This window comes from Martes martes (assembly GCF_963455335.1).
Source record: "Martes martes genome assembly, chromosome: 7".
In the NCBI taxonomy this organism is placed as follows: domain Eukaryota; kingdom Metazoa; phylum Chordata; class Mammalia; order Carnivora; family Mustelidae; genus Martes; species Martes martes.
In genome coordinates, this window is record NC_137894.1 from 114,653,002 (window position 1) to 114,941,359 (window position 288,358).

A 288,358-nucleotide genomic window follows, 5' to 3' on the forward strand; every position below is an offset into this window, starting at 1 on the left:
GCCACACAAGGATTCCGAGATGTGAACACCAGCACGGACATCATCAGGGTCCACGTGGCCTGTGCCTTATAGTTAAAAATATCTTTTCGTCTTTACCAGGAAAATAACAGGGGCACTGGAGAGGGACAGCTATTAGGATCTGTGCTGGGCCACCAGGAGTCAATTAAATATTTGCTGAAGTTTTAACTTAAACAATGAGAACTGAGCACAAGGGCAAGGCTATGTCTCTACCTGCCCCCCACCAAGGATGGCCAACCCACTGGCTGCCCAGGGAGGGGTGATGTCTGGGAGCTTGGCTCCTGGTCTGCTACTTACTGAGAATTGACCTAGAGTCATGTAACCTCTCCCAAGACTACATTCTCTGTGAATCGGGGAGAATCATCCCTCCTTACATCAAAGGGCAATCCTGGCCATGTCAAGTTTATACCAGTGATCCCACTGACTCCCTGGCCTCCCACTTAGCTAATTTATTAGGAAAATCACCTTCAGCCTCAACTTGAAGACTACTGAACCCGATCTAGGTAGAGAAACAATAGAGGAGCTTTAGTACGGTGTAGCTACTAACACTGATAGGATCCAGAACAGAAGCCTGGTGACCGAGTTCCCTCCCGTCTTAGGCTCATGCTCACTGAAAGGACACAGACGTGAGCACTTCCTCCTTCTGAAATTCAGGAGGCCTTAGCAGGCACAGCAACAAATTCCATCTCAGGTCACAACCTTTGGGTTTCAGGAAGGAATTAGCTATTTGCATTTTCAGCTCATCACCCACGACTGATCATTGGTGAATCGCTAAAAACCTTCTTTCCTCACCCTATCCCGGGCAGTTCCCAAACATTCTTCTGTGCAAAATACCCCAGTTATTAAAAGTGCATCAACTCCGATAGACTTTTGCAATAGAAATATTAAAAAAATAAGAAAAAAAAGCCCTCTATATAAAACAAATTGTGCTTTCTTTTCAGAAACCACGAATGGTTTGTGTTCATAAATCTTTTTAATATAGATCTGAGAGATACGAAGCAGGTGAAAACTGTTTAATATTTTTTCTATCTCTTCGTGACTCCGCCTCCCATCCTTGGCCCTTCACAGGCAGCCAACTCTAAGGCTCAAGAAACCCAGCCCTAAAAAATGCCAAGTTATGGTTTTCATACTTGCCTCTGGGAACTGAGAGCGATTCTTTGTTTTTTAGGCAATCTCTCTTCTCGCTCTTACCTATTATGTGTGGCACGCTCGTTCCAGTTCAGCAGGCTATGAAATTTGCTGGGCACAGAGACAATCGGGTCTTGCCACAGGGTGGCTTATGAGAGGAGAGCATTTAACAAAGGAACGACAACCCCACACGGACGTCGCGCCGCATCACAGGGAAGGTCTGGAATGTATGCGTCCAGGCAAGCAGCTCGGCCCTGTCTCTGAATTAGCACCCAGATCGATGTTAGTCTTTCACGCTTTTCTATATTCCAAACCAAACGTCTCAGTGTCAGTGCAACACGATACACATAGGGTTCGTTTTCCATGAACGTTTACCTTTTTGGTCCCCAGCATGACCTTTTTGTACGGAATGCGATTTTTTTCAAGTAAGATGATCTATAGGACATTTTATTTTTAATATTTCGTTGCTCATTCTCTGAACGCCTCAGTACAAGTGATAAGAAAAATTCACGCGTGTTTCGTCCTTCTGGCTGCGAGACGCTCTTGCCGTGCTTCCAATTTTTCCAGAGAAAGGGGCAGAATGTTTGTCCTTGGGGACCCCCCAAAACCCTCAGCAGGGTAAGGCCCTGCCCCCCTCCAAACTGTGAGTGTTTCCAGCGGAGGTCAGAGGGCCTGAGGAGCGTATGAGGCCGGAGGGACTCACTCCCTCTGGCCCAGAGGTGACACTGGAGAGTGACATTCCTGTTTTGCACTGGCCCCCAGGGACCTCACGTTCTCCCAGGTTCTCCTGGCCGCCTCACTTCCGAGGCCACCTGGCGACAGGAAGACACATTGCACACAGAAGTCCTCACTAAAGTGTCTGAGAGAGGCGAGGCACACGCCACATCCCTGTGGCTGCCCGCTCAGGGGTCTGCCAGGTGGCCCAGACAGTGGCCCCTGGATCTTGCCTCGTGTGTGGAGGGCAGAACTCCGAGGAGGAGGAGGAGGACACCCAGTGGCCTTGCTCGCGCCCGGACAAAGACCACGATGGCTCTTCCTTCCAGCATGTGGCAGAACAGACGGCGACCACCGAGGCAGGAGAGGCTCGTGGTGGGGGACAGGGAGAGAGCAGGGACGCCGGTGCCAGAGTCCAGAACAGCTCCCAGGGCAGGGGATGGGGGGGGGCGGGCAGTGCCTTTAATCGTCTTCTCGGCACATGGGCAAGTTGACGAAGGTGAAGACGTTGAACTCTATCATTATGGAGAAGCACAAGAAGACGGCGTAGAGGGCCAGCACGCAGATGCCCAGCTTCCGGTCCAGTCTCCACTTGTTGAGATGGATGCCGAGGACCTGCAGGGACAGAGGATGGAATGCACTTTTCCAGGCATTTTCCCCGGAAAACTAGACACACACTACAGACCCCAGAACTGTCTTCAAAATGTGCGCAAGGGCAGAGCGGTGCTGCAAGGCACACCCGTGGTCTGGTCAGATGGAGCCCCGTGGGCTTGAAGACCTGTCTGATGGAAGGGCCAGCCCGTGACTCAGGCCCGCGGGCTCTGAGCAGGCACACTGCTTCTTTGGGACCCGAGTGTCCTCAAGGCCCCTTCTGCCAGCTAGAGCCTCCCTGCCCAGATCTTCTCTTGGGACAACTAGGGACATTCTCGGAGACCTCCCTTTGCTGCAGAACTTGCCTCTTCTTAGGCAAAAGTTCCAGTGCATCTGTTGGCTCACAGCCTGGCTAACTTGAGCTTGGGCCACCTTCTTCTGTGTGTGTGTATGCGTGTGTGTGTGTGTGTGTGTGTAGATGGGCTTGGAGCACATCCTCATTCTACATTCCTTCTAGACTCTCCCACACTTCATGCCTTCCTTTCTTGTCTCTGAATCCAGATTCCTAAGGGCTGGGTCACATTTACCCCATCAGAGCACAGCCATGGGCTCTGTGGAGACAGACCAATCTGGGTTCAAATCCCAGCTTTGCCGTTTTCTACCCTCATGACCTTGGGCAAGGTACTTAACCTCTCGGCCTCGATTTCTTCTGCAAAATGGGGACGGTCTCATCAGGTGGCCATAAGGACTGAATAAAATAAGCAGAAGCAGAGTGTGTAGCTCAGGCCCAGGCGCGTGGGGGACGGTGGCTTTGGTAATACTCCCATGCCAGTCCTGAGGCGCAAAAGTCATGTCCCCCGCCCACCCCCCAACCTTCTGTCAGCTCAGCTAGGCAGGGGGAAGTTTCTCTCCTCCTGGCATGAGTGAGGAGAGATGGAAGGGGCAGTGGGGACCCAACGATGTAGTTTACTTGCTCTGGTGACTTCTTAGTCACTGAGGGAAAAATGTAGTGGTGGATGTCAACATTCTTGGTACAAATTGTGTCAGGAGCGATCTGTGAATTTGTGTTTTCTCAGTGTCAGCCCTCGTGGCCCAAGGGAAGTGACGGGGGTTTCAGAGACTTTGCAAGTGATGAGGCGGGATCAGATGGAACAAAGGGCAACCAGAAAGGGCAAAGGGCAACCACAAAGGGCAACCAGAACCAGAAAGACTCACTGTGAGAGCGACAGAGCCCAGCAACAGCACCACGGAATAGACCAGACCCCGGCTGTTGATCTTCACCTGGAAAAACACACACACATGCCCTGAATATTGGGGCTGCTCGGGGCCCTGTCCTGAGAGCCTAGGGCACCCCAGTGTATTCCTTCTGGAAAGCACAGGTGGGTATTCACAGGGGGCACATGGTAGGGGTTGGTTGGCTAACTGTGGATTTAAGTCTCCACTCCATGTGAGGGAACAGAGGAGGAGCGGACGCGCATGCCCATGAGTGCAGGTGTGGGGAAGCTGCACGTGGGGCTTCCCCCCACAGGTGTCCCTCAGGCCGTTCCAGAGGCCCTCATGGAAAGTGGGTGCCAGGGTGCCAAGGAGAGGGGGGCAGTGTGTTTCACAGGGGCTCTCTGCTGGGACAGGGCCAATGCCACTGTCCGTCCCCATCAAGGGCTTGTGTCTGGTGTCCCTGTAGCTTATAAGGCGGGGGGAGGAGCTTACCGTGGACCCATAGTTAATGACCATGGTCTGCAGGCCCCACGGTATGCCGAGTCCCACTAGGATGTCAAACACGTTGCTTCCTATAGTGTTTGAGACTGCCATGTCACCAAGGCCTAGAGTAGACAATTGACGCGTGTCATTCATGGAGATTAGGTGGCCGGAAACCCCTATTTGGGTCCTAGTAGTGCTATTCTTCAGAAAGGAGTTCCTTCTTCATGGACCCCACATTTCAGAAGCTTCCTATGAGGTCTAAGTCCACTCCATGAAGTCTAAGGGGGGCCTCCTAGGGGGTGAATGATGACCCTTAAGTTTCATATGTTAGAGTCCTAACCTCCAATAGCTCAGAACGTGGCATTATTTGGAGATAGGGTCTTTGCAGGGATCATCACCTTAGAAGGAGTCATTGGGGGTAGACCCTAGTCCAATATGACTGCTGTTCTCAGAAGGGGACACCTGGACACGGCAAAGAGGGAACATGAAGATGGCCATTTTTAAGCCAAGGAGAGAGGCCTGGAACAGATTCTCCCTCACGGGTTCAGGAAGAACCAACTCTGCCAACACCTTGACCTTGGGCTTCTAGCCTCCAGAACCGTGAGCCCACACTTCTCTGTTGTTTGTGCTACTTTGTTATGGCAGCCCTGGGAAAGGAACACAGGACCCTTCATTTCTCCTGCCCGGCCAGTCTGCTGATCTTCTCCAAGGACCCACTATGTGCTCCGAAGACCTACTATGTGCTTCACCTCATTGAATCCTCCCAGGTACCCGGGGAGGGAGGAGGTGTTGTTCTCATGCCAGATGATGGAACCAAGGCTTGGGGCATCCCCAAGCTCACACAGTTTGGGAGGGGCCCAGCATCCTTCAAACCGAGCCAGGATGTGTCCTTGGGGCTCAGGTGATGGCCTCACCACCTGGGCTCAGAGGATGAGGCATCGGGTCTCATGTCCTGGAGCCTTCTGCAGGGTAAATAAACTCTTTTCTCCCAACTAGACTAGAAGCATCTTAGAGGCTAGGGGCTTCGCCATCCTCCTTTGCGTTCCGCCCAGTTGGCCGGGATCATGCTAGCCACACAGTCAAGGGACTTAACAGCTCAAGGGGGTATTACAAGTTAGAAAGCAAACTTGTACAGATAAGACTCCTGCTGGGTGCCATCTGCTTGAACCTGGCCACCCAGCTTTACGTTGACATGACCATCAGAACCCGGCACGAATACAAGTGCATGTGCAATGAACGAGCTGGGAACAGCTTGCAGCCCTAAGACTGCTGGGTCCCTGGGAAGCTTGCAGCCACTCAGCCCAGCACCTGGACAGCTGGTTCGAGGCCGCCTGAGCACCGGCCCCGCGGGGGTGGGGGTGGGGAGCTGAACCACCCCCTCTTTCTGTCCTGTTGCTGTCACCTGCAGTTCTCCAGGACACAGTGCCTCCCTCAAGGACCTCATGTTCCTCCCCCCTCTGTCTTGGCGCCGTGCTGAGTGCCTTTAACATCTCGGCACTGACCCTGGGGCATCTGTTCCAGTCTCTGGAACAACACAGGGACACACAACAGCTGTTTTGGGGCAGTTACTCGCCTCTGGGGAGGACGCAGCCCTGGCTCAGCGGGTCAGGAGGGATGCAGGTGACCCATGCTTGAGAGGAAAGGTGGAGGCCTCCTCAGATTCCCCAGGATTCCTGCCCTGCACAGGTGCACAGGTGCTGCGTATGGAGGAACCTCAGGGCAACCTTTCTCAAGAGCCTGAGACTCACCTGGGGGCCTGGCTGAAATGCAGGTTCCAACTGAGTGGGTCTGGGGCAGGCCTGAGATGCTGCGTTTCCTTTTTCAAATTAATTCATCGATCAATTAATTAATTAATTTTGGCGGAAAAGAGAGCAAGAGTGGGGGGGGCGGGGCAGGGAGGGAGGGAGAGAGAGAGAGAGAGAGAGAGACTCCTAAGCAGGTTCCATGCTCAGCTCAGGGCAGAGCCCAACTCGGGACTTGATCTCACAACCCTGCGATCACGACCTGCACTGAAACCAAGAGTCGGACGCTTAACCGACTAAGCCACGCACGTGGCCTGAGATTCTGCATTTCTTACAAGCTCCCTGGTTGAGCTGCTGCGGCCACCAGCCCGGACCGCACTTGGAGCTGGGAGGCGTCGGGGAGCCTAGGATGTGGGATCTCCGCGTTAGAGCACATGGCGTGGTCTGCTGGGGCAGCGGATTCTGTGCAGAGGTTTCAGGACCCTTTGCCATGAAGACACTATCCATGCTTTAACCCTGTCTGCTGGGTCCTCGGCCAAGGTCCCCAGTGTCACTTTCATGAAGACGCACTCCACCTGCGTCTTGCCCTCGATTACTTTCTGTGCCTCCACGTTCCACAGGAGTCACTCTGATAGGATGTCCTCCCTCAGAACCCCACTTAGCCCGGGTTCCCTTTCTTGACCTCACCCCCACCCCCTCACCTTCTAGCATCATGACCCCAGCCCCCAGCCAGCCTGGACTCCAGGGCCAGTTGTTTCAACAGCCCGTTCTCTTGTCCCCCTGGACCTTCCCTGCATCCACCCAGCAACCCCAGCTCTGGGAGAACATGTCATCCCTCATGCATGTGTCCCTGGAGCTGGTGGGATGGAGTCCCGCCTAGCCAAGCTGATGTCACTGAACAACAGCCAGGCCCCTGGTGCCCAGCAGCGCTCCCATTCCTCACTGCACGGGGGTTGGCCTGTGCCCTTCCCTGCAGCTCCTATCAGCCCGCCACCTGCGCCTGGGGCCTTCTTTGCAAATAGGGTCTTTGCAGATGTGATCAAATTAAAATGAGACCATACTGAATCAGGATAAGCCCTGATGCAAGGACGAGTGTCCTTGTAAGGAGATGAAAGTTCGGATACAGACATACGCAGAGGGATGAACACCACTTGCTGACGGAGGCAGAGACGATGGTGATGCAGCCCTAAGCTGTCCGGCCACCCCTGGAAGCTGGGGGACAGGCCTGGAACAGACCCTTCCCTACAGCCTTTGGAGGGAGTGTGGCCTGGCTGCCACCTCGATTTTGGACTTTCAGCATCCAGAACTGTGCAACAGTCTCTTGTTTTAAGCCACCCCATTGTGGTGTGGTTATGACAGCCCTAGGAAGTAAATACACTCACCTCAGAGGTCAGTCCACTAAATCCTGTTCCCCTCAGCTGCTGTCCTCACTGTCCCCACTCTCTGCAAGCCTCCGACCTATGACAACCACATTCCCACACTTCTCTCCCCGCATTGCAGGTCTTCTCAGGACTGACTGATATCTGTTCCCACCCAGGTCAACACTTTCTCCTAACCTGGGAGGAATAAAATGTCACTCTCCACGTTCCAGAGCCCACTTTCTCTTTGGGCACTTCTTTCCTCTCCCGTCTCCTCTGAGGTGTCACTATTATTGGCCCCCACTGCCCCCCCCCATACTTTCACACTCACATCTGTGGAGGAAGATGGGTGGAGGTCCATGCTGGGTTGTGACCTCATCAGCAGAAACACCACAATTAACAAAGGTCAGCCCTTTACGGGGCTTTTGTTCTGCATTAAAGAGCACACAGGAACTCCTTCCCTTGCTTATTAACTTATGTCAGGTGGTGAGCCCCAAAGAAAAACCACTAACCAGCCAACCAACCCACCAACCAGGTAACCAAACCCATATCCATCTAGAACCTTAAGAATAGGAGAACAGTTGGAGGTACAAGATGCTCCTCCCCCACTGCCTTCCTGGGACCGGAAGACTTCTCATTACTATTGTATTTGCTGGAAGAAATTGGGGTTTCAGCACTGTTTAGTGTCACACTGGTGATTCCAGAACAAGTTCCTTTGATTCTAGTCTGCACAAGCAAATGCTTCTAGAGATCCGGAGGTGTTTATCGTGGTCGTGTTCTCTCCGTGGATGGGCTCTGATGCATGATGCTTTCCCCTCATCCTCTGGCTCCGTAGCATGATGTAAGAGCTACCAGTCTGAAGGGCCATGAACTCTAACCCCAGTAGGGGCGGGGGGGGGGGCCTGCCTGGTCGTGCTCACAGCTAGGGGGGCCAGCGCAGAGCCCTTACCTTGTCTTGCCACGATTAAGCTGGCCATGCAGTCTGGAACACTCGTGCCCGCTGCCAGGAAAGTAATGCCCATGATGACATCTGGGATCCCAAGCGTGTATCCGATAATTGTCACCTGCAGAAGAGCGGGGGAGGGGCCGTGAACTCCGGGAGGAACTCCCAGGACCTTCGCTGACCCCAACGGCTTTCAACTGGAATGCAGGACTGCTGCTCCCGTTGCTGTTTTAAAACATTTAGAAACTGAAGGGAAATGAAAACAAGACCCACAGATGACCACTATTACCACTGTCAGCCCATGGTTCTCAAACTCTAAGCCCGTGGAACAACCTCTGGGGGGCTGTTCCCCCATCCCCCACACCCCATGCCCCTGAGTTTCTGATTCAGGAGGCCTGGGGTAAAGCCCGGGAGTTTACGTTCCTACCCAGTTCCCAGGTGGCTGGGACCCTCTGACTACTGGTCTGGGAACCACACTTGAAAACTGTTGCTTTAGAATATTTCCTCGACCTTCCTTTCGGTGCATTTGTTGGAAAAAAACAGAATCAGATTATGCTATCAATATATGGTTTGCAAGTTCCTGTTTCCCGTACTAAGACACCGTGGGTGTCTTTCCACCTCCCATTGTTATCTCCGACTCGATTTTAAACCGATCCACGGGTTTCACGGGCATGGCTGTACAGCCTATCCCTCACCCTCCCACAGCCAGATGATCTCTTTCTTTGCTCTCACGACCTCAATGCATGTAAGTAACATGTACTGAGCACTTACTGTATACAGGCGCTCTACCAGGTATGTTGTGTACACAATCCCAGGTGCTCTGTTATCACCACACACTGGTGAGCGGGCACTGCGGTTACACTCATTTTACGCCCAGGGAAACTGAGGCCCAGAGAGGTGATGCAGCATGGCCCGTGGGCCAGAAGGTGGTAAGCGGTGGAGCAGGGATTCTGGACCAGGTCTTGCTGACTCTAAAGGCCATGTTCCTACCTTAGTGTCATGCACCTTGTGTGTTTGATCTGGGGTCCTTATCCTACTGACTTCTTAGCATAAGCTCCAAGAAATAGAATGGTCGGGTGGAAGGATCTTGGTCCGCAGTCACACGCTCTGAGAAATGCCTGATGCTCCAGAGATGGCTGGAGCCCTGAGCAGCACCCAGATGGAAAGCCCTAGAAGCATTTGGATAACCCCATTAGCTCTGGCTTGCCTCCCCATCTCTAAAATGGGAACTGTGGCACCCCTTGGGGTTGTTCACATCTCGATGGGTGGCTCCAATCCCAGTGAACGGTTGTGTGATTTAGGACAGGCTGGTGTCCTTTTCTAAGCCTCAGTTTTCTCACCTGTAAAATGGGTCTGCTAATAGAGATTTAGTGAGAAAATGTGAGGTGACAGTGCCTGGCCTGAGCAAGATGGTCACAGATGTAGGTTTTTTCTCTTTCAGACACCGAGGAGGGCAAAAATGAGCCATTTATCCATAGTGTTCAGTCTACCTTGGCCACAAACAAGATCTCCACAAGTCCAACCAGGCCGTGGCTGACATGCTTTCCATGGGGGATGCCAGACTTTGTAAATACAGGAGCCTGGATTGTTTTGGTATTGTGGGGGATGCCTCCATTCCCCCGCTTAAATCCCTGAACTACCTGGCTAAGAAGCTAAAAGATGGAAGAACAGAAGGAAGGTCTATGGGTGTGTGTGTGTGTGTAGGCGTGTGTGCAAACGCATGCACTATCCAGGGTGCTTCAGACTAGAGATGCCGCCTAGGTGCTGCGTTACCCTCGACTCCAGCCCTGGGTCCTCTAAGTCCAGCTGATACTTAGGCACCAGATAGGGGAGCAGACCTGAGTCCCAGCTCTGGGGCTGACTATCTGTGAGACCTTGTGGAAGCCGTGGCCCCCTCCTTGGTCCTCAGTCTCCCCAACTGTGCAAAGGTGCTGGACAGGACAATCCCTTTCCAAGGTCCCTCCCTTTTCACAAGGACGTTCAAGAGTTATTTTCTCTGAGGCCTTAGGGGTGAGAGATCCAAAAGGTGACAGGAGTAAGGGGTGGGCAGGTGAGATATCACTGCTGCCTGGTGGCCTCTGTTGGGGCACAAGGAAAGCAAGCTCATGGCCCAAAATGAGGGCTAACACGGGGTGCTATGGTCTTGATTAATTTCTACTATCAGGGTCATTCCATTTCCCCCAAACTGAGCCAGGCTGAAGTTCAAAAGCCACAGGTAAGGATGCCCTGGCCAAGCAGTTCCTGTGACCCCTGCCAAGCTGCTCCCATGACTCTCTCTGCTTTAAGCAGCACAAGAGGGCTGAGTCAAGGTGGGGGGGGGGGGATGCGAGTGTTGCTAAACGTCCTCACAGCGAATGAGCAGAGCTGATTTCCTAATACCCCTGTTTCCAGTAACTGGAGAAGAAAACGTTTTACCCGTTCATTAATTTGATCTTTCCTAACTCCCATACCTACTCCTTCGATGTCATACAAATACTTTTTTTCCTCCTTGCAGTGTTGTTTTGGGCATGCACTTCAGTAAGAGAATTCCCTGGATACTTTTATCCCATATAAAGATGGGTTGGTGTTAACCTTATTCAGAAAGATGTCAATTTACAAGTGCAATTCATGTAAGGCATCGTTTTTGTGATCCTTGATTATCCTTCACTTGGGGGTTTGGAGAGCAGCAATTTTCAACTCTTCCCACACCCCAGTATGCACACACGTATGTGCACGCCCCTCCCCCCCACATATACGCACACACACATACCGGCATGTGTAAGGATTTTAACCTTGATCTGAACAAAGCATGGACGTAGAACTGGCTGCATCTCATGGTGAAAACAGTTGCTATCGACAGTTATTATCCATCTGTCATCCTGTCAGCTAGGGCCACAAGGTCTGAGCAGAGACTTCTCTCCTCCCAGTGACCTTGTGAGACAGGGATGTCCATCCCCCTTCTGCAGAAGGGGTGACCGTGGCTCATGAAGGCTGAGCCACCTGCCAGGATTTCATGGCTGGTAAGTGGGAGGTCTAGGATTCAAATGCATTTCTATGTGACCCACGGCCCTTCCCTCCCCACAGGATTGTACACAGAGCAAGGGGAAAGGGCCTCCTGCTTACTGCCGCTCCCCACCCCTGCCCCGCCCCCTTACCAATGAAAGGTTTGTATAGGAAGCTGTCACATGTGGTCAGTGGAGCTTACCAGGAGCTATGCCAAAGCCTCTTTGCCTGCAAAACTTGGGTGCAAATGGCCTCTGAAAACTCCAGTAAGAAACTAAGGGACAGTTGAGGATAGTCATTGAGATCATGAACTCAGGACCCCAACTCTAGAACTCATTGATTGTGGAACTAATCCCATAATAGTTGATAATTGTGCAGCCGGGCCAATTACTCAATCTGGATGCCTCAGTTGCCTCACCTGTGAAATGGACAAAATAAAAACACCTATCTCACTGTTGTTGTTACAAAGGCTAAAAGAGTTTACTGGCAGGGGTTACAATGAAGGCTGCCTCGTGTTCATCTCCCACTGACTCCAGTCTCCCTCACATTCCCCCAGGTGTCCCAGAAAGGAAGGGGGACTAGTGTCTAGCCCCCCAGAGATCTTCCCAGAGCATCCCCACTACCCTGCCATATTCCTCTTCCGGTTGCACCCGAGCAGCAGGTCTCAGAATCTCATCTCCCGCCCCCACTCTTGCCTTGAAGGCTGGCGCCGTGCTTTATCCATCCAGGAATCTGCAGTGCCCAGCATAGTCCCAGCCGCCTGTGATGAAACCCCTTCTACAGAGAAATAAGCCAACGTCTGCAAAGGGAGGTGGCTTGCTGAAGGTGGCACCGCTGTGTCTGAGGTCGCTCTTGAACCCAGCTCTCCCACCTCCAGCAGGTGCTGGATAGGGGCTGTCTGTGTGGCCCACCCCTACTTCCATAACCACTCACCAGCCACACCATTAGATAGGAGAAGACAGCGATCCACAACGTGGCAGTGATGAAGGTGACCATGAAGTACTTCTCCCAGCGGGGCTTGCTGCAGTTGGGGATGGTGACGCACAGGAGGAAGATGAGCGGCCAGGTAAATACCCACTTGGCCTTGTCCCCTCTTGCCTCTGCAGTGGGAGGGGGCGGAGCCCGAAGGGGGAGGAGAGAAACACATACCGGGTTACACATCTGCCAATCTACCTATTACCGCGTTTTAGAAGTTTCTTCATCCGTTAAACGGGAACATTTTCTCTTTCTTGGTTGGTGTAAGAATGACAAGATATAATATACATAAAACAACCCAGCACATACTGCAGCATATAGTTGGTACTCTGGAATTCTCAGCTCCTCTGTTCCAAGGTCATATACTCAGCTTGTTGTAGATACAAGACTAAAATGTAGGAGGGCCGGCCTGGCAGGCGTGATCTCACTGGCCCCATCAGCAGAATCCACAAACAATTCAACCAAGGAAAAGTGACCTCACTATGTAAGGGCCTATTTAGTCAGAGCGATTCCATGCTGTTAAACAGTGATTTTGTTGTTTATGCAGTAAAACTTAAAATGACCCTGCCCACCCCCCCCACCCCCACCCCCCCCCCCCCCCCCCCCCCGCCGGGGAACTTACTTAAAAGCAAGTCCGGGAAACCCGTAAAATATGGTCGACCAGTCCCTGATAACAGAGCCCAAATACAAGGGCAGGTCAGGTCAGGTGGAGATAACAGAGCCGGAATGCAGGAATGAGTCGGGTCAGGTGGAGACATCCAATCAGTGGGGCGCACATACTGTCTCCCTAGCTATCAAGGAGTGTGGGCCCTGCCTTTTGGGCGCCAATTCTGACCAAGGTGATAGGCTAGTTCAAATAGCTACTATGGGATGAACTGTAATTCAATTGGCCACCCGTGTGTGACCCAGCATGACTGTGCAGCTTTCTCTATGTGTTACAATCTCATTGGCCACCTGTGTGTGGCCAGGCTCAACCACATGGCCTTTGCTCTATAAAAGTTAGTCTGTGAGGCTGGGAGGGGTCGCCCTCTCTGTAAGAGGCGGCCCCGAACGGTCAGTTTGATTCTCGATGCTTGGCGCGAAATAAAGCTTTGCTTGACCTTTGCTTTGTATCAGTCTCATGCCTTTGATCATGGACCTATCATTGGGGGACCTATCAACTAAGCCACTGAGTGCAAGCACAGTGTCCTTAATTAGCCACTAAGTATGGTGTACACATGGAAGCTCAATATTAGCTTGTTGGCCACACCAATAAAATAGTGGCAGACGGTTTTCTGAGGATTCTCTCCTCCACAAAAGCAATGAGAACACTGGCAAGAATGGTCAGAAGCAGCCTTTTTCAGAACTCTGGAAATTAACCAAAGGCGTATAGTAATTCCAGCAGAATTTACTTAAGAAAACTGGCTGGATCTCAGTGAGAACAGTGAGCTTTGTGGAGTTTTAACTTGCTCTATTTTCCAGGTCCTTCCATTAGCTCTGGAGTCACCTTGAGCACCAGCATCCTGACATCCACCACAGCGGGGCAGGGTTGGAGCTCCTTCCAAGTTCATTTTTGGAGAATTGGCATTATTTGGCCTGTCTGGTAGTTTCCTGGAAGATCCCATTGTCAAGGCTATCTATTTTTCCTGAATCAGAGCTCAGCCAGTGTGAATAGCCTTTTTCTTGGGGGCATTTGTTGAAAACAATCAGAGGCAACTGTTGAACATCCCACTATCCAAGGTGGTAGGTAACCACTGAAACAAACAATGCACCGGCCAAACAGCTTAAAAGGAAAAACTGGAGAAAGGGCTATCCACAGAGGGCTTTACAAAGCTCCCACGTATTTGGGAATCTAAAAGACCATGAGTATGCCTAAGACTGTGCCCACAGATATTTATATACTCAGTAAAGATTTGAGGATGTCCTAAGCTTCCACCTCTGCCTAATGTTGAGGCTCTGAATAAGCAAGGAAATAAAAACGAAGGTAGATTTGTTAACTGTCTGCCTCAGTGTTGAAGGTGTGCCCCCAACACATACAGAACTTATTGCAAAGACTGAAATACTTATTTGGTCCTGGCATCAAAGGAAATCTCTGTGCAATCATTAGATGACCTTAAGAGAATCTAGCAGATATTTCAGGGGCCACACACAATGAAGACAGATTTTACAGAATTAGCTAAGAAAATTGACTAAACAAGCAATAACAATAAATAGCAATAACAAGAAGCCCAGGAAGGGGAGAAGGATCTGATTTGCACATTGTCAAATCTTATTATTTTAAATGCTCAGTTTCCAACAACAAAAAATTATGAGACATGCAAAGAAATAAGAAAGTATGTTCCATACACAGGAAAAAAAAAATCAGTCTAAACTACCACTGAGGAATTCCAGACATTGGGTTAACTAGACAAAGACTTTAGTTTTTATTATTAAAGTTTGTTTATTTACTTATTTACCCATTTACTCATTCATTTTAGTAATCTCTACACCCAACGTGGGGCTCAAACTCATGACCCTGAGATCAAGAGTAGCATGCTCTTCTGACCAAGCCAGCCAAATGTCCCTAGACAAAGACTTTATATCAGCTGTTTTAAACATATTCACAAAGGAGTTGTCAAAATGTCTAAAAAAACTAAAAAGAAGTAGGAGAATGAGCTCTCACCAGAGACTACCAATAAAGAAGTAAAAACCATAAAAAAGAACCAAGAGAAATTCTGGAGTTGAAAAGTAAAATAACTGAGAAATTTACCCTTGGGACTCAATAGCAGATTTGAGCAGGAAGAAGAAATCAACCAATGACCTTGAAGATAGGCCACCTGAGATGATCTAGTCTCAGAAACAGAAAGGGAAAAAAGGCAGGAAGAGTACTTAAAGAACTCACATTCAAAAAGTTCCCAAATCTGATGAAAAACATTAACACATACATTCAAGAAGGATACACATTCTTCTCAAGCTCACATAAAACGTTCTCCAGGATCAACAACATGGTAGATCATAAAACAAGCATCAGTCCATTTAGAAGGATTTACATCACGTGAAGAATGTCCTACAACCACTCTGTAATGGAAAGAACTTAAAAAGCAGTAACGGGGGCACGCGGGTGGCTCAGTGGATTAAGCCTCTGCCTTTGGCTCAGGTCATGATCTCAGGGTCCTGGGATCGAGTCCTGCATCAGGCTCTCTGCTTAGCGGGGAGCCAGCTTCCCCCTGTCTCTCTGCCTGCCTCTCTGCCTACTTGTGATCTCTGTCTGTCAAATAAAATAAACAAAATCTTTAAAAAAAATCAGTAACAGAAGAAAAACTGGAAGTTCACAAATATGTGGAAATTAAGGAACACGCCACTAATAACCAATAGGTCAAAAGAGAAATCACAAAGGAAATTAGAAAATACTTCGAAATGAATGAAAATGAAAACAGAATATACAAGAACTTATGGGATGTAGGAAAAACAGTGCTTAGAAATTTATAGCTATAAATGACCATATTAAAGAAGAGGAAAGTTTTAAATCAATGACCTAATCTTCCTCCTTAAGAAACAAAAAAAGAGCAAATTAAGCCCAAAGAAAGCAGAGGAAAAGAAATAACCAAGATTAAAGTGGAATAAAATGGAAATTTTTTAAAAAAGAGAATCAATGGAACAAAAAGTTGGTTCTTTAAAAAGATCAATGAAGGGGGCGCCTGGGTGGCTCAGTGGGTTAAAGCCTCTGCCTTCGGCTCAGGTCATGATCTCAGGGTCCTGGGATCGAGCCCCACATCAGGCTCTCTGCTCAGCAGGGAGCCTGCTTCGTCCTCTCTCTCTGACTGCCTCTCTGCATAATTGTGATCTCGCTCTGTCAAATAAATAAATAAAAAATCTTACAAAGATCAATGAGGGATGCCTGGGTGGCTCAGTTCATTAAGTGTCTGCCTTTGGCTCAGGTCATGATCTCCAGGTCCTGAAATCAAGCCCTAGGATGGGCTCCCTGTTCCTCGGGGAGTCTGTTTCACCCTCTCTCTCCATCCCTCCCTCCCTCATTCTCTCTCTCTCAGTAAATAAAATCTTTAAAAAGATAAAAAAGTTCAATGAAATTGACAAACTCTTAGCAAGACTATGACAAAAAAGAGAGCAGACTCAAATTATTAAAATCAGGAATGAAAGAGGGTGCTGGTTATATGCCTCATAGAAATTAAAAGAATTATTAAAGAAATACTATGAACAACATTATGCCAACAAATTACATAACCTAGGTGAAACAAGCAAAAATCCTACAAAGACAGAAACACCAAACCTGGCTAAAAAAGAAAAAAAAATCCAATAAGACTTATAACAAGAGACTGACATAGTAGACAAAAAGCCAAACAAAACAAATAAACAAACAAACAAAATTTCCCTTAAAGTAAGGCCAGGACCATATTTCTACCAAATATTTAAAAAAGAATTAGCATGAATCTGTCATAACTCTTCCAAAAGGTGTTAGAGAACGGAACATCTTCCCATTCACTCCATGAAGCCAATATTATCCTGATAGCAAAGCCAGACATCAAGAGAATGGAAACACAGACAAATATCCCTTAGGAATATAGATACAGAAATCTTCAACAAAATACTGGCAAACTGAATCAAGCAAACATGTAAAAAGGATTATGTACCATGACCAAGTGGGATTTATCCCAGGAAAGCAGGTTTGGTTTGAACATGAAATTTAATCAATTCAGTATACCATGTCAATAGAATAAAGGAAAAAAAAAAAAAAACCAACCCTGCACAATTACGTCCACTGAGGCAAAAAGAAAAGGCAGACATTTAACAAACTCCAACACCCTTTCAAAACACTCAACAAACTAGGAAGAGAATAGAATTTCTTCATCTCGGTAAAGGGCATTTTTAAAAGCCTCAGCTAACATCATAGTTAATGGTGGAAGACTGAAAGCTTTCAACACGATGATCATTTCCATTCAACATTGTACTGCAGGTGTTAGCCAGGAGCACTAGGCAAGAAAAAGAAGTCACTTGGCTTGGAAAGAGAAAGTAAAACTATCCCTATTTGTACATGGCATGATCTGAGAGAGAGAACATTCTAAAAATACACACACACCAAAAAAAACTATTACAGTAAATGAATTTAGAGAAGTTGCAAGATATAAGATCAATATACAAAAAAAGGTTGTATTTCCATATGCTAACAATGAACGATCCATTATGAAATTAAATTTCTTAATTTCAAGTGAAATTAAGAAAACCAGTTCCATTTACGACAGCAGCAAACAAAACAAAACAAAAACCTTAGGAATAAATGTATCAAAGTATAAGATCTATATGCTGAAAACTACCAAACAATATTGAAGGCAATTTAAAAAGCCCAAATAAATGGGAAGATCCCTGTTAAATCCTGCTGACCTTTTTTTAAAATAGAAATTGACCAGCTGTTTTTAATACTTGCATGGAAATGCAAGAGACCTAGAATAGCCAAACTAATCTTGGAAGAACAAGTTGGAGGGCTTACATGCCCTGATTTTAAAATTTACTACAGAGCTACAAGCCATCAAGAGAGTATGCTATTGGCATAACCATTTATAAATCAATGGAAGAGAATTTTGAGTCCAGAAATAAACTCATCCATTTAAAATGAATTGATATTTAAAAAGGGTGTCAAGGGGTGCCTGGGTGGCTCAGTGGGTTAAACCTCTGCCTTCGACTCAGGTCATGGCCTCAGGGTCCTGGGGTCGAGCCCGGCATTGGGCTCTCTGCTGGACGGGGAGCCTGCTTCCCCCCCCCCTGCCTGCCTCTCTGCCTACTTGTGATCTGTCAAATAAATAAATAAGATCTTTAAAAAGTAAATAAAAAACCTAAAAGGGTGTCAAGACTATTTAATAGGAAAAGGACAGTCTTTTTTAACAAATGGTGCTGGGACAACCTATCCACATAGAAGAATGAAATTAGACCCCTCCCTCACACCAGATACAAAAATTAACTCAAAACGGATTGAAGATCTAAATATGAGGTGAGACCATAAAATTTAGATGAAAACGAGGGCATAACTCTTCCTGATACTGGATCAGGCAATGGTTTCTTAAAAGACACCAAAAAACACAAACAGAAGAAAAAAATAGATACACTGGATTTTACCAAAATTTAAAAGTTTTGAGCTTCAAAGGACACTATCAAGAAAGTGAAAGACAATCTACCTGATAGGAGAACATATTCAGAAATCATATAAAGGTCTAGTTTACAGAATATATAAGGGACTCATCACTCGACAATAAAAAATCCCAAGTTGAAAAATAGACATAGGATTTGAATAGACAGCTCTCCAAAGAAAATATAGACAATAAGAAAAAAAATAGCCAATAAGTATATGAAAAGTTGCTCAACATCTTTAATCATTAGGAAATGGCAAATAAAACTACTCTGTACCCACTGGTATGACTATACCAAAAAAGACAGATGATAATATGGGCAAAGATGTGGGGACAATGCGGACCCTCATACACTCCTGGTGGGAATGCAAAGATGCACACACAGCCTCTTGGAAAAGAGTTTGGCAGTTCCTCGATATGCCCACACAAAAATCTGTACTCAAATGCTCCCAGCAGTGTTACGTATATAGCCAAAAAGTAGAAACCACCCAAATACCCATCAAGTAGTGAATGAACAAAATGCAGCATATAAAAACAATGCAATGTTATCCGTCTGTAAAAAGGAATGAAGTACTAACCCATGCTACAGCACAGATGAACCTAGAAAACCTGCAAAATGCATGAGGCAGACACTAAAGGCCACATGTTATGTGTTTTCACTTACATGAAATGTCTAGAATAGGCAAATCCAACAGAGACAGAAAGACCAATGGTTGTGGAGGGGGATGGCAGGGATTGTTCATGGGTGTGGGGTTTCTGGGGTATAGAAATGAAAATTTCCTGGAATCGGAAGCCTGGGTGGCGAAGTCGGTTAAGAGTCTGACTCTGGGTCTCAGCTCAGGTCGTGATCTCGGGGTCGTGAGATCGAACCGGGAGTCAGGCTCTGAGCTCAGCACAGAGTCTGTTTGGAATTGCCTCTCCCTCTCCCTCTGCCCCTCCCACTCATGCATGCACGCATGCTCTCTCTCTAAAAAATAAATCTTAAAAAAAAAAAAAAAACTTTCTGGAAGCATATAGTGGTGATGGTTGAACAACTTTGTAAATATGCTAAAAACCACTGAACTAGACACTTCAGAAGGGTGAATTTCATGATCTATGAATTATATCTCAATAAAAAAACTGCAAAGTAGGCTGGCAGGAGCTGTTTTAGCTCTGTACATCTGGGCTTGAATCTTCCTAAATCATTAAAAGCGTATTTACTAAGAAAAAAAAAAAAAAACCCAGCCTGCTTGTAATAATGAACCAACAGACTATGGTTAGCTCAAAAATCAGCAAATCCATTCATGTATTCATCCTAGAAACTTCATCAGAAAGACATCTGTCTTCCCAGATCTTTCTCTACATACCTTTCTGTGCCTTGTAATCCTTGCATAAAGAGCAGAAGGGTTTCCTGCTTGATTGTCCAAAATTCCTTGCTCTTCCCTTGTCAGCACACACCCCACCCCATCTAGGCTGCAGGGGCTCTCCACAATTGACCTAAAACTCCATATCTGTGGGAAGAATCCACTTCGGGGAATTGCAACCCTAAACACTTAAATTCCTGGGAGCATCTTTAGAGATATATACAAACACCACAGCGGGAAGATCGTTTTCTTATTTTCAGACACAAACTTGTGTTGGTTTTGCCTGGTACGGGTTTCACATCTGGTTTGGACATCTCCCCGGGATCTGGCCCCACCCAGCTGGCAAGCCTCAGGGCGCACAATTTTTCTCCATGAAACAGTGCTCCATCAGACCTGTGCTGCTGCTGTGTTGTTCAACTGCTGGGTGCCATCCATTAATGGACTGTGAGAACAATTAAGCGGATGGCAACCAGCATTTCTTTAAAAGAAGCAAATAGCAGAGTTATGGTATACAGTAAGAATTCTATATCATCCTATGAGACTCCTGTTATATTTCACAAATTTCTGTGTGTAAATTAGCTATTGCTGCAGATCACGGTCAAAATGTGGAAAATATCCATAGGGCTCATACTATGCCCCCCAACCCCTGTATCTGCAGCCTCCCCATTGTTCTGACTCTTCCGGAAAGCTTTTCCTCATTAACTCAGTCCATGGTGATCTCTTTCTTCTGTAACTGCTTTGAATTGTAAGAGTATTTATGAACTACTGAAACCAGCGAAGCTGACCTATGGCTTCACAGCCCAAGTCCCCCACCTACACTTTCTGGGACAGGGTGCCAATGCAGCTGGTGACAGCTTCGGGTGCCTTCTGCACTCGTCTGGAGCATATGATTAGCGGGAGGTGACATGCTGTCCTATTTGCTAACAGCCTGCACTGTGTAATTCAGCGCTTTATTTACTGTTTTGTTCCCTGACAGCTGGGTAGGCTGAAATGCAGTGATTAAAGGCCAGAGACCAGACAGGCAGCGGGCAAATCTCTGGCATCTGACACGGGTGTCCGATCCCACTGGGTAACTCATCAGCCATGGGTCACAGGGCAAGCAGTCCCCCAAACCTCTTTTTCTTACCTTAGAATGGGGGTGATAATAGCAAATTGGGGGCCTGGGGACCAGACACTCTCAGTGCACACCTCATCATTACTATTAGGGCAACTGATATGGAGCCAGTTTCTGATACTTTAGGGAGCTATTGAGCCATGGCTTTCGATGTTGGCTTGGGTGGTACAGTCCCGTGGATGAGTGTTGAAGCCAGAATTTGAGCTGCTCATAGGCAGGGACCTGCTAGATCCTTACATGCTTGTGCCCTCGGCAGAGCCCCAGTACATGTGACATGAATGGGAGGCCAAGGACCAGGACAAGAATAGGAAAAGACCATCAGAAATAAAAACGAATTTAAAAAATATCTCACATAGCAGGAGTGAGAATTCCTATTTGAAAGCCTATTCCCAGGAGAGGATTTCTCTAGATTACGCTGATGAAAAGAGAAATTTCCTGAACTTCTCCAAGAGAATAGAACACATCATGAGGACGTGTTACTGGAGTAGAAACAGAGAACCCAGTCACACCTGCCTGGGGAAAGGAGGTGCCAATGTCCTGGAACCACCTCCCTAGGTCTTGCTGGGTGGCTGGGCATGGGAGTTCGGATTCGGTGAGATTCCTGAGACAACTGTGGCAGTGATCCCAATCACGGGGCTATTTTCTGCCAGCCATGTTTGTGCCCTGCCTATGACTGACCCAGGGGTGGTTCCGATCACACTGGGTTATCACAGTCTGTTTCTCAAGACACTGAACTTGGGACTGACAACAATGGACATAGTGGAATTGTGAAGTGAGGATAGGACAGGCAGAGGAAGCAGGTCTGAGGGGCAAAGGTTTGCATAGGGACGAAGAAGAGGACAGGGAGAGAGGGGGTCAGGCTGACCCTGTGTTTCCTGGCTCTGCTTTGTCCTGAGACCCACCTGCACCAACTCCAGGAAACACCTATGTACCTTTCTCATAAAATCTTCTTTCCTGCTCAACTGAGCCCTAGCTCACTTGTTACTTGCAACCGAAGTGTCCTAAGCAATAGAGTTATGAAGACAGGAACCACCCCGCCGGGGGAGGGGCTTTTCTTCCTGGCCGGAAGCATCTCGCTCCCTGTTTTAATTCTGTGCTCACCACACAACCTCCTGCCCCAGGATGTGGTCTCCTGACATGTCCACCAGGCTGGGCCCCAGCCTTCTCATCTGCCAAGTGAGAGGATGAGACTAGATCATTAGTTCTGGGTTCTCACTGACTATCCACATCACCTGGGGTGCAGGCAGGGGTGGGTGGAGTTGCTAATGGATTCCTGAGTCCTACCAAGATTCTTTAATGCCTCCAAGTTCTAATACATATTATCTTACCAAACCCACATCTAGTGTGTTGTAAAAAGCAGCTAGCGTTGATTTTAATTAGGTATAGTAAGATACACAAGAGCAATCATCATGAAAAGAAGTTTTGTAGTCACAGATCCCTAGAAACAAGGGGCAAGGTATGTCATGCTGAGTCACAGGGAGAAGCACGAGGGTTGGTCAGGAGGCAGGAGGAGCAGGAGGAAAGCATGGGCAGGAACCTTTATTGTGATTTCCATGGGAAAAGACAAGGCACAGCAGGAAGGCTTCAGATTGGCTAGTGTGAATCATTTCAGCAGGCTCTGGGGTGTAGAGGCCATCTCTAGTTATCTGGAACTTGACCTTGGGGTGATGGGGGCAGAGGAAAACTGCCTCCTGCAGTGGGAGAGGCAGACAGAGGAGGTGGCTCAGAGTACTGGCATCTGGACTGGTTAGTCTGCTTTGGTTACAAGGTTGTGCTCCTGGATGAGTAGTTGGTGATCTCTAAAAATTGGCAAGTCTGAGCACTTCTGTGTTGTAGTGGGCATGCGCTGCTCATTCTGGCCAGCATTCACTCCTCTACCTGTAACAGCAAGCTAATGTTCCTTTCGGGAGCCAACCCTCCATCCCGCATCAGTCTACATGGTTTGGAGGGCTGACTCCACCCCCTAGCTCTTTGGGTGTGGGTCAAGCGCGACTAATCATGTATCCCGTAAATACTTGGTGTGTGCCTACTCTGGGCTAGTCACTATTCTAGGTGTTGGGACTCCAACAGTGAACAATGCTTGCCACTAGGAGGTTTACATAGGTTTGGGGCTGGGCGCATGACTAGAGTGTCAACCCTGGGGATTTTGCTGGTAATATCTTCCTCTAATATCCATTGTCCCTTTCTTATTAGAGGAACCTTATTTTGCTTGCAATAGTCCTTTTTCCAGCTAAAAATCTTAATTTCCTAGGCTTCCTTGCAGGTAGGAGTGGTCACAGCTCTAACAAAGAGATTTAATTGAAAGTCTATATGATGAAGCTTCCAGGAAGGTGAATATTTTTGTGATAAGAGACAAGCTTTAGGAGACACTGGGTAGCTCAGATCATGACCCTTGAGTCCTGGAATTGAGCCCTGTGTTGGGCTCCCTGCTCATCGGGGAGCCTGTTCTCCCTCTCCCTCCCTGCTGCCCCTTCACTCCCTACTCATGCTCCTTCTCTTGCTCTCTCAAATAAATGAAATCTTTAAAAAGAGGCAAGCTTTAGTGACATGTGTCTCTTGCCCTTTGTCCTTTCTCTCTGTTCCTGGCTGGAACACAGGCACATCAGAGGGGCAGGACCAACTGGAAACCTTGAAGACAAAAGCCACCCACTAAGGATGGAGGAACAGAAATGGATATTGGGTGAAGGATAGAGCTGCAAGACTCCCTAATTTCAGGACTTATGAGGTAACAAAAAATTCCTCGAAGCAAATGTTCTGTCACTTGAATTTTCTGTCAGCTTAATTCAATCCTTGACTCAGAGGCACCACCTGTGCATTGAATTAACCCAATGGGATGGAAGTCTGGATGGCTGGTGGCCATCTTTGCAAGCCGTGCAAGGACAAAGCCAGCCCAGGGAAAGCATAGCTGAGAGATGGACAGTATTTTGTAACCACTGGAGCCCCATGTTCAACTCTGCCTGAAGGTAGATTCTCCTAGGGAACTTGCCACAGTGGGCTTTTTTTGGCTTAAACCAGGCTGAATTGGGTTTCTCTAACATTAAAAGAGTGTGGACTGGGCCACCTGGGTGGTTCAGTCAGTTGAGCGTCTGACTCTTGATTTTGGCTCAGGTCACAATCTCAGGGTCATGGGATTGAGCCCCGCATCAGGCTCCACGCTGGGTGTGGAGCCTGTTTAAGACTCTCTCTTCCTCTCTCTCCGCTGCCCCCCCACCCCCACGGCATGCATGTGCCCTCTTAAAAAAAAAAAAAAAAAGTCTGGACTAACTCATGGGTGAAAGGTGTTTGGGGGTGGATGGGTAGCAACAGGGGTCATGGGACAGTGTCTACACCCAAGGACATCTCCCCCACCACGAGGAGTCCCTGCTGGCCCCCACTGCCTTTCCTTCAAGTGTAATGTCAGGGACATCTGAGAGATGCTCCCCATGGACTCCAATTGATTTACAAACACAAGCAAGAGAAGGACCGTGTCATTTGTGTCACTCAGCTCTCAGGTTTTCCTTTTGAATTCAGTAGAAAATTACAATGTAATGATGTGGAAAAAAAAACTTTAAAACCAACAGTAACAAAACAGATGGCTAATCATACTGGAGGCAAAAATTAAGAATAGATGCAGTTGTTGATGGAAAACTACAAACAAATGAATTGGGACAGTGTACTAGGCACTTCACCTAAGGAAGTGGTTAATTCGTGGGATGTGAGGCTGTGTCACTGTGTGATCAAGATATATACATGAACCCTGGAACAAGGAGTGTCTTCAAGATCTAGGGACTATAGCTCTAGACCAATGGCCCTCAAATGTGAGTTTAAATCTGAATTCCCTGAGGAGCTCATTAGGTGCCACTCTCCCCCACCTCCAGAGCTAATGGTTTGGCTGGTCTGGAATGGGAGCCCAAGAATTTCCATTTCTAACAAGATCCTACGTGCTGCTGCTTGTGCTTGGACCACACTTTGGGCAGCACCCCTTCTGGTCAGTTCTATATTTAAAAGCAAGTGAGATACAATTAACATTAAAAATTCACCCACTTAAATGGATAATTAGTGGGTTTTCATATATTACAAAGCTGTGTAGCTAATCACCGCTATGTAATTCCTACGTGCTTTTCATCACCTCCAAAAGAAAACCTGTTCCCATGAGCAAGTCTTCCCCATTCCCTTCCTCTCTCAAACTCTGGCAACCACTAACCTGTATGTAGCAGATTTACCTATTTTAGACATTCCATATAAATGGAATTATAGTGCATAGGCTTCTGCGTCTGCCTTTCACTTATGTATGTTTTCATAGTTCATCCACGTGGCAGCAAAGGGCAGCATTTCCTTCCTTTGTATGGATGAATAATGTTGCATTATATGGATACACCCACCAGTTTGCTTCCCCGTTCATCACTCCATGGGATTTTGGATTGTGCCTACTTCCTGGCTACAACTGATGCTATGAACATTCATGTGTGAGTTTTCGTGTGGACATAGGTTTTCATTTCTCCTGGGCATATAGCTAGGGGTGGAATTGCTGCCTCATAGAGTGACTCTACATTTAACTCTTTGAGGAACCGACAGACTGTTTCCCAAGAAGCATACCATTTTACATTTCCAACAGCAACATTTGAAGTTTCCAAGAGGTCCAAATCCTCGCCAATACATTGCTGACTCTTTCAAATCAAGCCATTCTAGTGAAGTGGTATCTCACTGTGGTTTTGATTTGCATTTTCCTGATGGCTAATAATGTTAAGGATCTTCTAACATGGACTTACTACTCGTGTATCTTCTTTAGATAATGGTCTATTCAAATCTTCTGCCCATTTTTAAAATTAAGTAGTCTTTTCAGTGTTGAGTTCCAGGAGTTCTGTATGTATTCAGGAGACTAGATCCTTATCAGAAACACAATTTACAAATGGTTCATTTCATTCTATGAGTTGTCTTCTCACGTTCGATGTCCTATAAATCACAAAAGTTTTAATGAAGTGCAATTTATGCTTTCCTTCTGGCTACTTATGATTTTGTTATATTTAAGACTCCATGGTCTAATCCAAACTCATGAATACGTTTTCCTCTAAGAGTTTCACATTTTTAGCTATTACCTTTAGGTCTCTGTCTTGTACTGAATTATCTTTTGTATATGGTGTGAGTTTGGGATCCAGATTTCTTTTTTAATGTGGCAATCATTTTCCTAGCACCATTTGTTGAAAAGTCTATTCTTTCCCCATCAAATGGTCTTGGCATCCTTGTCAAAAATTATCTGACCTTAAGTGTATGGGTATACATCAAAAGTCTCAAAGTCTATTCCATTGATCCATAACTTCTACCCTTATTTCCAATACCAGTCTTGATTACATCTTTTTAGTAGGTTTAAAACTCAGGAAGTGTGAGTCCTTCATCTCTGTTCTTTCTCAAGATTGTTTTGGCTATTCAGGGCCTCCCACATTTCCGTACGTATTAGGATTAGCTCATCAATTCTTTCAAAAAAAAAAAAAAGCTAGTGTTGATTTTGATTGCTGAGAATCTGAAGATCAATTTGGGGACTTGTGTCATTTAAAAGGTTTTTATGTCTTCCTATCCATATACATGGGATGACTTTCCATTTAGATCTTTACTATCTTTCAACAATATTTTGTTGCATTCAGTGTGCACGTCTTGTACTCCCCTTGTTAAAGTTATTCCTTGGTATTTTATTCTGTTCAATGCTATTATAAATGAAATTGTTTTGATTTCATCTTCAGGTTAATTGCTCATGCACTAAAATGCAACTGAAATTTGTACATTGCTCTTGTATCCTGCAAAGTTAGTCTTACAGTTTTTTGTGGATTCCTTAGAATTTTCTATACGCAAGATGTTATTTATGCATAGTTTTATATTTCCTTTCCAATCCGAATGCTTTTATTTTTTCTTGCCTATTGACCCTGCCTAGAGCCTCCAGCACGATGTTGAATAGAAGTGGTGAGAGCGACATCTTTGTCCTGTTCCCGGTCTGAAGGGGAAAGCTTTCAGTGTTTTACCACAATGTAGGATATTAGGTCTTCCTTCCCTTTATCACATTAAGGAAGTTTGCTTCTATTCCCAAGTTTGTTGTGGGGTTTTTCATCCAGAAACAGTGTTGGATTTTGTTAGGTGCTTCTTCTCTACTGAGATGATCATGTGGTTTTATTAACGATGCGGTATTGTATTTTATACGTTGAACCAACCCTGCATTCCCAGTGTTAAGTTTCACTTGGTTAACTACATTTCATAAAGAGAAAAACAAAGCCCCATGAAAGTTAATGAACTGTGCCAAATCTCACAGAAAATTAGAGGCAGAGCCACAAACAGACTGTGCTTCCCCAGTTGGGGGGTTGGGTGGAGAGGAGGCTCCAGGCTGGCCTTTGTGGAGAAGCTGGGGGGCGGGGAAGGTTTGAGGAATGCAGGGGAAGGTGGAGCATTGTCAAGGAGGGACTGACGACTGACTACCTCACCATTAGCCAACATTCCTGCCGTGCCTCACATCTTGGAGGTGATTTTCACACTCTCTGTTCTTCATGTCGACTTTTAGGGGATATTGTCCCTATTTTATAGGTAGGAAAACTGAGGTTTGATGGAATTCAGGGACTTAAACATCTCAGAAAGTGAGAGATGGTGCCAGGACTTGAAGGCGGGTCTTTAAAGTTTAAAAATCCTCAGTCCATGGTGCTATATTGCTTGTCTGCCCTCTGAGTCCCATGATTTCAAGGCCTGTGGAAGTCCTTTTGCTACCTGCCACCTGGTGGAGGTGTCAACCACCCAACTAGGGCCTCCCACCCTTAGCTCTTGGCTCTGACTGAAACAGAAAAGCCCTCTTGAGAAAGGGAACTATTGAAGTTTTCTTATTCCTTGGGGCAAACGAACTTCCGAATAATTTTTAGTTTTTAGTACATTTTTGTTTTATCCTGAAATTTAGACTTATAAATTTATCCTGAAATTTAGACTTATAAATGGATTGCTTCCCGAAGGGCACAGCAATTCCATGGTTAGCTGTAGCTAGATTGCCAGGTTCGAACCCCAGCTGTGGCTTATGCTACCTATGTGAACTTGGGAAAGTACTCAGCCTCTATCTGTTTTCTCATCTGTAAAATGGGTGAGAACAATGGTTCCTGCCTTGCAGGAACTGAAATAAAACTGAAAATGAGCCAACACACATGACGTGTTTACGATAATACCTGGTGCACAGTAAACACTAAATTTTAACTATTGTTGATGTTAATGACCACATTAACTTCCACTTCACAGGGACTCTTGTCAAGCACTGGGTTGGGGGGTTTTACAGAGAACAGTCTCAGAGAGGTTAAGGCAGTGTGCCCAAAGTCACACAGCTAGGAATTGGCGGACCCAGAAGTCCAACACCAAAGCCTCGTAAGGACCCGCTCCTGAATTCTGGGGTGTGGGTTTTGATCCTGAGGGCACTAGAGGGGTGAGCAGAGGCCCCATGGGCAGCAGATGAGATCAGGACTACAGTCATGCTGAGACGCCAGGCTGAGGCTTGGGAGGGAGGGGAAGAATGGAAGGGAGGATGAGAAAGCACACACGAGGCTTCAGCCAAGTCAGAGGCAGGCCCCTGACATGGGACTGACAGGCTGACATGGGAATGCAGGCAGGGCTGGGCACACAGGACTCAAGGCCCAGGGAGGTGTATCTGGCGGTCTAGGGTAGAGGCCTGCAGGGCTCATGGGGTCGGTCTGTGGGAGGTCTTCTCCAAGGGAGAGGCCTTGGCTTGGTCTCCCCTCCCTCAGACACTCAGACACTGGCACAGTCAGGGACCACAGTTTGGCCACTAGGACCCTATTCCTGCCCCCATCCCCACAGAAGCAGCTGCTTTGTGGGGAAGAGGGCACAGATCTGATCCATAGATAAGATCTCCCAGGCCACAGAGAAGCGGGGCTGAGCAACCTGGGCTGCTGCAGGTCCCTGGGTGAACCTAGCTCTGGGGATGATCCTATGTCCCTCACCGAGCTCTGTGGAGGCTCCATGTCCAGCTCAGACTGGATGTAATGGGTCCCATAGCTGGAAGGTCATCTGGGGTTGGTGCGTCAATGCCTCGTTCTGAAGACCCCAAGTTACGGCCAGCTCTGGGCCTCACTTCGGGGATCTCAGGGCATCCAGCAGAAAGAGCTGTTCTCCCCACCACTTGTCACTGTGTGTCAGTGGGTGGATGGTCAGCCTCTCTGAGCCGCTTCTGTGAGATGGTGGGGAACCGCACCCCCTCACCCACCTTCAGGAACTGCGGGGAGGCCAAAGGAAAGCAGAAAGTACAGAGCTTACTGCCCAGCCTCTGAGGGCCTCGTCTGAATTTGGAGGCCCTGGGGAGCATGAAATTAGAGACCGCTAATCCCAGAAATACCGAGAAATAACACTCACTGGCTCTCACCCCCGCCGGCATGCCCTCTAGCCTTAAACATTCCGCAAAGCCTGCAATGACAGGGTGGGGTGGTTGGGTTCCTGCTGTCTGAAAACCATGCAGACCCAGCCACTGGCCTCCTCCCTCCCCTTCCTTCCTGTCACCCCTGGCATCCTAGAGCCTACATGCTAGCTTAGTGGAGGGCCCTCTTGGCCAAAGTCAACGGTGGCACCAAAGGACAGTACTTCGGAACTGGGCAGACTTGGAGCCAGCCCCAATCATGGCACCTACCCACCTGAGTCCCAGTTTGCTCATTTGGGAAACGGGGACCAACACCAGCCACCCAGCAGGTCATGCTGAGCCGGCTCTCAGCTCCCATGCCAACCTCCCTCTTCTGGTATCTGCAGAGGTGTCTCCCAGGTTCCCTTGCAGCTCCAGGTCTGGACTCAAAAAAGCCTCCTTCAAATCTGAGAAGAATGGAGGTGGGGCGAGGTTGCCTTTCAGCTGTTCTAGATGACTCCTATCTAGCAGGATCCCTGGATACTGGGATTTGCCACAGGGGGTCCGAGCCCAGGCACTAGCTGCGTGGATATCCGAAGATCTGGCCACCCTCCCTGTGCCCTGTTTGTGCTGCTGTGGGGGCTGAGACCCAGCTGTGGCAGCAGCCTCCTGGCCCCTGGATCGCAGCTCTGACAGGGATACCTGGAACTCATGGTTCCGTGGTGTCCTGGTCCACACCGCCCTGATGCTGATGTGGCAGCCGTGGAAGCAGGTGTGGTGGGGAGGCTCTGGGGTTGCTTCTGGTGCCCAGACTAAATAAAGTGTCCTTCCCATGATCACATAAGGCACCTATGTCTCTGTATTTTCGTTTTCCTGTGTCTCAGATGGGCTACACCCTGTATCTCCTGATAACGCGAGAGGCAGCAGTCGTGGGTCCCACAAGGGATGCAGGCGCGCATGTGCACAGACGGTCCTCCCTCAGAGCTACCTTCTTAGGGGCCACCAAAGCCACGTTGGCTAGCACAGTGAACGGACTGGGGGCAGCCACCTGGCCTCTGGGCGCATGGCATTCTCTCTTGCTCTCCAGACCCTGGAATTCAGATGCGGCACCAGCGAGCTAAGGTGGGGGAGTTGGAACGGTCATAGGCCACTCTGGGGTCCATGCGAGGCCACAGTCTGCCGTGTGGACTGACCGAATGTCCGAAAGCCAGTCTGACAGGCATCTGTGGAGAAATGAAGACAAGGACCAGGAGGAGTCCTGACACCTCTAGCAGCCCCAAGTCCTGCCCCTGGAGGCCTCCAGCTGTTTCTGTGCCCTGGGATCCATGACACATCCCTATAGCCTTACTGTCCAAAAAAGGTCCCCCTGTATCTTGTGGGAACTTGTGTGGTCTTTGTGTTGCCAGCACGTGAAGAGGCTCTGGGACCCCGGAACAGGACAGGTCCGGGCCCTCTCACCCTCACACTCCCAGCATACACCATGCTGGCCTGGCGGCAGGGACCCCACAGAGCAGCATCTGGGGTAGACGGCCTGGATGTTTGGTTCTTTCTGATCCAGGCTGCCCCTTGGGAAAGCCTGTGCCCCTCTCTGGGACTTGGCTTCCCACTCTGTAGAAGGAGGCAGCAGGTCTTTAATTCCCACCCTCCCTTCCGATTCTAGTGTTCAGACACCGTTTGTCACGAACCACAGCTACCTAGAGGAAAATGGCTTCCACTTAGATTAAAAAAAAAAAAAAATTGAGCTTCTTTCTCCACTATGTTCTATTATGTTTTTTCTAAACCACCCATAGCCAGAAAGTGAAAATGATCCAAATGTCTAGCAACAGATGGGTATCCATACAAGGGATTACTCAGCCACACAGAAGAATGAGGTACTGACATAGGCTACCACACAGATAAACCTTGAAATGATCCTGAGGAAAAGCAGCCAGTCACAAAAGGCCACCTACGACACGATTCCATTCCTATAAAATGTCCAGGCAGATAAATCCGATGGGACAGAGCAGCGGTTGCCAGGAGATGGGGGGATGTGGGGGGAGGGATGGGGATGGTTGCTCGGGGGGAGGGGTGGTAGAGAGCGGCTAAAGTTGATGTGACGGTTACTCAGCTCTGGGCATCTCCTAAAACCCACCCGTTGTATACTTTTTTTTTTTAAAGATTTTATTTATTTTATTTGACATACAGAGATCACAAGTAGGCAGAGAGGCAGGCAGAGAGAGGAGAAAGCAGTCTCCCTGCTGAGCAGAGAGCCTGATGTGGGGCTCGATCCCAGGACCCTGAGATCATGACCTGAGCGGAAGGCAGAGGCTTTAACCCTCTGAGCCACCCAGGCGCCCCCACCCATTGTATACTTTAAAGGCGTGAGCACTAGGGCAAGTGAATTCTAGATCAACAGTGCTGTCATAGGGTAGAAATCGCGTGCCTAGCACGACGAGCAACGTGTGGAATTGCTGAATCACTGTATGACACACCAGAAACGAACACCGCATATTAATTACACTGGAGTTAAAATGTAAAAAAAAAAGTTGTTACATTAAAAAAACAAACAAAAGAAATGCTCCACCAGCGTTCGTTCTGATCGGGCTGTGAACGGACAGCTCAGCAAGGGCAAGGATGCTCCCTTGAAATCCTGACTTTGACCTGCGGGACTTCTTCTCTGGCAGCTCCGGAGATGAGGCAAGAATGCGAGGCTTTCCGCCCTGTAGAGCAGCACACCTCTGGGGGCCTGGGACAGACAGGCATCGTGTCTGGACCATCACGTGTACACGAGCCCATAGCACCTGGTTTCTCCGCTGCATTCCCAGATGGGCTGAGGGACTCCGAGGCGAGAACATGCCTACTTTCTAGGGCTTTCTAGAGTTTCTAGAGTTCTGTTTTGGCAGCGCACCCCCACCCCTGCCCCCTCCGGGTTTAAAGAGGCCAAACAGAGCACTCTCATCCCACCTGGGACAGGTTGCTCCAGAGACACACAGAAGCGGGGAAGATGGCCGGGCGTGGGAGAATAAGCCCTAAAAACATCCCCAGATCTCCAGATTGCCTATGCTGAATGTTATTCTGATAAAGGAAGAGAAGGTAGAGCCATGCCATCCAAGGCGCAAGGAGGGCACGTGTGAGGTCCCCAACACTTTACGCCCCCCACACACATCGTTTGGCAGTCCACTGGCTGGACTACAGTGCTGGTCCCTGAGCACATCTGCCGTGAGAACGCCAGCGTGCAGACTGCGGTCTGCCCCTTCTTCCCGGATGCCCTTGGCAAATACACCTCTCTGTGCCTCAGTTCCTTCACATGGGAAATGGGGAGCATGGCACCCGCCTTCTAGGGTGTTATGTAGACTCGGTGGGTGACTACATGAAAAGCCCCTTGCCTGGCCCATAGTAGGTGATCGGTAAGTTTTACCTCCTGCGACTGTTCAAGCCCCTCCAAGGATGTAGACTTTGGAGAAACACACATTCATGCCAGTCTCTCCACTGACAGGAGCTGCACAGCCTCGCAGATCCCGGATGCTTATACCTGAGGTCACCTGCCAGCTGTCGGACAGCCCGGGGGCTCACGGTCGGGACTCTGCTCCCCAGTAGGCCAGCCTGTGATGGCGTTCACAGCTCGGGGGGCACAGGATGGAAGAGGGGCTCCCCCCACTTAATGGCCGTGTGACTCAGAAGTCACTCAGCCTTTCAGGGCCTCAGTTTCCCTCTGCAAAACGGAGATAAAGATGATGCTGCATCTGAAACGTGCTGTGAGGAAAAATAAAATGCTCAGTGCACACAGGCGGGACAGCACAGTGGTGAGCAGGGCTGCAGGCCCGGACCCCTCCCCTCCTCCTAGAAGCTGGGTGACTGGGTGACTGAGTGAGTGGCTCAGCCTCTCTGCCCTCTCCTTCCTTCTCTGCAGAATGGAGAACATCGTCCCCACCTCATGGGAGGATTCAATGAAAGCAAAAGCACGTAAAGCTCTTAGGACAGGGCATAGCACCCAGAAGTCCCCAGAGAGCCCTATAAGGATTCCTGACTTTTCACTCCAGGCCTGACCTACAGCAAGTCCCCAGAGCCATCACAACAGTGGCAGACGTGAAGGCCAGCATCCCCGTACATGATGGGATTCCCTTACACTTCGAGGGGCAGAAGAGAGGAGTCCCATTGACCCCCTGGGCTAGTCAATCCACAAGTTAGCCACAAAACAACCTGACTATGGACTTTCCCCGGCCAGGCTGGGACTCAGGATCTCCAGCTGGCAACCTCAGAGCCATTCCCTGGGGTTGTAGACCACAGTTTCCATGGGAGAAAAAGCTTCTTTCCTCTTGCTTCTCCCCCAGGCAATGGCTGGTCTGGGGAAGCCTAATTACCAGCCTCTGAGGCCCAGAGTGGGAAGAGCAGGTTGCACTGGGTGTCCAGCAGGCCAGGTGAGTGCCAGGGCCGGGCTGCTGCTGAATGTCCCCGGGCTCCAGTCCATATCCCTGTAATCCTGCATGCGGGTGACAGAGCCCGGGGGCCACAGGCTGGGGCCACCTCCACCACCTGTCCACTGTTTTGGAAAGGAAGACGAATTGTGACATGCATACTGTAGTGACCTGCCTGCATTTATCCAGCACACCTGCAAGCTGGCCAAGGACGGGGACCATGGCTGTCCTGTTCCCACCCGCATCCCCAAAGCCCACAGTGGTCTCATACCCAAGTAGTTCCTGAAAAGAGGGATCTTATTGGCAAAGTGCCCAGAGGTGGGTACCTGGCACGCAGGTACTCTTGGACCCTCAGGATGACCATGGCTCCAGGCCTCCAGGGATCCTCGCCCCTGTGACTCTTCTAGAACATAGCTTGCAGTCCAAACAAGGCAAAAGGTATGAAAAGCCAGATATAACAGAAACCACGTGATTCAAGCCCATAATCCAAACGAGCATTTCCCACACACCTACTATGCATCCGTTGGTGCCCAGAGATGGTGGTTAAGTACCTTACACACTACTTAGAGCAATCCTGGGACATAAGCACTGTTGCCCCCATTCTGGGGCTGAGGAACAGGTTCAGGTAGGCGAAGCATCTTTCCCAGTGCTACCTGCCGGGGAGGGGTAGAACCAAAACTTGAACTCGGGACTTCTGGACTCCAGAGCCTGCCTCCCAGGCTGCCCCTGACCCCACAGAAGGACTGTGCACAGAACTGGCAGGCCCCGATTCATCCCGCCATGGCAGAAAGACGGGTTCCAAGCTGACCAGAGGAATGGCTCCTTCCCTCCTCCCATTCCCACCACCGCTACCACTTTCCTCATCCCTGGTGACTCCTTCCGGGGCCCAGCTTAGGGGATGGCTAGATCCCTCTGGCCCAAAAGTGCCTCCGGGGCCATTGGCCAGCCTCGGGTCATCGCAGGGCCCCCACCAGAGAGGTGGTCCAGGGCCTGGTGCCAGACCCGCAGACCTTCTCACAGGTGCTGCATCCCACCATCTAAGTTCCTTTAAACCTCTGTCCACACCGGCCTCACTTTTCCGTGGCCGCCGTGCGGGTCTAAACGGGCTGCAGCCACAGGGCCCCCTTTTCACGCCCCAGTCCTTAAAGGAGGTGAGCAGAGGAAAGAGGAGGAGGAGCAGGAAGTAACTTGTGGTTTCCAAGGGCAACACCTGGACACACATCCGCAGGAACACAGAGGGAGAGGGAGCTTTCCACAGGGACACAGGAAGCCCGGCCTGTTCCTGAGAGCAAGAGGCAGCAAGCTCGGGGCGGAAGCTCCCAGCATTTGGCTCTGCTCTGAGCTGAGCCCTGGGGAACGTCCTGGAGCCTCTGGCTGGAGGAAGAAGGTGGACCAGCTGTTGCAGGAAGCGGGGGGCTGCCAGGCAGGGTCGTCCTCCGGGCCAGAGGACTCACAGGTCCACAGAGCCTGGGAGCTCCCAGGCCCAGCCCTGGCAACATAAGCAGCCTTTGAAGCCCCCCACCCCACCCCAGCCCCAGGAGCTGAGCCCCCCAGACGGAGTCCTGCAGGGAGATAGACCCCATTTCCCACGGCCACTTGTCTGAGAAGCTCCAGGTCCTGGGACAAAACCAAGGGAGGGACGGCAGGCCTTGGGGTCCACCCCACCCAGTTGTGCCAAACTCAAGGGTGTGAGGAAACGCAGAGGCGAGTTGTCCTTACACATGGCTGCCCAGAATGGCATGTCCCTTCTTTGGTTTCCTGCCAAGCCCTGGACAGCAGGCCGCACTCGTACAAGGGTCCACACAAAGTGGCCGGGGCAGGGTGGGCCCCACACCCACCAAGTGGGGACTCTGCCACGCACCTCATGGGACTGGAGAAGACAGCTCACAGCACGGGAACTCCTCCCCAGAAAGCTTGGCGGGACCACAGCTGCCTCTCCCTCCACATCCCAGCCCCCGCTGCATCTGGGCTCTGGCCCCTGAGGAACTGAAACCCCTGGGGAGCCCGCTGCCCCGAGTCCCCATGCTCACCCTGTGTGGACGCGGGAGAGGAAGTGGGCTGCTGGTGTTACAATGAATGGCTAGGGGGGTTTCGGGGTTCCGGATTCCAGGCCTGTGTCTGGACTGCTCATGAACACAGAAGTGAAAAATGCTAGGCGGACCAGGGCCCCGTCCCAGCTTTTCAGACTTGGAGCAGGTTCTGCTCTGGGGGGGACACACTGCCCTCCCGGGATCTGGCTGCACAGGAGAAGGACACCCATTCTTTCAGTGGCCCAGACCTGGCCCAGGGGCCAAGCTCCCACCTAAATATAGTGTGACCTTTAGCCTACAAGACAAGCTACATGAGCATGACCTCTACTCCCCATAGGCTTCCAACAGGTGTGCTGACGTGTCAGGGATGTGTCCGACACAGCTCCCCTCGCCCCTCTGGTCGGCAGGGAGGTCCTGGTGGGGGTTGCTAGACCCCAGGGCTGGGCCCCTCTGTGACGTCAGTGAGGAGAAAAATGTCACTTTCCTGGTCTGCCCTTCATGTGAAAGAAAGCTGGGAGGTACTCACAGGGATCAGCACCTCCTAATCTAGCCAGTTCCCAAGAATCACCCAGAGAAGGTTACAAAATGCTGATTCCTGTGTCCTGTGCCGGTCTTTGAAATGTCCGTGTTTCAGAACCAGACCCTGAATTTTGGGAAGCGCCAGGTAGCTGTAAGCAGCGTGCCCCGGAGACTCTGATCGAGGAACCCCGAGGCAGCGCTGTGATCCCAAATGGAGCCTCTATATTCAGGATGAACCATGATGGCAGAGTATCCCAGCCTGGCTAGGCCCCCCGCCATCTACTTGGGGGCAGGAGTCTTCCCGTAACACGGGGATGAGGGACTGGACATCCTCTCTCCCCACAGAGCCATCTCTTAAATTATATGCTCTGTGATCCTGATGTTAAACACAAAATTCTTTTCAGGAAAACATCAAGTTCCGGACTTGAAAATCCTGGAATTCTGCTCCCTCTCGGGATGGCAGGACACCGAGGCAAAAACTCTGAGACCGGGGCCTTCATCTCCCACCTAGGACTCAAAGGCCTGCACAGAAAGCTGGTTAAAGAGGAAGGTACACTGTGTGTGTCTGGGGTTCCTCTTGCATCTGAACTCGCTGGACAGATACCTGCTAATCCCCTCCCGTGTGTCAGGCAGGAGCGAAATAGACAAAGATCCCTGTCCTTTGTGGAGGTGACATTTTAGCTGGGGGAGACACATAAGGGAAAAAAAATATATATATATATATATATATATATATATATATAAAATATTTCACTCTGCCTGCCTCTCTGCCTACTTGTGATCTCTCTCACTCTCTGTCAAATAAATAAAGAAAATCTTAAAAAAAAAAAAGGGCACCTGGTGGCTCAGTGCATTAAGCCTCTGCCTTTGGCGCAGGTCATGATCTCAGGGTCCTGGGATTGAGCCCTGCATCGGGCTCCCTGCTCAGCAGGGAGTCTGCTTCCCCCCTCTTTCTGCCTGCCTCTCTGCCTACTTGTGATCTCTCTTTCTCTGTCACATAAATAAATAAAATCTTCAAAAAAAATTTCAAACAGGGTTCTCAGGGAAGGCCACCCGGAGAAGGTGACATTTAAGCAGGGATCTGAAGCAGGGGAGGGAGCAAGCCCTATGGCCCACGGGGGAAAGTGCATTCCAGCAACAGGCAAATGCAAAGGTCCTGAGGCAGGGCATATGGGTGTGTTCTAAGGACAGAAAGGGGGCCAGTGTGGCTGGAGGAGATGGTGCATGAAGGAGAAGAGCAGAAGTTGAGGTCAGCAAGGAGCTGGCAGTCAGAGGTCACTAAGCTTCAGAGGTCACGCTCCAGTGAGATGGAGGAAGCTGAGGGCTTGTGTACAGGTAGGAGATGTTGTCAAATGGAGAAGGTGTAACCATCTATGGGTAATTTCTGGCCTTAGAATATGCTGTCAGTGAATGTTGGGTGGGAGAATCAAACCAGGTCTGTGAAAATAACAGTGGTGGTTGCTTTTTCTTATTGCAAAAGAAAGACCGGTTGCCCTGGGCATTTAAGTGCAGTCACTAGGGGTTACTGGGGTTCCCTACGTCTCCAGCTGACCTGCTGTCTGGCACATGCCAATGACCTAATGTCAACCCATCGCACAGCCTTCCTCGGCCCTCGTGGGTCCAGGTCTCCGTCCTGAAGACCTCAGCTTAGCCTGAGGGCCCCGCACCCCCAGAACTCACCAGGCATGGAGAAGGGGGACAGGAAGGCAGACTCAACTGGCTCCGGCTCTGCGGGGGGCGGCGGCGGCGGGGGCTGTGGCTCCTGCTCCCGCTGCGGGTCGCTGGGGTTTTCCACGGGAACATTCCCATTCTCAATGTTTTCGTGTCTCCCGTTCTGAAGTGGCTTGCTGTTGGCACCGTTCGCTGAGTTGATCAGTCTCTGCCGCTGTGTGGACAGGAGGCATGTCAGACGCCAAAACATGGGACAAAGTGTTCCATGGTGGTTTGTTCCTTACAGACGCACAGCCCTGAACGGCTTCTGGAACACCATCCCTGTGCTCCCTGAGAAATGGCCCAAGAACCTCAGACTCCATCTCAGTTTGCTCATTTCCAGGTGGACTGATACCGGGAAAGCCTTTGGGGACTGGGCAGAACCTGGGCCTCCCCTTCTTAATGCCAACCAGACCACCTAGCCCCTGACTCTGGAAGGCAGTGACCATTCCAGATCCTTCACTGGACATTTATAAGCTGCCTGAAGATAGTCACAGGAAACGTCCCACATCATTTTTTTAAGTGTTTAATTTTTTTCAGGTCTGTTGTGCAAAAAGACACTCAAATGAAGCATATAGCTCAATGACGTTCTCCATCAAGGTGTAGACCATTTTCAGCCCCACAGAAGAGTCCCTCAGGCACCTCCCTGGTTTATACGCCCCTTCTCTCCAGAGGTAACCAAGGTAACTGCTATTCTGACTTTTATAAACATCAGTTTGTTTCTCCTGAACTTGAACTTCATATAAATGGATTCAAATACTATATATTACTCTACGTGTGGCTTCTTTCACTCAATATCTGTAAAATTCATTCTGGTGTTGCCTGACCGAGTAGCTGACTATTTTTCATGGCTGTCGACTATTCCACTGTACAAATAACCCATGATGCACCGTGCAGTTTCCCTTCTTTTGTTCTTATGTTCTTATGAAGAACACTACTATGAACATTTGTGCACCGGTCTTTTTCTGGACAAAATGCACTTGTTTCTTTCGGGTATTTGGGAATGCAATTTCTGGGTCACGTAGTACCTGCATGCTGAACCACGTCACACTCGTATCAGCAATGCATTATAATTTCCTTTGTGTCCTGTTCTTGTCAGCACTTGACCCTGGCAGCCCTTTCCATGCGAACCATTCTGGTGGGTGTGTGATGGTATCCAACCGTGGCTCTGCTGGCATTTCCCCGCCGACCAACGATGCTGAGCACCTTACTGGGTCACTGGCCACTGGGTTGGTCTCTGCTGTCCCAGTGCTTTGCCATGTCTAATGGGTAAGTCCTGAACCAACCTGTCCCCCTCCCGGCCCCATCTTGTAGTGACTGACAAAGGCTGCCACCCTTCCACCCACGCGGAAGCTGACCTTCCTCACCAATTCCATGGGCTTCTAGAAACCAGGGAAAGGCAGAAGCCACGTTTCAAGAAATCAGCAGGTTTCCATCATCCTTTGCCTTTGTCCAGCTCGCATTCATTTGGTTCTGATTTTAACCACCTGTGTGTCAGCCTGAGTTAGGCCTTGGGGGTAAGGACTGTCACACAATGGACAAATATAGACACCTCCCGATTCTTCACCAGGAGACTAAGAGTGTGTGAATGTGTCCCCAAGGCACTATATTTTCTACCTGTGTGTCCAATGCCTATCCTCACGGTTACCTGGAAGTTAAAACATCATTATTAAAATACATGTTATTTCTCTTTTAAAACAACAACAACAAAGGAACTGACCGTTTAACTGCCTTCATGTTGGTTTTAGGTAGGGACTCCTAAATCATGAAGCCTAGGGTGGGGTGAAAATTTTAAAATTCTTTTTTTTTACAAGTGTGTTCACAACACTTAGCCTACCAAAAGACCAAAGAGATCTGTGTCTGAGACAAAAGCCCAGTTGTGGAGGCATAATATTTTGCTACCCAAGTAGCAAACCCAAGTACTATTAAATGACAGGTGATTCCTATAGTTAAACAAAAAACCTGGCTGTGTAAGGACAGAATTGTAAGGAGGTAGGCATGACTTAATGGCAACATGAATGGTAGCAATGGAAAGGGGTCATGATTCTAGCTTAATAGGAATCAACAGAGCATTGTACCTAGAAAAATATCTACGTTACCTGAGGTTGTATTAAAAGAGGCATAGATTATAACACAAAGGAGGTGATGGATCCACATGCTGAGAGAGACAAGCTGGAAGATGGTGATGACAGGAACCCTTTTACATCAGGGAGGGTGGGAGGTTCTAAGGATATTTCAGTTCAAGGAGAAAATCAGGGGGTGGCGATGTTCAAAGAGTTACCACTTGGAAGAGGCAATTATAAGCAACTCAAGCAGGGGCTGAACATTTCAGAGGGAATAAAGATAGAGAAAGAAGGGTCTGAGGAGGTGGACTCACTGACTCCTGATAACCTATGCAGTCCCATTTTTGCAGTCTAGACGCAGATTTGGGTGGGAATTCCTGTTCTGCACTCGTATTAGCTGTGTGGCTTTGGGCAAATTACTTTGCCTCTCTGAGAAATTGGAAATCTCATTATCCGCTGCAGAAGGTCATTAAGAGGTAAGATATCCTGCACTTGGCCGGGCCTCAGCAGTCGGATGGACCAGGTCAAAATGACCAGCACCCAGGTGTGAGATGAGATGGAAACTGAAGGTGGGGGAGATTCGGAGCACCTCACTGCAGGGGCTCTGGGTGAGGACAACCAGGTGCAGCCTTGGAGTGAAGGAAAACCCCTCGCACACCCTCTCCCATACACCTGCCCCCCGTGCAAACCCCTCTCAGCCACTCTGTCCTCTCCGGTGAATAAACAAGGGCATCTGTACCACAAGCACTAGACTCTATCACGGCTTAATTGCGGCTTTGCAAACATCTCTAATGTAATTAAAATGGCTGAACATTCTAATGGAATTAAAATGACTGAACATTCTAATGAGACCCAGGGTCTTAAGAAACAACTTTGAAACTGGGCATTTGGGGTTTTTTTCCCTCCCCCCACTCCCATTCTCTGATGAAATTACCCCAAGATACAGCTTTGCTCCCATGCATAGTTTACGGGTTGTGTGCCACTGAAATTTTAAGTGCAGTTAGCATCTGGCCATTCTCATTAAGAGAAACTGAGGCCCAGGAATATCAAACCAGTTAGTGGTTAATGTGAGATTAAAAGTCCATCTCCTCTCCCAAGCCCGGCCTCTCTGTATCCCTATGCTCCCTGCCAGGGCACTCAATCCCAGGCTGGTGGGGGGGTGGTGGGGGGGACACAAGGTCTCCCCAGCAGCCTAAAACATCTGGGGTGGGTGCCAGTCAATATTTTACCAGCTCATCAAAACCCCAATGATTTCCCTGGTGGGCCTGCCATGAGAAAGCTACTGTGAACCCACATCCTTCAGGGATGTCCTCACCCCCATTCAGTGGGTACAATTATGCTCATGAAAGATAACCAGGATTCAGCAAAATTTCACCAATTCCTATTTCACTGACCTGGGTCAAAAGGATTCAGAGTGATGCAAAATTTGCAGTGTTTCTCTTTCTTTCTACATCTTCCACAGGGAGGACGTATTACATACAAAAGCAGAAATGTTCAAAATACAGAACTTTTCAGCCCTGGGCGAGATCATTTCTGCATACCTCTGACGTGCTAACCATGGATTATTAGTTATCAAATTTCCGAGCTCTCTGAGAACTACCTGGGTGTGAGGGTAAGGACTTCAAACTCCCATATGCACGTATGTGGCAAAGCCTGGAAGAAAGTTGGAAAGCCATTAGAGTGGGGGCATCTTTGCTATAGTTTCTGGACAAGAAATAGCACTAAAACTGATTTTTTCCCCCCAAGTGAGAAAGAGGGCACAAACTTCAAGCAGAACAGGAGGGTGCAGAGTGAGAAGGAAGTCCTCAGGGGTAAGTGACCTTTGCCAGTGTTCTTGGTTTTCTCCTAGAGTTGTTCTGTCTGTAGAGAACAAGTGTGTGCTCATTTTTTTTTTTTTTTTTTTGTCCTAAAGAACACTTTAAAGAAACAACCCATACTTCCAGCTGGCCTTTCTCCACTTAGCTTTCCTTTAGTGCCTGACAAAAGTCTTAGTGGCACATCTTAGAAATTGTATTTGATTGCTGCCTGCCTTGTACCACACCTTTGGAGAGGATCGTGTGCTGCCCGCGGGTAACATTTGGGCCTCCTTCCATAGCAGGGACAGCAATAAAGGCCAGCCTGGCTGAGGACATCCTGGTGGCCCAGCAGCAGCCCGTGTCCTCAAAGCACAGCAACACACCTGAGGCCACTCGCTCTCGGTGCCCTTGACGCAGACTGACCTCATTAATTATGATCCTGCTGGCCATCCGCAGCCGCGTCCTGGGACCAAACTTGTTGGTGATCATGATGCGTAAGCCCGCCTCCGGGAAGCTGAACTTGGGAGGACTGGAGCTCATGACCTCGTCCACCATCACCACTGGGTTTTTGCTGTACTGAGGCTCCTCCTTCACTATATTGAGCACAACACCATGATTAGTGGTGAGATCTCCCTTGGGAATGACACCCCAGCACTGGGCTGGCTGACCTCCCCTCATGCTGCAGACCTCCTGGGGCTGTGATCTGGGCAGCTGCCAGGGGACTGCCTGCCAACTGGGAGTGTTAGCCGAGGCCCCGGGGTCCCATGCTACAGGATGCCTCACAAGCAAACGCTTCACGTCTAGCCCCTCCGCCGGGTGATGCCCCCTCTCTTTGGGGTCCGTCTTGACTAAGGCCTCTCAGTTCCTCGTCCGCACCTCACTGGGAGGCCCGGCTACAATTCAGACAGGGTCCCTGCCCCCTCCTAGCCCATGACGGCGAGGGGACCTTTCTTCCCCTCTGTTGACAGGGGCTCAGATAAAACTCTGGAAATTGACAAGGGCCCTCCAGGATGGAAAATGCTAGAAAGCACCAGATAGCACTGGCTCTGAGCTTCCCACCAGGCCACCTGCTCTGTTTGAACAACCATCTCCACCTGGCGGAGGAGGACAGGGGCCTGGCAGTGAGGGTGAGGACCACAGGGGCTGAACGAGGCAAGAGAGACCCCAGAGGAAAGACTGCTTGCTGAGGGCTGCTGGCCACATCCCACGTCTCCGATAAAACACACACCCTCCAGCAGGGAGGCCAAAGTCTCTGACCCTTTGCTTCCCACCTCCCCCCAGACCCCCATCACCCCAAGAGGCTGAAGAGTAAGTGTCTCCAGGCCTCAGGCCTCTTCCTTGCCACCTTCACAGGCTCGCTAGGGGCTGGCCTCCCCGGGGGATCTGACATGTAACTCCCGAGCCCTGGGCAGGCCAGGAATGGAACCGCTCAGGAACACAGCACACAGAAGCAGGTGGTTTTTCCCTCTGGGGAGACTGTCAAAGCGGGTAGGCCTGTCCCCCTATGCTGGTCACCGGCTCCTGGAGAGTGGCCTTTCCCGGCAGGAGTAGCCAAGAGCACACCCTCGAGAGAGTTAATGGCACCAACACGAGCAAATGCACACCGGACACGCACACCCTCACCAAACAGGCAGCAAGGCTCAGCAGACAGGAGGCGTGGAGGTTAGAAACGAAGCCAGGAGGACCCCGCATTTGTCGGGACAGACGCTAACCTCTAAGGAGGTGTGCGCCGGAGGTCCTGGTTTGTTTGGTAACGCATGTGTTATCGCTTGGGTGAAAGCAGATTACTTACAGTTCAGAAGAGAAGAGTTAAGGAGACAAAGGCCAACAGAGGTTGCCAGAGGGGATTAGCGAGCGGTGGGCACAGAGAGCCTGGGCCAGCGTTCTTGATGGTGGCCGAGATGCCAGGGGGTTATTTGAAGGAGGAGTTAGTAGAGGAGTTCCTGCTACAGGGGGCTTCAGTGCTCAGGGCTTTGGGAAGGGCCCCTCTCCTGGCCGATTTCTCCGAGTGGCTCTGGCCCACTCGGAGGAGCAGGACCGCTCACTGCTGGAGAGCTTGAACCACTCCCTCCTAGGGAGGAGACCTGCCGAACCACCCGCCGGCTCCAGGCTCTGTCCTATCCGTAGAACCAGCCCTGACGTGGGCATCCCCTGGGGAAACCCTGGGATCAGAAGGAGGGAGCCTCTGGAGCATCAATTCATTGAGGCAAAAGCCATGATAACTGGCTTCCCCAGGGTGGGGGTGGGGTGGGGGATAGAGAGAGGACTCTCGTGGTGTTGCCACCAAATGGCAGCAGGAGGTGGTACGGCCAAGCCAAGGGGGGCTGCCCGGAAAATCACTCTGTTACAGAATGTTTTTCTGGCACTTCTTCAGCCCCAGGCCAGGCGTCTGCCTCCTTCCTCACCGCTGGAAGCCCAAGTCGGATCCAGGGCCAGGGCAGCCTGGAAAGTTCCACTGTGAGCCTAGCCGTTAGCACCAGGAGCCCCGGCTGTGAGGCTGTGGGCAACCAGCAGAGAAGGGGGGACTCCCTCAGCAGCTGGAAATGGGGAACGGGAGGTGCCCTCCTCCTCTGCCCTGGGGACCTTTTCTTGGACCTTTCTCTGCTTTCTTGAGCAGAATTGAAGCGTCATGTGAAAAATTTCTAAGAGTTTTAGAAAAACCCAAACATCCGAGTGAAGAACAGAGCGGGAAGATATTATGTACCACCCCCCCAACCCAAAATAAGAAAAAGAAAAAAAAAAGAAAGGCCCGAGAGGATTTGGTAAAAAGAACCTCATGACCTTTAAAGAACATTTAAGTACATAAAGACATTTTACAAGAGTGGTAGTAACAAGGCCAAACACCTGGGAAGGGGCCGGGTTGAACAGTTTGATTTGGCCCAGGGAAGCACCGAAGCTGGTAACAGGAAAAACCAGAGCTGTGTGTGCCTGTGGGGTCTTGACAGAATCCACCAGCCAGCAGTCCTGGGCTTCCTCGGGTGGGTGGGTAGATGGGGACCTGCCCATAGGCCGAGGAGCAGGGAGGGGGAGCTCTGCCTTGGAAAGACTGGTGACAACTACACCATTAAGAAAGGCAAACTCCTGGGCACCTGGGTGGCTCAGTGGGTTAAGCCTCTGCCTTCGGCTCAGGTGATGATCCCAGGCCCCTGGGATCGAGTCCCGCATTGGGCTCAGCAGGGAGCCTGCTCCCCGCCCCCCCCTTCTCTGCCTATTGTGGTCTCTCTGTCAAATAAATAAAGAAAATCTTAAAAAAGAAAGAAAGAAAGAAAGAAAGGCAAACTCCTGAGGCCCCCTTCTCAGTCCCTGAAGGGTTCCTGCGAGCACCTTCCTCCTTCCTCAGTCTATTTCTGGGGGGACAGTGCCCTGCGGTGACTTACACACAGGGCCCTCCACCAGCCTGGGCTACGAAATCCTGAAGGCTCCATCTCTGGGACTCCCCCCTCTCAGTTTTCAGCCCTGCAGCCTACCCCCCCCCCACCCCCTGCCCAGACCTTTCTCTCCTTGGCCTTTATCCAAATGCCTCCTCCTTGATGAAACTTGGAGGGAGGCCCATCTGCCTCCTTTTCCTATGTTTGCGGGGAGGGGCAGCCCTGTGTCTAATCTTCCAATTTTCTAGACATTTTCCCAGACTTAGATGTTTGGGGGAAAATAAGAGACCTGTGGGGGAGGTCCTACTGTCCTGGGTGTCAAAGGAATGGAGACAGCGGCAGGACAGAGCCCTAGGAGAGGCCCCACGTGGGCTGTGGCTATTCTGCGAGTAAGGGATGCTTCCCACGGGACACTAGGGAGGGGCCTCCTGCATGGGCCATGCAGGTGGTAGGGAGCTCTCGGGGCTGGCACCTGAGGAATGAATGACTCCCACCACTACCACTTGGAATCTTTCTTCTTTGCCATGGAGGTCCTGTGGGCCCCGGAGCACTAATCTCAGTGTACAAGACTGGGCAGGAATCAGCCTCTGTCCTGAGACGCTGTGCTCAGGGATCTGCAGTTGGGACCTTGGGCCCGCTCTGTCTGTGGAGCTAAAATGCAAACCAGCAGCCACATCCGTCCCTCCTCTCTGTGGAGGTTGTCCTGGAAACGGGCTCTCTCCTGGGGGAGGCTGCTGGGCATTTTGGCGACAGGACACATGGCTACAGCTTCAAGCTCTCCAGGCCTCCCCTCTCTGACCATCAGGGACCAGTGCCGTCTGGCAGCCGGGCCGTAACCATGACTACACTGATCCTCCCCCAACCCCAGTGGGCTTCTTCCTTCTCTTCCATATGGAGACATTCATTCCTCCCTCAAGCACCTGTGACAGGTGCCTCCATCGGGCGGTTGCCTGAGACGGGACAGAACAAACTTGCCGGACATCCAGGGCTTGGAGCCCCTACTCAGATCTGCCCCACGGTGAAGACTAGCGAGGGGCCAAGGAGGACAGATTTCAGCCCCCACACGTCCCAGACATGAGCAAACCGGCCCCCGAGACCACCGGGGCTGTCATAGACCCCATGAAGGAGTGAAAGTCGCCTGAAAAAGGATGTGGCTCGCCTGGGGCCACGGGGAACACAGAAGAAAGACCCTCACGTGGCCCCGTCCACCTGTCATGCTGGTGGAGAAGGCCTTTACCAACCCTGTGGGTGGGACTGGAGATGCCAGGCTCATCTGTTTTTCCATAATCCTCATTACAGAAACCTATTCAGGCCTTACCACTCCCTGGGGGCCCAGAACCCCAGACAAGGGGGCCGCCCCTGGGGCCAGGGCTCCCAGGCAGGGCTCTCTGGGGCGGGTCTGGGTGTTCCTGCTCAGCTCTGTGGCTGCCCTCCCAGGCCTTGCCGTTCCTCTGGGTGACAAGACAGAGATCTCTCCAGAACAGAGTTCTCCACCAGAACTGGGCCTGGCATATGAGAAATCACAGGGAGACCTGAGCCTGCTTTGCTACCCCAAGTCCTCCACCTCCTGCCACTGGCCTTTTCCGAGGGTCAGACAGGTAATTTGCTGCTGTTTCACAGGAGCCCAGCAGGCCTGGAACCATTCTCAGGAGGCTTGGGGGAAAGTTCCCGGGCATGACTGTTGGCTCTCTTCATCCTTCTCCCTTCTACGCAAACACAAGTCTGAGCCACATCTCCTTGTTTAGGGCCTTGGGACCAAAGGTAAGAGAGTGACAATTTAGGTGGGTTGTGTGTGCGTGTGAGAGAGAGAACGGGCGATGGTTTCAGTGACTCAGCGTGGGCCGCTCCTGTCTGCTCAGCCTTACCTCGCCCCAGCAACGGCATGGAGGGATCGTCAGAGCTACTATCACAGTAATCATTACCATCCTCCAGCTCGCTGTTGACGGTATTGCCATTGGCAATGGTCTTTTGTTTGATGGTGAAAAAGGCCTGCATCTTCACATTGTACCTGGAAGTTAAGGCAGGAGGTCAGAGCCCGGGGAGATGCCTGGCACCCCACCCCCACCCCGTGCACACACAGTCAGAAGGCCCTGGGCGTGGCCTGTGGAGGCGGCGAGGGGGAGTGGAGGGTGCTTAGCGGAGCTGACAGTCCCCTGACAGGACCCCGAGAACATCGTGCTGTCACAGGCCCACCCCACCGGGCTATTAGTGGCTTCCCTGGGCGGGGGGTGAGGAGGGGGGCATAAGGAACCTCTGGTCCAAGAGCATGACCCATGTCTACTCATGCCCGTCCCAAGCCTGTCCTAATAAAAGAAGTTCAGGCCAGTGTCAAAGGCAGGCTCGAAGGAAGTGTCACCAGGTTGGTCTTCCCTGCCACAGCCATGAGTCCTGCTCCCATGGGCTGCCCGGCAGGCTAGCCTGCACCCCTCACAGCCAGGCACACACCCCAGAGAAGACTCCGTCTCCGGCTCAGACCCCAGGCCACCCACCTCACTGGAAGGTGCTCAGAGAGCGAGTGGTTCACGTGAGGACAAGCCTGCTGCACTTGGACAGGTGATCACCCATTTGCACAAAATACCGTAAACATCTGATATAAATGTGGGGATTCAGAGTCTCCTAAAAGTCAGTGTTGCTTTTAACTCTTTCTGGGGATGTGGACAAGACAACAAAACCTGAAGGGGACTCAGCTCACAGAGAGGTTGTTTTTTTAAATGTGGAAAAATCTGCTATTTTAACTCTTTTTCATTTTTAAGTGTCTAACTCGCTGGCACTAATCACAGTCCCGGGACGTGTCGGGTGACTGTCAACATAATTTACTGTCGGGTTGCAGCATCCCAAACCAGTCTGTGTCTGTACATCAGTTAACCAGTAACCACCCCCCACACCCCTGGTAATCTCTAACCTACTAGCTCTATGGATTGGGCTCTCCAGAGTCCCTCGCCCAAGCGGAATCATACCGTCTTTGTCCTTTTGCGACTGGCTGCTTTCCCTTAGCACATTTACAAGGCTCATCCCAGTCTGATGTTCCTGCCTTGTTAGAGCTGAATGATACTCCTCGCCAGCACTTTTGAGATCACGCTGAGCCAGGCGGTTTCCGGAGGCGGCAAGCGAGCCCAACCTGACCCTGGGGTCTGCACCTTCCTTCCTGAGTGGCGTGCCCTGGAGTCGCACCAGGCTGAGCCCCTGCTAGGTGGCACTGTACGAAGCCTGGTGCGAAAGCCGGGCAGCCTGGCTCTTTGAGAAGAGGGGATTTATGATGACCGTGAGAAAGGGTGGTCCCCCAGGGCAGCAAGGAGCCCCTGGGAAAGAGGTCTTGCTGGCCACCTGTCTTCAAACAGCCTCATCCTCTACCCACCAGCCCAGCCTCCCCTGGTCCAGGTGTGGACAGGAGCCCCCAAACAGTGTCTGAGCACCCCAGTGGGTACCCCCAGAGAACCGGAGCTGGCTGGAAGTGACTGGAAGGTCTGTCATCAGTTTCGTCTGGGCTTTAATGAAAGGCTAGAGCAGGAAGTGGAACAAGGTGTCAGACTTCCCAGCAGGGAGAAGAGAAAAGCTACTTACTTCATGATCAGAATGTAAAACGCGTACAAGATGATGAGAACCAGTCCTTCCCACCTCAAAGAGAGAACGGAGACTGTGGTTAGGACAGGGTGCCTGTGGCCGCGGGGTCTGGGGCTGACCCCTCCGCCCCAGCCCTGGCCCCAGGCAAACAGGGGCGTCATCCTAGGCTGTGGCCAGCTGCCATCTGAAGCCCTCTTGGGGACAGAGAAGGTGAGGGTGGGTTCTTCTCAGCGACATGGGTCCACAGGGATCAGGCAGCATTCTCACGGGTATCCAGAAAACAGGGGGACCAGGACCACCCCATCCCAGGACCCACAGAAGGGAGCAGCCTGGAGTCATACCCACTTGGTCCTAAGAAACCTGTGCGCTCACCGTAGATTCTGGCCGGGCCAGAAAGGCTGTGGGTACAGGTGGGGAGGGGTCTGAAGAACTGCAGGGAGAGAGGGGCCGGCACAGGAGCCCGCAGGGCGGTTCCGGAGCGGGGCAGGGGCGGGGCCTTCCTGGGACGCTCACCCCGCTGTCCAGGAGGTGCAGCGCCCAAACCTACATGCGTGCAGGGACCTCAGACCACAAGCCTCTGAGGAGCAACCCAGCTTAATCTGTCTGGTCATCTAACAAATGCGTGCTGAAGGCCTACTGTGCGCCAGGCATGAGCTACGATTGTTTTCGGGAACTCTCCCTCTGCTGGCAGAGCCTGCAGCCCAGCAGAGCTGTGTGAGTCGGCGATGACCCCACTGCTGCTGCCCCCAGTCCATCTAGGAGGAGACCCTGGATGAGGAGTGGCTGCCTGGCTCACAGGGTGGGTTAGGGGCCCGGTGGGGGCCGAAAGCAGGTTTCTCTGGGCCCAGAGCACCCGGCTGCTCATGTCCTCAGTGAGGCCTCCTGAGCACAGTCCCACAGAGAGACACTGATGGGATGCCGACTCTGAATCACCATCATGAAGAGAATGTCTCTACGGCTTACGGACGTACAATACACTGACACAGTGAAAACACCAACCTTTCAAGTTTCTGCTTTATGTATCTTAATTAAGGCATCATTGCCTACCTGGAAGTCATCAAGGTGAGTTCCTACATTTTATTCTATTCTGTTTACCTTTGCTTTTTACAGCGAGATCTATGGTGCTTCTTAAAAACATTTTATTTATTTGAGAGAGAGAGAGAGAGAGAACAAGCATGAGTGGGGGGCAGAGGGAGAGGGAGAAGCAGACTCCCGGCTCAGTAGGAAGCCCAACATGGGGCTTCATCCCAGGACCCTGAGATCATGACCTGAGCTCTAGGCCGATGCTTAACCCACTGAGCTACCAGGTGCCCCTACAGTGAGATCTTTTTTTTTTTTTTTTTTTTAAGAGACTCTTTTTTTTTTTTTTTTTTTAAGATTTTATTTATTTATTTGACAGATCACAAGTAGGCAGAGAGGCAGGCAGAGAGAGAGAAGTGAGGATGCAGGCTCCCCGCTGAGCAGAGAGCCCGATGCGGGGCTCGATCCCAGGACCCTGGGATCATGACCTGAGCCGAAGGCAGAGGCTTTAACCCACTGAGCCACCCAGGCGCCCCTACAGTGAGATCTTTAATTCACCTGGATTCTCCTCTTGTATAAGGTGTGAAGAAGGGATCTGGTGTTATTTTGTTCTGCATAGCTCCCTAGTTTCCCCAGCAGTATCTGAGACCCTCTCCCTAACTCACTGCCTGTCGTGACACCTGTCATATCCCCCAGCTAAGAAATGGGCCCATGACTGGTTTCTTGATTCCACAGTCCATTTTGGCCCACGTATATCCTTGTGACAAAATTCTTTACCGTTTTCATTATTTTAGCTTTATAATATGTTTTATTTGGCAGAGCAGGAACACTGAGGGAAACAATCTTTGTCGCTTTGGAAGTATAAAGGTGTGACTGTTTAGGATGACGCCTTTTTACTTTCACAAGGGCATAAGCTCAGGTCTGTAGTAGTAATCTCAAGAAAAATTCAACGAACCCAACAAGGAAGGATAGGAGCAAAAAATGAACAAGAAACAAACATTTAAAACTTACCACACAATTTCCTCATCATATATGAACTGGAAGGCAAAAGAAACAAAGGATGGGGGCATTATTTATTCCAAAAGAACACACACTGACCCTTAAGCGCTCAGAGCTCACCCACACTGCCTTGTTAGTTTTACGCAAAGCTGGGCTCCTCTCTCCATCTCTGGGTTTCTCAGCTGTACGTAACCTTTCCTTAGATGAAACCCATCCCAGCAGGTGCTACCATGTGTTAGCGTGGGCCTCCCGAGAGAAATGGCCTGTGCTTCATTACACTCCAAGTCACAGGTGGGACCAGCCTGGCAGGGGCCTGCCATCAGTAAGGGAACAGACTTGCTGAAATCAACACTCTGGAAAACTGAAAAGACCCCTACCTGTCTGTCTCCCTGCAGTTCCTACCTGTCTATGATACTCGTGTATGCGGAAGGGAAGGGATATTATTTTCCTTTTTTTTTTTTCCTAAGTATTTATTTGAGAGAGAGAGAGTGAAAGCACGAGCAGGGGGGAGGGGCAGAGGGTGAGGGAGAAGCAGACTCCCCACAGAGCAGGAGCCCTAACATGGGACTCTATTCCAGGTCCCTGGGGTCATGACCTGAGCTGAAGGCAGATGCTTAACTGACTGAGCCACCCAGGTGCTTCAAGGGATATTATTTTCTTAAAAAGAGAGTAACCTCTTTGGCGATTCTAAGAGCAGAGGACCCACTTGTACCATTTGAAGGGAGCCCCGGGCTGATGGTGAGGGTGCCACGGTTTCTGCAGAGGGCACAGACATTGCCCCACAACCCCACCCAGCATCTCGGACACAGGCACAGATGAATGATGCTCCTGAGGACCAGGGGAGGAGTCCTGAGACCACCGCAGCCAGGTCCAGTGTGGATGGGAATTTGGAAGGGCTACACCCACCCACTGACCTTGGAGACAAAGAGGCCCTGCACAGGATGTGGGGAGAAGCCAGGGACCCATGGTGCTCCACTGTCCTGGCTGTCACGGCAGTCAGTGCACACCAGAGCTGCCATGGGGAGGCCACTTCTGGGGGGGGGGGTGTCATCCTGACCGAGCATCCCTGTGAGGCTCCCCAAGCTCCAGGCTCTGAGGAAGTGGCACTGAACAGAGCGCCCCCCCCTCCTGGGGGAACGTGAGGACATGTGTGGGGGATATTTTTAGTTCTTACAGCCCAGTGGAGGGCTGTTTAGAGACAGGGACAGGCAGGTGGTGACCAGCCTAGAACATGTGACATAGTCTGTCAGAAGGTTTTCCCACACATAAAGACCTCTTATTTAAATGTCTGGCTAAAATTCAGACATGTGGTGGCAGCGGGAGGTGGGGGGGAGAGAAAGACCTGAACCCAGAACTTAACTGTGTTATAAAAATCAAAATACTTTTACATAGTTTTAATAAATATGTAATTTTCTAGTGAGGTAGCAAATGGAGGGACAGGTGGACCTGGCTCAGCCTAGGATTTTATCAGGAGTCGTTTATGATTTTGGAAAATCGGGTCTTCAATGTCGGCACCCCCCACGGGGCCCAAGGGGCCCGCCCAGCACCCGGCCTCAGTCTGCACAGGTCAATTTCAGGGTCAGAGATTCTTCCATACGGGGGTAATGATCATATCACCCGGGGTTCTAGCATCTTTGCGCCAAAACACTTACCACTGAGAGATGTAATCTCTTATTATCAAGGTCTTCTGTCTGTGATAGTTTGGGCATCATTTGATTCTTTTTTTTGAAACTGCGTACAGGTATATTGTTTTATCTGTGACTTCCCTTTTCGGGGTTGTGTAGGCAGGGGTCCCAGTGGTCTCAAATGGTCCTAGTAATGCACCACCTGACATTCATGCTGCAGGCCCTGTCTCTACAGCCTGGAGCTGGGGACCAGCTCCTGACAAACAGAATGTGGCCAAAGCAATGGGTTACAGCCTCCACGATCAGGTCACAGGCTCCCTTCCACGGTGGCACCTTCTCACCCCTGCTCTGAGTGCAGCCAGTCAGCGTGGTGAGCACAGCACGTCGAGCAGGCAGCCAGGAAGGCTCGGAGAAGGCTTATCTGCAGCCCTACGAGGGGACCCCCCCCCAAAAGCAGATTCTCACTGGGGGAGTCGTGTACCCTGGCCACCATCTGTGCAAAACCCCAAAGCAGAGAACGCAGGTCAGCCACCCCCCCATTCTGATCCACAGGCAACAAGAGCGAGAACTATTTGCTAGTTGAATGAAGCTGCTAAGTTTGGGGGAAATTTGTTACCCACAGATAAATCGTACAAGAGATGGGACTGTCCTGTACAGTTGGCTCTAGATCTTGTGAGGTCGAGAACTCTCTGGGGCACATTCCAGAAAATCTGGGCACACCACAGTCCTCTGCCCTCATGCCACCGCCTGAACTGAAACGTCTCCTCTGGGGGCGGCAGGCTTCTCGGCACTAGCCTGTGCCTTGTGGTTCAGTGTCATGGGCCATGATGCCACGCTAGCCCTCGGGGGACCGCGGGGGTAATCTCTCGTCTCTCTCCCTCACACTAACAGACCCCAGAAACCCTGTTCCAGCTCTTCTGCCTTTCTCCGTGTTCCCCCAGCCACCCATTCTCCCTGCCTCCAGCCAGCCTCGGTCTCTCTCCTGCTCTGCAAAAAGCGGTGAACCCAGAAACTCGGATTCTCAGGCATCGGGCTCTAAGGGAGGCTCAGAGGGCCCCTGAGGAGCAAAGGGCTTGAACTTAACTTTACAGACCATGTGACATGTGCTCTGACGTTTCCAAGGCCTTTTTGAATTCAAGGTGCTCGCTGGATTTGCTCCATAACCAGGGTGTCAGGCACGAGGTTTTCAGGCGAGGGAGGCAGAGTGGCGAGGGGACCGGGACAGAGACGGGGGCGGGGGGTAACTCACAGCAATGAGCACGATGACAGAGAGGGTGTAGTACACGGAGTCTCGGCACACAGCCCACCACGTCAGACGGACCACCTGCCAAGCAAAGGGCTGTCAGCTGCTGCTGGCTGGGGAGATGGGGGGTGGTGCAGGGACTAGCTTTCTCACCAGCCCTGAGCCCCGCAGGGGCAGGGATGCACCCACAGAGCTCCCACTAACTGTGCCACCAGAAACAAGCCTCTCCCGGCTGCTCGAGGCCACCCAGTGCTCTCCATTGTATTTCGGCAACAGGACAAAAGTACACAGTGTTTGTAAGTGACGGCCTAGCTGTTCCCTCTCCTCTGAGGTAACAACCTGTCTCACAGCAGAAGCCCAGGGTCAAGGCAGAGCCAGATGCTGGAAGCTTCTGGTGGTAAACTACCTCGCTTGGCCAGGTAGGGCTGACTCATGAGCCTGCCTCTCTGGGGGTGAGTGTAATGCCCCCACGGCCCTGAGGACCAGGAAGATGGTCAAGGGGTAGCAGCAACAGGCCAGCTTCAGCCTCCTTGCTAAGGAAGCCAAAGGCAGGCCTCAGATATTTCCAGAATCTAGCTCAGGGTCAAGGTTACAGGAGGGACCTCTCAAACATCTACTGCTGCTCAGTGAACGCTCAACCTTGGCCCAGACAAGAGAGCCAACCCTGTCCTGCCCTCGGATCTGATGGTGCTGGACGTGGACAGAACGTCAGATGCCACTTGTACCTGGGAGGACCCGGGCCTGGAGGGGGAAGCCGACTTGCTCAGCCTCGGTCAGTCAAGGACACACCAAAGGCGAGGTCTCAGGTTCCCCCACTGATGTCTCTTATATCACTCTACGAAGGGAGACAAACCACTGACCTGCCCCGCAAATAATCCACAAACGCCGATTATACACAGGATGTTGAACACCGCAGAGCCCACGATGGTCCCAACGCCAACGTCTCCGTGGGTGATGAACACGCCTGCAACAGGACAGGCAGAAAGCTTCCTGTGCTGGCCCTGTCCCTGCCCTGGGCTGCTGGGAGGGCTGTGTCCCCAACCCCATGGACGGAGGGAGTTGTTCTTCTCATCACAATGCCTGGGGGGCCGAGGGGGACGGCAGAACCAGAGACGAGAAAGTGTCCTGGGTGACCAGCTAACTCCATCCCCCCCTCCTTTTTAAAACACAGCTTTATCAAGATATAATTCACATGCCATTAAACTCACCCATTCAAAGTATATAATCCCGTTTTTTTTGGTATAGTCACAGAATTGTGCAACCATCACCACAATCTCATTCTAGAACATTTTTATCCTGCCCCCACAAAAGGAGCCCTCTACCCACCCGCCCTTTGCTCTCCCACACGCCCCAGGGAACCTGACTTTACTTTCTGTCTCCCTAGCTCTCCCGCTCTACAGTTGGGAAAACAGAGGCTCAGAGCTGACAAATGCCCTCACTGGTCAGGGGTGGGGGTCTGGGTCCTGTATCCCCCACTGGGGGCCTTTCTTACCAATAACAGAGGCAAACAGCTCGGGCGTCGAGCTTCCTGCGGCCATGAAAGTGGCTCCAGCCACATCTTCACTCAGATGGAGCTTCTGAAACAGAAGTGAGCACACTCAGGCTGTGAGGTGGGGACAGCGGACACAGTCACTGGCACGCCCACGATCATGGCAAGCTTTGGGGACTGCTGTGGCCAGAGTCCGGCACCTGGGCTGGCCGTGTCGCCTCCCGGCACCCTGAGCACACGCCTCCTGCTACTCTGTGGGCCACCCCACCCGGAGTCCCCTATGCCCTTCCCCTGTCCCTTTCTGCTCACTTGCCAAACCCCTAAATGAGGTCACCTCTCGAGAGTCAGCTGTTCCCCTTGGACCAGTGGGAGAGTCTGGTCCTCCAATTAATGAAACACAAACCACTCAGTGAGGGTGTGAGGACTATGCTCGTGCCTTCCTCTTGGACGGTGAAGGTTGGTCTTTTTCACCTCTGGATTGCCAGTGCCTAACTCAGAGTCCGGGACACAGTGGCGCTCAGCCAGCAGCCACCTCCAGGGCCCACGCAGACCTTGGTACCATGCAGACTTCCCCGCATCAGGGCTGTGGGACCTAGAGGTCCCAGAGGCACAGTCTGGCCCTTGCATTCCAGAAGACCTTCTCCGTGGCAGCCCCGATGCCTGGCTGCTCACGGACCCAAAGACCCAGACAACCTAGCTCTGGGGATGCGGCTGGATCTCTGACAAGGCACATTCTCCTTGGCAAGGCCGTGCTCCAGCCACAGAGGACCATCCCCTGATCGAGAATACACTGTCAGGGGCTTTGGATGCTGGGAGAAGCCACAAAGATTCTGGGTCTCCCTGAACCCCAACTTGAAGGCACTTACTCTATGGAGCTCAGAAGACATCTGGACAGGGCTCGGTCTCCTCCTGCATCCACCTTCCCAAGTACCCTGGGCAGTCTGGGGTCAGTACAACCTCCCTACTGACCTTGGTATAGGAAGGGGCCCCTCAGAGGGGTCAGAGCTCTGGGCTTCTGTCAAGCACTGACCCCCCCAGGGCAGAAGCCCGGCCACCCTGACCTCATCCATCAGGAGAGGGTTCCACAGAAAATGATCTGCCATCAGAGCATTTCCGGTATCTTCTAGCACATTACAAACCGTGCTACATCCCGTTCTATCTTCGCCTGAGCTATTCCTTCCTCCTAGAATGCCCTTCCTTGCCCTCTCTGCTTGGAGAAATCCTTACCACTTCAGAAGTTTAGATCAGATACCACTTCCTCCATGAAGCCCTCCTAGGCTTCTCCCCAGCAGACACATTGCATTCCTCCATTTGGCTCTTCAGTTCTTTGATGGCTCTTACTGAGCCCCTTCCAGGGGACTTGCCCATAGGGCCAGGACCATCCCCCTTGCTCACGTCTGTGTCCTTACAGAGACAGGTAACCTGGAGGGGCCTTTCCACTGGGCACTGTCCTGTGCATTGGTCACCCATCCCCAGAGGCCATCTCCTGATTCTCTCCATATACTCTTTCTCTGGCTCAACTTGCTCATTGACCCATGGTTCAGTCTGAGTCGGGGGGAAGATGGAGAGGCGAGCAAGGGGAGACCAGGGGAAGGGAAGGCCTTGGCACCTTGCTGCCACATTCCTCGCTCCTCAGGAGGCTCTATTCTGTACTCAGCAGCAAGGAAGCCCCTGTCCTAACAAGCTCTGCCCCCAGCTGCAGATGTCACAACAACCACATGGCTTCAAATAGGTAGGAGATTTCACGGGGACAAAGTGTGCCAAAGCCCAGAGCGGTCTGCACATAGTAGGTGCTGGAAATGGAAGTAGTTATCCTTTCTTGGTTGGCGGCCAAGGGTAAGGCAGAGCAGAGAGACACCCTAGAGCCTTTTAAAAAATTTTTAAAAAATATTTTTATTTTTAATCTCTACGCTCCATGTGGGGCTCAAACTCACAACCCTGAGATCAAGAGTTACATGCTCTACTGACTGAGCCAGGCAGGCGCCCCAACACTGGAGTCTTACATGTGAGAAGAGAGAAGATAAGAAAGTCAAAATCTCACAAAACAATGAGGAGGAGAAAACGTCAGCCTGCAAACACTGGACCAAAGGGCATTCTTTGCTCAGCCTCTGGATCCTCCCCCGCGACACGGATCCCCACCTGGTCCCCGCCTCCTGCAGCTTGTGGGAAATGCTCCTTAATGGGCAGGTTTGGCTTCACCAGTGACAGCTTGCTGGGAAACCAGAGGTCCTGGGTGCTGATGGCATGTGGGAGATCAAATCAGGGAGAGAATGGCTCCTGCCAACTCCGCTCTGGGGATGTCAAAGCCAGGCTCTACCATGGCCCCACTAAGCACGTGGCCAGTCGTCACCACCAGAGTGCTCCCTGCTTGGTCCTTCTCCATCTGGCCCTGATAAGTCCCATGTCCTGGGTTGCCCCAGGCCCCCCAGCCCCAGCCTGGCTTTGCTGTGAGATCCCAAGTCCCCCCTACTTACTTCGCAGATCTTCTCCAGAGACGGAACAAAAAAGTCATCACAGACTATGGCCAAGGCATAGAACATGTACAGAGCCTGAGGAGGAAATGGGGGAGATGGTCAGCAAACGCACCTGCTGCCGAGGAGGCATGGCTGGCCAGATGTCACGTCCCGAACCAGGCAGCCGTTGCACCCTGCCAAGGCAGAGGCCAGGTGCAGAGAGAGAGAGACACAGAGGAAAATTCCAGCACCACAGAGATCTGCTCCCTCATGAGCAGATGGGGAAACTGAGTCTCAGGGAGGGGAAATAACGTGCTGGGCAACAAACGGGATGAGAGCTCAGGCCACATGATCTTGGGCTCCTTCTCCTCTTTGTAAAGCACCAGCTCTCTCCCCAGCACCATTTCAGGCTGCTCTCAAAAGGCAAGCTCTAAGCCTTAGGGCTAAGAAGGAAAGCATTTAGAATCACCATTTTAAGAGTTTAAAGTAAGAACAATTCCGATCTTCCCCCCTTCATTTTAGTGAAGGCACCATTTCCCTCTTACCACCCGGCCACCCGCTGCTGGGATGAATGGCAGTGAGCAGGCGAGCCAGCAGTTCCTGGGATGCTACCTAATGGTGGCAGAAGTTAAGATACACAAGCCATTCACACACGGAGGTTCATGGAACAAAGCGTCCAGATTCTAATGCTGATTCTGGGACTGATTTGCCATGTGCCTTTGGATAAGTCACATTTCCAGGGCTCAGTCCCTTCATCTGTTTGATGACAGAGAGAACAGATCAGTAGTTTCCAAATGGTTTTATATACATGGTTTTACATATCCCTATCCTGTTCATCTTTCCACTGAATTCAACCTATGGGCCAGGCACTATTCTAGGCATCAGGGATCCATGGCTAAACTGCCAGGAAATGCCTCTGCCTCCTGTAACTGACCTTAGTGGGGCAAATAGACAAATAATGTGTAATTGTTGGGGAAAGGCCAGTGCAAAGGCCCTGAGGTAGGAGTCTATCTATGCAGATAGACCAGAGTGATAGTGAAGTAGAAGACAGAGGATGTGAGGTTGGAAGGACAGGCCAGGCCCAGGGCCCATGGACAGATGGGCCTTTGTGCTGAAAGCTGAGGGAAGGATTTCTTTCTTCAAAGACAAAGTGATATAGATGCTCTGTTCACAAAACTGGGAAAGGCTGGGCTGCTTTAGCAAAAACAACTGTGAAGTTGTTGGAGTAGCGCACCAATGAACTGTGATTAATAAACTGGAATATATATCAGCTGTGGCCAAGGCCTCCGAGGCAGGTGTCTACTGCAGTCCAAGCATGGCTGTCCTTGGATCTGACTCATTACCTTTGGGGGGGGGAGGGGAAGCAAAAAGAAACAAATACTGGGGGTTATGGGTAAAGGGAGAGAAAACGAAGGGAGAAAGATCGCGCTATGAAAATCTCAGGATACAGACTTGAGTTCATACCCCCAGAAATTCCCACAACATCCTCTACCAGGCGAAGGGGAGGCTGCATAGCTCTCCTGATGGCCTCGGAAACACATAAGAGAAAAGGAGGCCAAGTTGGTCCCCACCACCCTGGCTGGGCAGCTCTGAGAATGTTCCTTGCGCTGCAGAGAAAAACTGGCTCCAAAGCTTGTGCCTTGTCTTTCTCTTAAAGAAGGTGTCAACAAGGTTTTTCTCAAAGTCAGACAGTAAATATTTCGGTCATGACAGGTCACACAGTCTCTGCCACAGTGATTCTGCAGCCGTAGAATAGAACACGGTGTGAGTGTGGCTGGGTACCAATAAAACTTTATTATAAAAATCAGGAGGTGGGCTAGATTTGGCCCTCTAGCCATCGTAGGGCTCATGTCTGCTCTAAAGGCTCCTGCAAAATCCCTGAGGTGTTCTCAGGTTCGGGAGAGAAGGTTTTGTCTTAGCAATGCCAAGACTTTCCTGAGGCAGAGCCCTAGAGCTATGGGATTAATTTGCCAAACCACAGCCTCTCAGTGAAAGAGGAGGGCATGGGAAAGCCAGGGGAACTAGAAAGATAATAACTCTCTTACGGAAATACACAGGCCTGTCATTCAATATTTGCCTACAACTTTCACTGTCATTAACGGTTTATCCTGTTAATTAAAACTTCACTCATTCATCATTCTCAGGGGGCTACTCTCTCCGCAAGAATCCCAGCTTTTGCTTTCTGAATTCTCTCTTGCAAAGGCTAATACGTGGTGGGGCTTATAGAAGCAAATAGTGCTGGGTGGTTGGGGAACCTAATTAAAGGAAAATCTGCCGTGTCCCAAGCAGAAAAGCAAATCGCGAGCACTTTCCCCACACCATACAAAAGGACTGGCGAACCTGCAAAGGGACAGATAGTAAATATTTTTGGCTTTGTGGACCACGTCACTGTGTTATAGCTACTTTGGGACTGAAGCACAAAAGCAGCCACAGAGAATACAGAAACAATGGGAAGGGCCATGTTCAAATAAAACTTTATTTACAAATACCAGCCGCGTCTTCAGGCTGCAGTTGGCTTACTCTTGTCAGAGAAGAGCAACTTTTGCCTGTACTTGAGGTTTGGACCCGCTAGTCTTTTTTAAACTGGTGTCTGAGGATTCTACCATTGTCATCAAGTCTCATCTGAAGACAGAGGGAAATTTGAGAAAGGGTGTGCCGAGATTTTAAACTATGATTACGTCAAGGTGGTGAGATGTGGAGTGGGAGTGGAGGATCATGGGAATTGTGACAGCAAGCGTGCACAGAGCACTTCTTATCTGTTGTGCAATGTCTAGTGCACTTTACTCACACTCACGCATGGCTGGGAATGTTTTCGCATGGCTGGGAAAGATGCTGTCACTCCCCGTTCAGGAAAGCAGAAAACGGGGCCCAGGAAGACTCAGGAGTCTTGTCTTGGCTCTGGGGCCACTTGCTGGGCAACACAGAGCCAGTCACCCGACATCTTTAAGACTCTGGTTTTTTGTGGTTAAAATGGGTCCAGCACCTGTTCTCCCAGATGTCGTCTTACAAGGATGGGACATCTTTGACACGCTATGGCTTGGCCGTGCTCTGCAGACATGCTCTGGCTGCCTGAGGTGTGGGACTAGCCTATCCCACCCGGGCCACTTACACCGAGGATATGCAGCAGGACGGCTCCGTGTTGTCGCTCCTTGTTGGAGAACAGGTCTGTGGGGAACTCGTGAATCGCTGGAAGACAAGAGGGCACGGCAGGGGGTTAGTTATCAGTGGGTCCCGAGATGGCCTCACTGGCAGCGTGAGAGTCCCCCGTGGAACTGGAGAAACTGCTAGGCTTTCGGCTACCCCAGGAGAGGGGCCAGCCAGCTACAGCTCCCACGTCCACAGCACGCCCAGACTCTTCGGAAAACGTTGCTGAGTACCGAATTATCCACAGACGCTCTAGAAACTTGGCATTGACCTAATTTAACATATCCCTTGCAATTTTTTTTTTTTAACATATGAAACACTTCCTACCCACTAGGATGGCCAAGAGCGATAATAACAAATATTAGCAAGGACATGGAGAGGTTGGAACCCTCATAACTGGTCGGGGTACAGCTGCGGTGGCAGGACAGTCTGGCAGTTCCTCAAAAGGTTGAACATCGAGTTATGACACAACAGAGCGAGTCTAATCCCAAGTATCTGCCCGAGAGAAGTGAGAACACATCCACACAAAATTTGCACGGGGATGTTCATGGCAGTATTATTCATAAGCACCAAAAATGAAATCAACCCAAACATTTATCAGTGGATGAATGGGTAAATAAAATGTGGTCTATTCCAAATGTGGAATATTCCCATACAAGGGAATATTCGGCCATACAAAGACAAAGCATGGATGCATGGAACAACATGGAGGAACCCTCAAGGAGGAAAACATGATGCTGAGAGGAGCCCGTCGCACGGGACCATATATTGTAAGATAATTCCAGAAGAGGCAAATCTAGAGAAACAGAGGTAGATTAGTGGTTGCCTAGGGCTGGAAAGCAGGATGGTTTGGGGGATAAATGTTAAAGGGTGCAGGGTTTCTTCCGGGGTTCATGAAATTGTCCTAAAATTGTGGTGATGTTTGCCCAACTACCAACACCCTAAAAGTCACCCAATTATATACCTTAAATAGATAAATTGTATGGTATGGGAATTCTATCTCAATAAAGATGTTAGAGGAAAACAAAGTAGAAAAATGTCAAAATACACCAAAGAGAGAAATCAGGGGATGGTTCCTTGCTTTGTCTGAGGATTCTGATCACATTCCCAGCAGAGAACTGGGTCCCCAGTGGCTTCAACCCCTACTTGGATCTGCTACAAACACAGTCCCGTTGGCAGTCAGGCTGAGGCTGGAGACGGTCAGTCCCGCTCAGGAGGGCAGGCTCTCTGTGCTCACACTGCCACAAGGTTCAGATTCTGCCTCAAATGTTCACAGCCATGTCTACACGGACAGTTCCTTAACCTCCGTGTGCCTCAGTTTTGCCATCAGTAAAATGGCAAGATGGACCTTAATAATATGCCTTACTTTTTCAAACATTTCCAGCCTGTGGTGAATTTCAGATGTGCCTTCCCAGGATTCTGGGATATGATTCTCTCGCCACTGCCAAGTCAGAATCCCCTGACACCGGAGTCATTTCTGGTCCCGTCTACCCTCCCAGAGATCAGGGACAGGTGTTCTCCTGCAAAGCACTTCTAGCTTCACCCAGGCCCACTGACTCCTCCTGTCAACCTCTCCTTTCACCCATGATGGATCTGTCACTCCAGGTGGGGAACTCAAGATCCCCAAAGAGGTCAAGTGACATCGGCTGGGTTGGGGATGGCAGTGCTGGCATGAGGAGGCAAAACTCCCGTCCCCCCAGTTGGGTATACTCTTGGCGGAACCACACACAAGGGAACATGATCAGCGGGAGAGAGGCTGCCACTGGCACGCCGCCATCTTGGGTCACCGAGTTCCACGTCACAGTCTCTCCTTTGGCCCCAAGAATGCTCCTTTTGGGGTGGGTACCTGTTATGGGCTTTCATCATCCCTAGACAGCGGGTGGCCCTGTGATGTGCAGAGCCTTCTGCATTAGGAATCACACGCTCAGATTCTAGGGTATCACCCTTAACACTCCCGAGGGATCTGAGCAACTTATTTGCTTCTTGGCCTCAGAAGGTTCACAGGGAATGAAGGAATAATTCCTTCTCACCCCACTCCCCCATTCGATATGACCAATGGCTGAGATGACTGAAGTCATTTATGCAAGTCCTCAGCTGGACACTCCCATACCCACATAGTCTTCATCCCATCAGCTAGAATGGAAGCTTCTGGAAGGCAGGGATCCACACTGCCCTGTATTATTACATCCTCTGTGCCTTAGCCAGGCCTGACACTGCAGTGGGTTTCCAAAACACTTTAACAGTTGATTGAACTAAAAAATGTTAAAATACGAATAAAAATGCCCATCTATATCCTCTCATCCTATTAGGATGCTCTCATTACCCTCACAAACCGCTTAAACACCTAAAAGGACAACAGCTTCATGGTGGGTGCTCCATTTGCTTGCAAAGAAACTTCTAGGACGAAAAAAAAAAGCCCTTCTCTGTAAATACAATTTGGCCTTCAGCTCTGAGAGTGATGATTTTCTCCCTTACGTGGAAAATCTTGTTTTCTAAGACTAGATTCTCCCGCAAGGCCTAGAAAACATCAGCTTCCCCAGACACCCAGAAAACGTTCCCACTTTAAAACAAGCAACTTTAATGAAATATGGATTCTTTCACTTATTTTTTTCCTATAATCAAAATTCTTTTTTTTTTTTAATTTCTTTTCAGCATAACAGTATTCATTGTTTTTGTACCACTCCCAGTGCTCCATGCAATCCGTACCCTCCCTAATACCCACCACCTGGTTCCCCCAACCTCCCACCCCCCGCCCCTTCAAAACCCTCAGGTTGTTTTCCAGAGTCCACAGTCTCTCATGGTTCATCTCCCCTTCCAATTTCCCTCAACTCCCTTCTCCTCTCCATCTCCCCATGTCCTCCATGTTATTTGTTATGCTCCACAAATAAGCGAAACCATATGATAATTGACTCTCTCTGCTTGACTTATTTCACTCAGCATAATCTCTTCCAGTCCCGTCCATGTTGCTACAAAAGTTGGGTATTCATCCTTTCTGATGGAGGCATAATACTCCACAGTGTATATGGACCACATCTTCCTTGTCCATTCGTCCATTGAAGGGCATCTTGGTTCTTCCCATAGTTTGGCGATCGTGGCCATTGCTGCTATAAACATTGGGTGTAATCAAAATTCTTTAATAGAACCACTGCTGTCATTTCAAGAGTGGGGACCTGCTCCTAGGTCTGCGGGCTCAGAGATGCTCATTATAAGGGGGGATGCTTGGCATTCCTGGGGCCGGACATTTTTCCAGGAGAAATCCAACAGTCTGGGGTATTTCAAGGCAGATCAATAGATGCTTCTGCCCTGAAAATTCAAGATGGTTCCTGATTCTCCAAGTCAGTGTGCTGAGAGCTGCTGATTTATTCAATCCTGGGAATTCTTTTGAAAATTAGAAGAAAGTAATGTGCGTTTCTGCTGCAAGAACATATCATCTGGGCTCCAGCAGGGGGGAGATACGGATGATAAATGGCTTTGTCCTTGGTGGGAGCAGGCTTCTACTGGTTCAGCCACCATACCAAGCTTGCTTTGCAACCCTGCATAGAAACTGGATGGTGGCAGAGGTGCGGGCAAGCCATCCAGGACTTAATTTTGCCAGCCAAGACAGAGTTATCAGCAAAGCTATCGGCTGCTCATGACCCATTGACCTCTGTACCCACCTGAGTCTTCTGGACATATCCCGAACCCATGAGGCAGGTCCTGCAGCCATAAACGTCCAACCCTGTGAGGCTCAGAGGGGAAAGCGACCAGCTCAGGGACCCCAGCTATAGAAGCCTGGACTCACCGTGGGACCCCGTGTTTCTTGTTTGGCATTAGGGGCTGTCTCACACAGAGGGACATCCCACGGCAAAGCGGGAAAGAAAACCTGAATTGGAGTCTTGGCACCACTACCCACAAGCTTTTGGGACCCTGGCTGAGTCTGTCCCTCCATTTCTCCAGGGGCTCCCTGCTGCCACGCGAGCTGGTAGAACGGTCATTGTGTCTGTGTGGTTGCCACAGGTGGGTGGCCATACTGCCCTTCCCAGTTGGCAGCTGGTAGCAGAGACCAGTCCGCTTCCTGGTTCAGGAATCAAGTCTTCTAGAAACTGACATCTGGGGTACAGGCCATGCAGCACGCCCAGCAGGAATGCTGCCCATCCCACCTCTGTCACCAACAGCAGCAACTTTAAAACCACACACAGTGTATGGAGCCGCTCAGTACACGGGCTCTAGAAGCAGCCAGCAGGTTCCAGGAAGGGCCTCTGCCCCTCGTGTCTTACTTGCAGGACATTTGCAAGCCACTTAACACCTCTGAGGCTGTCCCCTTGTCTCTAAGTGGGGATCACTGCAGAGCCTGCCCCCCCGCCCCCCGCTGCTGTAAGGGTTAAAGGATGCTCAGCACTCGGCCTGTTCGGCGGCTGTCCTACAGACCCTACCCTTGATGCAAGGCTGTCACTGTGGCTCCAGGGGCTGAGCCTTGGGTTTGTGAAAGCAAAAGGGGAGACAAAACCAGTTTAGTGGGGAAGAGCAGGAGACGGCACATGAGATCAGACCAGCCACATGAGGATCTGGATGCTGGGTCCACTTAATCCCAGCTTCCTGAGAAAAACTCTCCTCCTGGGCTTGCTGGGATCAGGAACCCCTGGGCCATGTTCAAGGGCATGATGCTTGCACGGCTGCAAGGGGCCGAGCCATTCCGTCTGCTCAAATCCCCACCAGAGGAATCAAGGGGGCAGGCACACACGGCTTTTGAGGTCATGCCTAAGCCTTTAAGCTACAGAAATCTGGCAGGGGTGGGTGTGGGGAAAGGGAAGAGATGCATCTGCAGGTGGAAACCAGGGATGATCCCAGCACCCTGACACCGGGGGAGGGGAGTGGGGGGAGCCCAGGGAAGAGGAGGGGAGGGACAGTTGCCAAAGACTCAGCAGCCTCTGCCACCTCCCTTTTAAGATTCTCTCCTTTGGACTTTGGTGCCCAGAACCAGTTTCTCCATTACTTGTGGTTCTGAACACATCCTTCTGCTTATACCTCAGATGTTGGCCTCCCTCCCATTCACCCAACTCTACTGTGTGTGGGCAGGTGGGAGCTGTGTGTGTATGTATATATGTGTGTGTGGGGGGGTGTCTTTCCCACCAGGTGACTTCCTGGACATTGGAGGGGAAACTGTAAGGCCCATGGGAACAGAAGCACCTGCAACCCCCTCTCTACCACCAGCTACCCGGCTAACACCCTATAAACGAGACCCCTAGGGCACACTTGACCTTTTCTGTTGACAAACATACATGGATGACGCCCTTATATTTCAGAATCCCTGAGTCAGTGTTGCCCTTTCGAGGCTCCGTACCTCTGCCAACATCGCTGCTCATTTTCAAAATGTATTTATTTGTTCAACAAGTATTTGCGAATAGGTGTCGGGCCTTCTGGGAAAGGGCAGATGGGAGCCTGAGGCACCTGTGGGCTTGGCGCTCTTCATCTTGGAGGGTGACTTGACTTTCAGAGAAAGCCAAAGTTATCCAGAGAACAGCAGGATGTCGAGATGGTGAATACCCTGATCCTGAACGCGTATAGATCAATATATATTTCTCAAGCATCACCGTGCGCCAGGCACAAGCATTTACTACGAGTGTCACAGATGGGCCATAAGGGGCTGGAGGCAGTAGGACAAGTAAGCAAATGATTGAGAGACAGTGAGAAGCTTGCAGGGATGGTGGTGAGTGAAGACAGCCAGGCGGGTTACTGACCCGAGGGGGCGAGAGCAGGAAGCCCATGGAGAGTGGGGCACCCACATCAAGTCTTGAAGAAGGCATTACAAATCTTTCAAAGCCCTCCCATCTGCCACATCAGTCTGAAACACGGATGTCTGCCACATCGGTCCCATATCGCCATTCTCTTGAGGAGGAAATGGAGGACCTGAGAAGCTGGATTTGCCCACCGTCACGGATTTGGGACAGAGGAGGAGAGGAGAACCCAGGCAATGCCAGGCTCTTTATCAGAGCATTTTATCTGAAACAGAGACACATTGGGACAAATGCCTCCTTTACCCAAGGACAGGTTCTGTCCTCCTGAAGCTCTAAGGGCCAGGGCAAGACGTTGTGCTTTTGAAAAGAGGGCTGCACACGCAGGCCGTAGGCCAATTCTGCTGACAGTCCATGGCCCAGCCTGGCAGAGGTCTTGTCCATTACTCCGTGGATCTGGGAAAAACTGTCACTCCTCTTCCTCAACCTACTTGAAACATTTAATAAAACTGATCACCTCCTGTTTATGGATGTATGAACATATGAATGAATGAATGAATGAGCAATATATCCGCCCACCCATTGACCCAAGTTACATATAGAATTCATTCTTTGGGACATACACTCCCATGGGTCTTGAGAACCACCCATCACATCCCGAGACAGAACATTCCATCACCCCCAAAATTCCCTTGTGCTTTTTGCAATCAATGTCCCTCTGCACCCCAACTCCTAGCCACCACTGGTGTGTTTCCTTTCCTTACAGCTTGCCTTTCCCAAGATGTCATATCAATGGAATCATACAAGATGCTGCCTTGCCTTCTGGTCTCTTCTGCCCCTTTTGGTCTGGCTTCTTTCACTGGACAAAATGCATTAGGATTCACCCATGTTGCTGTGTCATCCCACCTCCACATGATGTTCTCTCTTAGTTTCTTGGGCTCCCCCACTCTCCTCACTTGCCCAGTGGCCTTTAGAGGCCCCTCCCTCATGGAACCCCAAATACTATGGTTCACAGAGCTCTTCCCCAAGCCCTCTTCTCTCCACCTATGCACCTTCGCCACATGATCTTGGCTTTGACCTCCTAATCTCTGCAGACTTCTTCCAAATCCCAATCTTTCCCGAGTTCAAGACCTAACCCACCCAGCTACCAACTAAACACCACACCTTCACCATCCTCAAAATACCTGAAACCTGTCCCCAGTGAGTGGTCCACCATCCATGTTGGTTTGCATGAAAGAAATCGTGGTATCGGTCCCTCCTCCTCCCCCATGCTCTGTGATGGGTGGACAGGACTAACTGGCACCCAACTTCCATGAGCCTTCCCATCAGGGACGCCAGTACAGTGCACGAGGCTATGCACTGCATGGTCACACATACCAGCTCTGTTCCCTGTTCTGTGGAGTCTGGACAACCTTGAAGCTGGGGTTCTGCATGAAAAGTAGGTTCTGCCAACCTAGGGGACTGGGAGGGAGGACAAGAGGCAGAGGAGTTCCTTCTCTGACAACCCTGGTTACAGAGGTATAAGAGTAGAGAGGCTTTTCTGGCAACAGGACACATTTCCTTATTCCTGCCAAGGTTGTCTTTGAACTTGATCTTCCCCTTTCCAGATCCTGTTCCTTTAGCCCTTCTTACAGTTTTGTAAGCACATTGTTCCCTGAAATTCCTTTCTGTGTAAAATGTGGAGAAGGGCTTCTATTTCCCGTACGGAGCACTGACTGCTTTCAGCCCTCTGCCCACCTTCAGCCAGTGCCCCACGGGGTCCTAGCAACCTCACCTCCCACGTGACTTGGGACCACCCACCTCTCCAGCTCCATCAGCCTCTACAGCGAGTGTCTTCTCTCGATCTGCCCCCTTCTGTGCTCCGCCCGCAGCCAGACCAGCTCCTTCCCAGGCGCAGGGAGCTCAAAGCCCTTCTACGGTTCCCAGCTGCTCTGAGGATAAGTGCCCACACCCGCACAGGGCAGCCCCACCATCTCTCACCTCCTCCCGCCGCCACCTGCCACCTGCCCTCCCACACTGGCTTCACTGGAGCCTGTGAGCTGCCAGGTGCTGGCACCAGCTGGGTGTTTGGGAAACATCCGTGGGGTGAATGAGCATTTGGACTTCGACCTCCCTTCAGACACGAACCTGCTAAAACGAGCTCTGCCCAAAGGATGCCCCAGAGGTGGGTTGGCTGGCCCTGCTTCCTTGGCTCCGGCCTTCCAAGGTGCTGCCTGGATGCTAAGCTGTGACCTTTTCCAGGAGCAAAGGGTTTGACAGAAATGTGCCGCCATAAAAGGCAGATCTTTAAGAGACTCTAAATCTGACAAAACAGGGTGGCTGGGGGGAGGGGAAGTGTGGATAGGGTGGACATTGGGGAGGGTATGTGCTAGGGTGAGTGCTGTGAAGTGTGTAAGCCTGACGATTCACAGACCTGTACCCCTGGGGCAAATAATACATTATACGTTAATAAAAAATAATTTTTTAAAAAAGGCGGATCTTTCTTCAACCTTTCAGTCAGCTGACTCTCTTTACGGAATATAAACTGTGAAGTGAATTTTTCAAAACAGAAAAAAAAAATCGCCTCAAAACACGCCATTCTCTTTCTCGCTCGCTCTCTGCTTTCTACCTCGGTTAAAAATAACCCCACGTTCTGAGCCCTGACGTTTATTCTGAAACGATGTAAGCTAGACTGTGAGGACGGGGAAGGAATTTAAATAGTTTCAAACTTCCATCATTTCAACTTATGTGTTTTAGAAACCACCCGAGTGCCAGAAACCAAAAGCAAAAAAAAAAAGAAAAGAAAAGAAAAGAAAAAAATCGTGATTTCCCCCCCCCAATTCTATGATTTAAAATAACTTCATGAAGAATTTTATACCTTTCATGGGCAATAGCTGGGATGTCTAGGTTTTATACCATCACTCTCATGTCTCCACCAGGAGCAAAAATAATTAAATCACTGGCCTAACCAGCATGAAAAGGAGTTTTAAAATCCTATCTTTTTTTTTTTTCCCCCAGCACATTCCGAAAGAGATTAAGCACTGCAAAGAAATAAAGATATAATTGGAAGATCCAGCACTAGGACTGCTCTCTCCGGGAGCAACCCCCGTGGGATTTTAGGGCTGGAAGAGGATCCAGATGCTACCTGGCCCCGGGGTCCTGCACCCAGGACAGGGCACAAGCTTACCAAAATCACAGGGGCAGCATTGAATCCAACACTGCCGTCCCTCCCTCCCTCCCTGGCCTGATGCTGAGCACCCTTGTCCTGACCACGAGAAGCACGTAAGCTCCCATTTTAAAGGGAAGTAAAGGACACCAAAGTCCAGGGACATCAAGGGCTTTACTCAGCATCACAGCTACTTAGCAATGGGATTAAGAGCCCAGATGGACACATGGACATGGCCACAGCATACAGGATAGCAGGACTCCGACTCATGTGTCTGGAAGCCCAGGAAGCCCAACCATGACAGGCCCAGACGGTCGGAGCTTGGCCAGTGAGGGCCAGCTTCCCTGCTGCTCGTCCCCACTTCCAACCCAAGACCACCAGTGAAAGCTAAATATGTCCCCTGGAATGGGCTGAATAAAAGTCATGTCCACCAGGAAACTTATTTAGAAATTAAATAAATGGATAAAGATGAAGAGATACACACACACACACACACACACACACACACTGGAATATTACTCAGCCATCGAAAATGAAATCTTGGCATTTGCAACAACGTGGATGGAACTAGAGCATCTTAGGCTAAGTGAGACAAGTCAGTCAGAGCAAGACAAATACCATATGATCTCGTTCATCGGTAGAATTTAAGAAACAAAGCAGATGAACATTGGGGAAGAGAAAGAAAAACAAAATAAGACAAAACCAGAGAGGGAGACAAACCATAAGAGGCTCTTAACCACAGGGAACAAACTGAGGGTCACTGGAGGGGAGAGGAGTGGGGGGCTGGGGTAACTGACGGGCATGAAGGAGGGCACGTGGAGTGAGGAGCATGGGGTGTTCTACGCAACTGATGAATCCCCAAACTCTACCTCTGAAACTAATAATACACTGTATGTTCATTGAATTGACTTTAAATTAAAAAAGAAAAAGAAAAAGAAATGAGGTATGTGAGCTCGGTAGGATGGCCACAACACAACACCATAGACGGGGGGGGGGGAGGCCCTAAACAGATAAATCTAAACAGATAAATCTAATCATTAATGAAAAAACACAAAAAATCACACACAAAATTGCAGCTATGAACAAATAAGCCAAAGAAAAGAACCGGAAAGAAATACACCAAAGCCAATCCGGGGTGTGCAGCAGGTGGAGGAATCCTAAATGGCTTTCTCTTGTCTGGTCCCCTCCCCACCCCACCCCAGTGTGACCTCCTTCTGATGATGCAAAGACCCTATTTCCAAAAAGGTCACATTCAGAGATAACCAAGAATTAGGATCGCAACCTATCTTTTGCAGGGATGCCATTCAGCCCAACAACACCCATATTGTTGACTTGATTAACTCTTGTGGAACACAGACACAGAAAATAACTCCCCGTAAAAGAGCTCTTAAGAAGAGCTCTTAAGCAGTGGGAGCACCTGGGTGGCTCAGTTAGTTGGGCGACTGCCTTTGGCTCAGATCATGATTCCAAGTCCAGGGATCGAGTCCCGCATAGGGCTCCCTGATCTGCAGGGAGTCTGTTTCTTCCTCTGACCCTCCCCCCATCTCATGCTTGCTCGCTCTCTCTCATCTTCTTTTTCTCTCTGGAATAAATAAATTTTTAAAAAATCTGGAAAAAAAATGCAGCAATGGCCATGATGAAGTCTTCTTTCTATATGCTCTGCTTTTCCCAGGACTGTCCGGATTCACATCTGCTGTCCAGAATGATTAACAGTGCCCCTCCACTCTCAAAAGTGTCCTAGTCTGGATGATAAATTTCATGGCCACTCTGCTCATTAGGAGTCACTGACCTGGAGTAAAAATTAATATCAATTAGCCAAGAGAGTTCAAATTAATCTGTGCTGACATGCCAGGAAGGACCTCTCTCAGTTCCAATATGGACTTTCGGTATGTCCTTCTCTCTGTCAGCCTCAAGTTCAATGAGGTAAGTGAGTAGTTCTTGGGGAAAGGTAGTTGCTGGAGCACCTCCCACCAAGGACACTCAGATCTAGGTGAGGTTGGATGACTTGCCAACAGTGAGTGGCCCAGTGTCCCCACTAACCAGCAATGGACCTGGAGAAAGGTTGGAATGGCCCCTCCCTTTACCTCTATTTGGTCCTGAGGACACTGCTGAGCTGTATGCTGGATGGAACAGTTAATTTTGTGAGTCAACTTGGCTAGGCTTTAGTGCTCAGTCATTTAATCAAGCACAAATCTAGGTACTAGCATGTGGATATGTTGTGAATGTGCTTAACATCTACCTACAATTGACTTTAAGTAAAGGAGACTGCCCTTGAGGACATTGGTGGGCCTCATCTAATCAGTTGAAGGCCTTCAGAGAAGACTTCTGCCTCAAGACTGAAGCAACAGCTCTTGCCTGGAGAGTTTCCAGCCTGCCTGGCCATCTTATAGATTTCAGACTTGCCAGTCCCTGTAATCACATGAGCTAATTCTGTGACATAAATCCCTTTATGGGTGTGTGTGTATATATGCCTCTTATTGGTTCTTTTTCTCTTGAGAATTCTGACTGAAACACTAGACCTTGGCCAACTAGGTTTGGGAAGTAGAGAATGAGAAGCCATTCCTGTCCCCTAGATGAGGGAGAAGCGAGAGCCCAGGTGACGGAGGGGCAAGCTCATAGAGTTCATAGAGGGATGTACCAGGCTGCTCTATTTCATAACCCACTACTGTGGGTCAGGGTCACCCCTTTAGCACTCTTATGCTGTCTCCCCACCTCAACCCCTGGGGTTGCCTGTTTGGTCATCTTTCTCTTTGTTACTATCCTGTCTCTCTCCCAAGTGCCTCAAGGCAAGAAGTGTCAGGCGGGGATTTAGCAGACAGGGACAAAGTTTATCAGTCCTGTTTGGGAAGGCACAGTGAGACCCTCCCAGAAAGAACAGAATGGCTTCTCCTTTCCTGATAGAGTCATGGAAGGCAGTCCCTCAGTGAGCACTGGCTGAGGAAATATGTGGTCCTTGGAAATATTTACACTTCATTTTCTTTCTTCAATTCAAGTTAGTTAACATAGAGTGTAGTATTTGTTTCAGGGGTAGAATTCCATGATTTATCGCTTACCTACAACACCCAGTATTCATCCCAACAAGCACCCGCCTTAATGCCTATCCCCCATTTAGCCATCCCCCACCCATCTCCCCTCCCAGCAACCCTCATGGTGTTCTCTATATTTAAGAGTCTTTTATGATTTGCTTCCCTCTCGGTTTTTTCTACTTTTCATTCCCTTTCCCTATGTTCATCTGTTTTGTTTCCTAAATTCCACATATGAGTGGAATCATATGGTAATTGTCTTTCTCTGACTGCCTTATTTTGCTCAGCATAATACCCTCTAGTTCTATCCATGTCATTGCAAATGGCAAGATTTCCTTCTTTTTGATGGCTGAGTAACATTCCAGGATGTGCAAGCACGTGCGCACGCATGCGCGCGTGTGTGTGACATCTTGGACAATTGGGCTCTTTCTGTATTTTGGCTATTGTGGACATTGCCGCTATAAAATTGGGGTGCAGGTGCCCCTTTGAATTACGATTTTTGTACCCTCAGGATAAATACCCAGTAGTGCAATTGTTGGGTCATAGGGTAGCTCTATTTTTAGCTTTTTGAGGAACCTCCACGCTGGTTTCCAGAGTGGCTGCACCAGCTTACATTCCCACCAGCAGCACAAAAGGTTTCCCCTTTCTCCGCATCCTCGCCAACATCTGTCATTTCCTGGGTTGTTGATTTTAGCCATTCTGACTGGTGTGAGGTGGTATCTCACTGTGGTTTTGATTTGCATTTCCCTGACGATGAGTGATGTTGAGCATCTTTTCACGTGTCTGTTGGCCATCTGCTGTCTTCTTTGGAAAAGTATCCATTCACGTCTTCTGCCCATTTCTTACCTGAATTATTTGTTACCCTTCTAATGAGACCATCTAGTGCTTAACTAAATGGTGGTTGAACGACTAGTAGGTAAGCTTTGGCCACAGAGCCCCACTTTCCTAAGATCTCAGAACAAAAACCTCTGCCTAATTCCTTCTAGGCTCTGTGCTTATTCTTATCCTTGGCTTCTGTCAAAACATTTCCAATAAAGAGTCACTAGGGTCTGAATTTTACTCTTGGCTTTCCTTTGTGAGCTGGTGGAAAATTACTTAGCTCCTTAGTTTCCACAAAACACCATGAGATTTGAGGAAGCTCTTAGCTTGTTATAAATGGGAGATTCATCCAAATCACAGAAGAAATTCTCTCCTTAGATGTTTTCCCAGGCCCATCCCTCCCTCTTCAAAACATCCACACAAATCAAGGTTCAGGAGGCAGTCAAGAATCAGACTATGTACTCTGCACTGGGAGTCTAGAAAGTTCAATGCTGGCCTCAGTTAATGCAGACACTAACTTTGACAGACCTGACCTCAGTTTCCTCTTCAGTAAGAGGAGAGCTGAGGTCATCGGAGCCATGGACCATGATCATTTCTCAGCTCAGTGTCACTGGTGTTCAGTGCCCTTGCTATAGAGAGGGCCCCGCACGAGGCAGGAGGGAAGCAATTCCTTAATCCAGGAGAGCAATGATCCACTACCCCCCAACCCCTCTCTTCCTCCACTTCACTGCCCAACACTTCAGACTTTTATCACATCTTGTGTTTAGGTTAAAAAGTTAGAAATGTTGACTCTACACAAGTCACGGACCTTCCTCTCTTCTCACATGCCATGCCCTGCCACAAACAGACACACACAAATACTGAACACTTCCGTTTTTCAGGAAGGATGGCAGGATTTCTCTACATCTCCACAGGGTTCAAGGCTTCCCATTTAAAACCCACACAGCCCTCAACTGCAACTTCCCCATTTACAAGCCTAGGCTGGGCCACAGGACGAAAGGCAGGGGCCTGGAACTTCCAGGTTGACCACCTAACACGGGAAGAAGCCACCGAGACTGTGGGCCAGAACTGGGAACGTAAGTGGCCTGTTTGCAGGGAAAGCTGGACGGAGGAGCGTGGCAGCACGGGCTTGGGAAGACAGTCAGGGAGGGGAATGACTTACAAAACAGCAAGGGGAAAAGCAGGACTCCAGCCCTTCCTCAGCAGAATTCTGAGCAATGCCATCCCCACAGAGCTGCGTTATCCAGGAAACAGCCCATGAGCTTGTTCCCACACGAGGTGAGCATCACCTTTCAAGGGGAGTCCGGCCAGCATCCTCCCGTGGGCTTTTCAGAGGGTCAGTCACTGCACAAGATGGTGAATAAACGTCCTACCAAGGGCCTATGAGTGACAAAGTCCCAGCACATGGTGAATTCTAGATGAGCAGAGAATGTTCTCGGACACATTAGTGTTTTCGATTTGGGGGAGTAGATACCCGGTAGTGGATCGTATGGTAATTCTGTTTTTAACTTTTTTTTTTTTTTAAGATTTTATTTGTTTATTTGACAGACAGAGATCACAAGTAGGCGGAGAGGCAGGCAGAGAGAGAGGAAGGGAAGCAGGCTCCCCGCTGAGCAGAGAGCCCGATGCGGGACTCAATCCCAGGGTCCCAGGATCATGACCTGAGCCGAAGGCAGAGGCTTAACCCACTGAGCCACCCAGGCGCCCCTGTTTTTAACTTTTTGAGGAACCTCCATACTGTGTTCTACAGCGGCTGCACGAGTTTGTGTTCCCACCAACAGCGCACAAGGGCTCCTTTCTCTCCTCATCCTCGCCAGCATGGATCTTCCTATCGTTTTGATTCTAGCCATTCTGACAGGTGTGAGGTGAAATCTCATTGTGGGTTCGATTTGCATTTCCCTGATGAGGAGTGATGTTAAGCATCTTTCCGTGGGCCTGTTAGCCATCTATATGTCTTTGGAAAAATGTCTTTTCAGGTTGCCTGCCTGTTTTTAATTGGTCAGTTTGGGTTTTTTTTTAAGTGTTGAATTATATAAGTTCTTTATAAGTATTGGGTATTAACCCTTTATTGGATATATCATTTGCTAGTATTTTCTCCCATTCCGTTAGCTGTGTTTTCATTTTATTGGTAGTTTCCTTCACTGTGCAAAAGCGTTTTATTTTGATATAGTTCTAATAATTTATTTTTGCTTTTGCTTCCCTTGTCTCAGGAAACATATCTAGAAAAATGCCAGCAGCCCCCCATTTTAACTGATTTTCTCCCCTAGGTTAGTTTTTCAACCTGGACACTATTGGCATTTGGGGCTATGTGATTCTTTATTTGGGGGACAGTCTGACACATTTTAGGGTATTCAATATCCTTGGCCTCTACCCGTTAGATGCTAGGAGCACCCAGGTCCCCAGTTTTGTCAACCAAAAATGTCTCCAGGGGTCACCTAGGCAGGGTGCCTGGGAAGACAGCATCACCTCCCATTGACAACCACTTCCCCAGGTGACCACTTCTCACACTTTCTGTGGTAAAAAGCTTGTTTCTTTATTTGACTGACCCTCTAATAAATACTAGAAAAAGGAGTCCCTAGAAAAATGACCACGTACTTGGCAGTCACAATGTCAAATCGCTTATAAGTGTTCAAATACTTATTCTCACTCTGTTCTGCTCCTGTCACGGATGGGTAACAGAAGTTCCCAGATCACATTCCAGAAGGTATGATGCTAAGTGAAATGAGTCAGACCCAGAAAGACAAAATACTATATGATTTCACTTGTCAGCAGACCCTAAAAACAAGACAAAGGAAGAAACAAACAAAAAGCAGCTAAATTCAGAGAACCGATGGTTGCCAGAGAGGAAGGTGGCAGGGGGGTGGGTGGGGGTTACAGGCTTCCAGTCATGGAAATGAGTAAGTCACAGGGATGAAAGCCACAGCCCAGGGAACGTGGACGGAGGAACTGTCACAGCCCTGTATGGTGGCAGATGGGAGCTCCCCTGTGAGCACAGCCAAATGCAGAGAGTTACACACAGAGTCGCTGAATCACTATGTCGTACCCTTGAAACTCACATAACATCATGCGTCAACTCTACTTCAGTTTAAAAAAAAAAAAAAGTGGTAACGGCTGCCTTTGTCCACTGAACACTGATGCCTGCTTCACTCTGCCTTCTTGTCACTAAGAGCTGCCCACGTTCTGCCTCTCCCACGTGGCGTTTCTCCAACAGCCCCCATGCTCCTAAGCACAGGTCCTCCCTGCTCCCCAAACTCTCCACCCAAACCGGGCGGCAAGAACATGCCTGAAAACTCCGAGTCTCCCCCTCCCCTCGCGCCACCTTCTCTCTCTAGTCTCATTAAGTCGACTCAAATCTGCACTTTTCAATAGTGGCACATCTCTTGCCTATTTCTACCCACAGACGGTACAGAATGAACTTCGCTGCTCATTCTCCTACCGCGGAGTATTTTTATTCTCCCAGCTGTGCTGCTCCTACGTGTGGGCTCCTGTGCTGGAGCGGGTCTGTCCCTGGAACAGAAGCTGCTCCCAGCCCTGATTTTTGCCTTTCACTCCTTTGGACCAGCACAGAGTGCATGTGCACCGCCCCCCCCCCCCCCCCCCGCCCCGTAGGAGGATCTGCACCAGTGGCTGCAAGGGAGTAAGGATAAGGCAGGCGGGGTTTGCAATCGACCACAGAGGGCGAAGCAGACGGGGAGTTGATGGTGGTTGGAACAAGACAACTGCCACAGGGAGAAGCTTAAACAGTGCTTCAGGGGGACACAGAAGGAACAGTGAACTCTAACTCAGAAAAGGTGACTCAGGGAAGAGCCTGAGATGGGAGAGCTGAGCTCTGGAGATTTCCAGGGACACCCCCAGGAAAGGGGGGAGGGGCTTTCCAGGCCAAAGAATGAACTAGACACTGAAGCGGGAAGGGGGAGGGAACCCAGGAGGCTGGGAATTCTGTGCCATCGGGACCCAGGGCGTTCCAGGAGGTAAGGGACGTGACTGATGGAAGAGATACTGGGACATGGTGTTGGACCCGATCACAGGATAGGAACATAGCTGTGTCTCAACGACACCAGACAACGCTAGATTTCACAAGCTCAGGAATGAAGGATTAGAGTATTTTAAACCCAAAACTGGCAAACTGGTTTCTGTAAAGGGCCAGATAGTATGTATTTTGGGCTTTGTGGGCCATATGGTCCGTGTCGCAACCACTCAACTCTGTCATACAGGATGCATAAACAAATGAGCATGGCTGTATTCCAATAAAACTTTATTTATGGTCACCGAAATTGGAATATCACGTAATTTTCATATACCCTAGACTATTATTATTTTTACTTTTTCTCCAACCATTAAAAATGGAGACACCATTTTAAGCCTATGGGCCACCTGCAAACAGATGATGGGCTGGACTTGGCCCGTGGGCTGTGGTTTGCGGACGGCTGTTTTAGAAACATCCCTCGGAGGGGTGGGGAGGAACGGGGACCTCAAGCAGAAGCTGCTGGGGTAACATGGGGACGGCGAGAGAGGGACAGCCGGGGGTGCAGCGTGGATGGCTGAGTGGCACCGGGGTGGGGGGGGGGAACGTGCTTATGGTGTCCAGCTAGAGTGATGGGAGGGCACAGTGATGTCATCAATCTAGATGGATGACAACATGGGGATGGCATGGGTCAGAAAGGCTTGTGGGTGTGGCCACACGTCTGGCCCAAATGCAGATCAGCGGGTCTCAGAGATAGCCTGGTCATATCAGAGTAGGCTACGCAGGGTACTGGGCGGTGGATCAACTTGACACCTGTGGTTTGTCTGCCCAGCATCCTATAACCCTCGTTCTCCCTGGGGGACCGTCCCCACTCTTATTTTTGTCCCTAAGATTTGAGTGGGGCTGGTTCCACCACAGGGTTGGTTCAGGATAAGAGAATGATCTCGTGACCGTCACTCTCAGGAACCTGGGAGAAGCAAAGGCTTTCTTTCTGCTGAACCTGAAAGTGGTAAAAACGCAGGCCAGGACTTCCTAGGGCCTCTATGCAGAGAGATTTGCTGTGAAGGAAGCCACCACGGAAGGAGGCCATCCTGTTTGCCACTCACTGACCCCCAGATCCAGCCACACCTAAAGCTAGCCCAGAACTCCCAGTTCAGGAGCCAGTCGTGCCAGTCCAGGATGGGTTTTGGTCATGGGCAGCCAAAGTCCTTAAACATCTCACTGCTGTTAGAATGAAACCCCAGTGGGTAAAGGCCTTGATCTTGGAATCACATGTGACAAAGCACCAGAAAGGATGGACACATGACCTTAACCAAAGCATTTGCATCTGTCATGTTTATCTCTAGACAGCGACTTTATACACAGTAGGCGCTCAAGAGTTGCTGGTGTTAAGAATGAAGACACACGATCCCAAGGCACCAAACACAAAGAGCCAGCGGAAACTCTGAAAAGAAACGTCAGCGTGTAGGGTGGATTTCTTTTCCTTCTCCACGGGCTGAGGGTTCAGAGAACCCATGAGCTTCTGGGACCCGGTTCTGCCTCAGACAACCAACCAAGACAGGCCCAGCTGGGAGAGAAAAGGCTCAGGCGGCGCCAGCTCTAAATGCATGCGGGGCAATAGCCTAAAGGGCAGAAGGGAATTACCCAGTCTCAGGAAAGGGGCAGGCCTCCCACTGGACACGGAACAAGTTGGCCGTGAGTAGCAGCTCACCGGCGAAAGAGGAACAGGGGTGCCGGAGCTCTGTGAAGCGTCTCAACCCCGATTCCACGGCCAGAGGAGGGGGCATGGGCGCTCAGCTGGGGATGCCAGTTCTGGCCCTGCTCCACCCCTTCCCTCCCTGCCCCCAGAGGCTCCAGAATATTCCGTTCAACAGTGACTATCCATGAAATTTGTGTAAGGAGAGGCTGATTAATGGGGGATGGAAGGGTGGAAATAAAAGAGCACTGTACCGTGAGTCTACACGGAGTCCCAGCCCTGATGCTGCTTGAAACCATGACCTATGGAGTCAGTTCCATCCCTCAGCTGCACATGAGAGAGCTGGGCCAGAGAAGTGATTCCCCAGCAGAGAGGAGAACTCCGAGCTCATCTAAGAGGTGTTTATAACCCCACAAGTGAATGGGAAACGAACACACCGCCCACGTGCACAAGCGTGTGCTTACTTGCTGCTGGATGCCTTCTATTTTCCAAATCGAAGCACTAAACTTGACCTTGTTTTCTCAGTATATAGTCCACTACGCCCAGATGACATGTGTCCCCACCTCCCCCGAGATGTACATGGCAAGGACCTTCACTGCTTTCCAATTCTTGCCCCACCTCTTACCGGTGGCCTGGCCTTGGCAAACAAGGTTATTAACCTTGCAAAGTCTTGGTTTCCTATTTGCAAACCAGGCATCGTATTAGCCCCTGCCTCTCAGACCCGTCAGAGGACAGAGTGAGGGGATATACAGACACGAGCAAAAGAGGCCCAGCAGACAGCGAGGGCTCAGTCCACATCCCCTAGTCCGTGCAATCAGCCATCCCCAAAGGACTCTCTCTGGTGGGTGTCCATGGAATTTTTCCTCAAAAAAGGTGCCCTTATAAAATGAACCTGTGCTGTCACAAGTCAGGAGAGGGGTTCCCTTTTGGGGGGTTGGGGGTAGGATGACTGAAAGGGGACCAGGGGCCCTTCTGGGGCTGGTAATAGTCCGTGCCCTGATTGAGGTCGCTGGTGACGTGGGGATATTCGGTTTGCAAAAATCTATGAAGTGCACTTTCCCAGACATATGTTATCCTTCAGTAAAAAGTTCTAAAATCAAGGCACCCTCAAACAAAAAAGATGGACATCGGCAGCAGCTGCGCGCTCCCTGTAAGAGCACTGAATGCATTTCTAGCCCCATCCCTTCCTCGTCCGCCACATCTGTGCCTCATGACCTCAGACGGCTTCCAGCTTTGTCTGGCTCTGCACAGAACAGGCTGGCTGGAAGAGTGAGCCAGCAAACCCCCGGCCGCTCCCCACCTCCAGGTCCTTTCCTCCACCCAGTTGTTTAGCATCGCCTCCTGCCGGAGCTGCTGACGTCAGCTTGCTGGACCTTTCCAAGTCGTAATGACCCAGAGCCTCTAAACCACGGAGATGGGAAGGGCCCAGGGGACTGGCCTCTACCCAGCACTGGCCAAGAAGCTCTTTTCCACAAGTCGTCCTGACCCAGACCGGCCTCTGCCTGCAGCAACCCCCTGCCAAAGCCGTACTCACCCACCCCCCTGCCCCCCGCCCTTTAACCTAAGACCCAGCCAGGTGAAGCCAGGTGAATCCAGAGCCAGATTTCCTTTACCTGCAGCTTCTCTCTCCGAGAACTCCAGCCCCTTATCTGTCTGTTCAGTCCTGACAATAGTAACTTGTAATTCACGGGTACTGGAATCAAAGGTCCCCGCCCTCTCCCACAGAGGAAAAGGCACGCATACATCAGCGCTAACTAAATTTTCCTGCAGAAGAAGAGCTACCCATTGGGAGAACAGGCATAGCTTGACCTGCTTCCGGACTAGGGAAGAGAAAAACAAATCATGATTAACACCAGCAGAGAAAAAGAGAAACCAACTTTGTTAGTCATGATCTCACTTACTTCCTAATTACTACCTGAAGGGGAGGCCTCATTATCCCCATCTGGCAGATGAGAAGACTGAGGCCCAGGAAGGCTAAGGGACTTGTCTGAAGCCATCCAGTCCATAAGCAGGAGAGTGCGAGCTCATCCTGAGCCAGATGGGCCTGGCTCCAAAGCCTAGGGTTTTTCCACATTGGCTCACTTCTTATGGCCACCATCTTGAAACAAAGGCTTCCAAGGTAACACAAACTCACATCCTCGCAGAGAGCCAGAGAGCTTTAGCTCTGTTCCAGGCCCCAGGTCCCCTGACCTTCCCCACCCACCCGCGCACATCCGCAACCTATGTTTCCAACACACAGGCACTGACTGCTTGCTATTCTGGGATAATCGAGCCAATAATGAAGCAAGCTGCTTCCTTAAACAAATAAACCCAGAAGACTCAATGGAACCACAACAGATACAATAATAGATTCGAATCCCAGGTCGATTTAGTCACCCCTTTTTTTAAAATTCCATCCTGACTCATCCCCCCTGGTGGATGTGAAAGAACACACACACACACACACACACACACACCACAAGAGCGTCCCATGACAATTCAGCACTTCGGTTCATATGAAATCATTTCTAGCTGAATCCACGCTAGAGGCCGGCCACCCCAACAGACACGTACACACAATCCTGTGCATCGGCTGGATCGGATCACCTGCTGGCTGGTTCTATTGCTTATAAGCCATCCTCAGCGCTGGACCCCACTGGTGTGGGGTCCGTGCTAAAAAGAACTTCTGACTCTCCAACCTCGACCACTCAGGAGCTGATGGAAAAGCTTCCGACTGAACGTTCAGACTTACCTCTCTGCTATAAACACAGTTCCTAAGCCCCACTCCTAAATCCTGTATCGCAGAAACGTCTGCAACAGCAGATTTCAGGGCACAGAGAGGTTGAGCAACTTGCCCACAGTCACACAGCAAGTGATAAAGTAGGGCTTTGTACCCAGATAGTTAGTACTTCATTGCTATACTATATTCGTCTCTGCTCAGGGAGGACATGCCCAGGGCACACAGCACAGGAAACAGTACTGGGTTTTTGTTTACTTCTGTTTAAATTTGCATGACTTGCTCTTTCTAATACAGTCACTTAACCAAGGCTCTGGCAAACCTAGATCAAAACTTAATTCGAACTTTTTTTTTTAATGCAATTATTTCCCAGAAAAAAAGAGCTGTCAGTCAACTACATGGTAGTATAAATTAGCCCCAGAAGCTTTACGTCTCAATACTGAGCATCAAGCAACACTGAAGGAATGAGTAGTTTGGCTGAAAGAGAAGCTAGGCACGTAATGTAGGAACAGAGCATATGTGGAGGGGGAGGGGGTGCGGAACCCAAATGGAAATTTTTAGCAGAGTCTGCAGAGAAAAGCATTAGAAGGATGTAGAAAAAAGGAGGAAGAGATGAGAGAAGATGCCTCCTTCAGAATTTGGCTAAAGGCTGGCCCTCGTTTCATCTAGAACAGCTGGGGGGCAAATCTCCCCGACGTGTAAGGTCCCGTTTCCAGAACCTCAAACCCCGGCCAGTACTCTTTGAGCTTCTGATAGTCTGCTGTTTTGAACCAACTCAGTGAGGGCAGGCGTTGGGGGGAATGTTGGGGGAGAAGAAGGGCTAACTTCTCACACTTGCCTGCTGACCAAGACAGCGGGGTGGTGGTGGGGTGGGGGCAGGGGGCTTCCAAAAGATTCATCCTTCCCTTCCAGGACAAAGCAGCTCCCACTGTAGAGAAACGGCTGCCCACCAGAGGACTTCATCACCCAGGCCACACACTATGTGTTCTCCAAGAGCTTCAGAAATAGGCATGTCTTCCTGACCCTTCGTCACCTCCCACGGGTACCCCCGGGGGGTTACCTGCTGATAGCAGCAGAACAGGAAGGAGTCTGGGTCCCTGGGTCACCACTCAGGCAGTTTCTAGGCTGAACATACACACTGGCTTGTGGTGGGAGTCAAAAGAGAACTTGTATCAGGGGAAGCTACTGAGATTTGGGGGGTTTTTCTGCTACTTTTGTGACTGTTATCCCAACTAGCCTCCAAAAGATTCACATTTTCTGATTTTTCAAGCATCTGTCTACATTGTCTGGCTGGGGGGTTTTGGATCACAGGACGGGGACCCTGCTAGGAGATGTGAAGGAGTGGGGGTGCTCTTTGGGGCTGTCACTGAGGCAATACCCCCAGACAAGGAAAAAGTTAAGACAGTGGCTATAAAACTCAGTTTATTTCAGGACCATCACAATGAGGGAGCGAGTGGCCACGCTAAACTATGATTACACTTAGCATGCAGTAATTCTGCCTGCCTCGTGGAGGTATTTTTAGAAGCCTGGGTAACCAATGTTATGTCTTGCTTTTGACATATGGTTTACTTATTCCAGCGAACATTAATCTTGTTCAGCTTTGCCCTTGTCCCTTGAAACAAGAGTATAAGTTGATAAATGTTATCTGAGGACCACAATCAGCAAACTATAAAGTGCTTAAATGTTATGGAACCATATATCCCATCGCTTTTATGAGCCCATCATGAAGGAAATCAGGCAATGGGCCGAGATGAATTTCAATTTATCTGTCCATATTTCTCTCTTACTTTTAGGGGCATTGCTGTTTAGAGGAAAACACAATACGTCTTTTTATTAGCAGGTGTATTTGGCCTTGGTATGGTCTGCACCCCAGGAAAAGCCTGGAGCATTTGAGAGGGGTATGCAGACATTGGTCCACGTGGGCAGGGCTGAGATGCCTCCTTGGCCCCCAAGCTTCATTCCCGCTGAACCACCTGCCCGGCTGGCTGGATACAAATCCTGGGGTATTGAAGAATTTGTGGCAACTCAGGTAGGGAACAGAGAAGTTAGGTTACTTGCCCACGGTCACACTGTAAGAGGCACATTTGGGATGTGAACCCAGGCAGTCTGGAGGTTGAACACAGTCTCTCTGCTGCTATATAACACAGCCTCTCTGCTCAGGGGGATGATCTTCCAGAGGACTGCCCTTTGCAAACCCTTCCAGGATTCCCTCAGACACACAGAGGACTCCTTTCACTAGGTTCTTCTGTCTTTTGCACACATGTCCACTCTGGCCATGTTGCACTGTATTGTAATTGTTTCTCTGTGCCCACATCAGGCCATATTAGCTCACAGGATAAGGTGTCCCTTCCTCAAGACACTCTGCTTCCATCTACTCGAATACTATTGTATTAAGAGACAAGTCAACGATATTTAGGATTTGAATGGTGCCCTTAGGGTTGTGCAGTGCACAACCTGTACAGATGGAAACAGTGATCTACCACCAGACCTCCGGCATCAGTTCCTTGAAGATGTGTTCTTCCATTTGGTGCTGCCAGTTCCTAGTATAGCACCAGGCACCCAAAAAGGTCAAATAGAGGGACGCCTGGGTGGCTCAGTTGGTTAAGCGGCTGCCTTCGGCTCAGGTCATGATCCCAGCGTCCTGGGATCGAGTCCCACATCGGGCTCCTTGCTCAGCAGGGAGCCTGCTTCTCCCTCTGCCTCTGCCTGCCTCTCTGTCTGCCTGTGCTCACTCTCTCTGACAAATAAATAAATAAAATCTTTAAAAAAAAAAAAAAGGTCAAATAGATTTTTGCTGACTTAACTTGCAAGTGTTGCTGGCTAACTCAACTCTGAGAGGCAGGTAATTTCTGACTCTTCCTTATGAGACGAAGGATTGAGGCCACAGAATTTTCTCTTCATTGTTTCCCCTCCCCCTGCAGCACTAGTGGAGAAGCAAGGTCTGTTAGTGTCTGGGTGCCTTGTAGGAGCTCCTCCTACTCTATGAGATGGAGATACTTTCAAAATAATCACTTCCACCTAGGTTCCCACTCCCATCTCTCAGTTTCACCTCCCAGGTGGGGACTGGCCAACGTACCAGTGAGATCTGAGATTCACTCCCGTCCTTTCATCAATAACCCTTCAAACGTGTTTGTTTATGTCAGGAATTAAGAGTACTGAGAAAAGCAAAAGGTATTTGCAAAGTACCTATCTCCCGCCAAACACCAGTGCTCAGAGGAAGAAGCGGGAAAGGACAGACAGCCGGGGACCCCATGTCCTCAGGTTGCTTTTAGGCCTATCAGAGTCAGTGAGTGGAGTTAGCTTTACAGCCTCACAGTGGATTCTGACAGCTGATTGTATGCTCAGTTTATACTGGTCAATACTTGCCCAGGAAGAAAGGTGGTGGTGGTGGTGGGGGGGTGCCCTTAAGGAACCAGGATTCCAAGCTGAGAGTAGAAGAACCTGCAGTTCTGGATGGCGCAGAGGAGGCCACATTGGCCAGAGCTTCCTTGTCAAGCTCCATGGAATCTTCCCTCCCTGGGCTGCCCACCCTTTGGTGGTGGATGCTTTTCCCAGCTCTAAGTCAACATCTTCAGGGTTTGCCCAGTTTATCTAGGTATCATAATTACAGATCATTAACAAAGCACCACTGGTTCCAAAATGGGTTTTATTTAAAATTGCACCCTACCCACCTTCCACACCCCTGACCCCCATCCTCCAAGGCTCAGATGAGGAGGCAAGTTCTTCTCTGCAAAGCTTTTGTAGGCTACCTCTCTTCTCTAACTACCTTTGCAATTCATAAATTTTACTGTAATTGTCTTCATTAACTAATGTGATAAAAACTCTCACTGGGAGAATGTGCTGGAGGGTATCAGAGGAGGAAATGATTAGCTCCGTCACACTGCAAAGCCCCGTTAGGCAGCTGAGTTCCAGCCCAATGGCTCACAGAAGGGATAGGGGGACAGAAGTAACCGAGGATGCTTCCAGATTTCACAGCTGCTCTCAGAAGGCAATAAAATGGTTTCAGTGGAAACACAAGGCAGCATTTAAAAGCCGACACCATGAAATAAACATTGGTTTCATTCTTAGGCAGTACCTTGCTTGCGAAAAGCAACAGGGACATCAAGTTATTTTCCATCCAAAGTTTGTAAAAATCCAACGGCCTTTTCCTACTTTCTTTGAGACTTACGTGTTTTACCCTTTCTTGGAGAAAAGAAGCATCAGCCCTGGAAGCTGTTAATCTGACCTGTTTGTATTCATCATGTCAAACGGGAAACCTTGACCCCTATCTAGCAGGTGTCAAAGTCAAGGTGAGCCCCAGCTGCATAAGTAAGTTTAGGGGTAAATTTGGACCCCACAGAGGGACATTCTTAACTCGGGGTGCATGAAATCAACAGCATGCTGTTTTCTTAGAACGAGGGTCTAGGTAACTCTGTATCCTACTGAAAATGCATTTTAAGATCAATTAAGGTCTGAATAATTTAGCAGGGCTCTCCCCAGGTATTTCGTAAGAGAGCTAGCATTTAAATGTCATCAACAGAGCTGAGCAGGATTAGGTTGTTAAGATTAATTAAGGTCCTAAATCTTGCTGGAATCCCCCTGAAATAGGCCACTTGACGATCCTCAAACACTGCACAGGTACTGAGTGGTATTGTCGAATTCACATGGAATACGATCCTTGACCGAGAGGATCTCACCTTGGGAAAGAGGTGCAACTGCCTAAGGAAGCTGGGGCGGCAGGGAGGAAGGCAAGTGTCCCTTACGAGGCTCCTCCACCTAGGGCAGCCTTCTCTCAGGGGTGATTCTGGGCGCCATGTGTGACCTGGTGTGCTAATTCCTCCTCTCACTCTGGCTTGTGTGGGGAGGGTTATGTTTGAACCCATGGTGGGGGGATGGGTGTGAGGAACCTACCCTAACAGCCCAGTCTGGTTGGGGGTCCTGAGAAGCCAGGGGCTGAGGCTAACAGGCTTTGTTTCTGAGGACTGGGAAGGTTCGGGAAGGAGGTGTTCATAAAATCAGGTCCTGGAGGTGAGCTCACTTCACATTCTTTCCCCTGCCTCCTGCCCGGCTCAATCAGCTTTACCAGCCCTTCCTCCAAAACGGTTCATGCACTGCTCTGCCCGCTCCCATGACACTCTGTGTGGATGCCTGCTGCCAGTCTTACCCCTTCCTGGCCCCACTGAGGCTGTGCCAGGCCATTCTTCAGAGACACTCAGTGGTCCCCACTGTCCCAGGGACAGGGCTATCCTCCTTGGGGTCTAGACCCAAGCCAGGGCCTGGGGTGAGGGTGGGGGCTGGGACAGAGGAGGCACAAATACAGTCCCTTATTCAGGGTTTGGCCCTTTGGGCCCCTATTTGGATTGTATGGCTTGTTCTCAAAAAGGACACTCTTTGAGCGAGGGGTCAGGCTTGGGTCTTGCTGACCTGAGTCAAGTTTTCTGATTCGGGACCACTGTGAAGTCAAATCCAACTTCTCCTATGGATCCTAAATCTATCACTTATTTCTATTTTTAAGGTGAGGAAGAGGATATAGGTAGGAAAATCCTCTCTACCAGGCAGGCTCTTATTTCTATTAAATCCCAACTTGTCTCGTTAGATAATCACAAACAGAACTTCCAGAAGCATCCTTTGTTCCTTACAGAACTTGGCTCTAGGCAACAATTCGAAACTAGCCAGGCATTCTCCTTGGGAGGACCATCCCCCCCGCAACACCGACTCTAGCCTGGAAGCTGCCCCATGCACAATCTCTGGCCATTCAGACCTCTGTCCCTCTGCTCATGCACTCTTCCCTGCACACTACGCAGGCAGACAGAGCACCCCTCCACCACCAGGCGGGGGCAACTCTCCTCATGCAAAAAGCTCTTTACTCCTTCTGGAACAAGGGAAGGAACACTGCACTGAGTGAAGGAAGTGGCACTGGGCTCATCGCAGACTCCTTTTCAAGCCAAAGCCAGACACCCAAATAGCTCCAGACCGTGATCACTCAGTCACAGATGGCCACTCCACATGGACTCAGGGACTCCTCCCAATGCCACCCAGCTGGGAGAACCAGGCAGGAGCAGAAGGAGCTGGGCACGCAGACAGGCTAGTTCTCCATGGGATTCGGAGAAAAGATACCGCTGCATTCCAAATGCAAATTTGGGATTATCCACTGTGATAGATTTCACACCATCCTCCAGCCTCAGAGCAACCGCTGGTATGAAATGCCAACAGGAAAAGGGCCATAGCATGACCCTTGTCCCCATGACGCTTCTCTATAGAAAACTCTATACAGAATCCACCAAAACTTGGAGATCGTTAAGAACATGTAGGGTTTCCACCTCCAGTTTCTTACCAGACGAAGAGAAAATGTTATTAGTGCCAAGAACCAGAGGCTTGTCCCTGTCAGAGTCACTGGGGCAACACAGTGTTGGCACTTTAAATGTGCCCTATAAGCCCATTATTATGGCATGTCACCAAGTCTCATGGCCACACTGGTATCAAGAGGGTGTGTGTTGGAGGGGGGGTAGGTTTCACAATCAGTGGGGGTGATGACAAATAACAGAGGAAGCCGTTCAAATGCCCCAAGCCATCAGCCAGTATGGCATCCTGACTCAATGGACCACGGCACCACCACGTTAGAATTCTGAGCACAAAAGAGACACAGAGCACAACAGAGAAGATAATGAAGTGGAACGCCAAAGCATGCTTGCTGTGCAGGAAACCCACCCCATCACAAAGAGCTACGGATGCCCCAGAAGCAAACACAACGAGGAAACTGGGGGATTTTCTTCAAATACAACCCAGAGGTGTTGAATGATGCAGAGCTCCCATTCCTGGTTTGGTCCCCATTCCTATCTGTACCAATCGCTGCTCCCCAGTCTGATCGGGAGCACAGGTTTCTCCACTGTTCACTTTGTATCTTTCTGCACCATGGCCCACGAAGATGGAAAGGAGCACTCGAGATTCCCCCAACCTCGTCGATCCCCACTTCCCAGGGGACAAAGGACTGTGATGAGAGCGAAGCATCGCTCAACAGCAAAGGGAGGGCCAGGGAGGAGGGAGGGTGATTTATTCAGATGAAAAACACACCACGTGTCTCTTAAGTAAGTCACGGGGATGAAAAGTCCAGCAGCAGGAATAAAGTCAGTAATATTGTAATGACTGTGTGGTGACAGATGGTGACTATATTTACAGAGGGGGAAGATACTATAATGTACAGAAATGTCAAATCACAATGTGGTCCACTTGAAACTCATGTCAGAGGTCCACTGTCCTTCAACTAAAAATTTTAAAAATGTTTAAAGAGTATACACATCTCAGTCTAAATACTGGCAAATGGCAAGCCAAAATATGCAAATGGGGTTGACCTTCCCCTGTGTTGTAAGCAACTCACACCAAATTAAATCCGTGACGAAGCCAACAGTGATTGACTTAGAGATGAAAAGAACATCAGTGATCAAAAAGTGGGACTATCTCAAGACAACCAACAGAAAGCAAACTCCTACAGCACAATTCCTTAAAGTCAAAGGAATTCCGACTCCCCATGCATACTCCTGTCTGTAAGAAATGGGCGCTGTTGGCCATTGCTATGTGGAATCCAAGCTTCTTGCAGAATCCCGAATTAGGGCGCTCAAACTCTAGAAACTCACTAATTTTAGTTTACAAATACATTCTTATTACAGAAATCCTCAAAATTGAGCTCAGATGATAAGCAACCCTTTGCAATTTCTCCACATGGAAGGTTTTGGAGCTAGTTGTAGAGACATCGTTGCCCAGAAGAACCAGAGATTTTTTTTTTTTTTTTTTTTTTTTGCTATCCAGGCCTTGCAGGAGGACCCCTAACTCATCTGGTCAAGTAGCAGATCCTTCTCAGAGAACTGCTGATCTAGAAAGATCTTTTGCATCACTGAACTATCACGGGCAGCGGGGCTTAGCTTCCTCTCATGCACTTGGAGGGCAGCCAAGGTCAACCCTTCATCCAAGACACCAGAGCCCCCTGCCTTCTAGGGAGGCAAAAACAGTGGGCTGTAAAAGTCAGGCAGAAATGACAGGTTCCTATTTTCTTACCACTTCTAAAGAGAACAGGATACTGGGACGCCTGGGTGGCTCAGCTGGTTAGGCATGCAACTCTTGATCTTGGCTCAGGTCATGACCTCAGGGCCATGAGATTGAGCCCCACACATCAGGCTCCACACGTGCAGCCTGCTTGACATTCCCTCTCTCTCCTTCTCCCTCTGCCCCTACCCCCTGCTCACGGTCTCACTTTCTCTAAAAATAAACAAATAAAATTAATAGATGAAATAAGTAAAAATAAAGAAGAAAGGATAACAATCTATATGCCTATGTGGGGTCAAGTTCATAACTATTATCCATCCTGGAGGCCACTCAGACCCTTCCCCACTTACCTGCATCCAGGTTCAAGTCCCACAGCATCTCTTAATTGGTACCTTACTTTCTTGGGTGGGGGAGGGGAGTCAGGAAGCTTGCCCTGAAGCAGAAGGACCTGGACTGATGGAGTAGGATTTACTTTCTTTCCCATTCTACCCATCATTTAAAGTAGAACACCATTCACAGAGATCATGTAAGTGGAATTGTTGACATCCTGCCTGATGTATGTGCTAAGTAGCTACTTAGGGTTCAGAGTAGTTTTTAAAAGTTACAGGAGGAACAATCTGAATTCCCCCTGAAGTAACATCACCCAATTCCCATCTCCTTTATGACTGTTTTGAACAAAATTTATATTCTGATAAAGAACAGTAATATTACAATGGTAGTAATTTTCCATCTGGATGGCCATTTTTAACTGCTTGCAGAAGTCTGCATTTCTTCACTTACACGTCATTGCAAATGGATTCTCCCAAACCAAGAAAAACATCTAGAAATGACAAACATCAAAACGTGGAAATGATGAGAGAAAATGAGAGATGATGGCATTGTTCCTTTAAGAGTCTGTCTTGAATGGAACTGGAAGCAATGACCGTCCCCATTGCGGTCTGACCCAACATCTATTTCAGATGGTGGGCATTCATGGGGGCAGGCGAACAGGCATTCACAGGGGGAGGGGACAGAAGTCCACAGGGGCATCCATGGGGCGGGGCAGTCCCCCTGTACCCTCAGTGCTACTGGAGATAATTGAACCTCCAAGCATCAACTGTTCCTTAGAAACTTCCAGAGGGGGAGCTGCTCCCTGCTAGTGTAGATCCTGTGAGTGATAGAAAAGGAAAATCAACCCTGATTGCTTCTCCCTATTACTCTTTAACCTGAACTCAGAGTTTTGCAACTCTGTCGCTGAGGCATCTGGGTGCCCGCCTCCCGCTCCCCTTCCCAGGTGCCCTTCGGTGGGTGGTCCTCAAAGGGAGCACCTGCTGGCCAGTAGGTCACACAAAGCCACCACCAAACTCTGACTGTCTCACTACGGAGTGTTTGTTGGAAACAAGGCCACTTCCGGCCACGACCCAGAGAGGAAAGCTGGTGCCCCGATGCACAAACCAAGGTGGTGTTTGTGAGGATGGAAAACTGGCCCAGGGGTCCAGAAGGGAAGTGGCAGGCAGAGAGCACATTGGCATGAAATCAAGCAAGACAAAATCCGGGGACGTGGGAGAAAAGGAAACACATCTGCTAACGTCTCTTCTTCCAGTGTTCTAAAACTGTAAGATAATCCGCCCCCCCCATGTATTTTTCAGATCCAGATGTGTTCACTTTCTATATGCTCATCCCTAAATCCAGAAATCCTGCTTTGCTTCTAGAAAATGACAGAGTTTCTGATCATGTTGAAAGGGGAAGGGGTCAATCAAATTGACAGAGTGCTGGGAGGGGGGAAAGAGCTGCTTGAGAAAGGGCCCTTCCTGAGTGTCCCATTTGCACCCAGAGCTGGCAGCCATGGTTCAAGTCTAGACTGGGGGCTCCATGGGAAGGGCAGGCAAAGGACGGAATGCAGAGCTGGGGTCAGGCAGGGAAGAGGTGTTCTCACTTGCAGTCTCTCACAAAGTTGCAGTCGGATGTCAGCTGAAGCTGCCATCATCTGAGGGCTCAACGGGGCTGGGTGTCCACAGTGGCACCCTCACACACATGGCTCGGGGTTGACATGGGCAGCTTGCGGGGAGCCCAGCTGGGGATGGGATGGGGAACCCCTCTAGCGTCACTTGGACTACTCAGAACATGGCGGGTGTTCACGCAGGAGCCCAAACAAGAGAGTCCCAGGAGACACAGACAAAAGCTGCAAGGCCTCTTGTGATCGGGTCTCAAAAGTCTAGAATATCTCCTCTGCCACACTCTGATGGTCAAGAAGGCCATTAAGGCCAGCCCAGATTCAAGAAGAGGGAACATGATTGGTAAGCAATGAGGTCACACGGCAGAAGAGCCCATGGGACAGGAGATACGGCTTTCCAAAGATGGCCACAACAATCAGTTACACCCACCAAGTACCACGTACCGTTCCAGGTACTTGGGTGGTTCAGACAGATGGTCTAGAGGAGCTAACTCCCAGGAGCAGCATGGTGAGGCGTCCCAAGCCAGACTTTGGATAAACCAGCATTGCAGATGGTAATGCTTCCCACCGAGACCCTGGCTCCTGATCACAGGGCACAAGGGTTGGTTGGAGATGTAAAACCTGAAGGTCAAACTGAGTGAAAGACTTGGCGCTTTTTTAGTGAAACTAAAAATGGGAAACAACCTGGGTCTCTTCTAATTCCTTCAGTCTTCCCTCCCTCCTCCCTCCCACATATGGCAGACATGGCTAGCTGTCCTCCAAAGACTGGGGCTCTCTCTTCCAGGGCAGGGCAGTTGCTGAGAAGTCATTGTCCAGCCAAGGATCCCTCCCAGGCTCCCCTGCATTAGGTGGTGCATGAAACCGGCCCTCTCTGATGGAAGTAATGCGTGCCCTCCCAGACCACGGTCGTCAAGCATCAGGTGTGTTTATGACACCCCTCTCTTTCCCCATCCACTGGATGAGTGTATAAGACTCTGTGCCCTAGTGAGACGGGGCCAGAGACCACACAAAAGATGCTCACCAGCCAGGACCATAGCCCAGCGCATTACATAGCGAGAAGTAAACCTTTACTATGCTAAGAAGCTGAGTTAGGAGTGTCTGGTACGCTAGCTAGCTGGCATCCTGATAGCCCCCTCCCCCCAGCCACAGCCAACTCAAGCTTCCCGAAACGGGAACAGTCGTTTTCAGAGTCAGTTTCAACAGTCGGGCAGACCCAGTGCCCGAACCACTTCTGTAAAAAAGCGCTGGCGGGCCTTTCAGCCAAGTTAGCGCAGTAATGCACAGGTTCCAGAAGGTTCCTGGGGCTCGCAGGGGAGCTCCTGGCCCCGTCAGGAACAGGGTACGGGATACAGTCATGCAGGAGGTTTTAACGACTTTTGTGACTGTTCTCGAGTTTACAGTGGCGAAGAGATAAAGGTTCAGAAAACATTTCCAGAAGATACACTGTCAGGTCTGAAGGGGAAAATGAACTCGAAGAAGAAGAACCATGTTTTTAACCAGGGGAGGGGTTAAAATTAAGGCAAAAAGTGTTCAGAGTGTTTAAAAATATCTCCAACGTAATCAAGGCTGACAAGCTGATGAGACCGAGTGGGAGGCCGGGAACCGGGTCCCGTTCAACAGCACTGTGCCCTCTCCGCTCGGGGGAAGGCTGCCGCGGGCGAGATGGCGTGGGCACGCCTCGGCGGACCGAGAGAAATGCGGTCCCTTTGATGGAGGTGGGGGGCTGGAGGGGGACATTGCCATCCTGGGCTTGGAGACCAGCAGGGACAGCAGTGGGGACACCTGGCTGGGGAGATGGGGGCCCATGGGAAGCAGAGGTGATGCGTGATTCTGCAGGGGGCATGGGAGGGACCGAACACTAAAATACCGTCTGCAGAGGGACCAGCTGGCCTCAGACCAACAGAGCAGAAGAGCGAGCTAAGAAACCAAATAAACAAGCTGCAAGGACGCCTGGGACAGCCGGGAAGCAGGAGCCCGGGGGCGAGGGGAGTTGGAGCGGCAAGGTGCGGGAGCCCAGGGAAGACACAGGAAATGAAAGTGTGCTGATGAGGCAGGGTGCCCCTGGGGCAGGCAGGCTTCTGGGGCTCAGCACAGGGGCGTGGTGCCTCCCACGAGCAGCAGCAGACCAACCTGGGCTAGGTCATCACCCCTCCTGCCCTTGTGAATGCCAGTTCCCAGGTCCTTGCAGGCAGGACTTTTTAGGGATAGGAGAGGGAGAAGGCCAAGCCATAGTGGGGTGCTCAGGGGTCTCCCACCCCCATCCCAGGCGCTGGGTTTTCAGGAGCTGAGTCCCAGCTGGTGAGGCAGGGCCGGGATCTCCCTTCTGTGGCAGCAAGCCCAGGGGCAGAGCAACATCGGGAACCAGACCTGGTTCAGATCCCAGCTAAGCCCCTTACCAAGTGATACGCCAAAGTACCTTGGTTTGCCTCTAAAATGGGACTCACAGTAGACCCTGTGCTTGAGTTGAATGTTTCATAAGAGAACACAGGGGAAGGGTGCCGGGGTGGCTCAGTGGGTTAAGTCTCTGCCTTCAGCTCAGGTCACGGTCTCAGAGTCCTTGGATGGAGCCCTGCATCCAGCTCTCTGCTCAGCGGGGAGCCTGCCTCTCTGCCTACTTGTGATCTCTCTCTCTCTGTCAAATAAATAAATAAAATCTTTAAAAAGAGAGAGAGAGAACACAGGGGAAATGTGTAAGGAGTGCTCCAGAAAGGTTTTCTTCCAGGAGTGGGGTAGAGAGAAAGGCTGGATTTTCCTTAACTTAAAAGATGGGAAAGGTCACAGGCACGTAGGAATAGAGAGTACAGTACGGTGCACGGTTGCGCAGCAGCCCCCCAACTTAACAGTTACCCACACCTCAGGATGACATAGTCTCATCTCCTGAACCCCTCCCCCCAACCCTGCCGCCTCCCCAATTCCCCACCCAGTTTATTGTGAAGAAGATCCTAGTTAGTATCATACTTCTACCATAAATGTTCTAGTGCATAGATCTAAAATAAGTTGCTTTTTTAAAGGAAACTCAACAGAAAATCTGCATAGAGTCCCCAAGAGCCCAGAGGCATTCCCTGCTCCAGGTGGAGGCTGGCCAGAGGCAGGCTGGGAGGCTCCTGGGCCCCAGTTTTGGTCTGGGGTCACCACGGGGTCTGAAACTCTTGCCCCAGATACCTGCTCATCGCTGGCTTGGAACTGGGACCAGCCGTTCCCCATGAGCAGGTGGACAAGGATCCCTCTGATGTTCCCTTTTCCTCGGTACTGGAAGGGGAAGGGGAGGCACCCCATCCCTGCCCACCACTACAAGAGGGTGGGGCTGCCTGGACCACCAGCCCAAGCCCAGCCCTAAGGGTAGGTGCCCCCAGCAGGGCCTTCTCCAGATGAAAGGAAAGTCAGAAACAGGCCATCGGAAGCTTCAAAGAACCCAGGAGGACATAGCGGGGAACGTTGCCTGGGGGACGGCAGCCACCAAACCACAGACCTCACCAGTGAGTCCGGGGGGACACCCAGCTCCCATGACGGGGACAACCTCCAGACCTAAATGTCACACACACGCACACAAGTCCTTCTGAGGCCTAAGTCTTTATCAGGCAACAACAGAGGAAAATGGTATAGGAATGGGGCACCAAAGGGGGGGAGGTGGGGCTGGGCATATTAACCTCAGGTGAGGGCAATAAAGTGGTGCACGGTCCATACAGTCTAAAAATAGTGATGGCAACTCTTAGAAAGAATTAAACATGGTGTTAGCCATTGGCTCCTGCAATTTCACTTCTGGGCAGAACAGAAAGCAGGGACTCGAGCCGATATCGCACACCCCTGTCCAAGGCAGCATGATTCACAACTGCCAAGACAGAAGCCCCCCGCGCGACCCCCCCCCCATGTCCACCTATGAATGGGTAAACATCCCATGCGGCGAAGGCACACAGCAGAATGCCACTCAGCCTCTTGAGAAGGGATGACGGACTGATCCCTGCTATGACACAGATGAACCCTGACCTTGAGGACACCGCGCTCAGGGAAATAAAGCCAGTCCCCAAAAACACATACTATGATTCCACAGCCACAACGTATCTGGAGTCATCAAACTCAGACCAGGAGGAAAGCGGTGGTTGCCAGGGGCTGGCATCAGGGGGACAGGGAGCTGGTGTTTACAGGGAACGGAGTTTCGGTCTGGGAAGAGGAGCAGGTTCCGGAGATGGGAGGGGGCAGTGGGCGCCCAGCAATGTGATCGTACTTAACACGGCTGAACTGCGCACTGAAAAATGGTCAAAAAGGTGAATTTTAGGTTAGATGTATTTCTCAAGATAAAAAAGAAATCACAGAAGTTGGACTATTCATGGTTTGCACTGGTCAGCAATTTTTTTTAAAGGATTTTATTGGTATGAGAGAGAGAGAGAGAATGTGTGCACAGGCAGGGGGAGGGGCAGAGGGAGTGGGAGAAGCAGACTCCCCACCGAGCCTGGAACCTGACCCAGGACTTGATCCCAGGACCCTGAACACTACATCAAAAACTAACGATGTACTATACACTGGCTAATTGAACGTAATAAAAAAATAAAAAATAAAAGTTTTCAAAAATCCCAGGATGGTGGAATCATGACCTGAGCTGAAGGCAGATGCTTAACAGACTGAGCCTCCCAGGCACCCCTTGGCCAGCAATTTTAAACATTGGTGATAAAAGTGCTCCTTTCCCCAGGCCTACCAACCCCTGTGCCTGCCCTTTGCCTCAGAGCCCCTCAGTTCCTGCTGTCTTGTTTCCTCCCTTCCACCCTGGAGGACAATGGGAGGCTGGCAGAGGCAGGGTTCCAGGACAGGGGCTGGGTGTGAGAGCAAAGTTTGCTGCGGGAGCCTCTTGAATGTCGAGATGGAAGCACATTTGTGCTCACAGGCATCTTTGAGGACACAGTTTTACAGTCCTAGAAGCCCCCTCCCCGTGCCTACAGTTCTCTTCCAACACAAGGAACAGACAGACCCTCAGTGACGATGTCACAGGCCAGCAGCCCAGGCGGGGAACAGGCAAGTCATTCTGCACCCAAATCCTGGCTCTGCTCAGATAATCTGTTTATATGTTAAACAGGGATTAATGGAAATATCTAACAAACTCTTCCGTAGGATGGGCACGTTGCTGAAGACTACTTCTGTTTTGCTAGTTAAACTGCCTTTCTCAGTGTGGGGTATCGGGGGCGGGGGGGGGCGGGGAGGGTGAGAGGAGAATGAGGTTGGCTGTAAATAACACTAACTCTGGTTAACAGCAGGTACCATGTAGCATTTGTGAACTCTGCGCTAAAAGCTACTTTGTCCCCCCAAGAAAGTAGACTCTGGGGGCAGAGTCTTTCTTGCTTACAGTTGGACCCCAAGTGTCCTGCTGGTTTTAGGCACTCAGGGAAATTGCAGAAGGGAGAGTGTTAAGTGTTTTATGTGCATTCAGTTAATCTGTACAATGCCCTGGGGATGTATGTCTGTTATGATCCCATTTTACAGCAGAGAAAACTAAGGCATGGAGAGCTTAAGTGACTTGCCAGGGTGATAGGAGTTGAGTCCAGGGCTACTTCTTCCCAACATCCCTCACTGACATTGCCACAATAGTCTACACAGAACATGACCTGGGGGTCACCTTGCCTCCCGAAACATGCCTTGCTGCTGGGCTAGAAACAGCTACTGGAAGGGAAAGACGAAGTGGTTTTTGAGAAACATACCTACTTTTACGCTTCTAAGAATGGAGAGTTAAGAGTCTGAAAATTCCCCTCCTGAGGGATCCCATAGCTCTTTTAGATGCCCATGCCCCCAAATCTAGGTAGGGCCCAGCACCCTCACCAGACGGGTAGCTGCCTTGAAGCCATGGAGCACTTGGGATCCCAGCACCCAGAGCCCAGCCATCTGGAAGCTTCTCCTTTCCTAAAGCAGAGGCAGATACCCAGCCCCCTCCTCTCTCCCCAGGCACCCAGGGAGGAGGGACATCAAGTTCACCAAGAGCACAGAGGGCTGGGAGAAAGGGACATGGGATCAGCAGGCACCATCCTTGAGACATTCTAACTCAGGCTAACCAGGAGTCGGATCCACACCCAGAGTGTGTGGTGTAAGCTCCCTGGGAACCCGGGACAAGGGCCCATCCCTGTCGCTGAGCAGCCTTGGGAGTCCAGCCATCGTTAGAAGCCTCAGATGTACATCTAAAGGGGGCTGTGCGACCACGACCTGCTGAGCTCGTCTCCCCTGTTTGGCGAAAGGAGCTCCCCGGCAGACTCCTCTGTGGATTTTATAAGACACAGTGCCTGGGAGCCGGAAGGCGCGGTGTCTTAGCAGAGATGCTCAGAGTGGAGGCACGTTCATCCAAGCAGGCAGGAGCAATCAGGGAGTATCTGGAGCAGAGAGGCGGCAGCCTACACTTATTAAGCACCTGCTGGTTGCCGGGCACGGTTCTCAGTGTGGTTGGATGCTGCCTTGCTCAGGACACCTTAGCACGTAGGAGCTACCCCAGCTACACTGGCCCCTTCCATCGCAGATGGGGGGACAGAGGCTCAGAGAGGCTAAATCATGAAATCACATAGCCATCGCCAGCAAGGGCTGGAATCCGGCTGCCACGGGCTTGCCCCACCACCCGTGGTCCCTTAAACGCTCCTCTCCTACACTGCTCAGTTGGAATCAGTCTTTAAACATCACACAGGGCTTGGGGGATGGAGATACACAGAGCCAGATGCCTTTTTTTTTTTTTTTTTTTTTTTGTATCCTGACAATGGGACACTTAGTAATCAACCCTCATAAAATGCCTTCTGAGCCCAAGGAGGAGGAATGGTCACCTGCTACGCCCCAGCTGGCTGGTTCATGTCCACTGCTGTCCCCATGGCCCCAACAATGGAAAAATGCCCCCAGTGATGACAACTCTTCCACACCAAGGGCAACCATTGCTAGGAGAGTGGCTGCCAGCCCTCCACCACTTGAGCCCCAAAGGGCTTGAACTCTCCTCCTTCCTTGGTCCCACTCTGGCCCAGGCTCCCTGCTATCTGAGCCTTTGTTCACCACAATCCCTCCTCCCGGGCTGCTCTTCTCCGACCCCAGGAAACTCGCATTTAAAGCCTGTCTCCCAAGGCCTGCCTAGAACACCACTTCCTCCATGAAGCCACCCAGGACTGACCTGCTGGGGTGCTGATCTTGCTGCCCTTTCCTAGAGCCCTGAGACCATCCGACTTGCCCGTCTACCTGATTTACAGCTGTCTGCTTAAAGGCAGGCTTCGCACCCAGTGTAACCTTACATCACCTTCCCATATGGCCTCCCCCTGACGCACAGGCACAGAACAGGCCTGCAATGCACAGGCTGATGACATTTTAAAAATCAGCATTGACCCGAAAACCCCCTCTCCATTCCATTTCCCCGAAAAACACAGCAGCTTAAAACACGATCCTGCTATAGTGTACAACCCTCTCTCCAGGCTTGATTAACGCTGCCCTGAAATGCGAAGTAAATTTTAATTACAGGAGCAAGGCTAAAACCTCTGCCTGCCGAGGCCTGTCATTTTCCTTTCTTATGCTGATAATTTCCAGTGTTCCTTTCCCCCAGTGGCCCTGCCCCAGCCGCCAGGCTCTTCTGAGGAACTGCAGGGTATATTTCATGCTTGAGTGGGGGGCAAAAAAAAAAAAACAAAAAAAACCACCAGGCAAGTCAGACAGAAATATTCACAATGCCCAAGTGGAAATCAAAAATTCATTTTGCTTGGCGTTGCCTCGGTTCATATCCAAACCAGAGTCAGGCTGGAGTCTTTAAGTGGTTTGCTCCTGACGAATTCTGGCTTACATTTCAGAGCTGCTCCCTGCCTGCCCCCACCTGCAGTTGTGAGAAGGGGCTGGCCAGGCACAGCTCTGCCCACCCCCCCCCACCTCCGAAGACGTTGCATGGGTGTGGATGAAGAGGGTGCAGCGGTAGATCCCTGGGGCACAAGCACCAGGCATCTGGGTGCCAAGGAAGTGGTCCTCATCTTCTGTATCCCCTTTATTCATTCACAAACACTGTTGTGTGTGGGGTGCCTTGCTGGGGTAGGGGAGCGCCTCTCACCGCTGATAGGGCCTCTGCCCTGGGGTGGCTCCCCAGGTCTGTCAGGGGAGGCCAGGCAGGAATCACACAGTCCTGGGCAGGAGCCATGCAGCCCTCGGGGATTTCAGCAGAGCAGTCATGGGAGAGGAGAAGGCGGTTCTGCCGCCTGGAGCACTGATAGGCAGTGCTGCCAAAGAGGGGAGATGGTGTTGAGCCTCAGAGGCTATGTGGGTGGGTGGGTGGGTGTCTGGAGAAGAAGGGCATTCCAGGAGGGGAACGGAGTGTGCAAAGTCTCCCACACTCTGGATATTCTGTCTCACGTCCTGGCCCCCGTGTCACTTCCATAAGCAAGTCCCACTTGCCTTGGTGCCCCCCAGGGTCGATGCAAGGAGGGTCGTGGGAGAGGGGATACAGAATGAGGCTAGCAAGCAGGGTGGGGGGCAGACAGAGGGTCTCACATGGCAAGCTTTCAGCTCGGGCCAGACCTTCAGTAAATGTGAGGTCTCTCCCCCTGCCATGAGGACCTGCAGGGTCTTTACAGGCGAGAGTGGCAAGACCTATCTGCTGGTTATCCAGATAACTGTGACGGCTGGTGGGAGGGAAGCAGGCAGAATACTTCAACAGTCCGGACCAGTGCAGGGCGGCAGGCTGCGGGGGAGGTCTAAGTCAGAGGTGTCAGGAAACCAGAGCTGAGAGACATGAATTGTTCGCCTCTCACTGCTAGTGAATGAAGAGACTTTCTGATTGAGCTCAACGCCCTTTGTACCCACCCCCCACAACCAGGCTCAGTGTCCTGGAAGAGACGCACTTCCTGCATCTGCCACTGGAGGGCAGAGCGCGCAAGGCAGGATCCTCAGCGTCAACAGCATCCAGAAACCCCAGGGCCACTTGGAGGGCACAGGATCCTCTAAGAATTGCTCCAGGACTGATTTTACAGGACTGACCTATTCCTGTTTCCCCCTAGGGTCCGTGCATGACTTCCTGAGGAGGTAGCTCAAACCTGCGTCCCATACCTGCTATGACAACAATCGATGGCAAGTTATGCTTTGCTTCCCTCATTTCTGCTTCTGTCTACCTGCTAGGTTGTTCGGGGGATGAAAGGGTTATGGGAGATAGTGTATCTAAGAGAGCCTCACCTGGGGCCTTCGTAGGAGGAACAGACGGGGAAACGGAGTCTCAAAGAGGCTAATTTGCTAAGTTAGAGCTAGCAAGTTGTAGAGCCAAGTTGGTCAGGGTTTGGAACCAGAAGGTTTCTTTCTTCCTTCCTTCCTTCCTTTCCTCCCTTTCTTCCATCCATCTACTTACCTATCTACCTGCCTGCCTATCTATCACAAGTCAGAATATTTAAACCACTGTACCAGAAACATTGAAAAAAAAATGTAAGTCTCCCTTTCAAAATTTAGTATTTCTGGTTACAGGAGAGTATGTGTTCACTATAGAAATTTTCAAACTATAAAACCACCATAAAGAAGAAAATGAACCTCCTGGCCATCCTTCAACCCAGAGATCACCACTCAACTTTTGGCCTAGCTCTTTGAACACATTGTTATAGTAGACCTATTAGACCCTAAATTAAAATTGTGCATGTCTATTTGGTAACTTACCTCACTTCTCTTTCCTTGTGGAATAACCCTAGAGCAAATCTGAAAACAGACTGGCCTGTTGAGAGGTTTACCCCTGTAATACATCGATAGGTAGATTTCTGTACCAGTGCCATCTCTGCCTGTCCTCCTGTGTCAGGCCTTGCAAGAGGCCTCAGAGGGACACACAGTCCTGTGCTCAAGGGGCTTACAAATGCCAAAGATGCGCATTCGACACCCTTTATGTTCAGGAAGCCTTGGTGGGTGCTTCCCACATGCCAGGCCTGGGGATCCAGCAGTGAACAGTATAACGAGACTCTCAGGGCTTACAGTTAAGAGCAGAGCGGCCGGCACTAAGGAAACAGAGTAATTATAGCTGCTCCAGCTGGGAAGGTTGGTAGGATAGAGATTAGCTGGAGAGAGGGTGACTTGAGACCGGAAAAGTCTGAGAAGGCTTCTTGGAGGAGGTGACATTTTAGCTGAGTCCTGAATAGAGTCCAAAGGTCCCCCCCTATCAAGGCCCAGGTGGAGTGTTCCAGAAGAGGGAATAGTAAGTGGGAAGGTTCTGAAGCAGGAAGAGGTTTAGAGGGCTGGAAACCAGTGGAGAGTTTCAGCTAGGGAGCTGACTGACACACTTCAAATACTAGACAAGATGGTAGATCTAAATTGAGGTAGTAAGGCAAAACATTTTAAGAACTTCTGTGCATTTTCCAATAGCCTATGCTGGGTTCGTATGGACTTCTGAGTGGTGGGGAACTACAGAATACACATGCCTGCCTAACCCAGGGGCTCTCAGCCTTAGAATCCGTTGGGGAGGTTTAAAAATCTGGGTGCCCAGGCCACATGCCAATTGAGTACCTTAGAATTTGGGGGGCACCTGGGCAGTTCTTAATTTCTGAAAGCTCCCCAGGTGATTCCAATATGCAGGCCTTGTTGAGAGTCACTGGCCTAAAAGGGTAAAAACAGAGCAAAATCATGTTACAAAATAACCGAAGAACTTCAGTGCCCCGGACACCCCAACTGAAAATTCTTCACGTGCCCATCAGGGCGTGTTTTAGGGCTCCAGTGGGCATCTCCGCCATCTCCATCGTAGGGCCACCCACCTACTCCCTTCCCCAACCCACAGCTGCTGTTTTTGACTGAACCCTCACAACAGGCCCCAGAGAAAGGAACCATCCCCTTCTCCACAGGAGACACTGAGGCTGAGAAAGGCCACCTCTCTTGCCCCCCACCCCCCGCCAGTCACCGGCTCACCAGTGGCAGCACCTGGATGGAGCCCTGGGCCGCTGATACCCCTGCCACCAGGTCTCCAGGCCCAGCCTGGTATCACATGGGAACAGCCCGGCCTACAAGCTGCCTTCCAGGTGACGTGTGTCCCTGAGTGGGAGCCCCAAGTTCCTTCCGGGGATGATGAGATGGACCTGCCTCAAAAGCAGAGTTCCCCCTCCCATCTCCACCCCAAGCAGGGATCCACAGTGGTCCCCAAGGTGGCCAGGCTTTTAGCAAAGCAGTGCCTCCTGCTGACTTGTCCAGAGAGGCTCCATCGGTGCAGGGCAGGGTGTGAAAACAAAAACCACAGGTTCCCGGGATCCAGGCTGCTGACAACATCTGCCTGGATTCCTGAATGTCACTCTGCCACGGACACCCATCCTGCTCCTAGCAGAGGGCCATCTTGCCCTTCTCGAAGCCATGCGTGGCTCCAAGGAGGTGCGGAGGCAGAAAGCGGCCTTCTGTGCGCAGAGTACTGCCTGGGGCCAGAAAATGGGACCAAGGCTGGCCCCCCTCCTCTGTAACTGACCAAGTCCCAGGAATTAGGAAGGATAAGCTGGCATGGTTGGCCACTTCCTAGGAAACTCAGCCTGGCCCTTAGAGCTTAAAATTCCCCTTCGAGACCTCTTGCAAAGGGAGACAGAGGGCCGCAGTGGAATTTAAGGTGCCCTGACCTCAGACTGTGGAATTCGCCCTGAGCTCCCAGTCGCTGCCAACCTGTTCCGCCTTCAGTAGCAGAGGACCCACATTTTGGCAAGGGTTTGCGTCCCCCTGCCTTCAGGGTCTGTGAGCTCCCATCCCATGAGGGCACAATTTCAGGCCATGGGAATGCAGCAAAAGGGGGTAAGGGCCACTCCCTCCAGCATTTGCTGGTGGGACCAAGGAGGAGGCAGACCCCAGTAGTGCCATGTGACCCAGCTTCCGGGGAGAGCTTCAGGGAATACACTGCAGGGCAAAGGTGGGCGGCGGGGAGGGGGAGCCCACCAGACAGAGCAGACAGTGCCGAAGGCTTGAGGTTGTGCAGACCGGGGGAGGAATCTTCAGCTGACGGGCTGGTTTGAGCACAAGCAGGAAGCAGCAAAGTGTTCCCAGAACGGAAAGGTCAGTGTGGTTGAAGCATAGCGTGTGATGGGGACGTGGTGGGAAATGGGGTTGTGCAGTAGGAATGTGGGTTTCAAGCATGACTGCTAGCCTGTGGGAATGAGCCCCAAGCCCTGTCCAACTAGGCAGCTACCAAGACGGCACAGGTGGCAAACAGGTCAGCCTCCCTCCAGAGCTCCTTTGCCATCAGGCAAGGGCTCACAGGCCTTGGATGGGAAGAGATGAGAAGGGGGAGACCCTAGGAAAGACAAGTGAGTAGGGGTGTCCTAGTTTCCCCAACCTGACCCAGACTCAGGCTTGATCCACTTCCTCCTAGATGATTCCAGCAGCCCCCACCATGCCCTTGTCCCCCGCCATGCCCCTGTCTCCTGGGCCTTCCTCCACAACCAGGGAGGAGATGGGTTTGGGGCCTCCCCTTTGCCTTCAGTCTCTGAACAGAACCTCTGAGAATAGTGCCAACATCCCTCTTTGGAACCTTCTCACCCAAGTGAACTCACTGGGCCCTGTGGACCCCCCAATAGGCCAGGCCGACAGCCCTCCCTTTACAGACCAAGAACTGGGGACCTGCCCAAGAGACGTTCTCAGATTCAAGATCCACTTCTGGCTGTTTCCCTTCTCCACTCATGAAACCAGAAGACTTTTAATTCCCTTAGAAATCACGCCAGCCGCAATACTAGGCGTCCTCTCTCCAGGATACCACTTTGCTCTGTTTTTAATAAAGTCATTTATTTCATTGCTTTCATTACTACAATTCATTAAAATTAAAATCTCCCATTCAAAAGACACCAGTAAGAGGGAAAATGGAATACAGTCCATATCTGACAAAAGGACTTTTTTGGAAACAAATCAGAAAAGAATCTCATAGAAAACTAGACAAAGACATATCACGGGGCGGGGTGGGGTGGGGGGGAAGGGTATCCAAACAGCCATTATGTGTTTAACATAAGAAAGTGCTCAGAACCATTCATCTCCAGGGATGCAGGTGAAATTCACAAGATATTAGAATTGAAATGTTGGTCGAGACATGAAGTACCGAGAAGCCCCGTACTTTCTGGAAGCCACATGAAGTGGCAGACTGGAGAACTAACCAGCCATAGATATGAAAGACATTCAAGCACATTCCCAGGACCCAGCAATTCAGGACCCAGCAATTCTACCCCTTCATATGAACAAAAACAAAAGCCCGGTTCCCCCAAAAAGCAACTATGAGAAGCTCACTGCAGCATTATTCCAAATAGCTCCTAACAACCTAAATGTTCATTGATGGTTGAATGGGTGAACCAAGGCATCACCTATCTGCTGATTCCATGGACTCTGACAAAGCAATGGGGAAAAAAAAAAATCAACTATTGCTCCCCACAATGACATGGAGGAATCTCAAACAATGGTGTGGGCAGTCTGCCAGGTGTGGGTCCCTACACCCCCGAGATCACACTCGACTGTGTGTTGGACAGAACCCCCGCTGATCCAGACTCAAACCTCTCACCCCCATTCTCCTCCCTTTTTTGTAGGATACTAACATTCCCCTTACCCCAAGCTAAAGACCTGGGATAAACACAGACCCCCCCTCCTTCTCCTATTCCAGAAGGCAGACCAGCTACGAATTTACCTCCTGCCTCTAATGCATCTCCCACCGCCCCACGCCTCACCATCCAGCCCCATCTCATGGCTTAAAGCAACGTGACAATCTGCCCCATTGCCGCACTGCTCTCCTGTCACTGGGGGCCTCCCAAGTCAGCTAAGTGTCCAGCCCTGCCCTCTGCAACAGCTCTACACCACTTGACAGTCTCCTCCCTCCCTTGCGTTCATGCTGTTCCATCGACTTGGAACACCCTTCCAGTCTGTCTTCCACCTACTGACTGCCACTTTCTTATCTCTGCACTCCATCTCAGGCAGCACCTCCCTCCAACACTTAGTCCTTAGAAAAGTGGATGTAATTTCTCTGTTTTGAGGTCTGCCCCCTTGCCCGCTACGTTCTAGGCACCTGGTGAGCAAGGACCATGGCACAAGGCTCCCAGACAAGAAGATGCCCTGGGTAATGTTGGTTCATCTAAATAAAACGTACCTGGTCCCATTCAGCCTTCATCAGGAAGCCTAGACACATATTGATGTCCTGTTTGACTGACAGGCAGTTAAGGAAAGAGATTGCGGAGTAAGTCCCAAGTTTACATCTTCGGCAATTGTGGGTCCCAGACAAGACCCTCATGGATCTTACTTGTTTCATGCATGAAGAGGGGAGCTGCCTCCACGGCTGTTGTGATAATTCATGAGGTGCCCACGCAGGCAGGGATGGTCCCCTTGTGGGGAATTTCTCAGGGCATTATCAACCCATCCTTCTGACAGGTAGCAGAGGGATTTCTCTGTGTGACTGACATCCTGGACCACCTTGTTCTTGTTCTTCAGGGCTTCCTGGTCATAGCAGGCCGCCATTGTTCCCCAGATGCCAGTAAGGGCCCTTGTGACCAGGAAGGTCTCTGAGCTTGCCACCAATCCCCTGGGAGGCAGTTGGGGACCACAGACATAGATTTTGATCTCAGGAACCTCCAGACTCTCCTGGCCCCTGAGCCAAAGCAGGTTTACCCAGCTGATCCTGGCACATCGCCTGGGAAACTCCCATGCCCAGTGTGGGCAGGGTATGCCTGGCACCAATCAGCAGGAGCTGGACAGGTATGGACCCGCCCCACACCTGGCAACGGGCTCCCAGGTTCTTGGTTGGCTACAGCCCAGCCTCCTGATGCCCTGCGCATCGACGGATCCCAGAGTAAAGGAAATCCGGGTACCTTCTAAGTGCCCCCAAGGGTCTGCATGGCTGAGAACATGGACAGAGACAGGGAGTTGCCCGAGCATACTCCTGCCTGTGATCTTGTCACCCACAAGACAAGATGTCCTAGAGTTTGGGGAAGGGACACACTCCAGCTGGCAGCCTGAACCCATTCACGGCTGACGTTCAGAGCTCAGTCTCCTCGGGGACCCTGTGAGGGAGGCACTCCCGCAGCTCTGTTTTACAGAGAGGGGAAATAGGGCTCAGAGAGGTTAACTGACTTACCTGACATCACACAGCTTGGAGAAGTCAGGATTTGAACCCGCACCCCCCCGTCTCCAGAGCCTGTTCTCTTAGCCACTGCTCCAGGCTGTCTCCTGAACCACTCCACCTACAGAGCCTCCCTAACTCACTTGCTCTCATGCCAAGTAGAATAGTAAGTACTTTACTAGAACCCAAACTGTCTCACTCTCTTCAAATGGAGCGAAACACAGGGACATAAAATTAGCCATTTTAAAGCACACCATTTGCTGGCACTTGGCATCTTTGCAACACTGTCAACCCCCCTCTATGGGTTTGCCTATCATGGACATTCCACATGAAGGAATCCTACAATACGGGGCTTTTCTCACTTGGCATCGCATTTTCCAAGTTCCTCTACGGCACAGCATGCCCTCCATTCCTCCTCACGGTTGAGTAACACTTCACTGTATGGACATACCACAGTTCGCTCACCCATTCGTCAGGGCATGAGCGTGCCGGTTGTGTCAATCTTCTGGCTTTTAGGAAAAGTGTCGTTTTGAATATTTGTGGACGAGTTTCTGTCTGAGCACTTGCGATCCATGACGTTGGGCAGCTACTAGGCTACATGATAATTCTAGGTTCACCTTAGGATCCTCCAAATGGTTCTCCACAGCAGCTGCACCATTTTGGATTCCCATCAGCAGTGTACAAGGGTCCCATTTCTCTGCGGGTTCACCAACATTTTTTTTTTTTAAGTCCCAGCCAGCCCAGGGGGTTCAAAGTGGTGTCACCCACACTTTCTCTTGATCAAGCATGAACACACCGTATTCTAGGGCTCGGCAGCCTGATGGCAGTCTGGGGCTGAAGGACATTTCACCCTACCAAATCCAATCCCTAGGAAGGACTTTGGTAAAAAGTTGTAACTCGTTGAGGAGAATGAAATCATTGGTTTCATTTCTCTCATTTCCATGGCCTTATTCTCAGAAGATCTGGGGGAAGGGAGGGGGTTTGTAATCTCATTTCTAATCAGATTTGGGTTGTTAGGAATCTACGGGCTGGCAGGCAACAAAAAAAAGTACTCTATAATCTGTTGACATTTTGTTACCCAGAGGACTCCAAAACACATGTGCATTTCAAAATTTAATAAAACCAAAAGATAGGAGCAAATGTTTAAAGAGAATTAAAGATCTATTAACAAAAATAGGGCAAGCCAGCAAATTGCAAAACATTGCATCCAATGTTTAAAGGTCCCCTAACTCTGGGTAATGGGATCTTGAGATGTCCTATTTTTTAAGGCTCGATATATTGAGAGCACAAATTTTAAAATTCAGACTCAACCTTCAAATGTTGAGCATAATGAGAAAATGCGGCCAGAGCCAATGTTGCAGAGAGTTATGGAAGAGAAGACGGAGCTGGGGGATTGTTGCAGGAGACACCTCTGTCCGGAACACCTGTGCCCTCTGCAAACTGAGAATAAGGTCCTTGGTGCCAGCCCAACGGGCACCAACCTGTGAGAGTAGCCTTGCGGTTGGGAAGACACCTGCCCAAAAAAGCTTCCATCTACGGAGATTAGCTTGTGATTTGATGCCACCTTCCAAGAAAGCCATGGCAGAGTCAGGTTCTTTACGATGGTCATGGGTTTACTTCTGGACGCTCATTCACTGCTGGATGAGCCTCTGAGCCTCCATCTTCTCTGTTCAGTGGGAACCACACCACCTGCTCCCCTGGAAGGGAATGGCACGTGGTACTCCTCCCCTCAGAAGGGACCCAACTGACACCAGCACTCCCTCCTGGCCTTCTGGGTGTAAGCCCAGCGCTGACCAGGCGCAGCAACCTTGCCTGGCCTGGGAAAGATGAGGTCAAAGTCACACATGGTCAAAAATCTTCCTGACCCTCCCTGAAACCACTCTTCCATCTTCAGGACCTGCACTCAGGGAAGAACAAAGGCAAAGAACTTTCTGGGCTTCTCTCTGCATTTTGTCTGGGGCCTTCTTTTCACAGTGGAGGCTCCGGAGACCCAGATCCAATATGAACAAAGAATAAAATCAGATTATCTCTCAGGTGCAATAATGGTGGTTATGTCATTTAAAAAAAATCTCTCAGAGACACACGCTGAATTATTTATGAATGCTATCTCATATAAAGAATTTGCCTCAAGATAATGCTGTAGGAAGAAGTGAAAGGAAGGGGTATTGATGAGACTCTGGGACTGGCCGTGAATCTGAGTGATGGATATGTTGAGGTTTATACTATTATCTCTGATTTTTACATATTTTTGAAATTCTCCATAAAATTTTTTTTAAAAAAATAAGAAATGGTTGGGGCACCTGGGTGGCTCAGTTGTTAAGCCTCTGCCTTCGGCTCAGGTCATGATCTCAGGGTTCTGAGATCGAGCTCCACATCAGGCTCCCTGCTCAGTGGGGAGCCTGCTTCTCCCTCTGCCTCTCCTCCTGCTCGTGCCCTCTCTCGCTATCTCTATCCCTCTCTCTCAAATAAATAAAATCTTTAAAAAGAAAATAAGAAAAGACTAAGCATGGTTAAACACATACAAACACAGAGCTAAGTGAAGGATGTTTTTCACAGAGTTCACTGTCCCTATCCTAAAAGTCCACCGGATATGGAGACAGATGTCTCCCCCACCTTGTTCTCAGGGGTGCATTTTTCTGATCTATGATAGAACGAGAGAAAGAATATCGCAGAGCCTAGGAACATTTGCTTTTGGGCTATTTGGTAAGTGACTGCAGAGCTTATCTGGGGGGCAAATGAGGCAAGGTGGGGAGGGGGGAGTCACAGGTCCCTGGATAGAGGTCAGAGTACCCTGGGCACTCCTCTCCAGTCACTGTATGGACCCAGACAAGGCACTTCTCCACTCAGGGCCTCATTCCTTGCCAAGTGTCTATTTTTCTTAAAAACTACCATGACCCCTCTCTTCCCTAGGGCTTGACCAGGTACAAATGTGATGGGCGATGCGTCCCCACATCTCTGAAACCTGATGGTCAACATCATCCCTACTCTACAGATGGGAAAAGCAAGTTCAGAAAGGCCAAGAGCTTGATGAAGGTCTAAGGGACTGAGCCAGATCCCCCAATTCTGGAAGCCTGGGCACACTTTGCTGTAACATACAAACTCCAGGACACTTGATTTCAGGATACTGTTGCATCCCAGCTCAGCAAGAGGAAGTCTCCAACAGAGCCAGGTGTGCATGTCTGAAGCCCGATGTGCGGGTCTTTTGATTTGTAAAAGAAGTCCCTGCTCACTGGCTGCCTCCCCTATCCTCTCTCTCTCTTTCCCTCTTGGGTACCCCCAGGACTGAGCACCATGGACCCCGTGCACTCCTCATTCTCCTGTGTCAGCCTCAGGTTGTCGGTCACAAATACCTGTGGGCAGTTGGCTGCTCAAGGTCAGAGCCAGCCAGGTCATGGACTCCCTGAACTCTGCTGTTCTCATTTATTCAGCAGTGGGAGGTGGGTCTTTCTGGTGAGATGCACACACTCTGAGATGGTCACGGGGCCGACAGGAAACCTACACCTACAGAGGACCCCTCTCCCTGTGATGACTCTCTCCCGCCCCCCAATACTGATTCATGCTAGCACACCTCTGCATACACCCCAAATCCTGCCCCCACATCAAGATACTGCTCAGAACTCTGAGAGCCTGCTCTGGCTGCCATAGGCTGGAACTTTTATTTTATTATGATCTTTTTATTTATAGAAACACCATTGCCTGTGTGTTCCTCCATGTCATCCTTATACCCCAGATCCTTGGATTCTAGAACTGCTCTTTCTGTTGTGGATTCACACAGCCCTGGACTGTGATGCTCTGAGGGGGAGGGAGTGACCAGGACCCCTGAAACGTATACTTTATGAGACACACTGTGGGTCCAGACTGTGTGCCTGCAAATCCACTGAGACGGGGACATAGAAGAGAACTTGCAGGTCTGCAAATGTCTTTATTCTGATTTCAAGTTTGATTAGACCACTCTGTAGGGCAGAGAATTCCAGCCAGAATAACTTTCAGGATTTCCAGGACATTCCTCTGTGGTCTTCCAGCGTCCAGGGCTGTTGGCAAAAACTCAGAAGCCTCTCTGGGTCTCAGTCTTTTGTAAGTGACCTCTTTCTTCCTCATTTAGGAAACTTTTAGACATTTTTCCCAACACCAGGGACAAGTTCACAATGACAAGCCTTAGTGAGGCCCTTTTCATCCATTCTGCTGAAGACCTAAATGTACTTTTCATCTGGAAATTCAGTTCCAAGAAGTGCTCTTGAATTAATCCTCCCTTTCTAGAATATTACTCTGGTGTTTGACCTTCTGATCTCATTCTCTAATTTTATTACTTTCCTCTGTTTTTTGTTTATAAGAAAAATCACGTTTTATTCAGAGAAGTATTTTCAAATAATGTTTCTCAAATAAATAAGTGAATGAACATAATCAGAGCAATTAGCGCATGAACATTATTCACAGAAAAACAGGTGTATCTCAAAGAGTCAGAGAAATTCATACCACTGCAAAGACAGGAATTGCCTTCCTGCCTGTGTGGTAGGCAGGACAGAAATTAGGATCTCCATCCTCCCAGCAAAGAGACTGAAATCCACAGAGGTCAAAAGACTTTTCCAAAGTCACACAGCTGAGTCATGCGGCTGATTCAGGCATCTTCCGTCTAAAATTTCTTTTTGTTCTATATCTGGGAGACTTTCTCAATTTTCTCTGTTAACGATTTTCTGAGTTCTTCACCTCTCTTGTTCGTACATCTATGGGTTCTCTTTTATAACTTACTTAGAGACTTTTCAAATCTATAAAGAAGTTTAAAGAATACAATGATGGAACATTCTCCAGGACAGAGCACATGCCACAAAACAAGTTTCAATAAATTCAAGGAGATTTAACTGGGTGTCAGGCATCTCTTCTGACCACAAGGGTATGAAACTAGAAGGAAAAAACTGGGAAAACACAAACATGTGGAGGCTAAATAACATGCTACTAAGAAATCAAGGGGTCAGCAACAACAACAAAATAACCAAAGAGGAAATTTAAAACTACCCGGAGAGAAATAAAAATAGAAACAATAGTTCAAAATCTTTGGGATGCCAGCAAAAGCAGTTCCGAGAGAGAAGTTTATAGGAACATAGGCCCACCTCAAGAAAGAAAGAAAAATCTCAAATCCACAATCTAAACATACACATAAAGTAACAAGGAAAATAAAAGTCCAAAGTCATGGAAGAAATAATAAATAGTGGAGTAGAAACAAATGAAAGACACTAAAAATACAATAGAAACGATCAATGAAAACAAGAATTGGTTCTCGGAAAAGACAAACATTAATAAACTCATCAAGAGTTAGAGACTCTATATAGAGTAACAGACTTATCAAGAAAGAAGGTCTCAAATAAAATGAGAAATGAGGGATGCCTGGGTGGCTCAGTGGGTTGAGCCTCTGCCTTCGGCTCGGGTCATGATCTCAGGGTCCTGGGATCGAGCCCTACATTGGGCTCTCTGCTGGGCAGGGAGCCTCCTTCCTCCTCTCTGTCTCTGCCTGCCTCTCTGCATACTTGTGATCTCTATCTGTCAAATAAATAAATAAAATCTTTAAAAAAAAATGAGAAATGAAAGAGAAGTAACAATCAATACCACAAACTACAAAGGGTGACAAGAGACTAGCATGAAAAAATTACATGCCAACAAATTGGATAAGCTAGAAGAAATGGGTACATTCCTAGAAACATACAATCTTCAAAGACTAAATCAGGAAAAAGTAGAAACTCTGAATAGACAAATTACTAGTAATGAAGTCAAATTGGTAATCAAAAAATTCCCAACAAACAGGTGTCCAGGATGAGATGGATTCACAGGTGAATCTCACCAAACATTTAATACCTGTCCTTCTCAAACTATTCAAAAGATATAAGAGAAAGGAAAACTTCCAAAGTCATTCTTCAAGGTCAGCATTATCCTGATACCAAAACCAGAAAAAGACACCACAAAAACAAGTACAGGCCAATATCTCTAATAAACATAGTTGCAAAATCCTCAAAAAAATTTTGGCAAATCATTTTCAACAACACATTAAAAGAATCATTTACCATGATCAAGTGAGATTTATTCCAGGGCTGCAAGGATGGTTTAATACTCACCAATCAATCAATCACCACATTAACAAAATGACAGATAAAAACGACATGATCATCTCGATTGATGCAGAAAAAGGATTTGACAAAATTTAATATCCATTCATGATAAAAAACTTTACATGGGTTTAGAGGGAACATACCTCAACATAAATGAAGGTTATATAGGATAAACCCACAGCTAACATCATACTTATTGCTAAACTAAAAACTTTCCTCTAAGATCAGGAACAAGACAAGAATGTCCACTCTTGCCACTTTTATTCAACATAGTACTGGAAGTCCTAGCCACAGCTATCACACAAGGAAGAAAAGGCATCTAAATTGGCAAGAAAGAAATCTGTCACTGTTTGCAGATGACATGATACTATATATAGAAAACTCTGAGAAAAATCTCTTAGAATACATGAATTCAGTAAAATTGCAGGATACAAAAAATCTATTATATTTCCATATGCTAATAATGAACAAAAAGAAAACATTTAAAAACCCCAATTGCATCAAGAATAAAAAGAACATAATACCTAAGAATAAATTGAATCAAGGAATAAATTTAACTCCTAAAACCCTAAGACACTAATGAAAAAAACTGAAATACAAATAAATGGAAATAAATAAATAAATGGAAATACAAATAAATGGAAAGATACACCACACTCACAGACTGGAAAAATGTTGTCAAAATGTCTGTACTACCCAAAGCAATCTGCATGTTCAATGCAATTCCTATCAAATTTGCAATAGCATTTTTCACAGAAATAGAACAGTCCTAAAATTTGTATAGAACCACAAAATACCCCAAATAGCCAAATCGATCTTAGAACAAAGCTACAGTTATCACAATCTGAGATTTCAAGCAATGCTACAAAGCTATAGTAAAACAGTATGGTATGGCACAAAAAATATATACACAGATCACAATATAACAGAATAAATAGCCCAGAAATATATCCACACATACATGGTCAATTCATCTATGGCAAAGGAGGCAAGAATATGCAATCAGGATAAGCACTTTCTTACACCATACAGAAATATAACTCTAAATTAATTCAAGACTTAGATGTAAGGCCAGAAACCATAAAACTCCTAGAAGCAAACACAGACAGTAATCTCTTAGACATAAACCTTAGCAACTTTTTTCTGGACCTGTCTCCTCAGACAAGGAAAACAAAAGCTAAAACAAACTACTGGGACTACACCAAACCGAAAAGCTTTTGCCTAGTGAAAGAAACAATCAACAAAATGTAAAGGCAACCTACTGAATGGGAGAAGACATTTGCAAATGACATAACTGATAAGGGGCTAATATCCAAAATACATAAAGAACTCACAAACTTGACACCAAATAACGCCAAATTATCCAATTATAAAACTGCAGAGAACCTGAATAGACATTTTTCCAATGAAGACTTATAGATAGCCAACAGATACATGGAAAGATGCTTAATATCACCCAAAGGCAAATCAAAACAACAATGAGATATCACTTTATACCAGTCAGAATGGCTAATACCAAAAAGACAGGAAATAATAAGGGTGAGCAAGGATATAGAGAAAAAAGAACCCTCGTGCACTGTTGGTGGGAATGTAAGTTGGTGTAGTTACTATGGAGGTTCTTCAAAAAATTAAAAATAGAAATACCATATGATCTAGGAATTCTACTGCTGAGTATTTACTCAAAGAAAACAAGAACACTAGTTTGGAAAGATATAAGCACCCCTATGTTTACCGCAGCATTATTTACAATAGCCAAGATATGAAAGCAACCTAAGCGCCCACCAATAGATGAATGGATAAAAAAGATGTGGTATATACAAACAATGGAATATTACTCAGCCATAAAAAAGCAAAATCTTGCCATTCAGGACAATGTGCCTGGACCTAGTAGGTAAATGCTAAATAAACCAGAAATGGACTTATATGGTTTTGCTTATATGGAATCTAAAAAATCTAAAAATCTAAATCTAAAAAAACAAATGATCAAACAAATAACAGTTTCATAAATCTAAAAAAACAAATCTAAAAAATTGGAATCTAAAAAAACAAATGATCAAACAAATAACAGTTTCATAAATTCAAAGAGCTGATGGCTGCTCGGTGTGTGGGGAGAATGACTAAAAGAGGTGAAGGGGGTTAAGAGGTACAAATGTCCACTTATAAAATAAGTAAGTCATGGGGATGCAAAATACAGCACAGGGAATATAGTCGAGAATAATGTAATAGCTTTATATGGTAGCAGATGGTAACTACACTTACCATCATGAGCACAACACAATGTACAGAATTATGGAGTCCTTATGCTATATGTCTGAAACTAATAACCTTGTCAACTACACTTCAATAAGACAAAATATATAAGGAATCCCCATGTACTCTTTACACCTACTAACAGTTAATATCTGCCATATTTACTTTCTCTAGATCACACATTTGTGTTGCTAAACCCATTTAAAAGTAAATTGCTGAGATCATAAAATTCTGCCCTAAATACTTCAGGACCTTTTCCCCTAGAACAAGGATATTCTCCTCTATTCCAATGGGTCTCACCAAGGGCGATGTCAGTCCCTCCCCACCAAAGACATATCGGACAATGTCTGGAAACATTTTTGGTGGTCAAGGCTTAAGGCAGAGCTACTGGTGTCTGGGGGACAGAGACCAGGGAAGCTGCAAAACATCCTACAATGCACAGGTCAGCCTCCACCATAAATCATTATCTGGCCTAAAACATCAACGGGACCAAAGTTGAGAAACCCTGCTCCTACCCACAACACTACTATAACTATCAAGGAATTTCAACTTTTGATAGAACGTTATCTCACCTATGGCTTAGATCCAGATTTCTACAGCAGTCCTCAAAATGTGTTCTGCAAATATTTTTTTTCCCCAGTTCTAGATCCCACCACTGCATTTCGGGATCACATCTCCTTGGCTCCGGGGGAGGATCAACTTTTTTATTCTTCTCATTCACATCTTTGAAGTCTCCACATCAGTTTCTTATATGCCACTCTCCATATGATGCATTGGTTTCCTCATGCTTATACCCACACTCAACATTTTGGGAAGAAAACAACATAGGTAATGCAGAGTCTACTTTCATCCAGGGAACACAGGCCAACTCCTTCCCTGCATAGGTGGTTCCCTCCAAATTGCTTTCCTTCTGTTTGGTTTGCAAACTCAAGGCTCTCCTGAGATGTTGGGGGACTCCTGGCTGCCTGGGCTCATGTGAAAAGCATGAAGCATTGCCTGACCGAGGGCTTCAGTTATAGGGCTATTGGGCTGTTGACCTCTGGAGGCCAGGGTCCTTTTTTTTTTTTTCTTTTTGGAGATTCTTGTTTTAATTCAAGTGAAATTAACATACAATGTTTTATTAGTTTCAGGTATACAGTATGATTCGGCAATTCTTTTTCTCAGTGCTCCTCAAGGTAAATAGTACTCTTAATCCCCTTTATCAATTTTACCCATCCCCCACCCCTCTCCCCTCTGGCAGCCACCCGTTCATTCTCTATATTTAAGAGTCTGGTTTTTTGTCTGTTTTTTTGTTTGTCCATTTGCTTTGGTTCTTAAATTTCACATACGAGTGAAATTATCTGCTATATGTCCTTCTCTGACTAACTTATTTCACTTAGCAGTATACTCTCTAGCTCCATCCATGTTGTTGCAAATGGCAAGATTTCATTCTTTTCTGTGGCTACTCCGAGTAATATTGTATTGTACATGTGATACTTAGGTGGGGTCCAATTCTTAACTATTGTAAACAATGCTCCATTGTAAATGGGTGCATACATCTCTTCAAATTAGTGTTTTCATCTTTGGGACTATACCAAGATAAAAAGTTTTTCCACAACAAAGGAAACCATCAACAAAACAAAAAGGCAACCTACTGAATGGGAGAAGATATTTATTTGCAAATCATATATCCAAGAACAGGTTAATATCCAAAATATGGAGACAACTTCTAAACACCAAAAAAAAAAAAATCATTCCATTAAAAAATAGGCAAAGAACCCGAATAGGCATTTTTCCAAAGCAGACATCCAGATGGCCAGCAGACCCATGAAAATATGCTCAACATCGCTCATCATCAGGGAAATGCAAATTAAAACCACAATGACATATCACCTCACACCTGTCAGAATGGCTAAAATCAAAAGCACTAGAAACAACAAGTGCTGGCAAAGATGTGGAAAAAATAGAGGTCAGAGTCTTTAATGCTTCCTTTCAGGCTGATCAGAGTCTCCAGGGAAGAACTTTCCAGTCTCCTTTGAGTGGGTACAGAATCAGCCACCAGCTTTTGGGAAGCTGAGTTGGGGAGGATAGCTGTGGGTCTCCAGCCAGCACACAAATCTCCTCTTAATCCCTCTTCTCCAAGGACCCAGTGTCATGCTTTCCAAAGAGGAAATTCTCATTTTTTTGCCACAGTCGGAACAGGGTAGTCTGGCTCTGCTAAAATGGGTGGGGGGGTGGGGGGAGGGTACCAAACTGCTTCCTTGACTGCCCCCAACCCTCCTGTTTTGGGTGGCATGTCCCACCAGCTTGCAAGACAACTTACTGCTCACACTTCTGTTTTCCAGCTTCCAAAATATTCATTTTCTCTTTCTTGTCTTTTTGAATTTTAGCTTTTCAAAAAACCTTTTTGGTGAACTCGTAATGGCAAGGAGCCAAGGCCATGTGCATTTTCAATCCCCCACCTTTAATAGTGAGTCTGCCTCCTTCAATATTTAAGTAACAGGTAGAGTCCCCAAAACCTCTACCATAGGGGATTCAGAAGAACTTCTCCCCAGAGGTCTCCAAAGACAGGGAAAACCACCATCCAGAACTCCAAAGAAAGGCAGGTGGCTGTCAGCTGTCCTCTCCAGGTCACCCGGGAGCATCAACGAACCTGCCCAGCAAAGGCGTTGTGTGTCTCTCCTGGGAATATCACGTTAATAATTCCCTCCCTATTGTGCCTCAGACTCTGTCAAGTTAGCGGTTAACTTGTCGACTGCCACTTGTTTCTGTCTCGGGGTAAGAGACAATCCCAAAGGTGGTGGCTTCCTCGCCCTGTGGAACATTGGCATGTTCCGTATCTCACCCAGGAATCCAATTCCAGCATCCTTTCCCCAATAAGACAGCTCTCCTGGATCTTTCCTGGGGCGAGCTTTGTCATGCTGCGGGTTCCCTCATTAATGCGATAAATAAGTCTTCAACACATGCTTGCTGTCTCTTTGAGAATTAGATGTTTAACTTTTTCAAAAATATAATGGCAGCTCTCCCAGCGCCCAGCAAGCACTTGGTAGCTCCTGGATGTATAAATCCCCATCTCGAGCCACAGACAGCAGAGCACCGGCGGAAACACTTGGTTGTACCCTGGATTTCTCATGATCAGCATCATAGGACAGGCCTCCCAGCCTCTGACTCAGCAAGGCCTGGGTGTGTCTTGTCCTTACTTCCGGTTGCATCAGAAGGCGTGGAGGGGACACGTGAGGACTCCTCCCACATTTCCTGGATGGGATCCTATCCACCAGCTCCCTTGCCCCACTCCTGGGAATGTGTCACCTCAGAGCCTGATGGGAAGTTCATTCCTCAACCAAAGTCAGGCAGGGGGGTTTTGCAGAGTGGGCAAGATGACCCTGAACCCAGAACAAGAGGTCTGAGTCTAGTCTCATTGTGCTGCTAACCAGCTGTGTGACCCTGGGTCAGCTACTCAGGCTCTCTGAGCCTTGGTTTGAAAAAGAAGTGGAATTAATCACCCCTTCCTTATCTGCTCCAAGGCTGCTTACACTTGATCTTAGCCAAAAGGCCGAGAAGCGATTCCAAGGTGGTTCTGAACACCTAAAAAGATGATGCTTCTGCAAGCTCACAGGAAAATATAAAGTGAGACTTATTATCACCACGATCCTCATAACACAGCCAACAGAGGGGTTATACCTGTTATGCCTAACAGTTTGGTGTTGTTTTTCTTTTTTTTTAAGATTTTGTTTATTTACCTGAAAGAGCAAGAGTGAGAGAGAGCGAGCGAGCGAGCACGCACACAGAGGGAGAGGGAGAAGCAGACTTCCTGTTGAGCAATGAGCCCAATGTGGGGCTCGATCCCAGGACCCTGGGATCATGACCTGAGCTGAAGGCAGACAGTTAATCAACTGAGCCACCCAGATGCCCCTACTTAACTGTTTTAAAGAGTTTTTAATATTTAGATACTGAAGAAATAAAAGGGATATAAATACCAGCTCTGGCTTTGGGGACCCTCACCCGTGACTCACCCACTGTCACTTAAACCCACATCTGAAATCAGACAAGGTTTTAGGCTTGTTTTTTGTTTTTTTCAAGAGAAAGAATGGCAGGGGGCGGGGGGTGGGGCAGAGGGAAAGAGAGAAAGAATCTGAAGCAGCCTCATGCCCCGTGCTGAGCCCAATGTGGGGCTCAATCTCCCGACCCTGAGATCATGACCTGAGTCGAAACCAGGAGTGGGGTGCTTCACTGACTCAGCCACTCAGGTGTCCTTAAATCAGACAAGTGGCCTCCTTCCAGTTTGCTTTGTTTTTCACAGGAGTGACAGCAACGGGCACACATAGGTGTGTCTGTGGAGGGTACCTCCATATACTTGAGCCGAGGCTGTGGGGACAGGAACTGGAGGTGATGAGGGATGTAGAGACAGGCTCCCAGGAAGTGCCCTCCAGCTCCACGATGTTCATCAGATGAAGAGCCATCCCAGCAAGCCCCCGCCTTTGGCCAGAGATTGCACTGGCCTGTTGTTTCAGTTCTAGGCTCTGAACCCCCGCTGACAACATTCAAAGGGGAGGGCACCGTTCAGGCCAAGGAGATCCCACCCTGGGTGCTGAAGTCACGGGGTGGCCCCATAAACCTCACACTAATCAATACACTTTCTGCTATAGGCACAAAGTTATCCCTGCTTCTGTACCTGCAGCTGCTCCCACCTGAACGAGGCTCCCGTGACCTCATCCCTCTGGCCAGGACCAGAACGGCTTATCTTGAGCATCTGTGGGCAAACCCGTCATCCTGTGACCGCCTGGCCACCAGAGAAGTCTGTGTGCGCCGACAGGACGGGGCCCCCTGCACACTCTGCTGCCCCCTTCCTGGAGGCCTGGCCCCACGATCGAATGCCTCCCAGGTCAAGGTCAAGGCCAAGGTGGCCAGCCCCACTTCAGTCAGTCTTGGCTTTAACTACCTCCACCCCTTACCTGCTACCGGGGAATATCAGGGTGCCCATCCCACAAAAGCCTGGGCCAAGCAACCCAGTGTTTGCACATAAAGGCTTTACCATGGTGGCTGGCACGCAGGAAGTTCTCGAGCTAAGTTAGGACTGTGAGTCCCTGGGCCACGGTAGACACGTGGTGAATAGCCTCAGGGCCGGCTGGTCTGAACACGGGATCTGACCCCACACTTCCTGGTTCCAGCCCCATCTCTGCCTCGCACCCTGTGTGACCTGGGGCAAGTTTCCTCTCTCTGCCCCAGCTTCCTCGGTCCCAGTACTAGGCTAGTTCCCACCGGAAACAGCCCAGATCACCGCGGACGGGTGTGGAGATTAACGAATGTGGTATAGCCACACAGTGGAATGCTGATCAGCGATGGAAAGGAAGGCACAGGGGCACCTGGGGTGGGGGGGCTCAGTTGGTTCAGCGTCTGGCTCTTGGTTTCCGCTCAGGGCATGATCTTAGGGTCCCGGGATCAAGCCCCCGGTCAGGATCTGTGCTCCATGGGGAGTCTGCTTGCGAATTCTCCCTCCCTTTGCTTGTTTTCACTCTCTAAAATCAATCTTAAAATCCTAAAAGAAAAAAAAAAAAAGCAGGCATACATCATCAGTGGCGGATCTTTAAAACTTCATGCTGAATAAAGGAAATCAAAGAGGAAGGCTACATACTATGGGATTCCATTTACCTGAAATTCTAGACAAGGCAAAATTTTAGGGACAGAAAGCAGATCAGTGATTGCCTGGGACAAGGGAGGGATCAGGGAGAGACTGAACACAGGGACAGCAGGAGGAAATTTCGGGGGTCAAGGAAACGGCTCCCTTTTGAGCACACTGTGGTTCCCCAATCACCACACACAGTTACCAATGTTCTCAAACTGTGCACTCAAAACGGGTGATTTTACAACACAATAAAGCTAAAAAGTAAAAATAATGAACAGATAGGAAATTCTAAGAACGGTGGCTGATACACGGCAAGGGACCAATGAACATGAGCTGTAGCATAAGTCTCTCCAACCTCCTGGGGACCTCACATCGCACCACCTCCCAGCCCAGGAACTGTGAGACCCAGGGTAGGGAGGTTGGCTCCACTCTTTACAGAGTGTTCCCTCTGAGCTTCAGGCCCTGGGAGCTGAGGGCTGGGAAGCTACAGTCCCGCAGTGGGAAGGAGACGGTCACCAGCGCATCTCACAGTAAGATACACTAGATGGGGGAGCACAGGGGCAGAGTCTAAGAGCAGAGGAGAAGCACGCACCCATACCCAGAGGCTCCAGTTCACCCTCATAAATGCCAGTGCTCAGGGCAGTGGGGAGCACCGACCCAAGTCCTCCTGGGTTGGAACATCTAGACACGAAGGCTTTGAGTGTGAGCTACAAGCCAATGCAGAAGCTTGCTCCAAATGGGGATTATAAGGACGGTAGCAAGTCTTGGTTCTTGGTAGATGCTTGAGGATCGACCTGAATTACAGAACCCCTCTCATCAACGCTCCAACAGCCCCATGAAGTGAACGGAGATCAACACAAACCTCTTCCCAGTAAGCGCCGGCATGGTGATAGACCATGGGCAGACCACGACTTGGCCCATGCTCGGCGGCCAGGCCGTGCCAAGGAAGGCAGCCCCCAGTTGAGACCAGGCTTCCTATGGGTCCCACAGACAAAGCTGGAAGGATCAGGCACAGGGGAGGGCAAGAGCAAAGCAGGAAAAGAGGGACCTGTAGGGCATGTGAGTGGGCTGCCTGGCCCCACTGGAGGAGGAGGGCAGGAAATGAACTTCATCTAACATACATTTACTGGGCACTCACCTGATAACATTGAGATTCTGCTAAATGACTGGTCAAGAGGACCATCTTGGTCACCAATTTGTTACGCAGTGAGGGCAGATGGAGAGGCTCTGAGTTCTAGGAGATCAGAGACAGAAGACCTAAGGAGGAGGAGCTATATAAAGCCCAGGGGAAAGCGTGCCTGGTCGAGGGAACAGCACATGCACATTCAAGTCCTTCCCTCCTTCTCCAGTTCCAGCCTCCAGTGATGGCGGGAGGGGGACTCCAGGAGTGAGGAGAAGGCCATTCTCCCTTGGGCTGTGGCTCCAATGTCACCTCCTCCTGGCCACTGCCATTGTCACCCTGTCTCCTCCCTAAGCCCCCGCAGGTGTTCCGTATATACACCTGATTCCTGCCGTGTGTTTACAGATAACTATTCGTGCTTTCCCTGCCTCTCCCTTTTTCCTCCCCAAGGGCAGTGATCTGACCCTCCTTACTGTGATAGCTCTTCCTCTGCCACTTGCCCTTGTCTTTCCCACCCCTCTCTGGCTCCGAGAACCTAGCATAGAGCTCTGCCTGGAGTGGGGATGGGGGTCACCGAAGGAGGTACCCATGACGGTCACAGATCCAGTCCTTTCTGTGAAAGTATGGGACCGCCACACGCCAACCACCGGCTGGGGGCTGGGCGGGGAGGAGTGGAGCTCACAACATGTCCAGAAGGGCAGCTATTAGGCTAACACCTATGTGACACGTTAATAATGACAATTATGTCATGAAAACAGTGAAAAAAAAAACAGAAAGAGTAAGTAACTCTGCCCAGGGGCATTGGGAGTGTTGTGGGGGTGGAGGGAGCGCAGTTTAAACTGGAGGTTGACAAAGGAGGTTGAAGTCACCAGACAGAGGATACCAGGAAGGACCCCGCATAGGAGAGGGGAGAGGGCATGGTGACATGGAAGCATGGTGACATGACGCCATCAGGCTTCAGGTGGCCATGACCCCACGCAGTGAGCTACCGATGCCCCAACTCCACGTTCAGCCTCGAGCTGGCCTGCTCTGTCTTCACACCCTGTCCCTGCCACCACCACCACTCAGACGGGGACAGGCTCATCCAGAGCTGAGCTGGTTCATACTCCTGCGGCACCTGCCCCAGAGGGAGAATGGTGGGGGACCCAAAAAAAAAAAAAAATCTAACTTTTCCCTTCCTTATTTATCCTCCTCCCTTCCTCTTTGTTATTCGTTTTTAAAAACCAACTCATTCCAAGTTTCATTAGCTTGGCCAAGAGAAATTTGGCTAGGCTGATGGCTTCTTGTGCGCTCCTTGCAGAGCAATGATCCCCGAGGACCGCATTGGGTATCCAGTAGGTATCCAATTGTTGCTGACCATTGTGGGTTCAGCCTGGAGCTGCTGCCTTTCTTTGCACATTCATTCCACACAAGCTTCTGAGCAGAACGTGTTGACCCGAGCACAGACGCCCGTGCTGCATGAGGCTTGCCACAGGGACAACATCGACAACTTTAGGAAACGGCTTCCTGATTTCTGAGACAGAACTTCCATCTACCTGGAAGCTAGAAGCCATCTCTCCCAGAAGTCCCCAAGGCCTTTTTACGGTTGCCCCCTCATGTAGGGGCTGCATGCGTATATTGGCTCACTGACTTGATAACTACATGTCAAGGGAGTCCATTATACCTGCTGGACCCGAAGGACAGTCTAGTGAACCCAGAGGTCCCTGAGGTCAGACACCAGGGCCACCTGAATCAGGCTAGGGTTGGACAGGGAAGCCGAGGCCCTGGGGTTTCTATTTTAGCCCAACCATGCAAGGACAGGAAAGTCCAAGCCCTCGTGCCCAAATCGTACTCAGGGAACCGCACCTGCTCTAACATCCCCATGTTCTAGGCCATTACCAGCACTCATTACTTCAACAAATGTTTCCTGAGCACCTGTAAGCCAGCAATTACACAGGGTTCTCCTTCCTATGGAATAACAAGCTTCCCAAGGCTACAGTCTTTGCCTGTCCCAACACACACTCTCCACTCCCCTGCCACACCTCCCGAAGATCCTCTACTCAGCCCCCATTTCTCTAGGCTCCATGTCCAATAAACCAGCTGGGCACCTGTTCCTACTTGGAGGACCCATGGAAACCTCAAGTTAATATTGAGTGCAGCCCACCCCCACACCAGATACCCTGACTCAGGGGTCATTGTGAATCCCCCCTGCCAATTATCACCCTGCTTCACTTTCCCACCAAACACCATGTTCGTTGAGGATTTCTCTCCCCCAACATCCTGGAGTATAGCGTCGTGAGGACTTTGTTTGAGTATATCACTGTCCCCAGCACCTAGCAAAGACCAAACTTGTTGACTGAATGAATCTGTGTTCCCCTTGCCTCTGGAAGGTCCCTCTCCCCATTCTTTTCTAATTCAGCCTCCACTTGCTTTATTTTTACAAAGTGACCTCACAGCCAGAAATTCCTACAGCTGAGATCTCAAGGTTTTAAGAAAATTAAGCTGTGCTCCCTTCTGCCTTCCCAAGCCTCCTCCCTCCCCAGCTCTGCTCCTCCACCCCTGTGACATTTTCCAAGGAGAATGCCCAAAGCCGAAGGTTGCATTGTTTTTTTTTTTTTAATATTTTTTTAGCTAGCACAGGCAACATTTTTGCAGTTTCAAATGCAATCTTCAGCAAAAAATGTTCTATTACATAATCCGTCAACATCCCCAAGATGAGAAACGTGTGGGGAAGGATGCCAACTGTAGGAAAACCTGAGCCACTCAACAGCCAAGGGCAGATTTTGGCCACGAACACTTGTGGCTTTTTCCATCCCAACACGTCCTACCTGAAAGCTGGGGCTGGCACTTCCTGGGAGCAAGGCAACTCCACGTCTTTTCATTTATTTATTTTTGTTTATTCTATTATTATTATTTTTTAAGATTTCATGTATTTATTTGACAAAGAGAAACAGAGACAGAGAACACAAGCAGGGATAGTAGGAGAAGGAGAAGCAGACTCCCCACTGAGCAGGGAGCCCGATGTGTAACTCGATCCCAGGACGCTGGGATCATGACCTGAGCCAAAGGCAGATGCATAACTGACTGAGCCACCCAGGCACCAAAACACGTCTTTTTTACAAGAGGAAAATGTTCCCTTCCACTTCAGCTATGTACTGGAAAGTCTGGACTACTGGATTCTAATTACTTTCACAGGCAGAACAGCCGGTTCCCTGAAACGCAAGAGGACACCGTGCGGCTGTGTCAGGCACTGGCGACCTTCGGGCCACAGAAACAAAGAGGGCCATGGGGACCTGGGAGCATGGCAGGTGCCAAGGGATGGACGACAGAGCCAGGGGCCAAGCTCGCCACTCACTAGCTGGTCACCATGGCCAACGACATGAACCCCTTGATGGGCAGTGTGCCAGGGTCATACAGATCAAAGGACGGGCGTCCTTGAAAGGTCACCGATGTAGTGACGGTGAACGACAGTCCAGAAAGTGAGCACTCCACTTCTCCACACGCCACTTCCCACCTGTCCTACGAGGCATCGTTTTATCTGAGAACGGAGACAGAGATAATATTCTCCCTCACAGGGCTTCAGTGAGGATAAAATGATTAGAATAACTGTGTCAGATAGGGTTTGGGGAAGGGGTCCTCAAGACACTGTTAAAAAATAGAGGCCTTGGAGCAAATAAGCTCATCAGCTCAACTGTGAGCAGAAAAAGCAGCTATGTACAGACCCTTGCGGGGGACCTCAGATGCTAGACTGGGGCTCAGCCCCGGAGGGGTGCACCCCCACACCAACGGTCCAGCTCTCACGTGCTCCCACCCTGAGCCAGCCCCCCTTCCCCCGTAGGCGTGCTCAATCTCAGCATCTGGTCAGGCCTTTCTGTAATCTGTAATCTGTTTAAGTACACAATACATATTTGTTGTAGAAACACAAAATCTCCAGACAGATAAGGAACAAGTAGATCAGTTAAAAGAGAAGTTACAAAACTTGAAATGAGAAATAATTTTTTTTTTTTTAGATTTCTTTATTTGAGGGAGAGGGAGAGTACACAGGGGAGCAGGGGTGAGTGGGCAGAGGAGAATGGGGAGGGAAAGCCATCCAGCAGGATGCAGAGCTTGTGCTCACGACCCTGATACCATGACCTGAGCCGAAATCAAGAGTTGGACAATTAACCGACTGAACCACCCAGAGGCCCCGAGAATGGTTTTTAAACAGTAGTCTTACACATGGGAAACGTGGACACCTGGGAAATGAGTTTAATGCTAAGGATATAAAACATTCATCGCACCAATTAGTCACCTTGTAATAGAATTTTCTAATTAACAAAGGGTCACCAAAGTTTGTTTAAAAACAAAGAATTTTATATCCTGCAGATGGCAAATGAGCATCTTGTGGAAAACAGTTTGAGAGATCAAAGTCTTAAAAATGTGTGTACTCAGCCCAAGTAATTCTGTTTTCAGGAAATTATCTTAAGGGACAATTGTAAATATTTTCTTAAAAGCATTTTCGTGGAAGACATTTATGTCCACACTTTATTTAGGACAGCAAATGTTAGAAACCGCCTAGAAATCTAACAACTGAAGTCAATAGTTTAGTTTACTTAATGGTATAGTCACTTTTCAGGACATAATGCAATTATACAAAGCAATCTTGGCATAAAAACAGACACACAAATCAACTGAGTAGAACAGAGAGCCCAGAAATAAACCCACGCATAGGGCCAATTAATTTATGACAAATGAGCCAATGGGGAAAGGACATTCTCTTCAATGACTGGTGTCGGGGGAAACTGTTGCAAAAGAATGAAACTAGACCACTGTCTTACATCGTGCACAAAAATTAATTCAAAATGAAAGACCTGAATTTAAACTGGAAACCATGAAAGCCCTACAAGAAAACATAAGTGGTGAGCTCTGTGGCATTGGTCTTGGGGATGATATTTTGTGTCTGACACCCAAAGCAAAGGGAACAAAAGCAAAAACAAGTGGGACTATATCAGCCTAACAAGCTTTTACACAGTAAAGGAAACCAGCAACAAAATGAAAAGGTAGCCTAGCAAATGGGAGAAAGAATTTGCAAATCACCTATCTGATTAGGGGTTAATATTCAAAATATATAAAGAATTCATACAGCTCAATAGCAAAAAAAAAAAAAAATCTGATTAAAAAATGGGCAGAGGACCTGAATAGACAATTTTCCAAAGAAGACAACAGATGGCCAACAGACACATGAAAAGATGCTCAACATCACTCATCATCAGGGAAATGCAAATCAAAACCACAGTGAGATACCACCTCCCATCCGTGAGAATGGTTAGTATCAAAAAGACAAGAAATAAGTGCTGGCAAGGACAGAGAGAAAAGAGAACCCTCGTGCATGATAAATTGGCACAACCACTCTCAATAACAATATGGAGGTCCTTAAATGATTAAAAATAGAACTACCATACAATCCACCAATTCTGCTTCTGGGTATTTATGTAAAGAAAATAAAAACACAAATTTAAAAGATATCAGCACCCCTATGCCCACTGCAGTATTATCTACAATAGCCAAGACATGGAGACAACATCTCCATTGATGGATGAATGGATAAGAAAATGTAGTATATATACAATGGAATATTACTCAGCCATAAAAAAAGAATGAAATCCTACCATTTGTGACAACACGGATATGTTCATAGTTATACTGGTCGGGGAGAGGGGTTGTGCTTAGAGATGGCGAGTTCAACAGGACAGTTCCTGCTGGATTTCTTTCTACCTTGTGAAGATGGGATATGACTCCTCAAAGGACAAAAGATACACCTTTCCTGGGGTCCCTGGGTGGCACAGTTGGCTAAGCATACAACTCTTGGTTTGGGCACTGGTTGGTCATGGTCTCAAGGGTCCTGAGATCAAGCCCCACCTCAGGTTCCAAGCACAGCACAGAATCTGCTGAAGTTTCTCTCTCCCTCTCTCCACATGCACTCGTTCTAGTTCTTTCTCTCAAATAAATAAATCTTCAAAAAAAAGAAAAAAAGAAAAAAACAAGATACATATTTTCCAATGTCCTTTACCACCAGATCATCTTCAGGGTCTATCTTCAGGGTTCTGAGGGAACATCTTGAAAGATGCTACAGACATCTATGCTGTTTATCAGGGGCACCTGCAAATTTCTGGAGAGATCTGTTACTTACTCCCTTCACACTCTTCCTTGGTTGCATTTTCAGTGTTATCTCTCATTTCACATGGATCCTGCCTGGGTTTGAATCCCAGTCCCTCAACATCCTACTCAGAGGATCTTGGGTATTTAAAATCTCTTCCAGATGCCTGGGTAGCTCAGTGGGTTAAGCCTCTGACTTTGGCTTGGGTCATGATCTCAGGGTCATGTCTGCTCAGCGGGGAGCCTGCTTCCCCTGCCCCTCACCTGCTTCTCTGCCTACTTGCAATCTCTGTCAAATAAATAAGTAAATAAAATCTTAAAAAAAAACAACAACAACACTTTTCTTTGTTTTCCTCATCGGCAACATGGGCACAATAAGAATACCTATTTCAAAGGGTGGGATCCCACTTTCTGAATAAGATAATAACTGTATGACTTAGCCAATAAAGAGGAAGAGAGGATTGTTTTTATATTCAATATCCATGTTGTTATAATGAAATTACATTACATTTTAAAAGATTTAAATAAGTTCATATTTTGTAAGAAATTCAGAATAGTGCCTACTAAATGTAAGCACGACATACGTGTTAAATAAAGAAAATCCTCACAACACACATCAAGAACCTTTTCAACTTGCTAAAATCCTTTATGGCATTTGGCAGTCATTTTTCACAGAATTTCTCATGTCACAAAATTCTGATTGATTTATCCAATCATTCAACAGTGAATGGGTATCTACTGTTAACTGGGCTTTGTTTTGAGACCAGGAATGCAACAGAGGACAAGGCACATGATTGTGGCATTCAAAGAATATTCTAATGGGGAGGGGAGTAAAGAAATTAAAGAAAAAAATTAAGATAGTGACCGATACTTTTAATATAAGAGAGAGTAATGGGTGGAGGGAATCTGTAGGGTAAACAGAGAAGACATTCTGAGGGAGTGATAGTGATATTAAATACACAAAGGAAACAATAGGTAAAACTCTGGCGAAAAGGGACACCTGGGTGGCTCAGTCGTTAAACGTCTGCTTCAGCTCAGGTGGGTCCTGAGATCGAGGCCCACATTGGATTCCTTGTTCAGCGGGGAGTCTGCTTCTCCCTCTCCCACTCCCCCTGCTTGCGTTCCCTCTCTCACTGTCTCTCTCTCTCTAATAAATAAATAAAATCTAAAAAAAAAAAAACAAAAAACCAAAAACCTTTGGGGAAAAGAACACGACCAGCAAGTGCAAAGGCCCTGAGGCAGGAATGAGCTTGGTCCATTTGAAAAACAGTACTAAAGCCAAGATGGCTATAGAGTGGGGAGACCAAGAGGTAAGGAGTTTGGAAGCCCCTTAAAGGTTTAAAATGGCTGGTGAAAGTGGGAGGAAGTAACACGACATGTTTACATTTATAAAAGATCACCCCCACATTAATAAGACAATTGGGTTTATCTACAGAAAAGGTGACACTGGATTCCTCCCTTACAACAGTCACAGAAATCTATACCAGGCAACTTACACATTTGAATGTGAAATGAGAACATATAGAGCTTTGAGGAGATAAAGAAGATCTGTGATCTTGAGGTGGGGAAAATCAACTTTTAACAAAACACAAGGAATATGAACTATGTAGACTGACATATTTGGCTCTATTACAATTAGACCTCTCTTTATCAAAAGACACCCTTAACAGAAAGATGGCAAGACACAGGCTGGGGATATTTGTAGCAAAAAACAAAGAACTCAGATCCAAAATACAGACAGCTTCTACAAATCAGTAAGGCAGAGCACCTGAAGATAAACAGGCATTTCACGCAGAGGATACCAAGTAGCCATTAGACTGATGAAAATCAGTCTCAAATCAGTAGAGTATAACCCCAAGGATATACCACATACACACCTAAGAAGGTTATAACTAACAAAGTCCACCGAGAGTAAGTGTTGACAAGGGTATGGAGTAACCAGAACTCACGGGTACCACCAGGAAAATAAATACCAGGGACAATAAATGGATACGAATACCTTGGCAAACCACTTGGACGTACAGTCCAGTAATCCTATTTCTAGGGATTTCTAGAACTGCCCTAGAAATAAGGGTAACCATACATACCAGGTGACCTGAACAAAGCTGTATTTAAGAACATTATGTGTATCCGCCCCATACAGAAACAAACCAAAGATCTAACAAGTACAAATGGATAAACTGTTTAGTATTCCATTGTGTAAGATAGTCACAGTGACCACAATGAACTACAGCTACAAGGAGCCCAGCGGAAAAACTAGTAACTGGGTAAAAGCGGACAGACTCGGTGTGCATTTTAGTATAATTTCCTTAATATAAAGGTTTTTGTTGTGTGGCTTTTTTTTTTTTTTAAGACGAAATTTACTGGTTTTACCTACTTCGGAAACACAAGACAGTGATTACATGTAGGTCAAGATGCTAGTTACTGGAGAAGAAAGGGTGTGGCTGGCAGGAAGCATGCTGGGAGTTTCCGGGAGTCCTGGTGATGTTCTATTGCTTGACCTGAGTGATCGATCTTTACAAGGATTGTCACTTTATTCGTTACACATTTTTGTTTTATGCACATTTCTGCAAGTGCTAATATCAGATTGTTTTAAGGAGGTCTTAACAAAGCATCCTGGTTGCATTTCGAATGGACTATCGAGGAAAGCAGAGTGCTCGGTGCGGTGTCCTTCCTCTGTTCCAGAGGAGCCCAACAGGTGAGGCTAGAGGAGGTCAGACACTTCCAGGGCTAGGCTAAGGCTAGAACAGTCTAGATTCCTAGCCTAGACAAGACAGGATGAGTGCTCTAAGCTTTAGCTTCCTACACTAGATGATGTAGATCATCCCTGCACTCTGTGAAAGAGGATGGTGGCTGGAACTGGGATATCCCAGTTGAACACATTTAACGGACTTCTCTGAACACTACTTTCTCCCCAGTTCTTACGTAGTATTTCCTCCTTATGTCCCCTCCACACAGAACAGAAACAAGCAAGTTTAGGAAGAGGAGAATTTTGAGTAGAAAAGAACCCACTTTAATTTCTCTCCCTGCTCCGCACTTTTTTGCCCAAGCAGCCTCAAACAGCAGGCCTTCCAGAATCTCCACAGGCATCGCACTGAAAGCACACTCCTCAAACTGCACTTGGGGCTTTAAGGAGCTCTACATAGGTGACTTCTCCATTTATTTCATTCCTCCAAAAGCAGTCTAAGATGGATTGAAACAAACTGCCTTCCCCCATCACCAGTTCCAAACGCGACACTTGTTGGTCACAAAAATGTTTCTTGTTGCCGTAAAATACGCAGGACATGAGATCATCCATGTTCACCACCTTCAAGTGTTCCGGTCAGTGGTTGAAGTATAGTCACGTGGACTTTGACACCATCCGTTTTCAGATCGCTTTCCATTTCGGAAGACTCAAACTCCACCCCTGCTATGCACAACAACTTCCCATCCCCCTCTTCCCTCCAGCCCCTGGCACCCCCCATTCTGCTCCTATCCTTATGAATTTGACTGTTCTACATAACGGACACAAATGAAATCACACAGTAACCGTGTTTTTGTGACAGGCTTATTTCCGTTAACCAAATGTCCTCAAGGTTCATTCATGTTGATGCGTTTGTCAGAATGGCCTTTCTCTTTGGCGCTGAATAATATTCCCTTGAATGGACGTATCACTTTTAACCCATTCATCCACTGAAGGACATGGGCTGCTTTCACCTTTTGGCTGTGGTAAATAATGTCCCTCAGAACACGGATGTCTCTTAGAGGCCTGAAATGCAACATGGATTCTTCCTCATTTCCTAACTGAAATTTAATCGAGCTGACCCATTTCCAGCTTTATACCAGGATTTCCTATTCCTTCTTACAACCAAGTTTTCCAGACGGGTCTTTACTGAGTTTAGAAGAACTCTCTGGAGTTCAATGGTCCCAAGTCCTCTCAGAGATGATCTTCGTCTTACCCTTCCAAGACTGTAACATTCAATTGACCTTTGTTGAGGAGAGCCCTAATGAGTTTCAGAGAAGTGTACTTTCAATACTGAAGGGACAAGTAATTATCCAACGAACACTCACCAGAGCTAGAAACAAGACAGAGTAAACTACAAAAGAAAAAATGCCACTCTGCCCCGATACAAAGAAATGCGTCACCTCCAGTTACTGGAGACACCTGATCTGCCCCAGATGGCCTCTGGAAGGTTCATTCAACACTGAGAGTGCATTCTCTGTACTATGTGATTCGAGAGGCGCTTTTTTTTTTTTTTTTTGCTTTGTGTTCAATCATCAAGGACAAATAGCCATAATGTGTGACAGTGACAAGCACACCGGGGTTATCAGGGAGGCAATGGACATGAAGGGAGAAGAGCCCAATCCCAGAGGGAACCAAAATGTGACCTGCTGCAGAGTCTGGACTCCATCCCGTATCCCTGGGACACCCTGAAGCTTCATCGAGGAGGAGGACACGGCCCGTGCTGTGACAATTTCCTGAGCATGTCCTATATTCCTGGCACTGTGCCATGTGATGCGCATTCTATTAATTCCATTCTACTAATTCCTATAATCCTCACAACCCAGGCACTGCCATCTCCACATCACCGTTGGAGGAACGAAGAGACACAGAGAGGTCAAATGGCTCAGCCAAGGTAACACAGCAAGGAAGTAAAGGATCTGGGCTACACATTCTGCTGTTCCGGCTTCAGAGCCTGTGTTCTTACAAAGCTTTACCACCTTGTAACAGTTTGCGGAGACTGTTAGAGGCATACAGATATGTGCATTCTGGCGCTGAAGAGAGAAAAGCATGGAAAAGATCACAGTAATTCCATCCGAGCTCCATGTTTCCTCTTTGGGCTAAGTGTAGGCAAAGCAAGGACACAGTGCGGGTCATTCCCCCTACTTCCTATAGCATGTGCACACCTTCAAGCACACGTGATGCCCGACAGTCGGGGGATGGGAGAGGGTGAGCTCCACACGGACCCAGAAGTGGAAAGGCTTCCCGCCAAGCTGCCACACTCAGAACACCTCACCCGACCTGCCCGCCTGGCCAGTGCCACTCATAACTGCTTTGGGTGACCTCCGGCTCCAGCATAGAGATAGGTCCTCCAAAGCATGGGAACTGGGCATGGCCAGATGCCCCTGAACCTGAGGTAGCAGGGCTCCTAGGTCCAGCAAACCTGAGCTTCCCCCTCTGTCTCTTACTCCTTTCCCAGCCCGGTCCTGGCTGCTAGCATTCGGGCAAAGAAGCATATTAAGATACCAGACCCATTTCTGCAGGAACTGAAGTTCCCCACCCTGCACGTCTGCATCTCCTCGTACAAAACCAGGAGTCCGAGGACCGCCCCCCCCCCCCCGTCAGCAAGTGGTCAAATCTCTCCAGCCCCAGCTTGCACCTGAGAGTGAGCACCCCCAGCAGACTGTAGTCAGCAGCCAGATCAAATATCCCTTGAGTGTCCATGGCTCACCAGACCCTGGGTCCCATCTGCCCTCTCCCCCCATATCTACACCTCCCTCTCCGACTCTCTGCTACCATACTCCAGCCACGCCCCCCTCCTTGCTGCTCCCCAGACCAACCATGCCCTCCCCTGCAGCCTACATGCTGATGGCCCCTCCGTGTCTGCAAGCCCGTCCCCTGCCTCCTTCCCACAGATGCCTCACATATCATGTTCTCGATGCGGCTGTGACTTTGGCTGTCTGTAGCATATGCCAACTGCCCCACCCCCAAAACATCTAGCGGGGGTCCCCTTGCCTGCTCTTTGTCCCCCCAGTTGCCGCTAGCACCTTCTAGGGCCTTGCTACTCAAAGTGTCACCTGGGGACCCATAATAACAGCAGCTTCCGGGAGTCTGGGAGAAATGCAGAATCCCAGACCCCACCCCAGACCCACTGGATCAGAGTCTGCATTTCCACAAGGCGCCCCACAGGGTGTGTGTGCATGCTTGGGTGTGAGAAATTCTGTCCTAGCTCTGCTTCGTGTGCTTTGTTTCTTTATTGTGCTTCTTTCCTCCCTACCAGATTATGAAGCTCCGCGAGGGCGGACCCTTCTAATCTCTACTGCGTCCCCAAACTATACAGATAGCGGCCACGTTGCTGATGTGCTAATAGACAACAAAGAAATGAATAATCCAAGGGCAGTGAAGGTGGTGCCGGGGAAGGGTGAGCTCATGGAGGCGGGAAACCCAGTCTTGGGTTTCAGACAGCCAAACCCCCAGGATCAAGCCCCCTGGCAGAGCCAAGGAAAACCAGGAGGTGACTTGGCTCATTTCCCCAGCATCAGGGACTGGTTAACTCCAGTGCTGTGCAGGCCCATTGGAGTGACCGCTGTCTCTGGGCCAGCTGCGCAGAAGACTTGCATGAAGGCTGTCACAGACACAGGTGGGACAGGTGGAATCAGAGCGCTGATCCGCGGTAGGGTCACAGTGCCCTCAGAAAACAGTGCTCAAGACCTCCCTCCAGCTGTGCAGGACCAGGCTCTGCCACCCTGAGCTTCTCTAAGCTTATTTGCAGGAAATCTGAGGGTGACCATTCCCCTTTCGACAGCACAGCCCAAGGAATGTGCAAGAGAGCTCCCCGGGGACCCCCTGTCTAAGGGCAAGAATCCCATTTGGGAGAGCTCCACAAGGTCTAGTGTCCTCACAGAAAGGACATGAGCTACAGCAAGCAGGGAGGGGACACAAATGTGTCAAACAGGAAAAGGTGCTCAGCCTCACTTGGGAGAACAGAAATCAAAACGCCATCGAGATACTAGGACTCTCCCTCCGCACTGGCAAGCACAGGTCTGACAACACTGTGGGGTGTCTCATCCCTGGCTTGCGAGATAGAGGTTGTCACCTGGTATGAAGCTCAGTAGAGGGTCACGTGACACCATTTCTCAAAACCACAAATTCACATACCCTCCGGCCCAGGAACTCTCCCTTTCAGCTACTCATCTTAACACTGCTCCTGCCTTCTTCTGCTTCGACCGCCTACATGGGCACGCGGTAGGGAGCGAGTTAGCGAGATCACAGCCCATCCGACAATGGGATACTATAGGATACTACACTATAGGAAGAAAGATGTGTACTTATGCGTGATCTGGGTTGGCCTTCACAGCAAGGAAAGGTGCAGAGCAGTATGTATGCTGGTAATGGGGCACCTTTGGGGAAGGGATCTGGGTTACTGTGGGACAGAGCTGGAGGGAGAATTTTTACCCTATCCTCTTTTATCCTTTTTGATTTTGAATCCTGTGATTCAAATGACCGTAGGATTACTTATTTCCTCAACAAGTAAGTTTTTAAAAAATTCCCTATCCCGAACTGAAGTTACTCTCCTGGTCATCTTAAAAGCACTATCGGGGGGCACCTGGGTGGCTCAGTGGATTAAGCCTCTGCCTTCGGCTTGGCTCGTGATCTCAGGGTCCTGGGATCGAGCCCTGTGTGGGGCTCTCTGCTCAGCAGGGAGCCTGCTTCCCCCCTCTCTCTCTGCCTGCCTCTCTGCCTGCTTGTGATCTCTGTCTGTCAAATAAATAAATAAAAATAAAAATAAAAGCACTATCGGGTTATCCTAATCAGAATTCTGAGGGATTCTAATTCACAACTTCCCAACCTTTCCAGAATCACATTCTCAGACAGTGGGACGATCGTGGACTAAATGTTCAGACCCCACCCCGAGTACTGAAATCTTAACCCAGGGCAATGGTATTAGGAGGTGGGAACTTTGGGAGGTGATTAGGTCATGTTGGGGGGCTCACAAAGGAGATTCTTGGCCTTACACAAGGATCCGCAGAGCACTCTCTTGCCCTCTTGCCGCCATATGAGGCCACAATGAAAAGTCAGCTCTCTGCAGCCTAGAAGAGGACCCTCACTGCAACGCAACCATGCTGGCCCCCGAGCTTGGAACCCCAGCACCTGCAACTGTGAGGAAGAAACTTCCATTGCTCAAAAGCACCCAGACAATGGTATTCTGTTAGAGCAGCCCGAAAAGGCTAAGATAGGGACTTACTTCCACAGATCGCTGATAGCATTTCCTCAGTGTAGATTTCATTTTTCCTTGGCAGGCAGCCTCAATTTCCAACAGGTGCCCTGGTCTCACCATCATCACTTCTCCCTCACCCCGTGGAAGTCCCCTTGCAAGTCTAAATCACTCTAACTGAGCTGGAATGCACCTCAGACGTCAGCTATAACCTCCTCTTGGACTGATGGAGACACAAGGCCCAGGGAATGAATGAGTCTTGGGACAGCTCTCTGGTTTCCAAAGTGCTTAACCTCCCGGGCCTCGACTCATCAGCAAAAGAAAGCTGCCACACATCTGACACCATCTTCTGAAGTCAGGATCTGGGCTAATGGCAATGAAAAGCCCTAGAAGGGGAGAGTCTTCCGTCAAAGTCCAAATTCAGTCCCCTGGCCCATAAGGTCCTAGTCACCACGGTCCCTGCAAACTTACAGCCTCACCTCCCTCCTCCTTCCCCATCACTCGACTCCAAACACTTCAAACTCAGCTGTGTTGTTGTAACATACCACACTCTTCTGTGCCCCAGGGACTTTGCACCTGCCATTCTCCTCTTCTACCACTCTGCACCAGGGTAACTCCTACTTGTCTAGCGTGTCTCAAGTTGAACATCCCTACTTTGGGGTAGCTTTCTCTTGTTAGGTCAAAACCCCATCTAGGTTCTGATTGTCTCTTGCCTTTTTCGTGGCTCATCTGACTGTTGGCTTGTTCAAGGTCTATCTTCCCCCATAAATCCTCTGCTTCCCTAGGGGTTCAGGACTGCTGCTTCTTGCCACCTGCAATAGTGCTGACCAAACAGCAGGGGCTCACATATGAATTGCCTTCCTCCTTTCTGTCCCCTGCCCACTCCCAACTAAATGAAGAGGGTAATTTTCCAGGAAGAGATAGAGCATTCGAGAAAGACTCTAAAGGACTCCTGTTTTACTCATTCCAGCAGAGGCAGAAGAAAGCTGAGAGGCATTTTTTCCCCCACTTAACAAGAGCAGCTAACATTTATTGAACTCAAATGGCAACCCTCTGACCCTCTGAGGTAGGTCTTACTATCTCCATGGATGGGGAAATAGAAGAGTTAAAAAAAAAAAAATCCCAGAGCCACACAATGTGTTAAGTGTTAGAGACTGGCATTCTGGAAACCAGCGTGTCACGCTAACCACTTCTAGGATGGTTATAATTCATCCTGAGTTTTTCACATGGACAGCGTGATGGGGGTGTGGGTATGTGGGGTTTCAGCTAAGCCTGAGGGGAAGTCAGTTGCTGAAACCCAAATTCCTATCACAGGGGCCCTAAGTTAACATGATGATTGGCAAGATTCCAAAATCCATCAGCTGCCTCTGTTCCCATCAACATCAGGGACTCCGCTAACCTGCAAAATGAGTCAGGTTCACTGGTCACTTAATGACCTCGTAATTAGTGCAGTAGATGTCGGATATGGACACTCACTGATGAATTCCATGGCCTTTGAGATGAGCAGAAAAGAGGAGGGATCCCAGAGGTCATTCCCACCTCCCCATCCCCCATCCTGGGTGACTAGGGAAAGAAGCCTGTATCCTGTGTCCTTAGGGATGGTGCCAACACCTGATCCCCAAATGGTCCCGAATCTGGCCACTGACTTGTGTGGTGTCTGGCTGTCTGATCCTGACCATAAGATTAACTGAATGATACGGATTCTACCTTGAGCCAATCCTTCCTGAGCAAATTGTGCTCAGAATACCCAAAAAGAGCGTGCTGTCACTTCATTCCACTTACTGAAGGTTAGACATGTGGCAGAATGTATTAATGTCACTTTTTTTATAACATGGTTGCAAGAGTGCTAAGGAGTGACTGGCTCCCATCCACCACAGTTGGCTCTGACAAAGGACTGCACGTAATGATGGGGTCAGCTACTACTCTATGTTGTCTTTCTAGATACAGAGAGTCTTTAATAAATATTTTATTTATTTGACACAGAGAGAGCACAAGCAGAGGGAGCAGCAGGCAGAAGGAGAAGCAGACTCTCCGCTGAGCACAGAGCCTGATGCAGGACTCGAACCCAGAACCCTGGGATCATGACCGGGCCCAAAGGCAGCTGCTTAACTGGCTGAACACCCAGGTGCCCCGAGACACAGAGACTTCAACAGCGTCCAATGCAGCTAGCATTCATGAATGCATTATTCTGAGCCTGGACACTTCTCCCCCCAACGATGAACCCTAAATGATCCCTTTTGGTCCAATGTCTGCTGGGCGGAGCGGCAAGCAGCTGCCCTGTGGGACCAGTGCAGTCATACATCCTCCAACCCCTGAGAACCGCCTCTTAGGAAGACAATCGATGACACCACTCCTCTATCCGCCGTTCAGAAAGGAAACATTCTGCCTTTGGAAATAAGCCTCTCTGCCACAGAGCATATTTGAAAAAACAAGTCATTAAAACAACGACTGGTATGCCATCCGATCTGAATGCCTCCAAATTCAACAAAAGCTTCGATTTTAAAACACCCTGCAGCAACACGAGGGATTCTCGTGGGGACGGAAACACTCTGTATCTTGACTGTATCCATGTCAATTTCCTGGCTGTGATACAGTTTCTCAAAATATTTCCATTAGGGAAAACAAGGTAAAGGGTACAAGGAAGCGCCCTGTACTGTTTCTTACAATGCCATGGGATTCTACAGTTCTCAAAAAGATAACTAAAAAAAAAAAAAAACAAAAAAACTGAAAAGAATATGACTTCTATGCTCAAAAAAAAAAAAATCTTCCAGTCACTTTTATTATTCAGTACATTGAAAATCATCAAGTAGGGGATTCACAGCAAACACTCCACCAGTCTTCTTACTTAGAATTGGGGGGAGGGGGGTATCCCTATTCTTTCCTTCTTGTTTTGTGATGGTTCATGTATGAGCCTCCTGGAGCCTGCAGCAGGATTTGCTACCCCCCTCCCAAGAGCTGGGAACCCCAGATCAGAAGCCATGGTCAGTGGCTAAACTCTCTGCAAAGTTGGGGCTTCTTCCCGAGTTGAGGTTGTCACTTCCATGTGACAGTCTCAGTAATCACTGCTCCCACGTTCACAGGGGCCTGGCTCCACCCTTTGGTGTTCCCAGGCCCCAAAAGCCTTCACCAAAGGGGGCCCTTCGAACACTGATCTTCTGAAGGATTCTCCTCACACACATCAGGGAAAGCACCCAGAGGAAATACACAGGCTCGCTGAGCCCATTTTGGAGTTCTCTAGATGAAACTCTGCCTTAGTACGAATCTTAGGGAAAAAGTTCACCCAGGACACTAAGCCACAGACAACAGAAAACTAATTACTGAACCATTTCCATTTCTCACATGGCCAGTTCTGGGCTCCTGGGGCTGAGAATCAGAAAACCGCCCGCTGGCTTTGTGACCCAGAGCAGAGGCCAGCAAGTAGAGGGCCAGCTAGCAGGGTTAATAAAGTTAACTTAAAAGTAGAGAAGCCAGAACTGAAATTCTAGCACATCTTATAACTGAGTGCCTGGCTCCCTCTATCATGTCACCTCCTGAGCTAGCCCTCCCCTTCAGGACTGGGGCCTCATCTAGGAGGATGGCAGGGTCACAAAAGAAGCTCGAACACCCCAACTACTCCTTTAAACTTATATGAGAACAACTCTTTCCCAGGCAGGAATCAGTGACCAGGGCTATGCCCCAAATGGTCAACACTTAAATCAGTTCCTTTAAAAGTCCTTTCTGTACACCTAAAACCAATGGAACACTGTATGTCAACTCTGCTTCAATTAAACAAAGAAAAGGGAATGAGTATAATGAAAGAAAAACCATCTCCAAGAACCCAAAGGCCATTTTTCATGAGAAAACCATGTTACTTTGGAGAAAATTAAGTTGGATGAAAGAGGTTTCCTCACCTTTATAAGAATTTTCACAGTTGTGACACTTTGGATATTTTAGTCTACTTCTTTGCATTTTATCTGGTATATGTATTCTGTATCACAAGATAAAATTTGTGTTTTGTATTATCATTTTCTTCAAAAAAAAAAAAACCCACCACCAATGACAAAAAAACAAAGACAAAAGTATTTTTATAACCCAACTACTTCCAAAAAGGCTTGAGATCAGAGTGAAAGGTGGAAAGCCAAGTAACAGGCATTACAGAAGTAATGATAAAGACAGACTAGATCATGACCAAACAAAAAAAATAATAAATGTTAAGGGAATCCAAGACAAGTGAGCATAAAATACTTTTGAGTTTCCTGGCAGCCAAAGCAATAAAGGAAACAAGATAAACAATGAGGATGTCACTACCTAATGAGACAACTCATCCCTTTCTGGCTGCTAGTTTAGTTGAACCTTTGGTGTCCCCAATTCTGCCTTCTGTCATCAGTGACATCTTACATCACAAAGTGATACACCAGGGCCCCGGGTCGCCTTTGGTTACTCAAAAGACCTGAAGCGTCCCAGCATGAACAAGGCCAAAAGAGCCCAGTATGGGACACCAAGTGGGACCAGGAATGCACCCCATCATTTGCTATCACTACACTGGCTCCCAAGGAGGAAGAAATAGACCGACAGTGTCAATTGTAAGGCATTCTCATTTTTTATGGAATGTTTAGAAAGTTAAACATAAAGTGATGTCCAACCACATAAATGAACCATACTGACAGTGGGGGTTACAAAAGTAGCAGCTTGGTGGGACCCTGACTCTTGAAGTTCTTACTCCAACACTAACCTGCAACCCCCCCCCACCCCAGTCATAAATGACAGGGACCCCTGAGTCTCCCTGCAGAATCTTCCAGAGCCAAGGAGGTCACATCTGACCAAGCTATCATTTTTAACGGTGGCTACACATTCGAATCACTGGAGGGAGCCTGGAAAACTACTAGGTTTTTACTAGTAGACTAGTTTCAACACCCAGGGATTCGGCCTTGACTTGTCTGGGCTCTGGCCTCAGCATCAGCGTTTTAAAATCTCCCCCAGATGATTCTAATGAGCAACCCAAGTCGAAAACCGCAGCCTTAGCTCAATGCCAATCCACGACGTCACGCTCATTTTCCTCTTTCACGAGGAAAATTACCCCTGCAAGCAGCCATTAGGACAATATGAGTAAGAGCCTGGACATAAGACCCTTTTAATTTTTTTAAGTGGATGGTCACGACGATGATCCATCACTCCCTCATGACCACAAATGTCAGCCCAACGTGTTATATTCCAGAAAGCCTTTCATCCTTGCCCTCAGATCATGCTCTCCCATAATTCGTGTTTACTGAGCACCCCCTGTCTGCAGAGATGGGGACACATGGCCTCATAACTGTCCAGAGAGGCAGGAAAGACAAGCCCCCTTTTATAGATGGAAAAAGTGAGGCACCAGAAAGTGTAAGGTTAGAGAACGGCATCCCATTTGGTCTAAAATCTTAGCTAGTAAGAGAAGGAGAAAGCTTCAATTTCCCTACAAAAGGAGAAATATTCAACCAGTGCCCTCTGTTCCAGTCACACAGCCCCCTTGCAGTCTCAGAAACAGCCTCCTCGAGCCCTTTGCACCTCCTGTTCCCTTGGCCAGAAACACAGTTCCCAGTACTTCCTGTCCTCTGCCAGAGAGCTCCCCAGACCCTCCCCTCACCACCTGCAGGACTCATCCCCTAAGAGGCCTTCCCTGGGCTCCATTTTAGATCCTCCTGGTCACTACCTTTCTTATCCTCATTTCTTTTTCCTCGTGGTTTTTGTCACTTCACACTCTATGTCTACGTCCTCACAAAATTACTTTCTGCCTCCTGCACGGAAGGAAACTCTGTGAGGGGAGGGACTTTTCATTCCCTGCCACGTGCCCACTGAGGGGCATGCACATATCAGGAGCTCGGTGCCCACCACCGCGACAGCCCTGTCATGTATCAAATCCTGTTCCTGTTCCTCTATTTCTGCTAAAGACTACTCACCTCAGGGCTGTCAGCACCATGCTACAGATGGGGAAATTGAGGCATGGAGGATTAATAAGTCACTTGCCCAAGGTCACTGCCAGCAATTGGCAGAGTTAGGATGCAAACCTGGGTAGTCCAGCTCCAGAGTCTGCCCTCTTAACCACTTGTGCTGAATGAATGATTAATGAATCAACAAATGAAGCAGGCCATTTGTGGGGCAGCCCGGAAGCTTGCCCCGGGGTCCAGTGTACCCTGACCAGACCTCAGCCCCCAGCACTCAGTTTCCTTAGTCAGACGCCATCAGACCTTCACACACTGTCTAAACCACAGCTTGGGCAGGAGCAGGATTTTAGGACACCTCAAGCCAGGAGAGAGAACTCAAAGTCCACCCAATGCCTGACATGTCCCACCGGACAGCTCATGGCGACACAGCCAAGCACAGCATTTTGGAAGCTTACCACCCAGGGAAGTGGTCAGACGTTAGACACATGTTAATTTAGCCCGGTTCTCATTGCTTGTGGGGGCCCTAACAAGACAGAGCTCCCTCCCTGGCAAGAACCCGGCCCCTCTGTCTGCCTCCCTCGTTCACCTTCAGGCAACTGCCATAAACATCCCCCTGGGACCACGAGCCACTCTCTGAAACTGGACCATCTCTCCACAGATGCTGCCCTCTTCTCCCTGTGCGTGCACCCTCAACAGGGTCAAGCATCAGCCCGGAACCAGTTCCATCCTCCACCCCGAGACTAGAGTCATCTTCCCAAAGCACGTGTCTCACTGGATCAATCTCTGGCTTAGACTTCTTCCCTAACTCCCACTACCTTGTGAGAAACCCAAACTTCTTGGCTGGACAGTAGAAGCCTGCTGTCATCTGATTCTGAGCTGATCTCTCTGCCCGCAATCTCCCCCTTCACTGAACACGACTCATGAGCAAACCACACTATTCTCCTTCTCAGACCGTATCCATCAGCCTTCACCAGCGAACTGTGGGTTATGGCACCCGCCACAAACAGCACCCACAACCCACACCCAGCTCTTACTCACATCGCGTTCGGTGGCTATGGCTTGGCTTCTCATGGCTTCCCAGTCTAGAATCCAAGCAGAAGGGGGGAGTCCCTTCCAGGACACTCCATCCTCATGGGAAAGGGGGGAAGAAGAACAAGCAATGGAAGAAGCACACATGAATTTAATGCTTCACCTCAGACTTGGTCTGAGCCACGTCTGCTCACCTGCCCTTGGCCAAAGTGATTCTCATGTCCATGTCCAATGTCAACGGACTGAACGCCCTATCATGCGAGTCACACTCCCACCTCTTCAGGAAGGTCTAGCGGTGGGTCAATGCAGTCACACAAGCCATTAGGGAAAGCCCTGCCTGGAGACCTCGGTCCATGTGGTCCCACCAACCACGGGGTCAAAGGCTATGAATATCCTCAAGGCCAACCCTCTGTGAAGACCCAGAAGTTAACACCCGTTGCTTCTCTGAGCCCTGAGCGCGTGGAGATGTGAATGTCCCTCAAGCCCCAGAGAGCATTTGCGTTACTGGCCGTTCACAATTCGCCTTCCCTGCTGGAAAATACTTTAGGATCCTTGGAAGTGGCGTCCATCTTTTGAACCGGGCTGTTCCGCACAGAGGAGACATTTAAGCCATGTGTCCTCAGTGAGTGAGTTTATGGAGCCAGATTCCCATTTGGTTTTAGAGGTTTATGTTTGGGGGTTTTGTTTTGTGTTTGGGGGCTTTTCTGGCAGAAAGAGCTCCTCTCCTCACGACAACCCGCTGATGTTTGGACTCGTGTCGCCTCCTCCCTCCCTCACTGTATTAGGATGACCCCTGTTTGATTTGTCTACACTTGCCAAAGCGCTTCCCACATCAGAGGTTCTTGAAAATCTTGGATAGATGAACAAATGGAGAAGTAAGTGCGTGAGCAGAGGGCCCGAGCGGACACCAAGCCCAGAGCTAGTGGGGGTGGGAGCGGAGATTAGAATTAGCTTAACTCCGGATAATGTGCACTCCATGAAATGGACTGACAGTGAATTTCTGATACGTCTGTAAACCACTTTCTACCTTGTCTGCCAACTACCACCGGAAAAAGACAGGCGGGTACTACAATTTAAGACATGGGACTGCATCCAAAGACTACTCCTAAGATACGATTCTAGAACAGAAAAAGAGGCGAGTGAACAGATGAGCCGCGACAAACCCCATCAAGCAAAGCCCCGCATCGTACGTTCCTGGAAGGAGAGGAGCGAGCCAGACAGGAGATTGAACCTGGAGTAAAAATGAACTTGCAGCTTGTTTTGCCAGGCCCATAATAGACTTCGAAAATAATGATGTCAGTGTCTTTAAGTCTTTCTTCCACATGACTGCACATCAGACTCAAGTGAGATCGGACGATCGAGACTGCCAAGCCCTGGAAATTAAACAGGGACAGCAGGCCACTGAGCAGTAGCTCCTGAGGTCAATTCCCGCAGAGACAAATCCCGGTCTCAGGGAGGGGCAGCATTTACAAGCCAGGCCATCTGGCTGATAACCTCAAGGCCAGAAACTCCCTCTCTCGATCTCCAGGTGACAAGGAGAATCAACTGTGTGATCTCCCTAGATCAGAAATATTTGGATCCAGTGTTCTTCACACCCTCCGTAAACAAAACCTCAAAATCAGAAATGACCCATCTGACCTGTCTTTAGCTCTGCATACTATGCTCAGGCAAGTCCACGTCTGGGCACTCGGGGGCCTCGTGGGTGATGTCATGCCCCTGTGAGCCTGTCTGCCTCTTGATCAGGTCTGCTCCTGGAGGATGGGACCTTCGTCACCTCCCAAGCAGAGGTGGACAACGGACACTTGTCACCATAGGCGGGATTTACAGGAGACTGAGGCCGAGGGGCTGTTAACCACAAGGTCATGCCCTTGCTCCTGGACCTAATGCCCTCACCACCCTGTGCCCTGCAGGCCCGTGGCAGGATCTCCAGTGGAGGAGCCTGATCTGGGTGAGGAAGGGTCATGGCAGACTGCAGCAGGTGAGGTCGTAGGGCTTGCCAGGGCTTGGTTCTCATCCTGGGGACGCAGTGCAGCTGGGACGGAAGTTCTTCATGGCTCCCTACTCCCGCCGCTCCTTAACATCACCTTGAAGCTTCACGAATACCTCGGCCCAAGTCCCAGCCTTATGGATTCTGATTTAATTGGCCCAGGGTGGAGGCCAGGCATGAGTAAAGAAAAAAAAAATTTTTTTTAAATCTCCCTAGGTGAGTCCAAAGCACAGCCAGGATTGAACCCCTCGGCTACAGACCTGAGAGTTCCCCTTATACTGTAACATACACAGGTGGGGATACTGGTAAGGATTGTTGAGCATTTCTCCATCCACGCCCACCCACCCCCAATATTTGGGAAGTGCTGGGGTTAAAGACTTTAAAGCCCAGAAACCTGCACACCCATGTCCATAGCAACATTATTTTCTATAGTAAAAAGGGGGAAAGAACCCAGTGTCCACTGATGAATGGATAAACACGATACGGTATATACGCCAAATGCAGTATTACTCGACCTTAAAGAGGAATGAGATTCTGACATGTGCTACAACAGAGCTGAACCGAGAGGACGTTACACTAAGTGAAACAAGCCAGTCACAACAGAGCAGATGCCCCGTGATTGCGTTTACAATGGGGCAACTGGGGTCATGGGAATCAGAGACCGAAAGGAGGAGGGTGGTTGGCAGGGGCTAGGAAGAGGAGAAAACGGGGAGTCGTTGTTTAACGGGTATAGAGCTTCAGTTTGGGAATAAAAAATTCTAGAGACGGATGGTTGTAATGGTTGCCTCACAGTGTGGATGTATTTAGTTCCACCCAACTACATGGACATTTAACTTTTAAAAGGTTAAAATTGTAACTTACGTTCTGTGCATTTTACTGCAATAGAATGCTTGTAAGCATAAGTGGTTCCTTACTACAGAATATTCCGGAATCTTGAACGTGCTACCACAGCCCAGTCCACCCTCACCGAGGCCGACTTTATAAGTCTTCCCCAGACTTCTTTGATCATGGAAGTTTTCTTGAGCAGGAGATGGAGAGAGGGGGCAGACCAGCTGTAGACCAGGGACCCTCGAAGCAGCATGGGGAATGCCAGGCCAAGCTCTGAGCACGAGCCTTCCATCACCAGGCTTTGGCCGTAGTGACACCAAGCAAAGCGGCTGACAGGCACAGTCTCTTATTTCTGCCAAGACTCCTGCCCTGTAAGGACTTGGACCCCCATTTCACTGATGGGGAAAGCAGAGGCTCAGAAAGGCCAAGCAACCTGCCCAAGACCACACAGCTCATTGGCAGGGCTGGAACCCAAAGCCAGGTGGGGCAGACTCCAGGCTTTCGCTTCTCCGAGAGTGGTCTCCGGAGAAGCAGCACTGACATCCCCCTCCCAGAGCTTGTCAGAAATGCACAGTCTCCGGACTCCAACAGCATGCTAACTCGGCCCCCAGGTGCTCCCCGGCACAAGGGAGACGCAGGAGCAGGAGCCGGAGCTCAAAACCTGCTGCCTTCCCCTTCCTCTGGAGTCCTTTCCGACTGGATTGTGTGATTCTAAGCATTCATTGTGAGCTTGGAGCCAAGGGGGCGGGGGTGGGGGGGGGTGGGGGGAGTGTTGCTGCGGAAGCAGAGGCAACACCCTCCCAGGGCACGTGGTCTGCGCCCCTTCCCCCTCTTTCTTCCTGCTCATGCATTTGGGTCACCCAAAGCCCACAAGTCACTTAGTCACACCACACTACAGTGGGATTTTTGCCAGCTCAGGAAAAACAAGCCTGGTTTAAACGATTTCAAAGCACTTCTTTCAAGGGCTTGCCCTCTCCACAGCCCACAGAAAGAATTATCCAGAAACGAAAGAGGAAAGACGCAAAGGCACAGCCGGGGCCCCCTGCCCCCTGCACGGGGTGTCTCTCTCTCCAGCCTCCTGCCCAATGGGAGTCCCCCCCCCCCACATCGGCATCTTCTTGGGGAGGCTGTCGGAGGAGCTAATTTTCCTTTAAGAGGCACTTAGGGGCAGCGAGCTGCCTCTGTCCTCCCCTCCCTGGTCTGCGGATTCCCTAGGTGTAGCCCCCGCCACCCGGCCACCCGGTGAATCACGGCAAAACCATGGCGGAGCCCCTTCCCACAGCGCTCTTTCGCTGAGGCTTAGCTAATTGGCCAGAGCCACTTAGCTTCCCTAATCTTCACTTGTAAATCATTCTATCTACTCCATTAACTGCCTTGATCAACACTCCTGCACGCCTCTGGAGGCACTTCCCCCCCTTTCGGGTACCGGGTTTCTGCAGATTGCCCCTCGGCGGGGCGGAACTCTGGCTCTTTCCACCCTTCCTGCCCTGCAGGTCCCAGCGCCCTGTCCACACCCTCATCAGTCACCACAGGGAGGCTCCCTCCGAACCAGGCACACCACATGCACCTTAGTGGTCCCTGGGCCCTGGTGTTCACCTCCAAATAAGGTGACGCACAAAGGCCACCAGGACGCACCAGGAGGCTGGGCTGCCTCCACTCGGCCAGGTGCCCACGTGGTGACAGGAATCCTTTCAGCTGGAGCCCGCAGCACCCCCATCCCGCTCATCAGAGGGTTGGAGACAGGAAAGGAAACCAAGATGAGGCCCTGAGTGGCAGTTGTCCCCAAGAGAGAGGACCCCAGAGCCTTCCCTTTCATAGGCAGGGACCACGCTCTGCATTTGACAAACTCTTGCCTGCGGTTTTGTTTGCTTATAGCAAAAGCCCACCATGAAGTCCTACTGGGATGAAGCCACACTGACATAGAGGGTCATACACCGGGTGTCCCAACACTCGAGGTGATGTGTAGAAGGAGCGTGAGGGCTCGAGCAGCCTGTGTTCCTCTCAGCCCTGCCCCCTGAGGACATTACCCACAGCTTTGCGTCACTTCAGGACCCGGCCCAGCAGGTGCCCAGTGTCCTCGAGCCCGGGTGGAAAGAAGAGTGAGCAGCTACTAGAGAGGGAAGAGTACAGCCTTCCTACTCCTCAAACCCTATGTGAGCCAGAGGGGATCCAGACACCAGAGCCATGGCCCTCGGCCTTGGCACGATGATGCCTCAGGGCCCACCATGTCCCCTCAAGGACCCAAACCTAAGGCCAGCTGAAAATGTCCACCTTGTCTCTGCTCTGGCCAGGCTCTGTCCTACCACCCTATTTCTGCAGTCACCATATCCACCACCAGGAGCATCGCATGCTCCCATCTTTCTAGCAAATACCAACTTGCTTCAAAGCCCGGCTCAAACACTTCAGGCTTCGGGAGGCCTTCCAGCCACGCAGGGCATTCCAGGGGGTCACTCCAGGTCACATGTGGCGATTACAAGTCCACCTTCTCCTCCCAACATGGGGGCTCACCAAGGACAGGAGCACTCTCCTCAGTGCCAACATCCAAGCAGCGCTCCATGCACAGATGTCCCAGGAGTGTCCTAGGTGTACTTGGGAATGATGAAATACAGGACACAAACCAGTCATTGTGCTTGGTACAAGACTCTTCCTGGACGAGGGTCTCCAGAGAGGGGTCCAAATCTAAAGAAGGAAGGAGTGCTTCCCATCCCCCCATCTTCACCCCTGTACTGGGGACCGTCCATCTGCACCCGGGAGCAGCGCTGACTCCCACTTTCCAGCTTGCAAAGCCAACAGCTGCTGAGATCTGTAGACTCTGCCTCCTAGCCTAGTCCTCAACCTTCCCCAGAAGACTATTAGTTTTGCCTACATCTTGCCTAAATATTGGAGCAATACCTCCAATGGTTCTCTCGGTCTTCACTTTTGGGGGGCCCCCAAAAGCTTATCGAGCATAAGCCAACAACGTTCACATGTAGCTCGTTGAAGCTATGTGCCCCCCCCCCCGTTGCCATCAGAATAATCTTCCTAGAACACAGAGCTGCTCAGAAACACCAGCCCCACTGCTTCCAGGAGCACAAGGAAGGGCCTTCCAATGGTTAAGGCTCGTGGTCCCACACGCGCTCACTACAGGAGGACTTGCCTCCCATAGTTGCCCACACGCCTTGTGCCCAAGCTTACCTGGCACCTACTTGACCCTTCATTTTCTTCCCCCAAAGAGCACAGGCTCTGGGACCAGGCTGCCCAAGTTCAAATCCCTGCTATTTACATCTTTTATAAAACGGGTACCTACCCTCCCGAGCCTGTTACAAGGGCCAGCAAGGGGGTGCGCAGAAGGCACGGAAACCAGTGCTACCCACGTGTCAAGGCTATGATTATCCTTCAAAAGCCAACTTGCCCATCTTCAGTGACCCCTTGATGTGGTGGTTCTTGATTCTGGCGCTCAGGACTTAATGTCCCTCCTCTGATCTTAGGGATACAAGCACTTAACCTTCCTCCTCGTATTCTGGGTTAGCGTTCCCAATTTTGATCCTCTCAACCAGAATGGAAGCTCCCTGGAGGCAGACTCCATATCTAGGTCGGGTTTTATCCCCATGGGCCCAGAGCACAGGGACGCTCGGTCAGCACTCACTCAGCCACCGGGTATCAAAGCCAAGGATGACTTCCTACCTGAGCTCCAAGCAAGCGCCCTCAGGAGACCTCTCCATTTTTCCATACGCGTGATTATTTTAACATGCCTTAGGGAAAGAGCTGGCCTGGCTGGCGTGAGGTCGACCCAGCTAAGAAGGTGGCCCCTGAAGTTGGCGTGTATAATAGGATCCAGTGAGACATTTCTAGTGTAAAAAGAGAGAAAGCGACAGTGGCGTCCTACAAGCTGCCACGTGTGGGAAGGATCAAAACAACCTCTACCTTCCCATTCCGACCAGACCCTCCCCCAACAGGCCCTTCACCATACCCAAGACCAACCAACGCTTTCGCCAAATCCTATGTGTGGTTTTACAGATCCACACTGAAAAACCCTGAATAAGTGATTTTCTCCATTCCACAAGGAAGGAACATTCTTCAAACGGTCAAGCACCCACCAGTTGTGCCAATGGTGGTAATGATACTTGCACAGCACTTTGCGCTGAATCCTAAAAAGCTCAAGTAATCAAGAGCATCACCCTTCTGCCCATCTCACAGGCAGGACACTGCAGCAAAGTGGCTTATGCAAAACATGCACAGGTTGGAGCAGGGCGGGAACACAAACTGGTCTCCAAATGCCTCATCTATCACATCCCCCATCACCAACGGTGTGGACCAGATTTAGAATACACTTGGGGAGGCCCGTCGTGGCCATGCATGGGCTGGGCAGTCTCTCAGCATCAGCTGTGAAAAAGTCAGTCACTTCTTGTCTTCAAAGAATTAACAACTAGCAAACATAAGCCCAGATGCCCATTTTTAACTTGAACTTGAAATAAAATGCTGGGGTGCCTGGGTGGCTCAGTTGGTGAAGCATCTGCCTTCGGCTCAGGTCATGATCCCAGGGTCCCAGGATCAAGTACCGCACTGGGCTCCCTGCTCGGTGGGGAGACTGCTTCTCGCTCTGCCTGCCACTCCCCCTGCTTGTGTTCTCTCTCTCTCTCTGACAATAAAATCTTTAATAATAAAAAAAAAGAAATAAAGCAAGTACTGCATTTACAAAATTCACCCTCACTCCGTCGTCAGAGGTCGGTTCTAAAAACGTATCCTGTAAAGCTATAGTTCAGTGCAAGTTATTTTTCAGAGATAATTTCAACAGCAAAACTTAGGATAGCACTTGCTCTGTGCCAGGCACTCTAGTGGGCAGTTTACGTAGACTAACAACACATTTAGGGCACTATATGGTCTCACGCACACGCACAAACACACACACACACACACACACACACACACACACGGCACTGTTCTACAGCGTGGGCTACATCCGTGGACAAAACAAAGCCTGCTGCTTCCCTGAAGTTAGAACACGAAGGCAAAGTCACTAGTTCAAGGTCACCTAACTAGGAAGGACACACGCAAGACTGGAAACCAGGCAGTTTGGCTCCAGAGTCTGCATTCTTATCCCTAAAACCCTCTTGGCTGCATGTTCTGATCTGTCCCAAGACATTGGACTAGAAGGGACAGCCAGGGAGACAGAAGCCACATTTGTTGGGCACAGCTCCCTGACAGGTAGATGGAGGTGGTCTGTCCCTCTAGACACCATTTCCTGCAAGCTGAATGGACACCAAACTCCGGTCTCATCCCAAGAGCCAACAATGCCAGGGACACAGCCCTGCTCTCCAGCAGCTCACAGGCTAGTGGGGAACGACCAACAGATATCTCCATTAGTAGGACTGCCATCTGTCCTGAGCCATCACAGAGCCTGGCGCCACCTGGGAACTGGGTGACTGTCCTATCTGCGGCTCAGCGGGGCCACTGTGAACCAGTCTGCCAACTTCACCAGGGGCCCCAGTACATTTCCCAGCCCCCCTCCTTCCACTTAAAAAAAAAAAAAAAAGTAATCTGATTCAGCCCTAGCTCTGCCTGAGCACCGACTCCTGCTAAATCCCCAAAGCCTAATTACTTACTATTCTGCATGGTGATCTTAGGAGGTGTTCCTTCTCGCTCTCCCCTCGGATAGCCAGTGAGCAAGACACCGCCGTTGCTAGCAAGCACGGCTCCGGGTACAGACAGGATGCGGCCATCTCCCAGGCAGCATTTTTCAAATACACCCTGCCTTCTGCTTAGAATGTCCTTCCACTGCCGCCTCCTCCCCTTCAAGGCTGGGATCAGAGGTCATCTCCCGGGAGGACGCCCTGCCCCTGAACCAGGGCACTCTTTCCCCGCTTCCCTACCGCCCTGCCTCCCCTAACTGCTGCAGGTGGCTCTGTGTTATCTGAGCCCCCCAGCCTGACCCCCCCCCCCTCATTCTGCTGCACACTCCCTGACAACAGGGCCCTGGGGCCCTCCCAGCTCCAGAGCCCAGCGGGGTACAGAGAGTGTAGACACTCAGAAAGGCATGTTGCCTGGATTCCTCAGGCGATTACCAGGAGACCCAGGGCTGGAGCCCCTGCATTGTGCTGCTGCACCAGCAAAGGACACGGCAGCCCACAGACAGAATGGCTGTGCTGCCCTGTGCAGGTGGGGAAGACCCCCCGAGCAGGGAGCACCTTCACTTCTCAGCCACACAGGGACTCCTGTTCCTCTCCCAAGGGGCACATCCATTGTCCTTTCAGGAGAAACTTTGGTAAATTCTTCCAGCACATTCTCTCTCTCTCTCTCTCTCTCTCTCTTTTTTTTTTTTCAGTAAAATGCTATGCTCCAACGTCCTCTTCAACCATGGACAATGTTTAATTAAAAAAAAAGTTTTTAAACCTTTTCTGTTGAGTGGAAGGACCGTCTCTCTTCCACCCAAGGCAACACATGGCAATGCTTAATGATTTCCATTTTTAGGTCGGGGAGGAATGTTTCTCAGAGTTCAAGAGGAAGCCGAGTGGGCGCACTCTGGATTGCGGGAGGCCTGCGTGGCGTCAAGAGCGGAGAATCTGGAAGTCAGGGGTAGCAGATGGCCCAGTAGGGAGGAGAGATTGCTAGCAGATGGCCCCAATAGTTTGGATAAGTGGGGGGGGGGGACTTTTAATAGCCAAAGTATTCCTGAGAAAGAAGAATAAAGCAGGAGGCAACATATTTTCCGATTTCAAGCTAAACTCTAAAGCCGTAGTCATCAAAACAGTATGGTCTGGGCGTAGAAACAGACAAATAGACCAATAGAAGAGAACCGAGAGTGCAGAAGTAAATCACACTAGACAGTCAAATGGTCCTTGACAAGGGAGCCAAGAATACTCGATGGCGGGGGCGGGGGACGCCTGGGTGTCTCAGTTGGTTAAACATCTACCTTTGGCTCAGGTCATAATCTCAGGGTCCTAGGATCAGGTCCCACGTGGTCAGGTTTCCTGCTCAGCAGGGAATCTGCTTCTCCCTCTCCCCCTACTCTCTCTCTCTCACGCTCTCTCTCTCAGAGCTCTAATACATAAATAAAATATTTTTGTGACAAAAAAAATACTCGATGGGGAAAAGAGTATCTTAAAAAAAAAAAAAGCACTTCAGTAAGTGTGGGAATAATTGGATATTCATATGTAAACAGATAAAACTGGATCTGAATCTTACACCACTCACAAAAATTAACTCAAAATGGATTAAAAATTAAAAGGTACGACCCGAAACCATGAAGTTCCAAGAAAATGCAGGAGTAAAGCTCCTAGACATGGGTCTTAGCAATGATATTTTTGGATAGGACACCTAACGCACAAGCAACAAAAGCAAACAAAGGAGAGGGACTACAGCAAACTAAAACAGCTTTGGCACAGCCAAAGAAATGATCAACAAAGTCAAAAGACAACCTACAGAACGGAAAAAAAAAATATTGGCAAACTATACCGCTAATAAGGGTTTACTATCCAAAATACACTTAAAAAATACATAAAGAAAAAAAATACATAAAGAACTCAGACAACTCAACAGTAAAAAAAATAATCCAATGAAAAAAATGGACAAAGGACCTGAATAGACATGACGTTTCTACAAGGAAGGTAAACGAAAGCCCAGCAAGTATATGACAAGACGCTCAGCATCACTAGTCATTGGGGAAACACAAATTAAAACCACAGTGAGAGACCATTCCACACCTGTTAGAATGGCTAGTGGCCAAAAGACAAGACGTAACAGATGTCTGCGATGATGTGGAGAAAGGGGACCCAGGGCACTGTTGGTGAGAAGGCAAACTGGTACAGCCACTGTGGAAAACAGTACAGAGAATCCTCAGAAAATTAAACACGGTACTCCCATGTGATCCAGCAGTCCTACTTCTGGGAATAGATCCACAGGAAATGAAAACATTAACTCGAAAAGGTATCTGTGCCCCCATGTTCATGGCAGCCTATTCACGATAGCCTAGACATGGAAACAACCTAGGCATCCATCCATCGCTGGATGGATAAAGAGTTGCATATATAGGTATATATGTGGAATATATCCAGCAGAAAATAATTCGGCCACAAAAAAGGAGGCAATCCTACCACTTGAGATAAAGTGGACGGATTTTGAAGGCATGGTGCTAAATGAAATAAGTTGAATATTCAAATATCATATGATCCCACTTAGAGGTGGGGGGAGGAGACAACCCAACTCACAGAAAAAGAGACCAGACTTGTGGTTACCAGAAGTGGAGGGTGGGGGCTGCAGATAGCAGAGACAGGTGGTCAAAAAGTGTGAACTTCCAGTTATAAGAGAACTGAGTCCTAGAGATGGAGCGTACAACAAGAGGACGATAGCAAACGCCACTGCATGACCTACAAGAAGGCTGGGAAAGAGAGTCATTCCTACGTGCGCTCATCCCGAGGACAAAAAAATTTTCATTTATCTGTAGAAGATGGGTGTTAGCTGAACGTACTACGGTAATCATTTCACAACATATGCAAATCAGACCATCACGCGGAAGCCTTAAACTTTTACAGTGATATACATCAATTATTTCTCAAAAAAAGGCCGGGGGGAGCTTTGATTGCAAACAAATCAGTATTAGAATCAGACCAAGAAGCAGGGCCCACCCCAATGCTTGCTATTGCAATGAACAGGCGTTCCCATTTCTCAGAGGGGTACCCAGATGGTAGAGTGCCCAGACAGAGACTAGAAGTTACGATGGGAGGCCTCATCTCCAAGTTGTCTCTTTCCACCCATCCACTGATAATTATAGGCTCATAATTCAGGCCATTCAATTTCAAAGGCTCCACAGGGAACATTTAGGGCAGTGAAACCATTCTGTAGGATACTGTAATGGTAGACACAGGTCATTGTACATTTATCAAAACTCATTCAGAGTACAAACAAAGCGAGTTCTGATGTAAACTATGGATGTTAATTAATAATAATATCAATACTGGCTCATCAATTGCAACAATTGTACCATGTTAACGTAAGATAGGGGAAGCTGGGGCGGGAGGGATTCATGTAGGAACTCTATTTTCCACTCAATTTTTCTGTAAACCTAACACTGCTCCAAAATGTAGTCTGATAATTAAATGTGTACACACACACACACACACACACACACACACACACACACACACCTGGCCTTTCTTCTTGCTGCCCAGGTGACCTTGGGCTATTACTTAATCTCTCTGGGTCTCCTGTCCTCATCTGCCAAATGAGGATACTAAGAGCACACACTTAAAGGGCTGTTACGAGGAGCAGGGAAAGCACTTAGCACAGCACCCAGTATGGGGTATGCTTGGGGTAGCCATGGCGACGACGCCAGTGCTCCTGTACTAGGTATACCTCACATACTCAATACCCCCACACATCATGTGGTTTCAGTCCTGCAGCAGCCCAGTGAGGCAGGTAAGGACTGCTGCTATCCTCGATTTGCAAAAGAGAAACCCTGCAGCTTAGAGAGCTTATGTAACAGGTCACAGAGCCGGCCGGCAGGGTGAGCTGGGACTCACACCCACACACCTGCCTTCATCACGTCCAACTCTCTTCTCCAAGAAAGGGCTGGTGCTTGCTGGGAGAGGCGCCCTTGCTGGCTGCTGCAGGTAGAGCCAATACTAGAACCCAGACCTTTGGTCACTAAGCTACGCGATCCCCCGTAGAACATCCCTGCCCCTCACCCCCGCAAAGCCACCCAAAAGCAAAGAGCGATCCCACAGATGACAGGCTGCCATCTTCCTTGGCCTCCCTCTGGGATCCGGCCGGGGGCTCAGGCAAGTCTATCTATCACTGTCCCAAGGTGGTTGGTGGCACTTTCCCCAAGAAGCCACCTGGCTTTCTGGAGGTTGCCCCACCCAGAAAACACATTCCTCGGGCTGAAACTCCTCTTCCCACGCACTGTCCCCCCCAACACACACACTCCTAGACCGTAACTAGACAGTGAGCTGGCTGCCCACAGTAGCGAGTTCAATTCTCGCTTCTCCCAGTCGGTGTTTGCTTTTACATAACAACTTGAAAACTTCCAATGTGCCACTTATCTCCTGAGGCTGAGCCTGCTGAAGCAGCAAACAGACACCCATTCGGAATCCAGACACTGCATGGTGTCCCTGGGAGCACCGCCCCTCCACACCCACATCCTGATGTACTTTTCGCAGCTCTAGGTCCGCTCCTCCTACCCCTGCTTTCTCATGTTTTCTGCACCTCTGCTCCCCACACAGGGGCACCTGCAGAGACCCACTGAGGCACCCACCTGCTCAGTAACCTCATTTCCTCTCGACCCAGCCTCCCCGCCAACTCCTGTGTGACGGCCCGCCCCACTGCCTCCACCTCACCCCCTCCTCCCACTGTGGCCACGCATCAGCCTTGGTGCAGAACAAAAGGTGACGGTAGATCAGAGCCAGCCTGACCACAGAAGAGGCTCCGTCTAGCGCCCACATCCACTCCTCTGCTCTCCTGAAAGTCTAGGAACCACCTCCATCTGCAGATCACTCTCAAGCGCCCGCTCTCCCCGCAGCCCTCTCTTCCCAGCCTTCCTTCTGTGGACTCCCTGAATGCCTATGCTGAAGCCCTAAGCCCCACAGAAATGCTATTTGAAGATGAAGTCTTTGGGAGGGCATCTGGGCTAGACCAGGGCATGAAGATGGGGCTCTGGTCTGATGGGATCAGAGGCCTTACAGGAAGGGACCCCAGAGAGCTCTCACTAGCTCTCCCTCCTGGCCACGGGAGGACACAGCAAAACGAGGGCAGAGACCCCAGGCCAGTAAGAGTGCCCATCAGAACCTCATCAGGCAGGGACCGTGACCTTAGACTTCTAGCCTCTGGAACCGTGAGCAGCGACATTTCTGCTGTTTAAGCCGCCTGGGCAAAGGCAGACACACGGCCAGCAGGCATTTCCAAAGGCATATGTGAAAAGCAGAAAACCAAACGTGACAAAGCAAATCCCTCCAACATCGATGGGGGGGGGAGGGGGTCAAGCTCCCCTCTCTTTTTTCAAACATGAGCACAGGAGGTTGGGAACCCAAATGAAGAGATGTGGCGTCATGGAGGACAGACCACTGATTCAGTGGGGGGAAAGGCAGTATGAGAAGGGGGAGGCGTATCCACCCCGGCTTCACAGCCAACCTGTAAAGTAATGCCTCATTGTCTAGAGGAAAAAAAAAAAAAAAAAACAACTAACAGTTTTTCCATGTAGCGACATGTTCTGCAAGGTGGGCCATCCTCCAACATCCCAAATCCTCAAAATATTAAAAAACAAAAAATTTGTTTCCAGGAGAGAGAGAGAAAACCACGTTTGGCAAGATGCTTACTTCTTACCTTGTCCTCATAAAATTCAAGTAACAAATAGTTTTCCAGCACCTACAATTCATAGGCCTTGTATCATGTCTGGGGTAAGCAGATAAGAAAAAAAAAAAATGAAAACAAAAGCTCACGTCTGAGCATGTGTGTAAGGGCTTCACGGGTATTGACTCATTTATTTCTAACAACCCTCTGAGGTTCAGGCAATCATCGCCCCCTTCACTACCCCAGAAGGAGAAAGTGAAGCAGACACTGGTTTAAGAAGCAAACACGGCTCACCTTTTACCTTCTAGTCGGGACGCAAACCAACACTAGAACATGCACAACTGTGCCTGCCAAGAGCTAGAAGGAGAGAACCAGGGACTGGAAGGCTGCTGTGGGTTGGGTGATCAGAGAATGCCCTGTGGGACGTGTCAATGACAAGCACATCTTGGAAGAACTTGAGGTGGGAGGGGCAGGGAAACAGCTCGGTTCCCAGAAGCCCCCAAAGTTGGCCCCATAACGTGCTCACCACCAGCTCTGATCTCACAGCTTGGAGCTGGGCCCCAGCATCTGCATTTTTCAGAGCCTCCAGCGGTTTGTCACCTGCAAAATCCCCTCTTCCTCCCCCGGTGGCCTCCCTACATCCTAGGGGCCACCATCAGAGGTACACAGAAACTCTTTGGTTCCTGAAGGTTTGTGTCTCCCCCAAATTCCTGTGTGGAAGCCCTCCCCTCCTAAGGTGGTGGGACCTGGAGGTGCGGCCTTGGAGAGGTAATTAGGTTTGGAAGGGGTCATGAGGGTGGGTGTCCCCATGATGGGAATCGTGCCCTCGTGAGAAGGGGAAGAGAGACCAGAGCTCAGAGTCTCTTGCTCTCTCTACCCGGTGAGCACACAATGAGGCGGGGGGCCATCTGCAAACCAGGAACCACCCCCCGGGTCCCCCAGCCTCCAGAACTGTGAGAAATATGGGTCTGTCATTTAAGACACGCCGTCACCAGTATTTTGTTACGGCGGCCTGAGAGGAGACAGATCCCGAAGACTCAAGGTCGCTGCCTCTCACTGTTTCATGCACTTCACGTGGAGGGACCCACTTCTGCCTTGTAGTGCTTGTTCTTCACAAACCATGAAATAAAAACCTAAATCCTAGAGACCTAGATGTCTGGGAGGGGAAGATAAATTAATGACTTTCCCTCAGACCTCAGTAGTCAAAAACGGAGATTTTTTTTAAGGAGTTTCTCTACATTCAAAAATGACCCAAACTGGTTTTCAAGAAAATCTCTGTGTCACACCAAGTCTTAGCCTTTGTTTGACACCAAGATCCGTACCGGGGTCCTCCGAAGGGTCAGGCAGCCTGCCAGCCCAGTGCTTCTCTGCGTGTGGTTGCACGTGTATCACCCCGGGATCTCTTTAGGGTGATTCTGAGGCAGAAGGCCTGGGGTGGGCCTGACACTCTGCGTTCCTAGCAAGCTGCCAGGTGACGCCAGCCACCCCGGACAGCAGGACTCTTGCCCAGTGAGTGTCACCCCGGCTTCATCTGGGACTCACCTGGGAGCTCTTAAGAAGTACAGATTCCTGGGCCCCAGCCCAGACCAGTGACATCAGCCACTCCAGGGCTGGGGCCTGGGCATTTCAGAAGCTCTTCCCTGACTGAAAGCTATGGGCAGGGTTAGGGAATTACTCTTCTGGGCATAGGGCAGTGAGTGAGGGAGCCCTCAAGGGGAACGGATGACAAGCGAGTGACTTTAGATGGTGATACAGGCCATAAACACAGAGGACGAGGGGGAGGCACTTAAGCTACAACACAGATCACGGGATGGGAACACCAACCAGCAAGACCTGGGGAAGGGCCCCCAGGCGGAGCGGAGAGCCCATTTTCCACACTGAGCCTTCCGGGATGACGAGCGCAAGGTGTCCTGCAGGTTTCCACAGGAGAAGCCATTCCTCTCACAGGAGAGGAGGAACACTCAGAGGCTACAGAAAAGAAGACACAGTCTCCACCCCAGACATTCTTATAAAAACATGGATGGACTTGAATGCTGACTGCGGCAGGGGATGGGGGCACTGTAGGCCACAGTGCTCTGACACCCCAGGAAAATTTTTTTAAGATTTTATTTATTTATTTGAGAGAGAGACAGTGAGAGAGATCATGAGCGAGGAGAAGGTGAGAGGGAGAACCCCAGGAAATTCTTAAAGCTCCGTCTTCTCACGTCCCTTGAAGACCTCATCTACTAGACCTCAGGTGGGACGGACACAGAGCAGAACCCTGAGAGGACATAAGAACCCCCCTATGGTTCTTCATGGGCAACTCCTTGACCCTTGTAGAGAAGAGGACAGCCAGTGGGGGTCACCCTCGGTCCCACCCTGAAACTCTAAGTGGGAGGAAGCTCTGATCCACATTTACTGAAGCAGCAGCCCTAGGACGGGACTCTCTAGGTGAACAGTGAGAACGAATCAAGTGCCGGCGCCTTCCAGAGGTAGAACCTGAGACTCAGGTCTCAGCCGGCCCACACCCAGCCCTCCCCCGGCACCAGCAAGTAGCTGAGAGGGGGCGGGCATGGGCCCCAAGCCAACAGGACTTCGGAACTCCCCCAAAAGCTTCTCAGCCATTGGCACACATTCTGAGGTCTGGGAGGCCAGAAAGCTGGAGCTTCGGAGAGTGTGGTAACCTTCTCACACTGGGGGACTTTGGAGTCCAGAGACAGAGGGAAACTGAGTCATGACACTTAACTTTGATCTCACGTGTTCAGTGACTAACCCCATAAATTTCCCCTTTTCACTATAACCACTCTGGAGAAGTTTTCCATCTTTGCCATTGAGGCCTGCCTCTCCTAAACCCCAAGACCCCACACAGGGCATTAGACCCAGTCACCCTCCTCTGAGCCCCTGAGGTGGCCCCCAGAGGGCTGTTGACTACAAGACCTCTGCCATCCTCCTTCCTCATCGAGTTTTCCCTGCATTAGGAGCCAGTCTTCTCCGCAACTGTAAGCTACTTGATGACAAGGGCCGTCTCTCATGCTGGTTTATATTTCCCCCCCCTTACCCGCTGCTGCCACCACGTGCCCACCACAGGGCAGGAGGCACAACAGCAAGTGTGCACTGTGTACGTGCTTGTAAACTGGAAAGGGGGCCCAGGGACCAGGTGGTTGGAAGGGAGTTGGGTCTTAGTCCCGCCTAGGCGGGAAGGCAGGCTAGGGCAGGTGCAACAGAGTGGGGAGGCTGTGGGAGCTGGACCCAGGTGAACCAGGGATGAACCTGACCGCCAAGAGGTCCTGGGGAGTCACTGAACTTCTGAGCCCTGCATGCCTCATCTTTGCAAAAACAGTGAAAGGATAAAAGTGCTTCATATTCAAAATGTACTTTCATTTCATCATTCGACCCAACTTTAGGGAGTTCCTTCTATAGGCAGGGCCCTATCCCAGAAACAGTTAACAGAAACCCTAACCCAGGGGCACCCGGGGGGCTCAGTCGGTGATGGGCCTGCCTTCAGCTCAGGTCATGACCTCAAGGACCTGGGATGGAGCCCTTTCATCTGGTTCCCTGCTCAGTGGGGAGTCTGCTTCTCCGTCTCCCACTCCCCTCCCCCTAATTATGCTTTCTCACGCATGCTCTCTAATGAATAATCTTTAAAAAAAAACAAACATAATTTAAGTGTTCGCTATTGCTAAAGATAGTGCGAATTTCCCTCTGTTTCCCTCTCTGTAAGGGGACAAGGCCCAGTCCTCCTGCCCAATAGGACTGACTGCTCCACAGTCAGTGGGATAATTTTTGATGAGAAAATGCACTGACGATATGGGGCAACGAGGAGCACACAAGAATTTATCCCAAGAAACAGGGCCCTAAGCCAATGCAGCCAGACTACAGGTGAGAGAAGTTAGAGGAGGAGGGCAGGGCCTGCCCAAGGTGAGGGCACCAGTGAGCCAGAAACCAAAGCTACACTACCCCAGATTCTTGACCCAGCGTAGCAAAGCGTCCCCAGACCCCCCACTCCAGATGGTGCTGATCCTCACATCTGGGGTCCCTGGAGGATGTGGACCCCAATGTCAGCCTCCGGCCTTGCACAGGTCTCCTGTCAGTCCAGCCATGCCTCCACCACTTCCGGTAACAAAAGGTGTCTGAGGGAGGTCAAAGGACGGGGTGAGCGCACTGCTTGTCAGGTCACTCACCAGGAGTCTCTCAGGAAGAGGTGGTCCAAGTTCAAAGGGAATCCGGCAGCTTCTCTGCCAGCCTGGATTCACCTACCCTCCGTGTCCCACAAGACCTTCTCAGAAGGCATCCTGAGGGCAGGGGGAGTTGATGGTGTGGTAGACAAGCTTTGAGGGAGAGCCCTGTCCTCCTTACGCCCATAGAATCAACCAAATGTTTTAATCACACAGACTTCGGTTCCAGTGCTTCACCACTTACAAGACAATGACTTTGAGCAGCTCATGTCTTCCCCTGGAGGTCTCCTGACCTGCAGAATGCCGAGAAGACCTGCCTATGAACACAAGTGAAGGCAGCCATCGAAACTGGGGTTTCCAAACCCATTCACACCCAGCCCCATACAGGGCCTTAGCAGACTTCCCCCAAAAACCCCAGAAGAGGAAGTACTATTCTGCCCATTCCACAGGTGGGAAAACAGACCCAGAAAGATGCTGTGACTTGCTAGGCAATGCAGTGGAAGAGCCAAGTGGTACCCATCTACGGTAAGACCTCAAAGTTCTCGGGGGCTTCTGAATGCTTCCTCCCACTGGATCCTTCCCACAAAGACCTCCAGGTGCTGGGGTCAGAGCTCCAGCCTAGGACTGCCCTAAGGCTTGGGCAGCTTCCATTGACCTCGCCGCTTGCTGACACATTCCTGAGAATCTTCTACACATAAGAGGTCATCTCTGGGTCCCTACAGCCTCCGACCCTCTAGCGAATTCTGAAGGGGAAAAGCAAGGCCGCCTCCCACGGCCAGCAGAATCCACCCTGGGAACTCCCATCGCAGACAGAGGACCCTCGCACTCCCCAGCATCCTACCCCTGCAGGTGCCCAGGCCTGTCTCGACCCTGGTGGGTGGGTCATCCCAAAGGGCCATCTGCAAGAGCAGCTGGGCTTGCTGTCTCTCGAGTTCCATCAGATGGAGACCGTGACCAAAAGGGAAAGAAAACAGACACCCAGGCAAGCAAAATCAAGACAGCAGGGGAAAGACAGAGCCTTTAGGAGCATTGTGAGAACAAAAAGATGAAATTTTAAAACTCACCAATGTGACCTTTTCCGTTGCTGGGTAAAGAAAGTACTTGAGTTGCTTAGCAGCACAACTGATTAATGCCTGTGAGTTACCTGTCTACGCCTTATAGCTATCCTTCCCCACTCAGGTTCACCAAACCACCTTTCTCAGCTCTGGCTGTAATGTCCACAGACACAGCATCTCCAGGCCAAATGCCTTAAGGCAAGGAGTGGGAGGGATGGATTTCTTACCAGGATCTGTGCAATTCTTTGCTGTCTGAGTCCCATTCACGGGTGCCATCAGCCTTCTACTTCTCCATGTGTCTGGTAGAACACGTTTGCTAGCAGAAGCTGTTTTATGCCCTGTATTGGGAAATAAGTCACAAATACCATTAGGGCCATACAGTGCCTGCATTCTTCCAATGACCTTACACTTCTGTATCTGGCTACCCCAGCAACAGCCCTGTGTGACTATTCAGAGCCACCTGTTGGGAGCAATGCAACGATTGGAAGCATAGTGTCACCTGCTTCACACACAGTGATCAGTTTCCTCGATCTGGTCCATTGTTTCTAGTCCCAGATGCATCAGCCCATGACCTTGGCCAAGTGCGCTCAGCCCCTCACAGATGCAACAAGGGTTTAGATAGGTCACCATGAAGTTCTTGTCCAGTAAACATGCTCCTATGTCCCTGCCCCCAGGGGCACTACATATACATGGCTATCAGCTGAGCAAATAGTTGGAGAAAGCTGATGGTCGGGCCCAGAGCTTCTCACCCTTGAATGTGCACAGAAATCACCTGGGGACCTTGTCAAAATGCAGATTCTGTTTCAGTAGGTCTGGGCTGGGGCCTGGGATTCGGTCCTCACAAGCTCCCAGGCGATGCTAATTCTGCTGGTCCAAGGGCCACAGAGGAACGAGGGAGAGCAGAGATGTGGATGCCAATGACCTCACACAGTTCAACTCCTAATAACTCCTGATCCAGCCAATACGAATGAGTCTCCCTTTAAGAGCTTCACAGTATTCATTTACCCCTCTTGATGTGCACACAGCTTCTGCTGGGTAATAATACCTCTTCTGTAATGCTGACACTGAAGAGCCTCTAAGTATTTTGTTATTTCTGGTGTGTAACTGAGGGGAAAAAATACCCTGGCTTGCCCAGTTGCAAAGCTCCAGGTTAAGATGTTCAAATAACCTTTCTGGGTTTCTGTTGTAAAGAGCTATGCTTTGAACTTCTAGCCTCAAATCACAAGTCAGGGTCTTGAAATGCAGTTAGTTTTATTTTTAAGAGTTGAATCAAGTTCCACCTGATTTTATCACCACAAAAAAATCTTCAGATTGTCCCTAATTGCTCAGAAAGTCACCCCCTGCTTTATCTCCATGTCCAGATTGCTAAGTCGCCTGGATTTCTTTCATTTTTTTAAATGTGAAGAAGTAAAAGGTCCACAGTGTCCAGCTAACACTGGGAGTGTTAGCAAAGCGAAGGTCTTCTGCACATTCCACATGGGCTCACATCCCCCACTCCACCCCCAAACAGATTTTTTCCCCTAAGTTTCTTTCTCTCTCCACCTCAAATCTGCATATCCTAAGGGACTCCCAAATCCCTGGGTCTCGGATGAAGGAGTGTGAATTGTGGTTCCAGACACCAGAGCTCTCCTACCTTGGGGATTAAGAGGAGTTCAGCGATGCTGAAACCCGGCAGCAACCTCCCGAGGGGACTGCCCCCCGGGCGATTTTAGGGTTTGGAAAGGATGCATCCGGACACCCAGGACACTCCTTTGGCAGGGGCGAGGGGAAGACTGAGACTCAGCTCCCAGCCTCGGTATCTGGGTTTTCTTGAAACGCAGCGCACCAAGTCTCGGTTCCACAAAATTGGAAAGCGGACCACTCAGTTCGATCCGACCCAGACTACGAGAATTCACACCTGCACCCCGCCTCTGCGCCGCCCGTTCCCCCACACACTCTGGGGACAAAACTCTGGCACGGAGGGGCCCGATGTTCAGGCTTTCATCTTGGTAACACAGACCTGCAGCCGCGTCCCGAGCCCCCAGGGGCCGCGCGCAGCTCAGGGAAACGAGCGCCACAGCTCAAAGCGTCGATGTCGTCCCTCCCGGGTGCGCTCTACCTGCCGGGTGGGGAGGGGACCTGGCTGGATGAACCCTTGGGACCAGCCTGACGGGGAAGGAAGGGGAGACATCTCGGAGCTACCCGGCGGCTTCCCAGCCCAAGCCCCTCAACTCCCGGGGCGGGCCCGCACTGGCACCTACCCAAGCTGCCAAGGAGGCCGGACGCACAGCACACCAGGGCCAGCACCGCGCACACGAAGCCAACTTGCTGCGGCAGCATCTCTCGCCTCCTGCGAACTTTGCGCGGCCGGAGCGACCCGCGGAGGGCCATCCTGGAGCGCCTGGGCGCCGTCCCTGGGAGAGGATGGGGAGCTTCGGCGGCCGGAGTGCTAGCTGCGGCGGAGGGGCGCTGGGGCTGGAGCGGGCGACGCGACGCTCAGAGGCGAGAGGCTCCCGGCCAAAGCTTCATGGCCCGCGGGCAAGGTCGGCAGGGAAAGGCCCCGGGAAGGGACGTGGGGGCGTGCGGCGCAGCGGGAGCTCAGAGTCCCGCGCGCGGCGTGCGCGCTCCGCGCACCATGGCTCCGGGGCGAGGAGACAACGCCGGCACGGTGGCGCTGGCGGCCCTGGCTCGGAGGGCTGGCGCAGTCCCGGCGCCGGAGCCGCTACCTGCCCGCTCAGCCTCTGCGCGCTCGTCCGTCTGCAGCCCCGGCAGCAGCGCCCGGGGGCGCCCGCGGGGAGCACTCAGTGCGCCCCCACGCCCCGAGCCGCCGCTCCCACTCGCAGCATTCTCCCCCTCCAAGTTTGGCGGCGGCCGCCCAACAGCACCGCTCCCCTGCTTCCCGGCGAGCCAAGCCCGGGCGGCCCGGCGCGCGCGGGAAGAAGGCAGGCTGGCCCCCACGGGACCTGCGACCCTCGCGGCGCGAAGGGCCTAGACGTCAGCCCTCCCGGGGGCGAGCTCTCCCCGGGAACTTTCTCTCCGGCTGCCGGCGCCTGCGTCTGCGAGGCCGTGGCGCCTCCCGCCCGCTGCTCTCGCCTCCCTTTTCCTCCCCTCTCGCCCGCCTCTCACCCCCCTCCTCAGCACGTGTACTCCTCCCCGAGGGCGCACTCGCCCGTGCGCTCCTCCCTCCCCCCGTGAGGCTCAACTACTGACCAATATAATCGCCCTCCTCCCTCCCCTATGGAGCCCAAACAATCCCTTCTCTACCCTCCGAGGCCGCTGCAGCGAGGAACGGGTTCTGACAACGCAGGGACTTTCGGAACAAGGGGTTTCTGTCGCGCGGCCGCTCCTGTGCAGGCTCCCCACGACCCCCGAGGCGACCCGAGCACCCCCCCGCCCCGCCTCCCCTCCACCCGGGGCGGGAGATGCACGAGAAGATTAATTGCTCGAGCAGAGCTAACAAACAGGCTTGCACCAAGCCAACAGGCGCCCGCGCCCGCCGGGACCCGCTCCTGCAGGGCTCTCGAGGCGGGCGGGGGGGCGGGGGTAGGGGGCGGGAGCCGACGGCTGGGGCGCAACGCCGACGTGCAAAACGCTCCAGATCTGGCAGCGGGAGAAACCCCAGAGTTCCGCGCCCCGTCGACCAGAGTTGAGCTTTCGGTGTTCTGCAGCCTTACCGCTTCGCAGGCACTCTGGTTTGTTTTGGCTTGGTTTGGTTTTTCCTCCTTGTCTCTGATCGACTCTCTGATGTAAACTGCTTTTAAAAATGGGGCAGGAGGGAGAATTACAGAAGAGGAGCAGCTGGAGAGGAATCCAGGTGCAAGGGTCTCAGCCCAGACGATCTGTGACTGCACCCTGGGACTGCCTTCCCCTCCCAGGCCAGTTCAGCACTCACCTAGTTAGGACCTGCTAGGGGTTAAGTCCACCAAAAATCCTTTTTGGAACAAGGCCAGGTCTGTTTAATTAAATAAATACACACCCACCGTGAGCAGGGACCCGTGCCAAGTGCCATCCAGAGAACAAAACAAAACAAGCAAAAAAAAAAAAAAAAAAAAGTAAGATCCAGTCCCTGCTTTCAAGGAACCCTAAATCAAAGGGGAGCCAGACCCTCCACTAAACCTCTATTTAATAGATCAGTTCTAAAAGTCACTGTTCTGCAGAATGTGCACTATTCCCTCACTACTCAATATGTAGCCCACCAGGGCATGAGTGGTGCCCTGGAATTTGCAAGAAATGCAGGCTCTGAGGTTCCAGCCCAGACCTACTGAGTCAGAATGTGCATTTTTTCACAAGACCTCCTGCAGATTTGTGTGCACATCCCCGTGTGAGAAGCGTGGCCCTTTTGAGCCTGTCCCAGTACCTCGGTGCCTCGAGCTGGTCACCATCGGCATGATTCATCTTGGTCTAAGCAGGGATAACGGTGTGTGTGTTAGTCTAGTGCAGTAGCACACAAGAGGTACCTAGAGGGCCAGGAAAGGGAGAAATTGCACTAATTATTTTTCAGCAGCCCCGTTTCAGTGCCTACAAAGATAGTGAAGGCATGAACATGAGACTAATTGCAGTGGAAACCCCTTGAGGAAATGAAATGGAAAAGGCCGGTGTTGGTCTCCTATAGAACAGCACAGGGCTCCCTCCATGGGGTCCGTAGAGATGTTTTACCTGCCATTAAGGCCTCTGCTCCATATGGGTGACTGTTACTGAGCTTGTCTGCCAGGGATAAAAAGAATTTTCCTTTCATTGACTTGACTGTACACAGATGCATTTCAATAGCAAATAGAAACCCCTAGAATGTGTGAAATGCATCCTTTAGAAAGCTAGCCAAGAGCCTTCGATCACATGGAAGCCGAAGGAAAAAGTTAAAATGTTAATATGCTGTTGTTCTATCCATAAGACAAGGTCACATTGATTAAAAACAACTCCAAGAAACAAAATGGCATCTGCTTACTAAGATTTAATGTTTTCTTCAAACTTCCCTCCGTGGAGCCCACCTAGGGCGGTTTAAAACAAGTGTCTGAATCTGAAACTGGCCAAAGGAGTCCTCAGGTGTCTGCCTTTAAACGTTTAGTGGGCTCTTTTCTAGAACATTGTTTTCTTTGACAGCTTTCACCTGCTTTCAGTTAATAGTTAGAATACTTGGAATAATTCCATATGCACAAATGGATTCTTCTTCTTTGACAGTTTAAAAAGCAATTCCTTTGAATTGTACGTTTTGCTTCATTTAAATAGTCCCCGTTACCAAATAGTCTCCACTCCAGCCCTAATGACTCACCCCTCAGAAGAGAGAATTGGGTTTTATGTACCTTTCCGATTCAAAGCATTCAGGAGCATTTTCTAAGTCAGCAAGGCCATGGGAATGAATGGGAAATGCATGTCTGGGTTTATCTCCGGCCCTTGGTCTGCCTTCAATGCCGCCAGATTCGGAGTATCCCCTCCGTGACGCTGCTTTCCTCTGATGGGACATAGTTGGGAGACTCTTCATAATGCCAGATGGTTGTGGCTGTTTTGATAGGAAGGTTCAGTCTGTGGGGATAGATACAATATTTTTTTTCTTAAAAATTCTTTCCTGTGGTGGGGAGAACTTCACCATTTAATTCTTCTTACTTGTTTTTTTTTTTTTTTTCAAGTTTACTAGAATGACCTTCTCCATAGATTTTAATTCCTCTTGCTCTGCCTTTCAGATGGCTGGAGGCAGTCAGCACCAGCCAGGGCGGCGGTTCTCAATCCTGACCATGCCTCAGAATCTCCTGGAAGGCGTATTAAAACTCACCTGGCTGAGCCCCATCCCAGGGAGTTAGGTTCAATAAGTTCAAGGTAGTGCCCCATAATTTGTATTTCTAACAAGTTGCCAGGAGAAACTCAGGTCCAGGGAACCCACTTTGAGAACCACTGAGCTAGGTTATGCAATGGTGACTGTAGCAAACAACAAAAGTTTGCTTCCGGGTGGCAAAATACGCAAGCTCCAAATATGCCACTTTGGCATAAAGATTATTTTGAGCTGAAGGCAAATGAGAAGAAGCAGATACGTGAAAAACCCTCTGCCCTTCCCCTATTATGTAAAAGCAGGACATAAATTTGTAAAGGTACCCCCCCCCACCCGACCACCTACCAGGCCTTCCTGGTTAATCATGATGACAACTCTAGATCCTTATCAGCCCAGAGACAGGCCCAGAGGGATCTCTCTAACAAATTTGGCTAAAACTAGCCCTTATCTTCCACTATATATCTGCCTTTTCACAATTTGCCACCCCTAGAAGCTCCGTCTTTTCTCCTTTGTCTTGTCACTTCGCTAAAAAAAAGTATTGTTCTTGGGGCACCTGGGTGGCTCAGTTGGTTAAGTAACTGCCTTCGGCTCAGGTCATGATCCTGGAGTCCCGGAATCGAGTCCCACATCAGGGTCCCAGCTCCACAGGGAGTCTGCTTCTCCCTCAGACCTTCTCTCCTCACATCCTCTGTCTCACTGTCTCCTCCTCAAATACAAAAATAAAATCTTTAAAAAAAAAAAAAGTATTGTTCTTTTGTTCAGATGCAATAGCCCGACTTCTCATCACCCCTTTGAGTTACCCATTACCGAGGGCTCCTGTGTATACTCACGATGCATGTGTTCATAAACTTCTGCTTGTCTTCCTCTTGTTAATCTGTCTTTCGTTGATCTAACTTATAGAACTCCAGCCAAGGAACCTAAGATGCATAAAGGTTAAACAGTTTTTCTTACCTGTATGCTGTCATGGGGGCAGCTACACAGGTACCTGGGAGCAGCCACAGTCTGAAACCTGACAGTTCGCCAAGCCAGAGGGAGCCTTCTGGAGGATCTTGCACTGGCAAGGGAATATGCATGCTGGCCACCACTACCCACATGCTCACCGTTACCCACCACTCATTGGCCAAAGCCAGTCCCAGGGTCCCACCAAACCCCCAGGATATCCTATAGTTCCATTTTTCCTCTGTTGGCTGAGATCTGAGCTCCTGCAGTGGACAGCCCCAGTGAGAACCACCGTACGGACCTCACATCCGTCTACCCTGTTTGTTAGGACCTTTCCTGCTTGCCCCTCCCCACTCCCTGGTCCTGCATGTTGCAAAGCCGCTGCTGTGCATCGCCATGACACAGCCTATAATATGAGTGAGAATATCTGTCTCCTGCTGGCGAGCAAGAGGCTCAAGGACTTGCTGTCTTATCCACAGCTCTGAACACAGTGCCCAGCACATTACGTGCTTAATAAATATTTAGGGAATGAATAAATAAACACATTTTGGCTACAATGTGAAGAAGATAAAGTATAGTTGTTGCCTCTGTTGGGTGGTGCCTCCTCTCATGATCCCTTTGTGCCACCCTAAGTTTCCATTCATCTTCACTGCCAAGGTCACCAGTGACCTGTGACCACATCTCAGTAGAATTTGACACGCTTGAACGCACCTTTCCATTGATAGTCACATCCATAACTTTCTGGAGGGTGCGTGCTTCTGGGTTTTCTCTTCCTTCTCTGACCAGCTCTTCCCTCAGCCCTCTGGGCTTCTGTCCTGGGCTTGTCTTCCTCACTCTTTTCTCTCTTGCCCAGGAGAGCTCATCAGTTCCCTGGATGGCATGATTTGCTCTCTGCTGCTGATTCAGAAGGCCAGAGCTGGAGCCTTCCCAGGAATGCAGACCTGTGTGTTTAGGGGATTGCCCACATCAAAAACCTGGGCTTCATCCTGATCCTCCCAGCTCTTTCTCTCCTGCCTCAGGCTGTCCCCACTAGGACCTCAAGTGGGTCCACTTCTTGCCATCACCATGGACACCACAGGCTCTGTGTCTCTCTTGATCTTAACCAGTATCTCAAAGGGTAGCCTATCCATCACATTCCTGTCTCCACTCAGCAACCAGAGTATTCTTGCCAAAGAAGAAAAATCTGATTATGTCCCTTTCTTCCATGAAACCCTCAGAGACTCCCCGTTGCTCTCAGCATAGACTTCCAGCTCTTTAGCTTGATATAGGATCCTGCATGATCTAATCGGGGTTTTCCACATTGGCCGCACATTCAATTCACCTGGGGAGCTTTTTGGCCCTGGGGAGTGGGTGCTGGGCCACAACCAGGGTGGTGAACACTGCTCCAGACTCTCATGGCCCCTTGAACCCCATCCTTCATCACTCCTTTCCTCTCACTCCAGGCTCTAGCCATTCAGAATCCCTTTCTTGTTCTTCAGGGGTAACCTTTGTCCCATCTTTCTGGAACATGCCTTCCTACCTCCAAAGCCCCCTTCACCTGGCACTATGGATTGAATGTTTGTGTTCCCCCCAAACTGCATATGAGATGGCATTTGGAGGCGGGGCCTTATTAATAGGATCAGTGCCCTTATAAAAGGGGCTCAGAGAGGTCCCTCTCTCCTTTTGCCACGTAGGGACACAACAAAAAGATGGCTGTCTAGGAACTGGGAAATGGACCTCTCCAGACACAAAATCTGCTGGCACCAGGATCCTGGACATTCCAGATTCCAGAACTGTGAGAAATAAATGTCTGTTGTTGATAAGCCACTTATTCTATGGTATTATTGTTAGAACAACCTGAACTAAGACACCTGGCTAACTCTTCTGCTTCCAATCTTGAGGAAGATATCATGACCTCCGAGAAAACTTGCAGGACCACTGAAGTCTGAGTTAAGACCCCCACCTTCTGTGCTTTTATGGTGCCTTGTATTTCTATCAAATAGTTCATCAGACCATATTGTAATGACCTCTTTCCTTATGTATAGTTTCCCCAGACTCTAAGCTCTGTAGAGACAGGAACCACATCTACCATGCTCACGACCTGGATATAGTGGGTGTTCAATAAATGCTCATGGAAGGAAGAGAAAGCATACCTGGCCCTCACTCAGCACATATGACTCGACCCATCGTGTTGCTCCTATCAGCATCTGTCATATACGGGGTTTTCACCCTCGCTGCATCTTTTGATTCCCATAATAGCCTCGAGGAGGAGGCAGAACAAGAATTAGAGTCCCCCCTTTACAAGGTCCCTCATACTGGAGTGGCCTGCTCAAGCTCGCACAAGGAGTTAGAGGAATAGCTGGGGTCTGAACCGGGTCTTCTGCCCATTAGCCAGACCATTCTTCCATGACAGCATGTCACAGAGACTCGTCCTGAAGGGCGTGCCAACTAGCTTGTTGAATAAATTAGTTTTAAGTGGAGACAGAAGGCTACATGTCATGGCACTATGTCCTGCCTGGGCCATCTCCTGGTGACTGGCTAATGGTGGGGACTCCCAGTGCAGGCTGATCAGAGGAGGAAAGACACTTACCTACACCAGACCTGGGGTCTCCTAATGCAACCCATACAGCTGCTCCATGCTTTGCAAGCCTGATTCTCAGAGCCCTTGGATTGAAATATGAAAATAACCAAATTGCTTTGTTCACCACTCAGAAAACATTTACTGAGCACCTAACTGCATATCGCTCCAAGCTTCAATATCTTCCCATGCCACAAGCCTCTGAAGCATACATCAGTGAGAGTGCAGAGGAAGCTACTGTGTCCAGGAAGTCCATCACTAGCATGACTTAAAGGCCGAGCAGTTCCTTTCATACAAGAGTCCGCCTAGAGCTGTCCAGGTTGGTAAGGTGGCTTGGCACCTCATCACCACGCAGGGACCCAGGCTCTTGTCACGTTGTGGCTCTGCCATCTCCTAGGGCATGATCCTCTGCTACACAGTTGAAGCTGATTGACCACTGCTCCGAGTTACAGCCAACAGGAAGGAGGAGGAGTGCCCAGTGTCGTAAGCCCCAGTCTGTATCACTCACTTCTCAGATTCTGTGGGTGGAAGCTTCGTCGCAGGACCATATCTAACCCATGAAGACTAGAAAATGCTCAGCTGGGCAGCAGACCCCCGGGACAATTCTGTGATGGTGGGAGCAGAGGAGGGGGTTTCAGTGGACAGCTGCAGGCCTCCACCACCAATGGGGAGTGGGGACTCAAGGAAAACAAGAGAGTTGTCCAAGATGCCCCAGGTGGTGACTCACAGATCCAAGCCTCCCCTCCAGGGCACGGATTACCAAGTACCCTCTACTCGTCAACCCTCTGGTCACTCAGCTCTTGTCGGTCTGAGAGCAGAGGTAGGGCAGAGAGAGCTTGCCACCAGGGACAGGAGAAAGGGCTATTTGGCAAGGGACCTGGCTCAAAAGGTGCCTCTGGTTTAGACCCTTGCTAAATTGTCTGCTGCTGGACTGGCCCTCTCTGTGCTCAGTAGGAGCCATGACATTGCACAAAAGCCAGATTTTTCCTTTACAATCAGCGGACTGCACAGCCAAAGGCGAGAGCAGCGTGGGTTTTTGTTTTCCTGGGAATGTGCCCTATTTTCATATTTTTTTTTATTTCTCTCTAATGGCTCAAGCCTCAGAAGCCCCAGCCTCTCTGCATCTCTGGAAGGGCCTGAATACATGGGAAGAAATGACAATTATGCCAGAAGTAAGATGACAAGTGCCGAGAGCGAGAAGGACAGATAGAGCACCAGAGATTTTCGTCAAAGGCAGTGTGGCTTTGCCACAAGGGGAACCACCAAATGCTGCTGGGACCACCAGCAGGGACGGATGCATCTCCCACCCAGGTGCGTTCCCGCAAGTACCCCCGCCCCCGACCAGAAGTCAGTTCCGCATGATAAGCATCCTTCTAGCCTGTGCTTAGGGGTTTTAATGAGGGAAAAGTTTCACTTTGCACACTTTGGAGGCTCCTGTACAAACATTCCTGCTAATTCCCATGGCTTGGAAAGACGGAAGAAGACCAAGATCCGAGGACCAAAATGGTGTACATCCTGGCGAATGGGAAGAGCTCCCTGCGGCGTCTGGGCAGAAACGCATGGTATAGAAAGCAAGAGTAGTGAGCCCAGGAGACCAGCCAGGGCAGCTGTCTGCAGGGAACTTGCCAGATACCGGGCCAGCCCCTGCTGGACATGCAAGCTCTTGTCCCCAGCCAGAGAACTGGACGTCCTTTGGTTCGGTTACCCAGATAACATCAGAAACTCGGAGTCAAACAACTAAATACTCACACCAAGGCTCAGCCCCTCAGGAGAGACGTCTAGGTCTTCACCACATTCCAAACCTAGCCCAGGGCCTTGCGCTAGGAACTCAGCTGCCCTCAGAAGGCACTGCTTAGCACTTCTGAAGTTTATTTTTTGCTCAGACGACGTCCAAATTGGGTGTGAGAGCAGGCAGCCCTTCTCCATGTGGTTGGCCGGGAATCATGGTCCCCTCCACCTCGTGGCCATGCCCTCTTCACATGTGGCTTCCGGGGGGTGGCGCAGTGGGGCAAGTTGGTCTGCACTGAGATAGCCAGGGCCGGAGGGGAGAGGTGGAAAGTTCCAAGTGGAAGGTTTCCCTAGGTCAGACTTGGAGCTGGCAACTCCAACTGCCCCCATATCCTATGGGTTAGAACTCAGCCATGTGGCCAGGGCCTCAAGGGAGGCTGAAATGTGGCCGTAAATAGTCTGGGCCATGCACAAGCAAGCAGTCATCAACAAACACAATCCTAACAATGTATCATCTTCACTTACCTTTGGTCAGGGCCAGGCAGTCTTCCAAGTACATTATATCTACTGAGTCATTTAATCCTGCCAACAGCTCTGGGAGGTCAATACCATTATCCTCTTCCGTTTTCAGGTGAAGGAGCCCGAGGGTTCTGAGTGGTTAGTGACTTGCCAGAAGTCACACAGCTACTAAGTGACAAAGCTGGGACTCAGAGCTAGGCAGTCTGGGTCCAGGATTCCCTGCTCCTAACCAACCTGCCTCAAGAATGAGCCTTCCTGGGGCACCTGGGTGGCTCAGTGGGTGAGCTCAGGTCATGATCTCAGGGTCTTGGATCAAGCCCTGCATCAGGCTCTCTGCTCAGTGTGCCTGCCTCTCTGCCTACTTGGGATCTCTCTGTCAAATAAATAAAATCTTAAAAAAAAAAAGGATGACCCTTCCTATTTTACACGTGAGGAAAATTTATATCCACCCCCTGCTTTTACCCAGAAAAGACAATACAGAGCTTACTCTCAGTAAACCCTTGTTAAATGAATGGATTGGTGGTTCTGTTTTCGGACATGATTCAAAGTGTTTTTAAAATATCAAGCAGGGTTTTAATGTTAGATACTAACTTTCACAAGGACCACGACGCTTGCTTTGAGGCGAAAGGCTGAATAGGAGGCCGGAACAACAGACTCAACCCAGTTGAAAATAAACTTGCAAACGGCAAGTCTTTTGGGGAATTAAAAAAAAAAAAAGGCCCAGAGGAGATTTACCACAGCGTTGCATAATAAAGTGCCCCCCAAAGTAATACTAATACTTTAATGGCTGTTATGCAATGTTGATGGGCCTGTATGACTCAGCGTTTTAAATTAATTTAAAGGATTCCTGATGAATGTTGTTAGCTGGCTTTGGGGCCTCTCCTTTCTCTATCCCCCTTTGAACCAGGTTCTGAAAGCAAACTCCCTGGCAAATTCTTATCTGCAGGGTGGAGACACGCATATACTTCAGAAGATACCTGAGAAAGGAAAGAAAAGAGCTTTTGTGACCAGCACACAGTTCTGCTCTCCCCTGTGACAACCGCCGAAACCACCCTCCTCGGAGTCATGCGTGTGAGCGGTCAGGAGGCCCTACCAGCCCAGAGAATTCTAATCCCTCAGACGGCCGGTAAATAATAATGTATAGACTTATGATTAGTATTCTGTTTCAAAGGCCAGTGATCAAAGGACAGCAGCCGGCCAGAATGGTGAACTTTAGAACTCAGCTTCTGAGTGAAAGCCACGGGCTCCCTCTGTGGGTCCAGACTTCACACCTCCAGGTCCTGGTTCCACCAGAACCTTCTCTCGGTCACCTCAAGAATGCCCCTATGGCCTCGGGACACAGCCAAGTGTGCAGGCTGCGCTTCTGTCATGAGGAGGTGGTTTCTTGCAACCATTTCTCAGCTTCCCAACATCCTTCTCCAGTTTGTGTGGAAAGAGTCCGGGACAGAGGCCCTGGTGTCTCTGAAGAAGTGAGAGGAAGTGTCTGGCTTTGAAGAGACCCATACTTTCAGGACATTGGTGCCCTGAAGCAACAATTTCATAAATGGAGCCCTGTTGACCTGTGAGAGATGAAGCCTTTCTGAGACAGCCGTCGTTTTGTCCCTGCCACAAACATGAATATTCAGGAGCTATGTTGCATACCTAAGAACCAGGGCATGAGTTTCAGGAGCCCTCATAGAGGGACCAGGGAAGACGTTGGGGGTTGCCAAGGCCTGCTCAGGATGGAGGGGCTGCTTATCTCTCTCCTTGTCCCCAACCTCTGCCCACCTCCCTGTCATTTCTGTTTCCTGTTCCCACTGCCTTGACTCCCAGTAAGACAGCAAAGTCCCACCTGGTTTGTTTCACATCCAGACTCCTGCATAGTCAAGCTTCCTTTCTACCAAGGTAAGAGTCTAAAGGCAGTGGGTCACCATCTTTGGGGTACAAATACCTTCAAAAATTCACAGAATGCTATAGACCCTATGCCCCTCCACTCCAGAAAGTGTACAAACTATACACATGGGAATTTGAATGCAGATTCTGAAGGACCGGAACACTTCCCCCAAACCCTTCTTCTAAGGTCTCTCAAAACCCTTAAGGTGCCCCTCATCCTACTCCCAAGACCTTACCAGGACTATTCATAGTTTAGGAAAAAACTGAAAGACCAAACAGCTGTAAATGCTCGAAGAAGTGATGATCAATTTCTCCTTGCCTCTCCAAGGACAGAAGGAGAATTCTAATGTTCATGCTGAAAAGATTGAGATGTTCGAAATTTCTAAAATTCCTTATGCTACCATCCCCATTTAGAAATCTACGAGGTTTATTAAAGGTTCTGAGAAGATCTGCAACGATGGGGCATCTTTCATTTTGCCGAATCCAGCATTTCCCAAACTTATCTAGCCCTGGAACCCTTTTTGTTCCTATCCATAGTTAGGTTCCCATAGAACTGGTGTTTTGAGGAATACTGATGTAGACTAATCCTTACATTTTACGGATGGGGAGACTGAGGCCCAGAAAAGGGGCAGGACCTTCCCAGGGTCACAGTGAGACAGTGGTGGAGCCAGGCCTTGGTCTCCTGGCTTGTGGTTGTCTCCATGTGGAAAACTGCTGTAGTCAAGAGGTCTCTTCCGAGGACTGGAGGCACAGTACAGTTCTCCTTTCCTCTGAGGAGACTGCCCCAGAAGGCAGAACAACTATAACCAAGTCGCTGAGGGTGAGGAGGGGGCAGGGGTCACAGAGAAAGGCATTGTCCAGGTCCCAGGTTTATAGCCTAGAGCCCGAAAGTGTGTGTGCATTTGCTTCATGGCAATACTCTGAGAGCCCAGAGTGCTCCCCACAAGGGTCCCAAGCCGGACCAGCTCAGCACAGGCTGCAAAACAGGACCTGGAGGCCAGCCCTTGCTCTCAGGGAACTCTTACAGATCTGGTGACCCTGTTGGCATCACCAGGGGAACCTGATGGGCCACGCTAGGAGTACAGACAGCAGGCAAAGCCCCACCTCTGCAGCACACCTTGGTAACCGGTGAAAGCAAATTCAAAGGAGCAGCCAGGGCTCTGAGGACTGAGTGAAGGTGCTCTGGGCCCCTGGAATGTGGGTGGAAAGGCAGAAACTCTACGCCGACTGTGCTAGGAATGAGCCTCCCTTTCTGTTTGCTTGTTTAAAACCTACAAATGATGAACTGCTTACCAACACCCCCCCTAAAATCTCCAAAGCCTGCTTGGCAGCTAAACAGAGAGCCCTCCCCTATCACTTCCCAAAATCTTAACCCTTAGAACAGCTGCCTACCCTCCATAGGGCACCCACAGGTGACATTTTCCCAAACACACCCTCTGAGTCTCTCTTCGTCTTCCTGATGCCAAGAACGTCCTCTGGTTCATTGCTAAAAACACAGCAATCATGTGATCATTGGCTCTGATGTCAAAAGATGCTAAGAGTTGCTACAAAGTTGACGGGAAAGGGTCTGAGATTTTTCTATTAAAAGAAACAAAAACAAAAACAAACCAATAATCCTCCTTGTCATGCTTGTAACTATGTAGGAAATGTATGCATTTCCTACATAGAGACTGGAAATAAAAATACCTCCTTTGATAAAAAGAAAAGATCAAAAACTTCCCTGGGGTTCTGGGCTATTTGTTGGACAGCAGGCTGTGTCCCTGTTTTCTTGAGTAGAGACAACCTGTCTGATGGAGCTCGTGCAGGCCCTAGAAGCACCTGTTGATGGTGGCCCTCTGTTCTGGCAGGACACATGGGAGATAGGGGGATGGAGGTGTCCCTTTTCTCCAGGCAGCCCTTCTGGATGGATCAGTGCCTTTCACTGAGGCAGACACACCAGTCTGGACTGCCTCAGGGACCAGCCCTGCAACCAGCAAGGCAAGAGGAGGCAATTCTCAAAATGAAAGACACAGAGACTGTCTCCGCCAACTGCGGGCAGCCCTGGACAATCGCTATGGCCCTGGCACGAGATCCTTGGAGAAAAGAGGGCTCCCTGGCCAGACTCTGGCCTCCTCAGGGTCCCTCCACTCCACCGCACCCCTCCCCACTTCTGCCTGCCCTCTGTACTTCTCCCCAGACCCTACATCCCAGGTACTGTCCATGCTGTCCCCTCCCGCCTAGTTTTTTTATGACTCTGAAGTGGAAGAGGCAGTGACTCATAAGACAATGAACAGGGTCTGGAATCTGCAGCCTGGTGCCCCAGTCACATGTGGGCCTCACAGTCTGGGTGGCTTCTGAAAGTGTCAATTCATCTTTTCGTGCCTCAGTCTCCTGTCTGTGAACAATGGGGCAGGTCTTTCCTTAAAGCTCTGTCGCCATCCACTGAGCTGTGAACATCTTGTAGGAGCCTCGGTCTTATGCCACACGCCCCAAAGCCTACGAGAATGAGCTACGAACACTGCCACCCGCACTCATGATGCAGCCCCGGAGTGCGCTGACTGATCCCAAACTTGCATTCCCTCTCCCACCACACTCAGCAACCAGCACAGGGCTTGGGCTCCCACTGCCATCCTCCAGGTCCATCAGTGGACCTTGCCTCCGGCCCCCCACTCCCTGGAGCACCTTAAGGACTTGTTCTGACTGATGCATCTGGCTCTGTCCACACTTAGTGTCTCTCAAACATTCTCCACCCGGCTCTGCCCCTTGGTCTGATTTTTATCTGGGCCTGAGCCCACTCCTGACTCCCCTGAATGGGGATCTGGAGTTTCAAAGGGAGACGAGGTCATGCATACGGAAGCACTAACCTCCGTCGTGTCTGGCACGCAGATGATGCTCACTGAGTCGCCTTCCTCCTGCTCGGTCTTCCTAGTTCTTGGATCTCCTGGCTTCTGGAACCTACGAGTGACCCACGCTCAGGCCATTCCTTGTGCAGGACTGGATCTAGCACTGGTTCCGTTGGAAAGGCAACAGAACTTCATCTTACACGCCATTTCCGACCAGCTGGCAGTGACTTCCCAGTGTGTCGTGCTACGATGGAGCAGAGCGAGAGTAGGCTTGAGGGGGAAGAAGACCAGGATGGACCGACAGTGTCTGCCAAGTGCATGTGGGGGAGAGCATTTGCAGTTCCCGGACACGCCCTTGTTTGGGCCCAGGCTCTCTCACAAAACGCGTGGCACGAAGAAAGTCGCTTCTCTTCTCCGAGCCTCCGGTCCCTCAACTCTAAGTGAGGGAAGAGTCCCGGCCAGCTCCTGGCGCCTTCCTGGGATCGGAGCCTCACCTTTATCCCTAATGGCAGGCCTGCTGGCTCTGGCTCCAAACCCCTAAATTGGGAAATGTTCAACTGCAGATTGTTTACATTGTGTATTCAGAGTACGAAGTGGTGTTTGAGAAGGGTTGCCATGGAAACGGTGAAGTGAGGAGGCAGCTAACTATGAAGAGAAATAATCCAATATTAACACGCACAAGCTACGCTCTCGGGCTGCTGTAAATTAAATATCATGTTAGCGGGCGGGCAGCCACTGTCCCTGTGCCCAGCCTTGGTCTCCAAAATTGGAAGAAACTACCTCTTGGGTCTAGTTTGTTAAAGAAACCGTAGCAAATTCTGAGGCTCCCTGATTTGGGGCCAAGATTTCTCCCAGCTCTAAGAGCTGGTGCCCCCAGGCCAGTGGCTCTCAAACTGTCAACTGGGGACCTGGTTGGATGAAAGATCCCAGGGTCCGCCTGCCACGACCCGTCTGATTTCCAGTGGGAAAGGCACTGTGTGCTAACTTGCCACACCACCATCCAAGCAAACTGGGGGGGGGGGGGGAGCCAGAGGGGCTCGTACCCACCTACCTTTGTGCTGGGGATGTGCACGGTTTATAAATGAATAACAGCTGAAATGTTAGCATCCAGTTATTGGAAAATTATAGACTCCCCAAACGGGTCCTGCAAATGGGCATCACTGCACATTGCTGGGCTAACCACACAGACTGCCACCAGCTCTGTGGATACTGGTGAGGCCGGAAAGCACAACCAACACGAGGCAGTGCTGACGGGACGCCGGCAGCCGGTATCCTTCCCCAAAGTTGCAGGAATCCCAGCCATTTCTGTTGCCAAGAGCTGGGTGGCAGCCAGACTCCTTAGTAGAATGCAGAATTAGAGTCATCAGTGAATGCTAGTGACAGGCCCCTTTTACCTTATAAACACTAAGTATTAGGAATCCTCCGTGCTCGTTGATTTGGTCACCTAGATGGTCTGTGACAAGGAAAGGCTTCCAGAAGGAGTGCCCTTTGCCTGGGGCAAGAGTTTGCATGTTTGTTTCAGGAGGGTCCCTGAGACCCTCCCAGGGACTGCAGGTCCTGAGACTCACTAGCCGACCAAGCCAAGCAGGTATGTTTGCCGCTCTGTGGCTCTGTCCCCCGCTCCCGACCACGGAACGAGAGTCCCCCAGCCCAGGCTCTGGGGCCAGCTACATCAGAGTCGCCAGGAGACTGGGGAAAAAAATGCCTTCCAGGGCCACAGCTCTGGAAATTCAGATCTACAAGGTCAGCGATAAATCTCAGGGATCTACGTTTTCAAAAATGTTGCCAGAGGGTATGACAAGCAGCCAGATGTGGGAGCCTGGGCTCTGTCCTGGCAGGGGCCTGGGCCTGGTTGGAAAAGCCCCAGCACCTCGGTTTCTCCGTCTGTACCCCGAGGATGAAGGGCCCACCCCCGTCCCCCTGGGACGGCAAGGGTCACAGGACAGAAGACTGGAAAGCTCTGGGCTCAGCGTGGCTCCTAGGGGGATCCCACCGTGTTCATCTAGAAGCAGTGTGACCCACGGAGAGCCCCGGGGAGCCTTCACAGAGGGACAGAGGGACACACTATTGTTATGCTTTACAACCTACATATACATTGTATATGTTCCTTTATATGTACCAAATGCTTTGTTGCTGTTCAGTCTGTAAGAGGGTGGGGAGAGGTTTCGATTTGGAGTCAAAACAACCTGTGTTGTCCTCCATCCTGCCATGAGCTGTGCCCACTAGCCGTGTGAGGCCCCCTCTCTAAGCTGCCATTCACCATCTTTAAGATAGAAATAATACTCGTTACCTCCCAGGGTTTTTATGAGGGCTGGAAAACACATTTACCTTAAAATCTTTTTTAGGAGAATCCGTAGAACTATATGCAGAGAATAAACAACAGGATCGAAATGGGAGGCAGGACAGGGAGCATTAGCATAATGCCTGGGAGCAGAAGGGGCGTGCCACAGGGGCCCCTCTCCTGGCTGGTCCCAACAGGTGCCCCAGCAAGCCAGCATGGGGGACTTGTACTCAGGCAAGCCACAGATGGTCCGGTGGGGGACAGAAGGGGCTGACAGCTGACGTTCTGCTGGACGGAAGAGAAACAGCAGCTCCCCCACCAAGGTCAGGGTGGCTGGCCCCCCCATGTCCGAGGGGGAGATTCCCGGAGGTCCCATCAGATGAGCAGAACTCAGTTTCAGAGAACTGAAAAGAACCAAATTGTGGGTTGGGGGCAGGTCCCACCTCACAGGCTCTGGGATGCAGAAAAGTGTCCCTGCACAGCAAGGGCCAGAGCACAGCTCACACTTCTCCATGCCAACACAGGACGACGTGCCAACAGGCCAACTTGACAGCAGGCCCAGGCCTTTGTCCTGGGCCCCTGCCCTGCTAGGCTCAGGACTCCCTCAGAGGTGACTCTCTGTGTGCAAGCCTGAGTCCCAGCCCTAGCTGTGCTCATCGGATGGCCATACATCCAGGCAGCCCCTCAAGGCAGGCAGAGCCCACGGCGCTGCTGGGGCCACCGAGGGCTTCCGGAAGACGCGCTGGGACAGGTTCCACTCAGCCCACTGTAGCTCCTCAGGGAGTCAGGTGGGGACATTCTCCCTGAAGAGTGAATGCAGATCGGGCCTCAGCTTCCCACAGTCTGGTCCTAGACAACCACTGGCCTGGGACACCAGCCGTCTACAGTCTGACTGGGACAGTGGGCCTATTGAGCTTGAACATCTATTAACCTTTGGCCTCTGGCCCTCATCAAGGGTCAACCTGTTGATACCATCTCCACCCACCCTCCTGGAGAATTCGATGGCAGAGGCTACAGTGCCACCCGAGCAGAGTCACCTCCCAAGAGGAGGGTCGGGGTTTGGGCCCTTTTCCTCGAAGGAGGTGCTCCTTGCCCTGCTCTCCCCGGCAACCTCCCAGGTTGGCATGAGATGGCGGTGTCAGGGCGCATGGCAGAGTAATTCCACCTGCTCCTGGAGTCCCAACATGATTCAGAATGTGAGTCCGTAACCCTGGAGCTCCGCATGCCCGCAGGAGACCTATTTGGTCCCCGATAACATCTGCTGACTTAATGGCTTGGTCCATTTGAGCCACTCCAACAAAAACACCATACACTGGGGTGCCTGGTGGGCTCAGACGGAAGAGCCAGGAACTCATGATCTCGGGGTCGTGGCTTTCAACCCTGTGTTGGGTGTCGAGATTACTAAAAAAATTTTAAAAAAAATGACCATACACTGAGCAGCTTCTAAACAACAGAAATTTATTTGTCGTATTTGGAGGCCAGAAAGTGCAAGGTCAAGGTGCCAGCAGATGTGGTGTCTGGCGAGATGTCAATTTAATCACTGTGTTCTCACAGAGTGGAAGGGACAACGGAGCTCTCTGGGGTCCGTTTTATAAGGGCACTAATCCCATTCACGAAGCCGCCTACCTCATAACCTGATCACCTCCCAGTCCCCTCACTTTGGGGATTAGTTTTCAATGTATAAATTTGCGTGTGTGGGAGGCACAAAATCCAGTCTTTTGGACTTAAACAAATGCTGTCTACTCATTCTTTTTTTTTTTTTTAAAGATTTTATTTATTTATTTGACAGACAGAGATCACAGGTAGGCAGAGAGGCGGCGGTGGGGAGGGAAGTAGGCTCCCCACTGAGCAGAGAGCCCGATGCAGGGCTCGGTCCCAGGACCCCAGGATCACGACCTGAGCCGAAGACAGAGGCTTTAACCCGCTGAGCCACACAGGCGCCCCTGTCTACTCATTCTACTCTAGGCCTTGGCTGGCCCTGCAGAGCCAGAGACCAGAAAGACAGTTTTTGCCCTCAGGGTGCTCACTGCCTAAGAAGGGAGACATGGTCTAAACAATAACAAGGAAAAAGAATCAAACTTGGGCCAGGTTCTCAACACCCCAGGAATGGTGCTAAGGGATGATCAAGGCCCCGGTTCTATCAGAGATTGGACTTCCAGGCAGTTCCTGGAGCAAGATGTGGGTTCGGAGAGGAAAGCACAAGCCAGTGATAAGAAGTGAGGCCCAGGATGGACAAGAAAAAGAAGCACAAGCCCTATGGGGACCCCAGAACAGCTGCGATGCTCGAGACCCCCATGAAAGCCAGCACTCAGCCCCTGTCCGTGGTGCTGTGTGAGGGAAGGGGAAGGCTTCTCTGCGGGCCAAAGAAACCTCCACACTACACTGGGCTAGCATGGAGAGCAAAGAGTCAGGTTGCCTGATGAAATACAGGACACCCAGTTAAATTGGATTTCAGATAAACAATAAATAATTTTTTCGTGTAAATAGATCTCATGCTGTATTTGAAATTATTTGTTGCTTCTCTGAAATTCAAATTTTAACGGAGCATTCTATATTTTAATTTGCTAAATCTCTCTGACAAGAGATTTATTTCTCTCTTCCTTCGTCGTCTGACCAGTCTAGGCTGGTGGGAGAGCGCCGCTCCGCAAAGTCATCAGAGACCCAGGTTCAACTTGCTACCTCCATTCTTCAGGTGTGGTTCAGAGCAGCCATATCCGTGAGAAATCGTGCCCTAGAAATGCAATTCTTGGGTATCGCCAGGGTCAAATAACGAAATAGCGGAAGCCCCTTGTTTGTGTTTTAAGATTTTATTTATTTATCTATTTTTGGAATGGGGCAAAGGGCAGAAGGAGAGAATCCCAAGCAGATTCCTCAAGCGCCGAGCCCGACGCCGGGCTTGATCTCACAACCCGAGACGAAATCCAAAGTCAGCTGCTCAGTTAACGGAGACACCCAGGTGCCCCGCGAAAGTCCCTTGGAACTGCACATGCTAGTCAAAGGCAAAGCTGACGATGACAGTGACAGGATGGCAGGCACAAGTACTATTTCTATTACTTAGATTGAAGGTGCAGGAACCCAGTGCCTCCTGGGAATGGGACCCTTCAGGCATGAAGGGAGATGGTCGGGAAGAGGATCTGAACATTTAAGTTCAGCAATCGAGATTCTGCCGGACTCCAGCTTGCGCTCAGGAAAACCCCCTTCTCATTACAGCCCGGCTTGGTTTTGCCGAGGGGTCCTTTGAAGTTCCCAGCAGAGGTGGGGGTGGAGGGGAACCGTCACCCGTGTTTCAAGGCACGTTTGTTTCAAAGTGGGCCCCGAATAATGCTGTGGTGCAGAACTGAGCCATTGTAAACGGATAAATGTGGGGCTGACGTCTGTGGGCCTATTATCTGAACTGTCAGACGCGCCCGGGAAGAGCAGGCTTGCTGACCATCAGGGCTCTCTTGGCCAAAAAGCAAAGGGGCGTGGGGGTGGTGAGGCCGGCTCTCTGCTGATCACCCCACTTTGCTGATTGTATAATGAGGGGGCTAGAGAAAGTTCCATCCGCTGGCATCGTACCTCTGTGACTGAGCGGGAAGAGGTAGGGCTTCCATTCTTCCCCTGGCTCTTGAAAACTATACCAACAAAGGAAAAAAAAAAAAAAAGCAGTTACTCATTCTCTAGTTTACTGTCTCTCTTCTGCTGGATTCTCAATTTTCCCTGTTTCCAGGCCCAGTTAGTATTTTCTGGGGTCTGTAGAGTGGATGACGGCTTTTTAGAAACCCTGATGTCTGTAATATTTTCTTAGATCGGTTTCTCCCATTCAGAAGGATAAAGATAGATGGGGATGTGATGTGTGTTCAATAGCATTAAGATCAGTGCTGTCACTTTTTAGAAGTCAAGCAAGTCATTTTTATGGATAAAGAAACTGGCTTGCTCATAATCAGGTTCTAGGGTTCAGACCTAGGCGTCTAGTATTCTTTCCATGACAACATAAATGCTTCTGTTCCTTTTTTTGTTCACTCAGTAAAGTCTGATCACTTTGGGTTGGCAATGGATCAGTGAATGAGGTGGGCAAATTCCTTCTCCAGGGAGCCTACCTCTCACGATGGGGAGACTGGAGTTTCTGATGCAGGTGAGTGTGCCTCCTAGCACATCTTGCCCACGGCTGCGTACCTAATCAGTTGAGAATAAATATTTAATAAGTGAACGAATAAATGCCCTAACAGTGGCCTTGATCCATGACTCTTCATTGGCTTCCCCGAGGCCACACTGAGAAGGTGTTCCAGCTAATAACACACCCAGACACAAGTGAGGTCGCTTGTGGATGGGTATATTAGCTCCATTCCAGGGAGCAATCTGTAACTTTTCTCGTGAAGCATAAACTTGGAATGATTTCTAAATGGCAGGTGCACAAATTATTTCTCCAAGGAGAAGACAATTTCGTCTTCCCACTTCTCATCATGCAAATCTTTCAACCACAGTTGGTAATAAATGGAAATTGATAAACGGGATTCAAAATTCACATTTAACTGTTTGGAAGAACAGTTTTTGTTGAAAAAAAAAAAAGCAGCTGAACAGAACAGGGGCTGGTGAGGGCAGGGTTTGTCTCTGAGACGTAGCTGAAGCGGACGGTGAGATAAATGTCAGCAGAGAAAGAAGGAGAACTGTGTTCTAGAGAAAAAAACAATTTTTTTTTTAATTTTAGGGTGGGGGCACCTGGGTGGCTCAGTGGATTAAAGCCTCTGCCTTTGGCTCGGGTCGTGGTCCAAGGGTCCTGGGATGGAGCCCCGCATCGGGCTCCCTGCTCAGTGGGGAGCCTGCCTCCTCCTCTCTCTCTCTCTCTCTGCCTGCCTCTCTGCCTACTTGTAATCTGTCTGTCAAACAAATAAATAAATTTAAAAAATAAATAAATAAATTTTAGGGTGAAAGTTGCGTATTCAAGGTCTGGGGACCAATTGTCACTTGTCTGCATTCAGTCCGCTGTGCCTTAGGTCTCAGACTCAATTGTCTCAGCAGTGTATGTGGGGGCCCTTCAGGACCCAGGACCACCTGCCGTGTTAGTCTCTCCAGGCACTGAACTCACTCTGTCAGCTCGCTCCATCCCCCCGCCCCAGTCCCCAGTCTTCCAGAACATGCCACTTTCTGCTCTGTGCCTCTGCTCAAGCTGTTTCCTTTTCCTAGAAAACCCCTACTCCATCCTTCAAGATCCAATTCAAATGTGACCCCCGAGGTAAAGCCTTCCCTTGGACCAGATGGAACTAAGCCTTCCTTCCTCTGTATTCTCAGGGCCCTTGGCTCAGACGTCACATGCAGCATGTTTGAATCCCTCTTCTGGCTAGTTAGTGGTCTATCTCGTCTAGACTTTGAGTTCCTTGGGTCTTAATTATTTTCCAGTGATCCTCTGTGTATCCAAAAGTGTTTCTGGCATCCGTGAATGTTAAAGCAAGAGGATATAAATACCAATTAAATGTGAGGTAAAACAGACTGAGGGTTGCTGGGGGGAGGGGGGGCGGGAGAGGGGGGTGGGGTTATTGGACATTGGGGAGGGTATGTGCTATGGTGAGTGCTGTGAAGTGTGTAAACCTGGCGATGCACAGACCTGTACCCCTGGGGATAAAAATATATTATAGGTTTATAAAAAAATAAAAACATTAAAAAATGTGAGGTTTAGTTTGGGGGGAACTGCTAGCTGGGTAGAAAAGACTGGACATTACACTTGATTATTAAGGCAGGATTATGGAACAACCTTTCAGGGGTAGCTTAAAGATATTCATTAGTTTGAGATACCAAAGTGCTTGGAGGAGGAAGAACGACCAAAAGCAAAATGGTGGTCAGGATGGGCAGGTGGGTAAATATCAACTCTGGAAAAAACAAACCACAGAGAGACAGGTAAGGGTATTTCCGCCCCCCCTTCTTGACCTCCCATGGCCACCAATGCTGCCAGACAGTTCCCACCCACCCCAAGGCTACAGCTCCCATCTGGGTTCCAGGAACACTGTTCTCTCCCCTTGTCCCTTCAGGCGCTGGGGTGGTGATGACTTCCAAGCGTTGTATGTCCCTGGGTGGGGAGGGCTCAACGTCTCCTGTTGGTTCCCTCACCTCAATCATCCTTTTATGAATGGGCCTTTTGGCTTCAAAACTTCAGTGGAAAACTTTAAGTGATGCCCACCTTACAACTCTAAGATTCTAGCTTCTCCAGAATCCTGGTTATAAAAATGTTGGGTATCACTCTGCCATACCCAGGGACCAGCAACCTATAACTCAGAGGCCGTATCTTTTATAAACAAAGTATTATCAAAACACTTAAAAAAAAAGATTTTATTTATTTATTTGACAGAGAGAGACACAGAGAGGGAACACAAGCAGGGGGAGTGGGAGAGGGAGAAGCGGGCTCCTTGCTGAGCGGGGAGCCCAATGCAGGACTCGATCCCAGGACCCAGTATCTTGACCTGAGCTGAAGGCAGATGCTTAACAACTGAGCCACCCAGGCACCCCTATTAAAATACTCTTTAAGTTATTGGAATGCCACTGGTTTTTATAAATAAAGTTTTATTGGAATAGAGCAACACCCATTCATTTACAGATTGTCCATTGCTGCCTCCACACCACTGCACTGGCAGAATTGCATGGCTGTGACCGACAGAATGGCCTGCACGGCCTGAAACATTTACATCTGGCCCTTCACAGAAAAGTCTGCACCCTCCCCTTGCTTTGCACTACAGTACATTCATAGGCAATGATTTTAACATCCTTCTGCAAAATGTCTTTTAGAGAGTTCTACCTCTTTTTTTTTTTTTTTTGAGTGTGCACGTGCACTCCGAGGGGAGGGAGGGGCAGAGGAAGAGGGAGAGAGAGAGAATGTTAAGGTGAGGGATAGTGGCTACCTTGTTCCTGGAGAAGCCAGCGGCAGCCAGGGCCTTGAGGGTTTGGGAGTTAGGCCACTGACATCTGACTATTGTCCTGGAGACAATAGCAGGTGCCTGGGGGACTCTGCCTAAGGCCGGTGACATGGTCAGATCCGGCCTTTAAAGGGACCACTGGTAGGAGCTGGTTCTTTGAAAGAATTAATAAGATTGATAAACTCCAGGCCAGACTTATCAAAAAGAAAAAAGAAAGGACCCAAATAAATAAAATCATGAATGAAAGAGGAGAGATCACAACTAACACCAAAGAAATACAAACAATTATGAGAACATATTATGAGCAACTCTAAGCCAGCAAATTTGACAATCTGGAAGAAATAAAGGGACCACTGGGAGGCCTGTGTGGAGAGGGAGACTGAGGAGGAGCAGATTCCGGGAAGGAAAGTCAGACCAAGGAGGTGGGTATGGACTAAGGCCTGACAAGGGGACTGGACGCAGGGGCGTGGACTTGGAAGAAATTTCAGAGATGAGGTGAGCGGAGTTGCTGACTGATTGAGAGGCCCAGGGCAGAGGGAGAGGAGAGTGGTGTTGGGATGACTTCCAGGCTCCTGTCTTGGGCATCTGAAAAACCCAGCTACATGCTCTGACCTAGGAGCTCTCAGGCAACCTTCTGGATGCCGAAACCCTTGTTTCGGCTCAGTTCTTGCCCCTTGAACAGGTTCCACTATGACTAGGAGATAATGCCTTGTCTCGATCGTACGAATTTCACAATGGAACCTACTGTCTAGAACCATGTGCAGAAGGGGATGGGCACCGGTGATTTTCATATGCCCCACCAAGCTGGACCAGAGCTTTCCAGAGAGGGAAAGGGTTTTCCCTTTTGCTGGAAGGTTGCCCTCAGGGGTTCGGGTGGAGGCAGGAGTTGGCAGGGGTGAAGATGCCTCATTCTCCTTCTGCAGGCTTCCTGCGGAATACTCACCCTAAGTCGTCCCAGGCCCACTGTGTCCCCGCTGCTTCTGCCCCCACTGGCTCCACGGATCAGGGTGCCCATGAAGGAAAGCAACGGCTGCAGGGAGCGGGGCAGGAGCACCTTGGAGGAGTGCTCCTCCCACCCCTGTAGGGAAGGTCAAGTCAAAGCCCCGGAGCAGGTATCTCACAGTTGCTGGGGACAAATACCCTGGAATCTTCCAGAGCCAGGCACAGGGTTCCCTGTTTCCTCTGCCCTTGGAAAAGGAGTGCGTTTGGACAGGAGTAAGGTGTGTGCTCGGGAGGCCCAGCTTTGTTTTGTTCTCACCTTTCTGGTCAAGAAATCACAGCACGGTAGGCAGCTGTGGCAGACAGCAAGTGAGAGTTCATTCACGGCTGGAAGGGCAGCAGAGTCCAACAGGTGCCGTAGGTGCTCGGGAGTGCCAGAGGCAAGGGCAGTCTATCCCCTCACCTGGTCTTCTAGGACTCTACCTTCAGTGAGCAAGGTCAGAGCGGGGGGGATGGTTCAAGGACTAGGTTCGCTGTGGGAGACGCTTGGGTCCACTGCCTTTAGGAGTGGTATGAATAGTGGGAGAGAAAATATCAAGAGGATTGAAGGGTCACATTGGGTTGAAATGTCAAGGCCACCTCCGAGCAGGGGCTGAGCTGGGGCCTCTTTTGAAGGTCACGTCAAAGAGAGCAATAGTACCTGCCTGCCCCCACCCCATTTGGGTCTCTCCAGGAGCATCTTCTGCACTGAGAATAGCATTTCCCATTTGTGTGGAGTTTTGCAATAGGATTCCAAGGTTCACATTCATTTTCTCATGTGCCTGAGAGGCATGTGAAGGCAGGAATTACTGTGCTTACTTCCCCAGCTGAGAACCCCGTGACACCCCCACACTTTTCTAAAGTCCCACAGTTAGTGAGGGATGGAGGAGTTTCTGGTCCGGGATGGTGGTTATTATCTCCATGGTGAGATGACACAACGTGATCTAATCCAGTTGTCTCCCCTCCACGTCTGTAATCAGGTCTCGAAACGGGTCCCCCCCAAACAATCAAGCTTTTCATTGCATTACAAGAGGCCTCAGAGGAAAGAGATGCTCTCCCAGGTTGGGGCCACCTGCTGTGACCTTCTCTCCCATGAAAGGCTCTTGGCTCAGGTGCCCATCGGTTCCAACCCCACTGAGACCTGCATTCCATAGACCAATGTTTTAACTCAACCAAGATGTATTTTTTTTTTCATCATCATAATGTTAAAGATAATGACTGCCCCTCCCCAAGGCTGAGACAGTTATTCTGGAATATTTTATTAGTCCTAATAACCAAATGCTATCAAAAAACCATTTAAGCTCACCCAGTTAATTAGGTCTCCAATTATAAGGAAAGTAAGATGAGGAAGTTGCAAGATTTTCTGAATGCTACTTAATAAGGCTTTTAGTTTGAAGAGTATTGTGTCATTTTGTTCTAACACCACAAAAACCTGTCTTGGAGGAGATTAAAGAAGGGATTCTTCAAAGGAGATAATTTCTGCTGAAGTGCATAGTGAGCTCTTTATGCCCAGATGGCTGAGAACACTGTATTCACTCTACTTGAAACTTTTCAAAAGAAAGATGTGGTTTGAGAGGGAGAGAAAGAGGATGAGAAAAAGGGGGAAGACAGAGAGAGGGACCAGAATGAAGAGGGGGAGAAGTGAGAGAGAAATTTCCTAAATTATAAAAATAATTTAGAGAAGAAAATACACCAGACCCATTGGGGTGGGGAGAGGTGTTTCAGTGAGAAGACAGAGCACTGGTTTTAGAGACCTGAATTCTGGTTGCAGCCCTCTGGCTTTGCTGCTTGTCCTTGAGCAGATCCCTTGGGTTTGAGCTTCGCTCTAGAACCCCCCTGGAATTAAATCTCAGGGGCGTCCCACGCCCACTTCCTCCCTTGCTAAGAAACTGGGTTTTGTGCCCTCCCCCACTGGCCACGGGTATATCAGTGTCTTAGATATGCATGCAATTTCCATTTCAGATTGGTTCACTCACATTCTCTCTCATCCGAGTTCCAAAAAACCCTAGGAAATGGGCAGGGTGAGAGTTACAGACCCATTTTACAGATGACAGGCTGAGGTTCACCGGGTTTCCACGCCTCATCCTAGTAATTAGAGTTCAGAAGCAGGTCTTGGGGCTCTTGGGCCAGAACATGCAGAATTCCTTGGGCTCAGGAGATAATTCATGCCCAGAAAACCAGACCCTGTACTGCTCTTCCATTTAGAGCCCTTTCTTTTTCTAACTAAGTCGTACTGTGGAGTCGAGGAGACATAACTCGGAAGGTTAGGGGGTTTTCAAGGTTGAGGATCAGAAAAGGGTCATGGTGTCTCTGGCAGGTATCTTAGTGTCACAGTGGATCACAGTGTCTCTAGCAGGTGTCTTAGTGGATCACGGTGGGTCACGGTGACTCTGGCAGGTGTCTTAGCAGGAGTCGGGGAAATTCGTGAGTTGCTTTGAGTCAGTCTGGCAACTTAGGACCTGTATCTCTCTGAACAGCCAGGGAAGTAAAGGATCTGGATGTTGCTCTGAGGTCTTTTCTCATGGTGGCTGGATGAGTTTGTGTGGACAGCCACAATGAAGTACCACAAAGTGGATAGCTGAAAACAACAAAAGTGTATTCTTTCGCTTGTGGTTTGGAGACCACAAGTCTAAGGTCTAAGCATTGGCAGGGCCGTGCATCATCTGAAGGGTGTAGGAAAGAATCTTGCCTTGCCTTCTTGTAGCTTTCAGAGAGTTGCAGACAGTGCTTGGCCTTCCTTGGCTTGCCCTGCACCACCCCCATCTCTGTCTCTGCCATCATGTTTTTCTCTCTTTCTTTGTCTCTGTGTCCAAATGATCTCTTCTTCATAAAGACGCCAGTCATTGGATTATGGTTGACCACAAGTTGGTATGACCTCATCTCCACTTGCCCTCTGCAAAGACCTTATTTACAAATAAGGTCTCACTCACAGGTACTGGGGATTTCGGCTTCAACATATCTTTTGGGGGGTATTTAATGTAACCCGCAGCAGGTGGCTGCCCTCTCATTCACCACTTCTGAGTTTCATAAATAATTATCAGGAGGGCTTCCCACAGTGGACACATTTCTAGTGCTTTGGCTTTGAAGGAAAAAAAAAAAAAAACAAACCTTAAGCAAGGGGAGAAAAAAGCCTTAAGTCAGGAAAAAAGTATTTTTCAGCACTTGTGTAAGAAGGGAATTTCAATGTGCTCCGGTCACATTTTTTCCCCAGTACCACGTTACTTACACAAAACTGAAACTTTTCCATGAGAGACCCTCCAGGAAGGACAATATGCTTCAAGTTAAATGGGATTTATAAGGCTCCCTGAATAAAGTGTTAATGGAGTTTGTGGGACTGCTGTCACTCTGCACTTAAGATGTTCATTGTACATAGTTATGAAAGAAAGCAGTTTGGGGCTTAATTCACACTTGCTGGAAAGGCATGGCTTTATTAACTTCTGTTCCATGAAATGAAGTAGATTTCTGCCCGAACTTTCAAGAACATATTGCCTTCCTTCTAGGTGATATGGATCACTGGCAAACAAATAATGCAACATAAAAATTCTGAAAAAGCTGTCTGCTCTAGTTTGGGCACCTATTAATTTCTTGTGCCGTTAGAGAAGCAGTTTTATCTTTGGTCAGTCTGGAAGGAGATGTATGGTACTGTATTCACTTGTGTTATCTCTGTCTGCTTTCAGGCCCTCCCCTGATTCTTTGTATTTTTCTCCCTTCTTGAGAAAAAAAAAAATCGCAGGAAATGGAAAATATCCCATTCTCCCCACTGTGTTCTGGGCATTGAAAGAACAACCCCATTTCCTAGTCCTCTGACCCCTCCCAGAGAACTTTATCATTTCTGCAGCTGCAAAAAACCCCAAACAAACAAACAAACAAACAAACAAACAAAAACTTTCCTTAAGAAACACACAGGATGGGGCGCCTGGGTGGCTCAGTGGGTTAAGCCTCTGCCTTCGGCTCAGGTCATGATCCCAGGGTCTTGGGATCGAGCCCCACGTCGGGCTCTCTGCTCAGCAGGGAACCTGCTTCCTCCTCTCTCTCTCTGCCTGCCTCTCTGCCTACTTGTGATCTCTGTCTGTCAAATAAATACATAAAATCTTTAAAAAAAATAAATAAAGAAAGAAACACACAGGAAAGGGGCACCTGGGTGGTGCAGTGGGTTAAGTGTCTGCTTTTAGCTTAAGTCATGATCTCAGGGTCCTGGGATCAAGTCCCGCTTTGGGCTCCCTGCTTAGCGGGGAGTCTGCTTCTCCCTCTACCCTCTGCCCCTCCCTGCTTGTGCTCGCTCTCTCCCTCAAATAAATAATATCTTTTAAAAAAAAAAAGAAAGAAAGAAAGAGAGGGAGGGAGGAGGAAAGAAAAGAAACACACAGGATAGAAGGAATGCTGTCTAGCCCTGAGTCAACAGCGAGTCACATGAAAGAAGCACGGTCCTCCTCCTTCCTTCCAGTCAACCCCAAATGCCTGTGTCGCTGTTCTAAAACTTGAAAAGAATGGTAATTCAATGGAAACTCCAATTTTCAATCTTCTTCTAAAATCATGCTTTCCCCCTTCTATCAGACTGTAAATGTCTCCTCGGCATCCATGTTCCCCTTCTCTCTTCCCTACAGCTTCCCATTCCTGTCTGAGGACCCTTGTGAGAGTCAGGACAATCTTATCCCAAATGATTCAGGCTCCAAGGACGGGCCATGGCATGGAGCCAGTTAATCCTTTCTGTGGCCCTGGCCATAGTGACTGGTTCAGGTGCGGACAGGACTTATGGCCTAGGCTAGTCCAAGCAGAGTGGATCTTAAGACTTACACTGAAAATGCTAAAATGAAGATCTTCCATCCTCCTTTGGACAGAAGGGAGCGAGATTTTGACTTTGGGAGCTGCTAGAAGCCATCTTGTGTCCACAAGGGGTGCTACCTTTGGATGAAGTCAGAGCTGTGGGTGGTAGAGTAGAGAGATGGTCCTTAGGCTGGATCAAGTCTCATACAAAACTTATCCTTCTTTTCTACCATTTAGTTACATGGCTCAATAAATTCCCTTTATTATGTAAGCCTCTTGAGATGTGTTTTATAATACTTACAAGTGAAAGAATCTTTCTCCCCCTCCTGTATTTCTCTGACACCCTTTTCCATACATACCAACAGTCTTCTGATAACACGTTTGAGGCATGATGAGTTTGAGGTGTTTGTGGAATATTCAGGTGACAATAATCATTACAGTGCTGTCCAATAGAACTTTCTGCGGTAATGGCAATGTTCTATAGCCGTGCGGTCCCACTCAGTAGCCACATGCGACTACCAAGCCCTTAAAATGTGGCTTATCGGAATGAAGAACCAAATGTTAAATTTTATTTCCTTTGCACTTGTGTCTAGCAGCGACTCTTTTGCATCACACAGACCTAGAGAGACTTTGAAAGCATGAAGTTAAGACATGTGTTGGGCAAAGACAGAAAGGTGGAGGTCTCGAAGTTTCTCAGAGGGTGTGGAAAGAGAAGAGAGTGAGGGACAGCGCATATCAACGTCCGAGTACAAGTAGGAAAAAAGAACCAGCAAAGGATGCTGAGAATGTGGGAATGAGAAGTAAGAAGGAAAGCATAAGATATGAGGATCCTGAAAGCTAAGAGAGGCACATTTCCAGAAAGGAGGGGTCAATAACAGAGCCACATATAGCAGGGGATATAATAAAACAAGTAGCCATAGGCCTCATCAATAAGAAGGTCATTGGGGGTCATAAAAGAGTAGTTGCCTGATGGGAGGGGAGGCCAAATGGTTTGGGACAGCTGAACTGAGACACCTTCAGTCATGGTCATGAATGCTCATAAAGAAGTCACACCATGGAATGTCCAGGAGACTTCAGCCAAGTAGCGATTAAATTTATACTTCTCTGGGTCTCTACCCTGTTCACTTTGATTTGTTACTGGGGGACACAGTGACATTTTCCCCCCAACTGACTCTTTAGAAATTTCATCAAATCAAATATGGCTCCCTGGAAAACATGGCGGTATCCCCTATGCTTGGCATCTCTGATTCTAATTTCTGTATTGTTAGCTTAGGCTATCCAGCAGCCCATTCTGAATCACCATTTTCTCTTTTCTACCTCTGATATATATTTATTTGGGGCTTCTATTTTTAGTCTGTCTGAAGGGAAAAAAAAAAAGTAATGGGAATTCACAGGATTTATTGCACAAATTACTTCCCAGGCTCCCTCTGACCTCCATCAAGGCTTCTGACAGTGGCATTGTATTTCTTATTTATTAGATTTTTAAGTGCTCTGTTAGCTAGTTTACAAGCTTTCCTTAATGTCTCTGCAACCCAAGTGCACAACAGCCACTAAAAATTGATCATAGGTCATATCTGGCTCATCTTTAAATTTAAATCACATGTATCTTTCTTCAACTCTGTACAGGCTTCCAACAGAGGCTGCTGTGAGCCTTGCATAAAAACTAAGGACACTAACTTCAAAGTTATTTATAATATACACACGGAGCATTGTTGATCCTTAATACTAGTAGCCCAAGTGAAAACCAAAAAAATCTAGATAATTTCTGCAAAAACGTTGCACTTCCCACAACTAGTTAGAAGACTTGTAGTTCACTCCCTAACTGCAAAGTTATAATGAAGTTTTTTTAAAGAATTCTTCCCCTAATGAACTCATTTTTCAAGCTTTTGCTGATCCACATTTCATCAGGACAAAAGAACAAATCATCATGGATTGGCTAAGGTCATCCTATGGCACTCCTTGGGTCCTGAGAGACCCTTTGCCGTACTGGTTTTAGTCTACTTGCCATTTTGTTTTCCACACTGCTTCTCCTACCCTGGGCTATAGCTGATGCTGGGTCTTTCCAAGCTTCTTGCCTTAGCAAATGGCTTTTCTCTGCTTCAAAGGCTTACCCCTACCTATCCATCAGCAGATTCCTTCTGATCTTTCAAGACCCGTTCATTGTTATCAAGCCTGGCGGGCTCTCTCTGGGTCCCAAGTGGAAATAGTTGTTTCTTCTTCTTGGCATTCACTCCCAATTTATAGCTTGAGCACATTGCCTTTTGTTTATTTATGGGTCTTTCTCCCCGGCTGGAGTCTCCCAAGATAGGGACCCTGTCTCATTCATCTACCCTCAAAGCCTAGCACAGTGCTTGATACAAAATAAATATTCCACAAGCATGGCTGGATGGAGAGTGAATGATGAATGAATGAATGAATGAATGAGTGAACAGATGTTGTCTATGGAATCCAAAACCAGCCAGGTCTGCAAGGTCAATGCAAAGCAGACATTTTGGAGCAAATACATATGAAATGTAGAATAAGTCAATCTCTGAACAGAGAATAAATACTGGAAAGAGGTGCTCATCTGGGAGATCCAGAGTTGGCTCTGGCACTAACCTCCTGTAGTGACTTTGGGTAAGACACTTCCATTACCATGTTCCTTGTAAAAGACAGGGCTCAACCAACTGGTCACCGGTATCCCCTCTACCTCTAACTTTCTCAATCCCAAATCATAGGATAGAATTTCTGGGAACCAAGTTACACTGCTGGTGACCTGCTGTATGACAGGTGTCAATAAATATCAGATGTAGAGAAGGAGGAGGCTGTTTTCATGGGTTTCGAGTCCAGTTTGTTTCAAGCATTAAGACACAGGTTGTATCTACTTCTCTGTAAATGGTTCATTCTCCCCCTAGCATTCCTCTCCTCTACCCAGCACAATACTGGCATAGAAGAGGTTCCATAGATATGAACTTTGATCTAAATATTTCTAGGTTGGCTCCCTCCACGTAACTGAGTCATTCACTCATTCATTCATTCATCCACTTACCTATTTACTTATTCAACCACTCATTCATCCATCCATTTATCCATCCATCCTTGTATCCATCCAATAAATATTTGTTGCATACGCCTATGTGCCCAGCACTATGCCAGGTACTAAGGTAGTGACTGCCATCACTCAAAGTCCCGTGCACATTCCAGGGAGAAGTAAGGGAACTATGCCACTGGGGAGCTCTGCCCAAACAGCTAGTCGTCAGAACACCTCCACTAGGTGGGAAACAGGTTAAAATAATGTAGGTCCCCAGCCCACACAGAAGTAGTATAAGGGAACCAGGGATGGTTCGCTTGAACAAGGAGAACTTTGAAACTTTGAACACTTTCTCTACAAGCAGGCACAAGCAAGGCCATCATCCCCTAGAAGTTACAGAGACACGGATGTCTGCTTAACCTATGAACAAGCTGGCTAGCACAGCTACCAGAAAACGGAACGGGCTGCCAGAGACGTAATGAGTTCTCTGGCACTGGAAGCGATTGTAAGAAGGCTAGAGAATCATCATTTGCTGGGGATGTCACAAAGGGAATTCAAGCATGGAAAAGAGGGATTGGACGAGGTGACCTCCAAAGTTCCTTCTCACCTTGAATTTCAGAATCCTAGGAGCAAAACTACATTGTTCGTGTCCCACTCAGTGCCCAGACAGCCCACTTAGCATTTGGCTTTCTCCCCCTGCCCCCCAAACCCTTTAATTCTACTGGAGCTAAATTGGCAGAGAATACAGTAGCCTCTCTACCAGATCAGCTGGTCTACTGAAAGAAGTTTGAGAGCAAGAATCCTCAGAAATAGAAAATTCTTAACCAGGAAAACAATCCCACTTTGTAAGGTCACAATCCTTACAAAGGATAGGTCACAATCCCACTTTGTAAGACGGAATTTGTACCTGAATTTACAGTGTTGGGCGGAAATTCTCCAGTGGTCTTAGGTCACCAAGAACTGGAACACATCCCTGACCCGCATTTCTGAAGCTTGGAGTTCAGAACCTATTGGGTTTGCTAAAAACCACACCTGTCATCTCTACAGTCCCCGATGGGTTAGCCACCCTGTTGGAACATAAACAGGAACATTCCTTTTTTTCATAGTAAAAAAATTAAAGCAGTTACTAGAACAAGGAAAAGAATTCTGAGGTTCCCCCTCCCCCCAAAAAGAATTTCATTGAACCCTGCAAACACAGGAGGCAAATGCCAGGGAAGCAACCTTGACCAACAACTGGCAGTGAGGTTTACCCAAGTTTCTCTGGTCCTTTTTTCTGCTTTCACCAGTGCCAGAGTTCTAGGTGACTTCCTTTCATTTCTCAGTAGGAGGAGCAACTGAATGCAGCTGTCTGGAGAGCGGGGTTTATTGGAGAAATAAATCTCTTTGGCTAAATATGAACCACGCATAGGAAACAAAGGAACTGCTTTTTAATGACCAAGGTTTAAATGAAGCCCAGCAGCCAAAGGCAGAACCCCAATTAAGAAGAGATGGGAAATTAGTGTCCAAGAGACCACTTAAGGTTACATAAATATTTCCTGTGCGAGGTTACCAGGAATAGTTTGGGTTGCTGGGGTTTTAAAGATAAGTAAGACACTCTTTCTGCACCCCCCCCCGGGGTTTGGTGATGTGGGGTGCAGGTGGGGTTACCAGGTGGGGTTAAAGAGGAGAGGACAGGACAGGGTGAGAGGTGCTGTCATCGTGGTCTGACCCCGTGCTGTGGACGTATCTCACCAGGAGGAAATCAGGGAAGGCTTCCAGAAGAGGTGCTGTTTATCTTGTCTTGAAAGATAACGTAGGAGTTTGCAAGGAGGAAAAGGAGGGAGAGCTCTTCCAGGCAGAAGGAAGAGCACATGTAAGTAGAGGAACTGGGAGGGGACAGAGTCCACAATGTTGGGTACGACAGGTGTCAGGATATATCAGATATGGAGAAGGAGGCATCTGTTTTCATGGGTTTAGCTCTAGCATGTATGAAACATTAAGACAAAGATTGTATCTATTTCCCTATAAGCAGCTCATTTTTCCCCTAGCACTCCTCTCTCCTCTACCCAGCCCAATACTGGTTTGGTAGATGTTCCATAGATATTGATTGATTGATCGATCTAAATAATTCTAAGTTGGCTCCCTCCACTTACTGAGTCATTCATTCATTCTTACCTATTTATTCCACCATTCACCTTTCCACCCAACAATTTATCCGTCCATCCTTGTACCCATCCAATAAATATTTACTGCACACTCACCACTCAATGTGAGTCCAGCTGTGGAAAATGAGGTTACATAGGCAGGCCAGAGCCCAGCTGTAAAAGCCACCGGTGCCATGAAGACATTTAGGCTTTATTCTGTAAGTCAGGGTTTCCCAAATTTAAGGGACACAGAATCTTCTAGGGAGCTCATATTAAAATCCAGATTCCAGGTATTATGCCTTTTCTAGGTCCAAAGTGGCCCAGAAACCTGCATTTTGATGAGGGCCGACACAGGTGGCACACATAGGTGACAGCTGGGACACGGCTGAGCGGCCCGGGGTGCATGTCGAGGAAGGGGCAAGCCTTCTGCTGGGCGATTCTCAGCTGGAGACCGGCTGAAGAGGAGGGGGTGGAGAATGGATTGTCACAGAGGTATAAGAAATTCAGAGTGGGCGCTCCTGGGGGGTGTCGGGGAGGGGGACCAGCAGGACCGCCGTTGGCGTGGCGTGGCCCCCAGGGGGCCTCTCTCTGGTGGCCTTGCCATGCCACCTGCAGCAGCAAGACCAGGAAGAGTGAGCAGGGCCAGGGGGAGAGGCTGGAGCAGAACCTGCCTGCTCGTTGGCAGTGCCCGGGGGAGGGTGGCTGTCCCACGGGAGCCAGACCTCATTTATGCACTGTGCCACTAATGAAGCCAGAGGCCCCAAGCCTGGGGAGGGGCTGGCCCCTAGGCTGGGAGCAAAGCGGGGAACACAAACAAGAGGCAAAGGCAGCCATGGGCCTGCCCCAGGGCGCCGGCCGCGCTGATACCCCACTCCGCCCAGTGACGTCGCCGGTGACGACACAGTCCCACGGTTCGGCCCCAGCCCAAGGCCTCCAGGTGACCCGGCTTCTCAGACTGCTGCCAGCGGCTCCACACAGGGAGCCGGCTCAGAGGAGCTGCTCTTCCGGCCAGGCCCTCTTCTCATAGGCTCCCCGTGCCAGGCAGCAGGGTGACAGACATCCAGAGGACTTGGCGGTGACCAGCCCTGTTGTCCAAAGTAAGGAGTGGTGGCCGGCGCAGGTGCCAGCGCCTTGCAGGCATTGGAGGCAGGAGAAATGACAAAAGCAAAGAAGTTTCCTTCCTTCTGAGGGCTCTCCACTGACATGAGATCACTGCAGGCCACATCAGGTGCAGCTAAGCCAGGAGGCTGAAGAATTGCAACCCCTCCCCGCTGGGGCACCTGGTGGCTCAGTGGGTTAAGCACCTGACTCTTGATTTCAGCTCAGGTCATGTTCCCCGGGTCCTGGGATCGAGCCCAGCATAGGGGTCCCTGCTCCCTCTCCCTCTGCCCCTCCCTGCACCACCCCACCCCTACTCCTGTTCTCTCTCGCTTGCTTGTTCACTCGCGCTCTCTCTCTCAAATAAATTAATAAAATCTTTAAAAAGAAATGCAAAAACCCTAAGGCAGCCACTACTGACCAGTCCAGCTAAAGTTAGCACTCACGTGGTACCTTAAAGCAGAATTTCTCAACCCCAGTGTGATAGCCCCATTTAAGAATATTTTGCATTCTCTTTAAGACCTTTAAGTGAATTTCAGAGATAAGATAACCACTCAACTCATAATTTCCAGAAACTATATAACATCCTGTCTGTGATAGACAGGCTAGAAGAACAGTAAATTAGGATAGTATATTTCACGGCCACCCTAGGAGACATAATGAGGTAGCCACCTGCATCTCTAACTAGAACGGATGAGACAGCAACACATATGCGAAACCTGGCATCGGGACATTGTATCCATGACTCAAGTGGCACAAATAGAGCCGCGTTAGAGATCCGTTGGCTAACTGCGTGCTGTAGAAAATGCGAGTTTTCTGAAGTGGAGAATAATTTTTGATAAAGTTTGAACCAAGACTTAAGACGCAATCCTCCCTCACTTTGCCTGGCATTGCATTCCCCTAAAAACCATACATTTAAACTTTGGGCGGGGGGGAAAGGCAATACTTTGTGTTTATATGTACAATGGAATGTGGGCTAAGTTCGGATGGTGATGGGTTGTTGCTTTTATGTACATAAAGTCACCGAGGACATGAAATAGTCATGAGCAACAGAGGACAGACGATTCATGGTGTGGGACCATCCCTCATGAAGTGGGACTTCTCCCTGGCTCCTATCCATTAGATGCAATGAGGTCCCCTAACTATTGTGACAACCCAAAGCGTAGAGCCACAGATTTCTAAAGTGCTCTCTAGGGCTTGGAGCTGTCCCCCGGAGGACCAGTGCTGTGGACTTGACAAAGCAGCTTCTTGTACATGAACTGATCTGTGCCTCCCAACGGAGGGAAGCTGAGCGGAGTCAAAAACAGGCCCAGAGAGGGAATGTCACGCCTCGGTTCAGGGGGAATTAGCCAGAGCGGAGACCCAGGATCTCTGAATCTTGGGCTTGGAGGAACTTCTGACTCCCAGTGACAGGTACTCCCTGTCTCCCAACACAGCCACATTTTCTGAGACACTGGGAGTCAGAAGTTCCCACAGATGGGAATTAAGTTAAATGAGATCATTGGGGTAGGCTCTAATCTAACAGGACTGGTGTCATATAGTCCTAAAAAGAGATTAGGGCACAGACGCAGAGGGATGACCTTGTGAGGACACAGGGGGAAGGAGGCCACCTACAAGCCAAGAAGAGGGGCCCCAGAAGAAACCGGCCCTGCCAACGCCTTAAGCTCAGATTTCTGGCATCCAGGACTGTGACACAATACATCTCTGTTGTGTGAGCCGCCCAGTCTTTGGCCCTTTGTCATGGCGGCTCTGGCCCACTCATGCAGATGGCATCTTGAAGACTGTCTAGCCTGACTGCCTGCCCCATGTAAATTGCCTTGGGATTGCCAGGAGCCGGTCTCCTGTCTGCTCCCCTCCACACACCAACCACAGGGCGGTAAGGACAGACACTGCCTTTCACTCTATCAGCCGGATGAAGTCATTCACACCCTGCCAGGGAAACTCAGAAGGAGTCTCCCTCAAGCAGGTCAATAGGGAAACAGGTACAACCTCTAATTGTATCTCCAATGTTAAGGAGAACTGTGGAGTCCAGACGAGACGAAATCAGGCCAATTAATTACCCAAATTACATTAATTACCTAAATCTTTGTGCTGAGGCTCCATCTGCCTGGCTAACGGGAGACTTAGTCATCGCCTAGAGTTCTTACAATCACCAGGTGTGCTGACTCATGTCTGGAAACTGGGATTTCTGTCCTCATCCCTTGTTTGTCCTAAGGGTGGGGCAGAAAGCCCGGTGCCCAGTGATGGGCAGACTCCCCAGATAGAACCCCCAACCATCCCTGGCATCCTGTTCCTCGGCAGGTAGGACTCTGATCCAACCCACGGGATCTCATTGGGCTGGAACAACTCAGAATTGCCTTTCTAAGGGAAAACACCTTTTTTTTTTTTTTTTTTTTTGCTTAAGAAACGGAGTCCTGCGGCGGAGTGAGCTGAGCCCCAATATTCCAGCCCCTTTCATCCCCACATACCCACAGACACTTTCTCCCAAAGCCCACGGAAGTTCATGAGATGGCTCCCATCTGGCTCCTTGACCAGCTGCTTCACTGACCCTCCTCTCCGACCCTGTCACCTTGGTGCCAAGGTCACGGGCAAGTCTGGTGTCCTTGACCTCCTGTTTTGGTTTGGGAGGAGGGAAGAGTGCTCCTGGGACAGGTGGTATCTCCTAAATCTGACCTCGGAGAGGGGCCACCCCAACATACTTCACGTTTGCCTGTGCCTAAAGGGTTCAGAGTGCTCGGGTCCCTCTGTCCCTAAAGCCCCCTAGCCTCCCTGTGTAAGCTCACGAGATGACTGGGAGCCCCGGAAGAGGGGCTCTGCGCAGCTCTGTGCCAGCGGCCAGGCCCTCAGCCTCCTGGTGCTGCAGTTGTTTGACCCCCCACCCCACCACCCCAGTATGATCTGTCAGCAGCCTTTACCACAACCACCTCCTGGTCCCCCAAGACACTCACCCCCTGCTGCCCAGGCTCCACCCTCCGCTGGGTTTCCTCCCACTTCACCAGACGCTCGGTCCCCCAACCTCTTGTTCATTTCTCATCTCACAACCTCTAAATGGTAGGGGGCTCCGGGACCCCTTCTCCTCTCTTTCTACACACACTCCTCGGCTGAGACTCAGGGCTTTAAATACTGTGGATGTCCTGAGGACTCTAAATTTATGTCTGTACCCCAGACCCCTCCTGTAAACTCTGGAGCTAATTGTGCTGTGGTTCACTGCACACAGCCGGGAGCCTCTCCGCCTTGACGTGTCCACGCTGCCCTTCCGATCTTTCGTCCCACTAATCAGCTGCTCTCACTGCCTTGTCTCATCTTAGTACCTGTCAGCTCCGCTCATCTCGATCCTTGCAGTCACCCCAGATATGTGACTGGGGGCAAAGTGTTTCACGTTCCCGTGACTCAGTCTTTGCATTTGTAAGATGGGGAGAATAGGGGCACTCCAAGGTGGCTCAGTCAGGTAAGCATCTGCCTTCGGCTCAGGTCATGATGCTGGAGTCCTGGGATGGAGCCCCGAGTCGGGCTCCCTGCTCAGCAGGGGAGTCTGCTTCCCCCTCTCCCTCTGCCCATCCCCCCTGATCACGCTCCTGCTCTCTCATTCTCTCTCTCCCAAATAAATAAAATCTTAAAAAAAAAAAAAAGATGAGGAAAATGGTTTTTAACTCGTAGGATTTTTATGAGGATTGAAGGAATTAATATTTGCAACAGATTTGGACCCGGGTCTGTAACAGGGTAAGTGCTCTGAGTGTTAGCGCCGAGATCAGTCTTGGGCTCCCCTTTCTCTTGCATCTCATGTCCAATACGTCAGCAAATCCCATTTGCTGCACGCACAAAATAGCATCTGATTGCTTCTCACCCACCCCCGCCAACTACTGCCCTGGTCCAAGGCAATGATTTTCAGTGAATTTATAGTTATGCAACCATCACCATAATTTTGTTTGGGGACATTTTCATCATGTCTTTTCTGGACATTTCATAGAAATGGAATCATACAACAGTGGTCTTTGCATCTGGTCTTCCTTCCCCTTACCAGGACTCCGTCCCGAGGACTCACTGCGGCCATACATGCAGTAGGAGCTCATGATATTTGTGGGAGGGAAGAATGATTTTGAGGTCCTTCCATGTCATGGAAGGTATCAGATTGTTCCTTTTTTACTGCTGAATGGTGTCCTGCCGTATGGATTTTGCCTGATGTTTGCAATAGTTTTCCCTCGGGTCTGCCTGTTTCTACCTGTCCCCTCATCCCCCCTGTTCTGAGCACAGAAACCAGACGAATCCCTCTAGAGCAGAGGTCAGCCCACACCACAAACTGAAAACTTCCATGGCCCCCATCTCAGAGTAAAAGCCGAAGTCCCTACAGAAGTGACTTAGTCTGTTCAGGCCACCATAATAAATGCCACAGACGGGGGCTCAAAGAACAGACATTTATTTCTCACAGCTCCAGAGGCTGGATGTCTGAGTTCAGGGTGCCCGCCTGGTTGGGTTCTGGTGAGAACCTTCTTGGCTTGCAGATGGCCGTCTTCTTGCTGTGTGCTCATCCGTGCGATCTCTCTCTCTCCCTCTTCTTATAAGACCACCAATATTACCAAGTGAGGACCTCACCTCTATGACCTCACTATTTCCTAAAGGCCCCATTTCCACATATAGTCATGCTGAGAGTGAGGGCTTGAACTTTATGAGGACAAGGGATTTTGTGGCTTTGCCAGGGCTCTGTCCCCAGTTCTCACTCCACCCATGCATGCAGTAGGGGCCTGATAAGTGTATGTAGGAGGAAAGAACGAGCTGAGCTCTGTTGAGCTCGAGGTCCTGCCCAGTCACAGTGTCCTTCCCCACCAGCACTGGAGACAAACCTGAGAATTGTGGGCAGCCACATTGCCCAGAAACAGGACCCAGTTGTGCTTACACAGTGGGTCAGTGTGAGTTTTCTCTCTTGAGAAAACAGGATAACACCCCAGCCCCATAGTCCACTTGGGGTGACAGACCCATTGCAAGGTCCCACCCCACTTGTGTTCATCCACTCCACCAATATTCCCCAAATACTGCCTGTGAGCCACACATACAATGATAACAGGATCTGGTCCCTGCCCTCCTAGCTGGGGAGACAGGTCCAATCCAAGGTAGCTGATGCCCCAGTAAAGGATGCAGAGAGTGACTAACCCCCCTTGTGAGAGGGATCTGCTTCATGGCATAACAGAGGATGGTTAACATGATGAACAGACAGAGCAGAGGGAAGGGCATGTTAGGGAGAGGAAACTCACTGTGTTGGGGGAGGGGGAGTCCATTTGGGAGTGAATGAGAGCACATATAGACTGAGTGGTTCTCAAACTGCCCTGCGGGCTTCCTGAGAGATTGTCAGGAGGACAGGTGTGACTCAGAACATCTCTCTGAACTTGTTTCACATAGGGGACCTTCTCACAAGATTTCCTTTTAGCAAGAAATTTGAAAACTAGTGGTATCTAGTGCTGTCCAGTAGAATTTTCTGTGGCTAGGGAAATGTTCTATATCTGAGCAGTAGCCACAATGCATTTGAACTTTGGCTAGTGCAACTGAGCAACTGAATTTTTCATTATATTTAATCTTAATTAATATAAATTGAAATTGAAATAGCCATATGTGGCCAGTGGCTGCCATACTAAACAATCCATCTAGGTAACAAGAAGCCAGTAGAAATGTTATGTGGGACACGACCACAACTGTGCCTTAGAAGCCAGAGAGTCCTATGACTGCCTTAAGAAGTAGATAAATTTATGCCCATTTTGTTGATGAGGAAGTCAAGTCTCAGAAAAGCAAACTGACTTGTTGAAGGTTTCAGAGCTGGTAGGGAGCTCAGGAGGGTCTTGAATCCAAGTCCTTCTAGCACCAAACCTGGGAGCCAGCCAAAGATGCTGATGCCCATGGGGCATGTCCAGGTGACCTATATAAATTCTATCATTGATAATTATGACTGTCTTGACACCGCTTGCCAATTGAAGTACCAGTAGGTCCTATAACTGAAGACACCCCAAATTCTGCTTTAGGGAGAATGATCCATGATGCTGTTATATGAGAATTTTCTAGTAGTAGAGTTTTCTTATTAGGAAATTTTCTGCTAAAATTTCTTCCTAAGTCCATACAATTGGTTGTGTGTTTTTTTTTAATCATCTGCTGTGGGGTCTTAGACATTAAAATTCCTATGCATGTACTTAGCTTTCCCCAGTAATAAAAGTCTGAGGCAAACAGTGAGTTGGACCACAGTAATAACCCCTCTTGATATTATTCATAGTAAAGCATGTCATCCACAAATATTACCACAAACACTGAAGAGAGTTCTCTGCCTTCACATGGGGCTCTTAAAGATAATTTCCTAATGGGTATTTTCTTTTTTTTTTCCTGGCAGGTAAAATAACAAGTTGGGAAAAGCCTTCACACTCAACCCTGAGAGATCAAGCTCTTGTTGTTCCTTCCTTGCCTGCTTTCATGTCCAGCTGACTCAGGAAGGTCTGAGTAGGAAAGGGAAATGAAAGTTGCTCTGGGGAAAACAACCATGTTCTCCACTGATCTCAACAGAATCTGGGTTTGTGTAATAGGCAGGACACAGCAAGTTATGCTGCAGTAACAAACAACCCCAAATCTCAGTGACCTAAGATAACGATGGCTGTTTCTCTCTCATGTGACCCATTGATCTGGGGTCAGGTGGAGGCTCTGCTCCATGTGGTCATTTGGAGACTCAGACTGACACAGCAGATTCCTTCTCTGACACTGTCAAGAGCTCTGAGGGGTTTCCACTCTGACGTAAATGCTCTGGGCAGGAAGTGAGGTGCTTCACTTCCTTTGGCAACTTACTGGCCATCACTGATCATGTGGCCACGTGGCCCCATCCAACACCCCCTGGGGGGCAGGAGATACAATCCTGGTGGAAATCCCCAGTGTTTGCCCTAATGACCATCCCAGCTGAGACCTGCGGTTTTGTTCTGTTTCTCTGCTTTTCTTATTTTGGAATTCTACCCTCCTCTGGATTTCCAGTAACAGCAAGTTGGTGGAGTAGGCAGGTGTCACAGGATGGAACAGATCACCTGAAAGTCTTAACCGAACAAATTCCTCCTGCCAAGGTTTTTCAAATCACAAGCTACTTTTCAGCACAGACTCCCATGAGGGAGATGCTGAGGAGCAGGGACTGAGCTTTAAGGAACTGAGAGGCCCGCTGAACTTGGAGCTGGAAGGAGCGGCCCTGTCATCTCAGGGTTCAGGAAATCGGGGCCCACAAAGAAGTATCTGTGAGGTTGCCTGGGCAGGGGTAGGACTAGAGCCCAACTCTCCTGGCTCATAGAACTGGAAAAAAAATGTTTCCCCATGGCTCACCAACTGCCATCTCTGCACAGACTCTGATCTGAAAGGAATGGAGGGGAAGACAGAGGCTGAAGGGGAGGGGAGGGAACCCCTGAGCCCTGTTGCCTTTCTTCAGCGGACCCTGGACAAATATTCCCTTCCTGGGTTTCTTGATCAAGGCCTTTCCTCTTCCCTAAACCAACCTTTCTGTCATGCCCCATGGAAGTTCCATTTCATGTTGTCATAAACCAATGACCCAGAAGCTTCCTCTAGCTTCCTATGACTTGGGAAAGCTGGACCTGTGTCTGTCAGAGAGAGAGAGAGAGAGAGAGATTCAAAGACAGAAAAAGACAGCAAAGGTGAAGAGGATGAGTGTGGCCTATGAAGAACCCTGAATGTGATGGGCCTTCCATCTGCCATCCCAAGATTATCTGCTCTGGGGACTACCATCTGGAACCTTCTGGTTGATTTTTCCTTGTCCAGGGGTTCTCTCCTCCACTACAAGAATGTGCATTCCATGAGGAGACCGACTTCAACCGCAGTCTTGCCTGACAGCCGGCTACATCCCAAGCACTGGGAGGCACATTACAATGTTTGCACGAGTTCAGTATTTATTGAATGGATTCAAGGAGGCATTTAAAGGTTCTAAATGCAGAGGTGACAGGATCATGTTTGTCTTTCAGAAAGATCAAAAGAGAAACGTGTACACATGGCATTGGAGCTAGTCTCCAAGATGGTGAGGGAGGAGCTGGAGAATGAGGCTGGTGGACAGCATCCCAAGCCAAGAATGATGGTCCAATGACAGGGAGAAGAAGAAAGGTGACGAGAAGGTCCATTCAGTCCCTCACTCACTCACTCACTCAGCCCACACTCTTGCTTTGACAGTGGCTGTGATGGTGGGGGATGGCACAAATGAGGGAACTCAGCAAATACTGTCATCCCAGAGCTCTCTGGTCCATCTTATGGTTTCTTCTGTCTCTTGATCCAAAGATCAAGACTTGAGGGGTCCATTTGAGCCCTGGATCTGATCTCCTTGCCTCCTTCACAGACATTCTGCACCCCAACACTCCCAGAGCATTGGGGGTAGGGGATGAGCTAAAAACAGAAACAACAGAGACCAGGCTAGCAATAAAGACGGGCTCACAGGGAGGGTCATCAGGGAGAAGTGTTTGAACCCAAGATCAGAGTCAAGATTGGCTAGACAAAACTATGGCACTGGAGGCTGAAACTAGACTCTCCCAGGCTGAGAGGGTGCGTCCTGCACCCCAGCCTGTGGCCCATGTGCTCTCCTCTACTCATTTATTCACTCATTCGGTCCTTGCCATTCTCTTGAGCCTGTTAATCTTACTGGTCCTCAGGGAACGCTTGCTTTAGGGGACTGGTTTGGGAGACACCCTCTTCTGATTCACAGATTTTCTTGGTCAAAGAGAATAATCACTGGGAGGTAACAGCTGGTTACTATTTTACATCGTCTTCACGACTGAAGGAGGACCACCTCACAGATTGCTGGGCTCCCCAGCCCTATAGCCACAGAAAGCTCATTGGGAGCCCCAGCAACTTGCCAGACCCCCAGGGAGGCCCAGGCACACAGCCACATCCGGCCTTGGGAAGAAGACAAATATTTAACGTCAGGAGGGACATGTTGCAACCTTTGCAAAGACTTTAGAACACCTACAATTAAGTCCAACCCCTAATTCGTCTGCGTAAACGCATCTTTGCTTAGTTCCATTCCCCACATCGGAGACAAATTGGCTTTCCTTGGGTGAATCAGAGGGAGAAGTGCTTTCAAGGTGAGAGTCTCCCAGATACGAAGCGGTAGGGTGGGGGAGGGGGAAATCCAAGCCTGAATAACACGTCCAAAATAACAATCTTGTTATTTAAAGCTGAGGTACAGGGAGAACCCTATAGAAGCACCGATGATGTCCCTTAACACCGAGAACATTCATCACAATTGATGGCTCCAACCAACAGCAGGGGAATCAGAAGTGATTGATTAGATCATCTCTTTAAAGCGTTGCCAAACACTGCCTCGGAGAACGTGCTTGCATCTCCACCAGTGAAAAATGCTGTTCAAATGTCACCTGTATTAAATTATTGCCCTTCTGTCCAGGTATATACAAACTGATCTGCTGATGCCTGGCTGAGGTGTGAGGCTGAGAATGTGTTATAATACACGTATCGGTGCACAGGCTTCTCTACATCTTCACCCTCTGCTCCAGCAGGTAACGCAGACAGCTAAAGCCAGGTGCATGAGGTTAAGATCATCTTTAGAATCTCCTGCTTCCAGGTGCTTCTGCTCCACTTGGATGCACAGCCCGAAGCCAGCTGTGGCCAGCTGTCCTCTATGACCATGACATGCTCCCGAGGGGTGCCTGTGCCTTCCTGTCTCGGCCGCATCTCAGCCAGGCTTCACAGAGCTGTTTCTACACTCCCTTCTACCCTTCCTCACCTCATCCCCCACTTAGCAGCCGCTGGTGTCCCCTGTGCCTTTCTGTCCATGCCACTGAAAGGAACACACCCAGCAGATAGTGACTCGACCTTCTGTACCTCTCACCAGTGGATCTCCTCTTGACCCTCCTCCCTCAGCTCCTTAGGTGTGGCTCTCACCACTGATGTCAGGACTGTAGAAATCTCCTCCTAGATGGTCCGTCTGGTCTCCAAGTCATCTCTCCACTGTGCTAGAGTGGTCTGTCCAAAATGCAAATCAAATCACGCCCCTTCCGACCTTACCTCTCAGTGGCATCTCGCTGCCCCAGGGATACAGATTCTCCTTTGCAGGACTTGGAGATTCCAATCTCCAGATACCCTGCATTCCATCCATACGAAATAACCGGTGGGTCGACAACCCAGTGGAGCTGGGTTGCATCTCCATGCCTTTGCACATTCTATTCTCTCTACCTGGATATTCTTCTTTCAAGCTTCCTTCCTCAGTGAAGCCTCGGACTTTGGTGCCTAGAACCAGACCCTGAGACCGGGTCTCTTGTTCAAGTGATTTATGGGGAAGGGCATGAGGAAAGCAGGGTGAGGGTCTGTGCTGAGCATGAGTGTGGATTTAGCTGGGGACAAGCTTCAGTCTGAGCATATGCCAAGCTGCGGATCACGCCCTGCACCCCGGAGCTCGCCGCGCACACACACACACAGACATGAGGCAAAGACAGCAGCTCTTTGTGGCTCCGTCGGTCATTGGCTGCAGTCAGTGGGGGTAGGGATGGAGGTCACCTCCCAGCTGAGGCAGCTTCCTGGCAGAGGCCTGTTCTCCAGAGAAGGGGGCGGATGTTAGGGGAGCCTTGCCCTGACCTGTAAAGGGTATTGGAGAGGGCATCCCAGCAACCACCGTGCCACTGGCTGGCGAACTTCAGTGGTTCTAAATTTCTCTGCAAGGCTACTTAGCATGGAGGCTGCTGAGCCCCAGGCCCAGAGATTCTGACTCGGGGGATGGGAGTTGGGCGGCCAGTTTGAAGTTCCAACAAGTTCCCACGTGATGCTGCTGGCAGACCCACCTTTCGAGAGTCAGGACCCTACACCTTCTCTTCCTCACCCTCCACCCCATCACCAGGGCAGAAACTGCCTTATCCTCGCATGGTTCACCCAGCACCTGCTAGATGGCACCATATAACCGTGACCATGTCCTATGATGGTGGCTAGTAATGGTCTACCTCCCTTACGAGCAGAGAACCATTAAAGAACCAGTGTGGAGATCTTGTTCTTCTTTAGTCTACACATCGTAGCTCAGTGCCCGGCACATTGTAGGTCTCAGTAAATCCATCTTGAGTGAATAAATGATTGCCTGCTGTGATAAGGCAAATATACTTTCTACTGGCCCAGGGCTCTGGACCAGGATAAACTGCTGTTTTAAGGCTGCCTTGCTCCAGGATGGGGGGAAGGAAGCTCTGATCGTTTTGAGAAAACCACATCAATGAATCTTCTCACTGTGCAGAGGTGAAGCCAAGCTGGGGAGCATGAGAATTAGAAGTGGAGCTGTGCTGTGTGATAAGGTTGGAGCTGGTCCTCCCTGCAGAGAATCACCCTTGAGACAGATTGGGATATTGTTTGGGAAGAGGGAAGGATGTTAGCAGTCTGGTCTCCATGAGAACAGAGGGCAGAGGGTCACGGTCAGGGTCTCCTGGTAGGGAAAGTGGGGTAACCTTCAGCACCACGGGTCCCACATTGACCCACACCAAGCAGCATCAGGTTGGGAGTCAAAGAGAGAAAATGAGCCTGTGGGCTGGGGTCCTGAGATCCGCTCTCAGATATTATTAGGTTGCTCTCTTTCCTACAATCTAATTCCTAAGTCTTTCAGAGAAACAGAAGAGTGGGAGACAGCTCGGTTTTTGCTGGACTTCAGAGAACCACACAGGGAGGGCAAAGAGGGAGCAGCCTGGACCAGCCAATAATGAGATGGAGAGAGATGCCCCAACAGATGGAGAAATTGGCTTGGGTGGGGCGGCAAACACCCCTGCTATCCTGGGATGAGGGGCATCCCAGGTCATGGGACTTTCAGTGCTAGCACTGGGAAAGTTCCAGACAAACCAGGGTGATTTGGGTGCCCTCCCAGAAGGTGTGACAATCAGAGAAAACAAGTACGCATTTGTGGAAACCATAAGCATCCCTCTGAGACCTCCCAATACATTGGTAGGGGAAGCAGTTAAAACTGGCTTCCCTTCCATCCCTCAGAAAGGGGAAGAGGCTCATTGCCTATTAAAAGGAAGGGTGCCGGGGCGCCTGGGTGGCTCAGTGGGTTAAGCCTCTGCCTTCGGCTCGGGTCATGATCCCAGGGTCCTGGGATCGAGCCCCGCATCAGGCTCTCTGCTCAGCGGGGATCCTGCTTCCCTCTCTCTCTCTCTCTCTGCCTGCCTCTCTGTCTACTTGTGACCTCGGTCTGTCAAATAAATAAATAAAATCTTAAAAAAAAGGAAAGGTGTCCCTGAAGGTCGCACAGCTGAGGAATATATGGGATATACATATAATCTGCAGGTGTTTGGAAAATTCTTTTCATGGCTAATGATTTTATACCGCTCTTCATCAGGGGAGAACAACTAGCAAATGGGGCAGAGCAGACCAAGCGATGCACTAGGAATCATGAGACCTGTGCTCTAGCTCCGGGCCTTCCACTAACTGTGTGATCACAGACAAGTGAGTTGTCCTTTCTGAGCTCCATTTTCCTCCCACATAAAAGTGAAGATCTGAAATAGGTCCCTTTGGCAGTTTGATGAGACTTATAGGCATTCTGTAAGAATAATGTTTGAAGTGTATAAAATGGAATCAAATTTACAAGGAAAACCAATTATATTGTCATAAAATTATCAACATATTGAGAAAGCCAATTTTGTTATGTAGTAACATATGTACATCTTAATAGGTGCAGTAAAGAATAAGTCCCAGCAGTGGGTATGACAACTGCAATTTCAAAGTAATTATGAGCACAGACAGTATTTCAGGATATATGTGATAACCACAATTTGATGTGAAGATATTTGTGATTTTTATCAGCAATGACGTCACAGATGCTGCCAATGCACGTGTGGTTTATTGCACACATTTGTGATGGAGGAAGGAAATGCTACATTTCAATAGGTTAGTAAAAATAATAATGCAGTTTTCCCTTTCTATTTCCCCCTGATTTTATCCATAAACTTTATTACGGGCTGAGTTGTGTCCCCCCAGATTCATATGTTTAAATCCTAACTCCTGGTACCTCAGAATGTGATTGTATTTGGAGGCAGGGTCTTTAAAGAGGACGTTAAAATGAGGTCATCGGGGTGGGGGGGACCCTAATCCAATATGGCTGTTGTCCCCATGAGAAGAGATGAGGACACAGACACACACAGAGGGAAGACGGTGTAAAGACACTGGGAGAAGGCAGCCATCCACAAGCCAAGGAGAGGGGCCTCGGAGGAAACCAACCCTGGTGACACCTCGATCTTGGACTTCCGGCCTCCAGGACTGTGAGAAAATAAATGTCTGTTGACTGAGCCCCTCCATCTTCAATGTTTTGCTGTGGCAGCCCCTACTGACTAATACCAGCCTCCAGGTCGCAGACCCCAAGTTAAGAATTCCAGAATGGATAATCTCTAAGGCACCTCTGAATCTGCCCAGGCCGGTGAAGCCCCTCTGTGCTGGAAGATGAGGGCTCTGACGAACACAAAAGGCCATAATCTTTGGGCCACTGAGAAGAATCCAGGACGAGAAGGAGGCCCAAGAGCTCTGGGCCCCTTCACCGATTGTGGGTGTATCCAATGTGCTGAGAAATCCCCCCAGGGCTCCCCAGGGCAGCCCCTGTGCTCCTCACAGTGTCAGCACTTTAGCCCATGAAGCTTTATGACCCCAAGGCCCAGTGGATGGTGCCTGCAAGAAGAGAACAGGGTTGGAGGGGTATCTCCTGTCAGGTCCTGGTGGGAGGCTGAGGTTGGTGTTCCCAGCACCAGAGGACCTGCCCAGGGAGCACTACAGCCCCCAGCCAGTGCACATTTGCGGGGGGTTGGTGAGGAGGGTCCAGACTTCTTAGAGTTCCAGAGGAGGCTCAGGGAGGTGGAAGAGAGGGAGGAGGAAGAGGGAAGAAGGAAGAGAAAAGGAAGACAGAGAAGAGAGTTGTTCAGATGGAAAGGAAGAAAGTAAAGGGAAAGAGGAAGAAGCAGGGAGCACGAGATGAGTTCGGGAGAAGTGAAAGACAGGGAGAGAGGGAGGAGGAGGGAGAGGAGAGAAGGAGAGTGGGCAGACAAAACTGTCTGAGGCTCCCTGGCCTCTCCAGGGGCTGCCAGTGACCCAGGAACATGAGAAGCAAGAAAAGGGCCCAGAGAGGAGGACGCCTTCACATCTCACCAAACACGTGATTCCTAATGATTGAGTCCCAGCTCACATGCCAGCTGTTGTTTCAGCAATCTGTGAGTGGACAAAAGACCTTCCCCTGCACAGCCCCAACTCCTGACTCAGGGGAGGCAGGACAAGGACGGGCTGCCTCTCAGCCCCACCGGAGCTGTCTCCAAGGGGACTGCCTGCATTCAGGCAGGGAGGATGCCTGACTCCACGGTTGGCCAGCAGCTCTTCTTCCCCAGAGCCCTGGCCCTCTGCCGTCTCATGGAAAATCATGGATAAGGTTTATTTTCTTGATGCTAGTTTGTTTTTCAGTCCTGTCGGCCCTGATATGCTTAATACTTCCCTGGAGAGAAGTGTGAAGCCATTGCAATCTCTGAGGTAAATACCTAATTAGGATGCTTCTGAACAGAGTATTATTTACTTGGGAGAATGTATCTTGGGTCAACGTGCAATTAGGGAGGTTATTTTCTCAAGATAGTGTGGTGGTTCCGGCAGGCCCTATACTTAAATATGTCGTTAGGTGCTGCTTAAAACACCTTGGGTACCTGAAAGATACCCTTCATTTATTTTTAAGAAATTTGCCTGTTGCAACTTTCATACAGCTGAGCTGCTGGGGTAAGGAGAGCTAAATTGTGATTCTAACTCTATGGTTGAGAGAAGCAAAGCCAGACTGGGTCACCCCCTAACTAAACCAGTAACAGTTAATGATTTAGAGCCAAATAGGCCCATTGATTCAACCAAGACTCTAGTCTAGATCAGGCGTGGTGCTCAGTATTTGCATTAAGGGGTTCCTTTCACTCAACACGTATCTGACTTTCAACAGGAAATTACAAAGCACGACAAAAGGCAAAAGAAAATCAAAGAGACAAAGTGGTCATTAGAACCAGACTCCAATACGACACCCATGTTGGGTATCAGGCAGAGAATTAAAATTCACATGATTGATAGGTTGAGGACTCTAGTGGAAAGAGTAAATAACACACAAGAACATACGGATAATGTGAGCAGAGAAATGGAAACTCTAAAAACAATAAAAAGGAAAGGTGGGAAATCAGAAACATTACAACAGAATGAAGAATGCCTTTGATGAGCTTATCAGAAGACTAACCATGCCCAAGGATAGAATCAGTGAGCATGGAGATAGGTCAAAAGAAATATCCCAGCTGAAATGGGGAAAAAGCCTGACGAAAACATAACCGAACATCCAAGCACTATGGGACCACATGGAAAGGTGTAGCATATGCATCACGGGAGCACCAAAGGACAAGAAAGAGAAAACGGAGAAGGAACAACTTTGAAGTATCAACAGCCAAAAGCTTCCACAGCACAGATTTAGGAAGCTCAGAGAACACCACACAGAATAAATACCAAAACAACAAAATAACCTCACGCCTGGGCTCATCACATTCAGACTACAGAAAACCCAAGTAGAAGAAAAATGCTGAAAGAAGCCAGAGGTAGGAACATACATTACCTATAGAGGAACAAAGATCAGAGTTACAGTAGAATTCTCAACAGAAAGCAAACAAGCAGGAAGAGAATGCAGTGAAATATTTTAAATGTTCAAAGAAAAAACTCAGCAACCCTGAATTCTATATCCGGTGAAATTTTTCTTCACAGGTGAAAAAGAAAGCTTTTCTCAAATAAACAAAAATGGAGGGAATTCATCACCAGACTTGCCCTGAAAAAAAAAAAAAAGATGATAAAAGAATTTTTACACACAGAAAGAATATGAGAAAGGTTAAACTTAATTTACATAAAGAAAGGGAGAGTGTCAGAGAAGGGATAAATGAAGGTAACATGAAATCTTTTTATTTTTTCTCGTTCTTAAGTGATAAAAAAGATCACTGTTGAAAGCAACAGCAGTAACAGTGTAATACATGATTACAGCAGAAGGGTAAAGGGCAATGAATGATGACAATGTCTTAAAGGATGGAAGGAGTGATTAGTGGGAAAAGTACTTATGCTACATGTGAAGTGGTATAGTATTATTTGAAAGTAGACTTACATTTTAAAAATGTATTTTGTAACTACTGGGGTAACCATTAAAACAAATTAGGAGTTGTGACTGATATGCTAAGAGCAGAGATAAAGTGGTATATTTAAAAATGGCTCATGTAAAATGAGAGGAGGGAGACTTTCGGTTTCTGTCCTGGCCTGTAGGAAGTGTGGACATCACCACTCTATTCTAACAAGTAAAAAAGCTAAGCAAAATGACAAAGCAACTCTCCTTAAGATCCATAAGAGAAGTGAAGTCATAGAGCAAACCACAGCCCCCCAAATTGGACAGACCAACAGTTAAATAAATACAGAGAACTATAACTTAATCAAAATAGACCCACAAGCAGCAACATGGGAGGGAGCCCATGCTGAGGTAGGAAAACCTGAACTGTAATTAACTAGAGGCTCAGTGCAGACAAGTCTGAGAGCTCAAAACTCCAGGGCCACCCAGTCACAGTGGCACCCCTACACTTCTGTGTAGTGCTAGACTTTATGTGGGAGAAGGGAAATACCCAACTCTAGCTCCCTCTAGCCATTCTGTCCCATTGAAGGAGGGGAAAAAAGCCTGAGAATCATGTGTGAAGTTGACAGTTCAGAGATAGGGACTTGCTAAGACTGAGACCTAATCACAGGACTATGGAATGCTTACACACACACACACACACACACACACACACACACACACACACCCCTCATCACTGCATTACCAACAGCCTACTTAGAGCTGTTCCTTTTACCCTATATATCATGTGCAGCTATCAAGAAAAATTACAAGACATGCTAAAAGGCAAAAAGCACAGTTTGAAGAGAGCAAGCAAGCACTAAAACCAGATTCAGATATGGCAAGGATGTTGGAATTACCAGAGAAGGAATACAAAACATCTATTGTTAATATGCCAAGACTCCAAAGGGTTAAGTAGATTTAGCCAGCAAGCACAGCTGGCCATGTAAGCAAAGTGAAGGGAATTCTAAGAAAGAACCAAAAAGAAGTGCTAGAGGTCAAAAACACTGTAACAGAAATGAAGAATGTTCTGGATGGGAGCATTTGTAGCCTGGACATGGCTGAGGAAAGACAGAACATGGCTTAGCTTGAAAATGCGATACAAACTCCCAAACTGAAAAGCAAAGAAAACAAAGACAGAATAAAACAGAAAAGAACACTCAAGGACTGTGGGATAATTACAAAAGGTGTAACACACAGGTGCCGGGAAGACCAGAAGGAGAACAGAGAAGGGAGTAGAAGAAATATTTGAAACAATAATGACTGAAAATTTCCCCAAATTAATGAAAATTTCCCCAATACACACAAAACCACAGCTCAGAGGGCATCAAGCAGAATAAACACCCCCTCAAAAAAAGAACTACACCAAGGAAAATCATCATCAAACTACAGAAAATCAAAGAAAAAGAAAAAGTTCTTGAAGAAGCCAGATAGCAGAAAAAAGATGAGAGTTACACCTGACTTTTTCCCCCAGAAACCATGCAACTAAGAAGAGAGTGGAGTGAAATATTTAGTGTTAAGAAAAAACCACCAACCGCCTGGGTGGCTCAGTGGGTTAGGGCCTCTGCCTTCGGCTCGGGTCATGATCCCAGGGTCCTGGGATCTAGCCCCACGTCGGGCTCTCTGCTCGGCGGGGAGCCTGCTTCCCTTCCTCTCTCTCTGCCTGCCTCTCTGTCTACTTGTGATCTCTGTCAAATAAATGAATAAAGTCTTAAAAAAAAAAAGAAAAGAAAAAACCACCAACTTAGAATTCTGTACCCTGAGAAATTATCCTCCAAAAGTGAAGGAGAAATAGAGACTTTCTCAGACAAACAAAAATTGATGGAATTTGTTGCCAGTAGATTTGCCTCGCAAGAAATGTTAAAAGAAGTTATTTAGAGAGAAGGAAAATGATAAAGGTCAGAACCTATCTACCTAAAGAAAGGAAGACCTTGCAAAAAGAATAATCGAAGGTAAAATGAGACCTTGTATTTTTCATATTCCTAATTGATCTAACAGATGACAGTATTCAAAATATTATTAGCAATTGTTACTATATGGCAACAATGTATTCAATTATGTATGCATGTGAATATATATATATATATGTTTATGCATGCTTATATATAAGTGAAATGAATGACAGCAATGATACAAAAGACAGGAGGGAGAATTTAGGATTATTTTGTTATTATAATATATTTGCTCTACCCATGAAGCAGTAGGAATGTGAACCTGGATTAATATATCTATAATCACTTTGAATGCACTTGGAATGTGAACATTGTCCAATTTCAACAAAGTCAAGTCAGCAAATGGTAAACTAATGGAGCTTTCCTGCTTAGTTTAGTTAGCTTTGGTAGACCTTTTTGTTTTGTCTTTGTGAATGCATTTTAAGAATGTTTAATTTATATCTGCTTCAGAACCCTCCTGCTATAACTGGGGTATGGCAGGGAGAATCATGGGATGACATGGAGACTGAGGAGCAGAAAGATTAGTTGTACATGTATAGGGCAACCCACTATTAAAAGAAAAAAAATACACCCGATAGGCTTAAAAAGGAGAGGGAACAAAATCATAGGAATAATAATAAGAAATGCTCGATTAAAACCACAAATGGCAGAAAAAGAGTGGAAGACAAAAACATGAACAAAGAACAAGGACAACAAACAGAAAATAGTAACAAATATGGTAGATATTAATACAACTATATCTATAGTCACTTTGAACATCTAACTGTCTAAATACTTCAATTAAAAGACAGACATTATCAGATAGGATTAAAAAGCAAACCCAATTAGAGTTGTCTACAAGAAACTCACTTTAAATATAAAGACACATATATATTAAAAGTAAGTGGATGACAAAGTGTAAAGCTAAAATAATACAATAACAATAAAAGCAAAACAAAAAGGTAAATGGGTGGTGAAAGATATACAATGTTAACATGAATCAAAAGAAAGCAGAAATATCTATATTAATTTCAGACAGAGAAAACTTCAGAGCAAGGAAAGTTATCAGGGATGAAGAGGGGCATTAAGTAATGATAAAGGAGTCAATTCTAGAAAAAGACATTTTGATCTTTAATGTATATGTGCAGAACAACAGAGTATCAAAATGCATAGGATGAAAACCGATAGAACTACAAGGGAAAATCAATGAATGAACTATCATAGTTGGAGTCTTCAATACTGCTCTGCCAGAAATGGACAGATTCAGCAGGCAGAAAATCGGTAAGGACATTGTTGAACTTAGTAACACCATCAATCAACAGAATATAATGGACATCTATGGACTACTTTATCCAACAACAGCAGAATACACATGGAACACTGACCAATGTAAAGCACATTTTGGGCCATAAAACACACACTAACAAATTTAAAAGAATAGAAGTCATATAATTTCTAGTGTCAGACCACAATGGAATTAAACTAATTCAAGGTAAGATAGCTAGAGATTTTGGAGCTCAAACAACATACTTCTAAATAACACATGTGTCAAAGAAAAAAAATCTCAAAAAGAAATTTTAAAATATTTTGAACTGAATATTTTAACTACATAAAATGGAAACACAACTTCCCAAATCTGTGGATTACAACAAAAGTGGGATTTTGATGGAAATTTATAGCATTGAATGAATATAGTAGAAAAAGAAGAAATATCTAAAATCAATTAGCTAAGCTTCCACCTTTGGAAACTAGGAAAAAGAGAACAAATTAAATTCAAAGTAAGCAGAAGAAGAGAAATAATAAATATTAAAGCAGAAATCAATGAAATTGAAAATAGGAAGTCAGTAGAGAAAAAATCAATGAAATCGAAAGCTGCTTCTTTGAAAAGATCAATAAAATCAATAAATTCTATCCAGGTTAACAAAGAAATAAAGAGGGAGGACACAAATTACTGATGTCAGAACTGAAAAGACACCACTGCATGTCCCATGAACATTAAAATGATAATAAGTAAATACAAAACAACAACTCTATGCCCACAAATTTGATAAAACCCAGATGAAACAAACCAGTTCCTTGGAAGACATAATCTGCTAAAACTCACACGAGAAGAAATAGCACTAGGTGTGGTGCATAAACAATGACTCTTAGAACACTGAAAAAATCTAAAAAATAAAAAAAAGAAGAAGAAATAGACAATCTGAATAGGCCTATATCTATTAACAACATCAAATCAATAATTAATAACCTTACGCAACAAAAAGCACCAGGCCCAGATGGGTTCACTGGTGAATTCCACCAAAAATTTAGGGGAGAAATTATACTAAATTTCTACAGTTTTTTCCAGAAGACAGAAGCAGATGGAATACTTCCCAATTCACTCGGTGAGTTCAGCATTACCCCAAACCAGGCAAAGGCATTACAATGAAACTACAGACAAATCTCTGACAACAACATAGTTGTTATAGTGTCATACAGAGAAGTCTCACTGCCCTAAAAATCCTCTGTGCTTTTCCTATTCTCCTCCCCTGTCCTCCACCCCACAACCACTGATCTTGTTACTATCTCCATAGTTTTGTCTTTTCCAGAACATCACGTAGTTGGAGTCAGACCATACGTATGTAGCCTTTTCACAACAGCTTTGGTCACTTAGTTGTATTGACCTAAGTTTCCTCTGTGTCTTTGCATGGCTTGATAGCTCATTTTTTTGGAGCTGAATAATATTCTCTTGTCTGGATGGACCAGTTTCTTTATCTGTCTACCTGCTGGAGGAGTTCTTAGTTGCTTCCAAGTCTTGGAATTATGAATAAAGCTGCTATAAACATCTGCATGCAGGTTTTGGTGTGGACGCAATTTTTTAACTCTTTTGGGTAAATACCAAGGAACAAGACTGCCGGCTTACATGACGAGAACATGTTTCGTTTTGTAAGAAACTACTGCCCTCTTCTTCAAAGTGGCTGTGCCATTTTGCATTCCTACCAGCCATGAATGAGAGGCCCTGTGGCCCCACATCCTCACCAGCATGCTCAGATTTTGGCTGCAATATCACTTTTATTTGCAGTTCCCTGATGACATATGGTATGGAGCATCTTTTCATGTGCTGATTTGCCAGCTGCACATCTACTTTGGTAAAGTATCTATTAAGGTCTTTGGCCCATTTAATTGTATCAAAGGTAGTACTCTGGGGAGGATGTTGATAACTGGGGAGACTTATGTGTGGGTGGGGGCAGACGATCAAAACCTCAGGACCTTCTCCTCAATTTTGCTGTGAACCTAAAACTGCTCTTGGAAAATAAAGACTTGTTTGTTTGGTTTTTTTTTAAATAAGAGAAGGCAATAGTTTAGTAGGCACAAAATTTCTATTTGGGAAGATGAAAACATTGTAAAGATGAATGGTGGTGGCCCCCAAAACCTTTAACACAAGGAAGGTTTTGTTTGGAGAGAGCATTCCTAGAGGTTGAGGGTTGGTCTTGAACCTTAGCAAAGGGCTCCTCATCTGGGAGGAAACAGCGAAACACAGGCCATGGGCACGGGGCCCAGAGATGGCGCTGCTGCCACCTCCAACCTATCTGACCTCAGGAAACATGGATCCAACCTCCCACACCTCGGTTTCCTCATCTGTAAAATGGGGAAATGGACATAATGATCCTGCTGACTTCTGAAGCTCTTTTGAGGCCTCAAGAGGTCAGTGTATGAAAAGAGCTTTTACTGTGTGACTTGATAAACAGTCACTATTGTCATTTTAAATGCTTTTCTGTATCTGAGTTTCTCGGGCCAGATCCGTAATTATTTCTTGCGGGAAACACCAGCAACTTTGGTGCAGGGAAGTTGCCCTTCCCAAGGCAGTCTGCAAGGCCCTTACCCTCCTCTGACTCCCCCAGGCCCAGGGAGTCTGACTTGAGACAGCTGGGCTGGACCAGGGCCTCTCTCAGTAACGTGACCCAGAGACCAGTGAGCTCTGTCCCTTGGTGAGAGTGGGCTGGGTTTGTATTGTCACCAGGGCTCAAGGCCTGGTCCACTGACATCCTGGGAAGCCAGAAGTCACCCAGAAGCAGAAGTTATGGGAGAGCGGGGGCAATGTGGGCTCTGGTTTGTGGGGACTCAGGCAGAACAGAGGGGAGAGGCAGAGAAAATAGATTTGGACAGTTCCCATGAGGTCCCGCCACACTTCCCCAACTTCCACTCCATCAGGTTCCCTCACCCCTTACAGTAAAACCGCTTTACATTTGAGTTTTTTAACATGGGTTTCTGTTTCTTACAACCGAGATAGCCCTGACTGAAACCTTAATTTGCAGGCCTGTTTCACCCACCAGACCAGGACACCCCCTGGATTTCTAGCACCTAGCAGGATTCTGGCTCAGTAAACTGCTTGTGCAAGAGTGAACGTGCGAGTGGACCACTCAGAGACAGGCCTGTCCAGGCCCTCCTCCCTGCCCCTGCCTTATTAATGTCCCTGCATCCAGCTTCAGCCACTTCCCCCATGCCACGTGGTCCTTGGGTCAAAGAAACCCCTTCTTACATGTCTCAAGATCCCAGGAGGCCAGCAGAGAATTTGCTTAAACTGCTGAGCCTGGAGATCCCACGCACATAGGGGTGGGAAGAGAGAGGTTGCTGACAGCCAAAATGTCATCCCAGAAGACTTGGTTAGCCCCCCGGAAGCTGACTGTTTCCAGGGAGGGGAAGGGTCTGTGCTTTATTAATGCCATGGCACTGTGTTCTGGGTGTCCACGCAGGCTTTCCCACTGAGTCCTTGAACCTGTGTCCTGGGGTCCTGAGCCCTGACACCTCCACTTTCCTGCTCTGTTCCAGATTGTCCTGTGGGCTGACTCCTCTGGGCTGTGTTTCCCAGCGAGCTTCCGGCTAGGTTGGGCCAAGGGAGGCAATGGTGGGAGACTGGAAGGTGGCGCGGAAGGGAGAAGCAAGCGTATCTCTCCTCCTCCCTCCTTGTTCAGGTAGCATCCTGGCAAGGGCTGGATTCTTCTGTGGCTTCAGCCTCAGCCCAGTGACCCGGCCCCTGGGCGGCAATAACACGACCCCCCCACCGGGGCCTGCCAGCCCATGGTTTTCTCCCTGCTCATCTCTGCATGGCCTCACCTTACCCCTTTGGCGTCCCAGTGCTCCCATCTCCTGTGTAACAAATGTGCTGCCCTAAAGCCTCTCTGTTTCTTAAATCCTCCAGGAACCTCAGCTCCCCCAGCCAAACCCAGTACGCCCTCTGTGCCCTAGTGAGAAAACAGAACCACACGGATAAGATGGGTTGAGTGGCTTTGAGTGAAGACACTGGCTTTGAACCCAGTTTTGACTCTAAGGCCATGTTTCATTCACTCACTTCCTCCCACTGCCCTTGAACATCCCTCCACCCGCTGGAAACGCTGGCCTCAGTCCCACCTGTTCCTGTGGCTTTCTTGGGCAGGTCTCATGACCCTCCCTGGACAGCAGACTCCAGGAGATCTGACAGTGGCTGCTGGGCTCCCTGTTAAAGTCAGACGTGTGGCCCCAGCCCCTGAACACTCCATTGTTCATGCTGGAAAGTGTTTACACTGCTCCTTTCCTGGAAACTGCGAGAACAGACTGTTCCAACGAGACTTTGAAAGCTGCTCTGGTTGATTCACTTCATCGTCCTCTCAAAGAATATCTATCCCAAGGATCTGTAATCCTCTCACTACCCAAGCGAGATGTGTTATTTTTTTTCTAGAGCGTTTTTTGCCCCGCCTCCATTCCAGCTAGGGACTGGATGTTTTCTGTTTGACAGACTATTAAATGTTCTAGATCTTTCATACCCACAGTGTGGTCTGCTGACTGGCAGCGTCACCCGAGAGCCTGTTGGGAAGGCAGACTCCTGGGCCCCAACCCGGTCATGCTGAATCAGAGCACTTTAACAAGGTCAAGATTCCCTGAGAATTCCTCGATGCGTTCAAGTTGAAGAAGTCCTGCCCTTAGATGCTTCGGTAAATATTTAGTAGGCAGTGATTGTGTGTGATTTCCTAACAGTGATACCTGCGGGAACACAGTAAGAATTAAATGAATTAATACATTGGAATAGTGCTTGACACATAATAAATGCCGTGTGTTTGAGTATAATAATCATTATGAGTGTAACTATTTGCTGGACCTCAAGTCAAGCACTAGGGGGCCCAAAGATTAATAGATGAACAGGAGCCCTGCCTCAAGGAGCTCTCCAGCTGCCGTGAGATGTACGTATAAACCAATAACTGATTGAATATAGCCCGTGCTCTGATGGTTACACACCAAACTGTGGGACCTGACATTTGGACAGTACCCTGTGATTTACAAACAAAATCCATATAGTACATTACTTGAGCATGAAGCGGCTTTATAAACCACCATGGCCATTATTTCCCCATGATTGTGCTCAGACGGGGCAATGCCCAAGATCACACAGGGACTCAAATCCAAACCTTTTAGAAAAAAATATTTTGTTTATTTATTTTAGACAGAAAGAGAGAGAGACAGCACGTGCACCCGAGCAAGGTCGGGGCAGCGGGAGAGAGAGAGTCTCAACCAGACTCTGCACCCAGCGTGGAGTCTGATATGGGGCTCGATCCCACGACCCTGCAATCATGACCTGAGCCAAAATCAAGAATCGGTCGCTTAACCAACTGAGCCATCCAGGTGCAAGATTAGAATCCAAATCTTTTAACTCCAAATTCAGTGTTCTTTCCTGTACCCAACGTCGCTTCTTTGAAAGAGGAGGCACCGGGTGCCAGTAGGTCTTGGAAGGTTCAAGGTGGAGGGAAAGGGACAACCAGGGAACAGCATCTTCGCTCACGTTGGACTGACTCCTCACTTTGCATTTGTCGTCAGAGAAGGACGGTGATCAGGTTTGGAATCGGGCTCGCTCCTTCTCAGAAGTTACAGACAAGTGGAAATGGAGCCCAGGCAATCAAGGGGGCTCAGGATTACTCTTGCATTTGGGGGTTTGCAATGCACATACTGCCCCTCTAACATTGACTTTTTTAAAAAGCAGGTCTCAGGCTCCTGGAAGCTCAGCTGAGGAAGCTTTGTCTACCCATCACTCTCACAGCACATGGAGTCTTTGAAGCAGGCTCTCCCAGTGGCGGGTGAATACAGCGGTTCTCAAAGTGTGTGCCCCAGAAGCAGGCTCTCCCAGTGGCGGGTGAATACAGCGGTTCTCAAAGTGTGTGCCCAGACCAAAGTGTGGTGCTGCTGTGGCATCACCTAGGAAATTGTTAGAAATGAAAACCCTCCAAGCTGCCCCAGAGCTATGAGGCAGAAACTTGGGGTGAGTCCAGCTTTAGGTGTTTTAACAAGCCCCCCAGACAGTTCTGAGCATGAGAACCACAGATAGTGTTGTCCAATACAACTTTCTGCGATATTGGAAATGTTCCCTATTTGCACTGTTGGATATAGAAGGCACTAGCCGCATCTGGGTACCGAGCCCGGTAAACTTGGCAGCTAAGGAACAGGATTTTAAGTTTTATTTACTTTTAATCAATTTAAATAGCCACACATGACCATTGGCTGCCTCAATGGACAGTCTCCCCACCCACAGTTCGCATATTGGAAATGGTCACAGGACTCCCCAGCCAGGTGGCAGGTGGGTTGTCTGAAAGGCACAAGGAAAGAAGATGTCAGAAAGGAGATGCTTCATTGCCGGGCCCAGGGAGAAGCCAGGCCCTGCTGAAGCTCAGTAGAGAACAGGCAGGAATGGACATTTCCTAGAAACCCTGGTCCTCGTGTCCATGAAGGTGGCACGGGTAGGCATTGGCCACATCCTCAAGGAGAGGTGCTGAAATAGACAGATGGGGACAAACAGGGCAGTGGTGGGTGGCAGTTCCGAGGGCTCATTGACTCATAAGCTAATGATTCACGTAGACTAGAAAAAGAGGAGATGTCAGCAAAAGAAGACAAGCATGAATTACAGCAGGACAGATTCTGGTCTGACCCAGGAAGGACGGCTTGATAGGATATCTTTAGACAAGTCCCACTGTTGGAACCTGGGAGCCTCTGCCCTGCAGGGGAAGCGTGGGGTGGAGAGAGCATCCCTGCATCCTGGCTCCTGTTTCATTGACTGGCTAAATGACTCTGACCTCGAGCCTGGACCTTGCTGGCCTCTTTTATCAGAAATAAAGGAACCAGGGGCGCCTGGGTGGTTGAGTGGGTTACAGCCTCTGCCTTCGGCTCTGGTCATGATCCCAGGGTCCTGGGATTGAGCCCCGAATCGGGCTCTCTTCTCGGCAGGGAGCCTGCTTCCCCCCTCTCTTTCTCTGCCTGCCTCTCTGCCTACTTGTGATCTCTGTCTGTCAAATAAATACAATCTTTGCAAAGAAAGAAAGAAAGAAATAGAGGAACCAAGAGGCAGAGTGCCAATCTGATGGGACAGAACAGCATGGTGATTATGAGTTCAGGCTTCTGGAACCAGCCAGATACAAGTATGATGCTCAGCATGGCCTCAGCAGGACCCCATGTAAGGCACTTGACGTTCCCATGCTTTAATTTCCTCATCTGTAAACTAAGTCGGCTAACAACAGAGATCTCCTAAAGACTGCATAGATGCAAACATATAACATAGTGCTGGGCACGTAACAGGAGCACAGTTATAATTTAAAAGCTTGCTAAGTGCTCTAAAGCCTTTACTCATACTCACTCATTTACTCCTCACAACAACCCAAGGAAACAGTCCCAATACTTGCCCAAGGTCACCTACCCAGTGGGTAGCTGAGCCAAGATACAAACCCAGCAGCCTAGCTCCATAGTCCATGTTTCCAAAAGCTTTTGTAAAGTGCCTCCCTAGAGATGACTGGATGGACCAGTAGGTTAAGCTTCTGACTCTTGGTTCTGGGTCAGGTCCTGATCTTAGGATCATGAGATCAAGCCCCTTATCAGTCTCGATCTCTCTCACTCACTCGCTAAAATAAATCCTTAAAAAAAAAAATAAATCAAGTGCCTCTGTACACACTCACTTTTGTTAGTGTCCACGTGCGAAACGACCGGGTATAGGAAACAGGAAAGCATATCAAGAACCAGGAGCTAGAGGTCGTAATTCCAGTCTCCTTACTTTGTGACCGGGAGCCCAGTTCCTCCCACCCTCAGTGTTCTCACCCGTGCAATAAAAGGTGCAGACTAGTTGGCTCGCAGAGCCTCAGGAGCCATGATCGTCTTCAGGCAGAAGCAACCCAACTTTTTGCTCTGAGTAGTTTAAACCCATCTTTGCCTGGGATTTAGAGGGAGATGGGAAGTCCCTAGAGGATCCTTCTAGGTCGTAGGCCATTTAAAGGATGACCTCACCCCAAGCACTCAGAAGGGTCTAGTGGGAAATGCCAAGACAGTAAGGCCGGACCTAGGATCCCCGTACTGACTTGGCAGAGTCAGCTTAGGCAAACCATGCCCTTCCCTGCGATGCCTCACAGCCAGGCTTCCTGTGCCCACCTTCCCTAAGGCTCTGGCTGGGCGTTCCCCCTCCGAGCTCCAGGGGTGAAGGTTGACTGGTCTAGTCAGTCATATGACTCCACCCCCCATTGGTGATTGGCTGATACCTGAGTCCAGGACTCGATCCTGGCCAATGAGGGGGAGTCACCAAGGCGCTGCAGCTGCAGAGAGAGGATTCCTCCCTCATAGCCCAGCCCCAAAGGTGAGCCTGCTTTCCAAGAGGAGTGTATGGATGCCAGGAGCAGCTGTGGCCTCTTTGTGACCGTGAAGAGTAGTGGCAAGAATCACAGAGCAGCCGGGACCTGGTGTTAGGGAGCCTCTGGATTAACCAGCCCTGCTGCTATTAGGACTACTTTTCAAAGAGGTAATGAACCTATTGTTGTTGAAGTCCCTTTTGGGCCAGCACTCTCTTTCCTGCAGTCAAATGCATTCTAAATTACACAGTTAGTGTTCTCATTTGTCAAATGAAGATAATACCACCAGGTTCTTGGGAGGATAAAATAAGATGAAAGATGGGAAAATGCCTAAAACCTCCGAGAGTGCCTTCCTACTACAGTGGCCCGGAAGCTAACACTTTTAAAGGTGTGTGTGCAGGGAAGTGGAGTGTTGTCAGTCCCCCTGTAACCCACTGATGGAAGATTTAACACCCAAAGGGCTTTTCTGTGGCGTGAAAGAAGCCCCCATAATTGTGTGGACTTTCCTTAATGCTTGATTTGTTCGCTTACATCTAATCAATAGAACAGAGGAAATTCATTTTTCTCCATTATAAATAAGATTAATTCAATGTCTGTAAACAAGTTAAAATGCAGTGGCAGACAGTGCATCTGAATCTTTTGGATACTTCGAAACACTCACATAGCAGACAAAACTTTCAGAAGCACAATGGTTGTACAACTCACTATGATACTCATACCTGACGCTCATCTCAAACTGAGAAACCATAGCCCTAACTCGTTATTTTATACATGATATATTACCTTGCCAGGATTATTGCTACATTTATTTATTCTTCATTGCATTTTTGTATCATCCTAGGGTTTTAGTAATATTTTCTCCCTTCCAAGGAAGTCATTCATCTTACCAAAGACTTGCCAAAAAACAGAGGACACTTTCTCAGACAAGCTGAGGACACAGAATTGGGCCCATTGGTTCTTGTCCAGGACATGCACCCGCATGCACAATTTAAAGTGATTCAACATGAGTCCCAGGCCCCCAGGTTCTGTCTCTTTTTATTAAGAAAACAACAACAACAATAACAAAAAACGACAACAAAAAACTTTCACTTGTGATGACTTGGGAATTTTAAGTATATGTCTTTTTATGGATTTTTTTTTAAGTTTCCAAATGTGGTGACTTCCCTGAGATGATGTAATGAGAATACTTCCCCTGAGAGATAGTCTTCCCCCAAACCCATCATTGTCATCTGACCACAAGAAAAACATCTAACAAATCCAAACCCAGGGACATTTCACAAAATACCTGACCGGCACTCCTCAAGAGGTCAGGTGATCCAAAACAGGGAAAGTCAGAGAAGCTGCTGCAGACCAGGGGAGGCTAAGGAGACACGACGTCTGCCTGGAACCTGGCCGTCAGGATGGGTTCAAGAACACAGCAAGGATTTTAGTAGAAAAACTGATACAATCTGAATAAAGTCTGGAGTCTACTTACTAGTAATATACCAATGTCAATCTCTTAGTTTTGACATATGATAAGTGATCAGGTAGTGTTTGGGCATAAAGTTTCCACTGTGGATGATGTCCACTAAGTTCTGGAGATTGTGCCCATAGTCAGCAATATGTATTGTGCTCTTCAGAATGCGTTAAGGAGGGAGATCTCATGTTAAATGTTTTACGAAACAAACAAAACATAGTGGATATAAAGACGCTCTGGGAGGTGTTGGATATGTCTATTACCTTGACCGTGGTATTGGTGTCACAACCGTTGGCATATTTCTAAACCCACCAAACTGCACACATGACATATATACAGTTCTTTGTGTATCAATTATACCTTAATTAAAGCCTTAAAAAAAAAAGTCAACATTAGAAGAACTGAGAACAAGAAGTCTCTGTGACTAGTGGGATCTTAGAGCCTCAGTATCTGACAGATTATCTTCATGACCTTTCTCAAAATCTAAACTTATCCTAGATGAGTTTATTTTTAAAACAAGTGCCTTAGCCAGGGCTCCCCGAGAAGCAGACTCGGAGATAAGGATATGAGTGGAAGTAGTTTCTTAAGGAGGTGATTCTAGGAACCGCCTGGCAGGCAGGAAGTGAGGACATGAGACTAGAAAGGGAACGATCTAGAGAAGGCCTGCTGGCAAGCAGGGTACCAGTGTGGGCCAACCGGGACAGTCCTGCCCAGAAATACAGGAGATGGTGTAGATCATAGCCCAGCGTTACTCCAAGTGGGAAGAAGGGGAGCCAGAATATCTACCCAGCATTCCAAGCAGATATTGGTTGAGCACCGTCCTGGAGCTGGACACTTCCAGGCTGCCCTGCGTGGGGCCAAGCAGACTCCCGTCGCCACAGGCAGCTCCTGGGTAAAGAGCTGCAGGGCTTGGAGTCAGGTGACTGAGGGATGACACGTCCCCCATGGGGGAGACAGACAGGACGCAGATGGCACCTGTCATGCTCGGCTTCTTTCCCAGAACTGCTTCTACCTTTAAATGTTTCTGGGCTAAGACATCTTACCCATTACCCTACTAGGATGTGTCGAGCTAGTACAACAATATGATTTGTAATTTATGCAGTATTCTTTATTCAAATGTTATTATAATTAACATAAGGCCACCTAAAACTTTCATCTCCTGCTTGATGAGGGATTGAATCAGCAAAGTGAGCTCCTCTCCTGAGAGTTTCTGATGAGTTGTCGCTGGGGAACATTCCGTTGAGCTCTCTTTCTCCCTGCTTCTTGCGTGGGCCTGCCCATGCCAGTCAGCTTTGGGTCCCCTCTGCCTGGGTTTTATGTGACTATGGTGCTCATCGACCTTTCCTGCCCTTGCTACTCTGTCTGTTGATCCTCAGATTATTTGATTTACTCACAGTTCCTGGTGTTTGTTCTTCCCTGCTTATGCAGATAGAAACAATGACATAATCTGTCGGATACCAACCAGGAAAGCAGAGGTCATTTCAATAGCTTCCACGGAGGGAATTTATCAAAGGGAATTGGTTCTAGAGTTAAGAAGCCCACAGAGGATGGTGAGGTAACTGAGATTAGCAGCGAGAAAGATCTGCTGGTAGTTCTCGGGGCCCGGTGGGACAAAAAAAAGAGAAAGTGCAGGGGATGTAACAGCTGACAGTCACTGCAGGAGACACAGAAGAGTAGGGAGAGATCCCCCAGCTCCTTTCCTCTTCCTCTCAGCCTCCTTCCCACTGGCCAGCCCCTGCCAGAGGCCCAGAAATGCAGCCTGTAGGAGGTGGTCCCTGCATCATGCAGAACAGTGAGCGGTCAGGAGTGAATCTGAGACTCACACGCAGGTCTCCTGTCATTGGAACCGGCCACCCACCTTACGGAAGAAACAAAGTGTTCTATGCATTAACACTCCCCTACTGACTAAAAGAAAAAGCAACTGTATCCTACTGGTGATCCTCCTCAAATCATTCAACTACCCTTTTGTATGTTAGACGAATTTTTCTCATTTGCATATCATTACGAATTCATGGCCTCTCATGAATGCTCCAATTAATCGCCTTATTAAATGGTCAAATTGTCACCCTGTCCATGTGAGCACTTCTAGGATGCCCTTGGCATCCTTGAAAGCATTCTTCCTTTCTGGCAGCAAGATGATCCAAAACTTTCCATCCTAATCCCCCCCACTCCTACCCCCGGACATGGAATCAGCTACCTTCCCAAAAAACCCCACTCCGTGAGCAAAGACCAAGCATCAAAGATCAAAACCTGGCTACAATGAGTTGATCCTTGATAGTGACCAACCTGGGAACATTTCTTTCTATCAGGAGTTTATCTTGATCGTTCCAATTCAACACAATGTCTTGTGGAACCTCACCTTTTAAAAATAGCATATTGTTGTCCATTACCAAGATTTATTTTTTTTTTAATTTTTATACATTTTTAAAAGATTTTGTTTATTAATTTGAGAGAGAAACAGAGACAGTGAGAGAGAGAGCACAGTCCAGGAGAAGCAGGCTCCCCACTGAGCAGGGAACCCGACGCGGGGCTCGATCCCAGGACCATGGGATCATGACCTGAGCCAAAGGCAGATGCTTAACTGAGTGAGCCACCCAGGTGCCCCCATGACCAAGATTTCTCATGTACCCAGTTGGACCAAAGTGCCTTGAGGAAGTGGAGTGTTGGCTTCAGAAAAGACTGAATCAGAAGCCAAGTCTTGAAACATCATGACCCAAGGACATGCTTATGAGTGCCAGGCACTGCTCTGAGCGCGCCCCCTGCAGGATCTCACTCAGACATCCCAACCGTCGGCAAATATGATCATTATTCCCGTTTTGTAGACAAGAAAACCGACTCGGGAGGGTAAGCGTCCATGGTCCTGCTAGATGTAACCCGCAGAGCTATACTCTTCACCCCCGACTACAGGACTAGGCTGGGTGGTCCCGGGTTCCCAAACAAAGCCCCTCCACTCCCATAGCCACACCTCGGCACCTGCTGCCTGCTAGCTGTCCTTTGCTTGGGACACCTCCTTGACCGTCAAGTTCCAGCTTGAACACTCCTCCTCCATGCTCCGTGCTCCTTGTACATCTCAACACACATTAGGGTCATGTGTGTGCGTGTGCGTGTGTGTGTGTGTGTCCCATTACACTGTGAGCCCCTCAGGGGCAGATTCTGTGTTTCATTCATCATTCATCCCACTAAGTGCCTAGCAAGTAGCAGGTACTCAAGTCAGACTTGATGAAGGAAGAAAGACAGCACCCTGGCTCTCGAGTAGCTCAAGGAAATGCTTCTAACACTTGGCACAAGCTGAGGGATCACCCGTCCCCCATGCTCATTTCCTATTTATTAAATGGGGCATCCCCCTGCTAACCCACATCTTAAATATGCACCCATATTGGACGGACGCTTCTCTGAAAATGTGTGAGTCTTTATCTGCTGTGGGAAACAGCTGAATTTGCTCCTGTCCTCACGGTTTCAGGTGACAATCTGAGAGGTCAGTGAAAACTGGATTAGGGTCAAGGCTAAGGACTCCCCAGCCTCCTTTCAAGGGTCTGAGGGCTTGTGAGAAATCTCTACAAAGAAGCAGTGTTCTTGCCAGCTGGCTTTGGATTGCTCCATGCACACACACACACACACACACACAGCCTTGGTAACCAACAGTTACTAAAAAAAGCCCCAGTGCAGCCACATTGCCCACAATGAGAAATCCTCTGGTAATACCCGGGGCACGAACAAGCTTCCTCCGAAGCATTTCATGTGCCTTACTCCGAACCGCCCGGGGAGCACGGGAGTCCAGGGGTGCGCAGACTCCAAGCCCGGGGGGGCCGGGGAACATCGTCGGTCAGGGTTCCTCAGACTTGAAACTGTGAGCATTTGGGCAGCACCAGGGTTGGTGTGGCCGAGGCTGCTTAATGAATGCGTAATTATTGTTCTGCCCATGGCCAGGGTTCAAGTCCTTGAAAACAATCTGTTCCCTGAAATAGGTTAAAACCCCCTCCACTGCCTCTGTTACCTCGCTTACTCTAGTGACTCAGCCACAATGCCTATATGTGTGAAGAAAAGTCCCCGAAGAAATTATTAGTGTTGGCATAGCAACAATATGCTAATTGTGTCTTCCCTAAAAGCAGGCCAGCGGGACCTCTCCCCTTGTGGGTCCGGTTACTGTGCGCTTCAGGAGAGAGTAAAACTGCATTCCTTGGAGTGCAGGCTATATTCCAGACCCTCCTTCCTCACCCCCCTGGTTTAACCCAAGTTCATAAGGTTTGGGTGCGTTTTAATGCTTCTGTGCTAAAACAGAACACACACTGAGACTCAGTCCACAAATTCTTCTTGATGTCAGGGCATTGAGGAGAAATGAGGTCATTGTCTTCCCCATCTTCCTTTGTCCTCCACCCCCAGAACCTCCCTGCACCTCCGAAGTCTAACTAACCGAGGACGGCTGCTAAGAAGCCCGGCGAGAGGGACAGTTTTGAACAGTTACTGTGTTTGGGGCTGCAAATAACAGAGGAGCCGAGGCAAAGCGAATTAAACTGGAGAGAAGATTGGCAAGGGCACGCAAAGACAGCGGGACAGGGTGGGCTTCGGGTTGCTCCATTTTGTGCTCAACGATAGAATCAAGGAGTCAGGTTCTCTCCAGATCTCTGTTCGCCCATCCCAAGCCCTGAAACTCCTTCTAAGTCTGTACCCCTGTGGTCATGGCTACTAGCACTCAAGTGGGAGAAGAAGTGTGACAGAGAGACAGACACACAGACAGACACACAGACAGAGAGAACGGACTTGGCTTCTCAGGCTTCCACAAAAGGTAGAGCCTTGTCCCAGAGACCTTCAGCAAATCACTTCTTGTGTCTCTTTGGCAGAATCGGGTCATGTCCGTTCCAGATCCAGTAAATAGCAGGGTACATGGGATTATTCCCAGATGCTTCAGGATCACCCTGTGAGATGAAGCTACTTTTTCAAATTGAAGTTTTACTCTGCTCCGTGGGAAGGGGGGATGGACAGTGGGGGACGCCACCACTATGTCCGCTATTACAACAGTGCAGAGTACTGCTAGGTTGTAGGTCAACACCCCTAGCCTATGAGTTAGCGTTACTAGGACATGGGCAAGCACTACTAGAATGGAAGGACTATACATTCTGCCATCACTGTCTCACCTTAACCGCCCTCAAGCTGGGCTTGGTCACCAGAGACCTACCTCGAAAGGCAATGGGAACTGGAGGCTGGGGTCTGGGAACCCTCGTTCCACCTGGGAATGAGGTACAACCTCTCTAGTGCTTCATTCTTTAATCCTCAGTGGTGACGTGTGACTCTCAGCAGAAGCACTGGGCTCTGCTGGTGGCCAGCAGGGGCTGCTCTCTGAATTCCGGGCAGATTGTGGACAGAGAAGTTCCCACAATGGCAGAGCGGAGAACATCTCTCCACTCAAGTCCCCTTTGTCTTGAACCTTTTTATCTGTGAAGTACCTGCATGGGAGGAGTATAGTATTATATAAATAAAGAAACACTCACTAGCCACAGAGCATTCGTAAGAGAACCTTGGTGATTAAAATAGCAATGGCGGTCCCTGCACAGTTTCCAATGTTTCGCTTGCCTTTATCATATGAGCCTCAGAGGAACACTGGGAAGCAGGTAGAGAAAACTGTATTATCCCCATTTAATAAGGGACGGGGCTTCAGAGCTTAAGTAATTTGCTTCAGCACTGGCAGACCTCCGATCTAACTTGTACTCCAAAATACAAAAGGAACTCTTAAAGTTCAAGGTATGAAAAGCAACAACCAACTTATAAGAATGACAGAGAACTTGAATGAACACTTTATCAAAGAGGCCATAAGAATGACAAATAAGCACGTGAAACGATGGTTCGACATCATTAGCCATGAGGAAAACGCAAATCAAAACCACAGATACCAATGCGCACCAGCTAGGACGGCTACAATTAGAAAGACAGACAATACCAAGAGCTCACAAGGATGCAGGGGACGGGGACATTTTCAGTGGGGATGTGAAAATAGTACAGCCACTTTGGAAAATGTTTTAGCACTTTCTTATAAAGCTAGATGTGTACCTCCCCATAGGTCCCAGCAATCTCACTCAGGGATATTTACATCTAGAGAAGTGAAAACTTAGGCTCACACAAAAACCTATACACAGATAGCAGTTTTATTTGTGAAAGCCCCAATCCAGAGACACCCAGATGGCCCTCATGGGGTAAAGCATCAAGGCTGTGGAATATTACTTAGCCATAAAAAAAGAATGAGCTGTTGATGATGAACCTCAAAAACAGTGTGCTGAATGGGGAAGCAAGTCTCGAAAAATTTATTGACTGTACGATTTCATGAACCTGATGTTCTCAAATAGGCAAAACTGTAGTGCATGGCGATCTGGTCCGCATCTGCCAGGCCTCTAGGTGGGGGAGAGGGATGGCCATGAAGAGGGGTGTTCTGGGGCACTGGGACTGTTCTGTCCCCCAATTATGGTGGCAATCCTAGAAATGTATTCATGTGTTGACATTTAGAGCACTGTACACTGGAAGGAAAAAGAGCCAAATGTTACTGTATGGTCGTTTTTTTAAATAAAACTTTGTAAAGAGTCAGTGGCTTGTAGACCACTTCAACTCCTTGTCCACTGCTGTCTCTACCACGACACACAGCCTGGATCAGCCCAGGGCTTTGCTCAGGGCGCAGCCCCCGGGCCCGCGCTCAAAAACGTGTCTCCTGCAGAAAATTCTAATGAACTTTGCTCTCCGTTTTCCCGGCTCATGGAAGCAGGATGTTAGAAGGGGAAGGAATGGAGCTGCCGGAAGCAAACACATTGGCAACAACAGCAAGCGACGGCTGCTTGGGGAAAAAAAGAGGCTGAAAACCAAGAATGCAAACCTACACATTCAAAACATGGTCATGTCCAGGGCCATGTGGTTCAAGGGCTAACAGCCCCCAAACACACACCCACATGTCAGTCCTGGTTCCTGATGAGGAACCTGAATCCCAAGAGAAGGAGGGGGTGGGGGGTTCCTAGGCTCTTGGTTCTCCCTGAGCAACAGCAGAAAGAAGTCAGTAGGGGAGGCCAGTCATGTCTACTCTACTCTTGAGCAACCCTGAAGGTTGAAAGCATGGCCGTTTGTCCTTTAGTTGGGACAAGAATTTGGACAAGGGGATGTGGACACCCAGTACACATGCCAATGGCCAGGATCTACCCCCAGCATGGTCTTGTCACTGTCTCTCCCTCCCATCACCAGTGATCATCACAGCTAACATTTACTGAACACCTACTATGTTCCAAACCCTCTCTTAAGAGTTTCAAATGGACTATCCCATGTAATCCTCACAACAGCCCTATGAGGAGGAACCATAATAAGCTCAACTTTACAGATACAGAAACTGAAGTCAGAGAGGGCAAGTGACTGGCTTGCAGTCATACATCCAGCAGGTGGTAGAGCCGAGACCATGTAGCTCCACAGCCTCCCCTCACAACCACTGTGCCGCATGCCTCAAAGAGTGAGCCGTGACATGGAAGCGAGCACAAAGGAAACTGGCTTTAGAGCTAAAATAGAAGATAAGAGAAAGTAAGGTTGATTAAGAAATTGGGTCTTCCTTAGGACCCTGCTGGGCAAGACCCCAAGCTCAGAGGATCAGCTGCCATCGATCTATCCTGCCTTGCCTGGGGGGTGGTCCCCAAAGGAAGATGATGCAGTAAAGGCCTCTACCCCATGGGGACTAAATACACCCCGTGATCAGGGTTGAGATTGGGAAATCTCAGGGATGCCATGCCAGCTCGAACCTTCTGTTCCAACAATCCATTATGGCCCTCTGAGGTCTGACTTGTCCCAAATAGTCCCCGGGTCTCCTGGGTTACCTACTCCCCACCTCCACCCCATGCTGACCTGAATCCGGGCAACTGCTGACGCAAAGGTTCTCATTATTATTAGACTCGTGGGTAGTTAGAATGACTTTTGTTGTTTTGATTTTTTTTTAAGCAGGAAATCAGATCTCAGCCAATTGTAGGAATTCAGCTCGCTAAATGAATTGAACGGAGGGAGAGGAGAATAAAAAACATTCCCAAACAAATGGAATGAACGGGCCAAGTAAAGAGATGGCTTCCGTCCACAGTTCTGCAAAATGCGAGAAGTGGGCTTCTTCTGGCTTGAGATTGAGGGACTGGGGAGTCGCCACCATCCCTGCTCCCCACTCCCTCCTCCCTCCACACTTCAGGCTGGGCTGAGGAGTCTGGATTTTATTAGCCACCAAAGAGGCCTGAGGCATCTTGGGGTCAGACACAGACAGGTAAACCAGTGAGTGGTGGGCTGGCCAGAGTCTACAGCCCTCCTTCCTTTCTGGAATCTCAGGTCAAGGCCCTGGAGGGTCATTGCTCTGGAGAGGCCCTGAGATGGCAGAAAAGGGAGGCCGATGTGTGGACAGTAAGCCCTAGTGGAGGCTCAGGGAAGTTCCCCAAGCCAGCATTCCGAAGGAAAATGCTTCTGAGCTAGTTGTCTTTCCCTTTGAGAAAGGCTCTCTTTTTCCTGGGAATTCAAATCTTCCGTGGACATCCACAGGAATTAAAGCAGAGAAGAGTGATTCCACAACACCTCCCTAATGAGACGTTCTCTGGGTTCCTGAGATGTTCCAATCGGCCCTGCTCCCTGTTCAGTCCATGGCCCACCTAGAACCCAACAAAGCAGAGGCCAGTGCCTCCTCTCCGTTCTTCCTTAGAAACAAAACGTGGGGTTTATTGGGTATAGCAATGCACTCAGATTTAAAGGCACTAATTCGCCTGGGAAATGCAATTTTTGTCCCTTGTTCTCATCAGCATTCCAGAAATTGACCTCTATGTGCAAATCTGTTCTTAACTACTTATGTAGAATTTTTCCCACCCAGGTTCAGCCCTCTGTGTTTCAGTCCAGACCTAACAAGTGGAAGGAGTTGACCACCTGTGCATGTAAAGGAACGAGAGAACGCTGACTAATTTTTATTGAACCCTGTGTGCCTGGAACCATGCCATACCAAAAATAGCTCCAACATAATGAATACAGTCCATGTACCAAGCCCTTTCCTTGTGGGGAGACTTCCAGTTTGATTCAAAGCAGATTCAGATGCGCCTGGACAAGTCAGGAGTATCAGTGGGGAAGACCCCATCAGAAGTCTCTTTGCACTCGACATATCAGATAAAGGGCTAGTATCCAAAATCTATAAAGAGCTTATCAAACTCAACACCCAAAGAACAAATAATCCAATCAAGAAATGGGCAGAGGACATGAACAGACATTTCTTTTTTTTTTTTAAGGTTTTATTTATTTGACAGACAGAGATCACACGTAGGCAGAGAGAGAGGAGGAAGCAGGCTCCCCACTGAGCAGAGAGCCCGACACGGGGCTCGATCCCCAGACCCCGGGATCATGACCCGAGCTGAAGGCAGAAGCTTCAATCCACTGAGCCACCCAGGTGCCCCATGAACAGACATTTCTGCAAAGAAGACATCCAGATGGCCAACAGACACATGAAAAAGTACTCCACATCACTCAGCATAAGGGAAATACAAATCAAAACCACAATGAGATACCACCTCACACCAGTCAGAATGGCTAAAATTAACAAGTCAGGAAATGACAGATGCAGGCGAGGATGTGGAGAAAGGGGAGCCCTCCTTCACTGTTGGTGGGAATGCAAACTGGTGCAATCACTCTGGAAAACAGCATGGAGGTTCCTCAAAAAGTTGAAAATAGAACTACCCTACAACCCAGCAATTGCACTACTGGGTATTTACCCTAAAGATACAAATGTACGGGGCACGTGGGTGGCTCAGTGGGTTAAGCCTCTGCCTTCGGCTCAGGTCATGATCTCAGGGTCCTGGGATTAAGCCCCACATTGGGCTCTCTGCTCCACAAGCAAGGAGCCTGCTTCTACGTCTCTCTCTGCCTGCCTCTCTGTCTACTTGTGATCTCTCTCTATCAAACAAATAAATAAAATCTTAAAAAAAAAAAAAGATACAAACATAGTGATCCGAAGGGGCATGTGCACCCGAATGTTTATAGCAGCAATGTCCACAATAGCCAAACTATGGAAAAAACCTAGATGTTCATCAACAGATGAATGGATAAAGAAGATGTGGTATATATATACAATGGAATACTATGCAGCCATCAAAAGAAATGAAATCTTGCCATTTGCCATGATGTGGATGGAACTAGAGGGTATTATGCTTAGTGAAGTAAGTCAATTGGAAAAAGACAACTATCATATGATCTCCCTGATATGAGGAAGTAGAGATGCAATGTGGGGGGTTTGGGGGGGTAGGAAAAGAATAAATGAAACAAGATGGGATCGGGAGGGAGACAAACCATAAGAGACTCTTAATGTCACAAAACAAACTGAAGGTTGCCGGGGAAGGGGGGTAGGGAGAGGGTGGTGGGGTTATGGACATTGGGGAGGGTATGTGCTATGGTGAGTGCTATGAAGTGTGTAAACCTGGCAATTCACAGACCTGTACCCCTGGGGCTAATAATACATTATATGTTTATTAAAAATTTTTTAAATTATTTTTTAAAAAGTCTCTTTGCACTGAGGACTAACAGATCTCCTGGGAGAGAATTTACTCCAACAGACAAAGGAAAGGTACCCAGCATGTGTGTGGCAACATTCATTAGGATTGTTTTGGCTGAATACAGCAAGAAAAAAAAAAAAAACCTTAAAATGACTATAGCTCAAAAAAGATTCAGGTTTATTTTTCTCTCATACAAAAGGATCCATAACCAATGGTTCAATACTGGCATGGAGATTCTGTGGTGTAATCAGGGACCCAGACTTCAATCTTTCTGTACCACCATGCAGGGACATAGCTTCCATCCTCCACCTGTCCTCCTGGTCCAAGACGGCTGCTGCAGCTCCAGCCATCACAATTCAGGCTGGTTGGCTGAAAGAAAGAGGGAAGAGGCTAACAAGGGACATGCTCCCAGCTGTGTCAGTTCTCTAGGCAGCCTTCCCTAACAGCAGAACTTCTGCTTACAACCTGTTGGCCAGAACTCAGTCATATGGATATATTGAGTTATAAGGGAGACCAAGAAATCTTGTCCTTTAATTCAGATGGCAAGAGGCCCAGCTGGAAATCAGTGTTTACTTCCCAAGGAGAAAGGAGGAGTTGGATTTCTGGATAGACAATGCGGAATCTCAGCTGGGAAGCCTGACCTCGGCTCTGCTTCCAGGCCTGCCTCGTGGCAGCATGATCCCGTCTCAGGAAAATAGGAGGCTGCAAGGAAACTCTGAGAGATAGGGACCTAATGAATGCTAAGTCGGGATCCCTCCCACTGGAGAGTAGCATTTGAGAGGGAAGGAGAGCTTTCCTTATGGTTTCCCCAAATTATAGCTCAGCTTTGAAAGGACTCAGTGAGGGACAGAAGTCAAGGTGCCCGGCAGGGCAGCCCCAGTGCACAGGGGTAGCTGACTTCTTGGTGAGCCCATGTGCAGGGCATCCCCTAATTGGTTTCCCAAACACATGAAGGAGGGGACAGTGGGGTCCCTCTGTCACCAAGAATCTGTGAAACTTAGCTTACCAGTGTCCAAGGGACCCTGTTTAGATTCAAGACGAACACCTCTTTGGAGGTGGCCAAGATGCAAAGGTTTTATAAATTGATGGTTAGATTAAATTAGGACCAACACCAAAATATTTTACTGTTTTCACTGTTCTGCACATTCCTCCCAGTGTGTATATGGCCAAGACCCAAGTACAACTCCCTTTTTTATAAGTTGATACAGGAAGTTTGGCTCCAAGCTTTTCCATTTTTTTCAGAGAGTCCTTTGCATTTGCAAATCTACCATTTCCAAAGTGCTTTTGGACCCAGTGGGTCATCCAGACTCAAAGTGATCAGTTGTAAGGACACTATTATTTTTCCCGTATTACGGACAAGGAGATGACTTCAAAAGAAAGAGCTGAATGTGAAATGATTTGCCCAGCATCACCCAGGTGGGATGCACTAGAAATGGAAGTGGAGACACGTCTGCTTCTCTATTTGTCCCCAATAAAATGTGCAGGGTTGGGGGTGTGATGTTGACATCTTCCACTATTTGGGCTATAGCTAAAATTTTAAAGACAAAAGATTAAGGTGATCATGGAGACAGCAGCTGTCACACTTCAGTTTGCCAAAGGATCACCTGAGGAAATTGTAGGCATTAAGTCTGGCCAGGATCAAGGAAGATGCATGTTAAATTGTTCTAGAATTCTTAGTACTCAAAGTGTGGTCCTAAGCATCACCAGGGAGCTTGTTAGAAACGCAAAGTCTCAAGAACCATCCCAGGTGTCCTGTATAAAAATCTGCATTTAAACAAGCTCCCCCAATTTTTTTTAATTTATTTGTCAGAGACAGAGAGAGCACAAGCAGGGGAAGTGGAGAGGAAGAGGGAGAAGCAGACCCCCGGCTGAGAAGGGAACTTGATGCGGGGCTCAATCCTAGGACCCTGGGATCATGACCTGAGCTGAAGGCAGACCCTTAATGGACTGAGGCACCCAGGTGCCCCCAGGAACTCTTTCTTAAGGACAAACACATGTGAAGAGACTTGCAAACATTCTCTTTCATCTGCTCAGCAACATGGCACCGTGAGGTGCATTACCACTGTTTTTTTTACCTGGGAAGGCTGGATTCCAGGGAAGGGGAGTGACTTACCCAACGGGCCCCTGTAAGGGGCAGAACCAGACTCAAACCCAACGCTGACTGGCCTTTCTGCTACCCCCTTGTCAGTCACTCTGCAACTGTGGGTTCAAAGTCTAGTCCCTAGACCTGCAGCAGCAGCAGCAGCAGCAGCAGCACCTGGAAACTTATTAAAAATGCAAGTTCTGGGCCCCCACCCCAGATCTAGTGAATCAGACAATCTGGGAATGGAGCCCAGCTAGCAGCGGCCTAAGCTTTCCAGGTGATTCTAATACACATGCAAGCTTGCAAACCTCTGCGCTGCAGACCCAAGCCTGATGAGATGCAGGGGAGGAGGGGGTGGCGGTAGAAGAAGCCCATGGCGCTTAAAACTATTCCGACCTTCCACGTTAGCTGAAATTCCAGCACAGGTGTCCCTCCTGTAACATGATGCTGTGGGACCTTGACATTCGAAGGGCAAAAACTAGGAACTCCCCCACCCGATATCATCTGGGAGCTTGTTAGAAATGCAGAATCCAAGGCCACACACTGGAATCTACCACAGACCTCTTACATCAGCACCCGCATGTTGAAAAGATTCAGACATAAGCTAGAGGCTGAGAAATGCTGTAGTGGAGCGAGCGCTAGGTGGAGAATCTTCATTCCTGAGTGTGAATTCCAACTTCACCACTGTCTTGGACTCCCCAGCCCTCTCTGTTCCTAACTCGACAGGGAAAATCTTCAAAACCTCCGGGATATGTGCCAGAGTTCCCTCCAGGGAAGCTGACACAGGTGAGTCTCAGCCAGCCTCTAATTCATGTTGGGACCCTGCCCTTTACCCTGAGAGATGTCCTGGGACTGTGAAATTACCCTGAGAGTTTTCTGTGAACAGACAAATCCAAGAAAGAGTAAGGGAAGATTACATCACCTGAAGCAGAGACTGCATGGGTGGGGCAAGGTGAGTACAGGAGTCGGGGGCTAGAGTCCGAGAGAACAGAGCGAAGGGTGAGGGGCAGAGAGGAGGAAGTCAGTGGCTTAGAGGATTCTGCTTGCACATACCAGGACATACATCAGGCTGGGCAACTTCTATGGGGCTGAGCCCATTCCTGCGCCTTGGTAAGGGTTCTGCCTCAGTTTCCCACTCGGCCTTCCAGCCCCTGCCCAAGGCCCGTCCGTAAGCCTGATGACCGGCCTGCTCCCTACCCCACCCATGGCCATCCACAGCTGCCCTTAGCTCCCCCTGCTTCCCATCGTTCACTAGATCCCATTTCCCTTAGGGCCAAGACCGTCTGAAGTATAACTAGATCCTACAGAAATACGAAGGCTGGAGAAGGGATCTGGCAGTTAATCTGACAGACGGGGGTTTGGGGGGGGGGGAAGCTGACATAGATTTCAGAAATAGCTGAGAAAAACCTCCTAAGAGATCACAGAGAAGACAATGGAATGAGAGAAGCTCAATACTGGGAGTAAAACCATATGTACTTTGGGGGGAATGTAATCCACACCTACCTGGGACTTTTAAATCACCGGAATACCTTTTGGTGGCAGCCATTGGATATCCAGGAAGCCTTTGGTTCTAGTTTAGTAGTCTTCGTTAAGCCCTTTATTTTCAACATCAGGAAATTGTCTTCTGCCAAGAAGAGATCACTTGGACATCAGGGTAAAGCCTCTAAGATTCCAGAAAAATTCTAGCATGGCCCAACCCATTGTGGGACCCACCAGTACCCAGCCTGGCACTTCTCTCTGGGTTTTTCTTGATCTGTTTCCTTTCTGAATCCAGGCGTGTTAGTCAGCTCGGGCTGCCGTCATGACAGGATACCGCAGACTGGGTGGCTTGAACAGCAGAGCTCCATTTTGTCACAGTTCTGGAGACAAGAAGTCCAAGGTCAAGGGGCTGGCGGGGTTGGTTTCCTGTGAAGTCTTGCTTCCTGTCAGCCAGCCTCTTGCTGTGCGTCTCTTCCTCTGTGTGGGCATTGAAAGAAAAAGAGACAGCTCTTGTTCTCTTCCTCTTATAAGGACACCAGTCCTACTGAATCTGGGCTCACCCACGTCACCTTCTTTTACCTTTATCACCTCCATAAAGGCCCTTTCTCCAAATACTGTCACATTAGGAATTAAGGCTTCATCATATGGGTCTAGGGAAGGGAGACACAGTTCAGTCCCTAACACTAGGGTTAAGAAGCTAGGTCCCAATCAGTCTACAAGATGTGGCAATGGAGGACAGCTGGTATTGGTGGGTTGGTCCCTAAAGGCTAGAGATGAGGGTCCTCACCTCTGGACCTTAGTTTCCTCCTTGGTAAGAAATGAAGTGGAACAAAGCCCTGTTGTACTAGGACCCCTAGATACTGATTCTGGCTCTACCACCGTCCAGCTGAGTGTCCTTGGATAAGCACAGCTTTCTTCTGACCCATTTTTTCTGTATAAGAAGAGGTGTCCACTCAAAAACAAACATAAAACCCCCATGACCCAATTTTAAAATGGGAAAAGGGGGCACCTGGGTGGCTCAGTGGGTTAAAGCCTCTGCCTTTGGCTCAGGTCATGATCCCAGGGTCCTGGGATCGAGCCCCGAATCAGGCTCTCTGCTCAGCAGGGAGCCTGCTTCCCTTCCTCTCTCTCTGCCTGCCTCTCTGTCTACTTTTAATCTCTGTCTATCAAATAAATAAATAAAATCTTTTAAAAAAATAAAATAAAATGGAAAAGGACTCGAATAGATATTTCTACAAAAAAGATATACAGCTGGCCAATAAGTACATGAAAAGATGCTCAATATCACCAATCATTAGGTAAATGCAAATCAAAACCACAAGGAGATACCACATCATGCATATTAGGTTATTATCAAAAGAACGGCAGGACGCCTGGGTGGCTCAGTTGGCTAAGCGTCTGACTCTTGGTTTCAGCTGAGGTACGATCTCAGGGTCCTGGGATCAAGCCCTGTATCAGGCTCCACACTCACAATGGAGTCTGCTTAAGACTCTCTCCCTCTGCCCCTCCCACTCATGCTATCTCTGTCTCAAATAAGTAGATCTTAAAAAAAAAAACAAAAAAACAGCAAATGACAAGTGTTGGCAAGGATGTGGAGAAGTTGAAGCCCTTGTGCACTGTTGGTAGAAATGCAAAATGGCACAGCCAGTGTGGACAACATCCTGGAAATTCTTCCAAAAAGTTAAATATAGAATTACCAGCAATCCCACTTCTGGATATCTACCCGAAAGAAGTGAAAGCAGGGACTCAGATATTTGTACATGAACGTGCATAACAGCATTGCAAAAAAAGTGGAAACAACCCAAATGTTTATTGACGGATGAATGCATAACAGAACGTGGTATACACAGACGATGGAATATCATGCAGCCTTAAAACAGAAGGAATTCTGTCATACGCTACAACTCGGATAAACCTTGAAGATGTTATGCTAAGTGAAATAAGCCAGTCACAAACGAAGAAATACTGTATGCTTCCATGTCTATGCGGTCCCTAGAAGAGGCAAACTCATAGAGACAGAAGAACGGTGGTTGCCAGGGGCTGGGAGGAAGGTGGAATGGGAACTTGGTGTTTAACGGGAACAGAATTCCAGTTTGGGAAAGATGAGAACACTCTGGAGATGGAAAATAAAGAGGGGTCATGGGTCTAAGTCTAGAGGGGTCATGTGGCTCTGAAATTCTCTGCCTTTTAGTGATAAAGTATAAGAGGTTCCTCTTTTCCTTCACCAAATGGTAAAATCAAACCCTCAGCCTCTTTCCAGCCTGTGCTCCCCAGACCTGTATAGGGAAGAAACACCTATGAGGATCAGTGGGTTTAGCCAGTCTTTTGTCTTCTTAGTGGGGAGTGGGGGTGAGTGGAAGCCCCTGGAGAAACAGGCAGCTTGGGGCAAGTGTTTTGTGATCCTCGGAGGGATAAAATTCTTTAAAAATTCTTAAAAATCAGCGTTCTTGTCCTTTTGGGTGAGTCCTATTTTATTTCTGAGCTGGGCAAGGCTGCTGGTGCATAGATTCAGGAAAACCCAACTTGGAGCCCATCTGTTCAGTGTTTGAAGCAAAATCATGGGAAGTACTCGGGCTGAAAATTGGTTTGGGGTTTTGGCTGTTGTCTCCAGAAACAAAATCCTTTAGCCACCGTGGAGATGAGTATAGTAGCTTCAAACACACTGCCCTGTGAAAACACACCAAATATCATCTTTTGCTTTCCTGATCTTTGGACATTCTAATTTCAGATGTCTGCCCTTCAAATGTGAGCCGTGGCTGTCAGTTTAAATACCAGACTCTTGATTCAGGGTAGCCTTAAAGGACCAGAGGGCTTTGCAGCAATCCAAAGGAATGATTTCAAACCTAGGTGCCCACCTCTGCTGTTGGTAATTCCATGGAAATCCCTGCCAGGATACATCTGAAGAAGGTTGGGTGTGATGTCTGCAGGTTTGAACCCATGGCCCGCACCGCCCCCTCCCCATCTCCTTCAAATCCTGAGGCTGAGGCTGGGCTGATGTCCAAAAGCCTCTGTACCACCCCAGGGTGAGGATACCTGTCTTGTTCACCACAGTATCCCTAGCTTGGGAGCAAACCAGAAGCTCAGTACTTATCTACTAAGTTTGTTTGTTTATTTATTTATTTATAAAAAGATTTTATTTATTTATTTATTTGACAGATGGAGATCACAAGTAGGCAGAGAGGCAGACAGAGAGAGAGAGGAATCAGGGTCCCTGCTAAGCAGAGAGCCTGATGTGGGGCTCGATCCCAGGACCCTGAGATCATGACCGGAGCTGAAGGCAGAGGCTTAACCCTCTGAGCCACCCAGGCACCGCAGTACTTGTCTACTAAGTTTAATTGAATGTCATCTTGGGTGGTAGAGAATGGAGCCTATAGGTCAAAACATTAATTCCAAATGAGCCAGTTGAAACACAAATCTTTGTGTTATCTAAGTACACAAAGAAGAAACACTCCAAGATGATTCCTTGCGCTAATTAATACCCAAACTTTAAACCCTAAAGTCACTGTATTATTTTTGACCTAGGATTATTAATCCTAAAAAACAAAGGCAATTATAACGAGTGGTTGGTGATTCACTTTCTTCATTTGTGTTTACCCCCTTTGGCTCATTTCCTCTCTCATAAATGACAAATTCAGAGCAGGGGATGTCTATGAAGCCCCAACAGACCTGCCAACCCCACATGAGACAGGAAGGCCGGGCTGTGGGTTCACCCACTGGTCCACCCTTATCCCTAAATATTGAAAGCCCTAGATCTCCCTCTAGTTATGTTTCTGAACGAGCTCCTCCATTCATCAACTTGGGTAAAATCCTTGCATTTTGTATTACACCATAATGCTACTTTCCAAAGCATTATGATCTCTATCTATACCACTTTATTCTCACAACCATCTAGTGAAATCAAAAGGATCCCCATTTTGCAGAGAAGACGGAGACATGGAGAGATCATGTAATCTGCTCACTTGAATTAAGAGCATGGTTTGGATCCTAATTCCTTCCCTCCTTCTCCCACTGTATCATTTCTGATTTTAAGGCACCTTTATAAGCTTAAAACAGTAGAGCCCGGCCAGTTTTTAAAATGCTTTGCTCACCATGCCTGGGACAAACACCCGGGATGCCTGCTGGCTACAGTCACTTCTCTGGTGGGGCAAGAGCCTTCTTCTGAGTCAGCAAGCTTCTTAGACTCCATGCTGGCCACCTCTTCGGTTGCTAAGTGCAGAATCCATTTCAGGAACTGGGGGACTCAGGGTCTGAATTCATAGAAAGGGGAACTCAGGACCCAGCAAAGAGCCAGACCTCAGGAATTACACAGAGTGCTGGGTGGTCCTGGGTCTGAAGTGGCTCTCGGCCTCCAGCAGCAGAAGTCTATAGAACTTTGACCCGGTCTAGAACCTTCCTATTAATGAGACTCTGCTTTCAGGCAGGCAGCTCAGGCTGTTTCTCTCTGTCTTGCCTTCACCTGCCTGATGCTTTAGTGCCGCTCAGAGGGTGTGGAGTAATGAAGTCAGCACATTAAGTGAAATTCCAATAGGGTCAAAATGTGCCCTTGAAAATTCTTGAAGTCTCCTGGAGAGATCAGCTGATGTGTGATGCTCGCGGCCTCATTCAGTTACATGCAGGTGTATGGGGTACGATCCCGGCTGAATTTTTCTTTCTCTGGCTCTTTTAAACCTTCCCTGCAGGGGGTGTCCTTCTCTTGTCCCCGGATGGACACTTGGGCAGTCCCTTCATTTTTAATTAAGATAAAATTCACATAACGTAGAATTACTCAATAACCATTTAAAGTGAACCATTCAGGGGCGTTTCGTACCTTCACTCCGTTGGGCAGCCACTGGCTCTGTCTAGTTCCAAGACATTTTCATCACCCCAAAAGGAAACCCCCTACCCATCAGCAGTCACTCCCTGTCCCCCTGCTGGTCCCGCATCCCAGGCCCTGGCAACACCAGTCCACTTTCTGTCTCTATGGGTTTACTTATTCTGTGTATTTCACTTAAATGGAATCTCACAAAATGTGACCTTTGTGTCTGGCTTCTTTCACTGAGGATAAACATGCTCGAGCTTTTTTCTTTTCCTCAGCCCCCTGATTTTTGCCCATCCTTTGTTTTCAAAAAAGTCCTACAGCAAATTTCTTCGCAAACCTGGTCTCAGTTCAGAAATTCAACGCTCAGGGCCATTCAACAGTCACGTCTTCTGTGCCACCTCCTGCCTCGGTCCCTCCTGCTCCAATGCCACCACCTCCCTTGAGGAAGGCAGGCCATGGTCCTTCTTCTCTCCCTCCCTCCTCCTCCTCAGTTTGCTAACTCCAGCTCCTGGTTTCTGGCCCTGATGGGTTGGAGAGCATGGAGGGAAAGCCGGGAAAGGGTTCGGGGGAGCAGAAGATTTGCCAGTTGACTAGCAAGGGAGGAAAACAAGGGCTCCGAGTCTCATTCTACCGCACACTTTTCTTTCTTTTTTTTTTTTTTAAAGATTTTATTTATTTATTTGACAGAGAGAGATCACAAGTAGGCAGAGAGGCAGGCAGAGAGAGAGGGGGAAGCAGGCTCCCCGCTGAGCAGAGAGCCCGATGCGGGACTCGATCCCAGGACCCTGAGATCATGACCTGAAACGAAGGCAGAGGCTTAACCCACTGAGCCACCCAGGCGCCCCCCACACACCTTTCTTGAACGGACCTTTCTCTGGGCCCTTTAGAGGCTCCTGGCCGGGTTCTGCGATTGCAGACACCCTGGCGTGGGCAATACATTGTGTTTTTCCTGTGTTCCAAGCACTCCACATGGTCACTGTGGTGCCCCATGGCCTTTTCAAATGGTCTTCTGAGCAGCATTGAAAACTCTCCAGCTGGTCTCTCTCCCACGAGGTTGGGGGCTACCAAAAATAATTGAAATCACATAGAAATATTTAGCTATTGCTCTACAATGGGCCTTATTACATTCGTGGATCTGTAAAACTTTAGAACTATAAACTAGTCCTATTCAAAATTATACTTAGAAATAAAATTCTCGGGGCGCCTGGCTAACACAGTCGGTTGACTGTCCAACTCTTGGTTTTGGCTCAAGTGAAGATCTTAGGGTCATGAGATTGAGCCCCTAGTCAGGCTCTGTGCTGGGCGTGGATCCTGCTTGAGATTCTCTCTCACGCTCTCCCTCTGCCCCTCTCCACCCCCACTCATGCGCCTCTCTTTCTCAAAAAAAAAAAATTTTTTTTAAAAACAAAAAATTCTCAAAATAAAAATAACATATATCTGTACCTGCATATGTCAGAGCGAAATTTTATAAGTATTTATACTAATTATGTGAACATTTAAAAAACATTAGAAGAATAACTACTGTGAGTACACAGTCAAGTACTTGAATCCATCTTGTGGCTATATCCAATAGTGTATCCCATTCTTCTGACGAATATGCTCTGTTTCATTTTATTTTTTCCAGATTGGACTCATTATTTTTAGATTTTCATAACACGGCCCGAAATTGTCTTCAAAGTTGTGTTTACTTGTTAATAAATTTGAAATTGTTGATACCTTCAGAAGACGCCTCTGAAGACCATGATTTTTTATTTTAAGATTTTATTTATTTATTTGACAGACAGGGATCACAAGTAAGCAGAGAGGCAGGCAGAGAGAGTGGGGGAAGCAGGCTCCCTGCTGAGCAGAGAACCCGATGCGGGGCTTGATCCCAGTACCCTGGAATCATGACCTGAGCCGAAGGCAGAGGCTTTAACCCACTGAGCCACCCAGGCACCCCAAGATCATGATATTTTTAATAATAACTGTGACCAGTTCCTTCAGCAGAGGCATGGGCTGGGTGGTCAACACAGAAATGGGCAGAAGCCTGGGAAATCCCTCCACGTCCAACCACCTCATTCTGAAAGTTAGGCAGGTCTGTGCTACAAATGAAGGGAGAACCTGTCTCATGAATGTGCCCCTTCTGGGTTAGGAGCCTCCCAGGCCAGGTGCAGTCAGTCAATGGAGCTCCTTCTCCACGTCTGGGGTGTGCTCACCAACTGCATGTCTCCTCCTTTCTTGGCTGAATCTACATCCTTAATTTCTTCAGCTCTTCTTGGTAGCTGCTTGTATTTTCATTTGGTCAGAAGAACCATCAGTCCAAACAAGCAGCTGTGAGTGAGAAAGGCAGAGGCGGGCGGCTCAACCCGCTCGTGTTCTGACTTGGGCCATGAGGAGGCAGGATGGCTGGCAAGGCCAGCTGGAAGGGAACCGATGGGCAGGAGGCCTGGCCTTGGTCTGAACTGTCTGGTTCCAACCGTCTCAGAAGCCAGATGGTGCTGTGCTCCGCTGTCTCCAGGAAGGACTGCTGGGCAGAGAGGTGAGGAACCTGCTCTCGGCCACCCACGCCAAGCCAGCTGTCTAGGAAACTGAAGTGAACCATCCTACTGGTGGCTGGGGGGGGCAGTGCCGCTGCCAACGGGAGCTCAGGTGCGCAAAGGAACTGGTTTTGCCAAAAGAACATCTTCCTGAGATGGGCCCATAACTAGGCCATGTCTCTCAACAGGGACCTCTTCATCAGAGAGGAAGTTTTCACCAGGGACATGAACTGGTATTGAGTAAATAAAAAAACAGGAAAAAAAAAAATGAGAACCAGACCACAAGGAACACAAACACCCAACTAATAACTTTCTCTGTCTTGAGTTCTCTCTCTGGGCTCAGTAGATCCAATTCACCCTGGAGCTTCTTAGGATGGAGTCCAGTCGGTGACTCAGCGTGGCTCAGAGCCTTTCCTCACTCTTATGTGGTCTCCGTCACCGTCAGAGCTGGCTTTACCTTTGGTCAAGTTCACCAGCTCTGTTCGTTTCCTGAGAGGGCTGTAGCAACTGACCAAAAAACCAGTGGCCTGATGCGACAAGAATTTATTCCGTCACATATCTGGAGGCCGGAAGTCCAAAATCAAGATGTCAGCAGAGTCACGCTCCCTCCAAGGGCCCTAAAGAAGCCCGTTTCCCAGCTCTTCCGGCTATAGGCTGCTGTTGGCGTTCCCTGCCTCGCTGGCACATGGTCACATCCCTCCCATCTCTGCCTCCATGTTCACGTGGTCTTCTCTTTGGTGCGTCTGTGTCTCCTCTCCTGTCTCATGAGGACACTGGCCATCAGATTCAGAGGTCTCCCTGTTAGTCTGGGGTGATGGCGTCTCAGGCCCTTAACTCCATCTATAGAGACCTTTTTCCCGGGTGAGATCACATGCACAGGCTCCCTGGGTTTATACAGAGACATAATCGTTTTGGAGGCCACCATTCAACCCATGACATCAACTAATTTAAAAGTCTCAGAAATTTTGTTTGCAGAGTACTTTTTTTTTTTTTTAATGGGGGTGGGTGGCTTGGGGCAGAGGGAGAGAGAAATATCTTAAGCAGGCTCCACGCTCGACAGAGCCTAGTGCAGGGCTCAATCTCGCGACCCTGAGATCATGACCTGAGCCGAAATCAAGAATCAGATGCTTCAGCGACTGTGCCCCCCCCAGACACCCCGTGAAGTGCTTACTCAGTGCCCGCTGTCTGCCGCTTGTGGGGGCTGGGCCTGCTCTGCAACCCCGCACCCCAGGCCTGGTGGGGGTTCAGGGGAGCACCCACCTTCAACTCAGCCGACACCTGGCTGGACAGCAGGTGGCAGTTGTGCCCAGCAAGCCAAGGAGGGTGAGGGTCCCCAGGAAAAGCACCCCTATCAGGAAGCCAGCGCAGTGCGGACCACAGAGCAGCCTGAAAACACCTACTCAGGCCCCTGAGCTGGGAGAGGGAGGGCACACATTCACTGGGGCTGCGGGAACAGCCACACTCAGATGACTTGAACAACCCAGATGTGTTCTCTCTTGAGCTAGCATCGGGAATCGGGGTGTCTAGAGGCCATGTTGTTTCTGAGGCTCTGGGTAGCATCCTTCCCACTCCCTTCCAGCTTCTGGTGGTGGCCGTGGCCTTGTGGTGTTCCATGGCTCACAGCTGTGTCTTTCCAGTCTCGGCCTCTGCCGTCACGTGGTCCTTTCCTCTTTATGTCTTCAAGGTCACCAGTCATACTGGATGACAGGCCCACCCTTGCTCCCTCTCATCATTGTCACAACCCCATTTCCAAATAAGGTCACATTCTGAGGTACAGGACTTTAGGACTGGGACATATATCTGGAGGGGAATGCAGATCAGCCCACCACCCAAAAGTAAAGGCAGACTGGCCCCTGGGGCTTGACGGTGTCCCAGAAACATGGCTCAGGGCCACAAGCATGCTGTCTGGGGCAGTCCCACGGGGCCCAGGCCATCCCCGCCAGACTCAGGGTGGAATCTTCGAGGAAACCACTGACCTGGAACCTTCTCTCAGGGCAAGGAGGATGAAGGCAGCGCCAGCAGATCCCAGCTGCCCTGGTCCAGAGGTGCTGGTTGCTCTGTGCCCTCCCCAGGGCCTGACCTGTTTCCCGCAGAATGAACAGACCACCACTACCGAGTTCCTGAATCTTCCTTTCCACTGGCTCTCGGGACTCAAGCTCTTCCTTCAGCTCCCAGTTGCCATCCTGGGCATGGAGCTTAGCACCTGCTGTTTCTTGACAACATCCGCCTGCTGGTTCATAATGGAAGTTGGAGCATGTCTCCCCTCTGCCTGCGGCCCCCGTGGCTCCTGTCTCATCCCTCACACCTCTCAAGTCTTTTCTCAGCAAGAACGTGGGAAGGGAGCCCGGTCCTGGCCATCCTGCTAGGACCGCAGCGCCGCCCACCGCGTCTGACGGCTTTGTTTGTTCAGGGATGTCTCCCCGGGACCTAGAACGGTCCCTGGCAAATATGGGGCAGGATGCATTCATTCAGATGCCTAACCGAGGGTTACAGCACATCGGGCTCTGTCTAGGCCTGCAAACACAGTCTTCATCCCTCATCCCTGGCCTGGCTTGTCACTCCTCAATTGCCTCTGGCTCCCTGCTGCCCACGCCCCCTGGCCGGCATTCCCCCTGTGTGGCCATCCCAGAGTGCCCAGCTTCCAGAACCCCCCAGCAGGAGCTCTGCCTGCCATCTGCTGCGTCCCGGGGCTGGACTGACAGAGGGGACGCGCGATCCCCTTCTGCATGGCATGATCACAGGCGAGCCTCTCCTGGCTGCTTCCCGCTGCTGTTGGAGGCTGAGCTGTTTGAAGCCAAAGTTCCTGGGTTGGCTCATTTTTAAACAATGATACGGTTCACACATTCAGCACTTCTGCCCCAGAGCCCTAGGCAACCGCTCAGGCTGGCTCCCTTCCAGTTCTCTGATAAATCGGCTTCTCAGTCAACCTCTTTCAGGGCAGCGCGAGCTTGGCAGGATCTCACCTTCAGAACTCAGAACTCGCTTCATCAGAACGTGACAAGCCCGTGTCTGCGAAGGTGGGAGGGTTTCTCTGTGTTAGCTCTCGGGCGTCATGTTTATGGAGTTGACCAGAGATTCTTTTGCAACTTTTTCTCAGGGTTCTGGAAATGTAGCTAAACATAAGCGGAAAAAAAAAAAGAAAGAAAGAAAGAAAGAGAAAAATCTGTACATGCCAAACAACCTCGTTTTAGCAAGCACGTCTCTTCTGCTGAAGGAGATCAGAATCTGTACTCGCTGAAGCCCTGAAGGCAGCAAATTCTCCCAGCGGGGATTGAGATGACAGGTTCAGGGACTCATGGGAAGCCTCTCTGGAGTGAGTTGGAAATTCCGTGGGTCAGTGCAGCACAGATGTCAATATGGCGGGTGCTGGTGCTCTGGTGCCTTCCATAGGTGGGCCAGGATGCTCTAAATATTACCTCCTCACTTGTCCGTGGTTCCGAGAAACAGAGGGAAGAAGGCTAGCTCGGCGTGTTCACTGAGTCTACTGCTGAAAGACACTGCCTCGGTTGGCACGTGATTTTGGGTCCTGTTTGCTTGAGGTAAGAAGACAAAAGGAAAGAAGAGACTGCAGGGAGGAGGAGATATGAGGAGACATGAGGGCCCATGGAGTGGAATTGGGGGGCCCTCCTGCCCCTAAAACCTGGTGGGGGGTGTTGTGCTGCCTGTTGCTCTCGTGGTCCAAAGAGCCTGAGACCCCCCGGTGCTGGTGATACTCCCCCACAAGACCTTGGAGAGCACAAAGCAGAGCCTGGAGGAAGTCCCAGCATGCAGCCCCCAATGTTGGGTGCAATGCAACCCTTTTGATCCTTTAGATAGAAATCTCCCCCACTGCCTCCCCAGCTCCAAAGACCACAACAGTTTTGCAGAAGGACGCTTAAGAGACTGAGGTTTGCCTTGAGGGGGTGTCATTTCCTTGGGAAAGTGGCAGATTCCAGGTTTGACATCACTGGCACCTGAGATTTTCTCAGCCAATCGGAACACAGTGTCCTGCAAGTCTCCTCGCCACCATACTATATCACCTGCCTGCACGAGGCCCCCTCCAGCAGCTCAGGACGCCCCAGAGGTGACTCCTACACACTCGTGTGTGGTCCCTTGGGGGCCTGCTGCCTGTGAAGCCATTCTTGCTGGCACATTCCAGGAGGGGGAAGATGGGGATGCCAGGGGTGACACCCTGCAGTGCTCCCTGACTGCCAGTCAGATGAAGCACAGGGTGCTACCCCTGCCCAGGGGATCTTCCCTGAGCAGAGCCCTCTGGGATCTACCAGCAGGGGGCTGACCTCACACTGGGCATCCAAGTAGCATGCCAGTGCCTTCCTGCTCTGCCTGTTCCTCCAAGAGTTCTCAGCCAGGCAGGCCCAGGCCAAGGGGCAGGTGAGAACGGCTCCAGCCCCATGTCCTTGTCCTCTCAGGGGCCCGTGCAGAACTCCCGCAGCCCGCAAGCTCCATATTAGTCATTCTCGGTTCCGGCCATCGGTTGTTCACACTTGCTGAGAGGTATAGCTAAATCACAGCCACAGGCACACAGATTTTCAGCTTCTGTTCGTCTCTTGGTATCTTAAGCCAATGCTTTGACACTGGATTAGGAGTGCCTGCAGGGTGTGGGGGGCAGGGAGGAGAGTGAGGTGGTTCAGAGCTCTCAGGCTGTTTATAGCCGTGGCCTGTGCTCCGTCCACCCACCCCACTTTCCCACTGAGTTCTACTCTTGATCCTCCTGGCTAAGACCCTATGGTTTGGGCCCTGGGTCCCTATGCTCTTCGCCTCTTATACTCGGCACCGCCTTTTCTGGCCTTGCCCTTGGCTTCCCCTTGACAATTTTCTGACTTACACCCAACACGGCCTGCTTTGGCTGTCTTTAGCAGATGCTCCTCCCAGTTCAACGTGGTCTTGACAGCCTGTTGTTCCAGAAGTGTCCCTCACCGCCACCCTGCTCCTGCTGTGGATGAGGCCCAGGCTGGGCACCACCAGTGAAAACAGAAAATGTCCTTAAATTTAGCAATTTGGCCTCTAGCCAAAGGGGGAAACTGAGGCAGGTGTTCTATAAAGTTTAGCTATGCCTCCTGAGGTTGAAGAGTGGGGGCGGTGGGGAGGGATGGGTGGGTGTATGGTGTGTCTGGAGGTAGCTTTAGTGTCATCTAAAATGCAGACATCTCAAGAGAGACGTTCACGGTCTAGTTTAATTGGATGAATGGACTAGGAGGGTGTGGGGGTGGATTCTAGACCTGCCTATGGTGGTTAGGCCAGGGGAAGGACTCAGTAGCGGGCAGCAAATACAGGCCCTCTGATACTCCGTAAAGACCATGGTACTGAAGGGAACAGACAACCAATAGTCCAGGTAAAGAGAGGGCCCAGGATGATATTAATGAAGAATCCAGGTCCAGGAAGGCAGGTGGTCTACTGGGCAAGTTTCAAGGACCACAGTCCTAGCGATGACACCTAAGGATTGAGATTGAGTTTTTAAATGGGGAGTTTCACAGAGTCCAGCATGGAATGGTTCAAGTTGTCCCGCTCGATGGACAGCGAACTTCGATGTCCTTGGCACAGGCCGCTAACATAAATGTCCTAGGGAGAGGTGGGACTCCTGCCAGCTGCAGAGGCCATCCCTGTGGTGGCCATGTGTGCCGTTCCCCATTAGCGCTGGCCCTGATTACCAGGATCTCATGTCCCTACTTCCTCTGAAATTAGGAAAGTCTTTAAGAGTTGCTCTGACCAGTAAAACCCAAAGGGCATGTGTCCTTCCGGGAGGAAGCTTGAAGGACCAGCAAACTGCTCACTTTCTTCCCTGCTACAGTGCACTTGCAAGCATATGTCCAGAACGTGCTTCCACCAGCCCAAGTCCCCGTGTGGCCACGTGAGCCGAACCCTTTGCCGACCTATCCTTGGACATGCAGCATGAAAAACTCTAGTTGTGTTAAACCACGCAATTTGGGGGGTTGCCGCTGCTGCAGTGACCTCACTGGCCTAACCATGGAGCCCTCACTCTGGGATGAGGCTCTGTGACGATAATCAAAGGGTTTCTGAGTCCCTATGCCCTATGGGGCTCAAAGAAAACCACCGAAAGTCACCACCCCCATGCCTGAGCATTCTCATTTTGTCGAGAAATGACACAATCCTCACCAGCCTCATCAAGAAGGCACTCCATGATGGCGGCCTAGAGACTCATGGCCCTCAGAACAGAAAGCAGCCTGTTGCAGGGCAGAAGCAGGGATGGCAGGGAGCTTGGGCTGCGTGGCGGCCCCCTAGGGATAATCACAGCCCCATCTGCAATCCCTTCAAGGGAAATGACACTGGGCGTGATTCTAACTGGTGTCACTCTCCCAGGAGAGAGCTCATCCCAGATATATCTGTCGGGCCAGGAGGGAGCACTGAGGTTTACAGCGGTGAAGCAGCAGAACTGAGGGGCCCTCTCACCGTGTCCCCATTTCCGCCATCTGCGCAATGGCACAATTCTGATCCACCAAGTGCCCCTATTGACTGGACTCTGCGTCAGGCCCTGGGGACACATAGATGAGCATGTCATGGTGTCTGTCCTTAAGGATCGCATGGTCCAACACAATGCCTCTCAAAATGCTGGGCGGCAGGAAGGCAAGGAGCTTGTGCCCTCATCACTAGGGACACTGTCTAGATCAACTGAGTTTCGATTTTTTTAAAGATTTTATTTTATTTATTTGAGAGAGAGAGAGCGTGGAGGGAGGGACAGGTGAGCAGGGAGAAGCAGGCTTCTGGCAGAGGAGGGAGCCTGACAACACAGGGCTCGATCCCAGGACCCCGGGATCATGACCTGAGCCGAAGGCAGATGCTTAACCAACTGAGCCACCCAGGTGCCCCTCAATTGACTTTTTTTATAGCCAGACTTTCTCATTGAAGAAAGCAGGGAGCTGGTTTACAAATTCTTTATTGCCGCTCTATTGCCCACCATGGAGTCATTGATTTCCCAAATATGGTCGAACAGTATTGCCTCATAGTTTTGAGACTTATTCTAAGGGGGTAGAAAGAAGTGAAACGTTTTGCTGGGAAAGCAATGGCAGGGGCTGTCGGGGCCCACTCTCCATGTCCCATTGGCACTCACAATTCCGTGGCACGCAGCCAGTCTCCCCCCAGCAGGCACCTGCGGTGTTGCCCTCAAGGGCTTCCTCTTAGGGCCCCCGCCGGGGGAAAGCAGACGTGCTGAGAGCTGATGCCCCGGGACTACCCTCGGTCCATGAAAAGAATGTGGAGGAGAAATAGCCCAACGTTTCGCCCCTTGGGTGGGACAATCCTGAATGCATGTTCTCTGCTCTGTCTCAGAGATCTCCAGCAAGACTACACCCCGGTAACCCACAGGGGTGAACTGCTCGCTAGGAAACCCTCTCTGCGCTCCTTCCCCTCTTTCTCTCCACCTGCCCATGCTTCCTGAGATCTCCTCTCAATTAAACTACGGGCGCTCACATTCTTGTCTCAGGACCTGCTGCTGGGGGAGCCCTATGAAAGACACCGTTGGTTAGTAATCCCAGTAATCAAACAGCAGAACTTGGGCTTGATAAGCTCTTTGGAGGTGATAAGAAAATGCTTTCTTAGAGCTGTCGCTGTACCCAGAAATCTTTCCATGGTTCCTGTTACCACTTCCCTGCTCAGAGTTACCCACTCCAAGTGCAAGGCTCGTATTGGATTAACTTTTCGGAAGCAATGGAGTAGGATGTCCAGGCACTGGACTCCAAAACAGAACTCTTGATTTTTTTTAAAGACTTTATTCATTCATTTGTCAGAGAAAGAGAGAGCACAAGCAGGGAGAGCGGCAGGCAGAGGGAGAAGCAGGCTCCCCGTTGAACAAGGATCCCGATGCAGGACTCAATCCCAAGACCCTGGGATCATGACCTGAGCCAAAGGCAGACACTTAACTGAATGAGCCCACCCAGGCGTCCCAACCTCCTTTTTTTTTGCCCCAACCTCCTCCTCTCTCCTGAGACAGCCCCGTCTGTCCAGTAGCCCAAGCCCTAACCCTAAACCTTAGAGTTAGCCCTAACCCTTAGAGTCAGCCCTGACTTCTCCCTTCTCCGTGCCCTGCACAAACAATCCGTTGGTAAGGCCTATTGCTTATGCCTCGGGAACCTGGTCAAAACTACTCAGCCCTCTCCAGGCCACCCCTTAATTCCAAGCCATCATCACCTCTGTCTAGGGCCACACCAATGGCCTCCCAACTGGTCCCTCTCCCTCCATCTTACACCTTACAATCCAATTTCCAGAAAACATCCAGAGAGTCCTAAGAAAACCCTAAATTGGATTATGCTATCCCTTGCTTACAGCCTTTCAGTGACTCCTCATCTCAGATGGAGAAATACCCAGATCTGTTACCATGGCCTGTAAGGCCCTACGGGAGTTGATTCCTGCCTGTCTCCAAACTTAGCTTCCTCCATTCCCCACTAAGTTCCAGTCAATGACCTCTGTTTAGTTCCTCCCATGTCCCCAGCTCTTTGCTGACCCAGGGACTTTGCACATCCTGTCCTATGTGCCTGGAAGGCCCTTCCCTGGTCCTCACACAGCAATGGCAGCTCTTTGCATCTGTCAAGGTTTAGTTCAAGTGTGACTCCTCTACCAGGCCTTCACCAGTCACCCTAACTAAAATGATCCCCCCCCGCAACGTGCACCAGAAACCCCAAATACTTGCCACCATATCACCCCATTTATTACCTTTCTTTGGATTATTACTAATCTAAAATACCTTGCTTACCTGTTTATATTTTCCTGCCAGCCTCCTCTACTGGAATGGAACCCCCAGGAGAGCCCCAATTTAGATCTCCTTTGCACCACATCCCCAGCCCTTGAAGGGTGCCTAACATCTGGTGAGTGCTTAATACATTTTTTTTTCAAGATTTTATTTATTTATTTAGAGAAGGGGGAGAGGAGAAGGAGGAAGAGAATCTTCACGCAGACTCCCTGCTGAGCGCGGAGCCTGATGCGGGGCTCGATCCCATGACCCTGAGACATGATCTGAGCAGAAATCAAGAGTCAGACCCTTAACCAACTGAGCCACCCAGGCGCCCCTCAATACATTTCTTTAGGTCACAATAGCTTAGAGTCCTGCCTCTGTCATTTAATATGTGACCTTGTACACATAAGCCTCAGTTTCTTCAAATGTAAAATGAGGGTGATACAGCTTCTAATAAAGCTTCTAACGTGGTCTTACGTGCGCAGTGGGGAATCTGGCAAATGCTGGCTTATTTCCGTGTCCATCAGAAAACCTTCAGCTGTGCGGAGCCAAACACTTCACTATGAGAGGACTCAACAATAAAGGCCCTCATTATCTCCCACACGTAGAACACCTGAGTTAGGGATGTCCTCAGCGGTGCCATCAGGGTCCCAGACTCTTCTTCATGTTTCGGTGCCCCCTTCCACAGCATAATAGCTCGGTCCTAGGCTTGTTCCTGTGGCCACCAGTTGGCTGCCGAAGTTCCTACATCACATGTGACAACACATGACAACATTGGGCTGAAGAAGAAGAGTATTTCCGCCCATGCATCTCCTTCTATAGGGAGGGAAAGATTGCCCGGAACGTACCAGCAAACTCCTCATCAGTCCCAGGGGCCAGCACTGGAGCAAAGGAGAATGGGGAATCTCCCGTCTGGCCATGGCGGCCTCTCTGGGGCCAGAGGGGATGGAGGACAAGTGGGGGATGTGCATCTAGAAGATTCCCCAATGTCTTTCTTCTCTTTCCTGTCTGCTCCCCTTGCCTTGCCTTCTCCTAATGGGACAAGGCTGGGTTGGTTGTGAATCAGGGGTTCCACGCATTCTGCTCAGCTGGGTTACTCCCTGTTTGAAAAGAAAGGCCTGCAGGCGTTATCGGGTGGAATCGTGGGTGTTTTGAGCCCGAGACTAAGGATGCGGGGGGCAGTAATGAGGTAGAAAGAAATCCAGATATCGCCAGCAGGGGGAAAGGATTAGAGGAGATACCAAAGCTGGACCCCAGAGTCAGGTGAGAGCCTGGGCCACCTGGAGCTCAACCTTTTCTGGGAACAAAGGAAGCGAGCAGAGGGAAAGAGAGCGCTTTTGTTGCCAAACCTCAGGCTGAGCTCTACTTTTCTTCCTCAAGCCGCCCTGACTTTCCTCTGCTCTGTCCTGTTCCTTCTGGACACTGGTGCTTCTCAAAGCTCCTGGCTCCTGGCGTTCCAGCCCCTGGGGGCTGCGGGGACGGCCCCTCCCACCGCTTCTCCTCTTCTTCTTTGGGACCCTGTCTGCTCCTAAGCCAGAAAAGTCATTCCCAACAGCAGACACACGTGGTGCCGATGGGTTCAGACCTCAGTGTGGCAGCGCTGAGAGGAGCAGCTGAGCCGTGGGGAAGGCCAGAGCTCTCCATCCTCATGATGGGAGAATGCACGAGTTCAGCGGGTGGTCGTGAGTCCACCGTTCTAACCCATTCCAGCCTGAGTGGTTCTGGGTTATGGGTTCTGGGAGCAGTGTTTAGTTACCACCTCCAGACCTGCCCTGTTTATAATTAAGACGTTGGCCTCGGCTAATAAGGACTGGAAACCCAACTTGCCTATTTACCAGCTAAAATGGGCATTTGTCATTCCTTTTGACCTCTAGAATCCAAACCCCTTTATTTTATGGTGAATCCTCCACCTGGAAATGGGGATCCTCTCTCCTGTAGAAGTGGAAAATGCCAGAAGCTCCCAGTCCCCACCCCCATCGCTGCTAAGGCCCAGGCACATGACCCGGCCCCCACAGAGTCCATCATTAAGTGCCTAGATCAAATCCCTCTCTGCTTGAAAACCTGTTGCTTTCTCTTTTTCTGACTGGGAACTCACTGACGCTGGCTAAGTCCAGTGTCCAATAGGACTCTGGGCGTTTTTCATAGCCGCCAAGGTCCAAAACCAGGTTCTCTGGCCCTCCCAATGACATTTGTTTCCTAGATTTATGAAGATAATTCTTTTTTGGCTTTATTGAGATGTAATTGACCTATAACATTATGTACGTTTAAGGTATACAATGTGAGGACTTGATACACTGACATATTGTGAAATGTTTACGGCAATGAAGTTTCATCCCTCACCCGACATAATTACCATTTGGCTGCTGCTGTTGGTTACGGTGAGAACACTGAAGCTATAGTGTCTTAGCAACGTTCAAGCATGCGACACGTTACTGTTAACTGTAGTCTTGTTGTACCTTAGATCCCTGGAAGTTACTCAGCTTAGAACTGAAAGTTTGTGCCTTTTGACCAAAGTCTCCCCGTTTCCCCAACCCCCTGGTTAACCACCATGCTCTGTTTCTGCGAGTTTGGTGTTTTTAGATGCCACAGATAGGCGAGGTTATACAGTATTCGTCTTTCTCTGACTTACTCACTTAGTGTGCTGCTTTGGAGGTTGAACCACAGGGTCACTAATGGCAGGATTTCCTTTTTATTTTTGTGTCTGTTTAATATGGTGTGTGTGTTTGTGTGTGTGTGTGTGTGTGAGAGAGAGATCCCATTTCTTCATCCATTCATCTGTTGATGGACACATTGTATCCGTGTCTTGGCTACTGTGAATAATGCTGCCATGAATATGGGGGTGCAGATACCTGTCTGAGATAATTTCATCTTCTTCAGATACAGCCCTAGACGTGGAATTGCCAGATCCTACGGTGGTTGTTTTTTTTTATTTTTTTAACAACCTCCATACTTCTCGTTGTGGTCTCACCAATTTATACTCCTACCAACAGGGCACGAGGCTTCCCTTTTCTGCACATCCTTGCCCACACTTGGTCTTTCTTGTCATTTTCATACTAGCCATCCTGACAGGTGTGAGGTGTTAGCTCCCTGTGGTCTTGATTTGCATTTCCCCAATGGCGAGTGATGTGGAACATATTTTCACGCACCCCTTGGCCATTTGTATTGAGGTATATTTTATACACTGTAATATTCACCCTTTTTAAGTGCAAAGCACTACGAATTTTGGCAAAATTATACAGTTGCATAACCATGCCCACAATCAAGATCTGGAACATCTCCTCCATACCAAAAAGTTCCCATATGCCCCTTGGGGTCAGTCCCCTCCCCCTGTCCCCACACCCTGGCAATGATTTCCTTCTTGGTAGTTTGGCCTTTTGTAGAAGGCCATATAAATGGAATCATGCCATATGCTGCCTTCTGAGCCCGGTTTCTGTCACTTACCATAACGCGTTTGAGAATCCTCCCCATTGCTACATTATAAGTACTCTGTTCTTTTTTACGGCTGAAGATTGGGTTGTTTTCTGTTTGAGGTGATTATGAATAAAAGCTGCTATAAACGTTCACATGTGAGGTATTGTGTGACCCTATGTCCTCATTTATTTGGGGTAAATACCAAGGAGTCTAATTACCTAGGTCTATGGGAAACCTACATATAACTTTATCAGAGACTTTCAAACTATTTTCCAACCACTACAGCCTGCTTCCCCCTCTCTCTGCCTCCAAACACCACACGGCTTGGTGTTTCCAATGACATATGAGAGTTCCAGCTGCTCCACATTCTTGTCGCCATTTGATATTGTCAGGTTTTTAAAATATGAGCCATTTTATTAGGCTCGTATTTAAATTAGAAATGCTGTTGAGCATCTTTTTGTGTGATTATTTACCATTCGTATACCTTGTTTGATGATGTATCTGTTCAAATCATTGCCATATTTTTTTATTGGCTTATTATTAAGTTTTGAGAATTCTTTGTATGTTCTGGTTACTGGTCCTTTATCAGTTTTGTGTTTTGCAGACATTTTCTCCCAGTTTGTTGCTTGTCTTTTTATTTTCTTAAGTGTCTTTCAAAGAGCAGGAGTTTTTCATTTGGATGAAATTCATTTTATAGATTTTTTTCTTTTATGATTCATACTTTTTATGGCTGAACCCAAAGTATCAGATTTTTTCCTGTTTTCTTCTAGAAGTCTTATAATTATAGCCTTGACTTTTAGGTCTATAACCCACTTCAAATTAAATTTTGTATATGGTCTGATTGAGGGGTGTGGGTTTTTTTTCTTTGGTTTGGTTCTTCGTTTCTGCATGTAGATATCCAATAGCGCCATTCATTGAAGACTGTCCTTTCTCCATTGAATTGCTTGACACTCATGTAAAAAAAATCAGTTTCTGTATGGGTGTAGATCTGGGTTCTGTTTTTCTGTTCTATTGCTCTAGGTGCCTATCCTTTCACCAATAACAAGCTGTATTGATTGCTACAGTTACAAAGTAGATCTTGAAGTCTGATAATATGAGTCCTACAATATTGTTCTTTTTTATCAAAATTGTTTGGCTACCTGAGGTCCTTTGCTTTTCTATATGAATATTAAAATCAGCTTTTCAATTTCTCCAAAGAAGCCTGCTGGGATTTTGATTAGGATTACGTTGAATTTAGAGATCAATTTAGGGAGAATTGGCATCTCGACAATATTGCATCTTTTGATCTATGAACACAGTATATGTCATTTATTTAAATCTTCTTTGATTTTTCTCATCAATTGTTTATAGTTTTTAGCTCACAAATCTTGCACATTATCCCAAAGTATTTCGTGTTTTTGGTGCTACAGTTTAAAAAGGCATCTTTTTAAAATTTTTCCATTTCCATTTGTGTATTGCCAGCATATAAAGATACAATCAAATAAATGAATTAATTTTAGTACATTGACCTTGTACCCTCCATTCTTGCTAAAGTCACTCGCTAGATAATAGCACCTTTGTAAATTCTTTGGACTTTTCTATGTAGATAACACTATTGTCTACAGTTTTATTTCTTCCTTATCATTGTGCCTTTTATTGCTTTTTCTGGCCTTATTGCACTGCCTAGGATATTGAGAAGGAGTGATGAGAGCAACATCCTTGCCTTTCCCTCAGTCTTTGGGGAAAAGTGTGGAGCATCTCACCATTAAATAAGATGGTAGCTGTAGGGTTTTGTGGCTGCTTTTTGTTATGGTGAGGACGTTCCCATTTACCCCTAGTTCACTGAGTGTCTTTCTACCATGAATAGATGCTCAATGACCTTTCGATAGATTTATTTTCTACTTAAATCAGCTAGAGTTGGGGGGCGCCTGGGTGGCTCAGTGGGTTAAGCCTCTGCCTTCGGCTCAGGTCATAATCCCGGAGTCTCGGGATCGAGCCCCATATCTGGCTCTCTGCTCAGTGGGGAGCCCGCTTCCCCCTCTCTCTGCCTGCCTCTCTGCTTAGTTGTGATCTCTGTCTGTCAAATGAATAAATAAAATCTTTTTTAAAAAATCAGCTAGAGTTGGTTTCTGTTGCAAATAGATACCCTGACTGAATCACTACCTTGAAACATTGGGCAAGTTCCTTAACCCCACCTGAGCCAGGATTTAAATAGAAGTCTGGTAATGAAAATTTAAGCCCTTTTAATAGCTCCACCCTAAGAGAATAAACACAGTAACCTCCAAGGCAACCCACTGTGCTGTAGATGAACCTTGAGTTTATTATTTTTCTTTCCCCATCCTCAGTAACCTTGTTTATTATATATAATAATATAAATAATATATATTCATTGTAAAGAACCTGAACAATTCGTTAAAATCTAAAGAAGAGAGTGAAGGTCCATCAGACATCACTCCCCTGAGATCACCACCATTATAATTCGATAATTACCTTTCAAGCTCCTCTTCATGCGACCTCACACATACATCCATAATCTCCCACAAGCAAACATACAGAACATACATGCTGTTTTATCATAGGATGCCACCATCACCCCTCCTCTCTCACATCTGAACCACCCCCCTCCCATTGCCACATCTCTGATGGGTCATGGGATTGACTGGGCTCTGCTGGGCCGTTCTCATGCGGGGTCTCTCATGTATTTGCAACTGTCTGTTGGCTGAAGCTGTGTCTCAGAATGCTCATGAGGGCCGGAAGTCCTCCTTGGCTCTCTGTCATGGCTGGAGGTTGGTGAGGTGTCAGCTAGGAGCTCAGCAGGGGCCATTGGCTGGAACATCTTGGGCTGCTCAAAGCAAGAAACCCAGGTTCCGAGAAGGAGGAGCCCAGGAATTCCAAAACACCCAGGTGGGACCTCTGATGCCTGAGCTTCAGAAATCCCAGAAGCCACTCCGTCATGGTGTTGGTCAAGCAAGTCAGTAAGGCAAGCTTGGATTCAGAGTATAGGGGATTAGACTCAGCTTTCCATGGGAGAATTAACAAAGAACTCGTGGCCATCTTTAACGTACCACACTTACAACAGTAAGTATATCTTGAGAACCTACTATGATCCAGGCACTGTTACAAGTGCTGGGGATACAGAGGTGACAAGACAAAATTTCTGTGCTTATGGAAATTACTCTATAATGTGGGAACACAGACAATAAACAAGGGAGCAAATGAAGCTCCACAAAAATATTTTAATTCATTAAATCCATAAACTCAGTGCTATCTCTGTGAAGTCCTGGGAGCTCTACCTATGCTTTGCTGTGACACTCTTGCTTTTGTGCCTTCCACGTCAGGTGTTGCTCTTCCAGTCCATGTCTGCGGGGGGTAGAGCACCCCCATCTCCGCCATCTCTAAAGGTTGCACTGGGAGCAACACTGAGCAGGGACCATAGAGCCCGGTGATGAAGAACAGGAGGGTTTTGAAGCCACGAGGTGGGTTCAAATCCCTGCTCCGCCAACCTGCTCGCTGTGTGACCTTGGCAGCTAACTTCATTTCTCAGCTCCTCAGTATTCCCATTTGTAAACTGAGGGACTGGGGCCAATAATAGAAGCCACGTCCTCAGGTTGCAGGGGGAACTGACAATTGTGAGCCCCTGCAATAGCGCCAGGCACACAGTAGGGGCTTTCTCCGTGTTTGTTGAATGAATGGACAGCTCCTCCAGCCTCTGACAACCCGAGTCAGCTCTTCTGCTGCAAGAGGTTCGGCCACCCACCTGCCCATGGGCTAGCCTCCAGTAGCATGTGCCAGAGCCAGGACTAAGTGGGCTCCGCAGTGCTCATTCCCCAAGTCAGCTTTTACGGTGGTGCTGAGCAGGCCTGTTCCACCTGTCATTTCAGGAAAACTAAACAGACCTTCCCCTCTGGGGTTGCAAGAATGCCAGCTCACTCATGAGCACAGCCCCGTGAAAGCGTGCAGTTTCCAGGAGCAGAGGAGCAGGCCTCCTAAGTGATTAATGGCTCACAGCGTGGGCCTGATCTTCCCACGGAGCTTTGTGGTGCTGTGTCTGAACCCCAAGCCCAGGCTGTGTGGCCCAGGACCAGCACCCACCCTTCTAGGTGCTTTGTGCCGTGGACAGGCTGTTGGCTCATAGCCTGGCCGCTCTGTTGTTAAGCCAAGTGGCTTACCTCGTGTGTCATCCAGCCCCCGGGAAGTAGGCTAAGGCCAGCCTGGGAAGATTATTTGCAGGGAATTAGAGCAGGAGGGAACAGGCTTAGGGAAGCCTTCAGCCACTGGTGGCTCATCTGTCCTGGCCATCTGCAAAGGATGGGGGCCATCTTTAGCTGAGAGCAAGCACGGACCAGGGGAAGAAACCACCAGGGGAGGCACCCTCACAGCCCTGGGCAGGCATGCCCTGCTTTCCGCCGCCCTCTCCTCTTCCCCCAGGACTGCTGACCAGCAGCACCAGTTCTGCAAAAGGTCCGGCAAGTTCTGGCTGGGAATGAGGACATGCGAGTGCTCCCTACCTTGTCACTCACTGTGGGGCCTGGGTGAGCCACCGTCCCTTTCTGGACCTCTTTTTCCTCACCTATAAGAAGAGAGTTTTGGGCCAATGGAGCTGGCAGTCCCACCCATCTCTCCTTCTTGAGATGCCACTATTCAAAGTGGGGGACATGCAGGAGAAAGGACCCACTTGGGATTATTACTGGGTTTGAAGGCCACAGCATGAAAAAGACAGAATTGTCACCTGTGGGGTAACAATTGGAGTTCAATGTGGAAGGAAACAGTCAATGTGGATGACACACAGGACTGTCTCATGGCAACGCCTTCCTCCCAGAGACCTGGAACCAATGTAACTAAACTGACTTCTAAGGGAAAATTATATAATCCCCATAAAAATGGATAAAATTGGAATTATTCAGATGCTTTAAATAACATGAATAGTATTTTTTTTCTTTTTAAAGATTTTATTTATTCATTTGACAGAGATCACAAGTAGGCAGAGAGGCAGGCAGAGAGAGAGGAAGGGAAGCAGGCTCCCCGCTGAGCAGAGATTCTCAACTCTGGGCTCGATCTCAGGACCCTGAGATCATGACTTGAGCCGAAGGCAGAGGCTTTAACCCACTGAGCCACCCAGGCAACCCATGAATAGTATTTTTTGAACACTTATTCACCAGACATTGTTCTTGGTGTATAACCTCACCTAACCCTCACAATAATGTAAAGTGGATAATATTAGAAGCCCCAGTTTACAGATGGAGAAACTGAAGGGCAGCAATGTGCAAGGCTATCTTTACGGTCTGGCTTCGGAGCCCATGGGCTAACATTCGCCAGTTTTGTCTCTGGGTCACCAGGATGGCTCTTGGGCCAGAGTTAGCCTTGGCTATAGCCTCATTGTGGCGGGGACTATTTACCCAGAGTCCACCTCTATCACCCCTTGGGGTTAAGAGTCCTCCCCACCAAATAGGACAGAAAGTCTGAGCTTCGGACTCACTAGCTTGTCCAGTCGGAAACCCTCAGCTTCCCCAGTGTCCTGGGCCAGCTCTGCTAGACCCATAAGTCAGCTACTTGCTGCCCAGAGCCTGGCCACCGTGCTCCCCTTCCCACCACCCCCGACACCAGCAGAGTCAGGCTGTGGGGGATCCCCAACCCCTGGCTCCCCAGGTCACACACAGACCTGGTCTGACTCCAGGATCCTTACCCCACCCAGCAGCATGTTCCCTCAATGTCCAGCCCTCAGGGACCAGTATCAGGCTTGCCACAGGATGATGACATGAACCGAGAGACCCCCCACGTCCTGCGCAACATAGGGACCTAGAGGTTTGGGGAAGAGATCGTGGTGAGCTCGGGTCCTCAAATTGGTTCCATGACTTAAAATTGGATTCAAGTAGGTCATGGCCTTTACCTGATCCCCAGGACTGGGAGGGCTGAAAACTGGTTAGTTGATTGAAGGACAAGTGATTTCAGGGACCCGTTCTGAGGACAAGCCCCATGCTGCTTCTGGGGCCCCGCCTCCCCTGAAGCGTGTAAGGAGAGGACATGCGGGAGGACCAGCCTTGCAGGCAGAGCCGCCCAGAGATCGGTCACTTTTCACAGTGCACCAGACGTTCTCCTGCAGGGCATCCTCTCATCACAGCAAACTCGGGCGGCAGACAGGAGGGCTGGTCGCTGTGCAGCGGGCATGGCGAGGAAGCAATGCTGGAAAGGCAAGGACGGAAGGCAGGAACAGCACCAGTGAGGGAACAGAAGGAGAGTGGAGGCCCCCCAAATCTGAACCCTCCTACTTATGAGCTGAATGGTCCCTGGCCTGAGGAAGCCGCCTCTGAGGAGGATCCCCTGTGAGATGCCAAAAAACAACACACTAGTGTTGTTTTTCCTAGTATGACAAGTAAAAACAAGTAAAAACAAGTAAAAACACAGCCCCAGACTGCTGTGTGGGGCCCATCTCAGCGCCAGGTCACATGCAAAAGAAACCCCAAAACCATCTTGAGTCTCTTGGGGTGGCTGGTGGGCTCAGAAGAGTGTGTGACTCTCCATCTCGCGGTCGTGAGTTCGAACCCCACGTTGGGTGTGGAGATTACTTAAATTAAAAAAAACTTTTTAATTTAGATCTTTAATCTCCTGAAAAATTCCAAAAACGGATTCAGCATCTCTCTTCCTTGTCCTGTACGATGCAAGTTGTATCTATCACTCTTTTCATGAATCCCCAAAACTTAAAAACAAACAAACAACAGAACAGAAGAGCTACCCAGCCCAAGGGCTTTTCTCCTTTGTCTCAGTCTCTCCCATTTCAAGACCTGCCCTTTTTCTCTTGCATGCAGACCTCTGCCCTTGCAAATAACTCAATCTATGTTTTCTTTGCCCTTAAATTCTACAGTTCTATCACCCATTGTAATTGACATACAACTGCCAGGCCCAGAAGCCGCCCCATAGCAAAGCATCCTTCCTCATGGGGGAGTGGGGAACATGTGAATACTTTCTGTTTCTGCCCTATAAATAATTCCCAGTGATCTCTTGACCTATCATATAGCCACTGTCGGATTTGTGATTGTCCAATAAATATAATGGAACATCTAAGTTCTGGTGACTTAGATATTATTACATACATGTTATAGGAAAATCTATTCTTGCTGTTGTTGTTCTGAATGCCAAAATACTGTTTTGAGAAGATATATCTGCCTGAAAACATAATCAGTTGATGCTAATTTGGGAGGCTTATAAAGATCGCCAGAAGGAAACCAAAAAAAAAGAGCCAAAGATTTAACACAGATTTAACAGATGTAGTTGTTAAGAGGAAGGGTCTGAGATGTTGTTTTAAAAAAAGAGAAAACTTTTTAAAGACCACTAAGAAGCAATGCATCTTGTTTAGAGGGCCAGGCACCTGCTGGGTCCCCACCACGTTCTGGGAATCCGGAGGCTTCTCTCCACCCATCATGGGCTTTCAAACCCAATTCAACATCACGCTGGGGAATGAGCTCACCCAGTGAGCCTCCGCTGAGGTCCTGCAGCCCCTCCCCCTCTCTGTGAGGGGCAAAACAGTGCCTCCCACCCCGAGATGTCCATGTCCTCATCCCTGCTGCCTGTGAATATGGTACCTCCCATGGCAAATGGGGACCTCACAGGTGATATTAAGGACCCTGAGAAGCAGAGATTATCCTGGATTACCCAGGTGGGCCCAGGGCATCCCAAAGGTCCTCACAAGAGAGAGGCAGGAAGGAGGTCAGGGAAGAGATGACAGCAGAGACTGGAGTGACACAGTGTCTCCCTGGACCACAGGCCCCAGGGAATGCAGCAGCCTTTAGAAGCTGAAAAAGGAAAGGAAATGGATTTTCCCCTTGAGCTTCTGGAAGGAAAGTGTCTGGCGACACTTTGATTTTAGGCTGTGGAAACTCTGACCTCCAGAACTCTAACAAGTTGGTATTATTTTAAGCCAAAAAGCAGTGCAGCTAGTCCTTATGGTCTGGAAGTCATGAATATGTATCCACAAGAGGAATTGTTCCCCAGGTCCCCAATGACAGTGTCAGGCATCTCCAGGAGTGTAGCCTGAGGCTCGGAGGACTCAGAGAAGAGCAGACACAGATGTGGATGTCAAGGGACCCCCAGCAGAACTGGAATAACATCCTCCGTGAAACCTGAGAGGAGAAAAAAAGCCAATTTCCAATCAGTAAAACCTTTAATCTATAACCTATCAGTATAACCTATAACCATATATCTAAAATATGATAGATATAAAAGTGCGCGTTTAAAAAACAAATCTTAGGGTACCTGGTTGGCTCAGTTGGTTGAGTGACTGACCCCTGATTTGGGCTCCACTCATGATCTCAGGGTGGTGAGGTCGGGCTCTGCGCCCAGCAGGGAGTCAGCTGGAGATTCTCTCTCCCCCTCCGCCCCTCCCCCTTCATGCACATGCTTTCATTCTCTCTCCCTCCAATCTTTTTTTTTTTTTTAAAAGAATAAGTATTATAAACCCTTGACTATCTCTCTACAAATTTATATATTCAAGTTGGCCAAAAACATTGGCTTTTGGCTGGTTGGTTGGTTGGTTGTGTTTGGGGGACGTTTTAACTCTTTTCACCAGGAAAATGGGGAATTGCTTTATATTCCGAGTTGCATACATGAACTGGGCACATACGGGGATGGCAGGAACAGAAGTAAAAGCCCGGAGTTCATGTTTTAGTCTTCAGGGAGCTAAAACCTGCACTTGCCTGAGGTTTTAGGAAGATGAATCCCCTAGAACATGGCAAAATTCTAGTGAGGGACACCTTCCCCTTGGTGGGGGGCTGCCTCTCGGCATATTCGTTCTCTGGGCTGTGATTTAAAGGGCAGAGGTTGGAACATTCAAGACAGACAAGGCCCAGGTGAGCCCCTTAACACATTGTCATGGGAAGCACGAGGTCGTGAATTCCTTCTCGAGATCTTTAGAAGACTCTGTTGGAGCAGTGGGAGGGGTCAGTTCAGCTGGTGCTGTCCTTTTCTTCAGAGATCTACTCTAGAGAGAAATGCGCTGCTTGACACAAAAGCTGGGTTCTCCCCAGCGTCCTTCAGAGATGGAGTGAGAAGAGCAGAGTGCAGGGAACACAGAGGAGGCCCGGCACAGCTCCCCGTGTCCTGCCTGACCTGCCTTCGCATGTGTAATCCATGACATTCTCTTTCCTGGGCTTCAGTGTCTATAAAGAATTTTCCAGATCAAGCATCAGCAAATTCTAATCCAACCTAACCCCTACCTCCATCCAGTAATTCATTTTCCCTCCAACATTCAGAAACCTTTAGAAACCCAAACTCAACGTGCTGTCCTCCCCAAAGGATCTACCTCGTGCTTTTCTTATAAGAAAAGAAAAAAAATTTTTTTTTTTGAAGGAGCACTGTATTTTGCGGGGGGCGGGGGGGAAATCTCTGACTTGGTGACATTTCTGCTTTACTCAGAATTCCACAAAGAATCATGATTTGCAAGCACAGTTGAGTTGGTATAGGTTTATCGTGTTTTGATTTTCAAAGGGCTTGTCTGTCTGTCCTGTTCGATCTCATCTGACAACACTGACAGTTTAAGCAGGGAAGGTGCTGTCTGCGGTTTGCAGGTCAGAGAAGCTGAGGTTTGGAGGGAAATGAAAGCCCATACACATCTGTGTGACTCTCCCAACTGTTTGGTCCCATGTGGTGAGCTCACTTCAGTCTGAACTCTTGTGTTCCTAATTTTATTTTTTTTTTAATTTTTTTTTTTTTTTCGGAGAGAGAGCAAGAGAGTGAGCAAGATCGCATAAGCAGGGGGAGCGACAGGCAGAGGGAGAAGCGGGCTCCCCACCGAGCAAGCAGCCTGATGTGGGACTCTATCCCAGAGCCCTAGGATTATGACCTGAGGCCAAGGCAGACGCCCCAATAACTGAGTCCCTTGTATTCCTAATTTTAGAAAAAGAACAGCTCAAACTAGTTTTAAACAAATAATCCAAAAAAAGGAATTCATTGGTTCGTATAAGAAGTTCAAGGGGTTGGTTCAGAGGGCCTCAACAATATCATGCATGCTTTTCCCCCTCCCCTCCCTGCCTCCATCCCTGTCCCCCACCACGCCCTTTGCCTCCATCCTTAGCTTTGTCCTGTGTTAGTGTCCTTCTCAGGCAGGCTGTCCCCGCAAGAAGCGGCAAAGAGGCAAACACGACCAGTACGCACAGGATTAGGCCCTACAGTTCACCAGTCTCATAGAAAGCACAGTCCTTTCGCAGCAGCGTTTCAACCAAGTCCAGAGCTGGGCCTCTCTAGCCTGGCCTGAGTCTCAGTCCCAACCCTGTGCCAATCACTGTGGCAGGGGGCATTGGTTATTCCCCTCCCAGGCAAGTGACACGAGAGCCGAGAAAGGATGGGTCTCCAAAAGCAATCCAGGCTCTGTTACGGCAGAAGGGAAAGTTGCTGGGGAGGCAAAAACTATGCAAACCTATCACATTAGCCATTGTCACGATTCCGGTAAGACACGGGAGGCGGAGAAGCATGGTCCTGGGTCCCGGAGCCAGATCTGCCTCCAGATGCCATGGCCCGTTTGCATGGGTGTGTGGGTCCACTGGGATGCCTCCAAGCGGCAGAGCTGACCTCAGTCCACCTGCTGCTCAGCTTGAAGTCCCTGCTCCCATCGGGAACGCCAGCTTCTCCTCGTCTCACGGAGCTTCACACTGTTAGCTCATCCTGCCCCCTGCACCCCTGTAAAGCATTACCTTTCATGTAGGAAGAATATATTCTTGGGGACACAGTAGGTCCGTGGTCAGCTTCCTCATGTCCTTCCTTTCGATTTTCTGGGAGGCAAAGGAAAGCCGTCTAGACCCGAGCCACCATTTCTCCTTCTGAGGTTGGCCGTGCCCTACCCTGGCTTCCTTGCCATGAGCAGGTGCTCTGTGGTGCTCACTCATGTCCACCATCCCTCTTCCTGTCCTCCACCCTGCTCTTGGGCATCTGTCTGTTCTGATCTATTGAAAAGGCTGTTGTGTCTATGTTCTTAAACATATATGATGTCCTTCAAGGGTTAATGCCAGGGACCGAGCCTTATTTCTCCTCTCCCCGAGTGACCAGTTCAGCACTCTACATATGGTCAGCCTTCAGTAAAAAAGTGATTTGCGGGGCACCTGGGAGCTCAGTCAGTTAAGTGTCTGACTCCTGATCTCAGCTCAAGTCTTGATCTCAGGGTTGTGAGTTCAAGCCCCAGGCGGAGACCACTTAAAAAAAAAAATAATTTGCTACTGATTTGCACTAGACCCATTTTTTGGGTAACGTGAGGGTTAGCATTCAGTAGACTAAGAGAAAACATGGTGCATGGTAGAGGCATCACTCATTCCTATTTCTAAATTTTCCAATCACGGATTGTTCTAGGAGCCCCAGATTGTTCCAGAATGGATAGGAGCAATTCCCTAAGCATTATATAGGGTCTGAATTTGTCCTAGGGTTATTTTTCTAATCAAAGCATCTTTCACTTGCTTTGCAGTATATTTTTTAGAAAGTTATTTCTCCCAAGGGTGCCCTTTCTTAGTTCCTCACAATTAAACAAACAAACAAAAAAATCTCCTCTTTTACATTTCTCTTTTCATTCTTTGAGATACTCATTTTTTCCGTAGATAGATATAGATGAATTAATATATTTCATTTCCCTCAAATTTTAATGCGTCTTCTTTAGATTCTATCCCCTACTTCAGGCTGAGAATAGGGAGTTAGATTACCCAGAGCATTAAAGATTTATCGTCTCCATCACTCTTTATAGGACTTCTCTTATTTCTGAGGAATAACTCATTTGCTTAGGTTTTTTTGCAGCAGAAAGGGGAATTACAGTTTTCTGAAGCCCCTCAAGAATCTTCAAAAAATCTGTAGGATGGTGAGCTTTTAATTACTTCAACTAATTACCCTTTTAAAGATTAGACGTTAGGTTGAAGCCTTTAGGTTTACCACCATTGGAAATGACTAAGAAAACCAACTTACTATGGACAAAATGTGGTTTCGATACAAAAATACCTCCAGCGGACAGCCATTTGTACAAGAAAAATCTTCCCCAGTTCAGATTTGAGGTCTGTCGTAAATCCATCCAACAAAGGGATGTTGGTTGCAAGTGCTAAAATTATGTGAGCAGTTTTCCCCTTTGCTGAGAGCAGTGAGCTGAATTAATGTAATATTTGTTTTCTACCCACTGGGTTATAATGATAATGAGGAAGGGGAGGGCCATGTGGAGGATGAGAGCTATAGGAACCCAGACAGGCATTCATTTGCCAGGTCTTGCTTTTATTACCTATTCCCCCACAGTGTTTTGGATCTAAACAATAGAATGCCATACCCAAAGAGCCACAATATGTTTGACTTGGATGATAGAATCATAATGTAGAAGAGGGTCTTATCACCCCACCCCAGGACCGTTTCAAAGGTAAATGAGGATCAGGGAGGACTAGAGATTTGGCCAAGGTTCCATAGAAGGTGACAGTTTCAAGCCTTCTAAATCTCCAGTGTTCTTTCTACACCAACACACTCCTCTGTTCTCACTCATCGTACTCATCACCCATTTGGGACAGCCAAACTGGGGATAAGACCCAAATGCTAGGGCCAAATGAAGTGTACACATTCTTAAACATCTCACTTGAAACCATATTTAACATCAGAACTTGTCCAGACTTTACGATTTTTAAAGGGCAATGGATCATATATTGGAAATGAGAGAAGCAGTGATCATACTACACAGTGAAGCTTTCCAAGACGGGGCTCCTCTTATGGCCAGGGTAGGCAAGGGGAGAGCAATGAAAGCCAAGGGCAGTGATGCTCAGGGGGAGTTCTTCCCTGCCTCCCTGCCTCCCCGCCCTGTCTCCTTCCTCTCCTACTCTCTGAAGCTCTGTCCCACCCTGCACCACCACAGGTTGCTGAGAAAGACGAGGTGAGGCTTTTCAGGTGACATCTGCTACAGTTTCCTTTCAGACTAATTACTCATTAAGGCAAAATAAAAGCATTAGTAAAATTCATAAACTAAACACTGGGGGGGGGAGTTCACCTTTAAAAAAAAAAAAAAAGATTTTGTTTATTTATTTGACAGACAGAGACCACAAGTAGGCAGAGGCAGGCAGAGAGAGAGGAGGAAGCAGGCTCCCTGCTGAGCAGAGAGCCCGATGCGGGGCTCCATCCCAGGACCCTGGGATCATGACCTGAGCCAAAGGCAGAGGCTTTAACCCACTGAGCCACCCAGGTGCCCCAGAAAGTTCACCTTTAATGCTGACCTGGATTAGAAGCTTCCCTCGGCCATTTGTCTGTGTAGTTTCACAAAAATGGCGTCATACCTTCTCTATTGCTCTGAAATGCACTGTTTGTCATTTTAATATAACACAAACACCTTTCCAGGTCCGTAGGTAGTGTCAACCTATTGATCAAAATTATTTTTTAAAGATTTTATTTATTTTAGAGAGAAAGAGCATGGTGGGGTGGGGAGAAGCTGTGGGAGAGGGAGTGAGAATCAGAAGCAGACTTTGCAGTGAGTGTGGAGCTGAGATCACGACCTGAGCTGAAGCCAAGGGTCACAACTGAGCCCCTCAATCAAAATTGCTTTTTAAAAGAGGTCTTAGCTCTTCCACAGTATGGCTACACTGTAATCAACTATTCCCTATCCATGAATGTTCAGTGTCAATCAGGTTTACTATTGAAAAAAAAAAAAAGTACTAATAAAGTGCTTAGTCTAGGAGCACCTGGGTGGCCCAGTCGGTTGAGCACCCGACTCTTGGTTTTGGCCCAGGTCGTGATCTCAGGGTCATGAGATTGAGCCTTCTTCCATCTCCGCGCTCAGCACAGAGTCTGCTTGAAATCTGCTCTCCCTCTCCCCCTTCCACTCATGTGCTCTGTCTCTCAATCTCTCTCTCTCTCTCTCTCTCTCTCTCATAAACAAATCTTTAGGGGCACCTAGGTGGCTCAGTTGGTTAAGTGTCAGTCTCTTGATTTGGCTCAGGTCATGGCCTTGGATGAGCTTGACCCCTAGGCTGCATGTCTCCCCCATGCGCGTGTGCTCTTTCTCTCTCTCCCTCTATCAATCTCTAATATAAACAAATAAATCTTCAAAAAATAAAAATAAAATGCCTAGCCCAGTGCCTGTGGTGTAGTGAGTCCATGTGTCTGGATCCCTATCTTCCTTACCTCTTGGTGCCTTCGTGATCAGAAAGAGAGTTATAATAGAAGTTAGGGTTAGTGACTCCAAAGACCTGCTAATCATTTTGAACATCTCTGTTTGCTAAAGTCATGGGTTTTCCTTGGTTTCTGAATATGCATTTGACCCTAGTCCTTTCCCTACTTTATCTCAAAGGTGGAGATTTCAAAAATGTGAAATCTGCCTGGGAAGGCTCTAGCAGTAGCAGGAAAATGCTCCCAAAGTGGAACAGGGAAGCAGCATGCTGCTGTGAAGCATTTACAACAGGGAAATCATCACATGATCCCCGATGACACACTAAGGCAACCCCGATTCTATTTTGAAAGGGTGGTGAGGAAAGCAAGTAGAAGTCCTGGGAATATCCAGACCCTGGAGCTTCAACAACGGTCAGAGAGGTATGGAGCATTCCTTCTCTGAAAGATACGAAATTGATTTGGTTTATGAACATCTTGACATCCACTGATGTTCTCTATTCAATCCATGCAGCTGACTCCTTCTTCTTTCCTGAACACCTATTTGTGGCCGCTCTGGTATAGGTCCTCAATGGTAGCTGCTCTTTAATCTGTCCCAGTCAAAGCCTGTGGACTTTGGAGTTCTCCAATCTGGTTGCATATTCTGGCTACAGCTCTTCATTCCTAGCAACTGACACCAGGAGAATGATGCTATCCATCTGGCAGAGACTGGGCTGTGAGGATTCAGTGCAAGGAATGCAAGGCGAGGCCGTGTGGGATACGTGGTAAGCATTCACTAGCAGTCCTCTTCCATGTGGGTCAGTGACTAACCAGGAACACAGATCCTTTCCCTCCCTGGTGCACTAAACAGTGCATAGCACACTCTTCCTGCAATTCATTTGCTGCTGTTCATCAGCTTCTGTAGGATTGCCAGTAGAAGTTAATCCTTTCTGAGCACTCGAGAGCGAAATAGGCTAATATTGGCCTCCCTTTTTAGGAAACTGAAGTCATGGAATGAAGAACTCACGTTGGGCTGGCTGCTGGAGGCTGATGTCTGTGCGTGAGTTTTGTGCAGGTGCTGCAATAGATGTTTTTTCCCCACTGTGAAACACATCTTAATGATTACTGGTAACAAAGGAGTAAGAATGGTGGTTCTAACCAATCTTTTTTAAAAATGAATTCTGGCTCCCTTGGGTTGGTCAGGGTCAAATGTGATCTCACAAGATTTCAGAGAGAGAAAACTTAAAAAAAAAAAAAAAAAGAACAGGGGCACCTGGGTGACTCAGTTGGTTAACCATCTGACTTCGGCTCAGGTCGTGATCTCAGGGTCCCGGGTTTGAGCCCCGCATCAGGCTCCCTGCTCAGTAGGGAGTGTGCTTGTCCCTCTCGCTCTGCCCCTCCACCCCCCTGTTATGTGTGTGTGCACTCTCTCTCTCTCTCTCTCTCTCAAATATATAAAATCTTTAAAAAAGAACAGAACTAGAGAGTATTATGCTAAGCAGAATAAGGCAGTCAGAGAAAGACAAATACCATATGATTTCACTCATATGTGGAATTTAAGAAACAGAACAGATGAACACAGGGGAAAAAGAAAAAGTGATGCAAACCAGAAAACAGACTCCTAACCCTCTTAACTGAGGGTTGCCGGCGGGAGATGGGTAGAGGGGTGGGCTAGATGGGTGAGGGGGATTGAGGAGGGCACTGACTGTGATGCACTGGGTGTTGAATGTAAGTGATGATGAAGCACTAAATTCTACACCTGAAACCAATATTTCACTGTATGTTAATGGGGGGGGAGGCAGCAAGAAAAAATAAACATATAATTCACTTAGAGATCATTCTCATGTAAGATGCTGGGGCTGGAAGCAGATTCTTGGACCATTATGTTTGGGGATTGGTGATGGACACTGATGCTCTCATTCAGTGGTTGAATGACGAAGACTTAATTAACTCCTCTTTTTCAAAGACGCTTTACTGCACACTGAGTACCTAAAGCTCGGGGTCACTATCGGGATGCTGAAGAACTGCAACTTCCCTGATGGCCAGCTTCTTGGATCTTAGAGTGAGCCTCAGCTGTTTTTTTTTTTTTTTTTTTTTTTTTTTGGTAAGGTACCCTTTTCCCAAAAGTAATCCCTATGGCATACTCCAACCTACATCCTTGGTTCCTGTTTGCTATGGTTACCAGGCTATTCGACAAACTGGTTACCTACTAGGGACCTAACTCAGATATGACTGTTCTCACAATGTGGTATTTTGTAATAGTGGCTCTTTGCCATTATATGCGAGTATTAATATCACTATGATGCATGACTTTGTGAATAAATCTGTCTGCATTTCAGATTATGGAGAAAAATTGGAAACCATCCAACAATTGGGAAGAGCTAAACAAACAATGATACAGCCATATGATGGAGTATTTATAGCCACTAAAAGATATTTATAAACATGGGGAAATTTTCTCTAAAGGCACAATGAAAACTTACATATCAATTACATAAACATTTCATTTTAAAAAAGCTGGAAGGAGGCCAAAATGATAAAAAGTACTGCATTTAGTAAAAGATTTTTTTCCTGTTTCTCTGTCTTTCCTATGCCCTCTAAATCTTCTATAACATGTATTTATTACTTACTACAGAGAAAAGTTAGAAGGGAGGGGGGAATGTCTACTGAATGAAGGGCTCTAAATAGGGTCTTACCAATAGCATGAAGCAGAATCACCGTTTTTATTTTGAACACTTGATCAGCAATTAGTTCACTAGTCTATTAGTACTATGGCCCTAATTCATTATCCTTTCTGGCATCCATCTTTATACTAAGTTTATAATACAACCAAATGCTTTTTTTTAAACGTAGAATATTAGGGTTTTGTTTTCTCTCCATTATATATTTATTTATGACATGGGTTTAGAAAGACAGGTGAAATTCCACTCTCTCAGATTTGCCTGTAGTCCAAATTGTTAGGATCCCTGTAGGCACCAATTTTCTGTCTTCTCATACAAGAGCCTACTTCCTCCAGTGGCAGGTTATTTGCAAATTTCCTGGACCCGCTACCAATATCCTCAAACAGAAAATGTATTAAAATGTCCGGTTAAGGTAAGATGAGAACAGTCTGGTAATTTGGACTAGCACATATCCACCAATGAGGCTTTGCAAATAGCTTTGGAAGGGTTAGAAGCCCCCTTGACCAGGGGCACTTGTGTGCTTCAGTTGGTTACACATCTGCTTTGAACTCAGGTCATGATCACAGGGTCTTGGGATTGAGCCCCGTGTAGGGCTCCCTGCTCAGTGGGGAGTCTGCTTCTCCCTCTCCCTCTGCCCCTCTACCTGCTTGTGCTCTCTCTCTCTCTCTCTCTCTCTCAAATAAATAAATAAAATCTTTAAAAAAAGAAAGAAAGAAAAGAAACCAACTTGACTAAATCCTAACCCAACCCCCATATCTCCCTCTTCTAAGTGTTAGACAGCATTTTGGAATTAATATATAAGCGTTTCTGGATGAATATGTTCCAAGATTTGCAGGCTCATTTTTCACCAAGGGATGCCTGTTTTTTTCTAATTCTATGGGAAATAGCATAAAATGCACAACAAAGACAAGAAAAGATTCAGTATCTCCAGATTAATGCATTATCACTTTGACCAAAACAGAAAGTTTACTGCGTTTAAATTATCTTAATAAATGTCTAAAGATAAAAATAGCTTAGATCAGGGCACCTGGGTGGCTTAGCCAGTTTAGTGTCTGCCTCTGGCTCAGGTCATGATTCTGGAGTACTGGGATCAAGCCTCATGTCCAGCTCCCTGCTCAGTGGGGAGTATGCTTCTCCCTTTGCCCCTCTCCTCACTGCCTCCTAACTCATGTGTGTGTGCTCTCTCTCTCTAACAAAATATCTTTAAAGGATTCTTGTCTAGAAGCTAAAAGTTTCTTAGAGGACCTTTTTGTAGATCAAGTGAGTTGGTAAAAGAACCCAATCCACTATCGATCAGGTGTGTGACTTTGAATAAGCCATTTAGGAACTCCCTCCCCCAGAGCCAGCTTCTGTATTTGTAAAACCAGAGGTGAGATGAGCATTTAGGGTTGGAATGGAGTAAATAAGGCAATATATGTGAAGGCAGCACTAAATAATTATTAGCATTTGCTGAGGTGCTTACTACGTGCCAGACACTTCCTGTGCTTTGCATGGTTCATAGCATTTAATCCTCATGCAACCCTTAGAAATAGTACCATTCCCATTCCTGTACAGGCTCGGAGATATGACAAGTTTGGGTCTGGACAACCACAGCAAAGTGAATATTGCAATAAAGCAAGTCAAATGAATATTTTGGTTTCCCGGTGCCTACAAAGTTATGTTTACACCATAACTGTAGTCTATGAAGTGTGCAATAGAATTATATCTAAAAAAAAAAAGTACGTACCTTAACTTAAATATTTTATTGCTAAAAATTGCTAACCATTTTATCACTAAAAAAGGCTAACCTGAGCTTTCAGCAATTTATAACCTTTTTGCTGGTAGAGGGTCTTGCCTCGATGTTGATGGCCCCTGACTGACCAGGGTGGGGGTTGCTGAAGATGCCTGTGGCCATTTCCTTAAAAAAGACAACGATGAAGTTTGACACGTTGACTCTTCCTTTCACTTGAGCACTTAAGAGGCCACTGTACAGTTATTAACCGACCTAATTTGTTGTGTGTCAAGGAATAGGGAAGCCCAAGGACAAGGACATGGGGGAATGGCCAACCAGTGGAGCAGTCAAAACACACATACGCTATAATTAAGTTCGCCATCCTATATGGTGCCCCAAAAGAACCACAATAGTAATATCAAAGATCACTGATCACAGATCACCATCACAAGTTTAATAATAGGAAGGTTTGAAATTTTGTGAGGATTCCTAAAACGTGACACAGACATGAAGTGAGCGAACGCTGTTGGGAAAAACAGCTCCAAGACTGCTCGGCGCAGGGTTACCGCAAACTTTCACTGTGTAAAAAACACAGTAACTGCCAAGTGCAACAAAGGGAAGCACAAGAAAATGAAACATGCCTGTGTATTTTAAGTGTTCGGATAGAAGGTTACTGGCCCAATCCCCACAGAAAGTGGTGCCCTAAGCATCTGAAGTCCTCAACTTCAGAGCCTGTGCCTCTAATTACTACATCTTCATAGACTGGTCCTGCCTTCCAGTATCCAACCTTCTGCCTTGAGGTAACAGCCCCTCAGGTTCTTGGGATGAAGTGTCTTTCTCTGTGTCTAACCTTGGTAAGCCTGCCAACCAAGGGGTCCGTCTCCAGCCACAAGAGTCTGCTTGTAACAAAAGCCAGGCCAGTGGTGGATTTCCCTCATGACTTTGTATGGTGAGTAGCCAACTCATTTCCTTAGTGGTGACTTGAAAGACTGTTGGGTTAGGTGCCTGGAGCCCCAGAGCTACTTAGGGTTTTTGTCCCAATAAGCTTTTCTTTTTTTTTCCCCCTAAGTTAGCCAGAGAGTTTCTTTTGCTCAGGACCAAAGAACTCTATTAATATATCAAAACTACTACAGACTGTAACACCTGTTCTGTGTGAGAGCTGGAGGACCATGGACAGACCAGAAGCTTCATTTCCTTATCTGTAAAATGGGGTAGTAACAGGGCCCATTCCACGCACAATCATTAGGATTTAATGGGACAATGCATATAAAGTACTTGGCACTGTATTTGGGATACCACTTTCTGAAAGGTAGGACCTGCGGAGAAGTGAATCTGAAGCAACAGGAAGAGAGACCGCGGGGCAAGGGGCTGGCTCCTGGTAAGTGGTGGGGCAGCAGAGCACAAAATCAGAAATTTTAGAAGTCTGCTCCACTGAGGGACGTCGCTCAGTGGCTAAGCGGGGGTGGAACCCTCACAGGGACTGTGTGGTCTCAGGACCTGCAGGGTCACAGAAAGATCGAGGGTTTCTGAGTGTGGCAGAGCTGCCAAGTATCGGAGTGGGGAAGCAGGCTACAGAGATGGAGCTGAGAAATGAGCTCTCAGTTCGGGGTTGCCTTAAACCATGATCCAAGGCACAGTTGGACCGCTGCTTTTTGAGCAGGGACCCCACAAGTGGCAGATCCAGGGAGACTCACCTTCCTCCTTCAGAGGAGCAGCACAGCAGGAATCTGCTGGGTTTGGAGACTCCAAACGGGGCCGTGCACCAGAGACAGAAATGCTCGGTCACAGGCTGGGTGAGCTTGGAGCACGGCCAGAGACCAGGGAGATGGGAAGGACTGACTGCTTTTCTCTGAGGGCGCACTGAGTGGGGCCCCCAGCTCTCAGCTCCTCCGGGCCAGACACTGGGAGGCCGCCATCTTCATTCCCATCCTCCAGAGCTCTACAGAAAGAGTTCAGGGAACAAAAGCTCCCAAGAGCGAACCCGAGCAGATTGCTTAGCCCAGCCCCTGGTAAGGGCGGTGCAATTCTGCCTCCAGCAAAGACATTTGAGAATCACTACAACGGGCCCCTCCCCCAGAAGACCAGCAAGAACATCCAGCCAAGACCAAGTTTACCAATCAAGGAGAACAGCAGAACTCCAGAGCTAGGGGAAAGCAATGCATGGAATTCATGGCTTTCTCCCCACGACCCTTTAGTCTTGCAAAGTTAAATTAAATTTTTAAAAATTTTTTTCTTATTCTAATTTTTCTAACTTTTCTTCTTTCATCTTTTAACATTTTTTAATTAGTTCATCTTAACAATACCTTTCTTTAAGAAATCTTTTTAAACCTTCATTATTATAGCCATACTTTATCCTTAATTGTATTTATCCTTATTTTTTGTATACATATAAGGTTTTTTTTTCCCTAAAAAATTTTGAGATACAGTATTTTCTAATAGATTAAATATACCATAAAACTAGTACAGGGCTTTGTTCTAGTCTCCAGCCTGAGCACATTCTCTCCTTTTTTTTTTTCTCCTTTCTTTTTCCAACCAACTTACCAATTCCTTTTTTAGAAAACAAATTTTTTAATGTTCAACTTTACTGTCATATTCCATCCCTTCATTGTGTTTACCCTTATTTTTGTATATATATAACCTTTTCTTTCTTTAAAATTTTGGGAAGTAGTTTCTTCTTAGAGACCAAAATACACCCAAATTCAAGTGGGTGGCTCTGCTCTATTCACCAGTCTAATACACACACACACACACACACACACACACACATATATATATATATATATATAAATTTCTTTTTACCCACTTTCTTCTCCCCCCCATTTGGGGTCTCCTCTGATTTGATTAGCGTACATTTTTCTGGGGTCTTTGCCACCCTTTTAGTATTTTATCCTCCGTTCATATATTCTTATCTGGATAAAATGACAAGGCGGAAAAGCTTACCACAAATAAAAGAACAAGAGGCAATACTGATGGCTAGGGACCTAATCAATACCTGCATTGGTAATATGTCAGATCTAGAATTCAGAATGACAATTCTCAAGGTGTTAGCTGGGCTTGAAAAAGGCATGGAAGATATTAAGAGAAATCTGTCTGGAGAAATAAAATCCCTTTCCGGAGAAATAAAAGAACAAAAATCTAACCAAGCTGAAATCAAAAAAGGTATTAATGAAGTGCAACCAAGAATGGAGGCTCTTACAGTTAGGATAAATGAGGCAGAAGAGAGAATTAGTGATATAGAAGACCAAATGATGGGGAATAAAGAAGCTGAGCAAAAGAGAGAAAAACAACTACTGGACCATGAGGGGAGAATTCGAGAGATAAGTGATACCATAAGATGAAACCATATTAGAATAATTGGGATTCCAGAAGAAGAAGAAAGAGAGAGAGGGGCAGAAGGTATATTGGAGAGAATTATACTAGAGAATTTCCCTAATATGGCAAAGGGAACAAGCATCAAAATCCAGGAGACACAGAGAACCCCCCTCAAAATAAACAAAAATAGGTCCATACCCCGTCATCTAATAGCAAAACTTACAAGTCTTAGTGACAAAGAGAAAATCCTGAAAGCAGCTCAGGACAAGAAGTAACATACAATGGTAGAAATATTAGATTGGCAGCAGACTTATCCACAGAGACCTGGCAGGCCAGAAAGAACTGACATGATATATTCAGAGCACTAAATGAGAAAAATATGCAGCCAAGAATACTATATCCAGCTAGGCTATCACTGAAAATAGAAGGAGAGATAAAAAGTTCCAGGACAAACAAAAATTAAAGGAATTTGCAAACACCAAACCAGCCCTAAAGGGAATATTGAAAGGGGTCCTCTAAACAAAGAGAGAGCCTAAAAGTAATAAAGGAACAGAGACAATATACCATAACAGTCAACTTATAGGCAATACAATGGCACTAAATTCATATCCTTCAATAGTGACAATGAATGTAAATGGGATAAATGCCCCAATCAAAAGACACAGGATATCAGAATGGATAAAAAAACAAAACCCATTGATATGCTGTCTAAAGGAAACTCATTTTAGACCCAAAGACACCCCCAGAATTAAAGTGAGGGGGTGGAAAACAATTTACCATGTTAATGGACATCAAAAGAAAGCTGGGGTAGCAATCCTTATATCAGATCAATTCGATTTTAAGCCAAAGACTATAATAAGAGATGAGGAAGGACACTATATCATACTCAAAGGGTGTGTCCAACAAGAAGATCTAACAATTTTAAATATCTATGCCCCTAACATGGGAGCAGCCAACTATATAAACCAATTAATAACAAAAATCAAAGAAACACATCAACAACAATACAATAATAGTAGGGGACTTTAACACTCCCCTCACTGAAATGGACAGATCATCCAAGCAAAAGAGCAATAAGGAAATGAAGGACTTAGATGACACATTGAACCAGATGGACATCACAGATACATTCAGAACATTCCATCCCAAAGCAACAGAATACGCATTCTTCTCTGGTGCACATGGAACATTCTCCAGAATAGATCACATCCTGGGTCACAAATCAGGTCTCAACAGGTACCAAAAGATTGGGATCATTCCCTGCATATTTTCAGACCACAATGCTCTGAAGCTAGAACTCAATCACAAGAGGAAAGTTGGAAAGAACTCAAATACACGGAGGTTAAAGAGCATCCTAGTAAAGAATGAATGGGCCAACCAGGAAATTAAAGAAGAATTGAAAAAATAAATGGAAACAAATGATAATGAAAACACAACTGGGATGTTTGTGCTTGTGTGTTTGTTTGGGATGCAGCAAAGGCCGTCCTGAGAGGAAAATATATAGCGGTACAAGCCTTTCTCAAGAAATAAGAACGATATCAAGTATACAACCTAACCCTACACCTAAAGAGCTGGAGAAAAAAACAGCAAAGAAAGCCTAAATCCAGCAGGAGAAGAGAAATAATAAAGATCAGAGAACAAATCAATGAAATAGAAACCAAAGAACAGTAGAACAAATCAACAAAACTAGGAGCTGGTTCTTTGAGAGAATTAATAAGACTGATAAACCCCTGGCGAGACTAATCAAAAAGAAAAGAGAAAGGACCCAAATAAATAAAATCATGAATGAAAGAGGTGACATCACAACCAAAACCAAAGAAATACAAACAATTATAAGAACACATTATGAGCAACTATACACCAGCAAATCTGACAATCCGGAAGAAATGGATGCATTCCTAGAGATGTGTAAACTACCAAAACTGAACCAGGAAGAAATAGAAAATCTGAACAGACCCATAACAAGTAAAGGAGATTGAAGCAGTCATCAAAAATCTCCCAACAAACAAGAGCCCAGGGACAGATGGCTTCCCAGGGGAATTCCACCAAACATTTAAAGAAGAATTAATACCTATCCTCCTGAAACTGTTCCAAAAAATAGAAATGGAAGGAAAACTTCCAAACTCATTTTATGAGGCCAGCATCACCTTGATCCCAAAACCAGACAAAGACCCCATCAAAAAAGAGAATTACAGGCCAATATCCTTGATGAACACAGGTGCGAAAAATCTCACCAAAATACTAGCCAATAGGATCCACAGTACATTAAAAGGACTATTCACCACGACCAAGTTGGATTTATTCCTGGGCTGCAAGGTTGGTTCAACATCTGCAAATCAACCAATGTGACACAATACATTAATAAAAGAAAGAACAAGAACCATATGATACTATCAATAGATGCTGAAAAAGCATTTGACAAAGTACAGCAACCTTTCTTGATCAAACTCTTCAAAGTGTAGGGATAGAGGGCACATATCATCAATATCATCAAAGCAATCTATGAAAAACCCACAGTGAATATCATTCTCAATGGGGAAAAACTGAGAGCTCTTCCGATAAGATAAGGAAGGTGGCTGGGATGTCCACTATCACCACTGCTATTCAACATAGTACTAGAAGTCCTAGCCTCAGCAATCAGACAACAAAAAGAAATTAAAGGCATCCAAATCAGCAAAGAAGTCAAACTATTACTCTTTGCAGGTGATATGATACTTTACGTGGAAAACCCAAAAGACTCCACTCCAAAACTGCTAGAACTCATACAGGAATTCAGTAAAGTGTCAGGATATAAAATCAATGCACAGAAATCAGTTGCATTTCTATACACTACCAACAAGACAGAAGAAAGAGAAATTAAGGAGTCAATCCCATTTAAAATGGCACTGAAAACCATAAGATACCTAGGAATAAACCTAACCAAAGAGGCAAAGAATCTGCACTCAGAAAACTATAAAGTACTCATGAAAGAAATTGAGGAAGACACAAAGAAATGGAAAAATGTTCCATGCTCATGGGTTGGAAGAACAAATATTGTGAAAATGTCTATGCTACCTAAAGCAAACTACACATTTAATGCAATCCCTATCAAAATACCATCCATTTTTTTTCAGAGAAATGGAACAAATAATCCTAAAATTTATATGGAACCAGAAAAGACCTCGAATAGCCAAAGGAATATTGAAAAAGAAAGCCAAAGTCAGTGGCATCACAATTCCAGACTTCAAGCTCTATTACAAAGCTGTCATCATCAAGACAGTATGGTACTGGCACAAAACCAGACACATAGATCAATGGAACAGAACAGAGAGCCCAGAAATAGACCCTCAACTCTATGGCCAACTAATCTGTGACAAAGCAGGAAAGAATGTCCAGTGGAAAAAAGACAGTCCCCTCAACAAATATTATGGGAAAATTGGACAGCCACATGCAGAAAAATTAAACTGGACCATTTCCTTACAGCACACACACACACAAAAGACTCCAAATGGATGAAAGACCTCAATGTGAGACAGAAATCCATCAAAATCCTTGAGGAGAACACAGGCAGCAACTTCTTCGACCTCAGCAGCAGCAACTTCTTTCTAGGAACATCGCCAAAGGCAAGGGAAGCAAGGGTAAAAATGAACTATTGGGACTTCATCAAGATCAAAAGCTTTTGCACAGCAAAGGAAACAGTTAACAAAACCAAAAGACAACTGACAGAATGGGAGAAGATATTTGCAAATGACATATCAGATAAAGGGCTAGTATCCAAAATATATAAAGAACTTTTCAAACTCAACACCCAAAGAACAAATAATCCAATCAAGAGATGGGCAGAAGACATGAACAGACATTTCTGCAAAGAAGACATCCAGATGGTCAACAGACACATGAAAAAATGCTCCACATCCCTCGGCATCATGGAAATACAAATAAAAACCACAATGAGATACCACCTCACACCAGTCAGAATGGCTAAAATTAATGTCAGGAAATTACAGATGTTGGAGAGGATGAGGAGAAAGGGGAACCCTCCTCCAATGTTGGTGGGAATGCAAGCTGATGCAGCCACTCTGGAAAACAGTATGGAGGTTCCTCGAAAAGTTGAAAATAGAGCTACCCTACGACCCAGCAATCACACTACTGGGTATTTACCCTAAAAATACAAATGTAGTGATCCAAAGGGGCACGTGCACCTGAATGTTTATAGCAGCAATGTTCACAATAGCCAAACTATGGAAAGAGCCCAGATGTCCATCAATAGATGAATGGATAAAGAAGATGTGGTGTATATATATACACAATGGAATACTATGCAGCCATCAAAAGAATGAAATCTTGCCATTTGCAACAACCTGGACGGAACTAGAGGGTATTATGCTGAGCAAAATAAGTCAATGAGAGAAAGACAATTATCATATGAACTCCCTGATGAGGAATTTGAGAGGTAGAGTGGGGGGTTTGGGGGGTAGGGAAGGAAAAAATGAAACAAGATGGGATCGGGAGGGAGACAAACCATAAGAGACTCTTCATCTCATAAAACAAACTGAGGGTTGCTGGGGGAGGGGGTAGGGAAGAGGGTGTTTGGGTTGTGGACATTGGGGAAGGTATGTGCTATGGTGAGTGCTGTGAAGTGTGTAAGCCTGATGATTCACAGACCCGTACCCCTGGGGCAAGTAATACATTATATATTATTAAAAATAATAATAATAAAAAAAGGATGGGAGGACACTTGAGTCACAGCAGCTGGGTGCAAGGGGCTGGGAGGAAAGCAGTCAGCCCTGTGATCAGACTGGTTAATCACAGGGGGAGTGAATAAGTGAATATATTGAGGATTATGGGACCCACATTTTTTACTATAGGGTAAAGGAGGTAAAAATAATGGGGGGGGTACTAGAATAAATCTTGTAGAAGAGGAATTGGAGATCTGTGTGCACATGTAGTTTTTAATATGTAGAG

General features: G+C 48.6%; 1 protein-coding gene across 1 annotated transcript; it reads right to left on the reverse strand.

Moving 5' to 3' along the window:
• Positions 1–975: 975 nt before the first annotated feature.
• On the reverse strand, positions 976–164,144 carry SLC24A4 (solute carrier family 24 member 4; the record flags this gene model as incomplete). The annotated part of the gene is made up of 16 exons (XM_080809752.1): positions 976–2,475; positions 3,667–3,732; positions 4,159–4,271; positions 8,199–8,313; positions 12,108–12,274; positions 37,663–37,867; positions 41,975–42,144; positions 46,785–46,927; positions 48,481–48,534; positions 50,512–50,537; positions 53,374–53,448; positions 54,228–54,331; positions 54,860–54,944; positions 57,331–57,405; positions 60,419–60,495; positions 164,015–164,144. 16 exons carry the CDS (start codon positions 164,142–164,144, stop codon positions 2,323–2,325), a joined length of 1,758 nt encoding a protein of 585 aa, XP_080665878.1. The 3' UTR covers positions 976–2,322.
• Between the last annotated feature and the right edge of the window lie 124,214 nt (positions 164,145–288,358).